The sequence below is a fragment of the Rhinopithecus roxellana genome, chromosome 7, assembly GCF_007565055.1.
Source record: "Rhinopithecus roxellana isolate Shanxi Qingling chromosome 7, ASM756505v1, whole genome shotgun sequence".
NCBI lineage: Eukaryota > Metazoa > Chordata > Mammalia > Primates > Cercopithecidae > Rhinopithecus > Rhinopithecus roxellana.
Genome location: NC_044555.1, coordinates 56,580,854 through 56,833,692, shown reverse-complemented (window position 1 = coordinate 56,833,692; position 252,839 = coordinate 56,580,854). Strand labels below are relative to the sequence as shown.

At 42.6% G+C, this 252,839-nt stretch overlaps 2 protein-coding genes and 1 non-coding gene across 9 annotated transcripts; 1 reads left to right on the top strand and 2 right to left on the bottom strand.

The window, feature by feature from the left end:
* Positions 1–87,752: 87,752 nt before the first annotated feature.
* LOC115898917 lies at positions 87,753–87,856 on the bottom strand. Its single transcript, XR_004058567.1, has one exon. It is a non-coding gene; the product is annotated as a small nucleolar RNA U13 (small nucleolar RNA).
* Positions 87,857–101,390: 13,534 nt separating this feature from the next.
* FHL1 (four and a half LIM domains 1) lies at positions 101,391–168,959 on the top strand. Of its 6 annotated transcripts, XM_030934539.1 has the most exons (8): positions 101,391–101,558; positions 127,301–127,374; positions 163,986–164,167; positions 164,603–164,777; positions 165,379–165,548; positions 166,042–166,228; positions 166,843–167,042; positions 167,480–168,959. In XM_030934539.1, the coding sequence occupies exons 3-8, from the start codon at positions 164,012–164,014 to the stop codon at positions 167,561–167,563; spliced, it is 972 nt and encodes a 323-aa protein (XP_030790399.1). In that variant the 5' UTR covers positions 101,391–101,558; positions 127,301–127,374; positions 163,986–164,011; the 3' UTR covers positions 167,564–168,959. The 6 variants fall into 6 exon arrangements, with proteins under 6 accessions (XP_030790399.1, XP_030790401.1, XP_010387414.1 ...); XM_030934541.1 differs by lacking the exon at positions 166,843–167,042; XM_010389112.1 differs by lacking the exons at positions 101,391–101,558; positions 127,301–127,374 and adding an exon at positions 154,362–154,600.
* Positions 168,960–174,476: 5,517 nt separating this feature from the next.
* On the bottom strand, positions 174,477–209,051 carry MAP7D3 (MAP7 domain containing 3). Of its 2 annotated transcripts, none has more exons than XM_010389111.2 (19): positions 208,782–209,051; positions 203,057–203,155; positions 202,878–202,961; positions 201,458–201,621; positions 198,007–198,124; positions 197,215–197,319; positions 193,594–193,689; positions 188,580–189,328; positions 187,885–188,012; positions 187,431–187,639; positions 185,712–185,847; positions 184,370–184,517; positions 183,672–183,776; positions 182,598–182,651; positions 180,085–180,178; positions 178,471–178,669; positions 177,306–177,384; positions 177,115–177,212; positions 174,477–176,190 (listed from the first exon to the last, which is right to left on the bottom strand). In XM_010389111.2, exons 1-18 carry the CDS (start codon positions 208,849–208,851, stop codon positions 177,147–177,149), a joined length of 2,703 nt encoding a protein of 900 aa, XP_010387413.2. In that variant the 5' UTR covers positions 208,852–209,051; the 3' UTR covers positions 174,477–176,190; positions 177,115–177,146. The 2 variants fall into 2 exon arrangements, with proteins under 2 accessions (XP_010387413.2, XP_030790474.1); XM_030934614.1 differs by having other exon boundaries at positions 187,431–187,636.
* Between the last annotated feature and the right edge of the window lie 43,788 nt (positions 209,052–252,839).

The window sequence follows — 252,839 nt, the reverse complement described above, 5'->3', positions numbered from 1 at the left end:
AAGGCAGTTCCAAGTTTGGCTGAAAGCATGATCACACAAATACAAATAGTCCTCCTTCCAAGTTAAAGACACGTCTCTCTGTGCATGAGAAGTTTTTATAGTCTAGAGTGTGCTGACTGCAAGTTTGTCTAGTCCAGCAATGGCACCAACCACGCTGTCTGTTGTGTTTTGTTGTCATCCACTCCAGCTTCCTTGTTTATGGCCCAGTGAGAGACATTGGTGGGGGATGGTCCACACACAACAGGCTCTTTTCTTGAAGGAACCCATGTTTTCTAATTCACCACACAAAACCCTACATTAGATCTGAGCAGGTACAGTTGTTAACCTGACCCAATGCAGGAGTATAATGAGATGAGAGTCCCCGACAGGACGTATGCCACACAGATGATGTAGTGTGAGGCTTGAAAGTAAATTGGAAATGATAATAGTTCTCATTTTTGAGCCCTTCTTAGGTACTGATCATGTGTATACAAGGCATTTTAAAATCTATATTTTAATTTAATCATGTGTTGAGGGCACATTCTATCATCCTCAGTATACAGATGAGACTGAGGTACAGAGAAGTCACACAGCAAGTTAAGTGGCAGAGCCAGGACTCAAGTCAAGTCTGACTCCAAAGCCCAGATGCTTACTACTCTGCTGGCCCCAAAGGCAGGCTCTGCTGATTCATCCTGAGTGTAACCAGAAGGATGAAGGGAATTGCAGAATTGCTTTCTAGCCTGCTGCCCCCAACCTGCTTGTCATCAGGCCAGGCTAGAGCATGAAGTCTCAGCTCTGTCCCTCCACTTGCTGCTGTGCTCTTGGCTGTCAGGCATGTGTTACCTGGTTGGGAGGGTCCTTGCATTCACAGCAAAGGGCCCTCCAGTGTCTTGTTGGGCCTATGGGCAAGCAGCCTGCCTAGCAGCATTTCTTCATGCTCTAACTCCAAACATTATCACCAAGGGGCCCGGATTTTATAGCGGAGTTTGCAGTCTTGAACAATGGCTTTGCATCCCCACAGTTAAGCATAATAGAAAACGACCAGGCTCTGGAGTGACACAGACCTGGATTCAAACCCAGGCTCTGCTGCTTGCTTATTGTATAAGGTTGACCACTTACTTCACTGAGCCTTTTAGTTTTCTCAGCTGTAAAGTTAATTCATTCAAGAAATATCTGAGTGCTTACTTTGTACCACACACAGTGGAGATAGCAGCAAATAACTAAACAATCCCAGCTCTCATGGAGAGTATTCTACGGGAGATGTAGCAATCTCATGCAGTTCTTAGGAATCATTCATGCAGGAAAGACTGATTGCCTTCTTGCCTTCTGGGCGGGGGTGGGGGGAGTGGGGGGGGTGGGGGGGTGGGGGGGTAGGTGTTGGTTATCTTGTTTTGTTTTGTTTTTGAGACAGAGTTTCACTAATTTCGCTCTTGTCGCCCAGGCTGGAGTGCAATGGTATGTTCTCGGGTCACTGCAACCTCTGCCTCTCGGGTTCAAGCGATTCTCCTGCTTCAGCCTCCCGAGTAGCTAGGATTACAGGCACCCGCCACCATGCCGGGCTAATTTTTGTATTTTTAGTAGAGACGGGGTTTCACTACGTTGGCCAGACTGGTCTCAAACTCCTGACCTCAGGCGATCCACCTGCCTCAGCCTCCCAAAGGGCTGGGATTACAGGCATGAGCCACTACGCCCAGCCAATATTTTTCTTAAGTAAACAAATAAAAGAATCGTGGCTGGGCACGGTGGCTCAGGCCTGTAATTCCAGCATTTGGGGAGGCCAAGGTGGGTGGATCATGAGGTCAAGAGATTGAGACCATCCTGGACAACATGGTGAAACCCGGTCTCTACTAAAAATACAAAAATTAGCTGGGCATGGTGGTGTGCGCCTGTAGTCCCAGCTACTCGGGAGGCAGAGGTTGCACTGAGCTGAGATTGCACCACTGCACTCCAGCCTGGTGACAGAGCAAGACTCCGTCAAAAAAAAAAACAACAAAAAAAATGTAAGTGCTAGCTGGATGTGATGTTGTGCACCTACCTAGTCCCAGACACTCAACCCAGGAGGTTGAGGAAGGAGGATTGCTTGAGCCCAGGAGGTCAAAGTCCCAGTGAGCTGTGATCACACCACTGCATTCCAGGCTGAGCAACAGAGCAAGAACCTGTCTCAAAAAAAAAAAAATTAAAAAAAAAAATGCAGGACACTATGAGAGGGTACTGTAATCTGGTGGTAAGGGGACTGGGGAAGACTGTCCTGATAAAGTGACATTTAGATCTTGAGCAAGTCAAGGGTCAGCCATGTGAAGCGGGGTGAGGACAAGGATCATTCCAGGCGGAGCGAACACTGATATTCCACCCGACCTTTATTCAGTCAAAATGTTATTGAGTGACAAACACACCACGTGCTGTGCTATCCTGTTTACATACAGTGAGGAATACCATAGACACAGGCCACCCTTGCGGCACTTACAGGTTAGTAGGGAAGACAGTAAGTATCCAACAATTACATAAGCATAGCGAGGATCATCTTGGACCAAAATCTGCCCCCGCAGGATCCTCTCCCTCGCCTCTGTCCCACTGGATCTCTTAGGGCGAGTTCACTCCCTCCTTTTGTGTTGCCACCTTCAGACATTTGAAAGGAGCTGGTATGTCTTCCCTGAGTCTTTTTGTCCCCATGCTAAACAACTCCATTCCCTTTCTGTCTTCAGGACGTCTGCCAGAAGTCCATTATTCTTTTGTGAACACACCTAAGTGCATACTGGCTTTGTTACAGTGGTCGCCTCACGTGCTCATCTTAACAGTGCGTGGACTGTCCACAGAAAGTCTGGACCAATAGTGCCCTGCCCTCATAGAGCTTACATTCCAGTTGGGGAAGGCAGACCGTAAGTCAACATACACACAAAATCATTCAAGTTGGGATAAGTGACAAATAGGAAATGAGATAGAGGGTGATGGGTGTGCAGAGGTGGGGTGGGTGTAGGAGGGGAAGTCAGGAGGTCTTGCTTAAGGGGTAACATTAAAACCAAGACCCGAAAGAGCCAGCCAGGCAGAGAACAGTGGAAGAGTGGTGAAAAGATCTGGTTTAGGGTAGATGCTCAGTGCATGTTTGTTGAAAAGGAGTGAAATGCTCTCCTGACCTTTATGGAGCTGGATTTTGAAGTCCAGGGTGCTGGAATAAGAGAAGCAACAGGGTAACAGTCAGGAGGCCTGAGTCCTAGCCCCGCCTGCCGCTAGGCACTTTTAGGAAGCCACTTCAACCTGCCTGAGCCTGTCTCTTCCTTTACAAAATGATGGCAGTTCACTGAGCTATTACCATGTGCCAAGCACTGTGGTAGGTACTGGATACTGGTTTCAGCCCCCAAGTCACCGCCAGGCCTGTTGCGGGTGATCAGATGAAGTGATGTACATTGAAATGTTTTGACTGGGATTAAGAAGACTCTCGAAACCGAGACTGAATATTCGGTAAGGTTTTGCTGATGAGGTGCTATTTGAATAAAATATGGAAAAGTCTTTGCAGACCATGCAGCTACTTTGGGCTGCTTTCCTTTGGAATCTCCAGTTCAGCAATTTGGAGGTGCCCCAAGTAGTTACCACGGTAAAGACTGAAATCTGAGAACTGGCTTAGTTGGGGCTGTCATGGCTGAAGCCTGAACTCCATGAGACCTGACCATTTCTGGCCAATTCTGCCCAGTGAAAGAACCCTTTCCTTTTTTTGTTTTGTTTTGTTTTTTTGAGATGGAGTCTCGCCCGGGCTGGAGTGCAATGGTCTCGGCTCACTGCAACCTCCACCTCCCAGGTTCCAGCAATTCTGCCGCAACCTCCTGAGTAGCTGAGATTACAGGTGCCTGCCACCACACCCAGCTAATTTTTGTATTTTTAGTAGAGACAGAGTTTCACCATGTTGGCCAGGCTGGTCTCGAACTCCTGACCTCAGGTGATCCACCCTGTTCGGCCTCCCAAAGTGCTGGGATCACAGGCATGAGCCACCGCCCCCGGCCAAGAACCCTTTCCTTTACCATGAACCTGTACTGCAGTTGCAGCTTGAGGAGAGGACTCCTGTCCTCCATGTCCGTTGGACACCAGGTTGGCTCACTTTCCACTTGCTGCTGTCTGGTAGGCACTGGGTCCTGCTAAAGAGATACAGCTTAGTTTTGCCAGTCACTTCTGTTTCAGTGATGAAAAAATGTATTGAAAGCTCTCTGAGCACTTCTTGGAAACAGGGTTTAATTTCTCCAGATTCGTTGGAATTTTGAAATGGTTCACTGTGTGTTTAAATACAAATCCTACAAAAATTGCTTGAGAAGTATTCAATTTTTGGTTGCTTTGGGAGTCACGAGTCATCATTGCATGATTTTTTTTTTCTGTTCACTTGAATTTCTTATACAGCTGTGTTCCCATGTGTACTAGGCAAAAAGCATGTGAGCTGTTTTTTCGCCAGAAAAAATCTGGAAGACTTCTGTCAGATAATAGAAGTTGCCTGTTTTTTCGATCTTAGAGTTGGTTTCATGTGAGAAAACAAGATAATGGCAATTGGACCCCCCGATTGTGCTATAAAAATTGTTTTTTTTAACACTTTTTTGAAACTCAACAATCAAAGTTTCATTTGCTGAGGGGAACGAAGAGGTTGATATTTAAACACTACAGTCAATCAGTATTTTGCTTACTAATATCCAGTCAATAGACACTGAGCACCTCACCTGGGCTGAGCCCTGGGCCAGGCACTGGGAACACAGAGGTGACAAAATCACAGTTTCAATTGAAAAACAAATGCAGCCAATTAAGTAAGAGCATTGCCATTGTGTGAAAAGCATTAGAAAGGGGGCGCTGTATGAAATTCAGGTTCCTTACCTGCTGCTGCCTATGGTGGGCAGAGTAATGGTCCACCCAAAATATCCACACCCTAATCCCTGGAAGCTGTGAATATGTTCAGTTACATGACAAAGAGAATTAAGAATGTTGATGGAATTAAGGTTGCTAATTAGATGACCTTGAGGTGGGAGTTTATCCTGGATTATCTGGGGGGGCCCAATCCCCTTAAAGTGGGAGAGCCTTTCCTGGCTATGGTCAGAGAAAGAGACGTGATGACCGAAGCAGGGTCAGCGAGAAGCATCTACGTTACTGGCTTTGTTTTTGTTGTTGTTGTTGTTTTGAGACGGGGTCTCACTCTGTCTCCCAGGCTGGAGTGCAGTGGCACGATCTTGGCTCACTGCAACCTCCACTTCCAGGGTTCAAGGATCCTCCTGCCTCAGCTTCCCTAGTAGCTGGGACTACAGCTGCATGCCACCATGCCCAGCTCATTTTTGTATTTTTAGTAGAGACGGGGTTTCATCATGTTGGCCAGGCTGGACTCAAACTCCTGACCTCAGGTGATCCACCCACCTTGGCCTCCCAAAGTGCTGGGATTACAGGCGTGAGCCACTGCCCCCGGCTCAGATTGCTGGCTTTGAAGATAGAGGAAGGCGGCCTCTAGAAGCTGGAAAAGGAAAAAAAAAAAAAAAAAAAAAAAAAATGGACTCTCCCCTAGAGCCTCCAGAACAAACACAGCCCCACTGTCCCCTTGATTTTAGTCCAGTGGGATCCTCGTCAGACTTCTGACCTATAGAACCATCAGGGGACAAGTGATTGTTGTCTTAAGCCAGCGATCCCCAACCTTTTTGGGACCAGGGACTGATTTCATGGAAAACAATTTTTCCGCGGATGTGTGGTGGGGAGAAGGGGGGATGGTTATGGGATGATTCAAGTGCATTATTTATTGCGCACTTTATTTCTATTATTATTACACTGTGATGGATAATGAAGTAATTATACAACTCACTGTAATGTAGAATCAGTGAGAGCCCTGAGCTTGTTTTCCTGCAACTAGACGGTCCCATCTGGGGGTGATGGGAGACAGTGACGGATCATCAGGTCTTACATTCTCATAATGGGCACGCAACCTAGATCCCTTGCATGCACAGTTCACAATAAGGTTTGTCCTCCTAGAAGAATCTAATGCCACTGCTGATCTGACAGTAGGCAGAGCTCAGGCAGTAATGCAAGCAATGGTACTGGTCTGTGGCTTAGGGGATGGGGACCCCTGTCTTAAGCCACTAAGTTTGCAGTATTTTATTATGGCAGCAATAGGAAACTAACCCACTGTCTTTGAGGGAGAGACTGTTGTCTCTGATGCTATTTTATTCTGAGTTCTGCTCTGTGCCAGGCACTGTGTGTAGTGCTGCAGATACTGAACTGAGCAAGACCCAGACTTCACAGTCTGGAGGGGGAGACTAGCAGGTATACAGATAACCTCGGTGCGGTGCAATAGGAGCCAAGATGGAGAAGAGTCCACGTGACAAATGCCAGGCTGGAGAAGGTCCTGCCATTTCTCTGACATTAACATTAACCTAGCTCTTTTTTTTTTCTTTTTTCTTTTTTTTTTTGAGATGGAGTCTCACTCTGTCGCCCATGCTTGAGTGCAGTGGCACAATCTTGACTCACTGCAACCTCCGCCTCCTGAGTTCAAGCGATTCTCCTGCCTCTGCCTCCGGAGTAGCTGGGATTACAGGAGTGCGCCACTGCGTCTTGCTAATTTTTATATTTTTAGTAGAGATGGGGTTTTGCCATGTTGGCCAGGCTGGTCTCAAACTCCTGTCCTCAAGTGATCCACCCACCTCGACCTCCCAAAGTGCTGGAGTTACAGACATGAGCCACCTTACCCAGCCATGAGCCACCTCACCCAGCCTCTTTTTTTTTTTTTTTTTTTTTTTTGAGAGAGCAGCTGGGTGCAGTGGCCCATGCCTGTAATCCCAGCACTTTGGGAGGTGGAGGTGGGCAGATCACTTGAGGTCAGGAGTTCGAGACCAGCCTGACCAACCTGGTGAAACCCCATCGCTACCAAAAATACAAAAATTAGCCGGGCATGGTAGCAAATGCCTGTAATCCCAGCTACTCAGGAGGCTGAGGCAGGAGAATCGCTTGAACCTGAGAAGTAGAGGTTGCAATGAGCTGAGATAGTGCCACTGCACTCCAGCCTGGGCAACAGAGTGAGACTCTGTCTCCATAAATAAATAAATAAATAAATAAACAAACAAATAAGACAGGGTCTTGTTCTGTAGCCCAGGCTGGAGTGCAGTGCCACAATCAAGGCTCACTGCAGCCTCAACCTCCAGTGCTCAAGTGATCCTCCCACCTCAGCCTCCCAAGTAGCTGTTATTACAGGCATGTGCCACAATGCCTGGCTAATTTTTTAAATTTTTTATCGAGACAGAGTCTCGCTATGTTGTCCAGTCTGGTCTCAAACTCCTGGTCTCAAGCAATCCACCTGCCTCAGCCTCCCCAAGGGTTGGGATTACAGGCGTGAGCCACTGCACCCAGCCTAACCTAGCTTTAACTAGCACTTTCACATTACTCGCCAGTGTAAGGATTTTTCCCAGGCCACCATGCTTAATATGTTACAAGGGAGTGGCAGTGTATGGAAGACATGATCATACAGGGGTTTTAGAAAGATCGCTTACTGCGGCTGTGGTGGGAAGGATGAATTATTTGGAGATGGGTAAGAGTGGACACAGATATGATCGTTAGAGGACTTGGTCAGGTGAGAGAGAATGGTGGCCTAAGTAGAGAAATACAGTAGGGGTCGAAAGGAGGGGACAGATGCAAGAGACATCTGGCTGGTGTCGATTTGGAGACTAACCATAGTGAATGGGCAAGGGGGACAGTTTACAGCGATTACCGGCAACCTAGATTGGGCAAATCAGTGGATGGAGTGGTGGGAACCACAATTTTAGAAGATACCTATTAGGACCAAGAGATTGAGAGATGTAGTGGCCAAAGCACAAATCTAAATTTGTTTCTGGATCACTTAGGTAAGGGAAGGTGGAGCCCAATTAAGAAAAGAGGGAGGAAGAGGAGGGCTAAGGGCCCCAAACAAAAAGGCTGGGAAAGGATACAAGTTTGAAAAACACCAGGGTTTACCATCCATTCTCTCATTATAACCTAAAAACATCTGGAGCTTTTTGCTATGAGTGGTGTCTGGGGAAAAATAATTGCTTTAACCAAAGTACAATGGATGGAGGAAAAAATAAATTATTTTCCCTCCTTACGAAAAACAGAAAGCTACAGAAGTTCTCAGGGAATGATGGGTGGTGTTATTAGGAAACTTTTAAACGTACATCACTCTGGATTTCAGTGTATCCACCTCCAGTCTGGCCACAAGAATGAAAATATATGTTGCGGGCTCTCTAAAACGCAGTTTTTAGCATTTTCCAGAAGGGTCAAGGGCCAAGGAATGAATACTGGATGTGGAAAGGAAGCCACGGCTAGTTGGCCAGTCCCTTTCTGGTTCTGTGGGGGTTTACATGCAAGCTAAGAGACTGCTTCGCTTTTTGCTTTTCCTCAGAAGCTGTTGCAAGAGTTCTCAAGCAAATCCAATCTAGTGTCCAAGCCCGCTGGTATGCTGTTCTCAAACACTGTGTGCTTACTGAAACAGTCCATGCCTGACCTGCTGTCTTTATGGAAGTTTGAACCAAATAGCAACTGTTGGGATGGAGGTCATCCAATAGGCATGGATGCAAACTTTGAAAATATTGGGCTTTGCCTCACTAGAAGGAAATCAGCAAGTGACAGTATAACTGAAAAAAGAAAGCCTGGGGGCCTATGTTAAGATGAAGGAAACATCTGGTTTTTGTTTTCTCAACTTTTATTAATTCATCTGAGGTGTGAGTCACCAGTACACTCAGCCAATGTTTCCAAAATGAAGTCCTCATTGCCTTCGGAGTGGCCGGGAAAAGTCACTTCAGAACCACCTTGAGAGAAAGATGATGGACAAAGAGGTGTCATTTTTTTTTTTTAAAGAAATGTAGTGTTGGTCCTGATACCTAGAGGTCTTTCCTAAAATTGCTTGTGTTAAACCCCAATTACATTCCTTCCTCAGCAGGAATTTATTTCTTCACCCAGAAACTGTAGGACTGATATGGTGACCTAAAAAACATACATTAAACGCAGAACCTCCCCTTCACCTACAAAGGCGGTCCAGGACAAAGCTGGCTGTTCTGTGTAACGATGGAGCCCACAGCTCTGGTCTCATTACGCTGAGCTCTGTTCTTTCTGACCCATTGGTGGGGATGTCAGTAGTGCAATTCCAAACTCTGTTTCATAGGAAACCAATGACTTGATTCTACTAATTCTTCCTTCATTCCTTCTGTCTGATCTAGAAAGTCAGATGTACATCAGGCATGCTACCTACCCCAAGGAGCTCACAGTCTAGTGGTGAAGACAGCCTTGTCATTAGATACATGGTTTTAGAGTTCAGCATTTATTAGATATGTGGTTTTAGAGCTCAGCATTTCTAGTTTGTAAATGTAATAGATCAAAATGGCCATTTTATTTTGTACAGAACTTCATGCCATCTTTTCATTATGCCCTTTAGCAGGATCAATAGCTTATTATTAGATGTTTTTTGGTATTTCTCTGATTTCTCCTCTGATTTTATTTGAATAAGCAGCATCTGTGCATGTAGTTTCTGTACCACACATTTGGAGTCACTTCTAAGGATGAACAGAAGAACTTACAAGGTAAATTAAAAACAAAAGTACTTGGCACACTGCTTCTATCGGTGCTGAGCCAGTTGCCACTTCCTTTCCATAACACTGGTATGTTATAGAACTTTCTCTTGTTGTTAGGCTAAGGAAGAAGCGAAAGGGTAGCTTCAGGTTGGTGACTCACGCCCATAATCCTAGCACTTTGGGAGGCCGAGGCAGGTTGATCACCTGAGGTCAGGAGTTCGAGACCAGCCTGGCCAACATGGCAAAACCAAATCTCTACTAAAAATACAAAAATTAGCCAGGCTTATTAGGGAGGCTGAGGGGGGAGAATCGCTTGAACCTGGGAGGTGGAAGTTGGTTGCAGTGAGCCAAGATTGTTCCATTGCACTCCAGCCTGGGCAACAAGAGCGAAACTGTCTCAAAAAAAAAAAAAAAAAAAAAAAAGGTAGCTTCAGATACCACTCCAATTATACAGCATTCAGCATCTGTACTTATAGGCAATGATCCAATTCTATATCAAATAAAACACAAACCAGGTCTTAGATATTTTAACGACATGACTGAATTCAAATAACAGTGTCTAGCTGGGTAGTTCAGGACAGAAATTTCCAGCTTGTGGCCAATGTAGTTTCTTACTCTAAGATAGTCTTTATATCGTGCCCCTTGTAGTAAATGAAAACCCCAATCTTTATAAAGAAAATGATGTCATCGGCTTGCCCTTTTCTCTAGTCCCCATCAGATTGAATTTAAATATGATACCGGCAAGAATAACGGTAAATGATCAGTTTGTGATGTATCTGGTCCAAGGGGGATTATTTTGACAGTCTGTTCTAACCATACAAACAATGTTTCCAATAAAAAGTTTTATTAGGTGTTGTCACAGATATAAATGTTTCATAAAGATAGCACTCCAGTTGTAAATCATATACTTGAAATCATTCTAAAGTCACCTCATTAGATACCAAAAAAAACTATGTTTTTCACATAAATTCTGGTCTCGAGTGACTTTAAAAAAAGGAGCAAAGAACAAAAAAACAAAACTCAGGTCCCAGCCATTGAAGGCTGAACTTTAAGAGAACTGACAGGAATAAGAAAATTTCCCTTGTCTGTTTCTGTAATCTTTCTAAGATTATACACTTCAAACATTTCATTATCTTCCTGGGTCCATCAGATTCTCCAGAAATGACAGAAGTGGAAAACTTATCTAAACTCATTTTTTCGTAAAACTCTGGCTCATTGGCAAAGCACGGTGGCTCACACCTGTAATCCCAGCACTTTGGGAGATAAAGGCGGGCAGGTCACCTGAGGTCAGGAGTTTGAGACCAGCCTGGCCAACATGAAGAAACCCCGTCTCTACTAAAAATATAAAAGTTAGTCAGGCCTGGTGGCACATGCCTGTAATCCCAGCTACTCAGGAGACTGAGGTAGGAGAATCGCTTGAATCCGGCAGGTGGAGGTTGCAGTGAGCTGACATCACACCAGCGCACTCCAGCCTGGGTGACAGAGTGAGATTCTGTCTCAAAACAAACAGACAGACAAACAAACAAACAAGCAAAACCTCTGGCTTATTGAAGTATGATTTATATGCCATAAAATTTATCCTTTAGCATATAGCTCTGCGAGCTTTGAAAAACACAGACGGCCCAGTGTGGTGGCTCACGCCTGTAGTCCCAGCACTTTGGAAGGCCGAGGCGGGTGGATCCCCTGAGGCCAGGAGTTCGAGACCAGCCTGGCCAAAATGGTGAAATCCTGTCTTTACTGAAAATACAAAAAATTAGCCAGGCGTGGTGGTAAGAGCCTGTAATCCCAGCAATTCAGGAGGCTGAGGCAGGAGAATGGCTTGAACCCAGGAGGCGGAGGCTGGAGTGAGCTGAAGTGAACTGAGATCACAACATTGCACTCCAGCCTGGGCAACAAGAGTGAAACTCCATCTCAAAAAAATAAATAAATAAAAAATAAAAATAAAGAAAAACACAGACATGTAACTGTCACCACAATCGAGTCGGATCGGGTTCATCTCTTCAAAAACTTCCCCTGTGCCCATTTGTAGTTAACCCCTTCCCCCACCCTGGGCTTCTGACAACCACTGACATATTTCCTGTCCTCGTAGTTTTGCTTTTTCCAGAATGTCATATAAACAGAAGCATACAGCACATAGCTTTTTGCAGACCCTCACTTTTGAAATTAATAACATTGTTTTCAGATTATAAAAATAATACATGTTCATTGTGGAAAAAATTAAAATATTTAGGAAATGAGACACGAAAATGCTGCCCAAAGATAACCATTGTTAACATTTTCGTGAGGTTTCTTCTAGTCTTTTTAATCTATATGCATATGCACTCACACATTCAGAAACTTTGGAAAATTGAAATCCTACTGTATATAGGATTAACTCTTTCTTGAGGGTGAAAGGCAAGAGCCTAATCAATGGGTTGAGGGATAGAAAAGAAACAGGCACAGAACAAGATGCAAAGGAGTAACTTTCCAGGCTGCCTTTGGAGGCCCACTGGCCTCTGCATTTGGTTTCCCAGGGCTGCTTGCATTCACTTGTTTTAAGCACAGACCATCTTTTATTTTTTAAAATTGTTTTGTAGGCAAGGGGTCTTGCTATATTGCTCAGGCTGGTTTCAAACTTTTGGACTCAAGTAATCCTCCTGCCTCAGTCTCCCAAACTGCAGGGATTACAGGCGTGAGCCACCACTCCTGGCCATCTTTTCGATTTGGATGCTGGCTTTTTCGTGAACTGAAACGAACACATTCCCAGGTTGAGTTCGATGCTGGTTCCTCTGGGGACTGACAGTGCCCTGTGCTCCTCAGCTGCAGAGAAATCCTCTTACTACATTAGAATTGTTCATTTATTTTATCCATCTCCCCCACTAGACAGTAAGCCGTAGGCTCAGGCACCCTTGTCTCAATCGTCTGATTTCCCCCAGTGTTAGGCATACTACTGAGCAAAGAGTAGATACAGGAACCTACCGAGAATGTGAGGGATGAACAAAGGAGCGAATGAATGAACAAACCAAGATCAAACATTACCTTTACTGGACTGGTGAATGCCACTCATTGTTTTCTCTTCTGCTTTACCCACAGAAGAGGAAAAAATACCTTTTTGAGCATTACTCTGGTGGCTGTCACAGAAGGGGTGAATTCTGCTTTCAAATGTTTTGGCATTTTTTTGACTCACAGCTACACAACCTGGTAAAATAGCCAACTAGCTACTTCTCATGTTGCTGTGGCATGCCTCATGTGCTGCTCTGTGGAGCCGACCAAACCTGTATTGGCTGGGAGATGTAAAGTGCCAAAAACGGACCTGGCAAGGAGAAAGAAGAGGCGATCTGCTTGGAGTTGCCTTTGGTAGGCACACAAACCTGTGAATGGCTCATGTGTGCTTCTCCATGGCCATGCAAGCTCTTGCCCTCCCTGCACTTCACAGGGCTGGGAGAGAATAGAAAGTCTGTGTTTAAGACCAGGGTAAGCTCACACCTGTAATCCTAGCACTTTGGAAGGCCGAGGCGGGTGTCCCACCTGAGGTCCAGAGTTCGAGACCAGCCTGGCCAACAAGGTGAAACCTCCTCTCTACTAAAAATACAAAAAATAATTAGCCAGGTATGGTGACAGGCGCTTGTAATCCTAGCTACTCAGGAGGCTGAGGCAGGAGAATGGCTTGAACCTGGGAGGAGGAGAAGGTTGCAGTGAGCTGAGATCCTGCCATTGCACTCCAGCCTGGACAACAAGAGTGAAACTCAGTCTCCAAAAAAAAAAAAAAAAAAAAAAAAAAAAAAAAAACCAAACAAACAAACAAACAAACAAACAAAAAAACAGGGTAAGTTGAGAAAGAAGAAGGTGAGGAGAGGGAGAAGTACAACAAGAGAATTAAGGCCATTGTCATTTTCCCCTTTGATCTGAATCATTGGCTATTTCCCGCATGTAATAATAATAGCAGTTGTCTCTTGTTGAAGCACCTAATCTGGACCAGGCACAGGGTTAAGCCCTTTATAAGCATTGCCTCGTCGAATCCACAAAACAACTCTCTGAGCTAAGTGCCATTGCTATCCCCTTTCTTACCGATAAGGAAGGAACTGGGGCTCAGAGAGGTTCAGCGAAGGCCCGAGATCACACAGCTACTTAGCACAGTGCCTGGCCTACAGTGAAAACCCTGTCAATGGTAGCTGCCATGGCGATTATTACTATGATTAATCATAAGAAATGGCTGGTGCCACAGTTGGCTCAAAGCAGACTGAAGTCTCAAGGCCCAAAGCAGGCTCTGAGGTGTAGACTCCCGGGGGCCTGCTCAGCAGGCATGAGGACCTTGACTTCCCTTTGTGCTTCTTCAAGACTTGCGATGGTGGCTCCTTGGGTGGTGGGGAAAATGATGCCATACTTGTGTCTGGCTCCTTCTTGGTTCCCACAAATGTCCTTAACATTTTCCATTTTCTGAGTGGCTTTTGTGAAACGGCTCTGATGTGGTTGACAGAACTTATAGTGGGAGCCAAGTCAAGCCTTCCTCCAGAGGAAAGTTGGAAGCCTTTAAGGGTCTTGTCAGTGCTCACGTAGCCCACGGCCTCCTGCCTAGCATCGCCAAAGGCCAAGGCTTCCCGGCAGTCAGCTCCGGATCACAGCACACTCATTGATTCCTGCGCTGTTTCTGGGAGTGGGAAATCAACCCCCATCGGCCTGGCTTGGGCTTGCAGGGCCTTTTCTCCAGGGAGAGCTTCGTTGGAGCCTCTGATCTGCACGTGATGCTCTTCATGGTTCAGGGGCTGCTGTGTCCAACTCAAGATGATTTCCCTTTCCATGTTTTCTGCAGCTTTTTTTTTTTTTTTTTTTTTTTCGGGACCCTAGAAAAACTTTGAAACTTAAAATTATTCGTGTGCCAGGAATTCCCACAGCCTCCTTGTGAGGGGTAGATGAGCACCATATGCTGTTTACACAAAAATAAATGGCTTCCCCCCGTGAAGCACATGGGCCCAAATCACTGGCTAACCCCCCTTTTACCTTAGCAGCTGGAGCAATGGCCCTCTGGATAAGAATGCATACGCAGATAGAAATTTGGCTCTAAAAAGCCCTGAACAGTTTGTTTGTACAAGAGTTTGGTCTCCTAGAGAGGCAGGTGGTGGGCAGGCCAGTGTCCCTCTGTGGGACTAGCTGAAGAAAGCAAGAGAAGACCAACATGCAGTGCTGGACAATTACCTTCTGCCTCCCTGGAGCAGAGTTTCAGGGAGGTCCCCTCATCCTAATCACCACTTACCCAACATCGTGAGCCCTAGGACTGGGTGCAAAGGAGGGGGATCTCTCTTTTTGAACTTAAAATACTTGAAGTTATTGCTTCACTTGGGCAATAGATATCCATTAATTCATTCATGAAGCAATTATTGAGCACCTAGTATGTGCACATCTGAAATTGTACCAAGTGCAACCCCAACCACTTGTCCCCGGTGCTGACCCAACAACACTGGGCCAAAACTAAAACTTTGGAAGTGATGGAGGCTGCAAGTCGACAACCTGGGCAGCTAGAGAGTGAAAGTGTCAGTTGCTGCATTTCAATGGGATTTTATTCACACATCTATTCATTCATTCATTTATTCAGCCAAGATTCATGAGTGTCTACTGTGTGCCACATAGTGTGCTAGGCACTAGGGATATCAGAAGGGAGAATGCCAGCTCTAATCAAAGGGAACTTCAGGTAACAGTAGCTAACATCTACAGAGTGTTTATGTGTGCCAAGCACCACCATGAGTGCTTTTGATAGCTTCTCTCTTTGAATGCTCATTCCAGCAGTGTCAGGGAGGTCCAGACAGATGGGGAAGCTGAGGCTCAGAGATTTTACTGACTTGCTGAAAGTCACATAGCCAGAAAGTAGCAGAAGTAAACTTGCAAAATCCAAGTGAGCCCAAGGGCCTGAGGCTGTGTTCTCTGCTGGTTACTACACATTACTGTACATTACTGCCCGCTGCAGGGATTAGCTAGCTGCAGCCCACAGGTCAAGTCAAGCCCATTGGCCATTTTTGTACTGCCTGAGAGCTAAGACTGGTTTTTGTATTTTTAAGTGGTTGTAACAAATCAAGAGTGTATTTTGTGACACATGAAAATTATATGAAATTCACATTTCAGTGACCATCAATAAAATTTTATTGGAACACAGCCATGCGCATTCATTCATGTCTTGCCTAAGGCTTTTTCACTACAGTGGTAGAGTAGGGCAGCGGTGATGGACCTATGGCCCGCAAAGTGAAAAATGCTTACTATCTAGCCCTTTACAGGGGGAGCTTGCCAATCCCTGGCTTAGTAGGTCACTGACAGAAAAGGAAACACATCTCAGCCCATCTCTGAGCTTAGGTGGTCCCCAGAGCCCTGCCTCCCTATCCCAGCTCTTCCTCAGCAACTCAGAAAGACCACCGGGGAGCCTTGAGTGAGCATTTCAGATGATGGCTGCCTTTGAGTTATTTCCAGCACTTCCTTCAGAGTCTTTGAGGCTGAAATGTTTAGGGTGGTGTTAGGTTTTTCATCAAATGTTTAGATGAAAATGTAGACAGCAGACTTGGGGTTATTTGTGAACAAAGCCCTGAAGGCAAATCTTGTTGGTCTTTGCTGAGAGGTGCCAAATTATCTCAGGCTCCACTGGGAGCTGCTTGTGGGGCCTTATATGGGCATAATCTCCTAAGCCAGGCTTGCCTCCCTCTGCAGCATGGTTGGATCCACTTTTAAGGTTATGTGTGAACATTTCTTGTCTTCCTGTTTGCTCAAGCTGTGGGGAACTTGGCTTTTGCCACACTTTAAGGGAACATAAATGCTGTCCACTCTGAACACGTTTTATTTGTATGTCAAAGATGACAACTGCCTTCCTTTTGGAATTCTTCTCCCTTTACATTTGTCTGTAGGTGGAAGGAAGCATTTTTGTAAGCGCTGTAGTGGGGGAGATGTCGCTTCATTATCCTAGTTGCTTCCTGGGATTAGTGGATTAGTGTGTCTGAAGAGATGTTGATAAAGGAAACATTTGCTGTGTGTCTATAGGCAATGAATGTGTCTGAGGCATTCCATGAGCGTTAGCTTACTCAAACCTCGCAAAATGCCTTCACTCACTCTTTCAACAGGTATTTATTGATGCTTACTAAATGCCAAGTCGTGTGGTAAGCCAAGACAGTAATGGGGAGAGCTACTCGAGACTGGGAAATCAGGAACAGTCTCTCAGAAGACATTTAAGATGAGGCCTGAAGGATAAGAAGGTGCTGGCTGGGAGACTCTTGGTAATTGGATTGGAAATCTTGGTGCAGACATTTGAGTTAAGAGAGTTAATGAAAGAACTGCGCCAGCAACTCAGTTGACCAGAGCCCCACACTGAGGAACCCAAGGTTATTGGGGATTTTGTTCTAGAGACCTCAAAATGGAACCCTAACCTAGGCTTGCCCTGGAAAATATAGCACTGGTTCAAAGGAGATCAGATGAGCAAGTGAGGCTCCCCCCACCATTGGACACCAAATTCTGCAAATGTTTATGGAGCTCTTCTCATAAGCCCAGCACTACCTAGGTTTTGGGAATCCAGAGACAAATCAGATAGCAAGGAGCTCAGGGTCTAGTGGAGGAAATAAGTCATATAATCAAATAAATGACTCGACGATGTACTAAGTACAATGAAATAAATATGTATAAGATCGCAAGGTAGCACAGAAGAGGGGGTGCTGAACACACTTGGGAGGTCCAGGAAACAGCCAAGGGAGGCTGAATTTTGAAGAACCAGAAGGGCCCTTCCAGAACAAGAAGCCTGCATGACTAAAGGCCCAGAGACACAAAGCCACATGCCACTGGGCCTTTGGGGAATGAGAGAACTTCTGTTATTTTTGAGCCTGAAGTACAAGGTAGAGAGTGGTGGACATTGAGATTTCAGCAAAGGCAGTTCGGGGCAAGCTTTGGGAATAAGTGTTTAGGATTTGAGCCACACTAAAGGTATGTAAATACAAGAAAGGAGATCTCTCTGTTAACTTGCCTGGATAATGCCCCTCTTGTTACCTAATCCCATAGGTTTCGACTTCATCTTCTAGGAAGCTATGGTATTTCAAAGACACTGCCTGATCCCTTTCTAGACAAATTTTATGCTTTTGGAAGTGGCTTTTCCCCCCTAAGTACTTTATACTGTTTTCTTACAACTTTCCAAAGCATCTGCCATATGGTATTTCTCCCAAGTGAGAGATTATTGCCCCTTTATTGAGGGGGAGCTGAAATGAAGTCATCTGTCCACTGAAGTGACAGCTGCAAGCAGAGATGTACTCTCCAGGCAGCAGGCCTGCCGTCAGAGCCCAGCCCAGTGCGTCTTCTCCATGAGCCGTTTCCCCTCCCAGCCTCCTGTTGCCGCTTTCCCTTTCTTCTTGTTTCCCGTTATATAAGAGCATTTTTGCAGAGATGAACTCTGGGCTTGTTCTGAATATTTTAGGTGTCAAACATCCTGTTTTTCTCTGAGTAATGTGACCCTGTCAATGACCCACTGCATTTCAGAATGACATCATGGGATTCAACTGAGAATGGTTGAAGAGAAGTGATTATGGGAGCCCAGGGACCTCTGCTTGCCCCTTTACCTTTCAGCAAGTTGTTTGGAGATGTCAAACAAGAAGTCTGCGAATGAGTGTTTGCTTTGCACAAAAGCAGGGGTTGGCAGACGAGGAACTGCAGACCAAATCTGGCCCACAGAGCAAATCCATTCCCGACTGATTTTGCAAATAAAGTTTTATTGGCATTCAGCCATGCTCATTTGTTTGAGTATTGTCTAAGACTGCTTTTGCACCACAATACCAGAGTCAAGTTATGTAACAGACCCCATATGGCGGCAAAGCTGAAAATTTTTACTATCAGGCCCTTACAGAAAAAGTTTGCTGAATCCTGTGCTGAAGTTCTCTCCTCCTACATCCTAGGAAGAGGGCATGTGGATTTAGCGTGCTCTCATTCCACGACTTGAGTACCACTGCCTGTTCCTTTCCCCGCCTCCCCAAACACCTGATACAACAAAAAAGGTAAAGGTTGATTTTTAACAAGCATATTGGGGCTTTTGTGTTTATTAAATGTCATCAGAACTTGCACATTTATTAAATGTGTTGCCTTTCCAAGAAGTTCCCTAAAGAAATTGCACACTTAGGCTGGGCATGGTGGCTCATGCCTATAATCTCAGCACTTTTGGAGTCTGAGGCAGGTGGATCACCTGAGATCAGGAGTTCGAGACCATCCTGGCCAACATGGTGAAACCCCATCTCTACTAAAAATACAAAAATTAGCTGGTCGTAGTGGCAGGCCCCTGTAATCCCAGCTTCTTGGGAGGCTGAGGCAGGAGAATCACTTGAATCCGGGAGGCGGAGGTTGCAGTGAGCTGCCACTGCACTCCAGCCTGGGTGATAGAGCAAGACTCCTGTCTAAAAAAAAAGAAAAAGAAAAAAAATAAGAAAAACGAAATTGCACACTTATTCCAATGTGGCTGCCAGTGTGCTAGACATTGCAGGGGGTACTCTTCAGAGCCAAGTGATATGACACCTGAGAAAATCCACTTCACCTTCTTTTTGGACCCAAAGTAGTGCAGCCTTATTGGAACATCTGCCTAGTTGCCATGGATCAATGTTGGCTTAGTTTTTCAAACAACAACAATTTCAGCACTAAGGACATTCCAAGGAATTGGTTGCATGTTCTGAGGTTAGTTCCTTTAAAAGCGCTCAACATACGATATCTTCAGAGGCAAGGTAGCCTCACCCAAGGACTTCAGAGTCAAAGTTAGACTTTGGAAACACCTTTTGGAATTGTAGTGCATGTTTTCAGCCTTTGGGCCATTTTATGTCTTACAGAATGAAATGCTCAGCGTGTGGCTCTGCTCTCTATTTCGGGACTATATCCATACTTCAAACGACTTTACCATCTGTCTTGTATTTCCCCATCTCTTCCCAGCTGCTGTCAGTGGATTTTGCTGTGGCATGGTGCATTGTACCCATTTGGCTAATAATGGCATGAGCTGAGGGTTGAGGAAGCCCTCTGCTCAGTTCCATTTATCATAGTCAAGTTTGGATGGGAAAGAGTCCCCTGGGAGCTGGAATGTGGTATGCTGTGGATGGGCATGTCAGCATTCACTGGTTCTGCTCATATCACGGACCACAGTGTGCTCTGGACTGCTGGGGTGGAGGCAGGGTGGAGTTTGGTGGGTTTAGAAAACCATGAAATGTCTACTTATTGCTCCACATTTTTGCTTTCTCATTTTCCTTAAGCCCATTCTGCAGTGGGGGTATTGGTGTGGTCACTCCTGAAGTAAAAAGATAACAAGTTGCTTTTTAGGTTTTTTTTGGTCATTTATTGCTTCTTTTCCTCCCCTCCTTTGCATCCAGAGCCACTGTCTCCCACACGAAACGTCTTAAGTTTTATGAGCTCACAGTTGCTTCACTGATTTCTGTGCTGCCAGAGTCTGAGATGCAGGACTCTGGGGGGACTTGCTGAGATGTAAATAACAAGCAAGTGGGACTTTGAAGTGTTTTTATTTTATTTTTTTTTATTTTGAGCTTAATATCTATTCTGGTAGTACTTAATAATCAAGTAATTTGTCTGTGAATCCTCCAAGGGTCGAACCCCACAGGACTTCCATCAATCAGCCAGCATCTGAAGGAACTTGTGCTTTGTTCATAAAATGCCTGGCATCACTGGTCCTTGGGAGATGGCCAAACTGGCATGGCTCACCACCAAAGAGAGGGGTGGGGGAGGGACTCTTTGCTAGAGAGCTTTTTGGCTTACAATTTTAAAAAAGGAAAGCAGGTAACTTCAGAACTGTTTCCTGGAAAGCACAGGACCTCAGTTTTGATGCTGAGAGAGGGAGAAGTTATCTTGGCAAGGGCTCTGTTTCGGTTTACTTCTTAGTATTCACAGGGGTAAGGAGCCCTGTTTAGTAGGTTGGACACGTTCCGGTGGGCAAAGCTTCTGGAGGTGGAATGATGGCTCTTTGTTCTCTCTTGGGGAGGTTGGGGAGTTGTTTGAAGACAGCTCAAGGCGGGGCAGAGATGGAATGCAGGGACTCTTAGCCCACATTCCTCCTCACTGCCTTCCAGAAAAGCCGAGATTATTCAAAAGGACCATTAGACCTCCAGATAGCTCAGCCTTGCCCTGGGTTCTATTATTAGCCAATGGTCTACTGTTCTTCATGAGTGTCCATGTGTCCATGTGATATCTGTGTCCCAGGTCTTACCTGTCACCGATTAAGCAGTCTCCAGTACCCACCCAAAGTTCTAAAAAGCTGCCGTCTGCCAGCCTCTCCCTTCAGCCTGCCATGGGGGGTAATTTATTCTTTCTTCCTATATCAAGAGTCTGCCCCATTTGGAAACGTAGAAAAAGAACCTTCCCTAGTGTCCTCCTTTAATGAGTGCCAGAGGCGATGCATGCTAGGAGAGCGTAGACCACCCCTAGGGAACATCTGATGACTTATTTTAGATCCCAGCTGGGGCAGTACAGGCTCCTCACTTGGTTTACCATTTCCACTTGAGGATTGCTGCTCTCCTCTGAGGGTTACCTTTGGTTGTTTGATTGACTGATCATTCACTATTAGTTCATTCATTCAACTTATCCAACATGTATTCATCCAACACTCATCCTACCACATTGCAAGCATTTGCCTAGATGCTGTGTTACAATGTGGGGCAAAATCAGACAAAGGCCCTGTTCCTATGGTGTGTATATTCCTATTGGGGAAAACAACCAATAAACAAACAAAAAGGAAACACACAAACATGGAAAAGATCCAAGAGTGGCAAATGCAACACAGAGAATGAAAGTAGGGTGATGTGATAGAGTGATTGGGTGGTTAGCTCAGATAGCATGGTCAGGACAACATCCATGAGCAGAGGACCTCAAACAGCAATCTGAAGGATAAGTAGCCAGACTTTCAAAGGTGAGGGTGAGGACTATTCCAGTTATAAGGATGAGCTGATGGAAAGAGCCTGCTATGAGCTAGATCTGACATGTAGAGGGGAACGAAAGAGAAGAGGTAATTCCAGCTACGGGGGAGAGTAAGGTGGGAGGATCGCATGAGGCCAGGAGTTTGAGACCAGCCTGGGCAACATAGAGAGACCCAATCTCCAAAAAAATATTTAAAAATTAGCTGGATATGATGGCTCACGGCTGTAGCCCCAGCTACTAAGGAGGCTGAGGTGGGAGGATCACTTGAGCCCAGTAATTGGAGGCTGCAGTGAGCTATAATCACCCTACTGCACTCCAGCCTGGGCAATGGAGTGAGACCACCTTTCTAAAACTAATAATAATAAAATTAAATTTTTACAAAAAGAGAGAAAATGTCCCTTCCCCCCAGAGCTAATAATTTAGTTGGGAAGACAGACAGATAGGCAGTTACAACGCAGTTAGATCAATGCTGTGACAGGAAAAACAGACAGAAAGCTCTGGAAACTTAGAGTAAAGGTTCTGAAGGCTGAGTGTAAGGATCAGAGAAGGCTTCCTGGAGGAAGAGGCATTTAAGCTGAGTAGAAGTTAGCCAGGTCAACTGGGAGAGGATGTGTGGAGGGAAAAGTGCTCCCCTGTCTAAGCAGAAGGGACCACAAGTGTGAAGGGCCACGACTCACAGTGCAGCACATATCTGAAGAACCAAGAAATGCTCACAGAAGCTCAGGAAAGGGGAGGGGTTATGGGAGATGAGACTGGAGAGCAGACACTGGCATGTTATGGGTTTGGGATTCTGGTTCTGACAATAATGGAGAAACCATTAAACAGTGTTAAGTTGGAGAGAGGCATGATCCAAATTATGTTTTGAAAAGACCATGGCTCGACCGGGCGCGGTGGCTCACGCCAGTAATCCCAGCACTTTGGGAGGCGAAGGCAGGTGGATCACCTGAGGTCAGGAGTTCGAGACCAGCCTGGCCAAAATGGCGAAACCCTGTCTCTACTAAAAATAAAATACAAAAATTAGCCAGGCATGGTGGCACGTGCCTGTAGTCCCGGGTACTCGGGAGACTGAGGCAGGAGAATCACTTGAACCTGGGAGGCAGAGGTTGCAGTGAGCCGAGATTGTGCCACTGCACTCCAGCCTGGGTGAGAGAGCGAGACTCCATCACACACACACACACACACACACACACACACACACACACACACACAGAGAGAGAGAGAGAGAGAGAGAGAGAGAGAGAGAGAGAGAGAAAGATAGAAAAAGAAAAGACCATGGCTCTGATTGCTAAGGGGAGAGTGGGCTATAGGGGAGGAAGACTGGAGGCAAGAAGATCAGTTAGGAGACAAGTTCAGGCACTCAGGTAAGAGAGGATGTTGGTTTGGCCAGGGTGGTGGATGGAGATGAAGATAAGTGGACAGATTCATGAGACATGTAGAAGGTAAGACTGACAGGGCTTGATGAGGGAGTTGTATATGCAGGTGAGTGAAGGTGAAAGAGGAGTCAGTGATGCCCCTGAGGCTTTTGGCTGGAGCAAGAAGATATCGGCTGGTGCTATTTAAAGAGATGGCAGAAGGTGAGCACTGTGGTGCATTCCTGTGGTCCCAGCTACTGGGGAGGCTGAGGCAGGAGGATAGCCTAAGCCCAGGAGTTCGAGGCTGCAGTGAGCTATAATGGTGCTACTGCACTCCAGCCTGGGTGACAGAGCAAGACCCCATCTCAACAACAACAACAACAATAATAAAGAGATGGCAGAGACAGAGTATGATATATGGTGAGGAGATGGAGGCAAGATGAGAGCTGTGCTCGGGACATTTTGAGTTTGAGGAGACGTCCAGCAGGCAGATGGAAATACAGGGGAGTGTTCTGACATAGGAAGAACTGTTAGTCCAGAGATGAGAACTGTGACAGTCAAGGCCACGGGAATGGAGAGGAATGCTAAGAGATACAGGCACATTTAGAGGTCACCACATTTCGAGGTCAAGTGGAGAAGGAAGAGTAGCCAGTGAGATGGAGGAAAACCCAGAAGTTGTTTATTTGAAGCAGATGAGAGGAAAGACTGTTTCAAGGAGGAAGAAGCTGTTCGTGTGTCTAATGCTACTGCTGAGTCTTCAGATGAAGACAGTAGAATGACTGTTGCATTGGCTACAGGGAAGCCATTAGTGTACTTGACAAGATCTATTTCAGAAAAGGTGAGGGGGCAAGGAAGCCTGATATAAACAAGTGGAGAAGGGCATGGGATGTGAACAAGTGGAGCAGCAACGTTTGCAGGTTGGGGTGCAGCCTATGGTTGCCATCCTCCTGCCCTGCTGCAGGTCCTATATATATATATTTTTTAAATCTATATATATATATATATATATTTTTGATCAATGTATTTAGGTACTGTAACAACCACAATAGTAAGTGACCTCTGTAAAGGAATATTTAGGTTACAAAACACTTTTACAGGTTATCTACTCTGCTTACCAGTTTTTACGTACCAGTTTTCAACCAATACTGCCTTTCAAAAACATGGAAAGATAATCTTCACTTAACCAAGATTAGTATTTTTCATTTTCCCCAGAAAGTCCAGCATGGGAGTGACTTGACATTGAAAAGCCTTACCAACAAATTAAAGAATGACATGTAGGCAGCACAATCTTTCAAGGGGCTATTTTCCAAAAATTCATTTAAAAACCAGTTCTTGGCTGGACTCGGTGGCTCACGTCTGTAATCTCAGCACTTTGCCGAAGCAGGTGGATCACCTGAGGTCAGAAGTTCGAGACCAGCCTAACCAATATGGTGAACCCCTGTTTCTACTAAAAATACAAAAATTGTTAGCCGGGAGTGGTGGAGTGCGACTGTAGTCCCAGCTACTAGGGAGGCTGAGACAGGAGAATTGCTTGAACCCGGGAGGTGGAGGTTGTAGTGAGCCAAGATTGCGCCACTGCACTCCATCCTGGGCAATAAGAGCGAAACTCAGTCTCCAAAAAACAAAGAAACAAAACAAAACAAAAATCAAAGATGACTTCAAAGACTGGAGAGACACAAGAATCTTGGATAGGAAGACTCAGCATAGTAAAGATGTCAATTATCCCCCAAATGATCTACAGATTTAACATAATTCTTGTCAACATCCCAATAAATAAAATAAAAACCAGTTATTGCTCCAAAAGTAATTGAAATACACTTCTTTTTCATCAGGAAAATAGTGTCTAGGTTCTTTTTTTTTTTTTTTTTTTAAGAAGGAAGAGGTTTATTCGGCCGGGAACATCCATAGGACTCCTGTCTCAAGAGCCGAGCTCCCCGAGTGAGCAATTCCCGTCTGTTTTAAGGGCTCACAACTCTAAGAGGGTCCATGTGAGGGGATTGTGATTGATTGAGCAAGCAGGGCATATGTGACTGGGGGCTGCATGCACTGGTAATCAGAATGAAACAGAACAGGACAGGGATTTTTACAATGCCTTTCCATATAATGTCTGGAATCTATAGATAACATAACTGGCTAGGTCAGGGGTCGATCTTTAACTACCAGGTTTAGGTCAGGCAGGCCCAGGCCTGGTTTTGGGTCTGGTTCCTAGGTGCTAGGCTACCTGCCTTTAGCTTCACTTGTCTTTCTTTTTCTGAGTAAAAAACAATATGAGAGGGTCTGTCTCCCTTTTCTCATTTCCTGCCTTTGAGACTTTCACTTTTTATTAGTGGGAGTTCTCACTCTTATTTTTGCTACTTATGTCTTCCTGTGCAATAGACTGATAATGATTCATATGGTACACTTGTGCTGATACATAACATGAAGTGACATTGAGAGACTGGGCTATATGCTCAGCTAATTGCAAAAACAAATTTGTTGTTTTTCCTGGAATTTTTGGTACTGGCACATTCAGCTCATCATAGAAGGTTTGAAATACTGGCTCAGGAAAGCATTTATAAACTTTTCCTCAAACCATGATATTGACTTGAAGATCTAGTCCAATTTTTAGGGTTACACATTCCCCTTTCTTCTAGCGAGGTTTAAGGGTGTTGGTTATTACTAGTTCTAAGGGGTTACACTGACCACTGGTATAGAAAGGGTCTCTTTTCCCTTGCTGAAGGTGGACAGGATTTTTCATTTTTTATTTAAGTGCTGAATGACACAAGACCAGTATCCACATTTATTTTTACACAGTCCTAATTCACAATAAATGTACTTATTTTCTGCCATATAGCCTCTTTCCTAATTAAGAGAACCACATCCTATTTTTAACTTATTACTATTAATGACAGCACAGGCATCAAATTTCAAGGTGACTTGTTTGGGCACCTCTTTTTTTTTCTGTTTTGGCTAACACTTTACTTGCATTGTTTATGAGCCTCCACCAGTCTTCAGTTTTTAATCTTATTTTAAAAACTGTGGTCATGGGAGGCTCAGATGGGTCATAACACACATCAGGTTGGTCATTTCCTGGGCTACATACATTGTATAGAATAACATTATACAAACACTTTTTTTGAGTTCTAGTACACTTATAATAACTGTAAAATAATAGGACTGTAGCAACCTTTTGTCCTACCTCAGTGACTTGATGTATACACTGGTAATAGTCCTCAGTCTCAGGAAGGTCCGCTAAAGTCCTTACTGTCCAAGTCCAAATTTTAAGGAAAATGAGTCCCACAATGAGTTTCGTCATGCTTTGGCCATGCGTGGACCAGTCAACTTCTGGGTGTGACTGGAGCAGGGCTTGTCATCTTCTTCAGAGTCACTTTGCAGGGGTTGGCGAAACTGCTTCTATCAACGTGCAGCTCCTAGTCTACTGATGTTTAAGGATGGTCTTAGAGGTTGGGCCGGCTAGAATAAACTGAGTCTAACACCTCTACACAGTTATGTTTAACTGGGCTCTCTGATACCGGGAGCAAGGTGGCGAGGTTTAGGGTGTTGTAAACTTCAATGGTTATGCGGGGTCTTTCACAGAGCAAGCTTTGGTATCTAGTTAGTCTAGCATTCATTAGCTAATAATGTTCTTTGGTATTTATTAAAGTTACCACAGCATGGGGGGCCTTTATATTCAGGTTTTGCCTAAGGGTTAGTTTATCTGCTTCTTGTGCTAACAGGCCCGTTGCTGCCATAGTCCTTAAACATGGGGGCCAGCCTTTGGAAACCCTGCCTAGTTGTTTTGAGAGATAGGCCACTGACCTTTGCCAGAGCCCTACAGTTTGGGTTAAAACTCTAACTGCCATATATATATATATATTTTTCTGACACAAAGGGTGTAAAGGGTTTTGTCAGGTCAGGTGGCCCCAGGGCTGGGGCTGACATGAGTTTTTTTTTAACTCATGAAAAGCTTGTTGCTGTTGGTTGTAATAGGTGTAGTTTGTCTAATCTACATTTTTATTAACTGTCACCTACTAAAATATTGACTGAAATCTTGTAGCTATTTGATTTCAAGTTTTAAATTGATCTGGTATTCTTTGCGGGGCTCCAATTGTATCTAAATAGATGTGAGAGTTGAAAGACGCATAAGGGGCTTCTCTCGCTTTACGACGTCTTATTTTTTTTTCTCCCTCTGGTTGATAAAATGCCAGGGTGAAAGGGATAGCCAAATGGACTAAAGCACAAGTGCCACTCTAGCTATTCGGCAGAATGCCCAGTAATGCACGACAATACCACCACATATCAGCTCGGAGATGAACAAGGGCTGATTGATTGATAAGCTCTTGAAAATTCTAGGTCATTGCATCCTTTCAGGTCTCCAAGGAATGCTAAGGTTCCTCCTTGTCATGAGAGACATGAAGTGAACTTAGTATTGGGAGATGGAGGCTGGATGGCCCTTGGGGTCTGACCCGCAGGGTGCCAGACTTTGGGATATAGCACAGAGAGAGAGCTTGGCACGACTTATTACTCCAGGCTGTAGAATCCTGGAAAAGAGCTACCATGCAGCCTGTGCCTGGTCGACTGGAGGACCACCTTAGTGGAAGGGGGACAGTCTGGGCCTCTGGCCTGTTATGTGCACAAGCATAACAATTGCTTTTGTTTAACGTGCAGATGGAATATTTGATCCATTTTAACCAGGCATTTGCATCTTGGTATCCTGTCTTAATTGCTAAAGTTTGTTTTAAGTCTTTAACTTCTATGATCCTTCTAGTAAAATGAATGTATGATTTTAGGAAATTACAAAAACCGGTTGGGGCAGTCCATCCTTGCTCTTTAGTGGTCCACAGAATGTTGGACCAACTATGGCATAAAAGCTCTACACTGGGGGGCAGGACTCTTCGTTGGCACTGCGGTCTTTATTGAAATCTCCCTGGATTAAATGGTCCTAGTTTACTAATGCCCAGTCTGAGGAGAGTCAGGAGGGACAGAAGTACTTTTCTGAAGTAGAAAGCTGTCTTTGACTTGGCAAGTCCCTACAGGGTATAACAAGGCAAGCATTAAATGCAATAGTTTGAGGCAAAATTGACTTGGTTATTGATTTGTTTTTTTCTAAAGACCACCAGAGAGGACACAAAAGAACCAGCGGGTAGGCAAGGGTAGGAGCAAAACTGCAAATTTATTTTGGTCACCTAAGGTGTGGGGGAGAGTCCCCAGAATAGGTAGCTTCGCTGTTGATTAAAAAATTAATTGTCTTACCCGCTACCAGGAGAGTTACCCGCTGCTCGGCGAGGGTGATGGGGGTCCCCGAGTCTCGGCACCTTCAGTTGTCGTTGTCCAGTTATAGGAGCTGGAAGGAGCTCCCAGGATCCTGGGAAAGGGGGTCACGTGGAGACGTGGCACCTGTTCTCAGGGTGGGGCAATCAGACCTCCAGTGTCCTCCCTGCTGGCAAGCAGGGCAGGGGGGTGCTGGTGGACGAGGGTTAGGACATTCACTGGCCCAATGTCCTGATGCCTTGCACTTATAGCAAGGCTGCGTTGGGGCTCGGGGACCTTGCGGACACCTGTTGGCATAGTGTCCTGCCTTGCCGCACTTATAGCAGGCTTCTTTTGCAGGCTTGGAGTCTGCGGGGTGTGTGCTGTCTGGTTTGGGGTTACGACTGGGCTGTAAAGCCGCTGCTAGGAGCTGTGCTTTCTGTTTAAGGCGAGCCTGCCGTCTCCTCTCTGGAGTTATAGACCTTAAAGGCTAATTTAACCAGGTCTTGTATTGGTGTCTGAGGACCATCCTCTACCTTTTGAAGTTTTTTACGAATGTCAGGAGCTGATTGAGAAATGAAATAAGACTCCAAAATGGTGACCCCTGTGGGGGAGGCCGGATCTAACCGGGTATATTGGGTTAGAACCTCAGTCAGCCTATTTAAGAATGCGGCTGGATTTTCTTCTGGATTTTGAACTAAATTCCTTTATGTATATGGTAGGATTAGCTGAGAAATCACCTAAACGCTTCTCAATTTTGGAAAGATTGGCCAATGAAAAAGGGACATGTACTCTGACTATCCCCTCCGCCCCAGCCACCTCTAGCAAAGGTGCTAACACTGTAGGAGGGTGTGGGGCAGAAATGGGGGCATCAGCAGGGTACTTAGAGCGGGTGTGGGCAGAGACAGGGGACCCTAGGTGGCCGGCTAAGGACGTGGAAGGGGGCACGGGTGCGAGCGGGCTACCAGTCGATGAGGAGCAAGGAGGAGGAGTCTGGGCAGGAAGGGAGGGGTTGGAGAGAGCGGGGAGAGAAGGAGGAGTATGGGGCAGGTCAGGACGAGAGCATAAGGCCCAAAAGCCTTGTATGTAATTAATTTCGGACCACTTGCCTAGCCGCTGGCAGAAATTGCTGAGGTCGATCACGCCACAGTGGAAAGGAAAATTAACCGCTTCCTCCTAAGGTCTTGTTCAAGCTTTAAGGTTTTTAAATGGGCTAGGAGGCACCCTAAGGGGGTGCTCTTTGGAAATTTGGACTGGGGGGTTTCCCATTTGTTTCCTCTTTACTTACACAATGGACACAATGGAAATGGAAGTGGATCTCTGCCTGGCTTCAAAGCGTCCTTTGGAACCACCAGAGACAGACTGGAGGCTCATGGAGCCAAAGTGGAGATTACCTTCAGGCAGACGACTCCGTCCTGAACGGGTCTCCCGAGCCACATGGTGGCTCCCAAGCCACTTGGTGGCTCAAAAGTGGGCCTCGGACCTGCGCAGGATTTTTGGCCGAGGGAGGTAAAGAGGAGACAAGGGCACTTACCCCAGAGAGGCCATGAGAGTGAGGGAAGCGGGTCTCAGGTCCCGGTCCGTCTGCGGCGTGGGAGCAGGAGGAGGTTCCTCAACCCTTAGAGGCCTGAGGAGGGGTCTCCTCCCAGGTCTTCGGCACCAACTGATTTGTTTTTTCTAAGACCACCAGAGTGAGTACAAAAGAACCAGCGAGTAGGCAAGGGTAGGAGCAAAACTGCAAATTTATTTTGGTCACCTAAGGTGTGGGGGAGAGGTCTGTCGGCCTCCGGCAAAGGAGGCCGACAGAGTCCCCCGGTGGGGCTCTCGGGCGGGGTTCCTGATACAGTCCCGACATCCCGACAGGAGTGGGGCTGGGAAGTCCGCCTGTCTAGGTTCTTAAGATGGCCCACAAATGCCCATTTTACCTCCCACAATTCTGCTGAGCTGCAGTTCACACACATTACACTAGCCTACATGTTGGGGCAATTCCCTCTGGAATTGGGGAATTCCACCAATTCCTTCTACTCCTTTAATGAGTATGATTTGCCTAAAAGGCCATGCCAGGAATTTAGAAGTCACCCTAGACCTCGTCCTATCTCACACCTTCCATATCCAACTGGCCACTAAAGCTTATCATTACTACCCTTCTCAAATCTACCTCACCATGCCGTATTTCCATTAGCTTTTCCTTGATTCATGTCCTGATTCCTAGTCTTGCTCATTCAAGTCTATGTGCAACCAGATATGATCATTTCTCTCTCTTCCTAAAAGTTCAGTAGCTTCCTATTGTCTGCAGTAGCATTTCTCAAACTGGTAAAAGAGTACCTTCAAAATTAAACAAAAAATTTCAAAAACATCCCCTACATAAATTGAACTGGATTAAACAATGTTAAGCAGGCCTCTCACTAGCAAGGTTTTGCAATCTTACAATGCACAATACTACATATTTCCCTGTCACAAGGAATCGGGGTGGGGGGAGCCCTAACTGGGTTCCAAGGACAAAGTTAAAACTTATTGCAAGACATGTAAGATCCTACAGACTCTGGCCCTGCCTAGTTGTCAATACCATCTGCCATTCATCAATGATTATCATTCACCCATTACAAACCTTACGTGTCATTCACTTACAACACAATCTATAGTTCTTCAAAGACCCCTACTGTTTCCTGAGACTAATTCTTTATATACAATATTCCTTCTGCCCAGAATGCCGCCCTTCTCTAACATCGTCTGGCTGAAGAGCTCCTACTTGCTCTTCCAGGGCCAGCTCTGACTACTAAACTTTGATTGTCCTTTCCACCTCCTAGCAGCGGACTCCTTCAACCTTTGTCCTGCCTCTGCAGATATCAGAGCACTTGTCCAACACTACTGAATTTCGAGACTAAAAACCTTAAAGGTTGGGAACCAGACAGGCATCCAGCAGTGTAGCTGAATAAAGGAGACAGGGCAAGACTGGGGGAAGAAGGGGTGGAATCCCTCTTCTTTATTTGTGTACAGCAGAGGCAATGTATCATGTCGTATCATCACTGAAATTATCTCCCTGCTGCCTGCCAGCCCAGCTTTGCTTCGGTGGCTTCCTTAGTGTTATTTAAGCAAATGAAATATGCTTGCTTTTAGCTTTACTCGTTTACATATTTTGTGCACTGCTTTAGTAAGAGAATGCATTTTAATAACTTTGATGTATCTAATAGTCATAGATATTTGTAACAATATTTTTGCAGTTGTATAATAAAAACAAGCATTGCATTCTTGACAGGGTCAGATTGACCATCATTTGTTAGCATAATTCTTTATCTTTGATGTCAACAGCACTAAATTAGATACATTTTAAGCAAAAACACTTGAGCATAAAGACTTGGTGGGTTTTTCACACAGCTGGACTTCAGTTTTGGAGGGTCAAAGAGAGTGCAGTTGAAGAGGATGTTTTTAAAGGGGTCATAATAAGGCCCGTTTTAATGCTGCTTGAAGGACGCAAGATTTTGAAATGGGAGGCCCCATAAATGGACTGGAGAATCGAGACAACATTTGGAACTGGTCTCTTTCCTCTGAAAATATAACCTTGGAAGTTGGTATTAGCTCAATTTTGTGGAGGCATCTTGGGGAAGTTGCAATAACCTTGCCCCCTGCCTTCTATGTCTCATCCATTTCTAGTTAAAAAATGTTTACAGGCAGCCCCACTGACCACTTTTAAGAGATTGTAAAGAAAAAGTAATGAGTAATGATTGAACATAGGTATTAGCATGTTTCTTTTCTCAATATCTTTGAAATTCCAACTATCTTGTGCAGGACCTCAGGCATTAGGATTTTTTTTTATTTTACCTTATTATTTTTGGAGGGTGGGGGTGTGCAGAGTCTCACTCCTTCTCTCAGGCTGGAGTGCAGTGGCACAATCTCGGCTCACTGTAGCCTCCGCCTCCAGGATTCAAGCGATTCTCCTGCCTCAGCCTCTTGAGTAGCTGGGATTACAGGCACCTGCCACCACACCAGCTAACTTTTCTCTTTTTAGTAGAGACAGGGTTTCACTATGTTGACCTGGCTGGTCTCAAACACCTGACCTCAAGTTATCCACCCGCCTTGGCCTCCCAAAGTGCTGGGATTACAGGTGTGAGTCACTGCGCCTGGCCTATTTATTTATTATTGTTTTTTAGACAAGGTCTGGTTCTGTCAACCCAGGTTCGAGTGCAGTGACCTGATCTCAGCTCACTACCACCTCTGCCTCCCAGGCCGAGGCAGTCTTCCCACTTCAGCTTCCTGATTAGCTGGGACTACAGGCATGTGCCACCACACCCAGCTAATTTTTGTATTTTTGTTTTTATTTACTTATTTTTATGAGACAGGGTCTTCCTCTGTTGCCTTGGCTGGAGTACAGTGGTATAACCTCGGCTCACTGCAATGTATGCCGTCTGGGCTCAAGTGATCCTCCTGCCTCAGCCTCCCAAATAGCTGGGATCACAGGCATGAGCCACCGTGCCTGGCCAAATTTTTGTATTTTTTTGTAGAGATGGTATTTCACCATGTTGCCCAGACTAGTCTCAAATTCGTGAGTTCAAACAATCCACCTGCCTCAGCCTCCCAAAGTGCTGGTATTATAGGCGTGAACCACTGTGCCCAGCCTTATTTTATTTTTTAAAACTTATTTTAGCAACAGGGTCTTGCTCTGTTGCCCAGGCTGGAGTGTAGTGGTGTGATCATGGCTCACTGCAGCTTCAATCTCCTGACCTCTAGTGATCTTGCCTCAACCTCCTAAGTAGCTGAGATTGCAAGGAGTTTTCTTTTCTTTTCGTTTCTTTTTTTTTTTTTTGAGACGGAGTCTCGCTCTGTCACCCAGGCTGGAGTGCAGTGGCCGGATCTCAGCTCACTGCAAGCTCCGCCTCCCGGGTTTACGCCATTCTCCTGCCTCAGCCTCCCAAGTAGCTGGGACTACAGGCGCCCGCCACCTCGCCCGGCTAGTTTTTTGTATTTTTTAGTAGAGACGGGGTTTCACCGTATTAGCCAGGATGGTCTCGATCTCCTGACCTCGTGATCCGCCCGTCTCGGCCTCCCAAAGTGCTGGGATTACAGGCTTGAGCCACCACGCCCGGCAAGTTTTCTTCTTATTACAGAATTCAAGTTGGCATCACTGTCACATCTACCTGTAGGTTGAGCTCTGCCCTCCAGAGTGAACAGATATGCTTGCTCTCTTCCATATGTCAGCCCTTCCAATATTCAAAATTAAGAAAAACCTCCCATGTTCCTTCCTACACTTTCATCTCAAGATCCCCTGTATATAGCAAGGTAAACTTTCTCATTACCATCTTAATTTTTGGTTTATCTATCCTCTTAAATTTGTCAGAAACTTTTGGGTAATGTTTCATCTGATCTCTAAACCTAAGTCCAGTTATAAAGAAAATAAATGGCCGGGTGCAGTGGCTCACATCTGTAACCCCAGCACTTTGGAAGGTCGAGGCTGCCGGATCACTTGAGGTCAGGAGTTCAAGACCAGCATGGTTGACATGATAAAACCCCGTCTCTACTAAAAATACAAAAATTAACCGGGCGTGGTGGCACATGCCTGTAGTCCCAGCTACTCGGGAGGCTGAGGCAGGAGAATCCCTTGAACTTGGGAGGCAGAGGCTGCAGTGAGCTGAGATCACGCCATTGCACTCCAGTCTGGGTGATGGAGTGAGACCCTATCTCAAAATAAATAAATAAAATGCCATTATATTAAGTGCACAACTATACTGTAAAATAAAATTCAAATGAGGCAACATGACTTCCAAGGGCTGTTCACTGACAGAAAATAAAACATTTTGTTTTACAGTTAATTTATTCATTTATACACTGAAATACCTCATGCTTTTCAAAGGAAATATATGCAAAAAACTTGGGGCAGAATTGAATAAATTGAACCTCAACACTCAGTTGTTTCAGGATATGAAATCTCAAAAATCTTTCTGTAGTGGCTGGTGATTGGCACTTGTGAGAGTTTAGTGTCCTAAAACAAGCTCTCGGACAGATTATCAATGTGTGCATTTTTACATTGAAAATACCACAAAAGGGGCCGGGCGCAGTGGCTCAAGCCTGTAATCCCAGCACTTTGGGAGGCTGAGGCGGGTGGATCACGAGGTCAGGAGATCGAGACCATCCTGACTAACACGGTGAAACCCCGTCTCTACTAAAAAAAAAAAAAAAAAAACTAGCCGGGCGAGGTGGCGGGCGCCTGTAGTCCCAGCTACTCAGGAGGCTGAGGCAGGAGAATGGCGTGAACCCGGGAGGCGGAGCTTGCAGTGAGCTGAGATCCCGCCACGGCGCTCCAGCCTGGGCGACAGAGCGAGACTCTGTCTCAAAAAAAAAAAAAGAAAAGAAAAGAAAAGAAAATACCACAAAAGGGCTGGGCAAGGTGACTCACACCTGAAATTCCAGCACTTTGGGAGGCCGAGGTGGGTGGATCACTTGAGGCCAGGAGTTTGAGACCAGCCTGCCCAACGTGGTGAAATCGCATCTCTACAAAAAATACAAAAATTAGCTGGGTGTGGTGGCGGGTGCCTGTAGTCTCAGCTACTAGAGAGGCTGAGGCACGAGAATCGCTTGAGCCTGGGAGGCAGAGGCTGCAGTGAGCTGAGGTCACGCCACTGCACTCCAGCCTGGGCAACGGAGTGAGACTCCGTCCCAAAATAATAATAATTAAATAAAAGAAAATAACTCATTGACTTTTGCTCAACATTAAAATTGTTATGAATTTAACATTCGAATATTCTAATGAATATTAGAAAGATAGTCAGAAGGCTTTACTTTATTTTCCTAGTTAATAATTCTTTCAACAACCCCATTCTGTCCTACATGAAATAATTAGGATTCAAAGAGATTTGAAAATGATGGGCTGGAACCAACAAGATGAAATATAAGAGATTTTGCGTCTGCTAAAGCAGCCTAAATTACACGAACTTTTAAAATTGTCATGTCACATGGCTGACTCACACAAAACTTGTGGTCAGCTGAAGCCCCCACGTCTTTCTCTGTGGTGCCAAATAGGTCTTTCTCATGCTCTACTTTAAAAGTACTAGACATTATAGATTATGTTATTGGTTTCAACTTATTTTTCTTGCATGTCTGGATTTTTTAAAAATTATTAAAGTATAACTTATGTAAAGTGCATAGGTCTTAAGTGTATAGCTTAGCACACACACACACACACACACACATATTTTTTATAAAACCACCACTCAGATCAAGAAACAGAACATTACCAGCATCAAAAAGACCCGCCTGTGCCTCCTTCCAAGATTAGTTTTGCCTATTTTTGAACTTTGTATAAATGGAATCATGCAGAATATACTCATTTGTGAATGGCTTTTTTGTTGCTTGTCTTTGTGAGATTCATCCATACTGTTGCGGATAGCAATAGTTTGCTCTTTTTCATTGCTAAGTAGTAGTTCATTGAATGAATCTATTTTTTTAAATTTTTTAATTTTTGAGACAGAGTCTCACTATCTCACCTAGGCTGGAATGCAGTGGCACAATCTTGGCTCACTGCAGCCTTCACCTCTGGGGCTCAGGCAATCCTCCCACCTCAGCTTCCCGAGTAGCTGGGACCACAGCTGGGTACCACCAAACCTGACTAATTTATTTATTTTTATTTTTTGTAGAGACAGGGTCTCACTCTGTTGCCCAGGCTGGTCTTAACCTCCTGGGCTCAAGCCATCTTCCTGCCTTGGCCTCCCAAAGTGCTAGCATTATAGGCATGAGCAACCACACCTGGCCAAATGAATCTAATAAAATTTGTTTATCCATTCTCCTTGATGGAAATTGTGGATGTTTCCAATTGCTGGCTAATATAAATAATGCTATAATGAACATGCTTGTACACATCTTTTGGCAATACATGGATTTATATTAGGTATAAACCTGAAATGACACTTGCTGGATCATAGAGTATATGTATGTTTAGCTTTAGTATATATTATCAAACATTTTAAAAGGTGATTGTGGGCCAGGCACAGTGGCTCACACCTGTAATCCCAGCACTCTGGGGGGCTAAAGAGGGTGAATCACTTGAGCTCAGGACTTTGGGACCAGCCTAGGCAACAAAGTGAGACCCCCATCTCTACAAAAAATACAAAAATTAGCCAGGCGTGGTGGCACGTGCCTGTAGTCCCAGCTACTTGGGAGGCTGAGGTGGGAGGATGACTCAAAGCCTGAGAGGCAGACGTTGCAGTGAGCCATGATCGCACCACTGCACTCCAGCCTGGGTGACAGAGCTAGGCATTGTCTCAAAAAAAAAAAAAAAAAAAAAAAAAAAAAGTGATTGTGGTAATTTACACTCTGTGATGCTGTTTTATATGTCCTTGGTTAGGCTATACTCTTCAGTTATTCAATCAAACATCAATCTAGGTGTTGCTGTGGAAGTACTTTGTAGATATGATGAAAGTCCACAGTCAGTTGACTTTAAGCATGAGAGATTATCCTAGATAATCTTGGTGGGCTTGATTCCTTCAGGTGGAAAGCCTTAAAAGAGCAGAGCTGAGGCTTCTCAGAAGAAGACATTTTGCCTATGGATAGCAGATTCAGCTTATGCCTGAGAGTTCCAGACTGCCCTTTTTGTCAGCCTTCCCTACAGATTTCAGTCTTGTCTAGCCAGACTCCACAATTGCATAAGCCAATTTCTTGCAATAAGTCTTAAAATATATCTCCTATTAGTTCTTTTTCCCTGGTTGAATCCTGACTGATACAAATTTTGGCATCAGAAATAGGGTGTTGCTGCAACAAGTACCTAAGTATGTGGAAGTGGCTTTGGAATTGGGTAATGGGTAGAGGCTAGAATAATTTTGAAGAGCATGATAGAAAAATCCTACATTGCCTTGGATAGACTATTGATACAAATATAGATGTTAACGATTCTGTCAGGAAGGGCTCAAAAGAAAGTCAGGAGCATGGTAGAAAAACCTGTATCTTCTTAGAGAATACATATGTCATTATAAAGAAAATATTGACAGGACACTATACCCTCCCCATTTTTCTTTTCTTTCTTTTTTCTGGGGGGTGGGCAGGGTCTCACTCTGTCATCCAGGCTGGAGTGCAGTGGTGTAATCTCAGCTCACTGCAACCTCTGCCTCCTGGGTTCAAGTGATTCTCATGACTCATCCTCCTGAGTAGCTGAGACTACAGGCCTGTGCCACCATGCCTGGCTAATTATTGGATTTTTAGTAGAGATGATGTTTCAACATGTTGTCCAGGTTGGTCTCGAACTCCTGACCTCAGGTCATCCACCCTCCTCAGCCTCCCAAAGTGCTGGGATTACAGGCATGAGCCACTGCACATGGCTTCATTTTTCAAATATAGATAAATAAAAAATTACTTTTTAAAAATGTTCAAGGGATTCACAGGTAAGCAGGAAAAGAGAAACAGAGGAATGAGAGGTAGAGGGAACAAAGAGAAAATAATAAAACAGCAAATAAAGTATAACAGATCAATAGTTATATTAATGTAAATGATCTAAATATGCCTATTCTGTTTCTCTAACAAACCCTGGTAATACACTTCCTGTCATTTTAGCAAGCTTATATTAACCAGATACCAAAACAGACAGATAGTACACACACATACACACACACACAACCCACTACACATCAATATTGTTCGTGATAGACACAAAAATCCTTCACAAAATATTAGCAAATAAAATTCAACAATGTACAAAAATAATTACATACCATGAGCAAGTGAAACTGAATCCCATTTTGCAAAGGTGGTTCAACATTTGAAAATCAACCAATATAATTCACTATATCGACAGGCTAAAGAAAAATCACATGACCATAATGATTATGTCAATTGACCCTGTAAATGTATTTGACAAAATTTAACACCCATTTATGGTTTAAAACCTCTCAGAAAAATGGGAATAGAAAGAAAATTCCTCAATTTGATAGCAAGCAGGTATTAAGTTGGTGCAAAAGTAATTGCTTTTTTATCATTAAAAGTAATGGCAAACCTGGCCAGGCACAGTGGCTCCTGCCTGTAATCCCAGCACTTTGGGAGGCTGAGGCGGGCAGATCACTTGAGGTCAGGAGTTCGAGACAAGCCTGGCCAACATGCTAAGACCCTATCTCTACTAAAAATACAGAAATTAGCCATGTGTGGTAGTGTACGCCTGTAATCCCAGCTACTCAGGAGGCTGAAGCAGAAGAATCGCTTGAACCCAGGAGGCGGCGGAGGTTGCAGTGAGTGGAGATCATGTTACTGCACTCCCCACTCTCAAAAATCAAACAATAAATAAAATAAAATACAAAATAAAAATTAATCACTCTTCTATATATCAGCAATGAACGTGTAGAAAAGGGAATTTCTTTTTTTTTTTTTTGAGACAGGGTCTCGCTCTGTCGCCCAGGCTGGAGTGCAATGGGGAGATCTCGGCTCACTGCAAACTCTGCCTCCCGGATTCACACCATTCTCCTGCCTCAGCCTCCTGAGTAGCTGGGACTACAGGCGCCCACCACCACGCCTGGCTAATTTTTTGTATTTTCGGTAGAGACGGGGTTTCACCGTGTTAGCCAGGATGGTCTCGATCTCCTGACCTCGTGATCCACCCGCCTCAGCCTCCCAAAGTGCTGGGATTACAGGCGTGAGCCACCACGCCTGGCCAAAAACAAAATTTCAAAACACAATACCATTTAAAATTGCTGCCCAAAATAAAATCCTTACGTATAAATATAACAAAACGTGTGTAAGATATGTGTGCAGAAGATTCCAAAATTCTGATGAAAAAAAATCAAAGGTGGCCAGGCATGGTGGCTCACGCCTGTAATCCCAGCACTTTGGGAGACCAAGGTGGGCAGATCACCTGAGATCAGGAGTTTGAGACCAGCCTGACCAACATGGTGAAACCCCATCTCTACCAAAAATGCGAAACTAGCTGGGCGTGGTGGCACTTGCCTGTAATCCCAGCTACTTGGGAGGCTGAGGCAGGAGAATTGCTTGAACCCAGGACGTGGAGGTTGCAGTGAGCCAAGATTGCACCATTGCACTCCAGCCTGGGCAACAAGAGTGAAACTCCGTCTCAAAACAACAACAACAACAGAAAAAAAAAAAGCAAGAAAGGAAATAATCAAAGATGACTTAAAAGACTGGAGAGACACAAGAGTCTTGGATAGGAAGACTCAGCATAGTAAAGATGTTAATTATCCCCCAAAAGATCTACAGATTTAACATAATTCCTATCAATATCCCAATAAGGTTTTTGTGGATATAGACAGATGTATTCTAAAATTGAAATGGAAGGGCAAGAAACTTGAATAGCTTAAAACAATTTTGAGGAAGAAGGATAAGGTGAGAAGAATCATTCTACTCAATATTAAGGCTTCCCAGATAGCTGTGGTAATCAATACAGTGTGGTGTTGGTATAAAGATAGTCACACAGACTGGTGTTTAGTGGGAGTAGGGCAGGTATTATCTAAAAAAGTTTCTCTTCCATTAGGGCCAGCCTTTTCCTAATCCCTTGGGTAGGGAGAGCAGGCTCTTCTTGGAGCTTTTTTTTTTTTTTTTTTTTTTTTTGGTCTGTGCCTGCTGGAGGTTCCAACTTTCAGGCTTCTCTGGCACCCTGTTTGGAAAATATAAGAGGCCAAAGGGAAACCCAGAAAACACAGCACCATGTTGTTCCTGAAGCCCCAAGTTCCCTGCCAAGTTAACCTTCTTCTTTCCACCTGTCATAGTTTGTTCAAGCTGTTAGAACAAAACACCATAGACTGAGTGTCTTATAAACAATAGAAATGTATTCCTCCCAGTTCTGAAGGCTAGGAAGTCCAAGATCTAGGTGCCAGCAGATTTAGAGTCTGATGAGGGCCCATTTTCTGGCTCTTAGACAGTGCCTTCTCACTATGTCCTCACATGGTAGAATGGGGGAACACGTATCTTCAGGCCACTTTAGTAAGGGCACTAATTCTATTAATGAGGACTCCACCCTCATGACCTGTTCACCTCCTAAAGGCCCCACCTTCTAATGTCATCATCTTGGGGGTTTAGGATTTCAACATTTGAATTTGAGTAGGACACAAACCTTCAGACCACAGCATCACCTTTGAAAGTCTTCATATGTTTGTTTGTTCTGCTATGCCCAGACTTTTTTAGTTGTAAGAAGGGCATTTTTTTTTTTTTTTTGAAACAGGAGTCTCGCTCTGTTACCCAGGCCGGAGTGTAGTGACAGTGACACGATCTCCGTTCACTGCAACTTCCACCTCCCGGGTTCTAGTGATTCTTGTGCCTGAGCCTCCCAAGTAGCTGGGATTACAGGTGCACACCTAGCTGTTTTGTTTGTTTGCTTGTTTGTTTGCTTTTTGTATTTTTAGTAGAGATGGAGTTTCGCCATTCACCATATTGGCCAGGCTGGTCTGGAACTTCTGGCCTCAGGTGATCAACCTGCCTCGGCCTCCCAACGTGCTGGGATTCCAAGTGTGAGTCACTATGCCTGGCCTCTTTTGTGGTATTTCCAGTGTAAAAATGCACATATATATAATCTGTCTGAGAGCTTGTTTTAGGACACTAAATGCTCACAAGTGGCCTGTAATCACAGCACTTTGAGAGGCCCAGGTGGTGAATCACCTGAGGTCAGGAGTTGAAGACCAGCCTGGCCAACATGGTGAAACCCCATTTGTACTAAAAATACAAAAAGTTAGCCAGGTGTGGTGGTGCGCACCTGTAGTCTCAGCTACTCGGAACACTGAGGCAGGAGAATTGCTTGAACCTGGGTGGTGGAAGTTGCAGTGAGCCGAGATTGTGCACTGCAGTCCAGCCTGGGCAACAGAGCAAGACTCTGTCTCAAAAAATAAAAATAAAATAAAATTAAAAATGCTCACAAGCGCCAATCACTGGCCACTACAGAAGGTTGTTTTGGATTTCATGTCCTGAAACAATTAAGTGTTGAGGTTCAATTTATTCAATTCTGCACCAAGTCATTTGAATACATTTCCTTTGAAAAGTGTGAGGTATTTCAGTGTATAAATGAGGAAATTCGCGGTAAGATTGAATGTTTATTTTCCGGCCATGAACCGCCCTTCACAACAACAGTCATGTTGCCTCATTTGAATTTTATTTTATAGTATAGTTGTGTTTTTAATATAACAGTATTTTTATTTATTTATTTATTTTGAGATAGGATCTTTTTCTGTCACTCAGGTTGGAGTGCAGTGGTGTGATCTCGGCTCACTCCAACTTCCACCACCCAGGTTCAAGTGATTCTCCTGCCTCAGCCTCCTGAGTAGCTGGGACTACAGGCAGCATGCGCCACCATGCCTGGCTTACTTATTCTTTTGTATTTTTAGTAGAGACGGGGTTTCATCATGTTAGCTAGGCTGGTCTCGAACTCCTGACCTTAAGTGATCCACCCACCTCAGCCTCCCAAAGTGCTAGGAATACAGGCGTGAGCCACGGTGCTTGGCTGGCTCTTTCATCTTGATAGGACCAGGAAGTCAGATTTCTTTCTGGGCCTTTTTGAAAACTGATGCTGTCATGCAAGGTATTTAACCACCTCTTCCAAGTTTTATGCCACTTCCACATTCAGTTTCTTTTACTTTTTCTTTTTCTTTTGAGATAGAGTCTTACTCTGTTGTCCAGGCCGGAGTGCAGTGGCACAATCTGGACTCACTTCAACTTCCGCCTCCCAGGTTCAAGTAATTCTCGTGCCTCAACCTCCTGAGTAGCTGCGATTACAGGCATGCACCACCAACCCCAGTTCTGTTTTTTTTTTTTTTTTTTTTGTATTTTTAATAGAGACGGACTTCGCCATGTTGACCAGGCTAGTCTCGAACTCTTAGCCGCAAGTGATCTGCCCACCTCGGCCTCCCAAAGTGCTGGGATTACAGGCGTGAGCCACCATGCATGACCCGATTTCCAGTCTTTATTCCAGTTACTGATAAGAAATGTTGAGCTTAACAAAGAAGTAGTTCACCCTGCTTACTAACCCTTCTTTCGCTTTTTGTGCTTTATTCCTAGTCTATGTCCTGCCTTTCACAGTTTCCTGGCCAATACTGCCAGTTCTATATACTAGCTCTAATTTGTCTATTCCTTGATTATTCTGCTTCTGTGATTTTTATTCCTGGTCCACCACAGAATAGCATTGCCAGTAACCCCATTTACACTTAAAGTATATAAAAAAAGCTCTTGGTTACATAAAAATAATCTGGTGACGGTGTCTATATACATTAATGTTTGGGAACACCATTTGACTTAGGGGATTTACACACACACACATACATGTAGTCGTGTGCCATGTAAAGATGAGGATGAAACCACCTTTGCAAAAATTATAACAATGAGAAGATTATGACAGTGAAAGAGATCTAATTTAACCAACCCCCATTTTCCTTTAATGTCTAAACTGCCCTTAGTCATCCCTGGGCTTTGACCAAGCTAACTTGGGGAGAAATTTACTATTTATTTATTTAGAGATGGAGTCTCGCCTTGTTGCCCAGGGCTCATTGCAACCTCAGCCTCCTGGGCTCAAGTGATTCTCCTGCCTCAGTTTCCTGAGTAGCTGGGACTACAGGCATGTGCCACCACGCCCAGCTAATTTTTGTACTTTTAGTAGAGACAGGGTTTCACCATGTTGGCCAGGATGGTCTCGATCTCTTGACCTTGTGATCTGCCTGCCTCGGTCTCCCAAAGTGCTGGGATTACGGGCGTGAGCCACTGCGCCCAGTCAAAATTTAGTATATACTTTAAATGGTAATAACTCTTCCCCCAAAACTAAACTGCCTTTGTAAAGCTAGTGAAAGACCACCAGGTTAGGAGGATGAGAGGAGACTGAATTCTGCTAAAGTGTGGATATAAACGATTACCACCCATTTTTCCTGAGATGATAAGATTTACAACCTCCCCAATTACTCCTACAGATAACATCACTATTGTAGAACCCAAGATTGTCCTTTTGAGATGTCTTCTCAGGTTTTTCATTTCTGACAACCGATGGCTCCACCCAGACCCACCAAGTGGTCCTGTGGCCCAACCCAAAAGTGGACTCAGTACACATGAGGACCATTTTCCACACTCCTATGATCGCATCCCCAACTAATAAGCACTACCCATTCCTCAGCCTGCCAAACTATCCTTGAAAAATTCTAACCTCTGAATTTTGTGGGAGGCTGTGATAATAAAATTCTGGTCTTCTGTTCAGTTGGCTCTGTGTGACTTAAGCTCTTTCTCTATTACAAATCCCTGTCTTGATAAATTGGCTCTATCTGGGCAATGAGAAAAATGAACTCATTGGGTGGTTACAGGGATATGCTCTGAGAAATATATCATTAGGCAATGTTGTCATTGTGTGAACATCATAGAGTGTACTTACACAAGTAAGTGTACTACACACCTAGGCTATTTGGTATCGCCTATTCCTCCCAGGCTAAAAACCTGTACAGTGTGTTATTGTACTGAATATTGTAGGCAATTGGAACATATGGTAAACATTTGTGTATTTAAACATATTTAAATATAGAAATGTACAGTAAAAATATGGTACAAAAGATAAAATAAAAGTATTAATACACCTAATAAATATAGAGCATTTACCATAGATGGAACATCCTGGACTGGAAGTTGCTCTGGGTGAGTCAGTGAGTGGGTGGTGAGTGAATGTGAAGGTCTAGGACATTACTGTACACTACCGTAGACTTTATAAACACTGTATACTTGGGCTACACTAAATTTGTAAACAAACAAACAAAAAAGTTCTTTCTTCAATAATAAATTGTGGCTTATGCCAGTAATCCCAGAACTTTTCGAGGCTGAGGTGGGTGGATTGCTTGAACTCAGGAGTTCAAGACTGGTCTGGGCAACATGGCAAAACCCCGCCTATACAAAAAATACAAATATTAGCTACAGGCATGTGCCTGTAGTCCCAGCTACTCGGGAGGCTGAGGTGGAAGAATCACTTGAGCCCAGGAGGTTGAGGCAGCAGTGAGGCATGACTGCACCTCTGCACTCCAGCCTGGGTGACAGAACAAGACCCTGTCTCAAAAATTAATTAATTAATTAGCCTTAGCATACTGTAACGTTTTCATTTTATAAACTTTATTCATAACACTGCTTAAAATACAAACATTGTACAGATGTACAAAAATATTTTTTTCTTTATATCCGCATTCTATAAGCTTTTCCTTATATTTTTTAACCTTTTAAACATTTTTGCTAAACCTAAGACACAAGCACACACATTAGATCAGGCATACACAGTCAGGATCATCAATAACACAGTCTTCCACCACCACATCTTGTTCACCACTGGAAGATCTTCAGGGGCAATAAACATGAAGCTGTCATCTCCTGTGATAACAATGCTTTCTTCTGGAATATGTCCTGCAGGAACTGCCTGAGGTTGTTTTACAATTAACTTTTTTCTATATAGTAGGAGTATACCGCAAAGTAATGCTAAAAAGTATAGCATAGTAAATATATAAACCAGTAACATAGTCATTTACTATCTCGTTTTTGTTCAAACATTTAAGTTAGGCACAGTGGCTCGTGCCTGTAATCCCAGCACTTTGGGACGCTGAAGTGGGAGGACTGCTTGAAGGCAGGAGTTTGAGAACAGCCCAGGCAACATAGCGAGACCTCTTCTCTACAGAAACAAAACAAAACAAACAAACAAAAAAAATTAGCTGGGTGTGGTAGTGCACACCTGCAATCCCAGGTATCCAGGAGACTGAGGTGGGATAATTGCTTGATCCCAGATGTTAGTGGCTGCCACTGCACTCCAGCCTGGGCAACTGAGCAAGACCTCATCTCTTAAAACAAATTATTGAGCATTTTTTATGGGACAAGCACTGTGCAAGGTGCTGGGACGTAAGAGTAATTACAACAAAGTCCCTCAAGGAGCTCATAGTCTAATGGCAAACCACAGAGTTAACGGAGGCACAGAGTGGTAAATGACTTACCCAATGAGGTGGAAATAGCTAGGTATGTGGAAACGTGGGACTGGAGCTGGAGAGAGGGCATGGTAGAACTTACTACAAGTAAAACCCCTTTGATTGAAGAGCTGGGCTGCATACAGAAACATATTACAAAATCTGCTTACAAAAACCTTCAGTTTCCAGTTTTCCCCACAGTTGAATTTATGTCTCACAATGAATTAATCTATCATTTGATAGCATTTCTATACTTGGCCCCAAAGCCTTGGAGCATGCCATCAATCTGCTGAGACACAGTAATTTAGTAGACAGCTTAAAATCAAGAAGTATCCGACTCCAATTTTAGCATTAGGAACCATATTAAAACACTTCAATTAAATGAATGAATGTAAATGTACAGCACATTTATGATACTTCTACATGTAGCAGTTTGGACAAACTCTCCTCTAATCCTCATCCAGAGTATTCTAATAATTGACACCAAAGAAATTAGATAATTTGTCACTTTCCAATATATACACTATTTCGGCTGTACAAGGGCAAAAAGTGTCGCCTGAAAGTAGTGGATAAGTAATCTAAGCTCTATACAGATATATACAAAGACATCACATTTGGATCCAATGTACAACGGTAACTGTAAACATGAACCAGTGTAAGGCAATTTCTTTTGTGATATATGACATAATCCCTGAAGGAAAGGATAGCGTCCTCAAACAACCGTCCATTTCAGGCCTGACTGTCATTTTGATGACATCCTTTGTGATGAAGCTATTTCAGGAGGCAAGATGTCTATTCAGATGACAAAAAGCAGTGCATAATTATACATTGAGTTGTTTTCAAATGTGCAAACCAGAATTATTCAGGAATCTAAGTCGTGAACTACTCAAAAATAGTATGGGGGTAATGCTGCTACTAACCGAAAACAAGAGCACTCCATGTCCATTGCTGTAAGAATCAAATGTGATGTATAATTCTCCACAGAGGATGTTCCCCCAGAACCTCACCAATACCTGAATTCCCAAATGTTATCAGTCGCTCATGTCAAGCAATTTTTCACTTTGCTGAGGATTTTCTTCTTCTTCAGGGCGTTCTGTACATCCGCTCTCAGATGAAGTCCCAGTGTTCTCAGATGAAGTCCCGGCACCCTCAGATGAAGTCCCGGCACCCTCAGACGTGCAGTTAGCTTCGTCATCCTTCAATAGACACAAACAGGCATCACCAGGTCCGTTGGTGTTATTTGCAGGTAATAAGAAACAGTCTTCAGAAACTGGAATTTCCAGTGTGATTTCTACTGGCGCGCTAGCTACAAAAATGGTCTGTTCCTGGAAAGGTTCCAAGTTGTCAATGTCTTCATGCGTAACATATGCTAGTTTTTCCAATTCTTTGTCATTTGTTAACTCACGCAGTTGCTGAGAACAATCTCCAATTAGCTTATCCAAGGCATCTTCTGTTGCTGATAATTTGGAAAGTTCCTCTTCTAACTTTTTTTCTTCGGGTGTTGCTCCAGAATTAAAATCAGGTCCAATCCACTGAATATGGTTCTCAGGCATTTTTTTAATTAGTTTGACTCCTTGTAAGACACTGACAATGTCATATATTCTTCGTCTGTGAACTGCCAGTTTTGCTGCAACCTGGCTTAAGTTAAGAACACCTCCAGGAGCTGATTTGAGAATATCTAAAAATTTTCGCGTTGTAAAAGCCAGTGATGCCTTATTATGAGGTTTCATATTTACAGTTTCTCTTTCAGACTCAGGTTGTACATCATCTTTGGAATTAATCCTTATTGTTGATGGCAACGGGTACTCTGCATTGGTGGCGTCTCGGCGGCGAACCGTCTCCTCCGCCGGGTTAATGGGCAGGTTGCTCAACTTTCCTGCAGGCTGCTGTTGACTCATGCTGCTCGGCCAGACGGCTCGCGGCCCTCACACCCCGCAAGCTCTCTCGCTTTCTCTCGAGCAGTTCGAGCACCGCTCCCAACTCACCAACTTCTGAATACTCAGCACGAAGCGGGTCCAAGGCCTGCTCGGAGGTGCAGTTCGACTAGGCCTTCTGGTAAGCCAGAAAACGCGCCACAGCCTCACGCGCCGCGCCACAGCCTCACGCGCCGCGCCACAGCCTCACGCGCCGCGCCACAGCCTCACGCGCCGCGCCACAGCCTCACGCGCCGCGCCACAGCCTCACGCGCCGCGCCACAGCCTCACGCGCCGCGCCACGCACGGCCCAGCCCTGGAGCTCCAGACGCAGACGGAAGTGGGCAGGGCGCCACGAGCGGTTCTCGGTGGTGTGGCTCAACCGTCTGCCCACATGTGCACTGCTGACAATTGTTACCAATTATGTACTGTACAGAAATGCATTTGTTATACTTTTATACCACAAGCAACGCAGTAGCTTCTTTTTTTTTTTTTTTGAGACGGAGTCTCGCTCTGTCGCCCGGGCTGGAGTGCAGTGGCCGGATCTCAGCTCACTGCAAGCTCCGCCTCCCAGGTTCACGCCATTCTCCTGCCTCAGCCTCCCGAGTTGCTGGGACTACAGGCGCCCGCCACCTCGCCCGGCTAGTTTTTTGTATTTTTTAGTAGAGACGGGGTTTCGCCGTGTTAGCCAGGATGGTCTCGATCTCCTGACCTCGTGATCCGCCCGTCTCGGCCTCCCAAAGTGCTGGGATTACAGGCTTGAGCCACCGCGCCCGGCCCGCAGTAGCTTCTTTTACAGCAGCATTACGACAAACACGTCCGTAATGCATTGTGCTACCACGACACTAGGTGATAGGAATTTTTCTGCACCGTTATAGTCTGTGGGACCACCATCATATGTAAAAGTCCATGGTTAAATGAAAGGTCATTAATGCGATGCATGGCTGTATGTATATAGTTTTATACACTTTATTTATTTATTTATTTATTTATTTATTTATTTATTTATTGACGGAGTCTCGCTCTGTCACCCAGGCTGGAGTGCAGTGGCGCAATCTCAGTTCACTGCAACATCCGCCTCCTGGGTTCAAGCAGGAGGCTTGCCTCCGCCTCCTGAGTAGCTGGGATTACAGGCACCCACCACTATGTCTGATTTTTTTTTTTTTTTTTTTAAGTAGAGACAAGGTTTCACCATCTTAGCCAGGCTGGTCTTGAACTCCTGACCTCGTGATCCACCCGCCTTGGCCTCCCAAAGTGCTGGAATTATAGGTGTGAGCCACCGAGCCTGGCCTAGGTTTTTTTTTTTTCTTTTCTTTTTTTAATGGAGTCTCCCTCTGTCACCCAGGCTGAAGTGCAGTGGCGTGATCTCAGCTCCTTGCAACGTCCTCCTTCCCGGGTTCAAGCAATTCTCCTGCCTCAACCTCCCAAGTGACTGTGATTACAGATGCACACCATCACACCTGGCTAATTTTTGTATTTTTAGTAGAGACGGGGTTTCACCATAGAGTGGTCTGAAACTCCTGGATTCAAGTGATCTGCCCACCTCTGTCTCCCAAAGTGCTGGGATGACAGTCGAGAGCCACTGCGCCTGGCCGGCTTTTTCATCTTAATAGGACCAGGAAGCCAGATTTCTTTCTGGGCCTTTTCGAAAACTGATGCTGTCATGCAAGATATTTAACCACCTCTTCCAAGCTTTCACCTTCAGTTTCTTTCTTTCTGTTTCCTTCTTTCTCTCTTTCCCTTTCTTTCTCTTTCTTTTTCTTCCTTCCTTCCTTCCTTCCTTCCTTCCTTCCTTCCTTCCTTCCTTCCTTCCTTCCTTCCTTCCTTCCTTCCTTCCTTCCTTCCTTCCTTCCTTCCTTCCTTCCTTTCTCTCTCTCTCTCTTTCTTCTTTCTTCATCTCTCTCTTTCTTTCTTCTTTCCTCCTCTCCTCTCCTCCCCTCCCCTCCCCTCCCCTCCCCTCTCTTGCCTCTCTCTCTCCTTTCTTGTTTTGAGACGGAGTCTTGCTCTGTCGCCCAGGCTGGAGTGTAGTGGCATGATCTTGAGTCACTGCAACCTCTGCCTCCCGGGTTCAAGCTATTTTCCTGCCTCAGCCTCCCAAGTAGTTGGGATTACAGGCATGGGCGCACCACCGGGCCTGGCTCATTTTTCTTTTTTTTTTTTCCTAGAGACAGGGTTTTACCATGTTGACCAGGCTGGTCTCAAACTCCTGGCCTCAAGTGATAAACCCACCCTCGCCTCCCAAAGTGCTGGGATTATAGGCGTGAGCCACTGCACCCAACCATAATTTTATACACTTTTAATACTTTTATTTTATGCGTCTGGGCAACAATTTTTTGCATTTAACTACAAAAGTTCAGGCAACAGAAACAAAAATAGATAAATGAGATTGCATGGAGGCTAGTCGCGGTGGATCACTCCTGTAAGCCCAATACTTTATGAAGTAGAGATGGAAGAATAACTTGAGTCCAGGAATTCCAGACCGCCCTGGGCAACACAGTGAAACCCCGTCTCTACAAAAAATACAAAAATTAACTGGGCATGGTGGCACACACCTGTAGTCCCAGCTACTCAGGAAGCTGAAGTAGGAGGATCGCTTGAGCCTGGGAGGTTGAAGCTGCAGTGAGCTGTGATCGCGCCACTGCACTCCAGCCTGGGCAACAAAGTGAAACTCTGTCTTAATAATAATAATAATAATAATGCCAGGGTGGCTCACGCCTGTAATCCCAGAACTTTGGGAGGCTGAGGGAGAAGGATCACTTGAGGCCGGGAGTTCCAGACCAGCCTGGCCAATGTGGTGAAACCCCGTCTCTACTAAAAATACAAAAATTTGCTGGGTGTGTTGGCGTGCGCCTGCAGTCCCAGCTACTCGGGAGGCCGAGGCAGGATTGCTTGAGCGCGGGAGGCAGAGGTTGTAGTGAGCCTAGAGTGTGCCGCCACACTCCAGCCTGGGTGACAGGAGTGGAACCCTGGAGAGAGAGAGAGAGAGAGAGAGAGGGAGGGAGGGAGGGAGGGAGGGAGAGAGAGAAAGAGAGAGAGAGAGAGAGAGCGAGAGCGAGAGAGAGAGAGAGAGAGAGAGAGAGAGAGAGAGAGAGAGAGAGAGAGAGAGAGAGAGAGAGAGATTACGTCAAACCAAAAAGCTTCTGCACAGCAAAGGAAACATTAACAGAGTGAAGAAGCAACCTACGAATTGGGAGAAAATATTAAAGACCTAGAGGAATTTTTTCCTCCCTCCTCACTTTTCTGTTCTCTAAACCCCAGCCAGACCTAAAGCACAGAAGCAGTCCAGACTGCCAAGTAAAACTCACAATGAGATGCATCCTTTTTATTGTCTAAGATTTTTTCAAAAATTCATCACTTATGATTAATTACTATATGCCAGATACTGTGCTAATAACTGCATACATTCTCTCTAATCCTCAGACCATTGCTATAAGGTAGAAGCTAGTATTATATGCATTTTCAGAGAATGAAACTAAGGCACAGAGAGGATAAGTAACTTTCCCAAATCACACAACCAGGATTTGAAACCAGGTCTCTATAACTACAAATCCCAAACTCTTAGTTATAATGTTCTCTAATGACTTCCCTAATGACTTTGCAATATAGGGATTTAATCTTTGAGTTGACATATTAACTGATATAACTGGTTATACTAATTTACATTAAGCCATCGCCTCTCATTGCTACCTTAATATCAATTCTTTTTTTCAGATTAGGCCAAACATGAAACAATGTCCAGAGGGAACTGAGAGAAGGACTGGGGAATTATTATGAGGAACAAGGGAGATTGGGGCCACAGGCATAGTAAAAGCTGAGATTATGGGCCACAGTCCTGGGTGGCAGTCCTATCAGGGCACCATAGGGGCAATTGCAGCCTGTGGATGAGGATGGGAAGAGGACTGGGCAGGGAGTCAGCAGAGCTCAGTTTTAGTCTCAGCTCTGTCATTAACAAGCTGTTTGAGCTTGAATGAATTACTTGCCTTCTCTGAATTTCAATTTTATCATCTGTCATTGAGATGGTTAGAGTATCAGAGGACATACACAGGTGATCTGTGGTCTGTGTGAGGCCAGTAGACATGTTTTGTTTGGATAGCTGAGTATAAAACAATTTTTTATTTTAAACACCTTTAGGCAAGATATGTACTCTCTAGATCAGCACAGGCTCCGTCACTCTCTCTCTGCTTCACCTCAAGGTGGTCTCACTCATTTAATTCACTGCCAGCTCCCACAGTCCTTTTGGGTTTTGACCACTGCCCTGGTCACAGCTTCTTGAAGAGATGTTCAGCCCTAATTACATTCATTACAAATGAAACTACATCTGCCCAAGGGGATCTAGCCTGCTAGAGTGGGAGAGAACTGGATGAAGACTCAGAAAGGCCTGAGTTCTAGGCCTGCATCTGACACACAAAACTGAGTGATCCCAGGTAAATCAGCTAACTTCTCTGATTTCTGATTTTGTTTGCTTCTCTATGCAATATCATGCTCTGCTATGTTCACATAGTTGTTGTGGAAATCAAATACAGGTTGAGTGTCCCTAATCTGAAAATCCCAAATCTGAAATACTCCAAAATCTAAAACTTTTTGAGTGCTAACATGACGCTCAAAGGATATTCTCATTGGAGAGTTTTGGAGGTAAGCTTTTCAAATTAGGGATGCTCAGGTGGTTAAAGTATCTACAAATATCCAGGAATCTAAAAAATCCAAAATCCGAAACACTTCTTGTCCCAAGAATTTTAGATAAGTGCTACTCAACTTGTGGTATAAGTAATGTATTAGTTGGGGTTCTTCAGACAAACAGAACCAATAAGAGATAGATATCTATTTATATCTATATCTATATCTATCTCCACCAATAAGCTTCTTTAACAGACTTTAAGGTAAATTTTCTTATTTCTGGCCGGGCACAGTGACTCATGCCTTAATCCCAGCACTTTGGGAGGCAGAGGCGGGTGGATTGCTTGAGTTCAGAAGTTGAAGACCAGCCTGGGCAACATGGTGAAACTCTGTCGCTATCAAAAAATAAATAAATAAATAAACAAATAACCAGGCATGGTGGCACATCCCTGTGGTCCCTGGGAGGCTGAGGCACGAGAAGAATCACTTGAGCCTGGGAGGTGGAGGTTTCAGCAAGCCGAGATCGTGCCATTGCACTCCAGCCTGGGTGACAGAGTGAGAACCTGCCAAAAAACAAACAAAACACCAAGAAAGAATGTTTGTTTACAGGAGTCCTTGGTATTTCTTGTACTTAAAACTTTTAAACTGACGACTTTATTTTTTTTTCTTTTTCTGAGGTGGGATCTCAGTCTGTTGTCCAGGCTGGAGTTCAGTGCCCCAATTTCAGTTTACTGCAACCTTCTACTCTGGGTTCAAGTGCTTCTCCTGTCTCAGCCTCCCAAGTGTCTGGGATTACAGGCACATGCCACCACGCCCTGGTCATTTTTGTAATTGTTTTTTATTTTTTTTTAGACAGGTTCTCACTCTGTCGCCTAGGCTGGAGTGCAGTGGCACGATCTCTGCTTACTGCAACCTCTGACTCCCAGGCTTAAGCGCTCCTCCCACCTCAGCCTCCCAAGTAGCTAGGACTACAGGTGTGCACTGCCATGCCCGACTACTTTTGTATTATTATTATTATTATTATTATTATTGTTATTTTGTGTGTGTGTGGAAACAGAGTTTTGCCATGTTGCCCAGGTTGGTTTCCAGTTCCAGGGTTCAAGTGATCCACCCACCTCAGCTTCCCAAAGTGCTGGGATTACAGACGTGAACCATCAAGCTGACTGACCTTTTTTTGATTTGTGTGTGTGTGTGTTTTACCATTTAAGTTATGAGAATGTCTCGTTTTATCCTCCTTCTGTAAAAGTCTGGAATTTTTCAATACTGTTTTTAATTACGGGAATACATGATGAAATATAGCAGAAATGGCACAGGCTTTGTAGTCACATCCAGGTTCCAATCTCTCCTGTACCACCTACTGGCTGAGTGTCCTTTGGCAAATCATTTAGCCTCAGTTGTTTCGTGTGTACAGTTGGGTTAGCAACAGCTCCCTTATGGGGTTATTGTAAGCATTAGAGATAATGGGCCCATGGAAGGAATGCAATAAAAGACAGCTCTTGACATTCACTACACTTTATTATATGGTGGGTAGGTGCTGAACAGAAGTGAAACCTCCTGATTTTTTTTTTTTTTCCCCCGGTCTCACTCTGTCGCCCAGGCTGGAGTGCAGTGGTGGAATCTTGGCTCACTGTAGCCGTGAGCTCCCAGGCTCAGATGGTTCTCCCACTTCTACCTCCTGAGTAGCTGGGACCACAGGGGTGTGCCCCCAACCCCAGCTAATTTTTGTATTTTTGGTAGAGATGGGGTTTTGTCATGTTGCCCAGGTGGGTCTCGAACTGCTGGGCTCAAGCGATCCACCTGCCTGGGCCTCCCAAAGTGCTGGGATTGTAAATAAGTATGAGCCACTGTGCTTGGCCCTGTGATCTCCTTTATGTCCTCCTGTAAGGCTCAGCAATGCCTCTCACCGCTTTCCCACTGGCTCACATAGTTCCAGCCTTTCTGGCTTCCATGCTGGTCCTCAAAAATGTCCCACACACTCCATTTTCATGGCCTTCACACTTGCTGTTCCTTGTCTAGAATATTCTCAGATATCTTCATGGCTTACTTCCTCACTTCACTCAGGTTTCTGCCCAAATGTACCATCTTAGACAAGAGGCCTTTCCTCACCACCCTAAATGGCATACCTCCACATCCTTCTCTATGGCCTTGATCTGCTTTATTTTTTATGTAAAGGCATTATCGCCACCTGACATATGTATCTGTGTATTACATGTCTCCCCTTCATTAGAATGTAAGCTTCAAGAGAGCAGGGCTTTTTGTCTGTTTTGTGAACTGCTGTATCCCTGGTGCCTAGAACTGTAGGTGTTCAACATGTATTTCCTGAGTGAACAAATGAATGGATAGTCCAGTGAGTAGAGAAGTAAACATTCCATTGCAAAGCAGTGTGATCAGTGCTAGGAGAGCTTTATACCAGGTATTGTGGGAATCCCTAGTCTGACTTGGGGGTGGAGTGGGGGTAAGAATTATTAATGAAAATTTCTTAGAGCAAGTCACATCTGAGTTGAATCCTGCAGAATGAGTGGGAGTTTTCAGGCCTAGAAAGTGGGGAAAGGGTATTCCAGGGAAATTAAAACAGTGCTGCAAAGTCCTATATGCCAGAAGCTTCAGAAATTTTAGATAATTCAGAGTGACAGAAAGGAAAGAAAGAAAGATGGAGGGAGGGAGAGAAAGAAGGAGGCAGGAAGGAAGGGAAAGGAGGAGAAGGAGGAAAGGCAAGGAGAAGGAGGAAAGGCAAGGAAAAGGAGGAAGGGGAGGGATGGAGTGAGGAAGGAAGAGGAGAGAGAGGAGGAAGGAGGGGAGGAACGAGGGGAGAGAGAAAGGAAGAAAGGAAAGAAGGAAGGAAGGGAGGAAGGAAGGAAGAAAAGGAAGAAGAGAGAGGGAGAGAGAAGGAGGAAGAAGAGGGAAGGAGAGAGGGAGGGAAGAGAAGGGAGGGGGGAAGGGAAGAAAGGAAGAAGAGGGAGGGAGAGAGGGAAGGAAGGAGGAAGAGGAAGGAAGTAGAGAGGGAGGGAAAAAAGAACAGGGAGGGAGGAAGAAAGGAGTAGAGGAAATCTGTGCTCTCAAGGAGCTCATGATTTAGTACTAGGGGATAACCATGTAAACGATTGAAAATCTGTTTGATTACATTGGTGGTAGAGCTATATTCAGGGTAGAGTAGGAACACACAGGGAAGGGGTCCTCCTTCTGTGAAGGGAGGAGGAGCTCTGGAGGGAAAGAGAAGGCTTACCAGAGAGTATTGAAGGCCTGACTCTTCACCAGGCAGATGGAGGGGAGAAGGTCCAATGGAAGGAGAAAGAACAAGACTTGCAAGGACACAGGGCTGTGAGAGCAGAGTGGCCTTTGGAGGTTAATGGGCATAGAGGCCTTTGGGGCCGCAGTAAGGGGTCTGGATTGTATTCCAGCAACAGTGGGAGCCACTGAGGGACTTTAAGTGGAGAGGAGTGAGGGAAATGTTACGGATTCAGGATTAGCTCCTAAATCAATCTTTATTTAATTTTAATTTTTTTGTGTGTTTTTGAGATGAAGTCTCACTCCATCGCCCAGGCTGGAGTGCAGTGGTGTGATCTCGGCTCACTGCAACCTCTGCTTCTCAGGTTCAAGTGATTCTCCTGCCTCAGCCTCCGAAGTAGCTTGGACTACAGGCACAAGCGACCACACCTGGCTAATGTTTCCCCCTTTTTTTCATTTTATTTTTATTTTTAGCAGAGATGGAGTTTCACCATGTTGGCCAGCTTGGTCTAGAACTCCTGCCTTCAAGTGATCCACCTGCCTGGGCCTCCCAAAGTGTTGGGATTACAGGTGTGAACCACCATGCCTGGCCCTAAATCAATCATTTCTATCTTCTCTGTGAAGAATCAATTGAAAATAAGATCAAGCTTGGAGGCAAGGAGATCATATTTGCAGACCACGTTCTGCAAATATTCTGCAAATATCTACATAAGCTATGCTACAGCAGTGGCTACTCGAAGTGCATCACCTGAGATCATATTAAATAAGCAGAATTTCAGGCCTCACTGCACACCTGCCAAGTCTGAATCTACATTATAACAAGATCCCCAGGTGACTGGTGCCCATATTAAAGTTTGAGAGTCATTGGCCAAGACCAAATGGGGATGGAGATAAGGCTGTAGATATGGGAGAGTAATTAAGATGGGGTCAACAGGATTTAGCCTCAGCTGTATTAATCTTTTTAAAATTGCCTTATTTCTCCATTTACTGACTTCCCCGTTTTTTGGTGAACAGAGTTCCAACTGACTGCACACTCTCCTAGGTTGGGTCCCCACCACAGCTGAGAAGCTGACCTTCTCTTTGGATCTGGAGCTGTCTGGAGACAAAAAATTGGTTTCTTTTCAGGAGCCCCAGCAGATGCCTCCTTATGCAGCTCAAAATCAATAAAATGTAAAATAAAACCCTGTAGGGTAATTCTACGTATTTTCTTTTTTGCCAAAGCAGATTGAGACTCCAGTTGTTACAATGATTTATTTAATTTTCCTCAAAGTCAACAGTTGACTTTCATTTAACACACTGGAGAGAAGGGAGGTATTGAATTACCTTGAGAAGTTTTGAAAAGTGAAGCATCAGCTCTTTTTTCTAGCCACAAAGGACAACAGGCATCCTTGCTTTCATTACAGATACATAGCTTAAAATCAGGAATTCAGGGGTTTCTCTAACTGTTGCTTAAGATATGGCGAATGGGCTGGGTTTGGTGGCTCACAGCTGTAATCCCAGCACTTTGAAAGGCCGAGGCAGGTGGATCGCTTGAGCTGAGGAGTTTGAGACTAGCCTGAGCAACATGGCGAAAACCTGTCTCTACCAAAAATACAAAAATTAGCTGGGCAAGGTGGTGTGCACCTGTGGTCCTATGTACTCAGGAGGTGGAGGTGGGAGAATCCTTTGAGCCCGGGTGCCAGGAGGCAGAGGCTGCAGTGAGCTGAGATCATGCCACTGCATTCCAACCTGGGCGACAGGGTGAGATCCCATCTCAAAAATATATATATACACACACATATATGTATATACACATACATATATATATGCATACATATATATACACACATATGTGTGTGTGTGTGTGTGTACATATCTGTGTTCTCTTGATTTTGTAATCTAGTGTACATACATAAGCACACACTTTTTTTCGCTCAAACATTTGAAAGTGAGGCAGGAGAATAGGGTCTGGAGGCAAGGAACCAAAGGCCATTTCACGCTGACTTCCTAGAACTAAATAGAAAGGAAAAGTCTAACTTTCTAACCTAAGTAACAAAAGTACCAGAGACTACTCCCTTTGCAAGCCCCCACCTTTTCTGCACGGCAGATGGGAAATTGAAAGTATCTCTGATTGGTTGCTTTTTGCAACCCATCAGACGTTTATATAGGAGTGTAACTTTCTAACTGTACTTCAGCCTCTGATTGTGAGCCAAGTCTTCATTTGCATAAAAGTGCAACCTTATAATTTCACTTTAATCTCTGATTGCAGGCCACCACTCTATTTAAATGAGGTGAGCACCAAGTAGCCAATGGGAAACTTTTAGGGGGTATTTGCACCCGAGAAGATTCTGTATTCCGGCCCTTGAGCCATGGCTCGGGCCTGCTGCCACACTGTGGAGTGTACTTTTGTTTTCAGTAAATCTCTGCTTTTGTTGCTTCATTCTTTCCTTCTTTCATGCGTTTTGTCCAATTATTTGTTCAAAACGCCAAGAACCTGGACACCCTCCACTGGTAACAAAAGTATGTGTTAAGAACTGTGAGGGTCTGAGGTTTTATCGTGGCTCACACCTGTAATCCCAGCACCATGGGAGGCCGAGGCGGACGGATCACTTGAGGTCAGGAGTTAGAGACCAGCCTGGCCAACATGATCAAACCTGGTCTCTACCAAAAAATACAAAAATTAGCCAGATGTGGTGGCTCCAGCCTGTAGTCCCAGCTACTCAGGCGGCTGAGGCAGGAGAATCGCTTGAAGCTAGGAGGCAGAGGTTGCATGAGCCGAGATCATGCCACTGCACTCCAGCCTGGTGGCAGAGCGAGACTCTGTTTCTGGAGATCGATCGATCTATCTATCTATCTATCTATCTATCTATCTATCTATCTATCTATCTATCTGAGGGAATCTCAGGAGTCAGAGTCCTAGCCAAGCTAACATCACAGGAACAGACTGGTTAGGTTCCCTGCCATCCCCTCTGGATGCTGAATGCTGACATTGGCACCATCAGCACTGGTCATGGATACCATGCCAATAATCAGTGCCAATGAACACTGGATCCTGCAGCTGCTGCCATCAGAACAAATTTGGAGCTATCTCTTGCTTCTTTGCAACACTGGCTCCAGATTCTAAGTCCTGGATAGGGGTCCCAGGGTGGCTAAGCCTAGGTCACATGCCCTTGCCTAGGCTGCCAGAGGTTGGGGAAGGCAAGTATCTGGCCTTTTCAATTTCCTCAGTAGATGAGGGGCCCTGCCTTCCCTCACAACTCACACAATGGGAGTTCCCCAACACACTCTCTCCTCAGGTGATCTCATCCTGTCTCATTGCTTTAAACATTAGGACAGACTGGTGGCTCCCAAACTGCTGTCTCTAGCCAAACATCTCTACTAAGTACCAGACTCCTGTGTCTTCATGCCTTCATGACATCCCCACTTGGATGTCTAATTGACAGCTCAAAGTGATTATAGCTGACAACAAATTCTTGATTACTCCATTTCCACCCCTATAAGCTTACATCTCCCTCAGACTTCCTGCCTCACTGAACTGCACTACCAGTCACTTGAACCCAAATCCTCCATTTCTCCCTTTCCCCAATCCTCCATATTTAGTCCTTAAAGATATCCTATGATTGCTACCTCCAAAATTTATCTCAAATCTCCCCTCTTCTTACCACCTGCAACACTACCACTGTCATCCAAGCCACCATCATCTTTTTGCCTGCAACAGCCACCTATGCTATTCAGGACACCAGTGTAAAACAGATGGCACACTTTAAAGAGATTAACCAAAGAGAGTTTAATGATGCAACTATTAGCCAAAATGTGGATAGGGTTAACAAAACACCAAAAGATGGTGACGCACCAGGAACAAGCAACAGGATCTATGGCTGCAGCAACACAGTCACAGTTGGGACCCAGGTAAGGAAGGAAGGAAATGGGGTATATGGGAGTGTAAGGAGTACCCTGGCCTCTCTTATTCCACCTTCTGGTCTCCTGCCAGTGCCTCTATTGGCTAAAGTCAACCAAAAACCAGCCAGCAACAGAGCCCTGGAAATGCCGTCTGCAAAGATCAGCCTTTAGGGTTAGAGGGGAGCATAGAATGAAATTGGAGAATGGGTAAAAATCTTTAGGGGAATAACCAACACATCTTTTTTTAAAATTATAATTTCAACTTTTATTTTAGATTCAGGGGGTACATGTGCAGGTTTGTTGCATTGGTATATTGTGTGATGCTGAGGTCTGGGGTGTGATTGATCCTGCCATGCAGGTAGTGAGTATAGCACCCAATAGGCAGTTTTTCATCCCTTGCCCTCCCTCCCTCCCTCCCCACTTTTGGAGTCTCCAGTGCCCATTGTTCCCATCTTTATGTCCAATGTTTAGCTCCCGCTTATAAATGAGAACATGTGGTATTTGATTTTCCATTCCTGTGTTAATTCACTTAGGATAATGGCCTCCAGTTGCATCTGTGTTGCTGGAAAAGACATGATTTCATTCTTTTTAATGGCCTAATAGTATTCCATGCTGAACACGCATTCTGACTGGCCACTTTGCTTCCACTGTTTCCCATCCTCCAAATTCCAGATCTATTCTCCACAAAGCACTCAGAGGAATCCTTTATAATGCAATCATGTCAAACACCTGTTGAAACCCCTCCGGTGTCTTCTCATCACACTCAAAATAAAACCTCTTTATAGCCAATATGGCCCTACATGATCTGACCCTACCTCTTTGATACCATCTCCCATCACCCACTGCTTTTCCCTTGCTTACTAAGTTCCAGGCACATGCCAAACTCCCTTCTTTCTTTCTCTCTTTCTCTTTCTTTCTTTCTTTCTTTCTTTCTTTCTTTCTTTCTTTCTTTCTTTCTTTCTTTCTTTCTTTCTTTCTTTCTTTCTTTCTTTCTTTCTTTCTTTCTCTTTCTTTCTCTCTCTCTCCTTCCTTCCTTCCTTCCTTCCTCCCTCCCTCCCTCCTCCCTTCCTTCTTTCCCTTCCCTTCCCTTGCCTTTCCCCCTTCCCTCCCCTCCCCTCCCCTCCCCTTCCCTTCCCTTCCTTTCCCTTCCCTCCCTTTCTTCTTTCGAGATGGAGTCTCACTCTGTCGCCCAGGCTGGAGTGCAGTGGCACGATCTCGGCTCACTGCAAGCTCCACCTCCCAGGTTCACACCATTCTTCTGTCTCAGCCTCCGAGTAGCTGGGACTACAGGCATCTGCCACCACGCCCGGATAATTTTTTGTATTTTTAGTAGAGACGGGGTTTCACCGTGTTAGCCAGGATGGTCTCGATTTCCTGACCTCATGATTCACCTGCCTCAGCCTCCCAAAGTGCTGGGATTACAGGCGAAAGCCACCGTGCCTGGCCGCCAAAATCGTTTCTTAGTCTTTGCATTTGTTTTCCCTCTGTCTGGAATATTCTTCCCTCAGCTCCCTAATTACCCTATCTAAATTAGTCTATCAAATGACTTTATTTTATTTTCTTCATGGGTGGGAAAGGATTTTGAGACCACCACTCAATATCTGAGTTCCATTTAAGATGTTGATCTAATTTTCCAAGTAGTGATGTCAATTAAGGAGTTAGAGATCTTTTAGTTGTTGTTGTTCTAGGCTTTGGAGGTTTATGTTTTTAATTTTAATTGGATTTTAATTTATATATAACAAAAATTCATAAATCTTAAGTGTTCAGTTCAGCGAGTTTAGGTAATTATATACCCCTGTGTAACCAACACCCAAATCAAGCCATCAAACATTTCCGTCACTCCAGAAAAAAATTTCATGTCCCTTTGCAGGCAATCACCCCTTCCCCACACACAGTGATCTGATTTCTATCCTCTAGATCCACGGTCTCCAACGTTTTTGGCACCAGGGATCGGTTTCCTGGAAGACAATTTTTCCACAGAAGGTGGGAGGATGTTTTCAGAGGAATTCAGCTCTCATAAGGAGTGTGCAGCCTAGATCCCTCTCATGTGCAGTTCACGATAGGGTTTGCGCTCTTATGAGAATCTGATGCTGCCACTGATCTGACAGGAGGTGGAGCTCAGACCAGTACCAATCCATGGCCCAGGGGTTGGGGACTCCTGCTATAGATCACTTTTGTCTGTTCTTGAACTTCATATAAATAGATCACACATTGTATACTTCTATGTCTGCTTTCTTTTGTTCGTGCTTTTGAGATTTATCCATGTTGTTGTATGTAACAGTAGTTGGTTCCTCATACTGGTGAGTAATATCCCATTGTATTAATTTATTACAATTTCTCCTTTCTCCTATTGACGTATGCATGCTTTGGTCTTCCATCCCTAGTTTTTGACCACATGAATAAGGCTGCTATGAGGATTCTTGTATGAGTCTTTTCATGGACATATGCTTGTATGTATCTTGGATAAATGCCTAGGATTAAAGTTGGTGGTTAGATCATAAAGGTAGATACATGTTTAACAAGAGTTTGCTAAGCACTTTTCCGAAGTGGTTCACCATTTTTTTTTTTTTAAGACAAGATCTGGCTTTGTCTCCCAGGAGTGTAATGGCATGATCCCGGCTTACTGCAACCTTCGCCTCCCAGGCTCAAGCGATTCTCATTCCTCAACCTCCCAGGTAGCTGGGATTACAGGTGTGCACCACCATGCCTGGCTAATTTTTGTATTTTTAGTAGAGATGTGGTTTCAACATGTTGGCTAGGCTGGTCTTGAACTCCTGGCCTCATGTGATCCACCTGTCTCGGCCTCCCAAAGTGCTGGGATTACAGGCGTGAGCCACCACACCCAGCCTGGTTCACCATCTTACATTACCATCAGCAATGTGTGAGGTTTCTCATTCCTTCACATCCTTGCTAATATTTTGTGCTGCCAGTCTTTTTGGTTTTAGCCATTCTAGAGGGTATGAAATGGCATTTCACTGCAGTTTTAGTTTGTATTTACCTGATAGTGAATAATGCTGGTAAGCTTTCCATGTGTTTGTTGTCCCTTCATAGATCTTCGTTTCTAAAATGTCTATTCAAGTCTTTTGTCTGTTTTTCTATTAAGTTTCTGTATTTTGTTCTTTGTCAGTTATATGTATTGTGAATATTTTTTTTTCCCAGTTTGTGGCTTGACTGTTAATTTTCTTTTTAAAAAAAAAAACTTTTGTTTTAGGTTCATGCGTACACGTACAGGTTTGTTATACAGGTATACTATATAACAAGGGTTTGTTGTACAGATTATTTCATCATCCAGGTACTAAGCCTAGTACCCATTAGTCGTTTTTCCTGATCCTCTCACTCTTCCCAGCCTCCACCCTCAATTAGACCCCAGTGTGTGTTGTTCCCCTCTATGTGTCCATGTGTTCTCATCATTTAGATCCCACCTATACGTGAGAATATGCAGTATTTGATTTTCTGTTCCTGCGTCAGTTTGCTAAGGATAATGGCCTCCAGCTCCTTACATGTTCCTGCAAAGGACATGATCTCATTCTTTTTTATGGCTGCACAATATTCTATGGCATATATGCACCACATTTTCTTTAGCCAACCTACCATTGATGGGCATTTAGGTTGATTCCATGTCTTTGCTATCGTGTATAGTGCTGCAACGAACATTGGTGTGCATATGTTTTTATGGTAGGATGATTTATATTCCTTTGGGTATATACCCAGGAACGGGATTGCTCAATGGAATGGTAGTTCTATTTTTAGCTCTTTGAAGAATTGCTACACTGCTTTCCACAATGGTTGGACTATCCATTTTCTTAATGGTGTCATTTTATGAGGAGAAATGTTTAATTTTAATTGTTTCATTTATCATTTTTTTTTCTTTTAAGGTTAGTGCTTTCTGTGTCTTATGTAAGAAACCATTGCCTATCTCATGTCATGAAGATAACTGCCTGCATATTATTTTAGAAGCTTTAGAGTTTCAGCTTTTGCCTTTAGGCATATGATGCATCCAAAAGTAATGTTTAATTAAGTAGTGAGCTAGGGGGTCAAAGTTCCTTTTCCTTACATAAGAATATCTAGTTGTGGCCAGGTGCGGTGGTTCACGCCTGTAATCCTAGCACTTTGGGAGGCCGAGGCATGTGGGTCCCCTGAGGTCAGGAGTTCGAGACCAGCCCTGGACAACATGGTGAAATCCCATCTCTACTAAAAATACAAAAACAAATTAGCCAGGCATGGTGGCAGGCACCTGTAATCTCAGCTACTTGGGAGGCTGAAGCAGGAGAATAGCTTGAACCTGAGAGGCAGAGGTTGCAGTGAGCTAAGATCATGCGCCATTGCACCCTCCAGCCTGGGCAACAAGAGTGAAAGTCTGTCTCAAAAAACAAAAAAAGAAAAAGAAAAAGAAAAGAGGAAAGTAAAAGAATATCTAGAATATCTAGTTATTCCCAGCTCCATTTGATGAACAGACTATCGTTTCCCCCATTGAATTGTCTTTGCACCTTTGTTGAAAATTACCAGGCAGTACCTGTATGGGGTTATCACTGGACTCTCTATCCTGTTCCATCGATCTATTTGCTATCTTTATGTCGGTACCACACAGTAACTTTAGAGTAAGTGTTGAATACAGGCAGTGTGAATCATCCAAAGTTTTTCTTTTTCAAGTTTGTTTTGTTTAGGTCTTTTGCATTTTCAAATAAATTTAGAATCAGCTTGTCAATTTCTATAAAAGAAATTGACTGGAATTATAAATGGGACTGCATGAAATCCAGAGATCAATTTAAAAGAGTTTGACATGCTAACAGTATTGATTCTTCCAATCCATCAACATGATATATCTCTCCATTTATTTAGGCCTTCTTTAATTTCTTTCAGCAATGTATTCTATTTTTCAGCCTAAAAATCTTGAACTGCTCTCATTATATTTTTTGAGTATTTGAAATTTTTAAAATTTTATAAATAATAATGTGTTTCAAATTTTCTTTTCCCAGTTTTTCATTGCCAATATACAATTCTTTTTGTATGTCAACCTTGTATCTCAATCTTGCTTAATTTGCTTATTAGTTCTAGTATTCCTTTTGTAGATTCCTTAGCTTTTTTTCTATACACAATTATGTTATCTGAAGAAAAGTTTTACTTCTTTTTTTCCAATTCCTATATCTTTTATTTATTTTTCTTGCTTTATTGCACTGGCTAGAACCTCCAGTATGATGCTGAATAAAAGTGATGGGAATGGACATCCTTGCTCTGTTACTAATTTTTAAAAGAATATTCTGGCTGCTGTGTAAAAAAAAAAGATCCGTGAACAAGTAAAGGCTAAAGATATAAATTTGTGATTCATGAATATATAGATGGTATTTAAAACATGAGCCCTGATGAATAACAACATTTAAAGATTGGGAAATAACTTAAAATAAAAATAAACTGATAACAGGACTGGAAAAATGAAAAAAATGCTGCCAGGAGACCAGAAATAATAACAGATAATATTTATTGAATGTTTACTATTTACCACGACCTATTCTAAGGACTTTTCATGTATTATCTTATTTACACTTTGCATATGGAGAGGAAATGGGGAAGTAAAAGACACTGCAGGAGAAGCTTGAGGATGTGGGATATCACAGAAGCAAACAAACAAAAAAGATTGTCTTAAGAATGAGAGAATGACTGACTTTTGGATATCAATGAGAAGCTAAATAAAGATAGAAGAATGCTCCTTGGACTTGCCAACATTGAAGCAAGAGGTTCAATAAAGTGGAGAGTCTGGAAGATGGGTTGGAGTGGGTTGAAGAGTGGATGGGAGGTGAAGAGGGAGAGGCAGTGTGAGTAGATAATTCTTTGGAGAAGTTGGGCTAAGAAGGGAGCAAGAAAAAAGTATCAGATGGAGAGGGCTGTGGGTCAATGAAGGAATGTTCATGCCCCTAGTGTTCCGGTCACACTATCTTTGTCCAGCTCTCCCACACTTGCCTTTGCTCACACTTCTCTTTACATATGCCAAGTTCTATCTCCATCCTTCTCCACCTGGCAAACTCTTTTCCTTTAAGACCCATCTCAAGTGCCCCTTCCTCTGTGAAGACTTCACTAACAATCAGGGTAAAGTGAGCCACTTCCTCCATCATGCCCCTAGGTATCATGTACACACTTCTATTAGAGTACTCAGCACATTGATTTTAATGTAACTGTTTTATTTGCTATGTGTCTCCCCTACTCTACTATGTCTTCCTCAAGGATCATGGGCAGATTTTACCCATTTCTTTTCATTCCCTTGTTAAAAAATCCTCCACTGGAAGTGGGTAATTGGCAATACAGGTGTGTTCTGGTTGCAAAAATCCATCAAGCTCTACATTTACACTCAATACAAAAGTTTTTTTTTTTTAATGTACAAAAAATAAGCAATGTAAAAACTCTTTCCCTATCCCATTTATTGCAGGTTAAAATCCAATTATTTGAGTACCTACTATGTTCCCAGCACTGTGCTAGGTTCTTAGATGATCCAAGCAGGCACCTTTGGCCTTTCTGTCCCTCTCCAGCCCTTGGTCTGTGCTGGATGGAGTCTGAAGAAATCATAAACATGTTCTGCTCCAAGATAATTGGCTCCAGGATGGTCAGATCCTTGCTTGGCTCTGTAGGATACTTCACAAGAAGCTTGAAAATGCTGGATAAACAAAGAGGATGAATTTACAAATATTTTGGGCTTCATGTTATCTTGTTAATATACTTCTGGAAAGCAGCAAAGTCTTTTGCAATAATACCTTAATATTTCACATTCTGCTTGTGAGCTATTTATCTATATATTAATATTCTTGTTGGGCCATATGTCATTAACCAACAACCAGCGAAGTTCTGAGAAACTGATCTTTGAACCAATGTGATGGAATGTTCTGCCTACTTTTTAAAGGCTCAAAATAAATTTTTCTTATGTTTATCCAAAAAGTTAAAAAAGTAAACCTTATTTCTTCATTTTTAGTATTGGAGTGTATTACTTACACTTAATCTGTGTTTAGCAATCTGAAATAGGGCCTTAAGAGTGTTTGAATTCCTGGAACTCTTTCACATTTCTGGACTTCTATTGAGTGAGATGGACACACTGCAACAGTAGCAATCTGTAAACAGGGAAAATCAACACATATTTAGCAACTGAAATAGGAATATGGCTTGTGTTACATTCCAGTTTTGAAGTTTAGCCTTGGCTAAATTGTCTGACTTCAGCTAAATTGCTCAACTTTCCTGAGCCTTAGGATCTCCATCTTATAAAATGGAAATACTGTAGTCTGTAAGATTAGCCATGAGAAGGAATATAGTAATAATTGTAGAGCTTTTTGCTAGGAGAAAGTATGAATCACTTTATCTGAAGGAAAGATAATAATTCTGCCCTCCAATTACAGAACTTTCTGAGGTGTTCTCATGTAGAAGTCCTTAAGAAGACACAGGAACTTGTACATTTAAAATGGGTGTTGATGGTGTGTAAATATACTTTACAAAAGCTGCTTTTTTTTTTTTTTTTTGAGACGGAGTCTCGCTCTGTCGCCCGGGCTGGAGTGCAGTGGCCGGATCTCAGCTCACTGCAAGCTCCGCCTCCCGGGTTTACGCCATTCTCCTGCCTCAGCCTCCCGAGTAGCTGGGACTACAGGCGCCCGCCACCTCACCCGGCTAGTTTTTTGTATTTTTTAGTAGAGACGGGGTTTCACCATGTTAGCCAGGATGGTCTCGATCTTCTGACCTCGTGATCCGCCCGTCTCGGCCTCCCAAAGCGCTGGGATTACAGGCTTGAGCCACCGCGCCCGGCCACAAAAGCTGCTTTTGAAAAAAGGCATAGATCAATTTGAGAGCAATGTCTCCAATCTAATAGAACCCACTAAAGAAACTTCTCTCAGGTTCCTATGCCAGGAAGAGCTGCACTCTTCCTAAGCAAAACTATGGTTTATCTTTTTTTAATTTTATTATTTATTTATTAAATTTATTTATTTTGAGACGGAGTCTTGCTCTGTCGCACAGGCTGGAGTGCAGTGGCACAATCTTAGCTCACTGCAACCTCTGCCTCCTGGGTTCAAGCGATTTTCTTGTCTCAGCCTCCTGAGTAGCTGGGACTACAGGCGTGTGCCACCATGCCTGGCTAATTTTTTGTATTTTTAGTAGGGAGGGGGTTTCACTGTGTTACCCAGGTTGGCCTCGGTCTCCTGACCTTGTGATCCGCCTGCCTCGGCCTCCCAGAGTGCTGGAATTACAGGTGTGAGCCACCGTGCCCAGACTGGTTTATCTTATATACAAGAGAAACTCTATCTCACTTCCTTCTTTTCTTTGTCCACCAAGAAGCCCAGAGGCAGTTTTGCAATTCACTTATGGCACTCCAGCACACTGTTTTAACTTTACTTTTTGTTTCACTTAATTTTCCTTCCTATATTTTCCCTTGGTCATGAATTTTATCTATTGATTATTTTTTATCCTGTTACATTACATAGGTTGATGTAACCCACTTCACATCCTCTCTGGAAGGACGCAGTATGTAACTGACCAAACCACTACCTTTAGTTACTTATTAGTTAACAGAGGAAGGCAGTATGAACATAACAAATGCTACTCCATGTTGGAAACACCATTGCTGCTAACCATTTTAGAGAGAGTGAAGGGGGAATGAACTCAGGCTCCACTTGACTTACTAGGTTACTTGGCTATAACGATCTCCGAGAATAGGTGTGCAGAGAATGACCATATGTAAATATCCAATTAAATATTTTTGAAATTTGTAAGGCCAAAGCTAATTTATTATGCTTTGAGACACTTATTTCTCATGGACACTCTGTACCCATCTGCCCAGCAAGAAAGAGACACTCTGGAACAGAAGGTCAAGCAATAGGTGATGGTAGGCAACATTTCCATTTTCTCAGTGCACTTGGAATAAGAATTCCACTGCTCACCATGGGCTGGAAGACCCCAAAGAAGCTGGCTGTTGTCTGTCTCTCCAACCTCCTCTCCTTCTGTTTTCTCTCTTGTTCCACAGGCCACCACGGCCTCCTTTCTGGAAATGCCTGGCTTTTCCCCATCGTAGAGACCTTAGATTCCTTTGTTCCCTCTGCTTGGAATGTTCTTTGTCCAGCTCTGGATTCAAGCGATCCTTTCTCATCCATGAGGTCTCAGCTGACACAGCACCTCCTGGGAGAGGTCTTCTCTGACCACCCTTTGTTTCTTTCCTCATAAAGCACAATTAGATTGTTTATTTGTCTACTTGTTTTACTCTGCCTCCTTCACTAGACTGAAACCTTCTCAGGGCAAGGCTATCTTACTCATATGAAGAATACTGAATCTCCATAGTGGTGCCTCCACAGGGACTCTTACCATCCCCTCCTGTTTGTTTCCATTATAGCTCTAATCACAATCTGAAAGCTGCTTTCTTTGAGTTCTTGGTTATGGCCTGGCTCTCCCTACTAGACTGTAATGGTACATGAGGGCAAGAACCAGGTCTCCCTGGCTCACTTCTATATCCCCAGTACCCAGCCCAGTCCCTGACACTGGATCAATGATGAAGCCTTAGCTTTTACATTTAGGGCAAGCACCATGGTCACCTCTTCCTGAGTGAAATCGCTTGCTTTTAACTGTTTAATCTAGAATTACGGCACTGGCTGATGGTTCCAAAGGAAGAAGAATGAAGGAGAAATGACCTTTCTATTCCTGTTATGCATCTAAATCATGGAGGATTTCAGCACAATTTTTGAATGGTATTGTAGGAATGCAGAAGTGCATAAGCAAATGTTTAGGCGACTGGAAAACTCTTTGTGTTACTTAGCAGCTGCAATATTGAGAAACATTTTTTATGCCTTGTGTGCACTGTGAAAAGGCAAATGGCCTCTCATTTTTTAGCATTCTCCAAACTCTTAATTTAAAAAAGCCAAAATTGACAAATGGGATCTAATCAAACTAAAGAGCTTCTGCACAGCAAAAGACACTACCATCAGAGTGAACAGGCAACCTACAGAATGGGAGAAATGTTTTGCAATCTACTCATCTGACAAAGGGCTAATATCCAGAACCTACAAAGAACTCAAACAAATTTACAAGAAAAAAACAACCCCATCAAAAAGTGGGCAAAGGATATGAACAGATATTTCTCAAAAGAAGACATTCATACAGGAACAGACACATGAAAAAATGCTCATCATAACTGGCCATCAGAGAAATGCAAATCAAAACCACAATGAGATACCATCTCACACCAGTTAGAATGGCAATCATTAAGAAGTCAGGAAAAAACAGGTGCTGGAGAGGATGTGGAGAAATAGGAACACTTTTACCCTGTTGGTGGGATTGTAAACTAGTTCAACCATTATGGAAAACAGTATGGCGATTCCTCAAGGATCTAGAACTAGAAATACCATATGACCCAGCCATCCCATTACTGGATATATACCCAAAGGATTATAAATCATGCTGCTATAAAGACACATGCACACGTATGTTTATTGCGGCACTATTCACAATAGCAAAGACTTGGAATCAACCCAAATGTCTATCAGTGACAGACCAGACTAAGAAAATGTGGCATGTATACACCATGGAATACTATGCAGCCATAAAGAAAGATGAGTTCGTGTCCTTTGTAGGGACATGGATGCAGCTGGAAACCATCATTCTCAGCAAACAATTGCAAGAATAGAAAACCAAACACCGCATGTTCTCGCTGATAGGTGGGAATTGAACAATGAGATCACTTGGACACAGGAAGGGGAACATCACACACCAGGGTCTATTGTGGGGAGGGGGGAGGGGGGAGGGATGGCATTGGGAGTTATACCTGATGTAAATGACGAGTTGATGGGTGCTGATGAGTTGATGGGTGCAGCACACCAACATGGCACATGTATACATATGTAATAAACCTGCACGTTGTGCACATGTACCCTAGAACTTAAAGTATAATAATAAAAAAGAAGCAAACAAACGAACCAACCCTTTTTCATATTTTAAAAGTAGCAATGAAACCAAACCATATAACACAGGCTACATTGACTAGCTTAGAAATTCCAGTGGTTAGCAGGAAATAACAGGGTTAACTGCTACAAGTTGGAGGTAAGTAGTAGAGTCCACAATTTTGAAGGAGTGTTGTCGGAGGTAGAGCAGCTGCTGAGAGTTGTGGCAGAGTGGATCTGGCTGGGGATATTGAGAAATCAACGTGGACCAGAGGGGAGGGAGATATGGGAACCAAATCGAGTCTCCACCTTGCATCCTATTTCTCCTGATATGATTCATGTCTTCCTCCCCTGCATCTGGCTTCTTGCCTTGGTAGCTTGTCTTCATGCAGTTGACAGATAGGTTTTTATTTTATGGATACGATATCGTGCCATACTAATGTAATAAGACCCTAAGCTTAAATGTCTAGGGAGTGTAACCACTACACATGGATGAATTAATTTTGTCTACTATCAGCCTAGCAATTGCTGAGCTGATGGGGTTTATTGTAAAAATCTTGACTTGCTATGTCCTTTACCAGCAGAACATCTGCTTGAAAGTTCAAACTTCAAAGTTCCAATAGGATTCAGGAAGTGGGCTTGCAGCCTAAATATACATTCCGTTGTTTTTAGCTAGAGGGTAACCAACATCTCTTTCTTATTTTCTTTCTTTCTTTTTTTATTTTGAGACGAGGTCTCACTCTGTCGTTCAGGCTAGAGTGCAGGGGCACCGTCATGGCTCACTGCAAACTCCGCCTCCTGAGCTTAGTAATCAGACTACAGGCATTACACAGGTGCGCGCCACCATGACCTGCTAATTTTTGTATTTTTTTGTTGAGACAGGGTCTCACCATGTTGCCCAGGCTGGTCTCAAACTCATAGGCTCAAACGTTCCTCCCACCTCGTCCTCCCAAAGTGTTGGAATTACAGGTGTGAACCGCTGCACCTGGCCTCTCTTTCTTATTTTCTAATATTTCAATGCAGAACTCCCTTAACACTACTTATAGATAGTTGTACAACTTGACATGTTACTTCTCAGGCACTTAGCCTCTTGAAGTATCTGTTTATCTAATTCCACCTAAGCCTGTGGTGATTTTATACAAAATTCTGCTAAAACACCTTGCATGAAAAATATTCAGATCATGGTTTTTCAATTATGAATCGGATTGGGACCTGTTTGCTAAAGAATTGAATCTTGGAAACACCAAACACTTAGGTCCAAATAAAACAAGCCCTCCCTACTATCCCCTCTAACCACGTACTTGGGAATCTACACATCAGCATTACAGATTTTATTTGTGCTCCTCAGGAAACTATCACCATACTTCCCATGAGATGAAGCGGGTCCCCCTCCCTATTCTGTTTTGTTTGGGGAAAGTGGAGACAAGAGTGGCATGGCTATTACTTTGTTGCCATATAAGGAAGCATTTTTTTTTATTAATAAGCATCACCTTAGGAATCAGAAAAAAATGCAATTTAGCCTTGTAGAAACACATCAAGATTTATTCACTCATTCACTCAACAAATATCTGTCCAACTTCTATAGCTACCAGGCACTGTGCTAGATGCTGGGGATATAGCAGTGAACAAAATAGACAAGGTCTCTACTCTAAGAGATTACATTCTAATGAGACTCTTAACAGAAAAGGGTCTTCGTGGATAGTTCAGAGACCTTTATTATCTCATCAGGACTATAACACTATTCTTCTAGTTATTTTTCTACCCTCTCCAGGTCAACCTTGGCAACACATCCAGAGTTAGATTTTTTAAATAATTGCATAATTTAAAATATGTATTAATAGAATACATTTATATAATACAAAACAAATAATTCAGAATCGAAAGTCATATAATGAAAAATCACAGGCTGGGCATGATGGCTCACACCTGTAATCCCAGCACTTTGGGAGGCCGAGGTGAGTGGATTACCTGAGGTCAGGAGTTAGAGACCAGCCTGGACAACATGGTGAAACCCCGTCTCTACTAAAAATAAAAAATTAGCCAGGCATGGTGGCAGGCGCCTGTTATCCCAGCTGCTTGGGAGGCTGAGGCAGGAGAATCGCTTGAACCTAGGAGGCAGAGGTTGCAGTGAGCTGAGATCGAGCCATGGCACCCCAGCCTGGGTGACAAGAATGAAACTCTGTTTCAAGAAAAAAAAAAAAAAAAAAAAGAAAGAAAGACAAACCACACTCCCCCTACCCACCCTTTACCATACCCTAGTTCTGCTCCACAAAAGCAACCACTTAAATACTTCTAGCTGTTTTTTAATCGTAATTATGACCACATTCCTTTACAGTATGATTTTATTGCCGTTTCTAGATTCATCCATTTCAGACACTACGTATTGACTTCTTGTTATGCCAGAAGGGCATTAGAAAGATGAAGATCTACCAATCTTTCACTATATATTTGTATTGTGTTTTAAAATAAAACAAGTATTTACACTATTACAACTATGTTGACAACACTTATTGTGGAGCCGTCAAGTAATATACTATGCTTATTTTTCTTTTCTTTTCTTTTCTTTTCTTTATTTTTTCTGAGACAAGTCTTGCTCTATTGCCTAGGCTGGAGTGCAGTGTCACAATCTTGGCTCACTGCAACCTCTGCCTTCTGGGTTCAAGCAATTCTCCTGTCTCAGCTTCCCAAGTAGCTGGGGTTACAGGCACACGCCACCACGCCCAGCTAATTTTTTGTGTAATTTTAGTGGAAACGGGGTTTCACCACGTTGGTCAAGCTGGTCTCGAACTCCTGACCTCGTGATCTGCCCGCCTCGGCCTCTTTTCTTGTCATATATGTTTTTTTCCTGGAACCTCTAATTACCTTTAGTCTAGTTTTGTTTATCTATCATCCACTTATCATAAATTCTTTATAGCTTCTCCATATTCTCTCGAGTCCCCCTTTGCTTCTTCAGACACGATCTTCCTGTTTTTTTTTTTTTTTTTTTTTTTTTTTTAAGTTGAAGTCTCACTCTGTCACTCAGGCTGGAGTGCAGTGGCATGATCTTAGCTCACTGCAACCTCTGCCTCCCAGGTTCAAGCAGTTCTCCCGCCTCAGCCCCCCGAGCAGCTGGTATTATGGGTGCATGCCACCAGGCCTGGCTAATTTTGTATTTTTAGTAGAAACGGGGTTTCACCATGTTTGTCAGACTGATCTCAAACTCCTGACCTTGTGATTAGCCCCCCTCGACCTCCCAAAGTGCTGGGATTACAGGTGTGAGCCACATTGCCCGGCCCAGACATGACCTTTCTAGGGCCTAGCATCTTCCTGTGCGAATCTCGACTGCTTGCTCTCTAGGTCTGTTGCACACACACACTTGCCATCCTGATCCTGTCCCATGCCACTCTCCTAGGTTGGGTCCAGTTTCCTGAACCCCAATTGTTCTCTAGACTTGTTTTATTCCCTTGTTTTGCTAGAGCATATCCTCCAGTAGTCTCTAAGTAGGCTGCACAAGAGAGAAAGTTTCTGATCTCTTGCATTTGTGAAAAGGTCTTTAACCTCACACTTGATGAGTACTGTAGTTGGGAATGGAATTCTGTGTTGAAGATGATTTTCTCTCACATTTTTATAGCATTGCTCAGTTATCTTGTAGCATATAGCGTTGCTCTTGAGAAGCCTGATACTGTTCGGATTCTCCTTTGTATGTTGTGTGACTGATTCTCTGGAGGGTTTTAAGATCTTCTCTCAATCCCTGTTGTGTTGGCATTTCAGCCTCTTCTGTGCCTGGTGTCTTCAATTCATGAGCCTCTCAAATTCGTGTGCTCAGATGTCTCGTTTGAGGAGATGTATAATGAGCACCATGTGATTCAGGGAGAGGGTGGGAGTGAAGGTAGGGTAGGGGATGAGGGTGTTGTCTAAAGCACAGCTCTGCTCATGTAACTCCTCTGCTCAGAAGCCTTCCTATTTATCTCTTGCCTAGTGAGATAAGTCCAAACTTTTTAGCATGGCATTCAATGCCCTCTAGGATACGGCCTAACCTACCTGCACTGCTTTAGGGGGTTACTACACTTCAGTTATTACCTCTGGCCCAACGAGGGTACTTGACACTTCCTAAACACAATAGGTGCATCTCACTTCCATTGCTCTTCCTGTGCATTGCCACTCCATCCTGCCCTAATCACCTCACACAGCTAGAATTGCCTTTCTCACTGACCTGTACCTGTCAAAGTCCCGCTACCCTCCAAAGCCCCAAAGGTACTTCCTCCATTAAGAATTGACTTTATTCTCATCATAACTTTTGGTGCCTCCTTGGGTTCAGTCTTGGCTTTCTTCCATGTTTTCCAGTTATTGATACACACAACTGTACTATAAACTCTGAGACAGTAGTGATATAAAATTTTGTTTTGGCTTCAATGGCACCTAGCACAGTGCATGGCATATAGTAGGTACTCTACCAATGCCTGTGAAATAAATGCATCTTATATTTCTGTAAGTATGGAAGAATACCATCACATTTTAACAGCTTTATTGAGATATCATTCAAATACCGGACAATTCACCTATTTAAAAGGTACAGTTAGGCCAGGAGCGGCGGCTCGTGTCTGACACCCTGAACTTTGGGAGACCAAGGCGGGGGAATCACTTGAGCCCAGGAGATCAAGACTATCCTGGGCAACACAGCGAGACCCCATCTCTAAAAAGTCAACAGAATTAGCCAGGCATGGTGGTACACACCTGTGGAGGCCCCAGCTACTCGGGAGGCTGAGGTGGGAGGATTGCTCGAGCTCAGGAGTTTGAAGCTGCACTGAATTATGATCATGCTACTGTACTCCAGCCTGGGTGACAGAGTGAGACTCTTCAATAAATAAATAAATAAATAAACAAACAAACAAACAACATACAGTTCAATGGTTTTTAGTATTCATAGAATTGTTCATCCATCACCAAAATCAATTTTGAACATTTTCATCACCCCAAAAGAAACCCTGTAGCCATTAGTAGGTGTTCCCTATTTCCTACCAACTCTCTAGCCCTAGGCAAACAATAATCTACTTTCTGTATCTACAAATTAGCTTAGCTGGTCATTTCACATAAATGGACCCATAAATATGTAAGTTTTTAATGACTGGCTTCTTTCGCTTAGCATAACGTTTTCAAGGTTCACCCATGTTGTAGCTTGTATCAGTACTTCATTCCTTTTGCATGTGGAGATCCAGGTATCACAGCATTTGTTGAAGAGGTTATTCTTTCTTTCCCCATTGAATGGACTTGGCATCCACGTTGAAATCAGTTGATCATAGACTTATTGGCTCATTTTTTGACTCTCAATACTATTCCATTGTTCTATATGTCTGTCCTTATTCCAATAGCACACTGTTTTGATTACTGTAGCTTTGTGGTAAGTTTTGATATTTGGAAGCGTGAGTCCTCCAACTTTATTTTTCCTTTTCAATATTGTTTTGGCTATTCAGGGCCCCTCGTAATTCTAAATGAATTTGAGGATTGGCTTTGCCATTTCTGCAAAAACTGCTATTGGAATTTTGATAGGAATTGTATTAAATTATGAATCAGTTTGGGGAATATTGGCATCTTAACAATATTAAATCTTTTGCTCCATGAACATGGAACATCTTGCCATTTATTTAGGTCTTCTTTGGTTTCTTTGCAGGATGTTTTGTACTTTTCAGAATAGAAGTTTTGCATCTCTTTTGTTAAATTTATTTCTAAGCAATTTACTCTTTTTGATACTATTGTAAACTGAAGTATTTTCTTAATTTTATTTTCAGATTGTTACTATAACAGTTTGGATAAGATACAAAAAATCACCATGATCAATCAAAGTTTAAAATCAAAGGTGGTTAATACATATTTTTAGGTTGTTGTTTCAGGGCTTCCAGTGTTTTACAATGTCCAGCATAGTAACAAGGCTTTAAAAAATTATCCCATTAGTACGTTTTGGTAATGTGGAAACAATTGACCTCACTAATGGATTTAAGATTATCATAAAAATTCTAAGCCAATACCATCGTATCTAAGAAAAGTTAATGTGAAACTGTTTACTTTGGTTGTTCCAGAAACCTGTCTGCTAATAGTTAAGGTATTTAATATGCTCCTTGGGTGACTGGGTATTTCCATAATTATAGTTCTTTCTCTAAAAACGTGGAAAATTCCTGGGTGTTGGCATTAAACGTCCCGTTTTCTTTAATGAACTGAAAATCAGATCCAATCAGATTAAAATTTTCTCAAGGACCAAGATCTGGACTCTGCAGTTAATGTTCTGGATGAGTTTTGATTTTGCAGTAGACATAAATTCATACCAACTCCTCACCTAGAGAAGTCAGTCCCTCCTCTTCTCTATTTTTCCCTTAAGACAAACACTTAGCATAGTCCTCTCTCTTTGAATTGCTGGTTCTCCTTGCTTTATGCCTAATTAAATAATAAACAACTTTATCAAAATATCTAGTATGTTATTGGCCAGAAATCAAGTATACAGTGAACATTTATTTTACTTGAAACAATATTTTTTATCTTAAAAAAGGTTTTTATGCTAGTCAGGGTTTTAGAATGTTTACTCAGATTTTGTGTCAACTTTTAAAAAGAAATTTCATAGACGGGAGGTATTTGAGAAGTTGGAAAGAACCTTAGAAATCCAGGACAGGGGTCTGTGAGCCAAGTTCAGCCTGTAGACATGTTTTACTTGGCCCCGGTGGTATTTCAAAACTATTTAAATTAGTTGCCAACATTTACAAGTCATAAAAATCTGGATTTCTGCATTTTCTTGAAAAAGTGGGTAAACCTGGCCATCTCAGGGCTACACTGCAGCATGGTACATATTGGGGGCATGTGCACTCCATCCAGTTTCTCGGGGTCCTCCTGTAGGCTCACTTCCATCAGTTGTATGACCTGCTGACCCTGGGGGGCCCTTTGCATCTGTAACTCCTAAGCTAACATAATCCCTTTCTGAGGTTTTGAGACTGAAGTTTGGAAAAATCATTACTGCCCAAAGCTAGTAAACAGCTAATTAGTTGTCAATTACTGTTTCTTTTCTTCTTTTTTTTTTAAATTTTTATTTATTTATTTATTTATTTATTTATTTATTTATTTATTTATTTTGAGACAGGGTCTCACTCTGTTGCCCAGGCTGGAGTGCAGTGGTGCTGTTACAGCTCACTGCAGCCTTGACCTCCCCAGGCTCAGGTAATCCTCCCACTTCAGCCTCCTGAGTAGCTGGGACTACAGGCATGTGCAGTAATTTTTTTTTTTTTTTTTGTAGCAAAAGGGTTTCATTTCTCCCTGTTACCAAGGCTGGTCGCGAACTCCTGGGCTCAAGCCATCCACCTGCTTCAGCCTCTCAGTGCTGGGATTACAAGCATAAGCCACCTTGTCTGCTCTAGTTGTCAATTTCTTAATAATGCCAAGAGCATTATTTATAAAACAGACAAAGTTAGAGGAGGGCTAATTATTCTACATTTTCAAAAAGGACTTTCTTGCTTGAATGGCACCCCCATTGATGTAGTTAGGCTTTTAAAACGTAACAAACTGCTCCAGCCTGGGCGACAGAGCGAGACTCCGTCTCAAAAAAAAAAAAAAAAAAGTAACAAACTGACAGAGGATCCAAAAGAGCCACAGCAAATCAGACCGATTATACCTAGAAACAATAAAATGTGTTCTGAATCCTCATTGTTTTACTCTATCTCCCAGTTTATATCTGATCTCCTCTTCAAAATTTTCTTTCTTGTCTTTCTTTTGTTTCTCTCCTTACAAACTGCTATGATTTATTTATATATCTGGGTCACAAGTAAGTTAGTCCTTAATCATCTGTTCATTCATTAAATATTGATTTGAGTGCTTACTAGTTGCCAGGTGCTGTTCTGGGCACTTGGGATAGCACAGTGAACAAAAAGGACAAAAATCCCTTGCGCCACTTACATGCTAGTGGGAGAAAGAGATGGTAAGTAAACAAAGAAGATCATTTCTGATAGTTACAGGCACTCCGAGGGTGTAAAAACAGGACAATGTGACAGTGAGCTGGGGTTGGGGTCTATTTCCCCATGCAGAAATAGACCCCAACAACAGAGTGAGACCATGTCCCAAAATAAATAAATTAGCCAGGAGTGGTGGCACCCACCTGTGGTCCCAGTTACTCATGAAGCTGAGGTGGGAGTGCAGCAGGAGAATAGGGTCTGGAGGCAGAAACCTAGGGCTGTTTCACGTCAACTTCCTAGATCTAAATTGAAAAGAAAACCCTAAGTTTCCATGCCTAAGTAACAAAAGGACCAGAGGCGACTCCCTTTGCAAACCCTCACCTTTTCTGCATGGGCAGATGAGAAATTTAAAGTACCTCTGATGGTTGCTTTTTGCAACCAATCAGACATTTGTGCAGGAATGTGACCTTTGTAACTTCACTCCTGATTGCAGGCTACCACTTCATTTACATGAGGTGAGCACCAAGTGGCCAATGGGAAACCTCTAGGGGGTATTCAAACCCAAGAAGGTTCTGTATCAGGACCCTTGAGCCACTGCTTGGTTGGCTCCCACACTGTAGAGTGCACTTCCATTTTCAATAAATCCCTGCTTTCATTCTTTTGTTGCTTCATTCTTTCCTTGCTTTGCTGTGCGTTTTGTCCAATTTTTTGTTCAAAATGCAAAGAACCTGGACAACTTGTGGTCAAGACCCTCTACCGGTAACAGGAGGATCACTTGAGTCTGGGTGGAGGTTGCAGTGAGCTGAGATCACGCCACTACACTCCAGCCTGGGAGATAGAGCAAGACCCCGTCTTTAAAAAAAAAAAAAAAATCCATTCGTGGTTGGTTGAATCCACGGATGCAGAATTCACAGATACGGAAGGCTAACTGCGTCTCTTCTGAGTCTTCCATAGCAGACTGCATAGTGCTAGGCATATAGGAATAAGTAAATACACACTTACTAATGCGTTGACTAGTTGATAATTGGGTCAGGGACCCTAAGTATCCTCTGGAAGTAGGCTGGCACTAGGAGGACCTGGAACGCAAAGCTTAGGAATGCCTGATTTGCAATAGACAGTTTCCTTAGGATAAAACAAGGACAATGGAAGCAAGCACCAGGAGTTCTATAGTGTTTCCATCTTACATGATGTCTTGAGAACTCTGTAACACCTCTGTGCAGAAGAGAGCAAGCCTTTGACTCAGTGACTCAAATGCAAAAGAAGTTGTCATTGGATGTCACTAGTGTCAATGGCGTCCATCCTCTTGAGTATACAAGATACAAACAGGTCTCCCCTGAGAGGAGCAGCAGTGAGCAGGTGAGGCCCCAGTACTTGGCTGTGGACGAGCCTATTGCCTGGCCCTCAGAGAACTGTGGGTTCTGAATGGGGTGTGGGTGTGTGTGTGCACGCACGCGCGTGTCTGTGTGTTTGCACACGTGTGTGTGCATGTGCATGTGTGTGTGCACATCTCTGGAATCTGCTCAGACCTTTGAAACAGTTCAGCAGTTAAGGCAGAAACTTCCCAAGAGATGTCAGAGAAACCAGTGTGGATCATTATCTGATGATTACTAAATATCAGCTTGAGTGAAAGCTAAAGGGGTTCTGCCAAGAACTCCTCTAGGCTGCAATCTCTGTTAGAGTTCTGGACCTTCCATTCACTGACGTATACAAAGTGGCAGGGAGAAGGGAATCTTGCTGATCTATGGGGAAAAAAATTGCCCCCAAATAATTATTATGTACCTCAATGGCAAGTTATGATCCAACATCTCTAAAAGATGTATGTACAGTGGGCCAGGCACGGTGGCTCACACCTGCAATTCCCAGCACTTTGGGAGGCCAAGGTGGGTGGATCACCTGAGGTCAGGTCAGGAGTTCAAGGCCAGCCTGAGCAACATGGCAAAACCCTCTCTCTACTAAAAACACAAAAAATTAGCCGGGCAGGGTGGCGAGTGCCTGTAATCCCAGCTACTTGGGAGGCTGAAGCAGGAGAATTGCTTGAACCCAGGAGGCGAAGATTGCAGTGAGCCGAGATCGCGCCATTGCACTCCAGCCTGGGCAACAGAGCAAGATTCTGTCTCAAAAAGAGAGAGAGAGAAAGAGAGAAAGAGAAAAGAAAAAAGAAAAAGGTATGTACAGTGGGATCAGGAACACATACATGAAAATAAGTGTGTCTATTCTAGCATAATGTAGTAAGAGTTCTTGGGTTTAAATACTGGTAACTCCTTTTAAGAACTGAGTGACCACTTTTCTCATGTGTAAAATAGGATAATATAGTATCTCATCCCATAAGGTTACTGTAATGATTACATGAGATCATACATGAAAACCAGTTAAAACACTGCCAGGCGGCCGGGCGCGGTGGCTCAAGCCTGTAATCCCAGCACTTTGGGAGGCCAAGACGGGCGGATCACGAGGTCAGGAGATCGAGACCATCCTGGCTAATACGGTGAAACCCCGTCTCTACTAAAAAAAAAAATACAAAAAACTAGCCGGGCGAGGTGGCGAGCGCCTGTAGTCCCAGCTACTCCGGAGGCTGAGGCAGGAGAATGGCGTGAACCCGGGAGGCGGAGCTTGCAGTGAGCTGAGATCTGGCCACTGCACTCCAGCCTGGGCGGCAGAGCGAGACTCCGTCTCAAAAAAAAAAAAAAAAAAAAAAAAAAAAAAACACTGCCAGGCACATCAACAAACACTAGTTATTGTTATTTATTTCTTTATTCCTGTCTTGTTTTAAAAAGCACAGAATTAAGACTATTTACATTTGCATTGCATTTGTAGCAATTAGCAGTGTGCTATTTGAGCTGAAAATTATTTTTGCAGGGGGACAGAAAAGAGACAGTGTTAGTAATTTCAGTCGCTGTCTTCTACTTCATGCTGTTTTCTTAACAAGCTTTATAGAGAAGCACTTCTTACGCGATTCCCAAATATAGGCCTAATCTCGACCAAGCACGGCTCTCACTCCTAAATCATTCCAGTCTAGAAAACAAGTCACGAATTCATTTTCTTCCATTTTTGTTCAATTTTGCCAAGCCCATTAATCAATGAACAACATAAATCATCTGACTCTTCAGAATTCAACTGCTGTTAATATTCAGCCAACTCTAAGCATAACTTAATCTCAGGCTGAGAGGAGCTGTGCATATTTTTACCATAAGCCTATAGGGGACAAGTCTGAATGTGATAATCTAGACCAAGAAAATAATTGCCATAGAATGATTTAACCCCAAAGAGATCAAAACAATCATAATATCATGATTTAACCCCAAACAGAAAAAACGTCCAAAGTCTAAACTGGCTCTTCCTCAGTGGGTCTCTAGCCTCCTTCAACTCCCATAGTTCTAAAAAAGGGAACATTAGCCTATGATGTGTGTGATCTCATTTTGAAAAAAAAAAAAAAATTTCATACTTGAGCTTCACTTCTGAATTCACAGAAGATATGGTTGAGTATTACATTTAAATATTCTGAATATGTATATGTACTTTTATTTTGAGTTGCTTTTTCTATAATATTGTTTGTGCTTAAATAGTGAACAACCGAAATATTAATGGATGAGAAGGAAAGTTTAATTAACTTACTTTTATCAGACACCATGTCCACTTCTATATTTAGCAACTGAACTAATAGAGAAGGCTGCTGCAGAGTTAGTCAGCACATCAGCCTGTTAAATATCAAAGAGCAGAGGAGGCCTTTTGTCTCAGCATTGAACCAGATACTGAAAATGCATTTAATTTTAGCATTTCCACAGGAGGAAAAAAAGATATAAAACAAGATAATTGGGAAAAATGTCACGCACCGCCTAAGTACACGTTTGTCAAAGGTAAAATGCCAGGAGGGTGGCAGCCTAAGTAAGAGGTCTGCCCAGAAACCAGAATTCATCCTCACAAGTGAATTCTTTAAAATAATTTACCGTTAAAACAGTCAAGGCTCCCATCTCCACTAAAAGAGGTCCCAGGGAGTAGTAGAGTATTGAGTAGGTGGTGGGTTTTTTTTCCAGAAGCAGTTTCATGTGGTCTACTTTAGCATTTAAGGACTCAGAGGGTGTCATCAGTGCAATTGATGAGAAGGATTAGAAGAATGAAAGAAAAGCTTTCTCTTCAGAGTGAGCTTTTATTTTCTTAAGATTGTTTTATGTTGAGAATGTATATCCAGGTATAGGTGGCAGGGAGGAAGAAGTAGGCAAGATGGGCATATATATATATAAATTTTTTGAGATGATGTCTCGCTCTGTTGCCCAGGGTGGAGCGCTGTGGCGTGAGCTCGGCTCACTGCAACCTCTGCCTCCCGGGTTCAAGCCATTCTCGTGCCTCAGTCTCCCGAGTAGCTGGGACTACAGGTGCATGCCACCACACCTGGCTAATTTTTTCTTTTTTTTTTGACGTAGTCTTGCTCTGTCGCCAGGCAGGAGTGCAATGGCGTGATCTCGGCTCACTGCAACCTCCACCTCTGGGCTTCAAGTGATTCCCCTGCCTTAGCCTCCCGAGTAGCTGGGACTACAGGCATGTGCTACTATGCCCGGCTATTTTTTTTTTTTTTTGTATTTTAGTAGAGATGGGGTTTCACCATGTTGACCAGGATGGTCTCCATCTCCTGACCTCGTGATCCGCCAACCTTGGCCTCCTAAAGTGCTGGGATTACAGGTGTGAGCCACTATGCCTGGCTGCCTGGCTAATTTTTTTGCATTTTTAGTAGAGATGGAGTTCCACCATGTTGGCCAGGCTGGTCTCGAACTCCTGACCTCAGGTGATCTGCCTGCCGCAGCCTCCCAAGGTGCTAGGATTACAGGCGGGAGCCACTGCGCCCTGCCTCAATCCTAATGTATTTTAAAGGTTTTGTTGTATTATGAAGGTAAATTGCACATTCTTAATAAACAAAGCATAAAGAGAAAGAAGTTTGAGCTTTGATCAGCTATGATAATTTCTTTAGTTTATTTTGGTTTTCCAAGAAACTGGGCCAGTGCTTGCCACATAGTGAGTCCCAATAAATATTTGTTGAATACATGATAAATAGTTTCACATCGATGGTGAAGTGAGCATATGTCTAATTCTCCCCATATTATTTCAAACACATAGGAATGATCTAGAAGGTCTTGAAGATATTTAAAAGTACATGACCATCAACTGTGAGAGGAAAATTGAAAATTGTCACAGTCCAGAACAGAGACAGAAACTAGAGTGGTGAGCTAGGAGCAGTCTAGGATAGGGCTTCAAGTCCATGGGGAAATGCGGCCAAACTTTCCCAGTATGTGGTAGGAGGCTGGCACCAGGATCTCTGTGTGAAAGCAAGGTTTACAGCTGTGCTTCCCTCCTGGTCTGCCTACCCACTAGGATTGGACCAGAATCTTCCTGCTTGTCTGAAGCAGCAGCTGAGGCAGAAAACTCAAGCTAACATAAGACCTATGCCTGGTTTGTGCCATGTAAGTATGGGCATTGGAACTGCTGCACCTTACAGGAAGAAGCCCTGATCTGAGCTTTTGCTAACTCAAGGAGCCAGGACTGGGAGAACCGAGAAACCACCTCCATGGGGATGGGCATGCAAAAGAAAATAGAAAATTAGCTCCCAAACAAAACGATAACATCTATGGGGAAGTTGGGCACCACAAAAAGTGGCCAGATAGACCCAATATCTGAGGATATGAAAATAACGGAATAACCTAAAAACGACTTTCAAGCAAGCATGTTTAAAATCTCCAAATTTGGCCAGCCACAGAGGCTCATGCCTGTAATCCCAGCACTTTGGGAGGCCGAAGCAGGTGGATCACCTGAGGTCAGGAGTGCGAGACCAGCCTGGACAACATGGTGAAACCCTGTCTCTACTAAAAATACAAACATTAGCTGGGCATGGTGGCACACGCCTGTAATCCCAGCTACTTGGGAGGCTGAGGCAGGAGAATCACTTGAACCCAGGAGGCGGAGGTTGCAGTGAGCCGAGATCACGCCATTGCACTCCAACCTAGGGGAAAGGGCCAAACTCAATCTCAATAAAAATAAAAATTTTAAAAAATCTCCAAATTTTAAATTAAAGTTAGAATTTAATTTAATTTAATTTAAATCTTGTGTTTGCAAGATGTGAAATATTATATATAGTATTCTACCTTTTGTACAAGAAAGTAGCTAATATCTGCAAAATATATTTTTTCAGATATTAAAGAAGTTGATGACCTAAAAGGAATGGGTGGAAATGGGATGTGAAAGAAAGCAATGGCACTTCTCTGAGTATATTTGTGTATATTTTGTCTTTTAATTACATTAATATTTTACATATTCAAAAATAAAACCGAATATGAGAAAAAATGAAAATGCAATATAAACAAATAACATAACTGCATATCACAGTGAAGATGTAACTATGCAGTAGAATAAAAAGAATTAGTCCACTAACTTTTGACACAGCAATCTCATTGTGCACACTCAGTAAGATATATTATATAGATAAAAATAATGGCAAAGCAACCTTGAACATTTGTTAGTGGTTTATTATTGATATCAACACTACTGCTGTAGCAATTCTGAAGCATTTTGTGTATCATTGGACTCAGCAAATGAGTAAATATACTGAAAAATGCATAAATACACTGGGAGTCGGGAATCTCACTGTGGGAAAGGGGAAATACAAGTTATGTTACGGGGGAGGGAGTGGAAGAACCATGTGACGTTGGACTGGACTACAGCTACTAGTATGAACTAATAATTCTATCTATCTATTTATTTATTTATTTTGAGACTGAGTCTCACTGTGTCACACAGGCTGGAGTGCAGTGGCATGATCTCTGCTCACTGCAACCTCTACTTCCTCGGTTCAAGCAATTCTCCTGCCTCAGCCTTCTGAGTAGCTGGAACAACAGGTGCATGCCACACACCTCGCTAAACTTTGTATTTTTAGTAGAGACGGGGTTTTGCCATGTTGGCCAGGTTGGTCTCGAACTCCTGACCTCAAGTTATCCGCCTGGCTCACCCTCTCAAAGTGCTGGGATTACAACCATGAGCCACTGTGCCTGGCCTCATGATTTTTTATTTTTATTTTTTTGAGACAGAATCTCGCTCTTTAGCCCAGGCTGGAGTGCAATGGCGCGATTTCGGCTCACTGCAATCTCCACTTCCTGGTTCAAGCGATTCTCCTGCCTCAGCCTCCTGAGTAGCTGGGATTACAGGCACGTGCCACCACACCCAGCTAACTTTTGTATTCTTTAGTAGAGACGGGGTTTCACCATGTTGGTCATGCTGGTCTTGAACTCCTGACCTGTGATCCACCCGACTTGGCCTCCCAAAGTGCTGGAATTACAGGCGTGAGCCACTGTGCCCGGCCAGCCTCATGATTTGAAAATGTATGTCTGTCTAGTAAAAGGGCCTAGAATCAATGACATCCCGATGGCGGTGAGCACACAGAACCTAGTTCTTGTACAGTAGTCCTCCCTTATCTGTGGTTTCATTTTTTGTGGTGTCAGTTACCCACAATCAACCACAGCCCAAAAATATTAAATGGAAAATTCCAGAAATAAACAAATCATAAACTTTAAATTGTTCTGAGTAGCATGATGAAATCTTGCACAGTCCTGCTTTATCCCTCCCAGGACATGAATCATCCCTTTGTTCAGGATGTTCATGCTGTGGTCACTACCTGCCTGTGCCTGTTATCAGATTGAATGACACAGTGTGTATAGGGTTTGGTACTATCTGTGGTTTCAGGCATCCACTGGAAGTCTTGGAACGTAGCCCCTGAGGATAAGGGAATGTTACGGAAACACCAGGGGTTTGGTCTAGGTCCTGCTGCTCACCGCACAGAGAGCCAATCACTGAGATGATGATTACTGCCAAGGAAGAAGGCTTTAATTGGGTGCTGCAATTGAGGAGATGAGAGCTCAGTCTCAAATCTATCTCCCAGACCAACAAAAACTAGGGGTTTAAACAGCAGGGAAGAAATGTAACAATGAGAAAGAAAACAGAAACTAGGGAGGGGAGAGGAAGCAATCATGATGAATAAGGGGTCCAACATCTCATTGTCTTCATGTGGTGATGTGGTGAGTTTCAGTTCTTTGATACTTTGTTTTGAGACAGGGTCTCATTCTGTTACCCAGGCTGGAGTGCAATGGCAGTATCATAGCTCATTGCAGCCTCCACCTCCCAGGCTCAAGGTATCCTCCCACCTCAGCCCCCATGAGTAGCTGGGACTACAGGCGTGCATCACCACACCTGGCTAATTTATTGTATTTTAAATAGAAACATGGTTTCGCTAGGTTGCCCAGGCTGTCTTAAACTCCTTGACTCAAGTGATCTGCCTACCTGGGCCTACCAAAGTTGATCCTCTTTTTTTTTTTTTTTTTGAGAGGCCTGACAGTACTTTCCTGAGGAAAGAACTCAGGTAAAACAAATACAAATTTCAAGCTTGGCGGGGCTTGGTAGCTCATGCCTGTAACCTCAGCACTTTGGGAGGCCAAGGTAGGTGGATCACCTGAGGTCAGGAGTTCGAGACCAGCCTGGGCAACATGGTGAAATCCCATCTCAACTAAAAATACAAAATTAGCTGGGCATGGTGGCAGGTGTCTGTAGTCCCAGCTACTCAGGATGCTAAGGCAGGAGAATCACTCGAACTCGGGAGGCAAAAGTTGCAGTAAGCCAAGATCACGCCACTGCATTTCAGCCTGGGCCACAAGAGTGAAGCTCTGACTCAAAAAAAAAAAAAAAAAAAAAAAAAAAAAAAAAAAAAAGTTCCAAGCTTTGAGATGAGAAGTGTCTGTCAATTTCTCTGTTTATGAAAAAAAAGTATCTATGGGTTGGTTTCAGGGGGCCTACTATATTCTGAATACCACATGCCTCAGGTGGGGGGATCTCTGGAAACAGAAGCTGTGATGGAGTACAAAGTACAAGATGTTTACTAGAGATCAACCAATGTATACCTATGGAAGGACCGAAGGAAGCAGGACTGAGAAGTGAAAGAAGATGAACTGTGTTGCGGACCTCAACCAACCCAGCGGGGTGTTCTGCTACAAGTATTTTGTCCCAGTAGTGTCCCAAATAGGGCTGAAAAGCCAGACTTTTTACTTCTGTCTCAGTCACTAGATGTAGGTGGCCCCAGGAAGGGCATGCACCTAAGTGAAAGTGTTTTGCAACTGAGGCAGACATTGAAGGAGCAGACAGCTGGAGGCTGCCCGCTGACTACACCCCCGATAGATAGGCAGCAAGTCCTTTCTACTTAAAATTTAATTTAATTTTGTTGTTGTTGTTTAGAGATGGAGTCTCACTAGGTCATCCAGACTGGAGTGCATTAGCACAATCATATTTCACTGCAGGCATGATCTCCAGGACTCAAGGACTCAAGTGATCCTCTCACCTCAGTCTCCCAAGTAGTTGGGACCACAGGCGTATACCACCATGCTCAGCTTCAAGTTCTTTCTTAAAGGATGATGTGGGTGGCACATGTTCATGTCTAAAACACTGTTCCCACTCAAAGGAAGTAGATCTCCTTGGAGAAGTGACTGATTCCATGTCCAGGGCAAAGGAAGAACAAAGTGAGTCTGGAACATCTAGTAATGTGAGGAAGCAAGGAATACTCGAAAATTGATAGGCTCATGTAAAAAAGATATAGGAGGCTGAGTGTGGTGGCTCATGCCTATAATCCCAGCACTTTGGGAGGCCAAGAGAGGTGGATCACTTGAGGCCAGGGGTTCGAGACCAGCCTGGCCCACATGGCGAAATTCTGTCTCTACTAAAAATACAAAAATGAGCCAGGTGTGGTGGTGCCCACCTGTAATCCCAGCTACTCTGGAGGCTGAGGCACAAGAATTACTTGAACCAGGGAGGCAGAGGTTGCAATGAGCCAAGATCGTGCCACTGTTCTCCAGCCTGGGCAACAGAGTGAGACCCTGTCTCAAAAATAAATATATTAAATAAATAAATAAATAAATAAATAAATAAACAAACAAACAGGAGCCAGCTAGAAGGGGCCCCCACTAGCCAAATTTGGGGCAATTTGAGCATCAAAATGAATAAGGACAGGAATGGATTGTAATATATTGAATAAAGAATTCGGCCAGGTGTGGTGGCTCATGCCTGTAATCCCAGCACTTTGGGAGGCTGAGGTGGGCGGATCACAAGGTCAGGAGTTCGAGACCAGCCTGGCTAATATATGGAACTCTGTCTCTACTAAAAATACAAAAATTAGCCAGGCATGGTGGCATGTGCCTGTAGTCCCAGATATTTGGGAGGCTGAAGCTGAAGAATCGCTTGAATACAGGAAGTGGAGGCTGCAGTGAGCTAAGATCGTGCCATTGCCCTCCAGCCTGGGTGACAGAGCGAGACTCTGTCTCAAAAAAAAAAAAAAAAAAAAAAGGAAAAGAAAAGAAAAAAGAAAAAGAAGGAAAAAAAAGAATTCATGAGTCCATATTGATACTGAAGAAAAAAGTTCAAAAAAGGATAGGGAAGAAGAGAAAGATCTTTTTTCTTTTTTTTCAGGCCAGATGGATAAGATGCCAATATCATAACAAGGTTCAAGGGTGGCACATTTCACACATGTGCATGAACACCCAGTCTTCATGCTCATGAACTACAAAAGGATTGAAAGAGCTCTTCTTTATAGGAGAAATCCAACTAATAAATGTAAGATAAATGACAAAAATAGAAAAGCATTATTTTATAACCACCATAGCTAACTGATTCAAGTAAAAATCATCAATGAATGCTGAAACTATCAGGTGAAAACATATTGAGAAATAGAATATTTACACCCTCTCGAAATGTTGTTGAAATGGGAAAAGTTTCCTTATCCTTCTCACAGGGCATGCAATGGAGGTGTGGCTCGCTTCTTCCGTGCCTCACTGCTCGAACTTCTAGGGGAGTATGCAGATGGACAGGTTGTGGGGCTCCGACCCCACGGCAGTGGCTAACAGTGAATGTTTACAGCTCCTGAAGCCCCAGTGGGAGTGTGTTACAGGATGCTCTTTTAGTTTGCCATCTATAGGCGACTTGTGTTAGCCTAATTAGACCCCCTTCCTCATCACAAGGACAGAGGGATCTCTGTATCCTGGGGTTTCTTGCCTTGGTGTACCAGAAGAATCGGATCACATGTGAGCTTGGAGAATGAGTGCAAGGTTTTATTGAGTGGAAGTAGCTCTCAGCAGATGGGGGAGCCAGAAGGGAGAAGGTTTTCCCCTGGAGTCAAGCTGTTCAGTGGCCTGGGTTCTCCTCCAACCACCCTGACCAAACTCCATGTCATTCCACCAGTTGATGGCCTGCCGGCGTGCCAGTGTCTGTCGTGTGCTCTTTCACTGGCGTGCTCCCCTCCACGTCCTCTCAACATCCAGTCACTTTGTGTCGTCTTCTGCCGATGTGTTCCTTTCGAAGTCCAGCCACTTGTGTGCCTGTCTGTTAGGGTCTCGGGATTTTATAGGCACAGGGTGGGGGCGTGGCAGGCCAGGGTGGTCTTGGGAAATGCAATATTTAGGCAGGAAAACAGATATGCCGGTCCTCACCTAGGTCTGTGGACACAGGGACCACAGGGACCACAGGGACCACGCCCTTCCCTTCCCAGCACTTCCCTGCCTCCCTTCCATATAATTACTTCACAGATTGCCTTTTAATTCTAAGGCTAAAAGAAACTCTTATGATGGAGAAGTCTGATAGAAACCACCTCAACTCAGTGATCAAACCTCACATTAACAATAATGGGACAAGCTGGCATTATGTGCCCTCTGATGTGGTGCACTAAGAAGAACACGACACCACTTCTGTTGTATTCCTGCCAAAAATGGGAACGGTCACAAATCCAAATTGAGGGACATTCTGGGTGAAAACAAAACAAAACAAAACAAAACAAACAAACAAACACACACTAACCTGAGCTCTTTAAAATGTCAATATCACAAGAACCACCTCACCCCCAAAAAACAGCTTGGAAATATTCTAGATTTCAAAGAAGGCTAAAGAGACTTGACAACAGTGTGATGCTTGGTTCTTTTTTTTTTTTTTTTTCACTGATGCCTCAAATTCTTATTTCAAGGGAACCTCCTGCCTCAGCCTTCTGAGTAGCTAGGACCACAGGTGTGCACCACCACATTCAGCTAATTTTTACAACTTTTGTAGAGATAAGTTTTTGTCATGTTCACCAGGCTGGTCTCAAACTTTTGGGCTCAAGTGATCCTCCCGCCTTAGCCTCCCAAAGTGCTGGGATTACAGGCATGAGCCACTGTGCCTGGCCAATCCTTGATTACATTCTGGATTTTAAAATGCTATGAAGTATATTATTGGAACAACTGTGAATATTTGATTATGGATGTAAACTTGATATTATATCAATATCAATGTCAAATTTTCCAAGTATGATTATTATACTGTGGTTATGTAGGCATATGCCTTTGTTTTTAAGAGATACATGAAGTATTTAGGGGTGAAGTGTCATATCATCCACAGCTACAACTATCAAATAGCTCATCAATAGATAGATATTGACATACACACAAATAAAGCAAATGTGAAAAATATCAACAATTGATCAATGTAGATAAAGGGTATATAGGTTTTTATTATGTTATTCTTGCAATGTTTCTGAAGGTTTGAAATATTTCAGAATAAAAGTTGACAAAAAACAAAAGCACAAACAAAAACAATTTTCCAGAGATCAAAAAATACAAAATAGAATACATAAAATAATAATAATGATTATGAAACAGGAGCCTGCAATAAGAAATCCATTGGAAAGAAAGAAAAAAGTTGGATAAAGAATAGAAAATACAGTAAAATCAACAAAAGTTGTTTCTTTGAAAATATCAACAAACTTGACAATCCTTCAGTTACGACGACCAAAAACAAATAAATAAATAAAATACAGGACTCAAATTACTAAAATTAGAAATAAAAGAAGAAAGTGTATTATTACTGACCTTACAGAAATTAAAAGAATTATATGTGCCGGGCACAGTGCCTCACACCTTTAATCCCAGCACTTTGGGAGGCCGAGGCAGGAAGATCACCTGAGGCCAGGAGTTTGAGACCAGTCTGGGCAATATAGCGAGACCCTGTCTCTACAAAATATTAAAAAGTTAGCCAAGTGTAGTGGTGAGTGCCTATAGTTCCAGCTATTTGGGAGGTTGAGGCAGGAGGATCACTTGGGCCCAGGAAGTCAAGGCTGCAGAGTGAGCCATGATGGTGCCACTACACTCCAGCCTGGATGACTGAGAGAGACTATCTCAAAACAAAAGAAAGCCAAAAAAAAAACCAAACTGGAACTAAAATCGCAGAGAACAAAAACATTAGAGTTGGGGGTGGGGTGGGAGAAATTGCCTTGTTTGGGAGAAGGATGGAGATAGTGATTACATTCAGAGTGTATGATATAAATAGAATGCACGACTTCTAAAATGACTGGGGTGGCAGGGAGAAGACATGAATAAAGAATAAAGCTGAGCACAGTGGCTTGCACCTGTAATCCCAGAACTTTGGGAGGTAAGTGGGGTGGATCACTTGAGGTCAGTTGTTCGAGACCAGCCTGGCCAACAAGGCAAAAGCCCATCTCTACAAAAATATAATAATTAGCTGGGGATGGTGGTGCACGCCTGTAATCCCAGCTACTTGGGAGGCTGAGGCAGGAGGATCATTTGAGTCTGGGAGGTGGAGGCTGCAGTGAGCTAAAATCGTGCCACTGCACTCCAGCCTGGGCAACTGAGCAAGGCCTCATCTCAAACAACAACAACAACAACAACAACAACAAAAACAAAAAAAACACCAAAAGATAAAGTCAGAAGGTCGAGTCAAACAGACAAACAAAACTGCAGAATGATATAGACTAATGGTACCACTAGTGTACATTAAATATAAAATCATGAAACAAAACCAACTCAGAACAGTGGTTGACTCAGGAGAAAGAAGGCAATAGGACTGCAGACAATGGACAATATTAAATATTTTATCTTCAATATTCAATTCTTTTACTTCCCAAAAGAGAAACAAAGTAAAAATAACAACAGCAACAAAACAAAACAAAACAAAACAAAAAAAATTCCCATGGACCAAGTCTGAAAAAAAAAAAAAAAACAGAGAGACAAAGTAAATATAAACTCTTGATAATTGTGAATTCTGGGTAGTGGGAGCATAAGTTTTATATTTGTACATTGCTTTTTAAGAAATGTCTAGGCCAGGTGTGGTGGCTCACGCCTATAAACCCAGCACTTTGGGAGGCTGAGGGGAGCAGATTGCCTGAGGTCAGGAGTTCGTGACCAGCCTGGTCAACATGGTGAAATGCTGTCTCTACTAAAATATAAAAATTAGTCGGGCGTGGTGTTGGGCACCTGTAATCCCACCTACTAGGGGACTGAGGCAGGAGAATCGCTTGAACCTGGGAGGCAGAGGTTGCAGTGAGCGGAGATCAAGCCACGGCACGCTAGCCTGGGGAACAGAGTGAGACTTCAATTAAAAAAAAAAAAAAGGCCGGGCGCGGTGGCTCAAGCCTGTAATCCCAGCACTTTGGGAGGCCGAGACGGGTGGATCACGAGGTCAGGAGATCGAGACCATCCTGGCTAACACGGTGAAACCCCGTCTCTACTAAAAAATACAAAACACTAGCCGGGCGTGGTGGTGGGCGCCTGTAGTCCCAGCTGCTCGGGAGCCTGAGGCAGGAGAATGGCGTGAACCCGGGAGGCGGAGCTTGCAGTGAGCCAAGATCCGGCCACTGCACTCCAGCCTGGGCGACAGAGCGAGACTCCGTCTAAAAAAAAAAAAAAAAAAATCTGAAAGCCTTAAAAATATATGGGGAAGTGTGCTGATTAGATTTACAGCCCACATTTATTAATTTCATATGTAATCTTGGCCTAATCATATAACCTTTTTTTAAAGATTATAAAAAAGCTGAAGATAGGCCAGACGCGGTGGCTCACGCCTGTAATCCCAGCACTTTGGGAGGCCGAGGCAGGCAGATCACGAGGTCAGGAGATTGAGACAATCCTGGCTAACACGGTGAAACCCTGTCTCTACTAAAAGTACAAAAAATTAGCTGGGTGTGGTGGCAGGTGCCTGTAGTCCCAGCTACTCGGGAGGCTGAGGCAGGAGAATGGTGTGAACCTAGGAGGTGGAGCTTGCAGTGAGCGGAGATCACACCACTGCACTCCAGCCTGGGTGACAGAGCGAGACTCCGTCACTGAAAAAAAAAACAACAAAAAAACCCCCAAAACAAAAAAGCTAAAGATAATTCATCGTACTTGTGTAAAAATGGGAATGTCAAGATGGAAAGGTGGAGAAAGAATCTAGCATTTACTGAACACCTACTATCTGTCTGATGCTGTGCTAGGTTTGTTACATGTGTTATGTAATTTAATTTCATTGTCACAATAATTCTGTGACTTAGATAATGCTAGCCCTGAATTGCAGATGTAGAAACTGAGATGAGGTAAATTAAGTCATACTGGGGTATACATAACACTGGGGATACATGAAGAATTTCCAGGAATCCGTGGGCACAGTCAGTTGTGAAGAAATCAATTTCTAGACCCTCAACTTTTAAAAAATGATCTGCCTGAGAAAGCTGTGTCTGAGGCAGGTGGATTCTCCTTTTCCACCTCCTTTTTCTCAACAGCCCTTCTCCCATTTTACAAAAGAAAGACAACCCCTTTCTCCATCACTAATCTGACTTTGACGTATTGCCCCAAGGGATATAAACCTCCCTGTGCCAAACAAAGGGAGAAGCCAAAATAAGGGTGTTGTTGTGGAAAAATGAGTGACCCTGAACACTGCATAACAAGACCTTTTGCAACACGGTGGTTTCCAATTCTTTGTCTTCAAAAAAATTTCTGAAGGATCTAATGGAATTGTCAACCAATAAATCATTAAAATTAATTTTTGGCAATAGATTCATGATGGGATGGGATTTCGGTTATATAACTCAGAAGAAATACAAACGTTTGTATAGTAACACTGTGAGAAACGTCCTTCTACTTAATTACGTAAACAAAGCTTCTTAGCCTTAATATTTTCAAAACATGTAAACAGTCAAAATAAAACTTATACAGAGCCCTGTCTCATTCTAACCATAAGCAATATTTATCCACAAATGGCATGAACTAATTGAAAAAGACTTCATCCATCTCTAAGAACTACATTTCCAAAAAAGTTTACATTGTGCATTTAAACCATTTTTCAAATCTTGTTACATATTTAAGTTATTTTGATTAATTGTGTACTAAAGATAACTCTACGCAGAAAACTTTTTTATATTCCACCCCCTAGAAAACATTTTTTAAACATGTAGAACTTTATGGTGAAAGAATTTTTAAAATGTAATTTATGTACATATTTGCATTGCAGAGATGTATATAGAGTGATGAAAAACAGACTTACACGTGTAAAATATATTACATTAGTACAAAATTCTGTGAAAGAAGTGAAGGAGATATGACTTAAAGGAGAAAAAAGGAGCAATGTAAAATTTCCAACTGTTAATGAAGTTAATCATGTATAATACTTAGATGGCTAATGGTGGGTATGAAACAACTACTCTATTTAAATCTAATTGAATAGAATAAAAAAGTGATGTAATCATTTTAGAATGTCAATATATACTATACGCCCAAAATAACTTCGTTTTGTAACTATTTAAACATGGGATGAAAAAGTTTAGATACCAGCTTATAACGTGAATGGTAAGGTAAGTAAAATGTCTCACTCACTGCTGTGTACCTAGTGGCACCAAGCACAGGGCCTTTCTCAGACAACCACATAAATTATTTCTAAACTGAATGGTGTGGGGGTACACAGGTTTTCAAAATTATTTTAGGAAGCACATGAGCAAAAATGTTTGAACACACCTGAGTTTATAACTTACCCTGGGCCACACCACCAACCGAGGCCAAGCTTAGACTTGAACCCATGTTTGCAAGATTCCAAGGCTCATGGTGCTTAGACTATACCTGAGGGAGATAAAGGATGTTATGAATGTTGGTCTTAATTATTAACTCCATTCTGTTTAGAAATACTGTATTTGGTTGTCTAATATGAGTAAGGCCCTATGCTTGGTGCCACTAGGTTACTAGGTTGGTGCAAAAGTAATTGCGGTTTTAACACACAGTAGTGAGTAAGCATTTTACTTACTCTCAAGAAGTTGAAAACCTTACATGAGAGATAAGCTGCCTTCATAAAATCTTTAATATAAGATTAAACATGATAAGGGCAAGAGACAATTATGATACGTGCTACAGAAAAAGAGAGAGAAGTGAGGCGTGGTGGTGCATGCCTCTGGTCCCAGCTATTCAGGAGGCTGAGGTGGGAGGATCACTTGAGCCTGGGAGGCTGAGGTTGTAATAAGCCAAGATCGTGCCACCGAACTCCAAATGGGTGACAGAGTGAGACCCCGTCTCAAAAAAAAAAAAAAAAAAAAAAAAAAAAAAAAAAAAAAAAAAAAAGAAAAGAAAAGAAAAAGAAAAAGAGAGAGAGACTGAAGGGTTTGAGCAGGTTCCAACATCAGATAGACAGATATTTGTAAAACAGGTAAAATTTGGACTGTAGTAGAAATGGGTGAAAGAAGGTAGAGAGAATTCATTCACCCATCCATCTATCCACCCAAGAACCATTAATCAAAAACATAGCAACTAAATGTAATAAATGGGTCTTTAAAATTTGTGGCTGGCACAATGAGATGTCTCCTCATGCCAGTTAGAATGGCTATTATCAAAAGGACAAAAATAACAAATTCTGGGAAGGATGCAGAGAAAAGTGAACTATTGTAGATGGTTGGTGGGAATGTAAATTAGTGCAACTATTATGGAAAACAGTATAGAAGTTCCTCAAAAAGCTAAAAATAGAACTAGCCTATAATCCAGAAATCCCACTACTGGGTATATATCCAAAGGAAACGAAATCAATATGTCAAAGAGAAATGTGCACTCCCAAGTTTTATTGTAGCACTATTCACAACAGCCACAATATAGAGTCAACCTGTGTCCATCAACAGATGAATGGATAAGGAAAATGTGATACACACACACACACACACACACACACACACACACACACACACAAATGGAGTACTATTCAGCCATAAAAAAAGAATGAAACCCTGTCATTCACAGCAACATTATGAGCTTGAAGGACATTATGTTAAGTGAAATAAGCCAGGAACAGAAAGACAAACACTCCATATTCTGACTCATATGTGGAAGTTAAAAATGTTAATCTCATGTAAGTACAGAGTAGAATAGTGGTTACTAGAGGCTGGGAAGGGTAAGGGGATAGGTAGTAGTGAGAAGATGGTTAATGCAAACAATGTTACAGCTAGATGGGAGAAATAAGTTCTGGTGTTGTATGGCACTGTAGGGTGACTATCGTTAACAATTATTGTATATTTTCAAAAAGCTAGAAGAGCCCATCTGAATGTTCCCAACACAAAGAAATGATCAGGCTGGGCGCAGTAGTTCACACCTGTAATCCCAGCACTTTGAGAGGCCAAGGCGGGCAGATCACCTGAGGTCGGGAGTTCGAGACCAACCTGGCCAACATGGAGAAACTCCACGTCTGCTGAAAATACAAAATAATTAGCCAGGCCTGGTGGTGTGTGCCTGTAATCCCAGTTACTCGGGAGGCTGAGGCAAGAGAATCGCTTGAATCCAGGAGGCAGAGGTTGCAGTGAGCTGAGATTGCGCCACTGCACTCCAGCCTGGGCACTGTGTCTCAAACACACACACACACAAAGATCAGTGTTTGAAGTGATGGGTATGCTAATTATCCTGATTTGATCATTACACATTGTATACATATATTGAAATATCACACTGTACCCCATAAAGATGCACAATGATTATGTGTCAATTAAAAATAATAGTAAAAAAAGATTATTTCTTGACATGGAAAGATGCTTATCATTAAACAGATTACCAGGTCACCAAAATAGAAACTGTTTATATCAGGGGTCAACAATACTGGTTCTTCACAGAACAAAACCAGTATTTTCGACTTCGTGGGCCATATGATCTCGTCACAACTACTCCGTTGTACTATCGTACTGAGGAAGTAACCACAGATAATATGTAAACAAATGAATGTACTTGTGTTCTAATAACACTTTATTTCTCGACACTGAAATGTGAATTTCATATGAATTTTATATGTCACAAAAAATATCCTGCTTGAAATAAATGAACTGTAAAAACAACGTTTGGGAGACATCTGGAGAATTCAGAATCCTGACTGGGTATTTTTTGGTATTAAGAAATTTTCACTAACTGTTCCTAGGTGTGATGATATTGTTCTTATGTTATAAAAAGGAGAAAAGCATCTTTATCTTTTAGCCACATATACTGAAGTATTTCCGGATGGAATGATATGATGTTTTTTGCATTTGATTTTAAATAATCCGGTGTATGTATGTTGGAGGGAATTGGTAGGATAACTACAATTAAAACAAAATAGATCATGTGTTGATAATTTCTGAAGTTGGGTGTTGGGTCCATGGAAGTTCATTACATTATTTTCTCTATTAGGTATATGTTTATAGTTTACCATAATGAGTTTTCAACATGGCGAAACCCCATCTCTACTAAAAATACAAAAACTTAGCCAGGCGTGGTGGTGGGCTCCTGTAATCTCAGCTACTCGGGAGGCTGAGGCAGGAGAATCACTTAAACCCTGTGGGCAGAGCTTGCAGTGAGCAGGGATCACACCACTTTACTCCAGCCTGGGCAAAAGAGTGAAACTCCATCTTAAAAACAACAACAACAACAACAACAAAACAACAACACTATTATAATTTAATGCTTACCATGTTCCAAGAAACTGGAAGTATAAACAAGGAAAATAAATTGTGTGCTCTCAAGGAGCTTATGATCTTCTGGGGAAAATAGACACATGAAATGGCCAGGTATGTCATGATTACCTGCTGTGCTATCGGCATGAACCAAATGCCACGGGAGAACTGGATTCTGCCTGAGTTGGTCAGGAACGGCTTGAAAGGGACAGTGAGGTTTCACTATTTCAGAAATAGAATTTCTAGGGCTTGATGACCTATGGGATGTGAAAAAGACTGAGTCAAAAGTAATAGCAGCTTTTACTTTGGCCACGTGGGTGGGTGGTGTGCCATTAACAGAGACAGGTAATGGTGTTGGGGGGGTGGGGGGGGAGAAATAGATCAGGGTGGGGGCAGGCCGGGGAGAGTTCAGCCTTAGACCTACAGGAAGTTGTTGAAACTTTTCTAGGCAGAAGGTTACTTAGTTACTGCAGTAACTAAGGTTTCAAGAGGGGAATGCACAGGATGTTTTTGGAGATCCTTCTAGATCCCAGACTAACAGCCTACTTGGGGAGAGGCAGGAGGTAAGGTTGGCTGGAGAAGTAGGTGTGTTCTCTGAGAGTTGTTTTGGGCTCCACCATTGACAGGACACGGGATGATCATGAAATGGAGCCACTGCTTCCCTGTGGGTTCCATTGACAAAGTCAGATGAGCACCACTTTGAGGGAAAAATCACTTACCTGAAAGAAGCAGCCACTTTGGATGACTGTAATAAAAAGTGATGAACACTCTACTTTCATTGTTTTGGAAGCAGAGTATACAGGTTTGGATTGTGGGCTCTGGAACTAGGCTGCTTGGTTTTAAATCCTGGTTCCAAAGTTGCTTAAGTCTCAGTTTCCTCATCATCTATAAAGTATCTCATATAAGAGTAAATAAAATGATGTATGCAAACTGTCCATTACATAATACATTTTCGATAACTTAGAATTATTAGTTCTAATGGTACTTTTTGAAGAGAATGTAAAGGACTTGATTACTTTGTGTGATGATAAATGCTTCATATTTCCTTCCAAGGGTGCTTTAAATTCTATTGAAATTGAAGGCCGTTTTCCTCGCACCCTATTCCTTACTAAACAGAAATCCAAACGATCAGATTTGAGATCACACTACCTGCTTTTAGTCTATTTAATTTCTTTTTACTTCTTAACACTGAAAACATTACCAAAATGTAGCACACAAGTTCACAATTTGGGCAACCCCTTTCTTTTTATTCGTTTTGCTTGTTCTGCAACACAAACTACAGTCCCTGACATGCTTTCATTGGAGCGATGTGTTTCCATGACCCACATAATTTGAGTCTGTCTCAAGGAGATGCAGTGTTAAGAGGCAGACTGGGCTGGCCTTGGGTGCAGACTAAGGTGGGGCAATGTTGGAGGCAGGACGCCTTGTACCTAGTAAGAGCATCACCAATGTCTGCACAAGGGAGGAAGGGAGGAAAGAAGTGGAGGTGGCAGGAAGGAAGGAAGCAAGAAGGTAGGAATGGAGCAGAGATGGGGGGAGCGACAAGGGGGAAAAACAAGAAGGAAGAATGAATAAAGGAAGAGGAAGAAAGGAAGGAGTCTTGAGACGAATGAATCACAACTAACACTGATTGAATGCCAAAGAATAGCCTGAAGTTTCCCTGAAAGAGGGTCCTCTGTCCAGAGCCTTCCATCATGGGTGCCTCTTGGCTGTTTCTTTTGGGCTGGGCACAGGGCTGGTATGGGGTGGGGAGTTGTCTGTGGCCAAGCTAATTGTTCAGTGCCTTTCCATGATGGAGTGGGGGCAGACTGGCTTCCTCTTCTCCTAGGCAGTGTAGCGGGACTTCTCTTGCCATCTAGAAGGACCAAACTTCAGTGCTTCTGAGGGCTTAGAAGGCGAAAAGAGAAAGCCCAGGCCCCTGGTGCCAGGGGCAGAGAAGGGGACTTTATAAGGGCTTACGCTGCTGGTTCTCTGGTAAGGGAGACCACTAGCCAGTTTGTGCGACATGGGGCAAATAGGAATCATGAGGATCTATTTGCTGGATCTATGTATACCACACCACCCCTACACCCGCTCCTGCCATCATCATCTACCTCCATGGTCTTCTGTACAGGGAAGAATGACTTTCAGCAGATCGAAGGCAAATTCTTCCCATGAATCCAGTCCTTATTCCATCTCACCTAGGCAGGGGGCTTTACTCCTTTAGTAAACCCTCCTGTCATGCCTCACCAACCCCTCTACTGATTATCCCTAAACTGTTGACCAACAGGCTCTCATCTCTCAAATCACAAAGAGAGAAGAGAATCTTTTCTTGTCCCTACTCGCTCCTCCAGTTCTGCTCCATTGTTCTTCCCCTTTACATTGGAAAGTCTCAAAACAGTTGTCTACCCTATGCTGTCTCTACTTCAACTCCAATTCCCTCTGCAACCCTGTTCCATCAAATCCTTCCACTTCCCTCCACTAGCACCACCCGAATCTAAACCACCATCAGCTTTGATAGAAACTATTGAGAAAGCCTCCTAATGTCCCTATTTCAATTTTTAATGTGTTCTGAACTATTCTCCACATAGTAGTCAAGGTGGTCTTTTAAAAATGTAAATCAGATCTGGAATACTACTCAGCAATAAAAAAGAGCAAGCTATGGAAACACCCAACAACTTGGATGAATCTCAAGGAACTCAAAACCGAGTGAGAAAAGTCAATCTCAAAATGAATATTGTATGAGTCATTTACAAAACATTCTCGAAATACCAAACTTACAGAAATGGAGGACAGATTAGTGGTTGCCAATGGTGAAAGACTTGGGGAACTGAGGAGATGGTTATTGCTATTTTATAATTATAGTACAACAGGTAAGGTCGTTGCAATGATGAAACCGTTTTATGCATTGACCACGGTAATGGAAAGAGGCCACACATGATAAAATTGTATAGACCTAAACACACACATACCAGACACGCACACACACACACACACACACACACACACTAGAAGTAAAACTGGAGAAATCAAAATAAGATTGGTAGATTGTACTAATGTCAACATTCTAGTTATCTTATAGTGTAGTTTTGCATTGGGGGAAATAGGGCAAGGGGGACACCAGATCTCTCTGTATGATTTCTTACAAATGCATATGAATCTACAATCATCCCAAAAGACAAAAGCTCAGTTAAAAGAAATGTAAGTCAGACCATGTCACGCCTTGGGGTTAAGCCACTCATTCAATGCCCTCCCATTGATTCTGGAATGAAGTGGCCTGCCCATGGACTGCACCTGCCCATGGACAAGCATGCAATCCAGGATCTGGTCCCTGCCAACCTGTCCAGCCTTACTTTCTGGTACTCTCCCCAGCTCTCCTGGCGCCAATCATGATCACCACCTTTTAATTGCAAAGCATCAAGATTTGGTCCCTCCTTCTGGCTTGCTTTCTGGAAAACTTTTTCCTGGCTCTTTCATATCTTTCAGGGTTCAGCTTAAATGTCATCTCCTCCTTTCCTAATCACACTATTTGCACTTCTCCTATACAAGCTTTATCCAAATTTGATTATTTTCTCAATTCTTTATTGTCTGTCTCCCCGACTAGATTACAAGCTCCCAGGGCAGGGTGGGTACTGTCTGCAGACGACGCTGTTATCACCAGCGCCCAGCACTGAGCTTGGCACATGGCGAGGGCTCAGTAAACTGAATGCTGAGTGAATGAGACGCCACGCGCCGCTTTGCCATGGGTGCTTTCTGAGTGACGCTAAAACGCTCTGGATGGTGGCATTAGGATTATGGATGGGGCTTCTTCAGCTCCCTCCGGCTTGTTACTAAAGGGGAGGGGTCGTCGGTGGGCCTTTCTGCGCGGCTCCGAGCCACCGGGTTCCGAAGTCGGGGGCCGAAACGGCGTGCGCCCCGAACCGGGGCCGCTTTTCAGGGAGTGCGCAGGTTAGCGAGACCCCCAGTGAGGCGAGACACCACCCTCACTTGGCTGTCTTTGTTGCTCCCACCTCCCCAGCCCCGGCTGCCCGCAGTGACTCGTGACTCCCACCGGCCTCTAAGGCCCGCTGCGCGAGGGAGGGGGCCCGAGGCGCCCCCGGCCCGCCCTCCTCCCGGCCTTCGGATCCGAGCGGGCCCTCGGGAAAAAGCCTGCCACCGCGTCCCCGCAGCCACCCTCTCCGCGCGCCTGGGCCTCTCCAGTGGCGGGGACTCGTGGGCGCGCGGGGTGCGTGGCGAGCCGCCCCCCTCCCCGCGCCAGTCCGGCCGCCTCCCGCGCGCGCGCCCCGCACACAGCTTCCGTGCAGTGGGCAGAACCCGGCCCGGCGCGCGCTGCGCCCCGCCCCGGGCCAGCCGCGCCCGCCCCCGCGCTCCTGCTCCCTCCCCTCCTTCCCTCCCCGCCTCCCCCGTGCGCACCCCTCCCCTCGCGCCCCTCCCGCGCCCTACATCCACCGCCCGGCGGAGGGGGCTCAGTCCGCAGCCGCCGCCGCTACCGCCGTGCCTCGGCCTCGGTGCAGGCAGTGGCCGCCGCCGCCGAGACAGCTGCGCGGGCGAGCATCCCCACGCAGTAAGCCCGCTTTCTCTCCGCTTGTGCGCGCGTGTGTGCCTCCCGCCCGCCCGCGTCCTGGGTCCCGGGGGAGCGGCTGCCTTCCTGCCCCGCCGCCGCCGCCGCTCTGGGCTGGTCCCTGCGGTCCCGGCTGCTTGGCCTTCCAGGGCTGGGTACCTGCGGCCTCGGCGGCCTCGCTGAGGCCGGGGGCGGGGGGAGTCCCGGGCTGCGGCGTGCGGGACGAGGGACTGCGAGGTCCCCCCTTGTGTGTGCCTCGGCCTCCCCTGGGTTTTCACCTCGATGGGGACTAGGAGGCACTGGGGTGGAGGTGGGGTATTGGGAGTGAAATGGGGGCTCTCCATGTTTTCCTGTGCCGGGGATGGTGGGGAGTTAGAAGGGAGTGAAGGGGGGGGGGCCCTGGTTTTGTCACCAAGGATGGCGGGCAGTGGGGGGTGCGGCGAGGTGGGGACACCTCTTGGTTTTTTCAGGCAAGATAGCTAGCAGGGGCTGTGGGGAGCGAGTGAGGATGAAGCGGTGGGTCGACTCCCTTGGTTTTCCCATCAAGGATGGCGGGGATCGTGGACGGGGGAGGTGGGAGACCTGCTTTGCTTCGCTTAACGAGAAATGGCTGGGGTGGCGATGAGGCGTAGAGGTGAGGGGGCCCGCCTGGGTTTTCCTGACGCGGATGCTTGCGGGGTGGTTGGAGGATGGGGGTGGGGTACAGACTAAGGAGGGAGGGGGAGGGCCGGCTGTGGTTCTTCTGTCCAAGGGGGATGGCGCGGGTTTGGCGAGTGGGGGTGGGGAGGGGGTATTTCAGCTCCAGCGTGGAATCTAGAGAAGCACGAGGAAGGTTCTATCACGGGGGTTGAGCCTTAGAAGGTGGGTTTTCAAAACTGCAGGGCGTGACCTTTCCCGTCTCAAAAAGCGTGAAATCCTTACAAGGTGCCGTCTGTTCTAGGCTCTGGGAGAGAGATTTCTGCTTTCGAAGTTTCTCTTCCTTTCCTCTCTGCTCTTAGTCGTCCAGGACTAGGTAAACGTTAAAAAAATCATCAAGGCTAAGTCACTGTTGTGTCGTTCGTGGTGAGCGCTATATTATTTTCTGCATTTGGGAATGTGCGAGTTTTTCAGGTTTGTTTTGATTGCCCTTTACAATAAACACCCCATGCTGGGGAGACCCCTTGGGAAAATAAAAGGACAAGGCTTATTAATGGTATGCCAGGTTTGGATTTTGAATTCCTGAAGGGCAGGAGATAACATCCTTGTAGCATTTCGCTTGGTTTTCAGAAGAGTAGAAATAGTAGAATAAGCGTATGTATTTGCTGGAAGTCTCCTTGTATTCATTTAAATTATTCCTTCGGGATTATCCGAGCCCCCTTTGATTTGGATTTGGAATAGATCCAGTTTTCTTAATTGGAGCCATCATCTTGTAATTGCTTGTAATTCTTCTCTGGGTTATCAAATCTATGGCAAGCTTATAGAACAGCAGGAATAATTTTTTCCGTCATCTTGATTAAGACAGTTTCAATGTAAATGTTATGGTGTTCCTTGGAAATGTGAACATTTGCAGAATAGCACAAGTTTAAATTATGGGCCCCCCTGGAATTTTGTAAAGCTTTTCCCGCCCCAGCTCATCTCCAAGAACCAGGACCTCCGGATCCTTACACTGAAGAAGCAAGGGCTTCTGGGATGGTAGCTTTGCGTTTACAAACTCATGTTCATATTTGCTTAAGAAGAATACGTATTAAGCAGGCATTTGCCTTTTATGTGGTGAGACTATAGTGTTTTTCCGTTTTTGGTTACATAAGGTTCCAATCAAGTGTTTACCTTCAGTCTTTAAAAATGCTTATTTAACATTTTTAAGGGCCAATATAATCTTTATGCAACAGGAAATTGGTCAGATAGGCCATGATTTGTGCAAACCACCTCACAATAAGTATAGTCTAAGACTATCATATAGATTCTGTAACCATATATGGTTTTTGAAATTCTAGGCTACCATTCCCATATTTAATTTTCAGAAAAGGAAAATATTTTTTTCAACCAACTCTAGATTTTTGAGTGAAACTAAGAAACATTGTGTAAGATTTAAATTGATAAAATTCCTGCTGTATAATACTAGTGCATTGGAGGTAATTTAATATATATTAAATGAATGGACCACTAAAAAAAAGTAATTATTATTTTTTTCCTGGAAGTGTCAAACTGGAAATGTTTAAGAGGAAATAGATTTTTAGTTACAAAGATCGACAAAAATGTATTTATTTACACCATTATATTATAATGTTAATATGGTATTCACTCTGTGCCCAAATAACAATAGAAAAAATAGCATATTTTTATAATAAAATTTAAGCCTAATGTGTTTTTCTCTGAGGAGTAGAATGCAGAAAGTGGTAAAAATCTTTTACAGAGAGAAGCATGTTGATAGGAAGTGGGCTTTAAGTTTCTCTCTGGACAAAAGGTGTAAATGGCATATTTTTTTACCTGGCTTTTTGAGAATCTGTTGCCCTCGAGGACATGAAAGACATTTCAGGAATTAACAGAAGTCGGATCAGATTCTCTTGCTAGATGTTCTTAAAGATTTTGCTGATATGCGTTTGAAAATTTGTAAATCAGATTTTCATGTGAGAAATTAACCCTCACCTCTAAAGTTTGAGCATTAAAAAAGTTTGTTGAAGGCATGGAAGGTAATTTCCTGTGACTGAACCCTGTTTTTCCACTCTCCACCTCCTAGTTCCCTTCTTCCCCATGCCTCTCCCTTTTCCCCCCTCTGGTGCCAGCAACGTTGGCTTTTATAACCTTATGGAAGTTGAACCAAATGTCCCTGCTTGCTTGAACTTGAGGCCTTATCTATTTGGCTGCTTTCCCCAACTTTTGCCTACTGAACTTTTTTTGTTAATTGAACTATCTAGTTGTTTGGATTTGGGGTAAAAGGGAGGAGACTGTAATTATTTTCTCTTAAAAGATCTTTTAGCTGCTGTGGGAGAAGAGCGGAGAAAGGTTCTTTTTTGGTCAATGGTGTACTTAATTAAGCAGAATATATGACTGTTCGTTTATTCAACAAACATTTGCCGAGTTACCTCCTCTGTTGGAGGCTCCATGCTAGGTGTGGAGATATTTGGTTGATAAGAAATGGCTTCCGCCTTTCTGATGCAGTTTTGAAAATGAAAAATAGATAGTGAATCTGTTGTGAATAATTGAGAATTGTCTGGAGTTTTTTGGAGAGACACATAGCAACCTTCTATACAACCATGCAAACGGTGGGGGCGTTTCTTTCCAGTCACTTATTCACTGCATAAACTGTAACTTGCCCTCTCAACTAAGACATGTTTTTTTTTTTTTTTTTTTTTTTTTTTTTTTTAATTTTTTCGTTTTGGGAAATCGTATTTTTTAAGTCATGTTAGGGTCTATGGCCTTTTCTTTTTTAAAAAAATAAAGTAAATAAGACAGCCGATTTCTTGATGTTTACATTCAGCTTTGTATTACTGTATAGAGTAGGGAGAAGTGGATGGCCAGCATCCCTTCCTGTGACTTAATGCATCTCTGACGGCAAATTGGGCCTCCCCAAAATATTTTTCTGGGGTCAACTTTGAATTATGGATAATAATGCATGATGGAGCCCAGAAGAGTGGATAGTCCTAAATAGTAGCTCGAATAAATCTTTGACCTTCTACAGGGCTACTTCCTGAGTGCCTGGAGAAACCCCCTCTGCGTGGATAGTGCCACACTGGTGGTTTTCAGCCAGGGCGCTTTTGCCCCCCCAGGGGTCACGCAACAATTTTTGCCAGATGCACTCTACCGGCATCCAGTTGGTAGAGGCAGGGATGCTGCTTAAATATCCAACAGTGCATAGGGCAGTGCCTGGCAGCAGATATCCAGTCTGAAATGTCAGTAATGCTGAGGTTGATGTAATTTCCTCTACAAAATGTATCAGAACATAATTCCGGGAGAGTAGAGAACAATAACAGCGTCTTGAGGTGACTGAGTAGTTGGCAGAACTCACTTTATTAGTCTCAAAAATGACTAGTTCCAGCCAGGTGCTGTGGTTCACACCTGTAATCCCAGTACTTTGGGAGGCTGAGGCAAGCAGATCACTTGAGTCCAGGAGTTCGAGACCAATCTGGCCAACATGGCAAAACCCTGTCTCTACTAAAAATACAGAAAATTAGCCTGTTGTGGTGGTGTGCGCTGGTAGTCCCAGCTACTTGGGAGGCTGAGGCATGAGAATCGCTTGAGCCCAGGAATTGGAGGTTGCTGTGAGCTGTGATTGCACCACTGTACTCCAGCCTGGGTGACAGAGTAAGACCCTGTCTCAAAAAAATAAAATAAATAAATAAAAGTGACTAGTTCGTGCATACCGACCTGAAGAATTAAAGAAAATAACAGCTACCATTTATGGCACTTACTCTGTGCCAGAGGACTTGTATACATTATATATTCTCTTCATTTTGTAAATGAGGAACCACACTCAGAGAGGTAAGGGAACTTGCCTGGGGCCTCACAGCTAGTCAAGGTTAGAAGTAGAAATCAAGATTAAGATTATTACTCCTTTGAAGTTCATGGTTTTAAGCACAACTATGCATTATCTCCCTTTCGGCATGCATCATTCAAAATCTTAACAAAGTGAAAATTACTATATGTCCTATATACCATTGGGCTTGCCTGAGAGTAATTAAAACCATGAATGCTAAATGTGATCATACTTGGAGTAAGTGACAAGGAGTAGGGGAAAAGAGAACCAACATTAATTGAACACCTACTAAAATTTCAGGAAGCATGCAAATTAAATATACACCCATTGTCTAATTTGATCCTCACAGCAACTCTGCAGTTATGATGCACATTTTACAGATGAGAGTGGGAGATATTTGTTAGTTAACTTGTCTAAGATTGCACAACTAATAAGCAGCAGGGCTGGGATTTGAAATGATGTCCCACAGCCAAGCCACTCTTTGCAGCTTACTCTAAAAGTTGGAAGTAAGTTGAGCCTCTTGGAGAAAGGAAGGTAGGCCTGGGTAAAAAGTAATTTCAGGCAGAGCGTGGTGGCTCACACGTGTAATCCCAGCACTTTGGGAGGCCGAGCTGGGGAGATCACCTGAGGTCAGGAGTTCAAGACCAGCCTGGCCAAAATGGTGAAACCCCATCACGGCTAAAACACAAAAATTAGCCAGGCGTGGTAGCGGGTGCCTGTAATCCCAGCTATTCGGGAGGCTGAGGCAGAAAGAATTGCTGGAACCCAGGAGTCGGAGGTAGCAGTGAGCCGAGAGAGCACCACTGCATTCCAGCCTGGGCTCTGTAGAGCTAGACTCCATCTCAAAAAAAAAAAAAAAAAGGAATTTGAGAGGTAATGTGTAGTAGACGTTGGATTATATTCAGGTAGAGAATGGAGAGGTGAATTGCTGTACCTTCCTCAGCTGATGAGAATTGAATTCTACATGGAATTTGTTCTAGAGATCTACTCAAATTGAAACAGTGATTGTCATTTTGTCCAACTTCATTTTCTATCTTACCTGAATTTTCCAAGCTGTGCTTTGATAACCATGAACCTGGAAGTTGTGGAAGTCTGTGCTTAACCTTTCAGTAGCTCACCTTCCACCTTTCTTAGGGCTGTCCTGTAGAACATAGGAGTGACAACATTTGGTTTTTGTCTTCTTTTTACACAATTTAAACATTTGTGCTTGCTATGGAAGATGTTTTTATAATACACGACATCAAATTCATTCTTGTGTTTTTCATATGGGGTTGTTTTGTTTTGACAACTAAATATTTATTTTAAGTTTTAATGTGTTTTGTTTCAGAGCACAAAAAGAGGAAACATTTAAAAAACAGCCCAGTCACAATCATTTTGTCTGAAAAGCATTTTTTTTGGTTGGGGGGGGGGGGTACAGGAAAAGGACTGCATGTTTCATTTCATTTACTTCAATTGGAAAGGAATTTTAACCATGATTCTCAAGGGCCAGGATGCTGGAAAAAATGTTATTTAGATAAAATGCGTGTTTTGATTTCCACATAGAACTGTGAGTCATAGATTCTGATTATAATAATAATGTTCTGATTCTACTACAGCAGTCAGCCACTTGGGTAATCAACCAGTGTGTATAGACATGCATGGTGATACCATCTGATTTGTCCCATCACCCACTGATTCATTCTAGAGTAGACTTGAGCGATCTGATGGAACTTGCAAGAATGAATGATCCTTTTGAAAATCAAATTTGTCAATAAGAATGGTACCTTTTATTGTAGGAAAATGCAGAAAATGCAGAAAAGCTTCAAGAAGAAAACCAAAATCAGTCATAATTCACCACCCATAAATTAATGACAATATTTTGTATGTCCTTTAAAAATGCAGTACTTTCTAAAAATGGTGGATTCAAGCCCATTGCAAAACCTCCAACTTATATAGTGTGTTATTTTTTTTAAAATGACTAGAAGATTTTCGGAATGACTGCTACATCTCTAGATAGAAGTCACGGTCATAACCCATGAAAAGGGAAAGCTGACAGGCAGTTGGAGAACTATGCTATAGCATCTTCCTGACAGCTATTTAAAGGAGCTTAAGGATAACTCCTTTAAATTTCTCCTCTTCCAACTTGAATGATCGAGTTTCAATGCTAAAAGAGGCTGTCAGTACCCACCTCCCATTATTTTACAGATGAGGAAACTGAGGCTCAAAGGGGTCAAGGATCTAATGTGCTAACATCAGAGTTCCAGCTTGAATTTTTAGGTTGTCTTCATAGGTAGGTAATTTTTTATTTCCTAAAGATTCCCCCTAGTCAAGAACTTTTTCATGGCCTGACCCTCAAAAGAACAAGCTCTTCTGGTGGGAGTATACTATAAAGGATACTAAAAGGCCGAGTATAATACTTCCTAATTTCAGAATATGTTCCAAACAGTTGTGGGCAGTACAGGAATTTTTCATGTTATTTGCTTTATTGTAATTGAATATTTAGTGATGGGGAACCTCTTGAATGGGTCTAGCTCTCAGTTTAATTTCCCCTAGCCTATGGGGCAAGTGCCAAGACATATATGAAGTATGCCTGTAGGTACAAAAATGAAAGATGACATTAAAAGAGTCTTTAGACATAGGTAGCCTGGAAAATCACAATTAGGGCTTTTGCTCCATGAAAGTATTTTTTTTTCCTTTATAAAGGGAGATATCTGTTGAAATTGTGGGATAGAGATTTTAAAGATTGCATCTGCTTCCAAACTAAGGTCAAAAGTTAAATTGTAGTAAATGTGTGCAGTGTGGTATCATTAAACTGCGCACACATACATGAAATTGTTGTTTTAATCCGGCATCCTTTTGTTGTTTTTTTTTTTTAGGTGGAGTCTTGCTGTGTCGCCCAGGCTGGAGTGCAGTGGTGCTCTCTCAGCTCACTGCAACCTCCACCTCTCGGGTTCAAGTGATTCTCTTGCTTCAGCCTCCCTAGTAGCTGGGATTACAGGCACGTGCCACCACACCTGGCTAATGTTTGTATGTTTAGTAGAGATGGGTCTTCACCATTTTGGCCAGGCTGGTCTCAAACTCCTGACCGCAGGTGATCCACCTAGCTCGGCCTCCCAAAGTGCTGGGATTACAGGCGTGAGCCACCACGCCCAGCCTTAATCTGACATTCTTAAAAAAATAAGTTAATTTGCTTTCTTCTCCCTTTTCTCCTGCCCCATTTCGTTTCTTTCTGTAGCTGTGAGGGTCACTCTTCATGTCTATTTCACTCTCAGGGTGACTTTTTTCAGTCCACCTGACTGCACCCACTTTCCTTTTTCCAGGCTCTCTGTGGATCCATATCCTTCTATCACATTCATCTGCCACTGCATCTTGCCCTTGTCCCCATTTGCCATTGTTACAATTACCCCACCCTGGGCTGGGCCAGGGCTGTTTTTCAGCTTAGGCTGGGCAGGGAAGCTGATCTCCAGGGCAGATGTGGAGTGGGAAGAGTTGTTGTCACTCTATACAGAAATGTCATTGACAGAATAGGATTAAACAAAATACCTACAGAGATTACATAGGCTGTGTGTACATATAAACTTGTGAACACAAAATCATCCCTTCTTTACAGCCAGGGTTCCAGCAAATGCTAAGGCTACATGAAATAATGAGTATGGATACCTATTGCTGAGGGCTTACTATTTGAACAAGTGAGAGAATTGTACTCTTGCCTAGGGGTGTATGTTTAAGTAGGTTTTTTTTTGCTCCTGTTCCTTATTATTGCCTGCTAATGGATATGTATATTGTCAGTAAGTGACCAACTCTCCCTAGCTTCCTGTAGTACACTGTATTTCTCTTCCGAAAATGGATTTTCCTCTGTATTTAAACCACTGAGATTTACTTGTGCCTCATTTTTGAACTACTATAGATAAAAAAACACACAATAGGAAATACCTGTGGACTGTTTTTGAAATGCAGTGAAACCTAGAAAAAGAAAATAACAATCAAAATAATAAGTATCTCCTGTCAGCATTTTACTGCTTCTAGAATTGATATTCTATTTGCCCACATAAAATCTCTCTGGATTTTATTCCTCTTGCAAGACATAGTAGCTTTTGCTCCTGTTCCTTATTATTGCCTGCTAATGGATATGTACATTGTCAGTAAGTGACCAGCTCTCCACAGCTTCCTATAGTACACTGTATTTCTCTTCTGAAAATGGATTTTCCTGTGTATTTAAACCACTGAGATTTATTTGTGCCTCATTTTTGAACTACTATAGATATAAAAGGCACAGATAGAAAATACCCGTGGACTGTTTTTGAAATGCATTGAAACCTAGAAAAAGAAAATAACAATCAAAATAATAAGTATCTCTTGTCAGCATTTTACTGTTTCTATTTACCCACATAAAAACTCTCTGGATGTTATTCCTATTGCAAGACATTAAATATTCCATAGACTTTTTTTTTTGAGATGGAGTTTCGCTCTTGTTGCCCAGGCTGGAGTACAATGGTACAATAATGGCTCACTACAACCTCCGCCTCCGGGTTCAAGTGATTCTCCTGCCTCAGCCTCCCGAGTAGCTGGGACTACAGGCACCCACCACCACGCCCAGCTAATTTTTGTATTTTTGGTAGTGATGGGGTTTCACCATGTTGGCCAGGCTGATCTCAAACTCCTGACGTCAGGCAATCCACCCTCCTCCGCTTCCCAAAGTGCTGAGATTACAGGCGTGAGCTGTTCTGTAGACTTTCTAATAACAAGAATTTGTAATATTCACAAGGTTTTAAATTGCCTTTTTAGTACTAAGGAAATGATAGCTGGGAATGCAAAGTCTTTATTGGCAAGATTGTTTTGACAAGGATGGCACAAAACTAAATTTCTATACTTGATTAATTTATAAGTCTTGTCACTCACTTTTAGTTTTAGAGTGTGGATAAGGCTGTTTGATTCTTGTCAGATTTGAAATGTATGATTTATGAGACATTAAGAATTGGTTTTTCAGTGCACTCTGCCAGGTCTAGTTTTATGCATCATTCTTGTTTGGGAAGCTGATTGCAAGTCTGCCTACAGACATAATCAATCACCTGCACCTTCAGGTGGCTAGGTGGACTGAAGTAAAAGATTTCCCCCAAGGTTTCTCAGAGACTAAAGAATACACACACACACACACACACACACACACACACGCAGACATGCAAATTATCCGTCCAAAAATATTTATATCACTAAGCCAGAGCAGTGGATTTAGACATTTGACTTAACAAAATTTGTTTTTCAACACGTTCTAGCAACTACCCTGTAAATGATCGTCATTTCACCTACAACAATGAAAAGATAAAGTCCTCAGCCACGAGGCACGTTAAGTTGTTGGTCAAAGATTCCACACCTTCAGATGCCAGGGTCAACACAAGTTTTCAAACCCTAGACCCAGTCCCTTCTAGGCCACAGAAGGTCTGCCTCTTTTAAGGAAGGAATTTTCTAATGCACTAAGCACAGGTTATCACACTAAAGAAAGAAACCAAGCAGCCAAACTAATCATATGAGGAGGTGAAAGTTTATACTTGCATCTTATAGCAGATGGCCTTTGTTCAAGTCACTTTTAAAATATCAACTTTACCGAGTATGATTTAGGTACAAAAACTGGCATCCAATTAAAGCCTCCAATTTGATGAGTTTAGACAGATGTATATATCCATGAAACCACTGCCCCAGTCAGGATGTGGAATGTTTTTATCACCTCCACAAGTTTACCTTTGCCGCTTTTCCAGTAACATTCTTCCCCCTGCTGCTTTTCCCAGACATCCCTCCCCTGTTATGCTTCTGTGTGAGAGCCACTTTCAAAACTCAGATTTGAAAGTTTGTGGACCTTCCTCTATGAAAAGACTATATTTACGTCCAAAATGCAATTGTGTTCTCTATGTTTAAAATAATATTACAGAGAAATTCTAGGTACTAATTTCCTAGAATCTTTCCCTGATCCTCTGCAAAGAAGCTATTTAGTAAATAGTTTCATTATGTGCTTGAATTGAAGAGAAATTACAGCCAAGAGAAAAACAATTCTGATAGACAGAAAAGCAGTGTATGTTCTTCTCAAGTAGTTACAGTGAGATGTCAAATCCTTCAAGACCCGGAAAAATAAAATTTGAATTTTGCTTCGTACTTATATGTAAAGTACAAATGAAGACTGAGAATAAAGATTTTATATGTATCTATCTGTCTCTCTGTCTACCTATCTAATCATTCATCCATCCATCCATCCCTCCAGCTAGTGTGTGTATATACGTTTCTGTATAAAATTACTGTGTATTAATAACCCTATCCCTTGAGGATTCCAAAATATTTGAAGGCTTCAGAGGGAATTTTTTGTGCATGAAAGGTGTACTATCTTTACAAACTTAGGTGAAAAGCAAGCTTTTCATATGCTGTTATTCTCATTGATATATTTAATTGAACTAATAATTATTGGGCAATTTAAAGGCTACAGCATTGAGATGCAGTTTGCCCCTTTGTTTGTCAACTTCTAGAAAAATCCAAGTGTCAAAAACTATCTCGCTGGCTCTCTGTTCTGTTGCTATTATTTTGGCATGCGTCTAGTCTCCTCTTGCCACTCTCGATTTCTACTGTTTCTGCCCTATCTTCCTTCCCTGATTTTCCTCCTCCGTGTCTTTCCCATACCCCGATGCCACTTCTCTTGCACTGCTCTGCTTTCTCATGAGAAAGCCATTTTTATAAACATCTCCAGACTGAGAGGGCAGCAGACTAATTCCAAAGTGTCAGATAGCGTCTTGGAGGCTGTTTCTCCTGTGATCCAACACTTCTTCACACACCTTTCCAGTTTCGAGCTGTACTGGAGATTGGAGAGTTGTGAAAGGATGGTTTTTGGATAATCAAGTTGAATATACTTGTTGGGCTGTGTTATGGACCGTCTTTGAAACCATGAATCATTAAAAATAAGTGAATAGTTTACATTATAATATTCCTAGGAAACTTCCTTTGATAACTGTAAAGCAATTAAAATTGTCGTGAGATAAGGTGATTTATTGTTTTTCAGAATGGGCCATAAAGATAATAAAGAACCCCTTCAGCATTTGTCAAAACCCATAAAATGCACAACTCAATGAATGAACCCTAATGTAAACCCTACACTAGTTCATTATAATGTGTTAACGTTGGCCTATCAATTGGGACAAATGTACCACATCAATACAAGATGTTAATAATAGGGGAAACTGGGAGATGGATGCTAAGGAGGCATACAGAAACTCAGTACTTCCTGCTTAGTTTTTCTGTAAACCTAAAACTGCTCAAAAAATAGTCTGCTAGGCCGGGCACGGTGGCTCAAGCCTGTAATCCCAGCACTTTGGGAGGCCGAGATGGGCAGATCACGAGGTCAGGAGATCGAGACCATCCTGGCTAACACTGTGAAACCCCGTCTCTACTAAAAAATACAAAAAACTAGCCGGGCGAGGTGGTGGGCACCTGTAGTCCCAGCTACTCGGGAGGCTGAGGCAGGAGAATGGCGTGAACCCGGGAGGCGGAGCTTGCAGTGAGCTGAGATCTGGCCACTGCACTCCAGCCCCGGTGACAGAGTGAGACTCCGTCTCAAAAAAAAAAAAAAAAAAAAAAAAAAAAAAAAAAAAAATAGTCTACTAATTAAAAGGCTCATGCCTGTAATCCCAGCAATCTGGGAGGCCGAGGTGGGTGAATCACTTAAGGCCAGGAGTTTGAGACCAGCCTGGCCAACATGATGAAATCCCGTCTCTACTAAAAATACAAAAATTAGCTGGGTGTGGTGGCATGTGCCTGTATTCCCAGCTATTTGGGTGGTTGAGGTGGGAGAATCACTGAAACCCAGTAGGCAGAGGTTGCAGTGAACCGAGATCGTGCCACTGCACTCCAGCCTGGGAGACAGAGTGAGGCCCTGTTTTAAATAATAAATAAATAAATAAATTCCAGCGTTTGTTTTTCAGAATGAGTGAAATAAGAGATGTGTTTCTCATTGAGTGATGTAACCTGTGGCATGCACCCCTGAAAAGGGGAAGTATGAGGTTCCAGGAGGGCTGCCCAGTACCTCCAATGCTATGTCTAGTTGCACAATAGTCAGTAGATAGGTCAGTGGGAGCACTGGGTTGGGACTTCACATGCCACCCTTGAAACATCATGCCATCTTTGCAGTGGAGTCCCAGATTTTGCAAATCCCCTGCCCTACAACCCAGTGGGCCCTTTTTGACCCTTGCATTTGTGGTATCATTAGCAACAGTGACAGTTGGTGAGCTTATGCCAACTCCAAGCCAATATCCAGGTCAGAGTTCAATTGCTTTGGGCCAAAGGCTGTTATTGCATGGCTTGTAGGAGCGTAGACCCAATGTCCGAACTTCCATGCACTTATTCAATATGACCAGCTCTAGAGTAAACGTGTGTGAAAACATTCAGTTTTTTTTTTTTTTTTTTGAGACGAAGTCTCGCTCTGTCGCCCAGGCTGGAGTGCAGTGGCCAGATCTCAGCTCACTGCAAGCTCCGCCTCCCGGGTTCCCGCCATTCTCCTGCCTCAGCCTCCCGAGTAGCTGGGACTACAGGCACCCACCACCTCGCCCGGCTAGTTTTTTGTATTTTTTAGTAGAGACGGGGTTTCACCATGTTAGCCAGGATGGTCTCTATCTCCTGACCTCGTGATCTGCCTGTCTCGGCCTCCCAAAGTGCTGGGATTACAGGCTTGAGCCACCGTGCCCGGCCCAAACATTCAGTTTTTATAGTCATTAATGTAAATAGTTTCTTTATGTTGGACCTGGGTAGCTATGATGGGCAATTACAAGTACGCATTGCTTTCCTGAGTTGGCTGTGAGAACAGAACATTCTGTGGTAAGTGGTAGTGGGGCTGAGGGGAGGATCAGGTCTGAGAGGGGCATTGCAACTGCAAAGGGAAAGAAAAAGGACTGAGAAGCCATTAGGATTAGAAGGCAAATGGGAGCCATAACCCCAGCACTGCGTATCTTAAAGAAGTGGTTGTCTGTCAGGTCTGTGATAAGACTTGGGGTGAAAAATCTCATAGTTCATGTGATTAGCTGAAAGATACCAATAAAGGGAAGAGTTGGTTATAGAGTTCCTCTGTTTAGTTTTTTTTTTTTTTTTTTTTTTTTTTTTTTTTTTTTTTTTTTTTTTTTTGAAACACTGTCTTGCTCTGTTACACAGGCTGGAGCACAGTGACGATCGTGGCTCACTGCAGCTTTGACCTCCTGGGCACAAGCAATCCCTCTGCCTCAGCCTCCTGCGTAGCTGGGACTACAGGTGTGCATCACCACACCTATCTAATGTTTTAGTTTTGTAGAGGCAGAGTCTCGCTATATTGTCCAGGCTGGTCTTAAACTCCTGGCTTGTTTAGCTTATTAAACTTTATTTTGTGTATTGGAAATAATTCTTTGTGTACAGATCTGTCAGGTATACTAATTGTTATATCTATTGTTAGACAAAGTTTTATTTTTCTTAATTTCATTGGTTGCCTGAATTGACTATATATGTGGTACCACCTGTTAGAAGCAGATTTTGATGAGGAAGGGGAGAAAGAGGATAAAAATAACTTCTCCCTCAAGTCCCATTTCATGATGGAAGCTGGGATTCCAGTTCAGTGGCCAGGCTAACTGGTCACTTGATGCCAGTAGTGAGCCAAATGGTGGCACTGCCACTGGATTTCTTTCAGTCAGCTTCACAATTGATACCAAATCCTGCAGCTGACATGACTTTACTGCAATTCCTGTTGATTGGAAAAATGGCAAAAGTCACCATCTAACCCAATCATAATATGTTTGTTTCCCAGGTATAGATAGGCTGGGTTAGTCATTAGGCCTAGCATAGTCATGCTCCCTAACTACTGTAAGTATCTGGAAGGACTGAGGAGGTGTAGTGGCAGTGGCTTGTGGGACAGGCATGTGACAGCATCCTTTTGCCCCCTTGCTGCTCACCCACCTGCTACTTGCCACCTATTGGCTCCTCTTCATCTTCCCCTCCCTCTGTCTCCTCTTTACCCTTAATCCATCTTCCTTTGAATTTTCTGTTAAGGAACCAGGAGGGTCTCAGCATGAAAATAATTGGCTGAAGTATTCAAAGTACCAGAGCAACATACTTTATAATTCTTGGACTGCTGCACTGGTTTGTTGGGTATTAAATGAGACTTAGGGTATTTTGTAAACGTTTTCTGACATACAATTTGAAAGTTGAATTTTGTTACCTTACACACTTAATTATCATTCCTGCGACTTTAAAACCCCCCTAAATTTTCCTTATGTGTTTATGATTATCCCCATAGCAGTTAATGGCAGCATGCATGCTGATATGAAGGATTTGCTCCAGGGCTAATTGATGGGAGCAGAGCTGCCCAGTTGCTGAAGTGTAAGGAAACAGTTCATGGAGTGACAATGACAATTTAGGAAAAGTATGGGGCTGAGTACTTAGTAAGATGAAATAAAAAATATTTATTGAGTGCTTACTCTAAGGAGAAGGCACTTGGCTAGGTTTGCTAGATGCTGTGGGGAGCCTTAAAACAACAGTGATCTCTTCAAGGCTGGGCGTGGTGGCTCACGCCTGTAATCCCAGCACTTTGGGAGGCTGAGGCGGGCGGATCACTTGAGGTCAGGACTTTGAGACCAGCCTGGACAATATGGTGAAATCCCATCTCTACTAAAAATACAAAAATTAGCTGGGCGTGGTGGCGTCTGCCTGTGGTCCCAGCTACTCAGGAGGCTGAGGCAGGAGGATCACTTGAACCTAGGAGATGGAGGTGGCAGTTAGCTGAGATTGTGCCACTCCACTCCAGCCTGGGCAACAGAGAGAGACCTTTTCTCAAAATACTAGCAATCTCTTCAAGCAAAGAACACCCATTCTAATTGGAGAAACTGTTAAAGACACATGAAGGATGTGGTGGAAAGAGTATTGAACTGCGTAGGGTGTGGGGAGGGAGTCAGGAGTTTTGAATCCTAGCCCAAGTTCTGCCACTAAGCATTGGAACCTTTGGGCAAATCATGTCCCCACTCTGGGTCTCAGTTTATAAAAAGGCAAATGAACGATATCATCTCTAAGATATTCTGTGGATTGATTCATAAATGTGGAAGAGATTCTGGAAAACGGAAGCTTGAGCCCAGGAGTTCCAGACCAGCCTGGGCAACATGGTGAGACTCTTGTCTCTACAAAAAATACAAAAAATTAGCCTGGTAAGGTGATGTGTGTTTGTAGTCCCTGTTACTCAGGAGGCTGAGGGTGGAGGATCACATGAGCCCAGGAGGCTGCAGTGAGCTATCACCTGGGAGCTTGTTAGAAATGCAACTTTCATGGGCCCCACTCCAGATCTAGGGAATCAGAAACGCTGGGGATGGGGCCCAGCCATCTGTGTCCTAACAAGGTCCTCTCTCAGGAGATTTTTGAGGCACAATAAAGTCTGACAATTACAGGCTATAGGAATTTGGGGCAGTGATTCTCAGCCTCTGCCATACAATAGATTCATCTAGGGGAACTTTGTTGGGGGTGGGGCACTGGCTTTGTGCTGCTATAATAGAATATTTGAGACTGGGTACCTTATAAAGAACAGAAATCTATTTCTCACGGTTCTGGAGACTGGAAAGTCCAAGGTCAAGGTGCAAACAGGTTCGATTGGTAAGGGCTGTTCTCTGCTTCCAAGATGACACTTTACTGCTCCAGCCTCCAGAGGGGAGGAACGCCCTGCCCTCATGTGGCGTAAGGCAGAAGGGCAAGAGAGCCAAAGGCTCTCTTCAAGCTTTAATCCCATCCACGAGGGAGGAGCCCTCGCAGTTTAATCACCCCACCTCTTAAAGGCCCCACCTGTCAATACCATCACATTGGCCATGAAGATTCAACACCTGAATCTTGGACACATTAAAAACCGTAGCAGGCACCCAAACATCACTAGTTGCTTTGGCTCCCCAGGTGCAGCCAATTTTGAGAAACACTGGCTTAGGGGAAAGTGGCATGAGCCAAGACTTCTGTCATTCTCTAGCGGCAGTGAACCTCAGATGCAGGGAGTCAGCCAAAGCCAGAGGCTTGAATTTCACTCTAAGAAACTTGGCCTTTAGATTACAATGGAGAAAGGTTTTTGACAATGGGAGTGATACATTCGAGGTTGAACATTTGAGAGATGATTCTGACACTAGATATATGAAGAAGAGGGCATACCCATAGTTAAGAAACTGATGAAATAGTCTGGTGTGAAGTGATAATGGGCCCAATTAGGACCATAGAAATGAAATTATAAGGAAGAAAATGTGTGAAAGCTCTTTTGCAGGAAAAATGGGCAGGGTTTGGCGATGGTCGCTGGGGTAACAGCAGTGTTAGAATGTCTTTGGTTCAGGAGTTCCTCTCAGACTTATGGGAGGGCCAGTGCTCTCTAGATGCATCTGGCAAAATTGTCATGTATGGATCTGTACAATTCTTTGTTTTTTGTTGCTTTGATTTAGGAGTTATAATGCGAAGGTGATCCATAACAAGTTATAGAAAAATACAGAATTATAGTCACCTCAAAAGCTACTCATGGTCATCATGTCAGAGGGAAAAAATGTTGCTTTTCTTTAAAGGAAAGAATGCTTGGAGTTGTGGGAAAGTTGTAAACTTGGCAATGAGTAATTCCAGCCTATCAGTCAATTAAGTGAGTTTTTATTTTATCATTTGTTTTATTTGGGAGCTGCTGTAATAGTCATTGAGAGGACATCAGTCTTCACATTTTTAAAACAAAACAAAAATACCATTGAACATTAGGGCAAAGGACAAGAATTTCAAGGTTTTACTTTGACTTTAGCAAATATTTGCTGCTCCATTTTTCTTGCTAGATTTTGCCATTTGATTTGTGTTTCTGCTTTGTTCCAATTTTTTCTTTGTGCTTGATAACTGTAGTTGCCTCTATTATTATTATTTTTTTGAGACCCAGTCTTGCTCTGTTGCCCAGGGTGGAGTGCAGTGGTGCAATCCCAGCTCACTGCAACCTCTGCCTCCTGGGTTCAAGTGATTCTCATGTCTCGGCCTCCCAAGTAGCTGGAATTAACAGGTGCGCACCACCATGTCTGGCTCATTTTTGTATTTTTACTAGAGATGGGGCTTCACCATGTTGGCCAGGCTGGTTTCGACCTCCCAAAGTGCTGGGATTACAGGCATGCACCACTGCTCCTTGCCTCTTCTATTTTTGATGGCCTTTTTATTCGTAAGTATTCTTAAGGCTTTAATATTCCAGTTAAAAATATATATATTTGTCCCTTTGTGTTTTCCCCCCAATATACTTATTCTTCCTTTATGACCAAAAATTATTTAAATTTGCATCCAGAAATGGCTCACAGAAAGAGCTCCTTGGTATCTATTTAGGGCATGGTGGGGCCTTTTGTTTGCTTCTAGTCATGCGACATCTGGAAGGAAAGACACCTTTTATTTACTAATTTGAAAATCTATGAAAGCAGACTCAGTATTTTAAAGGGTTGCATATATTCTTATGCAGAGTTAAAAATGACTCACTACTCCAACTTTGGTAAATGTGTGCATTTTAGTTTTGGAAGGAAGTGCAAAAATCTGCAGAAAAATCTGGACTAATCACAACTTGAAATTTTTATTATATCTAGTAGATAACTTTTAAAAATATAACCCATCTTTTCCCAAACTGGATAAGGATAATTCCTCTCTTTCCAAATTGTGAGGAATGATTATGTCATATAAAATAAATATAGAAATATGTAGAGTAGGCCGGGCGCGGTGGCTCAAGCCTGTAATCCCAGCACTTTGGGAGGCCGAGACGGGCGGATCACGAGGTCAGGAGATCGAGACCATCCTGGCTAACACGGTGAAACCCCGTCTCTACTAAAAATACAAAAAAAAAAAAAAAAAAAAAACTAGCCGGGCGAGGTGGCGGGCGCCTGTAGTCCCAGCTACTCGGGAGGCTGAGGCAGGAGAATGGCGTAAACCCGGGAGGCGGAGCTTGCAGTGAGCTGAGATCCGGCCACTGCACTCCAGCCCGGGCGACAGAGCAAGACTCCGTCTCAAAAAAAAAAAAAAAAACAAAAAACAACAAAAAAAGAAATATGTAGAGTAAATGATCTTCCAGACAAGAGTGTAGAGTATATCACCAGGTGATACTCTATACTAAATATAAGGACACAAAACTGGACTTTATTGTATTTCTATAACCGGTAATATCCTTCTAGTTTTTGCTTGTTTATTAAATGAATATACTGTTAAAGATTTGATTATGTTGTGGATCTTGATTGTGTTGGAATTATTAAAAATGAGGCATCTTTAATCTGTACTGCTTATTTCCAATAAAGTATTTTGCCGAATGAGAGCCAGTTTACCAGTTCTTTTGTTAAAGAAAATGAGCCAGTGGCTATCTCAGTTGTATTTATTATTGCCTTTTATGGCAAACATTTAAAATGTGCTTTTAATGGTGCACATGCCAATGTTTCTGACCTCTATAGTAGCATAAGTATTTGAATAAAAGTGAGGTAAATGAGAAGTCTGTGCCGCCTAGTACCATCACAAGTGTACCTAATTAAGAAGATGTTTGGAATTCACCGTTCTTTGATTTCTTGGGTAGGAGAGAATATTCTGAAGGATGTGTTTAAGGAGTCGTTACCATGACAATCACATTCAAAGAACTGAGAGGAGACAATGAGTCTGTGGGGGATCATCTCTTTTGATTGATTCGACTCTTCTTTTAGTTCATTCAAACAGCTGTTGTCACTAGATTTTCTTTTCCACGTAATTCATCCAATTGATTGGTGATGTGGGGATCATTGAAGCTTGGTTGTCAATAGTGATAACGGTCCGCAGTATCCATGACCACAATACTTTTGCTAAACCTGAAGGAGAGTGATTGTGTTAAATGTCACTAAAAAGTAACTCTTGGCTTCTTCTGGAATAATATAAGAGGTTTGTCTATTTTCACTTATTAATTCTGTCACGGTGGGATACGATTATCATGATCTCTTTGAAAGCATGACTAACCCTAAAGTGTTTGAGTTTTATTTTGCATTGTTCTGCTGTCTTCTTACCCAGTGTGTTTGGGTGCTGTTTTGTTTTTTTTTCTTTACCTTGCACAATATTGTCAACATAATTTACATGATGTTCTGGTCAGAGACACAGTTACATGCTGCAGATTGAAAAGTACACACAAATATACCCACCACAAGTGTCTTCAGCCTCACGACCCCAGCTAATGTTAAGTGGGACATGCTAGTACAGAAGATAAAGTGAAATGGAGATACAAAGGCAGTTCAGATCTGACTGCCAATATTTCTCCTTCTTTGTGGACTAATTCTGGGTGGTGAAACCATGAACTGTGGAAGGAAGACTGCTCCCGCATGGGCCTGAGTTGGATCCCATGTGAGAGCTTTGCCTCCTCAGCCTTTGGGCCTTTCTTTCTTCTGCCCTCTGGAGGGTGTCAGAGAACATGAAATGCAAGGACTTTCTGGAAAGGATAGCCAGGGTTTGGTCTGGTTACTAGAAGACACTTTCCCTGTCCCTTCCCCACCTCTAGCCCTTCCAAGCTGGAACATGTAGAGGTGAGGAGCAGACAGAGAGATGGCAGGGAAGCCATTGGCAAGGTGGGAATCTTAGGAAGGGAGTGACTCTGGTTCTTGAAAAAGAGAACCAAATTCCATCAAGTAGAATCAGTATGAATTGTACCCATCTCTAGGAAAAATCAATTCCAGAATGGTGAGTAAGATGAAATATGATAAGGCTAGTGTGTGACAGATTCACGTTTGAAGCTTCAGTTGGATTAAATAGAAAGAGAGGTCTATTTGGTGTCAAGCGTTTGTGGTGGCGTGTGAAATCATTGTCCACGTTTGATAGCAGTTTGACTCTTTGCCTGCTATAATAACAGTAATAAGTGTGTATTTAACATTCAATGGGTACCTTGTGTGGGGGAGGCACTGCTAAATGCTTTACATGGAGGTACCTCCTTACCTCTATGAGGTAGGTGGCCATTATGATGCTGGTAGAGGATGGACAGGTAATATGAGGTGGAGCCAGTATTTGAGCTCAGGCAGTCTGACTCTGGTGCCCCTGCTGTGAACAGCTGTGCCATGCTGCATTCCTTCCGCAGCTGCATGAAAGGGTGTGGAATCTTCTAGAAACAGTGAGTTCTGTATGAGTGGAGTATGGTGATGGGAGATGAGATGGAGTAAAGCCTTTTGTGTAAACATACCATGCTAAGTACTGGGAGACAGAAATGAAATGAGGTACTGTTTTTTTTTTTTTTTTTTTTTTGTGATAGAGTCTTGCTCTGTCACTGAGGCTGGAGTGCAGTGGTGCAATATCCGCGTACCACAACTTCTGCCTTTCAGGTTCAAGCAATTCTCCTGCCTCAGCCTCCTGAGTACCTGGGGTTACAGGCGCACACCACAATGCCTGGCTAATTTTTGTATTTTTTCAGTAGAGACGGGGTTTCACCATGTTGGCCAGGATGGTCTTCATCTCCTGACCTCGTGATCCACTCACCTCAGCCTCCCAAAGTGCTGAGATTACAGGTGGGAGCCACCACACCCAGCCAAAATGAGAGAATTTTTGTCCCTGCCACCAAGATACTTAACATCTTACAGGACTAAGAAAACGTAACATGAACCAATCCAGATTCATATGATAGAATACGACAATGTTTTCTGCAAAGAATAGCCAGGGTCCCAGTCTGGTTACTAGAAGACACTTTCCCTGTCCCTTCCCCACCTGTAGCCCTTCCAAACTGGAATGTGCAGAGGTGAGGAACAGACAGAGAGATGGCAGGGAAGCCATTGGCAAGGTGGGAATCTTAGGAAGGAAGTGATTCCGGTTCTTGAAAAAGAGAACGAGATTCCCTCAAGTAGAATCGGTATGAATTGTACCCATCTCTAAGAAAAATCAATTCCAGAAGGATGAGTAAGATGAAATATGATAAGGCTAGTGTGTGACAGATTCGGGTTTGAAGCTTCAGTTGGATTGAATCGAAAGAGAGGTCTATTTGGTATCAAGCGTTTGTGACGGCATGTGAAATCATTGTCCAAGTTTGATAACAGTTTGACTCTTTGCCTGCTATGATAACAGTAATAAGTGTGTATTTAACATTCAATGGGTACCTTGTGTGGGGGAGGCACTGCTGAATGTTTTACATGGAGGTACCTCCTTACCTCTATGAGGTAGGTGGCCATTATGATGCTGGTAGAGGCTGGACAGGTAATATGAGGCAGAGCCAGTATTTGAGCTCAGGCAGTCTGACTCTGGTGCCCCTGCTGTGAACAGCTGTGCCATGCTACATTCCTCCTCCAACTGCACGAACGGGTGTGGAATCTTCTAGAAACAGTGAGTTCTATATGAGTGGAGTATGGTGATGGGAGATGAGATGGAGTAAAGCCCTTCGTGTAAACATACCATGCTAAGTACTGGGAGACAGAAATGAAATGAGGTACTGTTTTTTTTTTTTTTTTTTTTTGAGATAGAGTCTTGCTCTGTCACTGAGGCTGGAGTGCAGTGGTGCAATCTCCGCGTACCACAACTTCTACCTTTCAGGTTCAAGCAATTCTCCTGCCTCAGCCTCCTGAGTACCTGGGGTTACAGGCGCACACCACAATGCCTGGCTAATTTTTGTATTTTTTCAGTAGAGACGGGGTTTCACCATGTTGGCCAGGATGGTCTTCATCTCCTGACCTCGTGATCCACCCATCTCAGCCTCCCAAAGTGCTGGGATTACAGGTGGGAGCCACCACACCCAGCCAAAATGAGATATTTTTTTGTCCCTGCCACCAAGATACTTAATATCTTACAGGACTAAGAAAACCTAACATGAACCAATCCAGATTCATATGATAGAATATGACAATGTTTTCTGCAAAGAATAGCCAGGGTCCCAGTCTGGTTACTAGAAGACACTTTCCCTGTCCCTTCCCCACCTGTAGCCCTTCCAAGCTGGAATGTGCAGAGGTGAGGAACACACAGAGAGATGGCAGGGAAGCCATTGGCAAGGTGGGAATCTTAGGAAGGAAGTGATTCTGGTTCTTGAAAAAGAGAACCAGATTCCCTCAAGTAGAATCAGTATGAATTGTACCCATCGCTAGGAAAATCAATTCCAGAAGGATGAGTGCAATGAAATATGATAAGGTAAGTGTGTGACAGATTCGGGTTGGAAGCTTCAGTTGGATTGAATCGAAAGAGAGGTCTATTTGGTGTCAGGCGTTTGTGGCGGCATGTGAAATCATTGTCCAAGTTTGATAACAGTTTGACTCTTTGCCTGCTATAATAACAGTAATAAGTGTGTATTTAACATTCAATGGGTACCTTGTGTGGGGGAGGCACTGCTAAATGCTTTACATGGCCGTACCTCCTTACCTCTATGGGGTAGGTGGTCATTATGATGCTGGTGGAGGCTGGACAGGTAATATGAGGCAGAGCCAGTATTTGAGCTCAGGCAGTCTGACTCTGGTGCCCCTGTTGTGAACAGCTGTGCCATGCTGCATTCCTTCCGCAGCTGCATAAAAGGGTGTGGAATCTTCTAGAAACAGTGAGTTGTATGAGTGGAGTATGGTGGTGGGAGATGAGATGGAGTAAAGCCTTTTGTGTAAACGTACCATGCTAAGTACTGGGAGATAGAATTGAAAAATGAGAGACTTTTTTTTTTTTTTTTTGAGATGGAGTCTTGCTTTGTTGCTCAGGATGGGGTGCAGTGGCGCAATCTCGGCTCACGGCAACTTCTGCCTCCCAGGTTCAAGGAATTATCCTGCCTCAGCCTCCTGAGTACCTGGGACTACAGGTGCATGCCACCATGCCCGGCTAATTTTTGTATTTTTTCAGTAGATACAGGTTTTCACCATGTTGGCCAGCATTGTCTTGATCTCCTGAACTCGTGATCCACCCACCTCAGCCTCCCAAAGTGCTGGGATTACAGGTGGGAGCCACCACACCCAGCCAAAATGAGAGATTTTTTTTTTTTTTGTCCCTGCCACCAAGATACTTAACTAACATCTTATAGGACTAAGAAAACCTAACATGAACCAATCCAGATTCATATGATAGAATACGACAATGTTTTCTGCAAAGAATAGCCAGGGTCCCAGTCTGGTTACTAGAAGACACTTTCCCTGTCCCTTCCCCACCTGTAGCCCTTCCAAGCTGGAATGTGCAGAGGTGAGGAACACACAGAGAGATGACAGGGAAGTCATTGGCAAGGTGGGAATCTTAGGAAGGAAGTGATTCTGGTTCTTGAAAAAGAGAATCAGATTCCCTCAAGTAGAATCAGTATGAATTGTACCCATCTCTTGGAAAAATCAATTCCAGAAGGGTGAGTACGATGAAATATGATAAGACTAGTGTGTGACAGATTCAGGTTTGAAGCTTCAGTTGGATTGAATTGAAAGAGAGGTATGTTTGGTGTCAAGCGTTTGTGGTGGCATGTGAAATCATTGTCTATGTTTGATAACAGTTGACTCTTTGCCTGCTATGATAACAGTAATAAGTATGTATTTTACATTCAATGGGTACCTTGTGTGGGGGCGGCACTGCTAAATGCTTTACATGGATGTACCTCCTTACCTCTATGAGGTAGGTGGCCATTATGATGCTCATAGAGGCTGGACAGGTAGTATGAGGTGTAGCCAGTATTTGAGCTCAGGCAGTCTGACTCTGGTGCCCCTGCTGTGAATAGCTGTGCCATGCTGCATTCCTTCTGCAGCTGCATGAGAGGATGTGGAATCTTCTAGAAACAGTGAGTTCTATATGAGTGTAGTGTAGTGATGGGAGATGAGATGGAGTAAAGCCTTTTGTGTAAATATACCATGCTAAGTACCGGGAGATAGAAATGAAATAATGATTTTTGTTCCTGCCACCAAGATACTTAACATTTTTCAGGACAAACAAAAGCTAATATGAAACAATCCAGATTCATATGATAGAATATGGAAATATTGTCTCTACTTAAGTACAGGTGGGAGGAGAACTAGAAAGTGTTCCTTTGAATTAAGTCACTTTAAAACATTTGCTTTCAAATGTTAGTGCTTAACCGTGAGCACAAAATTTGCCTTCCTCCAGGCTTTTGGCCTGACAGACAAGAACTCTGTCCCTATAGTCAGCAGATTTATCCATTTTGAGTTGGGAAGCACTGTCTTCAGCCCTGTCTTCCTGACGCCGATCCTGACAATCATCGTCAGGATCTCTAAACAGATGAACCCATTAGCCTAGTGAACCAACTGTCTCAGCTGTTTATTTACCAGCACATTAACGGTTTTTCCGTCTATAACCACTGCCTGTGTGAAGATCAGCCTGGAAGTGGTTGGAGGGTCGGGTGGGAGGGGTGGTTACACACCTGGTTGTAATCCTTGATTTATTTTTGCCCTGTTTCCATCGATACTTCTTGAGAGCTTCCTGTCTTCCAGGCACTGACCTGGGTGTGGGGATAGAGCAGTGAAAAAACAGACGGGGTCCCCCGCCCAGGGCCCTGTCTTTTCCTCAGATTTCATTCGCTCATACACATTTTCATAGTTGATCTAAAAGTGGCATTTGGTGTGAATTCTAGGATTTCACACTTTTGGCATAATACAATGATCACACTCCCTTTCTCCTTTGCCCCAGCCAGTCCTTTCTGAATAAAAGTCGTGGGGTTGGGGGCGGAAGGCAGGGATGTGATTGGGCCTGTGGGGAGGTTGCACGGGCTTGGGGAGGGCAGCATGTCGTAGCGGGCCATATTTGTGTCAGGGATGGGAAAGGCACAGGGCACCCCTGTTTCCTAGTGCTGCAGAACCCTCGCCCTGGGATGAGCCTGCCCGCTAGTCTGCATCCTAATCCCGCTGTTGATTGGAGATAACTTCAGCGGTCACAGGGCACCTCATCTCCATGGCAACCCCTCTAAATATTCCTCTGGTGACTTGTGCTCTACATTCTGGCTGGATCACAGCCCTCCTGTGGCAAAATATTCTAAAGATGTTAAAAGAGAGAGAGAGAGAAAAAAAAAAAGGCTCAACTAATAAATCTATTCTAAACGACTGAGTCATTTGTTTTGATTACCCGGGTGATTGCCAAATGTTAATTTAAAACTGAAATAGGCCATGAGCTCACTCCCCTAACAATGCTGAGTGTTTGAGCTAATACAGCTTGATAATGAGGGAGCCAGATCCACTGCCAGTGCTCATGTTATATGATAAACAGACATTTGGAGAAATATGCAGAACATCTTGGCAGTTTTCCTTTAACTCTAAGGGTTGTAAATACAAAGTAGAATGTGTTACCATGAGCCATTTCAAAGGAAGTTGACTTTATTTTTTTGGAATTCAGAACTTTGTTTCTAAAAGGTAACTTTGCCTCTTGATTCTCATTTTTTCCCCTAACTTAGGCACCTTGGAAGTTGTTTTCAACCATATCCAGCCCTTGCTGAATACATCCTATCTGCCACACATTCAGCGTGAGGTAAGTTTTAGTAATTGCCACAAATTCTTACACTGATCTCCAACCTTCCAAGTTGTGGTATTAAGGGCGGCATTGTACAAAGGGCCTTATTTGTACAGGAGGTTTCAGAAGGTTCATTTTAATTGACTCAACCAATGTCACTGCTTACCCTAAATATTAGCTCTCGGGGGGAATGTCTTTTCAAGGGAAAATCTCATTTGCTTTCAACCTGGGCATATGAAAAGGGAATTTGCCAGGCACAAGAGACCTATTTGAAGGTCTGCTTGAAAATAAAGATCTGCTAATGTCGCTGCACGAACAGTAGGGAGCAGGAAAGCTACATGGAGCAAATACTGGGATGGGACGGAGGAGACTTCTGCTGCCAGCCAGGAGGTTAGGTTGACCTGATCTGCTATTAGGAATCTTTCTCCGTGGGTGGAAGGAGCCAGGGTGCAGGACTGGCACTGCAAAATCTGGTGATAGAAGGCCAAAGAGTGCTTCTGCTGGGTGACATTAATAGGGTCCAGGAGATTTTCTTCTGATTTGCCCTCAAGTTCAGAACAACCTGTGGGAAACCAGGTTGAGTAAGACCTTCCAATCCTTATATTGGATAAGCATTCTCTGTCCTCTTCATTTAGCCACAGTGACTTGTTTATACTCTGTGATGACTCAGGGTTCCCCGATTTTCTCTTTGAGAGAGGGACATTGACCTTTGAAAATAATGAAAGGAAGGCATCTATGAGAAGGCTCATCCAGGCACAATACAGGAATGGTCCCTCCTTTTTTGTGCCCCGGTCTCCGTGCGCTCACAAGAGGGGATGTAACCTTTGCCAGCACTGTATCTGTCAGGATGTGCCATTTCATCCCTCAAAAGGTTGCCGTGTTTTTGCCTTCACCTTCACCCTGCCCACCCCTGCACGCAGCCACATGGTCAGTGTAGATACCTAGATTTCAGTTAGGGTACACGCTCACCAGGTGACAAGAATTGCCTTTGTTATGTCTACTTGCTGCAGAATTCCCCCCAGGTTTTAAAATACCTCTTCAAATACCTAAATGTATTAAACCTTAAATAGTAAAAAGCATAGGACAAATTTTTAGAAATGCTAAACCTGAATTTTATCCATTTCATTAATTATGGTGGTAGTCATAAGTCCTTTCAAGGCCCTGGGGCTTGAAGCAAGCTCAGTGATAAAAGCTTTCATCAGCTTCCCTCTGCTGCTGGAGATGGAATCTTCATTTTTGGGTCTAAATCCTGCCGTAGCTCTCATTCATAGCCTTTACCTATAATGGTTGTTTTCAAGCTTAAAAATAAATGATAGAAACCCATCTTCAAAAAATACAAATCTTCAGATCTAACCCCAATAGAGAAAACCAACAATCTGCTTTGGCTCAAGTAGGAGGCTGTGACTCTCTGTCAGCCTCCTCTGAGGGTGAACCTTATTGAAAGAGCAGAGATTTAAACTCTGTGCCCTTTCCCAGTTCTTATTTTTATTTTCCCACAGAAAAGAGGCTAGATTCTTTAAGGAGATATCAAGAAGGGAGATAGAAAGATATAAAGATTCTTTAAGGAGATACGAAGACATCCTCTCGTCAGCTGGAAATGCCAGCTAGGTGAGACCTGGCTATTCACATGCATTGTTTGCCCTTAGTAATTCCATAGCAATCTGCAAATTCGATCAGCTTTATCGGCAGAAAACTTTGATAGAAACCATGTGTACAAGGGCTGTATTCTTAAAATGGAACATTTAAATCGAAGTTTTTCAAGCACACATTTCAAGTGGTTTTATGATATCAAGCACACCCCAGTGACATCTTTACGTTGACCAAAACTTGGTGTCCTTGGGTTTTCTTTTAGAGCAGCGAGTTTCTCAGGTGTGTCAGTTGAATAGAATCTGTTAAATTCTGTTTTTTTTTTTTAATTTATTTTTTATTTTTTGGAGTCTTGCTCTGTCGCTCAGGCTGTAGTGCAGTGGTGCGATCCGGCTCAGTGCAACCTCCATCTCCCAGGTTCAAGCAATTCTCCTGCCTCAGCCTCCCAAATACCTGGGATTGCAGGCGTCTCTACACCACCACACCTGGCTAATTTTTGTAATTTTAGTAGAGACAGGGTTTCATCATGTTGGCTAGGCTAGTCTCAAACTCCTGGCCTCAAGCGGTCCGCCCGCTTCAGCCTCCCAAAGTGCTGGGATTACAGGCGTGAGCCACTGTGCCCAGCCAGATCTGTTAAATTCTGTTTCCCTGTAACAGAAATATATAGGATTACACAATTGCATCTTGTGTTCTTTCTTCCTTTCTTTTATTCATTAATTCTTTCAGCCCTACTATGGGCGAGGGCAGGAATGTAGTGGTGAGCACAAAAACAACAAAAAATACATTTTGGGTTTGATATTCTTCAAGGGTGGGACATGCCAAGATTATTTTCCCTTTTGCAGACGAGAAAACCGAAAATGGCTTTGCTTTTCTCGATTATATTGCCCAGTATTCAGTAGACAGGTATGGATGCAGGGGTACAGTTCCAAGTCCCCGTCTCTACTCTACTTTTTGAGCCTATGATTTATGCCACTTCCATATAAGCATGTGCAAATAAAGTATTCAGTAATTGCCATGGATGCAGCTGTCCCTGGGACCCGAAGGCCCTAAAATGAAAATAAATGTAAACTATGCGTTTCACACTCTATTTTTAAAATGTTTGTTTGGAATAATTGAACAGTTTAGTAAAATGGGCTTTGCTGTTTCCACGTGAGGATATCTTGTTCATTTATTTATTTATTTATTTATTTTTGAGATGAAGTCTGTCTCTGTCGCCCAGCTGGAGTGCAGTGGCGTGATCTCGGCTCACTGCAATCTGTGCCTCCCAGGTTCAAGCGATTCTCCTGCCTCAGCCTCAGCCTCCCAAGTAGCTGGGATTACAGATGCGTGCCACCATGCCTAGCTAATTTTTGTATTTTTAGTGGAGACGGGATTTCACCATGTTGGCCAAGCCGGTCTCGAACTCCTTACCTCAAGGGATCCGCCTGCCTCATCCTCCCAAAGTGCTGGGATTACAGGCGTGAGCCACCACACCTGGCCTATTTTGTTCTTTTAAATGATGGTGCATCCCCTTTTAGTACAGTATTTATCATAAACTTTATTATTCAGAAACTTAGAATTATTCCATTTGGCTGCCTTTTAGTTTACAGAATTATTTGGAACACAAGCTTGAACACATAATTCTTAACACATACGTGAACTGGGCTAAATTTGAGTATTTGTACCATAGTAGTGACAATATTGTTAATTAAACATGTATTTCACATGTAGGAGATATTTGTATCACTGACATATGGTCATTTTCATTATTGATTTGGCAGTTTTTTAATATTCACAAAACAAAATTTAAAATACAGTAGTCAAAGTGATTGGATTTGTGCCATTTGTATTGATATAGCCTCTCTTCTTGGTGCACTAGCAATAAGAAGGAAAATCAACACAGATGGGTGACACAGACTTAGAGAATTTGGAAATAATCAGTTTAGAGCCAAGGTCTCAAACTGGTGGACTGGATCTGGCACACAGAGGTGTTCTTTTAAAATTTTAATTGCCAGCATTTAAAAATGGAAAGATTTCATATTTTTTGAAGTCCAAATTTTTCAGCTTCTCTTGAAATATCAGAAGATCTGGCAATATTGAGCCCTCACTCCTGTTTGGCTACACTAGGCTGGAGCCAAATGGCTGCTGTTTCTTTTCTTTTCTTTTCTTTTCTTTTGAGATGGAGTCTTGCTCTGTCACCCAGGATGGAGTGCAGTGGCATGATCTCCACTTACTGCAAGCTCCACCTCCCAGGTTCACACCATTCTCCTGCCTCAGCCTCCCAAGTAGCTGGGCCTACAGGCGCCCACCACCACGCCCAGCTAATTTTTTGTATTTTTAGTAGAGACAGGGTTTCACCATGTTAGCCAGGATGGTCTCGATCTCCTGACCTTGTGATCCACCTGCCTCAGCCTCCCAAAGTGCTAGGATTACAGGCATGAGCCACCATGCCTGGCCGGCTGCAGTTTATCTAGCTAAAGCATGAACTCTGAAGTTTGCCACAGTCTCCGGCAGTCTCTGTAGTCTCCTTGACACTAAGGACAAGGGTTGGTTGCCATTATCTGAATGTTTAACCCCTATAGACATGTGAGTTTTCAACCCCAGGTCTAGATAAAACTGAGATTGCAAACTTAAGGTCATCCTTTCTCTCAAAATACCAGCTTGCTAATTTTCAGGGGCATGACATATAGGGTGACAGTCATATTAAGGAGGTGCTTTAAAAGGGTTGAGGGCAAACATTTCAGAGGAAGGATACTTTCTGTATGATGGTACCTGATTAAGAGAAGGAGCATCAACAGGTATGGGTGTTTTATTTTATTCTGGAGGATTCCTATAGTCTACTTTGGTGCTTCTCACACTTTAATGTGCAGATTCTGATGCAGCAGGTCAAGAGTAAGGCCTGAGATTCTGCATTTCCAACAAGCGCCAGGTTGTACCACTGCTGATCTGAGGACCTGCCTCTCCTTGAGTAGCAACGTTCTAAGAAAAATGAGTCAGGCAGTGATGGTGCTAATGTTTAGAACATTCACTTTTCTCTGGCCTGAGAAAGAAAAAGAGATATGGACTAGGGTATTTTGGGTTGAATCTTCCCAGATAAATCTGGATCTACTTTGAGTTGGAGCAGAGGAGGTGAAAAATCAATTATTTTCAATACAGTATAGCACATGGAAAAGATAAATCTAACTCTGATTTTAAAATTTGTTTTAAATTAAGTGCCTCTGGTTAAAAAAAAAAAAAAAAAGCTAGATATGCTCAAGAATCATGAAATGTAGGGATTAGAGCTTTTAATTTTAGAAAATTTAGGAAAATATGGGGCTGTTAGCAAACTTGTAAATTAGACCACAGAAAACAGGATAATTATCAAATCCCTGGATATATGATAACCTTGTAAGCTACAAAATAATTTTAAAAAGTTGGAAAGAAAGAAATCAACAGTTTCAAATATATACAGTCCTATAGTGAAAAAGTATAATTAACATGGAAAAGCACACCAGGAAAAATTTGTGGCACATATGACAAGATATCTAATTTCTATATCATGCACAGAGCTCATACAGATTGTAAGAAAGGTGTGCACAGGCCTAGCACGCGGTCGGTGCTTCGTGACTGTTGACTGAATGAATTATCCAATTGATAGATGGGTAAAAGACACTCAGCGTTATGTCACAATGTAAAGAAATGCGTGGAAAACATTCAGCCTCACTGGTATGCAAAAATAAGCATATTTAAACGTCAACAAGGCACACTTCTACTAAGTTAGCAGAAGTACAAAAAGAAAACCCAATGTTAATATGGTTAACTTGAAATGGATATGCACTTATTCACTGCTGGTAGCAATGTAAGTTGGTACAAAGTCTTTTGGAACATTGTTTGGCAATATATGGCTAAAGGCACGAAGATCGGTACCCTTTAATAATAATACTTTGGCAAATGTGTTCTAAGAAACAAATTATTCTAAGAAAAGAAAAAAAGCTGCATGTTATAGTGGTTCATCACAGTGTTATTTGTGAGGACAAAAAGAATTTAAATGTCTAATGTGAAAAAAATAGTTCATATATTCAACAAATAGTTTTGGTTGAACAGATTATGATACATCTATGCAGTGGAATTTCATAAATCTTAAAAATTATAATTTTCACACATTAGCAATATGAAAGAATTTGTATAATACGGTCTTACTAAGAAATGCAGGATGCAAAATTGTATATATGCTGTGATTGTAACATGCAAAGTGATATGTACCTGTGGACAAGAACTAGAAGGCACAAGGAAAAAATGTAAGTATCACTTTATTTGAAGTTATATTTATGTTGCGATGTTGTTTGTACATTTTTCTATAAGTATATGCTCACTTAGATGTTGAGAATCTGCCACTTTTATGTACTTACCTCCATATCACAAGCTGGATATTCTAATCTATCACAAAGTAGGTGCTTAGTAAGTGACCAGGAAACATAAGGACTCCTGTCCAGAGTCTAAACATGGGGTTCCAATGCTCTAGTTCCTTCTCGCTTGTTGTGTTTCATCATCCAGAGCCCCCATTTCTCTTTCTTCCATATTTGGTGGTTGGTAGAGGCATCTTGGTATACCACATGACACCAAGTATAAATATTTGTTTCAGAGCTTTTAATGAATGTGTAGCAGTTCCAGGCAGGGAATGAATCTTCATGTTTAAAGGTCCAGTGTTCACTTAAGGAACATCTTAATGGAGCTGTAGCTCAAGAGCAATGCCCGTTTCATCTACTGATTTCTTTTAGATAAGCAACAAAAATTCACTTTAAGGTCATGAGCCCCCTTACAGCAGTCCCCCTCACCTTCAGCTGTATTCCCTGTTTCAGATATACTTGTTTCTCTGCTGTAAGTACACTTTTCTCTTCTAATTAGGTCAGTTACTTCATGTCTGTTTTTCTTTTTTGACATGGTTTCTTCTGGCTTTGGCACCACATATTTTCCCCATATGTCATTGCCTCTGGAGCTTCATGTTGCAATAGTTTTTCAAGGGGAACGGAGAGCACATTGCTAAGGGTGGGGGATGGCTTTTGACTCTTTTGCCTGCCCTTTGCTTCAGTGAGTGTTCGTATTTCTTTTGGGCCTAGTTCTGTTTGGTTTTGTAGTCTTCAGAGTCGGTTATGTTTGGACTGAAAGATACTTAAGTAAAAATAATGGTAAGTCAGAGATATGTCTGGCAAAGGTGCAGCACATTTGTTAAGGTTACTGGTTTATTTATCTCCCTTGTCTCTATGGCGACTAAATCTGGGTCTGGGATTTAATGGACTTAGTTCTGACCTCTTGTAACATCTCCTAACTTTTCCCAGCCTCTGATTTAGAAAGAATTCATTTTCACTTGAGGAGAGAAACTGTCTCACTTACAAAAGGGGTCCTAACTGGACTCTAGAAAAGTGGAATCTCTAGTCTTTGATTCTTACAGTCTTCAACCAGAGTACCCACTGTGGTTGTAAAGAAAGCTAAGAAGTCATGCAGAAATACACACACACACACACACACACACACACACACACACACACGTAATGTCTCAAGGAAATACTTTTCTTTTTAGTGAAATAAAGTATTATTTAGTTAACGTGAATGAACTGCCTGTAAAGAGAACCTTTTGTCAGAATACCAAATCAATGGAACCACTGATTGGACATTATGTTTTCATTTTTTAAAAGTATCTCCTTTACCCATTACAGGATTATAAATTTGCACACATATAAATGTTTGAACCATATTTTAGAGTTCAAGTATATTGAATTGTGCCATGGAAGTCCACAATAAAGATTGGGTTTGACCAAGATTCTCATGGAAGAAGTCAGATTTGGACAGTTAAGTTCAAATCTAGTGTTCCATCTACACAACTGATGTGAAATGAGGACGTAGATATCTGATCTCTAAGGTAGGTAGAGTCAAACTCTAAGGTAGGTAGAGTCTTGGACTTCAACTGGTTCAAATGAGCCTTTAACATTTTTTCTCTTCTCCTGTATGGTGCTTTGAGACTTACAAAAACATTCCAGTTTTAAGAATTTACTAATTTATTCATCCGTTTACAGGTCTGTTCAGCTTCTCTAAGAATAAGCTCACATGTGAATTTTCTTTGAAACCCCTAAACAAAGGAGTCAGTAAATGATTAATTATCAAGTATTGCGCAGAGACTGAGGCAAGGGAAGTGACAGAAGTGCTCTTCTGTCCTTACTCCCCAAGTATAAAATATTAGAGTTCAGATCTGTCATCAAGTTTAGTTCAAGCCCAATAGGAACTTGTGATTACTTAGTAAGGTTTTTGAACATCATAAAAGTTCAGTGCATATGGAAGTTGTTTTAAGATTTTGTCCATCATCAACTCTTCTATTAATAGGCAAAGATTTGAGAAGCCAACAACAGATGCTCACTTGTAAGAGAGAACCATGCTTGGGAGATGAATGTTGGATGCTCCTTAATTTCTGAGTTTGAAACCTTGACTCACTTGTCTTATAACCATGGACGTAGAATATTTGTTAGATTAAGGTCATAGGTAAATTGTACAAATTTTATTATGATCAGTACAATAAGCATAGCTGAGGTCAAAGCTTTTATGGAAACCACAATGTTAAGGCCTGATGTCCTTAATAATTCTTGAGAAAGAATGGCACTTTTATCATTATCATTGTCATCATCATTATTATATCAACCTTATATCACATGGTGAAATCCCAGTGTGGTGAACTGTGCTAATAATTGTTATAATTTATATATTTCATTATTGATATTTCAGTTTTGCTTGAACAGCTGTAGGGATCAATTTAAAATATAAAGGAGGAGATATATAAAAATGTATTTAGAATAGTAGTCTCATTGTCCTATCTTATCAGCCAGATAAGCTTTGTGCTTTGCAGAGCATCTCTCACTGAAGGATACCTAATTATTGGATAAGCAATTAGTTTCTTTAACAGTTCTTGGGCTGGGTACAGTGGCCCATGCCTGTAGTCCCAGTTACTCAGGAGGCTGAGGCATGAGAATCTCTTGATCCCGGGAGGAAGAGGGTACAGGGTGCAGAGATTGCACCACTGCACTCCAACTTGGGTGACAGAGTGAGACTCTGTCAAAAAAACAAGAACAAAAACAACAAAAAAATCCAAACCAAAGAACAGTTCTTCACTTAAGTAGAAAAGCAGAAAAACAATGGTTTGTGGTCTTTGTGAGTCTGTGGACATCTCTTAAACCATATGTGATAGGACCATTTCTTTTTCTTTTTCTTTCTTTTTTTTTTCTTTTTCTTTTTTTGTTTTTTGAGACATAGTCTCACTCTGTTGACCAGGCTGGAGTGCAATGACATTATCTTGCCTCACTGCAACCTCTTGCTCCTGGGTTCAAGTGGTTCTTGTGCCTCAGCCTCCCGATTAGCTGGGACTATAGGCGTGTGCCACCAGGCCTGGATAATTTTTTGGTATTTTTAGTAGAGACAGGGTTTCACCATGTTGGCTAGGCTGGTCTCGAACTCCTGACTTCAAGTGATCCACCAGCCTCGGCCTCCCAAAGTGCTGGGATTAGAAGCATGAGCCACTGTGTCCAGCCGATAGGACCATTTCTGTACACAGTCTTTAGGGCTAAAAATTCATAATTTAGATAAGGTACTCTGTATGTTTCTTTCCCAGGACTGGGACAGCTTTTCCTATCGGTGGTGGTGAGAGTTTGTGTATATAATTGTCAGCGTGCACAGGCAAAGGGATTTATAATCCAGAGTGTCTTTTGCTCCCTACAGTGGTTCAAATGGAAACTAATTGGAGAGGGTGAGTTCCACCCTTTGCATTGGGCTCATGGGACAGGTTTGAACTGGAAAACAGTACAATGTGCTCCAGTATTTTTAGCCTATCCCTTATGTTCCCAGCTCTGCCCTTTGAACTGTCAGTTCTCATAGACTTCACATAGGATCTTGACCTGACTTTTGGTCCTCTCATGGGTGTTTTCCATTTTCCTGACTGGGGCAATCTAAGGCACAAAGAGTAAAGGATTTGGTCAGAGTTACTGTCTTAAATTGTACTCTGCTTTCTCCAGGAAACTGGAAGCTTCTGAAGAGCAAGAAGCCTGATGTTTCCTCTTATGTCCTTTGTATCATTTATTATTTAGTGCCAGAGACTTAGTAGGTATTTACTACAGATACAGTTAATTGAATGAAAGGCATTGTGTAAAGTACAAACCATAGCATTACCGTGGTATTACACAGGACTGTCTCAGGATCCCTGTTCCTCTAATATCTGTGTTCCTGAATTGTTGGAGGATATCCTTGAATAGAATAGTCCCTCTTCCCGCATTGTAGCATGACATTATTTTTTCCTGGCATGTTATCAGCAAGTTTTTCAAACAGAAAAGTTGAAATTATACAGTGAACGCTCCTATTCCTACCACCTAGAGTCAGCAATTAAACATTTTATTATATTTATATTTGCTTTATCAAATATCCACCATTAATCCATCTTAATTTTTGGATGTATTTCAGAGTACGCTGAAGGCATCTGTATGCTTTACCCCTAAACACTTCAGCTTTATCATTATGTGGTTTCAATTTTGACTTTCTTAGAGCTGCTTTCAGATTTATTGAGATCCTGATACTTATTTTGGTGGTGGCTAAGAAGAGGTAATAACTCGAATGTGCAATATGCTGAGTTTTCAGACCCTGGGAGTTTCTCTTTGTTTGTAACTACCAGCAAGTATACGGACACATACATATTGCTGTCCCTTCTCCGCTTCATTATATGGTCACATTATTTGTATTGTTGAAACTTGGAAAGCCAGCCTAGGAAATGCAGTTGAGGGGTTTTGGATATGAATGAATTCAAAGAATTGGGGTTGAGAATAGTAGGGCAAAAGGTTAGAGTTAGCTACCATAAAGGGAGGATAGAGTTGGGTATAAGGAGTGGGGAAGAGATTCAGATCAGGAAGTTACGAGCATGATACCACTTTCATATATGAAGTCTAGAGAGGGTTTGGTGGCTGTTTATATGACCTAAAGGTCATGGATTGAATAAACACTAAGAGTGCAAATAGAGTCCTTCCAGTCTAGTGGTGTTCATATTATATTCCATGGAACCCTAGAATTCATAGAAATGTCTCAGAGGTTTTACTAACATTTGAATTATACTTTGGCAAGTATATTGAACTATTTTTAAAAACACTAATAAGAAAACCTAACAAAAACACTTGACTGTGTTTCATAGAAAATTTTAACATCCTGGAGAACACATACTGATTTTTTTATTTTATTTTATTTATTATTTTTTTGAGACGGAGTCTCGCTCTCTCGCCCAGGCTGGAGTGTAATGGTGTGATCTCGTCTCACTGCAACCTCTGCCTTTCAGGTTGAAGCGATTCTCCTGCCTTAGCTTCCTGAGTAGCTGGAATTACAGGTGCTCACCACTATGCCTGACTAATTTTTGTATTTTTAGTAGAGACGGGGTTTTGCCATGTTGGCCAGGCTGGTCGTGAACTCCTGACTTCAGGTGATCCACCCGCCTTGGCCTCCCTAAGTGCTGGGATTACAGGCGTGAGCCACCGCACCTGGCCCTGATTGACTTTAAAATAAGTAAAGGTTATTAATGTCAACCTAAAATAAAGTTTTGACTAACACTTATCTGTCATCCATCAAAGTCGGGGTAGTATTTCTATGTGGGAATAAAGACAAAAGGTCCACAGCAGGACCATTACACTAAAGCCATGGGTGTTAAGGCATTGGCCTGCAAAAGCTGAAGTTACGTTTTGGTTTCCAGTTACCATGAGCACTTATCCATCTGTTATATTTAGATTTTTTTTTTTCTAGTACCTTTAGGAATCTGCAAACAGACGAGTATCTGCTTTAAACTTGAAACTACCATAAAAGGAGAGAGATGGTTAGGATGCAGGCGACTGGCTACAGTGTCATCCTTCAGATGGGCCTGTGTGAATGGATTAGGGAACCTTCAAAAAGGTCTCTCTTCTGGCCCAAACTGCTCAACCTAGTCTGAAAACGTATGTGTGCAATATTGCACTTCATTGTGAGATGTGATGTTCAGGGCTTCTTTAATAATGCCTTAAAAAACCTTAAAATGGGTTTGGCAGATTTCTTTCATTTGGAGGCTATGGTACTCAACTTTGGTGTTTTTCATTCCAGACTGTACCACATTCTGTGCCCATAGTTTGAAAAACATTTTGGAAGCCAGTACCTGCTTGTGCGTAGCTGCAGTCAATTTTTAAAGGTTTTGCTGGTGTATATTTTATTTTCCCCTAACATTTATTAAGATCTTCAAAGTTGAAATGACTTTGCAGTGGCCACCTTTATCCCCATCATCAAGAGGCTGCCATTAACAGCATTTTATTCTACCTGTTTTATCACGTATCTATCCATCCCTCCATCCATCAGTCTGTCTTATTTTTGGATGCATTTCAAAGTGAATGTAGCAGATTTCGCCAGTTAACTTCATAATATTTTATACACTTGAAGTCTAGCTTTTTGAACAGTACACAAATGTGACTAAATTGCTATAGAATGCTGTGAAAGAAGGTATAAAATAAATGCCCCAGTTTTGCTGGGAAACGATTTAGGAGCCTTATTTTAAAAGTAACAGGTATTCTGGAATCCTGGCATGGAGTTGGAAAAAAATATACTAGCTAATTTTTAAATTGGAACTTTTTTGTGACTCAGTCATTACTGACCGCTAAAAAAGAGGGGATACACTTGTAAATTTTATTTTCATCCCAGGCAGGAGCCAAGTAACTTCCTGTTCTTATAGAGAGGCAAGATCATGTTGAAAAGTGTTATAGGCATAGAATGTTGGTTACGCCCACAGAATCGATTGCATTTGGAAGGCAGAGGAACAGTTAACTGAGGACTAAGTTGATCTATGCAGGGTCTGATTCCAAACCCTGGTGTCAAGGTGTTAAGTGCAAATTAATATATATATATTTTTTTAAGAAAACACTCTTGTTACAATTTGGACAGAGAGAATGGTATGGAGATGAAAGGTTCTCCTGTATAGTTTTGCCCCTATTTATGTGGAAAGCACACCCTACATTCTTGCAAAGCTGTGTTGTTCCCTTTATTCTCAGTCCCCAGAATTGTGTGCAAACACTCTCTCTTGGCCCAGGGGTTTGACTGGGTATGTTTCCTTCTGGAAGTCTTCACTAGCACTCTTGAGTTAGCTGGCAGGAGATCCCTTAAAATCATTTCCAAGCAGTTTTTCTCACTTCCCTATAGGGGCAAATCCTGTACTTTCCACTTCAGTTCCAGCTGCTATTGCTTGGGAAGAAACAGATTTCTGCTGTGTTCTCAATCTCCAGACGGTCCATGTAAATTTAATGTATAAGAACAAAGAGGCTGAGCGCGGTGGCTCACGCCTGTAATCCCAGGTGTGATTTGGGATGCCGAGGTGGGTGGATCACCTGAGGTCAGAAGTTCGAGAGCAACCTAGCCAACATGGCAAAACCCTGTCTCTACTAAAAATACAAAAATTAGCTGAGCGTGGTGGTGGGCGCCTGTAATCCCAGCTACTCAGGAAGCTGAGACAGAAGAATCGCTTGAACTCGGGAGGCAGAGATTGCAGTGAGCCAAGATTGCACCACTGCACTCCAGCCTGGGCGACAGAGCGAGACTGTCTCAAAAAAAAAAAAAAAAAAAAAAAAAAAAGAAAAAGAAAAGAAAAGAAAAAAAAGAAAAAGAAAAAAAAGAGGACAGAAAATATTTTGGGCAGGGATTAGTTGGGGGATGTGGGTAGGAAACCTGGGGGATGTGGGTGGGAAACCTGGTGATTAGATATATTTAAACGCGTCATGTCAGTGTAGAACGTAAATTAAAAAGAAATTATGTATGGAGAGTTGTAAGAAATTTGCCAATCCCTTCAGACACACACATAACCCTTTAAAACCCATTAAAACTCCTTGGCACAATGGAATAACATGAACGTTGGTCTTGGAAGAGACTATTAGGTTGCAACGTTTTTGATTTCTCTACCCCTGACTTGGCTCTTTGATCTTGGAAAGTGACTGACTTGTCCTGTGATTGTTTCATAATCACTCATAATAAAACTGATTTACTGTATATAGTGAATAGTTAAGTTTAAAACTATATCTAGTTTCCGTTATAGCTCAAGTTTATGTATTATTAGTGTTTAGATGTTAACATTAAGCTTTCAAATCAGGTAAAATTTAATTTGAAAAAAGTTTCATGTATGAATACTTTATATTCTGTAGTTCATACACGCAGTACCACCCTTAATTAAATGGTATTTCCACAAATCAGTTTGGAAGATTTTCTTCCTGCAAAATGTATGTTTAAAACACATGAAAATTGATGGGACTATGTATTTATGGCTAGTAGGAAAGTGGAAAGTTTTTTAGATTTATGCTTAGGACAGGTGATAGTACTTGAGCTTCTATTCTTAGTTTGACCTTGCCTCCTCCCACCCCCTTAAAGCAAGACACTTAATCTTTTTAATGTCTCAGTTTATTCATCTTTAACACCTTTAGTCTTATTTTATGAAAACGGTACCAGGTTTATATTTGGTAGCATTTGAGGACTTGATATAGAAGGTGGCATGGAAGTTCAAATTATATAGAAAGTATTTGTATGCTGAATGATAATCTTGACAAATTACTGATTACTACATTTAGAAAGTTACAACTCTGGAGGGAATTGATATTTGATATTGTTTTCCTGTGTGTTCTAAGTTACCACCATAACAGTAGGAAAATAAACCCTATCCTGGCTGTGTTACAAAGGGATTAACTCACTTCTTTAAGTTGTTACTAAATCTCCAGCCCTTTAAACAACAGAAATAAAAAGTGTTCCTCATTTTAATTTTTCCCAAATAAAAGTCTTATAACTAACCTTGGCTTAATTTTTTCTTTTCTTTTGTTGAGGGCATTCCAAGTTATTTTCTTTGTGAGGAACGGAGGATAAACCATGTCAGTTACTTAAAACAACTAAAAATACCCTGTACAGATATGCAGAGGAGTATGCTTTTGATTTTTAGATCAAAGCGAAGAAGCAAGATTTTATGGAGCTTGCTTATTATACACTTATTCCCAGCTACTTGTGCCTTTTCAAATAATTAAATATTAACTAAATACAAGAGGATTAAATAGCTAGACTTTAAGTAAAACTAAAATACCCATATTAGTATTTTGTAAATTCTGTATAATTGAAAGTTTAGGCTGATATGAAAGAGAGGGAATTCCTATCATGGGGATTACCTGTCTTTTCACAATGACCTACCACTAGATTTTATAGTATATGATAAATGTGTGTGTGTTTATTGTGAAATTTGAGTGAGTCATATGAAAAATTAAGTATACTTGAAAAATCAAAAGACATTACCTACTTGGGTACAAAATCTGATTTTTATATGTATTTCTTTTATGACCATATTATGTTATATTAAAGTTTGTATAGTACTTGGACATATATTATTTAATTTCATTCCTAAAACAATTCAATAGGGAAAGCGAGATAGATATTAATATTCCCATTTCGTAGATGAGGAAGAAAAATTAACTTGGCTTGTAAGCAATTCAGCAGAATCAGAGATTGCATTTGAGATTTTTGATTCTAAGTCTGGTGTGCTTTCCTTGGGTTACAACACAATAAAGTCAAAAACATTTACTGTTATTTTCATTAATTGAAAGCTTAAAATCAATTTAAAATTTTAATAGTATAAAATTTAACAGTATAAAAATACTGTTAATTTAATTTTATGACGTTAATTTTTAAATTGATTTTTAAATTTGCTGAAAGTGTTTTAAAATCAGTATCCTTTTTCACAGTTCCTGAATTAATCTCTTCTCTGTACATTTCCTGTTCCAGTATGATAATTTATATAGGCTTTAGCATTTACTTATGGTATTAAATGAGTAGACAGTTTGAAGGGAATTAAGATTAATTAGGTCTTGCAATTCTTATAATGCTCCTGGTTTGCCACACTGAATTGCCATGACATAGCTGGGGATCCCTGTTTAAACATCTAACAAAGATAGCTGCCAGTATACTTAATTTTAAAACGGTCTGCATCTATTAAGCTGCTTTATAAACATCAACCCCTTTTCTGAAGTCCAAAGTTAGTTTTTTAAAATGTTCACTGATAATGGAGTGGGGGTGCTGGTGACATTTCTTTTTCTTGTTTATCTGTAAAGACAGGGAGGTGCAATCTAAGTTAGGAAATCAGTGACAAATAGTTGTAGAACATGGGTCACCTGGCTTCAATTAGTTATGTGACCTTTAAGAAAACAAGTGCCCATTTCAGAAAAGACTGACCTTTGAGGCTACAGACATCAAGCTACTCCTCTACTTTAAGAAAGAAACAATGACAGGGTTAATTTAAAACTCTGATGCGGACAGAGTTGAAAAATCCATGACAGATTTATATAACAAACGTGGATGGTGTTTTGTTTTCCCAGCATGCAGTTTTAAGGTCAGACTTATGACTCAGAGCTGTGCACTTCCCTGGTGGTATGCATCAGTGACATGTTGCCAGTCTAATCGTCCAGAAGGGCTTGTGCCCAGCTCAGCTTGCTCCATTATAATCCCCAGCTGAGAAGCCACCTTTCATTTTTTAAAATAGATAAGGAAGCCAACACGAACATTTGAAACTCAAATACTATATGTTCTTTATAACTTTTCAGCCTGAAGACTTGATGAACACTAAGGTGCCTCTTTAATTTTGAGAAGTATAATCTCCATTGCCACTAATCTATTATGGTGTGGCACTGTGTGAGGATATGTTGTGTGCATCGTCAGTATCAGCATTTTGCTGAGTTTACTGTTTTTTAGTTCATTGGCAAGGCATCGTGGGTTTTGGTGCAAAGAGCATGGATTTGGAATCAAAAGCCACTTCCTCTCTGGGTGGCTGATTAGCTGAGGGTAACCTTCTCATAGCTGGCATGGAATTTCCAGATGGCATCCTCTCTGCATGAACAAAAACAATGTGCCATTTCAGTAAACTTTGGTGGGTGCTCCCTGATCCACTCTAGATCTTTTCACCTCTTTCCTTTTACTCTCTCCCTTTCTTGTAAATCAAAACTCCCATTCCTTTAGTGTGGCTGATCTCTTTTGGGGGTTAGAAGAAAGCAATCTGATTAAACTAACTACTGTTTTTAGTTGGTTCATCCTATCTTTAAAAAATATATATATTTCAAGGCTGGGCTCAGTGGCTCACACCTGTACTCCCAGCACTTTGGGAGGCTGAGGCGGGTGAATCACCTGAGATCAGGAGTTCGAGAGCAGCCTGGCCAACATGGTGAAACTCTTGTCTCTACTAAAAATACAAAAATTAACCAGGCATGGTGGCACGCACCTTTAGTCCCAGCTACTCAGGAGGCTGAGGCGGGAGAATCGCTTGACCCCGGGAGTCAGAGGTTGCAGTGAGCTGAGATAGCACCATTGCACTCCAGCCTGGGTGACAGAGCGAGACTCCATCTTAAAATATATATATATATATATATATTTTCTTACATCATTGTTTGTGATATTTGTCAATAAGAGACTGATTAAGTTAATTGTGGTATAGCTTCACAATTGGATACTATGTACGTGTTCAAAAAGTAGAAGCTCTTTACGTACTGACAAGGAAAATTCTCTGAATATAAATAAATGGAACTAGCAATAGAATAAATAGAAAAAGCAAGGTGCAGAAGAGTATGTATAGTATACCACTATTTATGTTTTTTTTTTAAAAAAAGAGGAAAAACAAAAAATATATATTGCTGCCTGCCTTTTATAAGCCCGGTATCTCCAGAAGCATAAAGAAGACACTGGTATCATTGGTTATCAATGGAGAAGGGGAAATAGATGTCTGGGGATAGGTAGGGGGAGGAAGACTTTTCACTATGTATTCTTTCATACCTCTTCAAAAATACATCTTTGGAAATAAATCTATGCAAAAAAAGAACGTTCATAGCAGTATTATTCATAGTGGCTAAAAAGTGGAAATAACCCAAATGTCCATTACCTGACGAATGGTTGAACGATATGTGGTGTATCTATACAATAGACTATTATTCAGCCATAAACAGAACTGAAATACTGATGCATGCCATAGCATGGTTGAACCTTGAAAACATTATACTAAGGGAAAGAAATCTGCCACAAAAAGCTGCATATTGTGTGATTCCATTTTTATGGAAGCATTATACTAAGTGAAAGAAGTCAGCCACAGAAGGTCATATGTTGTATGATTCCATTGCCAGAAGTGGCACATCCATAAAGACAGAAAGTAGGTTAGTGTTTCCCAGGGGGTGGGGTGGGGTATGCAGAGTGATGGTTAAGAGGTCCAGGATTTCTTTGGGGGTGATGAAAATGTAGAATCGGATGGTGGTAATGATTGATATACATTATGAATATACTAAAAACTGCTGAATTGTACACTTTATAAAGGTGAATTTTATGATATATAAATTGTTTATTTTAAATTTTACTTAGAGAAGGGCGTCTTACTATGTTGCCCAGGCTAGTCTTGAACTCCTGGCCTCAAGCAATCCTTCTACCTTGGCCTCCCAAAGCACAGACGTGTAAATTGTATCTCAATAAATAAGATAACGTAGCAAAACAACTTGAAGTCATGAACATGGAAACTTAAAGAATCACTGTGAACATATAAAACAATGAACAACTAAAGTTTTCACCTAAGAAATGTTTTTATTCTAAAATATTTTACATACTATCTCTATAATGACAAAGAACTTCATGTTCTTTAGCTACCTTCACTCACGCTCACCTGGGATTATTTCATTTTATAAGTGAAGATTGTTAACCCAGATGAAACCCTGATTGATAAAATTTTGGGTAAAATAACTGAAGAAAGAATGTGTGATTATCTGGAATTGAGATGTTGTAGCTGCAGGCCTTGCCCAGGCTGTGCCAGTAGGAGAGGAGGTATGGAGCCTCAGAGAATCTTTGGGACCAGTGTACCCTTTCTCTCCTCACAGCTCATCCCAGAGCTGTCCTTGCCTCCTTAGGCTGATATGCCCCTGTTCCCTTCCTTGCATTCTCTTGTGGTGAGCTGAGGCACAGGGTTTAGGGACCCTATTGTGATAGGAGGAGATTAGCTTTGGGACTCTGGGATGAGATCTGTGGACCTGAAAATGTAGCCTCTCTGATCCTAGTCACTGTTCATGCATGGAGAGTGACAGCTAAGAGGTCTGGGGTTTCTTTTTGGGTGGGAATGTGAGGTGCTCGGTCATTGTGGACATACAGCAATGGTCTGTCTACACAATGGTCAGATAATAGTCTTCTTACAGTCATCCCAACTCTAGATGCTTTAGCCAGAGTTCAGATTGGGGTGGGTATGGGGGATTGACCACAACGTATTTTTGGTCAAGAGTTGGGTAGATGGTGCATATTTTGGTTCTGCCACCCTGGGACCTTGGGCATTGCTGTACTTACCCAAACTGTGTCTCAGCACAAACAACCTCATCTCCTGAGCTGCAGAGTCCTTTCTGTAAGTGGCTTGATGAGATAGGGTCTTTCAGATCCATGTCCTTGGCATTTATTCAGAATTAACTCATGTAATACGATGCTAATCTGCATTCTGGCTGGAGCTGCATATAGGTAGCCTCTTTTCGTTGTTGGCCTTTATAGCCAACTTAAGCTCAGAGATGTGAAGCAAGGGTGGCCTGCCTGATGAATTAGTGCTCATAAGGTAAGCCCTTATTTGTTGCGTTGGAAAGTTTATTGACTGTAGCCAGAAAAGGTCTAATTATCCATTGGGCTAACTGGGCCCTTTCCTGGCAGGGAGGATGTAGGGAAGACCCTCCACAGCTCAAGACTGGGCAGGTGACCTAGACCTATTGGGTATTTATTTCATTAGAGGATCAACAGAGGAGAGATTTGTTCTCCCCAGGTCTACATCATCTGTTCATAAACCCTCCTGACCCATGTTGAATCCACAGACTGTCTCCACTGGGCTGTCAAGCTGCTAGAGGCCAATTCCTCTGAGTCCCTAGGACTTTGAGGTTTGCTCTCTGCTGCCCCAGTCATTCTCAGGCCCATGGTCCTTGCAGCTGGGCTCTTGGCCAACATCCTGAGCTCTTACCTCTTTTCCACATATCACCTGTGAGTTAGTAAACTTGATAAATTCTATTTGTAGGAATCTGCTGCTTGGATCAGCCACATTTTTAGCATGTAGTTGAATTAATAATAATATATAGTGCTTACTGTGTGCCAGCCACTGTTCTAAATGTTACAGATATTTACTGCTTTATTTCTCACAATGACCCTCTTACATAGGTACTATTATCATCCCCATTTTATAGATGGGCAAATTTAGTCACAGAGAAGTTAAGTGAAACTTGCCAATGTCATACAACCAGTAAGTGGTGGAGGCAGGATTCGAGTCTAGATATTCTGGCTTCAGTCTATGCTCTTAGCCACTGCACTATGTTCTCTTGAATCATTATAAAATAAAGATACTGATACTATCTCAGGGCAAATTTCCTATTATTTGTCTTGGAACTAACCATGTTAATTGTTCAACCAATCTCATATAAAGTTAAGCCTTAAATTTCTTCCATGGAAGCCTTCAAAAATAGTTATGGTCCAGTCTAAATCATTTTACCTGAATTTCATTGAACGCAATAGGACAGCCACTCCTTGTTTCATTTTCTGTACCTTAGATAATCTGGTCTTATTTATACCAGTCAGGTACATACTTCCCATGTTTGTTCGTGTTGATTATCACACTGATTGGAAATGAGCCAGAAGGGTGGGGATGTGAGGTGAATGGGGTGTGATCTTTCCAAGTACATGTTCTTTGGTGGCTTCTGCTCCTCTAGCTGCAGACTCTCCTTGCGTTCTCCTTTCTGGACTTCGTGTTCCTGTCATTCTGTTTCATGTACTTGCTGCCTGGCATGGTGAACTTGTTATTTGACTTTAGAGGCTTTGAAATCACTCCCTCTTGTTCCTTAAGTGTCAGCTGTTTTAGGTAGAGCCTCTGCTTCCCCATCCAACCTAGTCCATATCTCTCTCAGCTCTGCATCAACTACTGCTTCCAAGTTAGCCAAAGTTTATCCGTGAACTTTGTTTTTCTTTTTAAGTTTAATAGGGTTTAATTGAGCAAAGAATGATTCGCGAATCAGGCGGCCTCTCGAACCAGAGTAGGCTAAGAGACTCCAGCATTAACCATAACTGTGGCTGAGATAACTTGACTGGACCCTTGCATGAGAGAATCTGCAAAATGTGTCATCTGCACACACAACTGTCCCTTAGTCTCAGGGTATGTGACCCAGATTAACCTCTGTTGATGAATATAAAGTCAAGGGATAACAAGCCCCATTTACCGTACATAGCATTCCTAAGGTTTACATTGTCATGTGTAAAGATCCCTTGCTAATATGGTACAAGGAATAGTGCCTTTGGAGTCCAGACACTCAGCTTCTAGACCTGGAGCAGCTGTTAACTCAGGGATGCAGGTCATCTCTCCATCTCTGGGTCTCAGCTTTTCCATCTATAAAATGAGATGATTGGATTAGGTGGTATCTAAGACTATTTCCAACTCTATCATGCGATCTTTATGAAGCTGGAGACACCCTCAGACCTGGCTCACTTTTCTTCAGGTCCGCCAAGCCTCTCCAACTTGTGGAGGAGCCTATAGTCTGTCCTCACCATGCACGGGTTGAAAAACAGGGAAGACAAGCTGCCATTGAGGGTGGTAATCTAATGGCAGACCACACACCAACAAGATCACTCTGGTTCTGCAGCTGAGTTTTCACAAAAGAGTGCCTGTCCTGGCACAACAGAAGAGCTCCTTCCACAGAAAGTTATTATTTGCTCTCTCAGATATGAATCACTGTGGGCCACTGCTCTCCTCTGTCCACCTGTAATTACTTCTGCATTGAATCTGAATCAAGACACTGCTCAGGCAGTCAAATGATGGTCTTCGGGGAAACTTGGCAGATGGAAGCCAAGTGAGCTTTCACTTTATGTACTTTCAGTCCTCTGGAAATCTGGATTTCCCCTGCTATCAAAATAGACAATGCTGTTGCCTAACAAAATATAGACTTCCTGAGTGACATCCAGGTCACGGCTCGGTCTCTTTCCTCCTGCTATGTTCACGCTTCCACTTCTGTGCACCATGTTAGGTTCAGATGTTCTACTGACGAAACCCCAGCGAATCACTCATGAGTCTTTTCAACCTTTACCTTGAATTCTAGGGCTATCTTCTATTTGGGGTTTGAAGACACCAATGCATAATAATGTTTTAATTATAATTTTTTGGTAAATATAGATAGATTGTATGTTACTAGCCTTGATGTTTCACACAGGGAAGCAGAGCTCATGAATTATTATGATAACATCCCTGAACAAGGCAGTCGATCTCAGTTATCAGCTTTAAGAATAAAGGTATGGATGGAAGCTTATTTGATTTGCTCTTCTTTCCTGTTATGGATGTTAACCAGCTGGGTAAATTATAGAATAGGGTCATGGAATGTTTAGCCCTCAAGCATTTATCAGAGGCTTGAAATGTTCATAAAAGGTGGGCTTGGTGAATGCCAGGACTTAGCATGGTTGAAAGGGTGTTTTGAGTCATGGTACATGGCAACATGGAAATAAAACAGATATATCACAAGTAGGTGGTAGAAATAAACTGGAAGAGAATTTTAACATCTAAAATGTGACAAGGATTTATCCTTACCAGCTTCTCAGTTTCCTAAAACATTTATTTTCCTTTGATTTGAGATTCTGTATTTATGTTGTACATTTTTTTCTAAAACATTTTCTGGTTTCTATTTTCTTTACTTCTTTTACTTTTTTGCTGCTTCTGTTTTTTGAAAAATACCATCCGAGGCATACTCTGAAAGTCATTTGTTCGGTGTTTTCCTGGTAGTGATTTCTGGTTATAGGCCCATAAAAGTATCTGTAGGATGTGGTTGGGATAGTTCCTACCTCTTGGTAAAAGTCTGGTAGTAACACAGGAAGGGAAGATACTTTGGGGACAAGAGACATTTAAAACTGTTACTGATCATGACATTACCAAAAATCAAAGGACAGGGGCTGTGGCTCATGCTTCTTAATCTGTCTGTGAATATTATAAGGAAACTTCGAAGCCCTGGTCAACTGTGAAATGAACAGGTCTTCAGTTGAGTTAATTAGCATTTTCCAGGTGCTTTGCTGTTTACAGTGTCCTTTATTTCATGTATCTTATCTCATTTGTTACAGGTCTTCTCCTTTCATACTCACCTTTTCCTTTTCTCTGAGATTCAGAGACCCTTTGGGGAGGCCGAATTTCAGGTTTGTTTTCATTAGGACCTTACATGACCAAATCCCCCCTCTTGGGGTTCCAGGGGTGCTCCTTCATTTTACTCTCTGGTGGGTATGCCATGAATTGTGACATTTAAGCAGTGACTTTGCAAAATTGGACTTGTCAGTAGGAAAAAGTACTCTTCCCACCTTAAAGATTGACGGGAACATGAGATGGCTGAAGCTGTCCTGGGCTTTTTTCTGGCAAGAGTACATAGGACAAGAAATACTCCGGAGAGCTCAACATTGAATCACATCATATCATAGTGCATGACTAGTTGCCTTAATCTTGCAGTTGGACTCACTCAGGAGAAATTGTTGGCAGAGGGATTAAGTAGCCTGACAAAATTATATTGAGAAAAAAACTTGCAGTCTATTAATTTATTAGTAGTAGATATGAGGGAAAGAAGAGTAATGTAAAAAAACAAATGGACATGAAACCACGGATAAATCCACAAAGACTCCATTACAGTTGTTATCAGCCTCTTGCCCCTGGCCATGACTAATGACCAGTAATTGTCTGAATTTGGGAATTTCTTCAGGAAAAGAAAAATCTAGTAAAGGGAGAAAGGTGACCACAAGTCAAGCTGTGAATGAGGAAGTCCTGAAATGTGGGCCAAGTGGGTCACTGAATTTGCCGTGTTTGATTCTTCGGTTGCACCACTTTGAACTTTTGAAGTTTGATCCTCCCAGTGGTGTTTCTGAGGTAGAGAGGCTAGGATTAGATTGCAGTGTGAGAAATCCCACAAACGTGATTCTACTGTAATCTTACTGTTCTCTCTCGCTCCTTGATAACTGGGATCCATTGAAGGGGGTTCATTTTTGACATCTCAGAAGAAGCTCATTGTGAAGTCTAAAATAAAGTGCTACTCTTCCCGACACCAGCTCTGCCTCCCATATTCCCCATTATTTTCCCAGTCACCCAGAGTCACAACCTCAGAGAGATCCTTGGCTCCTTCCCTTTCTTTCAGTCCTTGTAGCCCTGTCACAGTGTCCCTTACATCTAGTTTTTCCTTTCCATGCTCATTGCCTCTGCCTGTCATTCTTTCAGTCTTTCTTTGCATCTCAGTGGATAATGGAAGTACCCTGTGCTGTCTCCCTGCCTCCTCTCTTCTCTGAGATCTGCTCTTCTTATCACTGCTTGCATGACTCCATCTCATTCTCCCCTTGCACCAGTTGCAGAAAGGTCCTCCGTGTGTGACTTTCCCTCTTCTCTAGCTTTGGGTCCCACTACTTCCTTATACTGTGCTTCTGTCACACCCCAAACTCCCCAGCTGCATCCTGCTTCTTGAACACGTCCTGTGTTTTTCTCATACCTCAGGTGACATGGTACCATTTTCTTGGAATCCTCCCTCCCCCTTGTCCACATGCCAAAGTCTTAATCATTCTTCAGGGACCAGGTCAAATGCCATAACATCCATCAAGTCTTTTCTGATCTCCAAACCAGATGTGATCTCTCTCTGTGATAAATCTCAGTAACACTTTATACCTTTCTTGTAATACTTGTAAGGCTCTGCCTTGCATGGTAGTCATTTGTATATTTATCTTGTTACACTTGAAAGTAAGGACTGTATTTGTGACCAGCAAAAAATCTTGCACCACATAGTAGGGCATCTGTCCAATAAGTGCTTGTCATATACAATAAAGCAGTGGCTGGGGTGGCATTATCTACAGGTTAACCCAACAATAGGTCATAATGCATCTGAAGATAGTAGGACCATAAGGATGTGTAGATAAACCCTGAAGTAAATGATTTGCAGAGGATCAAATGGAAGGAAACTTAGGGAGTTTGATACTTAGCACTCCCTGAAAAAGTCGTCCTGATACTGCTAGAGTGTGAGACTAGAAGGCCTGAAATGTAACCATCATACACCAAGGAGAGTTGCTCCCAAACACCAGCCAGCTCCATCAATAGTATGTAAAGGTGCTTTGTAAACAGTACAGTAATTCTTAAAGATATTATTAAACATCATACTGTTAATGTGTAACAAGATTGACTCAGATACCAATGAAACCCATGACTCCAGGTACCTGTGAAATAACCAGCAACGGTTCCGAGCCACTGATGGAAGACAGGACAAAGTTACTAACTATTCTCCCTAAGAAATTGTTTCTCATCATGCAAGGGGTCATTTCTGTCTTGGTTTTGTGAAAGGTCTAATTCTGTGGCTTGAGGACATCTGCAGTAGGGCCAGATGTCAGAGCAGGTAGTAGTCATGCTTCATGAAGTTTTTAGGAAGGCAGAGTTACCTGGTTGATGGAAATGGAAATAACTGGAATAAATGCTATTGTTGGAGGCCCAAGCTCCGAGCCCATCCTGGCTGGTCATGGTTGACTAATTCATGGTGGTCAAAAAGTGATTCTCTTGTCTTTGAATTTTCTCTTGTATTTTAGGCAAAACAGATTTGTTTTTTGATACTTTCATAAAGCAGTCTATCCATATTCTGTTGTCGCTTTTCAAAATGGTCGGAAACCTAAAGAGCTACCATACTTGCTAAAAGAAGACACTTCCTGACGCATAGCTTGAAACAGGAATTGACTTCCTAAAGGAAAGTATTAGGCACACCAAACCTATTGTTCACAGTGCTGCAAGAGAGGTATTTCAACATACATGGGCTCTTCCTAAAAATATACCTTGCAAAAATCAAAAATTCAGGGTTCATTAAGGTTAATCATCTAATAAAGTAAGAGAATTTCCTCTAGGTGAAAAGTTTCAGTTTATTTTAGGGGTGTGGTGTTGTTACAACTGGCTAATCTCTGCACCATAATTTTAATCAGGCTGGATAAGAAAGAGACTAGAAAGGCATGGAGCAAGAGCACAGTGTAGCTTCTCTTCTTTTCCCAGGCTTATTTTTTTTCTCTAACATGTAGTAAATTTGCTCGTAACAACCTGGCTTTTATTGTGTCATTTTCTAGCTAACTGGGAGTTACTGATATCAGCTGTCTCTTAGAATAATTTTTCCTTAAACATTTGAAGATCATAAGAATTGGGGAACTCATTCATTCATTTTCATGGAGCATTTACTGCTCTCCTACTCTGTGCTTTAGGAACATGAAGACCAACAAAGCACTGCTCTGGCCGTCAACCTGGTAGGGGAGATGTGTGAATAGGGTCAAAACCAGTGACATGCACTGTTAAACAAGACAGTGGCTATAAAGGTGTCTGTACCAGCATGAAGGTCAGCTGCCTTCCTTGAAGTTGAGTAGCCAAAACCACTTTCAGGATTGCAGGTGGGACTGTGTTTTGGAGGCTTGATGGACTTTTCAGTTATTTAGTTCATTCTTTCAAGGAATAGTTACTGAGAGCCTCCTGGGAGCTGGGCAGTGTTCTAGCCTCTGGGGCCACTGCAGTGAGCTCCAGTACTAAATCCCTGCCTTCATGGAGCAGAGCAGGAGATCAGACAACAAGGAGAGAAATCAGTGCAATACCAGCAGACTCGAAGTAGGGAAAGGAACAACCATGACTCTGGGCACAAGGGACAGTGAGGAGGCCAGGGAGGTGGGAGTGAGGGAAAAGGGGCTGAGGGTAAGGCCAGAGAAGGAATATGGAAGAAGGTCCTGGAGGGACTTAGGGGCTTTCTTTTCCTAGAATGTGCTCCTAATGACCAGCCTCCAGCCGTCTGATGGCCTGTTGAGCTATTACAACATGTTAGGTTGATGTCTTCATTTTCATTCATATTTTTCCTTTTATTGTCCCTGACGCTGCAAAGCAAGAGGTTGAGTTTGTGAGACAAAATGTCTTCATTGTGTCTGTGGTGGGGATAGGCATAGTCTCCCCATCTTGTTCTGTGCTCTCCGCCGTTAAGGAGGCGGGGAGATTAGGATCGCTCCCCTTTCCGGTACAGTAATCTGCTGATCTCTGGAACATACCAAGGAGGACATTGAGTGACAACATCTATAATCCCCTTAATCTCTATATTCATAGTGTCTAATCTCCTTGAGTTACACTGGTAACATAAGTCTATCTCTTAGAGTTACTTTTATCATTAATAGCACAAAAATGTATTATTTATAGGGCCAAATGCAAGCTCTTGAGGCATATAAAGTGGATTAATAAGGTTGGCTCAGCGTTAAGCTATGCCAGAGCCGAGTCCAAATTTTATTCCGGTACAGGGATGACTTTCTATGTGGCCTCTCTGGCTCTGGAGCTAATTTGGATGCTGAGTAGCCCCGCAGGTATTTATATGTAGCGTTTGGTATTTTTACTGGGTCCTATTCTTCTCCCTTGGATCACCTAAAATGGTTAAGAATTTTCTAGTGGGATTAAGGTTGTGATCTCTGGGGAGGGGTGGGACATCTGCTCTCGGTTATTTTTGTGTTAGCCGCTTCCCCTTAAATGTATGTTCACAAATGAGCCACAGCCTTATCAGCTGGGGTTGAGGGAAGACTGGTCTAGGTGCTGCTCCTGAACTTGGTCTCTGAGCCATGGCTTCCCATAGACACTCAGGTAAAAACTTAATGCTCTTTATCTTATATTGAGCACAGTTTTGTTAGGGCAGTGAATCCGTCATTTGGCTAAAAGATGGTTTTTGATGAAATGATTTTAGTCTTGTCTGAATAGTAAATAAATTATAGCTTGTCTCTGTTTTGCCTTTGCCTTTCATGCTATTTCAAAGACAAAATATTGTTCAAGTACAATGAGCAGTTTGAGTGGCTTATTTTAAAAAGAAGGAAATAAACATGTTACCACTATATTTTTACCTTTTTCAGGACGTCTCATGAAACTATGAGAGATTGTGTGAGGAAAGGTTTTTCTGGTTAGGAATTTTTGGCTTTCTTTTTTATAAGATACAATTCTTCATCTTGACAGTACTTTACATCCAAGGTGTTTGGAGAAGGTATATCGAATGTGGAGCCGGAAGGAGGAACATTTGTAACTAAACAAGTGCATAATGACCTAGCACATCTTCTCCCTTTTGCTGACAATGTTTTAAATCTTCCCAAAGTAACAGCTATGTTCCTTTTGATATGATAAGTATGTTATTAATTGTTTTTAGCAGAAAAAGGGGCACATTTTGGACTCCTTGGGCCATGAGCATTTTCTTCTGGTTTTGTAACCTTACAATTAAGGAAGCCCTTTGGCCATCGACAAGGAATCTATGAACTAGGGGCTGAGGGGACAGAAGTCCAGTTATTTGAAGCCAGGAGGGTGGCTGTGGCCCTGTGGCCCTCTGCCTAAGTAATGGTTCCCTTTCTTGGAGCTGGTAAAGTCAGACAGTTAGGTATAAAGAAGGCACTTCGTCCTATCTCCCAGCTTTCAGATTAAGGGACAAAGTCATTATCTATGTGTTTTTTTTTTTTAAATCATTTTTTAAAAACTCGCTGCCTGTCAATAGTTAAACAATGGAAATACTTTAGGAAATTTCTCTTTTTGGGGTTTTAAAGTAAATATGCGGCAATGGAATTCCCTACCTTAATGAATTAATATGTAATGTCTTCCCTGTTCCCAAGTGTTCAAAAGCTGTTTTTTTGTTTTGTTTTGTTTTGTTTTGTTTTTTTCCCAACCCTCAGGAGCTGTTTCACAAACATGATACCAAATGCTTGAGATTGTGGTTATCAGCCAAGATACACATTCTCTGGGTGTAGGCAAACTAGTCAGCTGTACTAGTTGTCCTGATGAACCTTAAATGCTTGTTACCTGGTAGAATAACTCTTCATTTTGTTTACTAATTGACAGAATAGTGACAGAAAGTTTAAAAGTTTAAGTAGTGACCGAAAGTTTATAGCATACCCAACCTTGGGTTTTAAATTGCACCAGATTCTTATGTCGTTCTTGTGTACGTAAGTCTGGAGGCTATAATAACTAAATAAACATGTTACCACTATATTTTTACCTTTTTCAGGACGTCTCATGAAACTATAAGAGTGGCTAAATGAGACCAATTATTTATACCTTTTAGATGATTTTTGAATTCAGGAAATTGCATTTTGTATTGCATTAGGTTAATAGATTCATGAAAGCAGAGAAGAATCGGTCCATGAGAGAGAGAAGTCCTCATAGAAAATCAGTGTTGCCCTGAAACGGGCTCAGTATGGGCAAAATAGAAGCTGGATAATTGAATCCAAATTCATTTTTAGTGGCTATCCATATACTGAGAGGACATTTCAAGGACAAAAAAAAGTATACTCCTGACATTGAAGACTTTCAGTCTGCAAAATTATGTAGATTCAATTTCTTTAGCCTTTGGCCTTTCAAGTCAAAGACCAGGATCGGGGTGTGGAGGGGGATCAGGTCACTTGACATATTACACAGCCATCGATTCCCTTCACCAGCCACTACTTAGTGGGCTGCACAAGCCCGCCCGTCTTTTCTCGGGGCAGGGATGGAAAATGAGAGGGTAGGATGAGAGGAGAGTAATCCAACTGGATTGGCTTCTTAAAATTCAGAAGATTTGGGTGAGGGTGAAACTGAACATTTTGTACTTTTAATGACCACCAAATGACTGCCTACCACTTCACCACAGCTGGAGAAACTAAAAACACATGCTCTTTTGCAGCTGGGTCAGAAATGCTTTTTTTCCCATATGAAAGAGGGGCTGCGCTGCACATAATCTGTGCAACATTATGAAAAATCTTCATATACAGACAAAATGGTACTAGAATCGAATCTGGACTGCAGGAAGTTCAGTGGCACATAATTTTTCTTTTGATAATCTATATCGAACCCTCCTGACACCTGATATAATCTAAAATGGCATTAGTTATACATCAGTGACCCAAAAAAGATTTGTTTTTTTCTAAATGCAGCATACCAGTGAAGTTGCTAATAACATTGACTCATTCTGTACACGTTCTGTTTTGAAGGGAAAAAAACACTTTCTGATTTTTGTATGAAATTGTATGAAAGACTACTTTTCCGCCGTGACTCATGAGCTTCGTCTCATTGCAGCTCCTTAGGTATTTATTCCCAAATGTCTGACGACACCTCCAGGTGCATTAGCATGTCTGCTACACAAGTGTCCTATTCATCGGCTAAGGCTTCGCTCCATTTGTTGAATGTTCTGAGGAAAGCATTATACCCTTTCTTTAGAAGCCAGTGTTTATATGTGGAGTCACTAATACTGGTATGTTGGATTTAGTGATGAACAGATCTGAAATAACCTGATTTTTTTCCATTTGGGTTGTTGTTCATTGTTTACACTGTACATTACACCCTTCACAGAAAGCACATAGAAAAATGCTACCTACTGATGATATTCACGTTCTCCTTAAACACTCATAGTTTGATCAACTCAGGCATGAGGGAGAAAATGAACACTAGGAAGAAATACATGAGAAAATACATGTAAAAACACGAGCAAGATATATTAAATACAAATCAAATCTTCTTTAATGAGAGGTTTATAGTAAAAAAAGAAAAAATCAAATGTTGTTATATTACTCGTATGTGTACATGATTAAATCGAAAGCCAAAATTTTTAATTAAGATACTGAGGTTTATTTAGGCACCTCTCAGCATGTTGGATGTAGTTCAGGAATTTTCTGAAAAAGGAAGCTTGTTTATTAAGTGAAAAAATGATGTGTCTTTTGAAGCAGGCATAGAAATTCAGGCTACCCTTTTGGAATAAATATCTAAAATTCTATCACCCAGCCACATTTCTAACTGCATTCTAAGCTTGTAAAAACTTTTTAATTTAATTAATTTTAAAAATTAAATTATTTAATGCTTTCTGTCTTAGAAAATGAGGGGACATTTATGTTACCCTAAGGTGTAGGTTAGACTTCAGTACCTTACACGTCATATAAGATGATTTTTAAAATCAGGAAATAGCATGTCATATTGCATTAGGTTCTTAAGTTCATGAAAGCAGAGGAGAATAGGCCCAACAAAGAAGAGAAGTCCTTACAGAAAGGAAATCAGTGTGATCCTGAAATAGGCTTGGTATGGACAAAATGGAGGCTCACATAATTGGATCAGAAGCCACTTTCAGTGACTGTCCACATACCGAAGTTTTAGAAACTTAGTTGTGGTAACTTATTTCCATCTGTCAATTAGCAGGCATATACTGAGTGATTTCTGTATACAAGGCCCTGGATTAGGTACTGGGGCCCCTAGTGTATGAGCAGAACTTTTTGTGATAGAGAAACCTCACTTGTTAGCACTAAGGAATATATCCAAGTCACTCGGCACCAAAGTATGTTAGCAGCAGGGAATCTGTGTGGGTCTGTAGCAACCTCAGGTCTTGCCTCCTCAAGGAAGAACAAGGCAGAGGGAGAAGCCAAGGCAGCTTTTAGAGCAGGAGTGAAAGTATTAAAAAGTTTTAGAGCAGGAGGCCGGGCACGGTGGCTCACGCCTGTAATGCCGGCACTTTGGGAGGCTGAGACGGGTGGATCACTTGAGGTTGGGAGTTGGAGACCAGCCTGGTCAACATCGTGAAACCGTGTCTCTACTAAAAATACAAAAATTAGCCAGGCCTGGTGGTGCATGCCTGTAATCCCAGCTACTTGGGAGGCTGAGGCAGAAGAATTGCTTGAACCTGGGAGGCGGAAGTTGCAGTGAACAGAGATTGATCGCACCATTGCACTCCAGCCTGGGTGACAGAGTGAGACTCCATCTCAAAAGAAAAAAAAAAGTTTTAGAGCAGGAATGAAAGTAAAGTACACTTAGAAGATGACCAAGCAGGCTACTTGAGAGATTCAAGTGCGTGGTTTGACCTTTGACCTGGGCTTTTATATGTTGGCATGATTTGGGTGTTATATTACTTCTCTCCTAATTCTTCCCTTGGGGTGGGCTGTCTGCATGCCCAGTGGCCCTCCAGCACTTGGGAAGCGCCGCATGCGTGTGGTGTTTACTGAAGTTGTGTGCATGCTTACTTTAAGCGATTTTTTCCCTTAGCAGTGGAGCATTCCCAGACGTAGGTCTTACACCCGTTAGACGCCGCCATTTTGCCTCTTAGTGCACATGCTTGAGCCCACTCACCCAACTCCTGAGATCTCATGGGGACGCGGCTGATCATCAGTTTCAGGTGTTTCTGTTTGTTAGGGACCGTGTTTCCTTGGTGCCAGCTGCAACCAATTATTGTTTTAGGGCGAGATAGTTTAACAACCATCTGACCTTCACCTGATGGCTGCCTGACATTCCTGGTTCAGGGGGCGCCCTCTCTTGCCTTGCTCATGTCTAATACCTACTCTAGCATCCCTACTATGTAGAGATTAGGGCTACACCGAAACATTAAAATTAGTCAAAGAGCTGCCCAAGGGCAAACATGCCCTCCACAAAGACAGGTGGTAAGGGAAGAAGCATTGTGATATATGTAGCAAATGTTTCATTCAGTGATGGCTGACACGCCCATTCCCAGATAACAGCAATAGGTCAAGGCAAACGTATCTAGAAGTTTTGGAAGATTAAAAGTCTTCACATTTCATGTACTTAGAAACACCTAAGGGGATAAAAAATTATTCCCTAAGAGATAAATGCCTAAGTACATGTAATTCTGTAAGGTTAAAGAGAGCCCAAAAGAAGAGGTAAAATGCTGGCCGGTCATGGTGGCTCACGCCTGCAATCCCAACAATTTGGGAGGCCAAGGTGGGCAGATCACTTGAGGTTGGGAGTTCAAGACCAGCCTGGCTGACATGGCGAAACCCTGTCTCTACTAAAAATACAAAAATTAGCCAGGCGTGGTGGCATTCACTTATAGTCCTAGCTACTCAGGAGGCTAAGGTAGGAGAATTGCTTGAAACCAGGAGGTGGAGGTTGCAGTGAGCCAAGACTGCACCACTACACTTCAGCCTGGGTAACAGAGTGAGACCCTGTCTCAACAACAACAACAACAACAACAAAGAGGTAAAATGTTATCTTTATTTTTCCCTATTCTCTCATTCCTAACAAAAGAAAAGAAAGTGCATGCTGGGCCGGGCGCGGTGGCTCATGCCTGTAAAATGCACTTTGGGAGGCCAAGGCGGGTGGATCACGAGGTCAGGAGATTGAGACCATCCTGGCCAACATGGTGAAACCCCGTCTCTACTGAAAATACAAAAATTAGCTGGGTGTGGTGGCACGTGCCTGTAGTTCCAGCTACTCAGGAGGCTGAGGCAGGAGAATCACTTGAGCCCAGGAGGCAGAGGTTACAGTGAGCCGAGATTGTGCTACTGCACTCCAGCCTGGTGACAGAGCGAGACTCCGTCAAAAAAAAAAAAAAAAAAAAAAAAAAAAAAAAAAAAAAAAAAAAAAAAAGAAAAGAAAAAGAAAGGGCAAGCTTTTCTCTCTCCTCATGAAGTCAAAGCTTGACAATAGCTCAGACTTTTAGGGAGCCCACACTCAGGATCTTTGCACGTGTGTCTCAGCATTGTCATTTATAAGCTGACTTTTTAGAGTGGTTTTGGTCTTGTGCACATCAGCACATCATTCATATTTTATACAAAATTGTGATGTGATCAGTATCTCCTCCAACTTCATGCTGAGTGCACTGCGTGCATGAGGGTTTGAAATCGTTTTGTAACAAATAATCATAAATTTAGAAGTACATGATGTAAGCTAATTTGGGTTGCCCAGAATTCCACTTAATTTGATTTATTGCAAAACAAGTACGAAAGTTCATGAATTTGACATAGACATTGTTAACATACTTTAAGTATTTCTAGCCTGTTTACCTATTACGCAATAAGTCCAACATTCCTAGAAGTGCCTATTTTATCTTGACTAATTGTTTCCACACACATTAAAAGGACTCAAGTGAATTGTAGAAATCAATTCTAAAAGAATATGCCCTTTGAAATGATTCTCCATCTGGATACAGACTGTAGGTTTAAGTATACAATGGTAGGGAATCTAAGGTGTAAGGTGACCCTAGAGTTTTCAAACTAGAGTGAAAAAATCTTGCCTAAAGCTAGGATTCAAAAATACCAAGAGATGAAACTCTTCTTATGGATCCTGTTAACTGAGGGTTGATTCATTTAATTTTCCTTTTGCTTGGTTTAAGACCATGTACTATAGGAATGATACAGTGGCCAGTGACTTCATTGTCTGACATTTTCAGCACCCTTTGTTACTTCCGTCTTCACTGGTGAGTCGTGGATTATTTTATCATCTGGATGCTTAGAACTCTGAGCAAGTCATGTTCTAGAACTAGGAGACTAAACGATGAAGAACTTTGCACTGGTAATGTGAAAGTTCTGAAAGTGTGTGGTTTTAAAGTGTGAAAAACATGGCAGGTAAGATCTCTCAGGTACTCTGAACCATAATGCAGTCTTTCTTCTCTTCAAAACCTCTACTTCTAAATAGCATTCATTGTGTTTTCTAGTGTTTTTTCTTTTGTGTATGACACTAGTTAACCTATATTTTTTTACCATAAAGCTAGGACTGAAATACTAAGAGGTTTGACTCACCTTAGGTGGAACTTTATCTAGTACTTTAACGTAGAAATATTTGGAATCAATTTCTGCTGATAAAGGTATCAAAAGCAAGCGATACTAAAACGAGTAGGTTCAAAGTTGTATACTAAATAGAGAGACTTTGGCAAGAGAGAATGAGGGATTTTCAAATATGGTCCAGAAGATAGTCTCTGAAAGGCTAAACCAGCAATGGTTACTAGCCATGCAGGAAGCCAGTGCTATCTAATCTTACAAATTCTGTTTTCCTGCCAAATGGCATTTAGGAGCAACTGATAATTTATTTCTTGCCACTTGCTGTTACTGGAGATTTATTTAGTTTTTCAACTCAACTCAGCCCTTAACAAGAAAGCAAGTCTTTGTTGATGGCACAATATTATCAGTATGGCAAAGCTAAGACGAGGCTTCTATGTGATACTGGAAAGACCAGCAAGAATGGATTAAGGAGAGTGATTTTCCATATGCTGTCACTGTGACAGGTACTTTTCTCTATAGACACAGAGGCTAAAAGCAGTTTAAAAGCTGCCTTACCTAAACAGTACATAGTTCAAGGAGATAGACCCTGTGTCCATTGCGTTTCTAGTTTTTGTTTCTAACCCATTATATAAAGGAACATCCCAGTTTGCCTTTTAGAGAAAAGTTCAAGTAAGAACCATTCTCTGGTCTTGCTAAGTCTCTTAATTGTGACACAACTGTCCTAAGCAACTGTCCTTGCACAAGAATGTCACTCATCTGCTTCATCTGCCAACTCCTTGGAGATGAGGGGGGTCTGTGTGTCAGCAGGAGGCAGAAGGCCCTGTGGCTCATCCAGTGGCCTGATTTCCTTTGTTTGGAGGCTTGGTTCTGAGTGAGAGTTCAACAGCCTTTGCCCAGGCGGCTTCTCAAACACAGGGTGTGGTTTCCTTAGCTCACTCTCTGCTGTTTGGTTGCTCATGGCAACAGGATCCAAATAACTTGGACATGTGTTTGTATAAAAAAAAAACCTGGGAATGGAACCTAAAGTGAGAGTTTGGGGCTTTCAGTTAGTGGAAGAGCTGCGGTGAGTACCAGGCAACTGCTCATTTATTTTCTCTCATTCTTTCTCTCTAAATTACACTGGATGTTTGCTAGCACAATAACCATGTTTGTGGATAGTTTTAGAAAATAGTCTCAATTCTCGTGTTTCCTGTGCAAATGAAATAATTGCTATCTATTTACCCGTGTAAATTTCTTTTTCAGGGGGAGAGGAACAAATTAGCATATGTTTAAAGAAGTTGAAAGCTAATAGAAACTCATATTTGGTACCTTTTTGGTGGCAGGATTCTATAGGAAATGCCTTGGCAAAGGAAGCCGCAGAGTGCCTCAGTAATGCTTGGGATTGCAGGCGTGTTGTCTAGGGCCACAGCCGGGGAGGGGACCAGGGAGGGAAAACGGGCTGTTCATACGGAGGGAGTGGAAGGGATTCTTGGAATAATTTTTTCCAGACTCTATTTTAAGATTATAATTTTTAAGACAGCAAATATCCCAAATGGTAATACTGGTTACACTTCTGTGAGCATATTGATTCTCACTCGCTTGACTCAAGTGGGGCTTTGATTTTGGTCACAAAGCCACCCGTGACTATGACAAATAATTCAAGGTTGCCAAACTTGCTTGTGCCAATTGACAATGCTGTTTATGTAAGTCCTCTCTTGCTATATTGCTCTGCCCTCAAAAGTCAGTAAACTGTCTTGGACCAAACTCTTTAGGGTCTATTCAGGGATTTAACACTTTTCTGCTAGATTGCAAGTAAATTTAAACACGTTAAACAAATTAACAAGGATTGCTTAGGTGCCTGGTGTGGTACAGAATGAGCTGTCAGTTTCTATTCTGATGAATAGAATTTTATAGATAGGAGGAACGGGAGGCCTCCAGAGGATACTACCCTCCCTAAAAAGTGACGGAGGAAGAGCTGAAAGCGGGCCGAGAGGCTTCTTGATGACCACATGGTGGTCTTAGAGAAGCTGCTGCCTGCAGGCGGGGCTCCTGCTTTTCTGCACCCCTTTGAGCCTCTGCCCCACACTCTTCCTTTGTACAAAACAACTGCTTCTTGCCTGCCCCATCACACCCCCTCCACTCCATTGGGTCACTGCTCAATAGCACAATAGGACTGCTCAGCCATACCTCCCAGCATCCTGTCCCCTATCCGGTGACTCGGCCAACACAGGCTCTGTTCCACTTGCCCCGCTCCGTGTCTTTTGTGAATCAGCACAGTTGGTATATCTGAGCAGGGGCTTCTACCATCTCCCCAAGGGAATCACTAGCCATCGGCCTTCTGGCCCCATGGGGCACTTTTGTTCCTGGAATCATAGTGAAGTATCTGTTGTCTTGGTGCCTGGTCGTCAGCTGGGCTGAAGGGGAAGCTGGGTCCTGGTCCCCAGACCCATGGACTCCAAGGTAGCATTGCGCCGGTGCCTCTGGGAGCCACTGCTCAGGGTGCTGGGGCATTTCCAGTGGTCATTTGTCCTGCCTGCTTGCCCCCGCAGGTCCCTCCAGCTATAAGGTGGGCACCATGGCGGAGAAGTTTGACTGCCACTACTGCAGGGACCCCTTGCAGGGGAAGAAGTATGTGCAAAAGGATGGCCACCACTGCTGCCTGAAATGCTTTGACAAGTTCTGTGCCAACACCTGTGTGGAATGCCGCAAGCCCATCGGTGCGGACTCCAAGGTAACGGGCATCCCCATGTGCCAGTGGGAAGGGCTGGGCTTCAGAGTGTCCTTTACCCCCAATCATGGCAGCAGCAGCTGGCTGTTAGGATTTCCCAGCATCACTGCAGCCACCTTGAGGCCTCAAGGAAGCCTCCTCCACTCCCCAGGCCACAGTGGCCCAAGCTGTTTAATGTGGGGCTTGACTGGATGAGTGACAAGGCCCTTGCCAGCTCTTCTGATTGCATTCTAAATATTTCAAGAATTGTGAGATTTTTATCCTCACCTCAGCGTCCCTCCTATCACTCATAAGAACAGTCACTGTGGGGCAGTCCCCAGGTGTAAGGGACTGTGTTATCTCAGTGGTCAGTCCCAGGGAAATTAGCCTTATGGGAGGGCTCCTGCCGCCACCCCCAGCACCCCTCATGGTGGCCCACCCTGTCTGCTTGGTTTCCAGGAGGTGCACTATAAGAACCGCTTCTGGCACGACACCTGCTTCCGCTGTGCCAAGTGCCTTCACCCCTTGGCCAATGAGACCTTTGTGGCCAAGGACAACAAGATCCTGTGCAACAAGTGCACCACTCGGGAGGACTCCCCCAAGTGCAAGGGGTGCTTCAAGGCCATTGTGGCAGGTACTGCCTCCTTCCCACCCCGGGTTCCCAGGGAGGAGGCCCTGAGGGCAGACGTGATGTGGGCTTGCTTAACACGGTGGGGCTAACGTTGCTCTGAGCTGCTTTGAGATATTAGCATATATATGTACACATATACATACACGTATATATGCGTACACATATATGCTCGCACACACGCACACACTCGGAGACTAAAGAACACTGGCGAGAACAGCCTGTGGCAAGAGAATGAAGTGAACAGTATGTAGCGCTTTCTCATTTGGGCGTAGTAAGTGATGAAAGCATGCTTCTTCCTCAGGGTGTCATTCTGGGCCATGTAGTCCCTGATTTAATGTCTAAGTGCACGCAGGGTATAGAGGTGGGGGAGTGGGGCATTCAGGCACTGGATCCTAAAACAATAATGCTGGGGTCCCCGCCCATGACAGAAATCCTGGGTTGGCACAAGCATAAGTAGAACACAGGTAGGTTAGTTGGAGGTGTGAGGCCAGTAACTGCAGGGCCTGCATCCCCTCACCTCTGGAGGGCCTGGGGAGGGGAGCTGAGTGGATGCAGCCCCCTGCAGAGCCTGTCAGTGGGGCTATCCAATTGCTTCCCCCTGCAGGAGATCAAAACGTGGAGTACAAGGGGACCGTCTGGCACAAAGACTGCTTCACCTGTAGTAACTGCAAGCAAGTCATCGGGACTGGAAGCTTCTTCCCTAAAGGGGAGGACTTCTACTGCGTGACTTGCCATGAGACCAAGTTTGCCAAGCATTGCGTGAAGTGCAACAAGGTATGCTTTCAAGGGAGTTCTGCATTGACCGTTGTTTCTAGAAGTGTTTGACAGTTTGCAGAGCACTTCCACACACACTATCCCATTCCATCCTCACGACAGCCCTGTGACGTAGGAATTATTATTCCCGTTTTACAGATGAGGAGATCGTGGATTAGGAAGCAGTGCCGAAGCCAAGTCAGGCTGTCGGTATGCATCCTCAGCCCAGTGGTGTGGGTAGCCCGTACGGCATGCTGAGCTGGGCAGCCCTGGCTCTAGAGGCCTGCCTCCACCACTAAGGGGTTGTGTAACCTCACATAGGGGCTCACCTTCTCCGAGCCTTGGTGTCTTCATCTGTAAAGTGGGGATAATAATAGCCCCTGCCTCCCATGGCCGTTGTGGAGATTAAATGAGATATTGTATACCAAAGCGCCCAGCACAGTGCCTGGCACGCAGTAGGCATTCAACAAAATGGTTGTTGAATCTGAATCCGGTGCTACACTCCCTGGTCTAGGCCATCACATCTGGAGGAATCACTTACCAGGATCAGCCCTGGCATGCCGATTGCTTTGTGTGTGTTACCTGCTCTAAGAAGCTGGCTGGGCAGCGTTTCACCGCTGTGGAGGACCAGTATTACTGCGTGGATTGCTACAAGAACTTTGTGGCCAAGAAGTGTGCTGGATGCAAGAACCCCATCACTGGTAGGCTAAAGAGTCCTTGCTAAGTCTGCCAGGCTAGGTTTTGCGCATGGTAACCATCTCTCATTTTCCTGTCGTCGGTTTCATCCACAAAGGCCCCCAGAGTATGCCCTTCTCCCCTGCTATTGTGGTCCCAAAGGCCCCCCAAGAGTTTGGATTCGTCCCCAGGCCAGGTTAGCCTTTGCAATACAGAACACTTCCTGACTGTTGACTAACAATGCCGAGAGTTCACAAGCCTGAGACCTGCTGGCCAACACCGGCAGGCACTGCTACTTTGCAGGGGGATTCTGCAGGGAGGGGTGGGAGGAGGGTAGAAAGAAGCGGGGTGGGGGAGGTGGGGAAGGGAAAGGGGGAAGGGAGGCCGAAGAGTGATAATCTGGGATTGTAATACCCCATAGCTGAAGGCTAGTTCAGAGATGCCTGTTGGCAGGATTTCTTTTTTGTTTTGTTTTTTGGTTTGCTGTTTATTTGTTTTTGCGATCAGCAAAGCTAATCACTTCATTCCTCATCTCGCGGCCGCGATCCACGTGCCCTGGGCCCTTTCCCTTGCCTCCAATTTTCCCATCTTCCCGGGGAGCCTTGAAATGTACATTTGAGAAGACTTTTGCCATCCTCAGGGAAAAGGACTGTGTCAAGAGTGAGCCACCCAGTCTCTAAAGCTAGGAAGCCCCCAGTGTGCCACGGGAAACGCTTGCCTCTCACCCTGTTTCCCAGCGCCAACCTCCGGGGCAGGCATCCGGGTGGAGAGAGGACTTGTCCCTCGTGGGTGGTGGTTCTTTATAGAAAAAATCGAAGCTTAGCAGCTCCTCGAGGCCCGGTAAGTGCACACCCTACGAACAGCCCAAGTTTGCCTCCTGGTGGCCACTTTGATGTCATGGCCCTGACCTAAATCAAAGAAACTGGTTATGCTGGGAGGTCGGTGCGCGTCACAGGGCAATAGCGCGGTGGCATGGGAACGTGTGGGGTCTTTACATCAGGGAAGCCCTTGGCCGGGCTCCGGCATCTTCTCAGGTCTTTGAGAGCCATAGCAGGGTTGCGGCGGCATGGGGGACAATGGCGGCGTGGGGGACTGTGCACGATGGAGTGGAGGAGGGGGTCTGGGAGCCAGGCAGACACTGGCTCTTGCGTGCTTGTCAGTCTGTGAGTGGGGCAGGTCGTCATTTTATCTCTCTGAATCGTGGCTTCCTCACCTGTATTCATTCAGCTGTTTTTCTTGTTTTCTTTCTTTTTTTTTTTTCTTTTTTTTTTCCCCAGGGTTTGGTAAAGGCTCCAGTGTGGTGGCCTATGAAGGACAATCCTGGCACGACTACTGCTTCCACTGCAAAAAATGCTCCGTGAATCTGGCCAACAAGCGCTTTGTTTTCCACCAGGAGCAAGTGTATTGCCCCGACTGTGCCAAAAAGCTGTAAACTGACAGGGGCTCCTGTCCTGTAAAATGGCATTTGAATCTCGTTCTTTGTGTCCTTACTTTCTGCCCTATACCATCAATAGGGGAAGAGTGGTCCTTCCCCTCTTTAAAGTTCTCCTTCCGTCTTTTCTCCCATTTTACAGTATTACTCAAATAAGGGCACACAGTGATCATATTAGCATTTAGTAAAAAGCAACCCTGCAGCAAAGTGAATTTCTGTCTGACTGCAATTTAAAAATGAAAACTTAGGTAGATTGACTCTTCTGCATGTTTCTCATAGAGCAGAAAAGTGCTAATCATTTAGCCACTTAGTGATGTAAGCAAGAAGCATAGGAGATAAAGCCCCCACTGAGGTGCCTCTCGTGCCTCAGCTGGGACCCACCGTGTAGACACACGACATGCAAGAGTTGCAGCGGCTGCTCCAACTCACTGCTCACCCTCTTCTGTGAGCAGGAAAAGAACTTACTGACATGCATGGTTTAACTTCCTCATCAGAACTCTGCCCTTCCTTCTGTTCTTTTGTGCTTTCAAATGACTAACACGAATTTCCAGAAAATTAACATTTGAACTTAGCTGTAATTCTAAACTGACCTTTCCCCGTACTAACGTTTGGTTTCCCCGTGTGGCATGTTTTCTGAGCGTTCCTACTTTAAAGCATGGAACATGCAGGTGATTTGGGAAGTGTAGACAGACAGACCTGAGAAAACGAGCCTGTTTCAGAGGAACATCGTCACAACGAATACTTCTGGAAGCTTAACAAAACTAACCCTGCTGTCCTTTTTATTGTTTTTAATTAACATTTTTAATTGATAGCAAAATAGTTTATGGGTTTGGAAACTTGCATGAAAATATTTTAGCCCCCTCACCTATTCCTGCAGTGTTGAAATTCATCCTACAGAAGTAACCGCAAAACTCTAGAGGGGGAGTTGAGCAGGCGCCAGGGCTGCCATCAACATGGATATGACATTTCACAACAGTGACGAGTTGAATCCCTTGTAAAGTAGTAGTTGTCTGCTCTTTGTCCATGTGTTAATGAGGACTGCAACGTCCCTTCTCTTGTGATTCCTAGGACTTTTCCTCAAGAGGAAATCTGGATTTCCACCTACCGCTTACCTGAAATGCAGGATCACCTACTTACTGTATTCTACATTATTATATGACATAGTATAATGAGACTATCAAAAGTAAACATGTAATGACAGTACATACTAACATTCTTGTAGGAGTGGTTAGAGAAGCTGATGCCTCATTTCTACATTCTGTCATTAGCTATTATCATCTAACGTTTCAGTGTATCCTTACAGAAATAAAGCAGCATATGAATAACCTGCCTCCTGTCTTTTCATTCTGCCTGGTGGACTCGCTATAAGGTGATACTCCTAATCCAGAAACCCAAATGACTTATTTTCCTTCCAGGATATACTCAGTTCAGTGCAGGTGCACGAAACATAGGAATTACAAACAAACCTGTAAAAACCACATTTGATTGACAAATAAATACATAAAAATGGAAACCACTCTGACCTGAAATAGTATTTCCCAGATTTTCACATCCCTGAAAAAGGATGAATTGGTTTGACCAGGGAATTAGGGAGGGAATCCCCGATGAAGCATGGCACTCAGTAGCCATCTTGGTCCCTGTTTGTTGGGTGCTACCTCGCTATGCCTTTCCCCTTGTGCCCTCTGGAACCTGGGGTCCGGGTTGAACGTGACCATCTCAACTGTGGCTGCCTCCACCTGCCAGCTGAATGACACCCTCGCTCCTTGTGGATGTGACTCACTAAGGAGGCTGCCCATTTGGGCCCATGCACTTCAGTTGGGGGCAACGTGCAGGGATGTTGTGGGCAGAGGCAGGGGTTGGCCCGTCATTGAGGCTCCCCAGTTGCCACTGCTTCTAGACTAGCACCACACACTAGTGTCTTTTCTTCACCTCTGAGGCTTGTGTTCTTGGGTCATCCAACCTGTCTACACCCATGTGGCCCTTACGGCACAGCACAAGAGGCCCCATTCGACAGGTGTCTGCTGCACTCTCCTCCCGGTGGAAGGGGCTTCAGACCATAAGGGCCCCTGCAAGCAGAACTGGGTGGGAGGAGGAGGTGTTAGTCTTAACTGGGCCTCATGCTGAGGGTAATGAAAGCAAAGGGCAGAAGCCCTTTGGTGCTAATGTTTGCCTTCTGAGAAGGGAACAACCTGTCAGCAAGAAACTGTGAGCACTTTTAGGAATGTGGCACATCCGCTTGTGTGTGTTTCCTTACAGAAATTCGCCATGAAAACCTTGAAACCAATGAAGTCTGTCTAGTCATGTGGGGCCTCAGGGACATGAGGCTGGGTCAGGGGATGGGAAGTGGCTGCCCTCACTGCTCCCAAAGGATTGGGCTGAGTTCCCAAGGCTACAGCAAGGAAAGGAGCCCCACTGGGACAGGGGAGAGGAGACAGGCCTGGGATGGAGAGGGGACCCCATCTGCCTTCATTAAGGGCTTTGGCCCCGGCTTATGCTCTCGATCCGCTTCGGCTGAGCCCTGGGCCTTCAGCATCCAGACGCATGCTCCCCTGCCTACCCACGTGCTCTTTCCCATTCCGGAACTCTTCCTCACTGTGACAGTTCCTTGCCCTCCAGTCTTCAGTCCACCCTCCTTCTCAGCCCCTTCCCACCCTAACGCCCCTCCCCATCTGCCCTAGATTCTATGGTCTGCATTTCATTCATTTCCCTCCTCACTCCTGTTATCCCTTTGCCCTTCTAGCCTGCTTGGCCTGCAAAACCTGAGTGGATGGCTCGAGCTCTGCTGTGGAAAAGCACCCTGGTCTAAAATTCCCAGTCCCACCACTCTTGCCACTTGGCCCAAAGTCCCAAGACCACCTCCACCACCTTCCTCACCCAGGAGATTGAGGTCTATCCGGAGTCAGCTTCTAGCTATTGCTTGCTTCGTGATGCCTGCCTGTCCTTCACACTTCAGCATCTGGTGAAGCACCTACACACATCAGAACCGACAGGCACCATCACTCCCATTTCCCAGATGAGAAAACAGAGGTTAAGAAGCTTGCGTAAGGTCACACAGCTAATAAGTGACAAGCCACACCCTAGACACACCTCTAGCATATCACTCGACACTAAATTGTCGTAAAAATAAGACACATCACAATAAAACCGTCATGCACAGTGCTCAGTACTTAGAAGGCATTTGTTTGTTGAATACGTGATTTTAAGTGACAACCCTAAGGCTCAGGAGAAATGAGGGTAAATTTCCACTTAACAGTTTGTCAGCAGAGAAATATTTTCTCCCTCATAATGAATGGGATCAGAATATCAAGAACCTCTCTACTTGTGATTAACAGGGTGGGCTCTGGCACCAGGCTGCCAGGGTTCAAATCCTGGCTGCTCTGCCATTTTCTAGTCATGAGACCTTGGGCAAGTGAACCTCTCTGAGCTTGATTCTTCACCTGTGAGACCTAAAATTTCTACTTTGCAGAATCCCATGTTGGGGACATAATACAAGTGCTTACTGAGGGAACTGGCACCCAGTAAACACACTAAATGCCAACAAGTATTTCATCCCCAGCACCAAAGACACTGCTCTGGTGTCTGTGACCTACCCTGCAAGCCTCAAGACACTATGTTCACTCCCAAAGCAGTGTGGGGTGTTGGCTTGAGGGACAAACTTGGGTTTGAACATCAGCTCTGCCTCTTTCCAGCTGTGTGATCTGGAACAAATGCTGCTCTCCACAAATTTCAGTGTCCTCATAGGCATAAATGAGTACCTACACCTCATAGAGTTGTTGTGAGCATTGAAAATGCCTGGCTGGGCACGGTGGCTCACGCCTGTAATCCCAGCACTTTGGGAGGCTGAGGCGGGCAGATCACCTGAGGTCAGGAGTTCGAGACCAGCCTGGCCAACATGGTGAAACCCTGTCTCTACTAAAAATACACAAACCAACCAAGTGTTGTGGTGTGTGCCTGTAGTCCCAGCTGCTTAGGAGGCTGAGGTGGATGAATCGCTTAAACCTGGGAGGCGGAGGTTGCAGTGAGTCGAGATCATGCCACTGCATTCCAGCCTGGGAAACAGAGTGAGACTCTGTCTCAAAAACACAAAACAAACGAACAGAAAAAAAAGAAAATGCCTATCAAGTACCTGGCATATTGCACATGTAAACCTAACTGCAATGATTACAACACATTTGGGGAAATTAGAATCAGATGGGTACCGAGGACCCATCTGGAAACACTGTAACTGCAATGGTGAGGGGACCAAAGGCAAGGAGGCTGTTTTGGGGCCTGTTTCGACCAACCAGGCTAGCCAGGCACTGGAGGGGTGGGGTCACTGAAGATGACAGAATTGCCCCGACATGATAAAATGTCATGCACAGTCCGCCTCCACGCTCTGGCTCCTTGGCCCTAGCTGCTGTTTTATGCCTCCTGATCCCTCTGGCTCTGGCTCCAAGGAGTTAGAGGTGTTGGAGAGCAGTGGAGTCTCAAAACTGAAAAGGCTGCAGAGATTGTAGCACAGCCCCATCATTTGACAGACAAGGAACAGGGATCAGAGTAGAGCAACAACGTGCATAATGTCACATGTGAGCTAGCAGCCCTCTCAGCTGGGTTCAGGTCTTCAGGGCCCTGTCTGGCATTCTTTATGGTATTTCACACTGCATTCTTGTGGTTTTGAGGGATTGGAGCAGTTAAAAAACTTCATTCCACATGCAGTGTCTACAATGACACAGGCATAGAAAATGCGCTGATCTGCAGAATCCGCTGGTAGAGGCCAGGGGTCTGTCCCTCTGCGTAGAGGACACCAGGATGGGAAATGCAAGGCAGCAATGCGCGAGGGGAAGGCTAGGTCAATGTCCATCACCTTGGCCTTGTAAACAGGAACATCCTGGTAGACAGTTTCAATGGATGGATCAACAGGACCTGGCGCCAAACTTGGCAGTGAAGAGTTTCCAGCTCAGATGAGACACAGGGAGGTGATATGTTTGACAGGAATGGGATGTGCCTAGTTTGTGCTGATTCAAAAGTATATAGAATGCTCTAGCATGTTCAGTGGGGAATGGCTACCACCATTCTCATAAGACCAGACCCCAAAGACTGGGGATAAACAAGGACCTTGCCTTATCAAAAACAAAACCTAGAAAAGCAGAGGTCCCCAACCCTCGGGCCACGGACTGGTGCTGGTCTGTGACCTGTTAGGAACTGGGTCAAAGAGCAGGTGAGTGGCAGGAGAGCAAATCTTCATCTGTATTTACAGTGGCTCCCCATCACTTGCATTGCCGCCTGAGCTCGGCCTCCTGTCAGAGCAGTAGTGGCATTAGATTCTCATAGAAGTGAGAACCCTATTGTGAACCACGCATGTGGTGGATCTAGGTTGTGCACTCCTCATGAGATTCTAATGTCTGATGATGTCACTGTCTACCATCATCCCCAGGTGGGACCGTCTAGTTGCAAGAAAACAAGCTCAGGGTTCCCACTGATTCTACGTTATGGTGAGTTGTATAATTACTTCATTATATATTACAATGTGATAATAGAAATAAAGTGCACAATAAATGTAATGCACTTGAATCATCCTAAAACCACCACACCATCCCCACCAAAGGTTCATGGAAAAATTGTCTTCCACAAAACCAGTTCCTGGTGCCAAAAAGGCTGGGGACTGCTGGAGTAAAGCATGATTTAAAATTGGAAACTAAACACTCACAGGCAGATGAGAATATTTGTTTTGCCATTCACAGTAACAGTGATGTCGTTAAGAGATGAGTATATAAAAGAGCACAATTAACCGCCTGAGTGTGCACGCCCAGACGTTTCAAAGCAAGAGGGTTTTCCTCATCCAAGGTAAGCACCAAATGTGAGAATTAAAGGGGCGAGGGAGGAGGGAAAGGGGAGTAACCGCTTAAAGGGCACAGATTTTCTTTTCAGGGTGATGAAAATGCTCCAGAACTAGATAGTGGTATTGGATAAGCTGCACAGCCTTGTGAATATACACTTTAAAATGTACTTTTAAATGTGTTACTTTTAAAATGGTTACTTTTAGGTTATACGATTTTTATTAGGATAAAAAAAGCAAGATCAGCACCATAAAACAGGGCAAGAAAAAAACAAGAAATTAAAAAAAAAAAATTCAAAAGATACTGTAGTAATAAGCCTCAACTTATACAAGAGAACCATCACAGGGAAGAGTAACAAGCACTGAAATAATTGCAGGAAGACAACCAGAGCTTGAAAACTCACATCTAGGCTGGGTGTGGTGGCTCATGCCTGTAATCCCAGCACTTTTGGAGGCTGAGGCAGGAAGATCACTTGAGGCCAGGAGTTCAAGATCAGCCTGGGTGACAGGGCAAGACTCCGTCTCCAAAAAAAAAAAAAAAAAAAGGAAGACGACGGGGAGGGGGAGAGAGTGAGAGAGAGAGTGAGAGAGAGAGTGAGAGAGAGAGTGAGAGAGAGAGTGAGAGAGAAAGTGAGAGAGAGAGTGAGAGAGAAAGCCAGGTATGGTGCCATGACTGTGGTCCCAGCTACTCAGGAGGCTGAGGTGGGAGGACTGCATAAACCTCAGAGTTTGAGGCTGCAATTAGCTATGATTGTGCCACTGCACTCCAGCCTTGGCCACAGAGTGAGACTTTGTCTCTAAAACCAACCAACCAACCAACCAACCAACCAACCAACCAACTCACGTCTTTCTATTCCAGAAGTGGACTCTGCCAAATCACCAACTGGATGAAGAGGGAAATCAGAGGATTTGATTCCTGTTCATTGAATTTGCTGGCTGCTTGTGTTCATAGCTTGGCCAACAATTGGTGTTGCCTTTATACCACCACCAGTACACTTTTTTGAGTATTATAATGAAAAAACCCTTGTTTTATCTGCAAAGTTTATTTTATATAGCACACATTTATATGGAACTGTAACGGTATTTTCAACACATGATATTTGTGCAGAAAAATAACAGAAACTCTTTTGTTAGGATGATTGTCTCTGTGTTATACATGAAAGACCTAGTATATAAAAATAGTTTTTAAACCAAAGGTAACTTTCTCTATTCTATATCAAAAGTACAATACACTGAGTGGCAAAGAACCAGGGAATCTGAAAGAATTACCTCCTTTTACTAATCCAAGACTGGCGGCCAGAAGGAACAGTGGCCTGCTTCGGACTATTTGCAATTCAACACTGAAAACTCGTTATTATTATTAGAATTAATCTGCATTTGAATTTTATGGAATCATAATACTGTGTGTGCATACATACGTGTATGTACATCTGTGTGCATTTCTGTATGCCCATCACGCGGACTCACTGGCAGCCAGTGGCTAGAGAAAGGCAAGCAAAATTTGGTTATATCGCAAGCCTGAGTATATACTCAACGACAGAACTGGAGAGTACAGGCTGAAAAATACTTTAAACATTAAACATTTCGAGGAATTAAACATACCCCATGGGACAACAGCCATGTACTCCTTTATGTACAGAATAAAAATAATATATGTTTCTGTAGATAAACACCAATATGTCCTTCAAAAGGAAACACTGACAAGAGCATGAAAGGTGCTGACTGTTCCAAGATGGGGCTTTACAGGACTCCCAGCATTTGAGGCTATTGGTGCCTGTGTACTCACTGGCACAAATGGGTAGAGTTAAAAATATCCATATATCATGGTAAAATACAATTTATTGGATTTTGCAACCTTTGGTATTTTTATATTAGAAACAATCTGACACAGCTCTTGTGAGTGATCCTGCGGCCTTTGCATAATCTATTATGTTCTCTACAAGATCAACTGTGAGGTTTTAGCTGTCAAAATTGTCACTGGTACACAGAAAAACCATTACTTGGCTGGGCCCAGTGGCTCACACCTGTAATCCCAACACTTTGGGAGGCCAAGACAGGTGGATCACTTGAGGCCAGAGGTTCAAGACCAGCCTGGTGAGCATGGTAAAACCGCATCTCTACTAAAATACAAAAAATTAGCCAGATGTGGTGGCACATGCCTGTAATCCCAGCTACTGGGGAGGCTGAGACAGGAGAATTGCTTGAGACCAGGAGGCGGAGGGTGCAGTGAGCTGAGATTGCGCCACTGCACTGCAGCCTGGGCGACAGGGCAGGACTCCATCTCAAAAAAAAAAAAAAAAAAAAAAAGTAAAAGAGAAAGAAAAAACAAAAGCATTACTTTAAGATTTCAAATATATACTGAAAGAGAATTAGTTCTGCAATCAGATTCTTCCAGAAACTCCACAATTACAGTTTTAGGAAAGCATCCTTGATGCATTCGCTCCAGCAAACACATTGGTAGGACAACACAAGAATGAGAGACAATGGTGATTTTCCAAAGAAACAAAAACAACTCTTTACTTAGAGCTCTTGCTTAGACACAAGAGAACAACATGATTTTTAACATATTCTGAGATATACATCAAGGTGACCTTTTGACAGTTTCTTTCAATTTTTCCGTGTCACTTCCTTTACCAGGTTCAAGTCAGAAGCAGAAAAATTTGAGGACTGATGGGCCCAGGAGTTGAGTTATCCAGAGTGGAAGATGTATTCATCTCCCAGGCTGAGTAAGGTTTATGTATCTGACCAGAGGGAAAAATAAAAGAAAGATTAGTAGGGAAGATGCTAGTCTCACAGCAACTTGTCCCTGGCCTCCCTTCAGGGCACATGCGCAGGACCCTCAGCAGCCCCTCTGGAATTGCTGACACACTGGTCCTATAAATGTCCTTCACTTCCCCAGTCCCCAACCAGGCCCAAGGTGCTTCTCAATTTCAAAGAGAACTTCTCAAGGAAAGAAAAACAAGAGGCTTCTGGTTTTGGAAACACAGGTTGAGGCTTCTTCTGAAGACTTCCCTAATCTTCTGCCCTAAACAACTATCTGTATGCTTGCCAAGCAACCAGCAGACCAGGAGCTCAGAGGAGTCTGGGATGCAAGTTTGAAAAGAACATTTTTTTTTTTGTTTTGAGACAGAGTCTTGTTCTGTCACCCAGGCTAGAGTGCAGTGGCACAATCTCAGCTCACTGCAACCTCTGCCTCCTGGGTTCAAGTGATTCTCCTGCCTCGGCCTCCAAAGTAGTAGGGATTACAGGCATGCATTGCCACACCCGGCTAATTTTTGTATTTTTAGTAGAGACGGAGTTTCACCATGTTGGCCAGTCTGGTCTGAAACTCCTGACCTCAAGTGATCTGCCTGCCTTGGCCTCCCAAAGTGCTGGGATTACAGGTGTAAGCCACTGCACCTGGCCAAAACTTATTTTTTATATCCGGCATGAAATGTGGGACATAAAAATGAGAATCAAGTCATCTAGTCTCTATTCTCTCAAAACCAACTTAATGGAAGACTCTCACATCATTCCTGCAGTTCCACAATTCCACACAATTCCACAATTGTCTTCTTCTCTTCCAAAGCTATATGGTGCAAAGATTGCCCTGGAACAGCTAGGAGGGGAGTGGGGTTTGGGGTCAATTGCCTTTCAAGAAAAAGGTAGATGAGATGAGGCCTTACCCTAATGAGGAGAAACAGGTTTGCTTCTTCTCTTATCGTCTAAAGGTGTCTGGGGACTTTGGCGAGATGTCATGGAATCCTTCAGATTTTGTTTGTGCCTGTCAGGAGAAAAATGTGACAAAGATAGTTCTGTGACTTACAATGTTGGTGATCTTGTCACAGATACACTGCTGCTCATAATTCATACTAACAGAGGATCTGCTGGTGGTGTTGGTTTCATCCGCCTTTCTGGTTTTTGTTGTGTGACTGGTCATTCTTTTGGAAGATGGTCTGGAAAGAGACAGTTTGGTTAGAATTGCAATTATTCCCAAACCAAGGCTCTGGCCTACAAGCAGCTTTGTCCTTTGATTAACTTCTAAGAAATACCTTGGAATTAAAAAACATTTCAGAATCATAGAACAGGATGACTGAAAGGAACCCTAGAGATCACAGGACACACTGATTTTCAAACTGTATTCCAGAAAGCCCTAGGTCCCACGGAAGCACCAGGAGTAGGAGCAGCTAAGCACGCAGGACTCCAGAAACCCTGTCCCTCCCTTAGATTAGTCAAGGATGGGCCAGTGAGGTATAGTAACAGAACTGGTACAGGTCCTCTAGCTCTAGTGCTCCTTCCATATCATCACACCTCTCAGCAGACTCCTGTTCCTGTGGGCCTTGCAGGTGAACGTCTTCTCAGGCAATTGCCCATGTAGCGTTCCTTTCCATGAATCAGTTCCTGCTCTCCTGACCTAACTTCTGACCTTGTTTCCTTACACTGAAAATGAGCATATTATGGCCGGGTGTGGTGGCTTATGCCTGTAATCCCAGCACTCTGGGAGGCCGAGGTGGGCAGATCACTTGAGCCCAAGAGGTTCAAGACCAGCCTGGCCAACATGGTGAAACCTCATCTCTTAAAAAAATAAAATAAAAAAATAATAAAATGAGGATACTACTGTCACACTCAGAGTTGTGTTGATAATTGAAATAGGTAATATAAAATGCCTGGTATATTCCAATCATTCAACAAATGTCTTCTTGCCCAACTTCATGAGATAACATTAACCAATGTGAACGAAAGTAAAGTTTGGGGCCAGATGTATCTGGAATTGAATTTGGGCTCTGCCCTTTAATAGCAGGATATTGGTCAAATAAAGCCCCTACCCTCTCTGCACCTCAGTCTCCTTGTCTTTATAAATGGGGATGATGATCTTTACTTAGCAAGGCTATTGTGGAGATGAGTTTATTTCTGTTAAGTCAAATACGTGACATGGTGTTTGGTAAAAGCTAAGAGCACAAGAGATCATATTATTTAGCATTCTAAGAATGTCAATCATAATCCTGCCAAGTTTATTTAGATAAGCTGACTAAGTGACTCACCTTGAAACTACTTCCTGTACTGAAGTGTCTTTCACGCTTTTTTGTCTGAAGTTTTTCAAATCACCATTAAAATATGTTTTTGGCTCTTTACGGACCTGGCTGGAACCGTCTTCTAGAAATACCAGCTTGTGTGTCATTTTCTTGGCATTGTTGAACGGTATTTTAAATTTGGGAGGTGAGCCTGTGCCATTTAGAATGGCTAGGAAAAAAAATAACACAATTAAATATGGAGTTTCAATAACGAATTCAAGAAAAAGTGAAGGCTGTGATCCTGATGGGATGAGGAGTGGGTATCGCCTGCCTGAAGGCAGGAAGAGTCAAGCAGCAGTACTCCTGGGAGGCAGGCCCAGCAGTCACAGAGTTTCCCGAGCCATGTCTCGGGCCACTGCTCAGCACACACACTCACCCTGCCCTCGAGGCACCAAGAGGCTACCATTAAGGAATCTGTCCTTTTTCCTTTGCTAGGAAAGAATAACAACCAGAGATAAGACTGCTCCAGATTCTCGCCCCTCCCCTGATCACTCACCTAGCCAATTCTGTTTATGCATTTCGTCTTACCTCTAATTTTTTTTTTTTTTTTGTCTTGGGACAGAGTCTCACTCTGTCACCCAGGCTGGAGTGCAGTGGCATGATCTCTACTCACTGCAAGCTCTGCCTCCCAGGTTCACACCATTCTCCTGCCTCAGCTTCCCAAGCAGCTGGGACTACAGGCGCCTGCCACTACGCCTGGCTAATTTTTTGTGTTTTTAGTAGAGACGAGATTTCACCCTGTTAGCCAAGATGGTCTCGATCTCCTGGCCTCGTGATCCGCCCACCTTGGCCTCCCAAAGTGCTGGGATTACAGGCGTGAGCCACTGCCCGGCCTCGTCTTACCTCTAATGTTACCTCCTACCTTCGGCTTTCCTCAATGCCCTAAGGCAGACTGAGGGGCTCTTACTGCTATGTTCTCATTGTATTTTCACCAAACTTCTTTCAACCCAATCATCTTGTGGCAGTATTATGGTTTGCTCATATGTTTGTCTTCCCACTGGCTATGGCTCCTTCAAGCTCAGGCCTTGTCTTTTCACCCCTTCATTCCCAGCACCTAGTAGAGGACCTGACTTTCCTGTTCAATATCCACTGGCGGGAAAAATATGGACAAATAATGTTTTCTCAAATGGCAATTACTATTACTACAAAGTGGTTCCTACTTGTAAGGGAGTCGATACATTTGAGAAAGCATTCAATTTTTCTTAATGAAGTGGAAAGTGGAATTCCACCTGTGGTCAATCATGGATGCCTTGAGGAGTTGAGCTCTGAAATGCTGGCAATCGTCACATTCAACTGAGAAAGAGCTGCTGTCTGCAGTCTATTAGCATGATCTTTAAAATAATAAGCAGCAGCAACTGTTATTTATTGAGAGTTTATGTGTCAGACACTGTTTTTAGCATTACATGGATTTACCTCACTGAAATCTCATATCCACTCTAGGAAAACGACATTGACTTCCCCTTTTTCAGATGGGAAAAACTCAGCACAGAAAGGTTAAGTGACCTGCCCAAAGCCACACAGCTCAAAAGCAGAGGAGCCCCTGGATATGAACCTAAGCAGTCTAGCTCCTAAATTGTGACTAACCTGATGGAAACATTTCATTCAATGAGTCCTTGTCGCTTTCTTCGTTGTCAGCCTCAGCCTCTTCATATATGTCATGGCTGGATGTTTCTGTGACCTATGATTAAAAAAGGAAATCTTGATTATGACTAATATTCAATCATCCTGGTTTAGAATGTCAACGAAGTCTGACTTCAAAGCTGGATCAATGGCTAACTTTTGTCATTTCAACGAAAAGGTAAAAAAATCTAACCTCTTTTAACTGGCCCCAAGAATCTACAGGGGATAGGGACAGGTGCCTGTAGCTGTGTCTTTTGGCTAGGAAGACACTCAAGAATGAAAGATTTCCCTGGGCAGGAGCCAAGGGACTATAGCTTTGTGTTGGCATTTGTTCTCTGCCTACTCAGAACCTTAACTAAGGCGGGATGGGACTAGTCAGTGAATAGCTAAAACGTTTTTGACTGCTGTTTTTTTTTTTTGTGGGGGGACAAAGTCTCACTCTGTTGCCCAGGATGGAGTGCAGTGGCACGATCATAGCTCACTGCAGCCTCAAACTTCGGGACTCAAGTGATCCTCCCATCTCAGCCTCCCAAGCAGCTGGGACTACAGACGCATGCCACCACACCTGGCTAATTTTTAAATTTTTTTTATAGAGACAAGTTCTCACTATGTTGTCCAGGTTGGTCTTGAGCTCCTGGGCTGAAGAGCTCCTCTTGCCTTGGCCTCCTAAAGTGCTGGGATTACAGATGTGAGCCACTGCACCCAGCCTTAGGTTGCTGCTTGAGGGAAAACTCCTAATGAGTTGAATGAACTTTGACATGATGACTCCCAGCACTTTTTGGAAATGACATTTCTACTGTAAATTCTCATGTCACTTAATGTAAATGACCACAACTGGGTAACTGCAAACAGACAGAATATCAGTCTTATAGCATAGAATGTAAAAAGCACAGAATCTGGAGGAAAAAGGCCTTGAATACATGTGCTCCATCAAAAGACATGACATTGGGGTAAGCAAATAATTATGAAACAGACCACAAGAACACTCACCATAAGGGAAAAAAATGATAAATTTAAGCTTGTTAAAATGAAGAACTTACGTCTGGTTCATCAATAGACATTAGGAGAGTGTGAGGCAAACTATGGCATAGAAGAAGATACCTGCAATATATAGATAGATAGATAGATAGATAGATAGATAGATAGATAGATAGATAGATAGATGTATCTCTCCAAAGGACTCCTAACCAGTGTAGGTAAAAATGCCTACAATTCAATCAGAAAAAGGCAGGTGACAAAATAGGAAAATGGGCAAATGACTTGAAAAGGTACTTCACCAAAGTGAATCTCCAACAGGCCAGTAAGCATTTATGAAAAGGTGCCTGACTTCATTAGTCATCAGAAAATACTGGTAAATTCAACAACATTAAAATCAGAATGCAGGGCATGGTGGCTCAAGCCTGAAATCCCAGCACTTTGGGAGGCTGAAGCGGGTGGACTGCTTGAGCCCAGGAGTTTTAGAAATGGCAAAATCCTGTTTCTACAAAAAAATAAAAAATTAGCCAGGTGTGGTGGCGTGCACCTGTAGTCTCAGCTACTTGGAAGGGTGAGATGGGTGGATCACTTGACCTTGGGAGGTGGAGATTGCAGTGAGCCAAGACTGCGCCACTGTGCTCCTGCCTGGGTGACAGAGTAAGACTCTATTTCAAAAAAAAAAAAAAAAGAAAGAAAAGAAAGAAAAAAAGAAAAAAGAAAAAATCAGAAGCTTCTATCCAGAAGAGGACAACATTAAGAAAAGATAAGCTGGCCGGGCATGGTGGCTCACACCTGTAATCCCAGCACTTTGGGAGGCTAAGGCGGGTGGATCACCTGAGGTCAGGAGTTTGAGACCAGTCTGGCCAACATGATGAAACCCTGTCACCCTGTCTCTACTAGTAATACAAAAATAGCTAGGCATGGCGGTGCACCCCTGTAATCCCAGCTACTCAGGAGGTTGAGGCAGGAGAATCACTTGAACCCAGGAGATGGAGGTTGCAGTGAGCTGAGATCACACCACTACACTCTAGCCTGGGTGACAGGGCGGGACTCTGTCTCAAAAAAGAAAAAAAAAAAAGAGAAAAATGATTGGCATCTGAGGTGATGGATTTGCTAATTATCCTGATTTGATCATTACACATTGTATACAAAAAAAAAAAAAAAAAAAGAAAAAGAAAAAAAAGATAAGCTGTAAACTAGGGGAAGATATCTGCAACACATAACCAAAAAAGAAGCAGTATCTATAACATTTAAAGAACTACAAATGAGACAAATCAACCCAAAAGTCTTGGGCAAAAGATCGAAAAAAAAAACATTTCACACAAAAGAAAACATGAGAGCTAACTAAAGATATGAAAACATGGTCAACCTTGTTAATAATCAGGGAAATGCAAATGTAATACTTTATTTCATGACCACCAGATTGGGTAAAGTGAAAAACTCGGCAATAATGTGAAACAAGAGGCATTCTTATACATTGCTAGTAGGAGCATGGAGACTACCTTTGAGGCATTCACATCTGTCTTTCTCGTCCGCTTCATAATTTCTTCTATTCTCTATTTAAAGGGAAAGAAAAATTCAAACATGAAAACAGATTAGAAACCAGTTATCCTAAAGGACTTGATTATCCCCATTTCACAGAGGCGGACAATGGCAGTGATTGCTCCAAAACCACAAATATTACCAACAAAAGGCTTATGGTGGCAGTTGAGTCTCCTATCCCAATCCCAGTTTCAGCTACAAAATGCCCTGAATGACTGCTGTATTTGTTATAACACAAACATCCAAATGACGACGTCTCACTCCTAATTTTGCATATGCAGAAATTCATTACTTAGGCTAAGCATATATTATTGCAAACCAATTACAGCTTTTAACATAATTTTAGTCTTTAGTCTTCAGTTGATTCCTGAAGCCAATGTTAATGAAAATAATACACCTCAATGATGCCACACTGTTATTGTGTTAATGAAGAGAGAAGACAGGAGGTGGAGGAGAAATATACTTCTAGGGAAGGACAGGAATTCTCTCTCCTGTGCACACTTCTTTCCCTGCAGTGAGGAGAGTTGCAGCTCCCTGGTCCCCTCAAGGTGACCAATCTACTACCAGATAGGCCTTGCAGCAACTCAGCCTGGACCAGGGCTGCCAGATGAGCTCACATGTGGCCCTACCTTAAAAACAGCCTGCACCTTGGCCTCTCAAAGAGGCCTGCAGTTTCTGCTTTTTCCCATGTAGTTGCTGCAATTTCCAGCCAGTTTAGAAGAAAGTCTTAACTTCCACCAACCCCTACCATGACTGGAGTCCTTCTGCTCAGAGGAGTTTTGTTACCAGAGGTTTGATATAGTGAGGCATCACTGTAATGGCCACTAAGGGTTCATGAGTGGGAGGCATGATCAGTAAGAGGACAGCCTTCTATGTAGGAGAGGTCAGATCCTTGGATAAGGAAGAGAATCGAGTGGAAAAGCCACCAGGAGCTAGCATATATCAGATTTATGATTCTTAAAAACATGCTGATATCAGGTGCCCAACACTGTTTAAAACACAGAATCAAGTCCCCCCAAACAGACAGCGAGTACCTTTTTCCTTTCTAACCGTTCCTGTAAATTTTGTAACATAATTCTCTCGTGTTCTTTCTTGCGTTTGTCAGCTTCCTCTTGAGCTTTTATGTTGGCATCCCCTTTCTAGGAAATTTGTATAAAAATATCATTTAATCTCAAGATACCTGAGTGACATCAGAGAACTCTAGTTTAAAAATTTCAATGGTAAAATGTTATCTAGCATAACAAAAGAGTGTAACCTTTTGGATGAGGGGTCCTATATTATGATATTTGCAGCCAGAGGTTGGGCGCAGTGGCTCACACCTGTAATCCCAGCACTTTGGGAAGCTGAGGCAGGTGGATCACCTGAGGTTAGGAGTTCAAGACGAGCGTGGCCAACATGGTAAAACCCCATCTCTACCAAAAATACAAAAAAGAGCTGAGCGTGGTGTCAGACGCCTGTAATCCCAGCTACTTGGGAGGCTGAGGCAGGAGAATGGCTTGAACCTGGGAGGCAGAGGTTGCAGTGAGCCAAGACTGCACCATTGCACTCCAGCCTGGCTGAGAAGAGTAAAACTCCGTCTCAAAAAAAAAAAAAAAAAAAAAAAAAAAAAAAAAAATGCAGCCAGAGAATCTGCTCATGTCTTCTTTCTCAGAGACAGAGATTTTTGCTTTGGGTTCCATCTGAACTTTATAATCTGGTTCTCATCCCCTTATAAAGTGTCAAGCCAGCAAACCTGCAGTGGTGCTTCCTGGTCTTCCTGATCCAACCATCCTTTCTTCTTTTTAGTATCCTTTGGTCGCTGCCCATCTTTGAGTTTTAAGAGGTCTTCTGCTTGGCCTCCAACTGCTTCCTTTGCCACGTCTTTTGATTTCTTAATGACCCTGAGAGTATTTAAATAATTGTTAGTGTTCATCTTGACTGCTACCATACTCAGCTTGCAGTAGTATGTGAGTTTTTACAGTGAAACTTCCTATGTATAGTAATACAATTTATATCTACACCAGAGTCACTACATCTTGTGTTGTTACTATATAGCAATTACACAATTCCACCCTTTTTTAAAGAGAAAAACTAGCCCTCGGGAGCAGAAAAATATTTCAACCAAGTAATAGATTACTTTGCTTGCTAAAAAACACACATACGTGAGAGGGAATCATTCCTTAACTGTCTTTGAGACACGACATCCCCTAAAAGGCCTTATTTACACTTGCTCACACCCAATCTCTCGTGGGGATTACAGAGATAATTTAGAGGAGAGTCTGGTGGCTCCCTAGTATTCAGCACTTTCAAATGCTAAATCAGCTCTGTTTATATGAAGCGATGAATAATATTCTTTGAGTTAGAGTTTTTTTGGTAATTCATAATATTCCCTTCTTTTTCCCAGGCCCATGTAAGCATATGGAAAATGTATGATTATTTCAAATAACACTAAATACTTAAAAGCAAAGTCAGTACTGTTGTTATTCCCTGCAGCCAGTGGACAGAGGTTTACATTACAAGGCCCGACATAAAATAGGCCTCAAGATGGAGGAGCAAGAAACCTTTGCTAGAATTTGAATGTACACAACTGTACATGAGATTTGCTGCCCACAAAGGAAATCCTTCTAGCAATGACTCACTGGCCTGATGGGATACAGGTGTCACAAAGATCACAGGAAAAGTAAAACGTAAGTATAATTTTCAGGTTTAAAAATCCTGACATTACAAGTCTTTTAAAATAAAGGGCTGACACTCGTGAACACAAACAGATAGGTTCTTATATACCACTCTGGTGCTGAGAGTTCAAATCCTGAATGTGAGTTTGGTCTCTGTGCATCCTCCTAGCACACCTTAATGGCACATGATGTATGGAGGCTAAAAAGGACTGTGCCATTTATCCACACACCAGGGTCCTTAGCTTAGCCATTTACAAGGGCTTGGAATGTTTCCTATACAGGCAATGAGGCACTTCTGATCCTCACTGAAGAAAGTCAATTGTTCCTTGAGAAATTATAACTTGAGGGTAAAATTTTGACTTTCAAAAATGTGGGCCCTACTCAAGATTTATAGTATAGGAAGGAAGACTTTGTGCTGACCTTCCCTGCATTTCTTCCTGTTGTCTTTCTTCTTCCTCTTTTTCTTTTTGTTCACGAGCAAGGCGGCGTAATTCTGTCAAAATTTTTGTTGCCGCCTCGGCATTCATAATACCTGCAGAACTCTTATTACCAGACTCTAGTTTAAATAAATATGTGCAACAGTTAGTTTAGAGAGCTAATCATCTCTCACTCCAACAAAGAAGTGCAATACAATCCAAAACATTAAAATATATATATATATGTGCATAGTCCAAAATTTATAAATCACAAGCAAACTACAGGTGATTATATAACAGATTTTGTCCAAACTGCACTCCCAACAACAGCAGTAGCATTTTCTTTTTAACACCTACTTGTTCCAAAATAAAATAATGTACTTCTACTTTCCTTTTAGTGGTTTTGAGATAACTGCATCAACTGATCCCATGGGAAAAGAGTAAGAAATACTGAATATAGAGGAAGACAAGCTTACGCTTGGTCCAAACGAAGGGTACAAGTATCTTAAATACTCAAACAAAAATACATCTGGCATACATTTTGAGATTTGTCCATCATTTTTACTATATAATTACTATTTAGCTAAACCTTGATAATAGTGTATACATTTGGTTGATCATAGAGTAGCTAACTGTAGATAACAAAACCAAGACGATCAGTAAAATAAGGTGAGTACACGGAGGCATATTATAATATTTTGGTCTATATAACTAATTTATTTTAAATAAATCACATATGAAAATGAGAAGACATATCAGGAATGAGTAATCTGTAATTAAAAGATTTTTTCTGTTACCAAAAAATTCACTGTGGAATTCCCTAAAAAAGCAAAATTCCCCAGTGTGTTTTTGAAATTAAGTAATGTCCATGGGTATTAAGAAGGCATGTGACAGGCAAAATAGCAATATGGCACTTTCAGGAATACTACACAAATCAAGGGACACCACATTATGGCCTATATATAGAAACGAACCTAAATCTTGGGAAAAACCTGCTCATCCACGAGTGGATATGCTCTCTCCAAGAACCATCACTATCAGAACTAGAAGGGATCTTAGGAATCACCTAGACCAAACCTCTCATCCGACCTGTGCTTTTTTTTGATACAGGGTCTGGCTCTCTCATCCAGACTGGAGTGGAGAGGCACTATCACGGCTCACTGCAGCCTCCACCTCCTGGTCTCAGGCAATCCTCCCACCTCAGCCTCCCTACTAGCGACTACAGATGTGTACCACCTTAAGCTAGGCGGTTATAGTATAATATGGCTTACTCTTATCCTCAATCCCCTAACAGAATATACAGCCTACCCTTTCCACATCAGGCTAATTTTTTTTTTTTTTTTCTGTAGAAACAGGGGTCTCTCTCTTATGTTGCCTGGGCTGGTCTCAAACTCCTGGGCTCAAGCGATCCTCTCACCTCAGCCTCCCAAAGTGCTGGGATTACAGGCGTGAGCTACCATGCCTGGCCAGACTTATGCTTTTAAAAGCAGTTCCAAAAATGGATTTTTCAAAACAAAGGGGTGAGAAGAAAGCTTTGGCAAGGACAAACAAACAGAGAGGATACATTCCAATGTACCAGAGATTGGTTAGATTCTCTTTATCTAAAAGAAAAATAATTCCCTAAAGTTCTCGCAATTGGGGAATAAAATGAAGTGAACCTTTCCCAGAATACAGTAAGATTTTCTGTGTTGCTAAAGATAAACTTGTTAGTGCAAGAACTTACCTTCACAGATCATATGCCTTTGGCTCGAAGCCTCACATCTGTTAGTGGTTTTAGAAACTGTTTCTTTTTTCTTTTTGACAGTACTTGACGTACTTTGCACAGACATGGTGTGTTGAATAGGCATTATTTTATAAGGAAAAGAAGTCTGTGGTGACTGTTTTGAAATAAGTGGTAATGGTGATGGAGGGCGGTTCTTTTGGATTTGCCTGCTGAGAAAAAGTAATACACATTTGTTAATTAATTTTCAGTGTACAATTTCGTAAAATTTAAGATGATATTATGAGGTGACATTATAATCGGGGAATTTTTCTGAAAAGTAAATCCCTTTTTACAGGCTTTTTTCCCTTTACATTTGTGTTACCATGCATACTATATTATTTCACTCATCGAACACTGACACGGAATTTGTTCTAGTAAAATGCCTATCAGGAACAGTTGCAAATAAGCGGCTTACTTAGTGCCGATGGGAGATGGCAGACCACAGACATTTGCAGGAGATGATGACCATTTATAACACTCAGTGTATGACGATAGACGCTTCTTGGCAATAAGGGTTAAGGCCTGTTTTTCCATGTCTGATTTCTGAACAGATAAACACAATATGGTAAATTACTAACAATTCTTTTACTGTAGCTGGCTTTTTTTTCTTTTTAAGAGAAAAACATTCTGAATAAAACACAATTAGAATTCTTTAAACTGCAATTTTCTTTTAGAGCATGAGAATCAGGACACTGATATTTGCTTCTGGACTAACAATTTACATTACACAATTCCAGGAGATCACAGAAATAACAGGTTTAAAAGAAATACTATCCTTCAAAACCAAACTCAATTTCCAAATCCTAATTCAGGGTTTAAAACATTTCTCAAAAAACATTTCTTCAGAGTTTAGAAACAGAGTTCATATAAACTTACATTTTCTCCCTTCTAATAAAAACTCACTAATATTTCAGCTTTGGAGGAAAAGTGGTACAATGAACATCAGAGAATTTTAAATTCCTAGTTTAAGTGAGTTAACCTATTTTATTATATTGCAGAATACTGTAAATAATATGCTGGTTACGTTGTAAAATCTGACCTATTTTGAACTATACAACAAAATATACATATTCTAATAGAAAATTTGTCAATAACAGGCACTTGACAAACCTTTGGAGTGTCTCTCGCTTTTGCCTTGGGAGATGCTTCCATGCTTGCTTCAAGGGATGTCTTGGAGGATGCTTTCACCATCGCCTCAGGAGACGCCTCCATGCTCTCTTTGGGTGACCCTTTCACACTCTCCTTGGGGGCACCTTCTGCACTCCCCTTGGGAGGTGCTTCCAGGCTCCCCTCTAGGGCTGCTTCCATGCTCACTTCTGACAGTGCTTCCAGACTTGCTTCCGGGAGTGCTTCCAGGCTCGCCTCTGGGAGTGATTCCACACTTGCCTCTGGGGCTGCCTCCACACTCACCTCTGGGAGTGCTTCCAGGCTCACCTCCGGGGATGCTTCTATGCTCACCTTGGGAACTGTTTCCAGGTATATCTTTAGGGGTGTGTCTATGCTCAACTCGGGGGATGCGTCCATGCTCATCTCAGAATCATATGTGCTCACCACAGGCGACACATCCACACTCGCCACAGGGGATGAGTCCGTGCTCACCTCAGGGGCCATGTCCACACTTGCCTTGGGGGATGCTTCCATGCTTGTGTTGCAGAGTATTTCCACATTCACCTGGGGGGATGCATCCACACTTGCCTTGGGAGGTGTCTCTACTTTCTCCAAGGGAGCCTCTTCTACTTTTGTTTGAGGAGGTATTTTCATTGTTGACATGGGAAACATAACAGCCCTCAATTCGTCACTAGTACATTTACGCAAGGGTACAGTGACATACCGCATTACATAATTGGTGACACCTGTAACTGAATGAGGACAGAGAATGAAATTCCCTAAGTTAGAAATCTGACAAGAAAAGGATGCACCATGTACACAGTATAAGAACAGGAACAGAGAAAAGAGATTGTTTATTAGGAAAGCACAGGGATTACACACAACACAGGAGAAGTTTAGTGAAATGGATGACAGACACAGGACAGAACCATCACAAAGTCAGTATTTCAGAAGCAACATTAACAACAGTCGTTGTAAAGGCAATAGTCTATTACAGATGAAAATAAGATGCTTCTCCAAAGTTGATGTTTGCAATAAGCTGTTTCTATTTTAATCATACTATATTTCAGAATAATTTTCACAAAAAAGCACAAGGTCTTCAACCCTTTCTAAAAGTAATCTAAACATCTTCACCAGGGCTAGAGATCTTACCATTATAGGTGATTATGTAAGACACTCCATATTTTAATGTTTTAAAATAGAATGTAAGAAAGAGCATTTTCTCGCCCATACTAAAAACTGTAATAAGACATTAATCAGAGTGGGTTGGATCTCCAAGGTCTCTTCCACGTTTAACAATCTAATTTTATGTTTCCTATCAAACAGATGAAAATGATAATATTTGGTGCCAGGTAAGATGGAAGAAAGTGATTAATACCAATGTTTGGAACCAGGCAACCTCATCACCACTGGTGGGAGTATAGATGTGTATATTTTCCCTGGGAAGCATAAGAAGTACATACTGTTTGTTTGAGCAATTCTACTTCTAGGTTTACCCTTAGGAAAAAAAAATTACATAAATACATAAAAATGCATGTATAAAGTTGCTAATTACTGCACTGTTTATAATATTGAAACAACTGAAAATACCATCCAAATGTTCCAAAGGAAATGTGGGCCATATTAAGGCAGTCACTAAGAGTAATAATATGCAATATTTTGGACATAGAAGATGGAAAACAGGTTATTTCATTTTGTGAAAAAGAAAATGCAAAGAAAAATATGAAGTTACCAGTGAGCACTGGGATAATGGGGGATTAGATTAAAAACTTCTTCTACACGAAATATTTATTGCTTATACAATTAATTTTTTTTTTTTTTTTTTTTTTTGAGACGGAGTCTCGCTCTATCACCCAGGCTGGAGTGCAGTGGTGCGATCTTGGCTCACTGCAACCTCCGCCTCCCAGGTTCAAGCGATTCTCCTGCCTCAGCCTCCCAAGTAGCTGGGATTACAGACATGCGCCACCACACCCGGAAAATTTTGTATTTTTAGTAGAGACAGGGTTTCACCATGTTGGCCAGGCTGGTCTTGAACTCTTGACCTCAGGTGATCCACCTGCCTCAGCCTCCCAAAGTGCTGGCATTACAGGCATGAGACACCACGCCTGGCCTAATTAAATATTTTTCAAAAGGTATTTGGAGGTGGCTTTCTTAAGACCTGGTAAATTAAATTAAAAAAAAAAAAAAAAAAAGACCTGGTTAAATTTATCTGCCACCTCATCTTTAAGTATGGGTGGCAAATTTTCACCTAATCTTATCAAATAATTAAAATAGACCAAATTACCAAAGATTGACTACTTATGAATAAAATCTTTAGCTAAATTAAATGTTATCTTTTAGTCCCTCATTTTTAGTGGAGAAAGCATTTTATTTACATATCTACGTATGCCTAAACAGTCACATTACACCAACAGTTTGTGCTGCAGAAAATATAGTATAACTGGATTTTTATTAGCTATAAACTTTTAAGACAAAATATTGAGGTTTTTTGGATGGTGGTAATAGAAATATCTTACCATAGATTCGGTAGGAAAGGGATACTGGCAGGAAAATAACCTGACATACATATAATTGGGCATAAAAAAGTCAGGAATAGAACAAAAGAAATAAGACTGCAGTACAAGAAAGTCTGTGATAGCATTTAGATGCATTTTACTAATCATATGAATACTAACAGAGAAAAAGTAAAGGGAGTGGGATATACACTGGAAAGGAAAAAGTAGAGGGGAAAAAAGAGAAAAAAATCATAGGAACAATGCATTAGCCCTTTCCATTATTGGGGGGGGTCTAGCTATCCAAAGGCAAGTCTAATACTATATGTAAACTATAAATGAGAAAGTCCACGCAACCCTGAAGATGTTTCATGTTAAGAACAATCTTTAGGTCTCTAACTAAAAGCTGAAGGGTGGCTCTATGCTATTCTTCCATATTTTAGGGGAAAAAGGGAAGGTAGAGTAGGAAACTTTCTCCCTTGATATGAGTGAAGGTTTTCTATATTTTTAAAACCCATAGAGCTTTAAAATTTAACAACCACCTCCAAAGTTAGCTATCTCATCCCACAAATTACCTGTCTCCCATATAACTGCCCTATCATGTTAGAAGTCATAAAATAAATATGCAACATCAAATGCTGGGTAAAATCACTAATATGATAACTACTGATTCAAACTATTTTGATACCTAAATGCAACAAATTCAGTAATGAAACCTGCTTTGAAATGCAAATACTTAACACCTCCTGGCTTTCAACCATATACCTGTTACCTGGAACATCTTTTCCAGGACTGGATAATGAAGCAGCACTTCTGCTTCTGGCTAATGATGCTTTTGTTGGGCTGAACAGACAACTGATGAAATTATTCTCTTGAGAACTGATAGATGAGCAACGAGCTATATAATGCAAACAAATCCAAAGGATTCCATTGGAGGTCTCACAAACGCAAAGCAAGAAAGAGCAATGCAAACTGCTCTCAACAGCACCTTTCCCAGCAACACAAAACATACCAGGATTGAACACTGTCATCTGACTGGACTGCACTGTCAAGGAAGAGATTCTCAGAATAAAAGGAGAAAGGCCACAGCATACATACCAAAATAACTCTAAGGAAAGAATCTAGGTAACATTTCAAACAGAGCCATTCCCCACTGTATGAAGTTTATGGAGGAACTCACACTTGAGGAAATCAAGTTGCACACGGCAGAACAACTCATGGCAAAACAACTTTTACAAGGATTCCTACAGATAACAGTACTGAAAATCATAATGGTCAAGTTCACTGCCAAAGGCTCCAAGGAAGTGAGTAAACACTTTTGTTAAAAGTAAATTTTGTTGTAAATATCTTGCTCCAATAAATCTTCATGTTCATAAAGATCCCTGTGTTAATGACATTTGTTCTAATAGGATTTGACCTGAATCAATTAAGTGGAGAGTCTTCTATAAAGGAATGGTTTGGTATGAAACAAAAAGCAACAAATACACGTGAAAGGAAAATGCTAGGGAAAGGTGTTAAAAAGAAACTACTTTATGGCCAGTCACGGTGGCTCACACCTGTAATCCCAGCACTTTGGGAGGCTGAGATGGGTGGATCACCTGAGATCAGGAGTTCAAAACCAGCCTGATCAACATGGCAAAACCCCATTTCTACTAAAAATACAAAAATTAGCCAGGCGTGGTGGCAGGCGCCTATAATCCCAGCTACTCGGGAAGCTGAGGCAGGAGAATCGCTTGAACCCAGGAGGTGGAGGTTGCACTGAGCTGAGATGGTGCCACTGCCCTCCAGCCTGGACAACAGAGCAAGACTCTATTTGAAAGAAAGAAAGAAAAGAAAGAAAAGAAAGAAAAGAAAGAAAGAAAGAAAGAAAGAAAGAAAGAAAGAAAGAAAGAAAGAAAGAAAGAAAGACGGACGGACGGACGGACGGACGGACGGAAGGAAGGAAGGAAGGAAGGAAGGAAGGAAGGAAGGAAGGAAGGAAAGAAGGAAGGAAAGAAGGAAGGAAATAAGGAAGGAAGGAAAGAAGAAGGAAGGAAAGAAGGAAAGAAAGAAAGAAAAGAAACTACTTTATATAAAGAAATGCTTTAGTAATCACTGTGAAATTCTGTGAATAATCAGCAGTGAAAATATGCACAAAGGATGTATGCGGGTAATGATATGAAGCAAGGGCAAAGCTTTCAAGTTCGAAACGTGGCCGGGTATTTAAACTTCCAAATCCAAATTAATGAAATACTGGAAGTGAATCAAACCCTCCAGTACACACCTATCTATACCAATATTCTGTGATTTACTTCCTCAGCTGCATTATCCACCCCTTGTCAGATGATGGCAGGAATTATATAGTTCATTTAAAGACAGATTTTTCTGGCTTTAGACAAATAAGCATGGCACCAAAGCACATTTTTTAGTTTAAGAAGGAATATTTTGGCTTCCAATTTTGGGAATGATTTTTCAAGCAATTCAATGTTGACATAAAATACCTCTTTTAAATCACTATTTAAAATTTGTATTTAGAAGCAACTAACCACGTGGCTTCCTTTCCGCTTGTTCTTTATCAGTAGATGAATGTAGGTTACTATCTCTTCTATTTAAAGATGAGCTTCTCTCCTTGTCTGTTTTCCCTAGAGAGCAAGTACAAAAGAATATTAGTTTTCATAAACTACTAATTATCTCAGGAGTGAGACACTCCTTTTTCAAACATTTTTTATGTTCTCTACCTTGCTTATAAGATTTAATTTCAAATATTATGCAGAGATTCTATATCCCCAAACTTAAAACAAGTTTATTCTTTATCTGAAATGAAAAAAAATTATTTAGAAAATGGTTAAAATTAAGAGGTAAAATGTCTGATACTTTCTGACATCAAAGTTCCCAAATTACAAACATACAACCCTTTAGACATGATGCCTAATACTTAAAAGTAATTTATACTTTAGTTATAACTAGTATTTTTTGTTATATATGCATATATTTTAAAAAGATATATATGTAGACACACATGTACACACACACACACATGTGCACACACCAATATAATAAAATGAAGAAAACATGAAGCTCCAGTATCAACCATTTAAATAAAGATATTTGCTCTTAACATAAACAAAATGAATTATCTGAGTTACACATGTATCAACGTGTAGGCTTGAACAGACTGTCAGTGTTTTACCCTACAGAGCCATTCTTTTGATATCAGGTATAAAGTTATTGATAGCTGTAGCATCATGGCCAAAAAATGGCTTTCAGAGGCTCGGGTCCTGGACCTTACAAGTTAAATAGTTATAACTAGTATTTTTAAAATAAAAATGAATATTAATATTAAAATAAATTTATTAAAAATAAATAATAAAAATAAAAATGAATATTAACAATTGGTATAGATGCCACGATTTAAGCAACCCAAGGAGAAATAATCTGCTTCCGTGTAGACACATGAAAGTGTAAAAATGAAATTCACTTGAGATATTCTAGCTCAGAATACTGAGAAATGTCTGTTTAAAAAATAATTTCTCTTTCGGGGATTTGTAAACTAAAGTACATGTTGACAACACAGCATCATCTAAAAATTCCTTGAATTAATAACATGATTGAGCAGCATGAACCACAGAGGTGGTTCGATCATGTGATTAAAGTCGGTACCTTTCATTAGCATACTGCAAAAAATGACAAAATGGTGTGAGTAGTTATTATGAATCAGCAATGAGTAGAAAAAAAATAGACTACTTGAATCAACCCAGATTTAAAATAGTTATTTAAAATATTACAGGTTACATTATTAACGTCATTTGAGTTTAAAATGTTGATCTCTTTGAATTGACCAGGTTTCATTTCAATTTAAAGGTAAGACATTGCCAATATGGATTTTATTTCTTAGAAATCATTAATTATAGCATTCATTATTTCAGAGTGTGCAACATACTATACCTTTAAGCTAGTTATTTCACAAAGTGTCTTCCACACACACCTTTTTGTAATAAAAGTTAATAAAGAAATCATTTTAAAAGTTTTATTTGGAATTGCTCCGTCACAGTACAATTTAAATTATTATCCTGAAGTCATAATCTGTCCCTTCTCTTGACCTGTCTCACGAATAAGGCTTTTGCTCATTATATTAAGTATGTAATAAATGTCTATGAGATAAATCTTTGCTAATTCCTGAAAGCAATTAGATAGTAAAACAGAGTCAATGCTTGTGGAACAATTAAGATATATTAAAATGAAAGTACATAAACATGGCACTGCAATTAATGTTATCTAATTTTTCTAAAGGATTTAGTTGGTGAATAATAAATTAATTTTACCATATTATAAGCAAGGTGCCAGAGAAAATCTTCCCATATTAATCTATGAATGAACCCAGACTATACATAAAAGTGCTTTGGGAAAGCACATTGAGGGAGGAGGTGGTAAGTGGATGAACTTTTCTCAGACCAATACAAGAGAAAATGTGATATACTCAGACTGACAATAAAATAAAAGACCTCTCAAGCTCATCATTGAAATTTTAAGAGTCCTAAAAGTACAAATAACACAATGTAAGTTTGAACAGAAATCCTTTCCCCCGAGAAATCCTTTTCAACATATTAAAAACTATATTGTTTTAGGCAAAAATGGAAATCTTTTCCATAAGGTTAACTACTGCTACAATTAATTACACTTGAAATGGTATCCAAAATCTTTTGCTGTACTGGAATTTTACAGCAATCAGCATTGCTCAAAAATTGTCGAGACACCTAATAATGCAAAACAAACATTTTAAAATTCAAACTATAATTATGCCTTATTCAATTCACAAGGCACAAAAGCCATCCTTTTTCATCTTTTTTAATGGCTAAGTTTAAGGGAATGATGTGCAATTTGTTCTCTCTTTTTCCTCTCAAGAACACTCCTTTTTTTCCTCTGGAAAGAAAAGGGATCCTTTTTTTGGATTGATGGGTATGGTTGCCTAATCCATTTCAATTATCAGTGAGAGGCACCATGTGCTACAAGCCAGACATGGTTATTGACACACACTTGGGTATAGATTTTTCTTTTAATAAGGAACACTAATTAAAAGGGTAAACACCAGAAACAAAAAGATATTTGAATTATTCATAGTAGATAACTTCACTGTATTTGAAACAACTCTGTATTGCCATTAGGAAGAGTTGTAAAGTGGAGCTTGGCAATACGTCTATCATTAAACATCATTATCACTTTATTTGCTTTTGGGGGAAAACACTGACTTATAAATGAAAGGTACAATTTAAATATCATGATCCATCTATCAAATGACCAAAATATAAACCATAGAAAAGGATGTTAGAGTAGAAATCACTGAATTTCTTGGAGTCTTAACTATAAAACAAGGAAGGCAATTATATTTGTCTGTCAATTTAATTGTGAATAACAAATATTACATACGTAATGCAGATCAACCTGTCCACTGCTATATATATGCTATTATTTTTCTAAAATGAGGTAATATTCACAATACTTAATGGAAATTGAATAACTAGTCTAACCAGTCTGTAGAAAACACAAGTTCATTTATAGGTTGGTAGAATATGAACTGATTTTCAAATAAATAATTATGCCACTTAATGGCAATGTCTTTTGACCAAAATATGTTTCAGTTTCAGCTACTGAGGTCCAATAATCCCATCCGATATGATTAACACAAACATCATGAAACAAGTATATTGATGAAAATACAAGGCCAGGCATGGTGGCTCACGCCTGTAATCCCAGCACTTTGGGAGGCCGAGGTGGGTGGATCACTTGAGGTCAGGAGTCCGAGACCAGCCTGGCCAACATGGTGGAACCCTGTCTCTACCAAAAGTACAAAAGTTAGCTGGGCATGGTGATGCATGTCTGTAATCCCAGCTACTTGGGAGGCTGAGGCACGAGAATCGCTTGAGCCCATGAGGCAGAGGTTGCAGTGAGCCAAGATCATGCCACTGCACTCCAGCCTGGGCAATAGAGCGAGACTCTGTCTCAAAAAAAAAAAAAAAAAGTATGACTCTCTCCCTCTGCTGTAAAATAACATGGGACTCTTTTGAAATAAACCTAAATGTTCCACAATCTAAATAGGTGGTACTGTAAAAACATAAATAACTGATTTCATTAAATAGAAATTCAATAGAATACATGAAATAACTACTTACTTTTGGCAACGGAATTTTGAAGGCCTGCAGATGACAAAGGCATTTGTCTGATTAAAGCAGAAGTTCCCTGTTCAAGTTTTTCAGTAGATGCAGATCGTTTATTGGCTGAGAAAAGACATAATACTTACTGTAATCATATTTCAAGGAGGAAAGCATCATTAACTGAAACAAAATGAGTTTTCATGATGTAGTTCTATGGAGCACAGACTTACATTACTCAAGTTCACAATATTCACTACCAATCAATTTTTTTTTTTTTTTTTTTTTTTTTTAATTGAGACGGGGCTTCACCATGTTGGCCAGGCTCGTCTCAAACTCTTGACCTCAAGTGATCTGCCTGCCTTGGCCTCTCAAAGTATTAGGACTACCGGCTTAAGCCACGGCAATTGGCCAATCCTTCTAAACTATATAAATTTTACTTTTGTTTTCTGAAATTGTGTAGAATTATGTGCATATAAGAAAATTTACACTGAATCAATAGTAGACAAGGTAGACTTATTTTTAAAAATATGCATTCGATAAGCTGTGTAAAGCTTACTCATTATTCATCATTTTTCTGCTGATTATAAGTTTAAAAAAGATTTTAGGTATATTGAGCTAAATAAAATCTACTATAACATTTCACCTGTTTCTTTTGCAATGGCATATCATACAAATTTAAGTTTACTATGTACAGTATTTTTGTTTAGGATACAAACACTAAAACCTTGCTGTAAATGCAAGCTTCTACTCATAGCCAATATTTAAATAAGAACATAAACAAACTTAAAATTTAACAGGTGTATTAATTACCAGTTTTGTTCTCAGAATTCGCCATTGCAGAGCCTCCCCATGACCATCTTTTTTGCTGATAATCGTCAGCAAGTCTCCTCCGTTCCAAAGTACGATAAAGAATAGCTGTAAATTTTTCCTATTTAAAATAAATGCCAACATATTTTTACATATTCATTATATTAGTCAGTATAATTTTGATCTGTAGCTTATAAAATAAACCATAACCAAATTTCTGTCTCAGGTAAAAGTTTAAGATAATTGGCGATATGTCTCAGCTATCTATCAGTACCAGTGCTTCTCCTAAATAACTCATTTTTTTTTATCTTATGGACCCTGCATTGAGAAAATGACCACGCCTTCCTCTTAGTTTGTATCATTAGGAAATTTAGAGCCAAATGTGTAGCCTCTTTCTAGCAACTGTACAAAGACTGATTGGTATACTTTTGTGTATGCTAATCATACCTTATGTTTTATTTGCCTACCTTAATTTTCCCCTCTGCTTGATTCCCCCAACCATTTATTTTATCATCTGGTGTGGTGTGTATTTTTAGGTCACCTTAAATTCTTTGTGGAAGGACGCAGGGGAAAAATCAGCACACATGTAAGTTAAATTTATACCAGAATCATCTATTATACTCACATCTGTAACAGCTTAAATTCTGGTGTTAACTAACAAAAATAAAGTTTCAAAAAAGACAATCAATATATTTGTCTTGACCTCAACTTTAACTTAAACTGATCAAGACAACAGCTATACAAAGTAAATGCCATGCTGTAGCAAAACAACTCCACTTCCAGAAATGAGCTCTTCTCTCAAATATTTCTCATCCTTGTACTGTACCATAGCATGAACTCAGGTAAGCAAATCAGCTTTTAGGACCAGAGGTCTTCTATTTTTCCCTAACAACAACTGTTTCACAGCAAACACTATTCTTACAAAGCCTCTACTGTTTCTACCAAGGGCAAAGATAAACGTACTAGGAAAATGGAGAGGAGCCATATCTTCTGAGAAGAAAAGCAACTGCAATTCTTAAAATAAAGTTGATATAATGGCAACATTTGAAAATTGCATTTTCTAACAGAAAGGCAGTTGTTCTGAATTACTTAGAAACCCTGAAACTATAATAGACTAAAAACAAAGATTAACTTTGTATTATTAAACTATTTCTGATTCTATTCTACTGTTTCCAAATGCATTACCTACTGTGCTCTCTTCCAGATCCCTTCTCACACTATGGCCACCCAGGGCTCACGTGGAAGTTCCTAACCCATTTCATATACATCTCAGTACCACTGAGTATGGGTTTCTTTTCTGCTCTCCAGAATTCCTCTCTTTTGCTATATGTAGCCTGCTTACAGTGTCCCATGTCCCCTGTTCTGTCTGGGACTCCCCTGCACTAGCTATCTGGGGTTTTCTTTTGCCCCTTCTCCTGCCATGTCCGTGGCTCCCTGTCTGTCTGTAGTGTCATTCTGCTGCATTCTCTTCTCTTCTCTGTGTTCTCTCTGGCAGCTTCCTCTTTCTCTAAGATAGTCTTTATTTTTTGGTCTCAGTCCCTGTGACTTGTCTCTCTCCTCCATGGACTCCCACTCACTCTACACACAGATTATATTTCACTTTCTTTGGTTCTTTACTTAGTTCTTGGTTCTTTCTTGGTTTATCTTTACTTAGTTCATTCTCTCTCTCTCTCTCTGGCCTTCATCTCTTCACCACAGATAAGTAAAATAAGAGATGTTTCACAGAGGATGATGGGAAGTGACAGAAATTCTGAATGAGAGTCTACCAAATACTAGAGCATGAAACAGAGCATAAACAACCACAGAAAAAGGTTCAGAAAGAGAGAGACAGAGACACAGTACACCATGATGGGGAAGAGGTGGCATAAGAAGTGTCCTAGAATCAGGAAGCTCTCCAGATAGGGTGCAGGGCTGGAGAGGAAGCACGTACAAGAGCAACTGTATGGATGAGGGAGGAAACTGAGCACCGCAGAGAAAGACAAGAGGAAGCTTCATGGGAGAAATGGAACCAAAGAGAAAAGGAGAGAAAAAGAAACGTAAGTATTAGAGCGACAGAAAATGAGAGAGGGAAATAAAAATACAACACACTGAGAGAAAGGCAGGCAGAGGATATAAAGATGGGGAAAAACAGACAGAAGCTAAGACAAAGACAGAAAAAAGAAAAGCGAGCTGCCTCAGGCAGAAAAAGGCCAGAGTCAGACAGAGACCAAAAGATAGACGAAGGCTTATTTAGGGACACTTAAGAATCCCTGTAATGGGCTGGGCAGGGTGACTCATGCCTGTAATCCCAGCACTTTGGGAGGCCAAGGAGGGTGCATCACGAGGTCAGGAGTTCAAGACCAGCCTGGCCAAGATAGTGAAACCCCATCTCTACTAAAAATGTGAAAATTAGCCAGGCATGGTGGTGGGCGCCTGTAATCCCAGCTACTTGGGAGGCTGAGGCAAGAGAACTGCTTGAACCCGGGGGCCAGAGGTTGCAGTGAGCCAAGATCATGCCACTGCACTCCAGCCTGGGCGACAGAGTGAGACTCTGTCTCAGAGAGAAAAAAAAATCCCTGGAATAAAGAGAAAGAGAGAGTGCCAGGAAGATAGAGAACAGTGTCACAGAGACCACGCTAGATTCAGAAGGAGTCAAGCATACTCCAAGTCAAGTAGTGAAATGACCTACGAGAGAAAAATTAGGTGTCAGAATCATACAGAATGAGACAGGTAGCCAGATGCCCAGTACCACAAAAGACAAACTGAAGAGGGACAGAAGTGAAAAGGAGAGAGCATAACAAAGCCACGGACTCATCCCAACAGAGTGCCAAGGACACCAAAAGAGAATCCAGAAAGGAGAGGGGCAGTGCCACAAAACAAAAGCAAGAATGCTGACTCTGAACCACACACCCAGAGGGGCCCTGTCAGGAAAGGGAATGTGAGGAACACGGGGACAGAGGGTAGAGAGGGAGAGAGTGTGAGTGTGCACCACAGGGAGCCAGGGAAGCTGAAAGGGAGAGTGAGTGCCCTGATTTGGCTGGGGAGTCACACTCTTAAAGGAGTTGTGAGAAATCGGTCAGAAGAGGGCATGTCAGAGAGGGTCAGACAGTGGGGTCTGCCCTTATTCTGTAGGCAATGAGACAATAGTGAATGCTTTTTGGTAGTAAACAGAGCCACTCAGAACAAACCCCAGGCCACAGGTACCTCACGTGCAAGTCCTGAAGGTGGATGGGGTTTTGTTCCTGGATTTGGAATGCTTCCCTTTCCTAGCCTAGTGGATCTAAGCTCCTGGGATCTTATCAGGACACAGGTAAGAACCTATACAATGCTGAGGGGAAGAGGAAGCAAAGAAGAAAGAGCTGGGATTGGTCCCCTTTCTACAGGGCCGGTAAGGCAGAGAAGGCCTCAGAAAACAATATTCCAGACTCAGGCAACACAGATTATTCTCTCATGTACAGGCTGTAAAATTATGTACCTTTTGTGCCTCATCCTTCTGGTGTCTTTTTTCTTCCGCAGCTATTCTCCGTTGTTCTTCTTTCTCTTTTCGCTCCTTCAGCTTTCTCTGTCTTTCCTCCATCTGTTTTTCATATTGGAGCTTGGTCTTTCTTTCTTTTTCAAGTAGTTGTGTTTCTTTATTGGCTGAAATATTCCAAATACATTTTCAAGGTGTAAGAGCCAAGAAAATATGTAGGTTTTCCACATCACACACACAGAAGGAAAAAGTTAACATACCTCATTCCCTTTTTTAACACAACCTGTGCTAGTAACTAAAGATGTATTATAAAAGTGAAGAGAGGTAGCCACTGAAGAACCATTTTCACTGAGTATTCATTTAACTCTGGAGAACTGGACTGTCTATGCTAAATGACTCTCATCCTGTCCAAACTACAATTCCAAATTAAGAAAAAATATTTTCTTTCATGTGATATTTCTGCTGATTTTCTACCATATTAATATGCTGTACATTAAAATACTAATTTTTAAAAACCACATGGACAGGATATATGTTTTGTTCCCTTCTACTAGGAAACTTCTTTCAAAGTCTTCATCTATACAGACCATATTAAACATGCCAGTTTTACATTAATGGACTCAACCATATACCATATTATAGGAGAGCAGAATTTTTTCTATATTCAAATTTTCCCTCACTAAATGCTTTTGAAGTGTGACTCTGTATAAATTAGGATCTAAAAGGATAATCTTTTTACAACTTGGTAACATGCTTTTCATCTTATCTATATTAGGATTATTGGCAATTTATTTTCAGTTTTAGAATCACTTTTACTGGCCAGGTGCGGTGGCTCACGCCTGTAATCCCAGCACTTTGGGAGGCCGAGGCAGGTGGATCACGAGGTCAGGAGATCGAGACCATCCTGGCTAACACGGCGAAACCCCATCTCTAATAAAAATACAAAAAATTAGCCAGGCGTGGTGGCAGCTGCCTGTAGTCCCAGCTACTCGGGAGGCTGAGGCAGGAGAATGGCATGAACCTGGGAGGCAGAGGTTGCAGTGAATCGAGATTGCACCACTGCACTACAGCCTGGGTGACAAAGCGAGACTCTGTCTCAAAAAAAAAAAAAAAAAAAAAAAATCACTTTTACTGAAATCTCATTCTGATTGTTTTTACAAATATTGAAGAAATTTCCAGACTTTAGTTTTCAGAAAATCAAAGCTAAGATAAACTACTCCTTCAAAAATTAAACAATTTAATCAAAGACTTTTCATGGGCCTTCTTTACCTGATTTAGTAAAAGGATTTAATCCAAAATAATACATAATATAAAAATTATACTCTATCATATAAACAAATCAGGAGGAGTAAGTTAAAAACACTTTGCAATATATAACAACATAAAATTCATTTTGATTTTTGAAAAAAGGTCTAAAATATACCGTCTTGCTGTCTCCTTTTCTCCTCTCTGCGCTCTCTTGCTAATTTTTGTTTTATGTCATTTTTAAGCATAGATCCATCGATTACTAAAAAAAAAAAGAATATAGTTAGATATTAATAGGATATCAAATTTTAAAGATATGACACTTTGACATCTATCAAAGCATCAGAGAAATTATACCTGGTTTAAATGTCGATCTTATATTTGAGGAATGGGTTGCAACACGATTAACCACACCTTGCTTCCTCCTTTCCTTAGCAATCTCGTTTGCTGCAGCAACTAAAATACAGGGAGATAAAGGAATTAGATGTTAAGACGAATAGCTAACACAGGAGTCAGCAAACCACGGCCAGTTGTATTTGATGATAAAGGATAGGATCACTTCTATAAATCACGACTGATTTCATCTGGGTCAACAACAAAGATATATTGAACACCTATGATCTTCAACGATACTTTAACAAAGACTTTAAAGTGTTTACTAAGATGGGCCAGGGTATTTGCAGACATCAAGATAATTGAGTTGTTAGTGGCGGTGGCAGCATAAGCTTGTGGATGAGTAGGAGCCAATGATTAATAGATTTCAAAAATGTCTCAAACGAAACATTACACCAAGTGCTAGAAAAACTGAGCTGGCAAGAAATTGGAAAAATTAAGCTTCACCATAAATTGGAAATTCAGAAGATAACAGGTTAGGAATTTATGAATTTGAATTGGGAAGCAAAGTGTTAACAGTGAAATACTCAGTGGAAGATCAGGCCCAACCAATGTTTCTTTTTTTTTTTTTTTTTTTTTGAGACGGAGTCTCGCTCTGCCGCCCAGGCTGGAGTGCAGTGGCCGGATCTCAGCTCACTGCAAGCTCCGCCTCCCGGGTTCACGCCATTCTCCTGCCTCAGCCTCCCTAGTAGCTGGGACTACAGGCGCCCACCAGGTCGCCCGGCTAGTTTTTTGTATTTTTAGTAGCGACGGGGTTTCACCATGTTAGCCAGGATGGTCTCGATCTCCTGACCTCGTGATCCGCCCGTCTCGGCCTCCCAAAGTGCTGGGATTACAGGCTTGAGCCACCGCGCCCGGCCTTGGCCCAACCAATGTTAACGGAGTACATTTATAAATTACCTAAATTAGGGGCTTTCTACCCTGATTGCACACTGGAATTACCTAACTCACTTTTAGAAAATCAGCAATGCCTGCCTGCCCGCTCCCCACCACCAGTCTCTGGGTGTGGGGCCCAGGCATCCACAGTTGTTAAAAGCTCTATTCTGATGCATATTGAAGGTGGAGAAATAAATACGCTTTTAGAAAAAGTAATCTCCAATGAGATGGTATCATTCTAGGTAGATGTCAAGCAAACAAATATAAACTATACAAGGTGCAAACAAACGTGTAAACAGGCAGAAAAGTGATAAACTTCGATAAGGGTGAAGTGTAAGATTAGGAAAGCACAGTATGAGGAAAAGCGAGAAAACTAAAATTCCAGGATGACACACATGAGTTATTATAGGGGAATCCCTGAACTCTTTAATTCCACATATGGCTATATCTAAAATGCCCCACAATACTGAGCATCTTCAGAAAGAGTATGCAAAATAACACTGAAAACTAACTCTTCTTCCCTTGTAGAAAAGCACAGGAGGTAAGCCCCTGTGATGCTGCATACAAGTCTGGTTTCTATGTATTAAGAAAAATATAACGGTTGAAGATGGGCAGTTAAAGTAACGGAGGGAATAGAGGGGCTGTCCTTGGACTTACAAAATGAATGAACTCTGAGGTGTTAATTGCCACTGAGGGAGTTATTTTACAGCATAACCTTGAAAGTGACATCACAATTGCTGCCATAAGGATCACCATTTCTTTTTTTTAGCCCCAGGGGCTGAACAGCCCAGATAATAGATGACCTAGCTTAATTTGAAGATGAGACTCTTCTCAGCTTCCTTAATAATTTAACTACTGGCAATTCCATGGACCACAATTATTTTCTGAATTTGAGCACTAGTATATTAACAAAAATTCTTAGTCTATAGACACTCCTATATACCCACTTACAATATTTTTATGTGAGCGCAGAGAAAACAATAAAGTACTTGTAGTATTGTTTTTACACATTCAGTTCTCCTGTTTGTAAGTCCTAAGGATAGTCTGTATTTGACACTATTTAGCTGATAATTTGTCTCAAAATCTACGTTTTTGGCCCAGAGTGGTGGCTCATGCATGTAATCCCAGCACTTTGGGAGGCCAAGGCAAGTGGATCACTTGAGGTCAGGAGTTTGGAACCAGCCTGGGCAACATGGCAAATCCCCATCTCTATAAAAATACAAAAATTAGCTGGGTGTGGTGGTGCACGCCTGTAGTCTCAGCTACTCAGGAGGCTGAGCCCAAGAGTTTGAGGCTGCAGTGAGCCTTTACTATCCCACTGCACTCCAGCCTGGGTGACAGAGACCCTGTCTCAAAAAAAGTACATTTTTACCAGGCTAATTAAAAATCTTATTAAACAGAAATAACCTTAGAAGTAGCTGTGGTGAGAATAATGAACCAAATCATATAAAGGTTAATGTAGTAGTAGTATCAAATCTGATTTTTAGACCTTTGTATTCAAATTCCTACTGGTAAGAAATACATTAACAGAAAGGACAGGGTTTAAAAATTATTTAAAATGTCCAGAAAATGGGATAACGCCTCTATGTCTGGATATATTAAAGTCAACATTTTATTCAACTTCATTGAATGAAAGAATTTACTTAACATGCATTTAAATGAATGAGGGAATTTACTTAATACTCAGTTAAAAGTAACAGCAAGGTATTTCTGTAGTCCTTATACTAATTCTAAATCCGAAATTAAAGTAATAGTTATATTTTGCCCAGAGATTAAATAAGAAAATGTGTAGTTTATTATTAAAACTGAATTATGAATCTTAATCTGTATTTATGGAACTTTTCTAAAAACTTCCATAACACATATTGTATATCATGTCACCATTTACAAAGCTCATTTGTATTACTTCATGTAAATTTTTTTTTTTTTTTTTTTTTTTTTTTTTTTTGAGACAGAGTCTCACTCTTTCACCCAGGCTGGAGTGCAGTGGTGCATCTGGGCTCACTGCAAGCTCCGTCTCCCGGGTTCACGCTATTCTCCTGCCTCAGCCTCCCGAGTAGCTGCGACTACAGGCGACTGCCACCACACCCGGCTAATTTTTTTAGTAGAGACGGGGTTTCACCATGTTAGCCAGGATGGTCTCGATCTCCTGACCTCGTGATCCGCCCACCTCGCCTCCCAAAGTGCTGGGATTACAGGCGTGAGCCACTGCACCTGGCCTACTGCATGTAATTCTTACAACAATCCTATAAAGTGGACATAATTATTTTCCCCAATTTTTTTTTTTTTTTTAACAGTTGAGGAAACTGAAGCTAAACATAACTTTCCCAATTCACACAGGTAGTAAGTGGTGAAGCCAGAACTTGATTTAACTGTAAATTTCAAAGCAACTTTATTTTGAAATATTAAGAAAAAATAACAGGAAAAGAAATCTGCCATCAGAGAACCATAAAAATCAGGCAGATTCACAGAATTTTGCCTCAAATAGCAAAAGCCAAAGTCATAGGGCTGAGACTTTCAGAAGACCTCCAAGTTCAAACCAAAGATAGCTGTCTTGAAGACAAAATTAGAGACAATTTTCTACGATTTAGAGCTGTCTACAATGGAATGGCTACTTGGAAAAATATTAAACTCCTCATGAGAGTGCCTATTCAAGTGGAAGAAGTGCCCCCAGGGTTTTACAGCTGGGACTCTGGATGCCTGACAAGATAATCTTAAGGTTTCTCCAACTCTAAAATTCTATGATAATCTGGCTGTCAATCTCAGTAACTTTTTCTGCATTGGTAGAAATTATTCTTTGAATAAGTTATTCTAAACTGAGAAACATTGGTGAATTTAGAAAAACAAGAAGGGAAAGGTGATATGTCAGTGGCAAGTTTCTTACGCTCATCTGGTTGAAATATTCAAATAAATTTTTATTTTAAAACAATTCTGCATAAAAATATAAACACGTGTTTTGTTAAAATAAATATTCAGTATGTTACAACCTCAGCACAGTGCTATGCACAGAAAACATCACTTGACAAATATATATTTACACTTTATATGTAACACACACATATATATATATACATGTATCTGTTGAATGCATACACAAATGTATAAAATAAATGTATTTTGACTGTGCTGTGCATTTATATGTTATGTATTCAAGACAGTTTTAACTCTTGCTGACAGGCTCCCAGCAGAAGATGAAAACAATATTTTAGCAAAAACATCTTCTCCTTGACCCCTTCAGGAAAACGCTGAGATCTAAAGGGCACTTCTGGTCAAATTGGTGCTCTGTGAAAAAAGTCTAACGTGCGATATTTCCAATTCCTAACATGAAGTGGGCAGCAAGGATTTAAACCAGGGTTCTAGGTTAAGACTTCTACGTGGCTCTTAAGTTTTTGGTTTGAAATGCTGTGAATTCAAGTATCTGTCCCATATATAATTTTAAAACACTTTCCAACATCTGATACACAATTGTTTTTAGGGGTTTATCCGGTTCACAACTTCTTCACCATATTGGAGTAATGCTGGTTAATATAAATCACTGAAATAAACCAGTGTCTGAGAGCCACGGGTACCAATAAGCAACACAATTTATTAGAGACTCTCTTTCTAAGTGAACCATAAGTTAAGACACGGAAGGAAGATTCTTTTCTCCCTAATGAATGGTGAAAGTGTATGTAGTATATGCTTCTGACACAGTCTTTGGAGAGCTGATTCAAAGTCTTCTCAAGTGACATATAGCTTCCCAGTCGTAAACAATCTAACTTTTTAATTGCAAATGCAAAAGAACCCCTAAGAAATTCAATAAAAAGTAATAAAATCGTTTTATTCGCGCTCATAGCAGAGGAAACTAGTCTAACAGGCTAAAGGCAACCTCCTGCAAGGAAGAAATCCTATCTCAGGTAGTGGAGCAGTCTCCTGGACCAAGCAATGGCGCTGTCAAATTGTGTAAGATTAACGGTTTTCGAGGAGGGAAAAACATTTTGGCGATGGGACCCGTTGAGGAAAAAGCACTCTGAAGTGCTGATTCTCGTTCAGTTCAACCTAGGGACTGCAAGATGTTCCACGGAAGATGACATCTTGTCTAAGTCATGTGCTACAGCAGGCAAATCAGGAGATGCAAAGAGCCAAGTTGCATCCCAACTTTTAAATCAACTTTTAAGCATCCCCACCCTCACCCAGCTTCTTCCCTGAACCTTGACTGGGAGGGTACAGGAGGTAAGCCTTTGGGAGAGGCAAGGACTGCGACAGTAAAAGCGTCTAAACTCGCCCACGACCCGGGCTGGGGAATAACTCAAATTTTCCGTGCCTGGAAAGACTGCCTGGCCACGGAGGCGGCGCCGGCGCGCGGAGTCCCCGGGGGCGCCCGCACATCCCAGGCAGCTGCGCGTTTGTTGGGGCGGTTGCGCGGGCGGCCGCCGCCCCCCAAGGGCAGACGGGGCTCGGGGCGGTCCGCGGGGTCCGGGTTCCAGCCGCCCCCGCCCCACCCGTCGAAGCAGAGCCTGTGAGTTCCCTCGCGCCGCGTCCGCGGGGCTTAGACCGTTGGCAGCGGCAGTTCGACCGCTGGCGGCGGGACTCAGGCGGCTCGCGGCGTTGGCAGACCATTTCAACCCCCCACCCCCGGTCCAAGGCTACTCCCTGTCCCGTCCCAGGGCACTCCAGCAGGGGTGAAGGGAGGACCGGATAGCACGAGGCGACTCCAGGTAAAAGTTTTGTGGCTCCCGCTGCGCCGCTCCGACGGCCCGGGGGCTGCGGGAGCACCACCTCCCACGCGGGTCCGAACCACCCTCAGGAGCCGTCCGCCCGCCCGCCCGCTCACCCATCCGTGCCCGCAGCTCTCTCAAGGATGTGCTGCCGCCAGCGCCAGCGGCGGCGCCGTCCGCCATCATCGGAATCGGGACCTGAGGCGGTGGTGGCTCTCCGCATACATTGCGCAGGCGTCGGCGCGGCCTCCGCTTGGGCCTTGGCCTGGCTGCCGGTAGGCGGGGCGGGGCGGGGCCCGAAGGGCCACCGCGCCCGCCTCGGACCTGCGAACCAGGCAGGATTGCCCCTTGCGTCCCACGTCCTGACCGGCTGGGCAGCGAGTGCCTGGTCTAAAGAAACCCTCTCCGTGCTCTGCCCCTACTGCATTGTGGGGACTAGCCAATCAGCACCCAGCTTGGCCCCCGACATTCCTTTCTTCACCTTTACCTAGCAACGCAGTAACATTTCTTCGTCATTCATTCATTCATTTAAAGAGCCTTTACGGCGTGCCTCCTGGGTGCACTTGTATCATGAGTTTACTAGTCCTTGAAACACTACACAAAGAAAGACCCAAGTTGGGGGAAGAGGCCCAGGGAGAGGTTGGGAGTGGCAGGGTTGCTTTGAGGTGCTAGGGGCCCCATCATGAGTGGACTTCCCTAAACTGTTGCACAATAAATCATGATACATAGGTCTCAAAGTTGGGTGAAATATCTTTAAGATGTTTGTGAGTCTTTAAAGAGAGGCAGAGGACTTATTGGCATCAATCTTTCCGGATTTTGGGAGAGACTCTACCAGGTTGCAGAATGTTTTTCCCATTCACAAGGAAAACCGTAATTGGCCTGAGGCTCCTTTAAGGAGTAGACCTCACTTCATGGGCGCTTGCCTTTATGAGGTGGAGTCACCACTGTTGTGTGTGCATGGTGACACAGTTGTAGGGACCCAGTTTATGGTTGGGGCCATTAAGTGTGATGCAGGAGATCCCAAAATGGGGCAGGACCACTTGTGAGATGAGCACTTTGGCGAGCCCACTGAGTCTCCAAATGACATAGGAGCTATAAAATGGAAGAAGCTAATAATAGCATATATTACATATATTAGCAATGATAGTATATGTTACATATATTAATATATAATATATGTAATATAATATGTAATATAGGGGCAGGCACGGTGGCTCATGCTTGTAATCCTAGCATTTTGGGCGAATGAGGCGGGTGGATCATTTGAGGTCAGGAGTTCGAGACCAGCCTGGCCAACATGGTGAAACCCCATCTCTACTAAAAATACAAAAATTAGCCGGGCATGGTGGCGGGCACCTGTAATTCCAGCTACTCGGGAGTTTGAGGCAGGAGAATCGCTTGAACCCGGGAGATGGAGTTTGCAGTGAGCCGTGATAGCGCCACTACACTCCAGCCTGGGTGACAGAGCGAGACTCTGTCTCAAAAAAAAAAAAAAAAAAAAAAAAAAAAAAAAAAAAGAAAAGAAAAGCAAAAGAAAAAATGAAAAAAAGAAGACATTATGTTATGTTGCACCTACAGATTTAACAAAAATTAAAACGTGGTCAATAAATGTTTGCGATGATGTAGGTTAATACAAGTTGGGGGCTAGGCATGGTGGCTCACACCTGTAATCTCAGCACTTTGGGAGGCCGAGGTGGTTGGATCACCTGAAGTCAGGAGTTCAAGATCAGCCTCGCCAACATGGGGAAACCCCATCTCTACTAAAAATGCAAAAAGTAGCCGGGCGTTGTGGCAGGCCCCTGTAATCCCAGCTAGTCGGGAGGCTGAGGCACGAGAATCACTTGAACCCGGGAGGTGGAGGTTGCAGTGAGCCGAGAGCTGCCACTGCACTCCAGCCTGGGCAACAGAGCGAGACTCTGTCTTGAAGGAAAAAAAAAAAAAAAAAAACCTAGTGGGGAAAATAAACAGTTTGGCATTATAACTTCTGAAGCTCTGCTTCTAAGTAAATACAGAGACTAATGCTTTGCATGATATCCAGGATGGTAGCCATCCATGTTTATTAATAAGACACACATATGATTAGGGTGCCCACAAAACACACAAACATGCACAAACACAAGTTCAACTTTCATGACCTTGTCTGGAACTCCACAAACAGAAAATTTAGCAAAACACATCAGCTTTGTAGTTTCTTGCAAAAATGTTGAACCCAAATCTAATAATGAAGAAACCTTCAGACAGAGGTAGAGACTGTGATATAGTGTACAAAACTGGCCCCAATGCTTCAAAATATTAGTGTCATGAAAGACTAACAACAAAAATCAGGGAAGTGTTCCAGATCACAGGAGGCTAAAGAGACCACATGCAATGAATGATCCTTGATTAGAACCCTAATTTTTAAAAGAAGCTTTAAAAGGCATACATTACTGGCACAATTAGAAAATTTGAATATGAACTGTATGGTACATGATATTGTATCAAGGTGAAATTTCTTGGGTGTGGGAATGATGTTGTAGTCACCTAGGAAAATGCACTTCTTAAGAAATAAATAGTCATGCCTGTAATCCCAGCACTCTGGGAGGCCGAGGCCGGCACATCACTTGAGCTCAGGAGTTCCAGACCAGCCTGGCCCAACATGGCGAAACCCCATCTCTACAAAAAAAATAAAAACACAAGACAAAAACCCAAAAATTACCTGAATGTGGTGGCGCATGCCTGTCATTCCAGCTACTTGGGAGGCTAAGGCAAGAGAATCGCTTGAACCCAGGAGGCGGAGGTTGCAGTGAGCTGAGATCGCCTACTGCACTCCAGCCTGGGAGACAGAATGAGACTTCATTTCACACACACACAAAAAGACATAAATGTTGAAGAATGTAGGGGTAAAGATTTGAGGTTTTTCAAAATAAGAAGTTAGATAGTTTTTTCTTTTTTTTTTGAGATGGAGTCACACTCTGTCACCTAGACAGGAGTGCAGTGGTGCAATCCTGGCTCACTGCAACCTCCGCCTCCTAGATTCAAGCGATTCTCCTGCCTCAGCCTCCCGAGTAGCAGGGATTACAGACCTGCACCCCCACACCCGGCTAATTTTTGTATTTTTAGTAGAGATGGGGTTTTGTCATGTTGCCCAGTCTAGTCTCCAACTCCTGAGGTCAAATGATCCACCCTCCTTGGCATCCCAGAGTGCTGGGATTACAGATGTGAGCCACTGTGCCCAGCCGAGTTTTTTTCAATCTAGAAGTTTGTCTTCAACTTATTTGTAAACATTGTCACTTTGAAAAATAAAATTTGATTGGGAATTACACATGGGGAGGCACCCTACTAGTCTTTTCAGTGTTTAGAGCCTCTAAAGGCCTCAGTCCAGCCAGGGTGTAGGAGGAAGAGGGGAGATAAGACATCCAGAAATAACCATATACAGGTGGCATGAGTAGGATTTAGGTGAGTAACTGAAACGGGTTCCAAGGGCTAAAAGGGATGAGAAATCAGTCCTGTTTAGAGTGATCAGATAAGTCTTTGTGGAAGAATTAGCACTTATTCTGGGCCTGAGATGGGGACTGTGGGAACCACCTCCAAAAGCAAGTAACCACGCCTTAATTCCAGCCCACGGTCACTGAGTGGAGAGATGGGCCCATTTGTGGCCAGATGTTCCCATTTCTCAGAATAAACTGGAAATCTGGATCTTAATGTAAAATCTATTTTTAAATGATGACATTAAAAGAAAAAAAAAAAAAAAGGCTGAGTGCGGTCGCTCACACCTGTAATCCCAGCACTTTGGAAGGCCAATGCGAGCAGATCACCTGAGGTGAGGAGTCCCAGACCAGCCTTGCCAACATGGTGAAACCCTGTCTCTACTAAAAAATACAAACATTAGCTGGGCATGGTGGCACGTGCCTGTAATCCTAGGTACTCTGGAGGCTGAGGCAGGAGAATCACTTGAACCTGGGAGGCGGGGGTTGTGGTAAGCCGAGACTGTGCCATTGCCCTCCAGCCTGGGCAACAAGAGCAAAACTCCGTCTCAGAAAAAAAAAAAAAAGGAAGGAAGGAAGGAAGGGAGGGAGGGAGGGAGGGAGGGAGGGAGGGAAAAAAAGAAAAAACATGGTGTAGGGCAGTGTTCAAATTTCCAAATTGCCTCATTTAAAAAATCGTTGCATAAAAATTCAAACAAGGTCCATACATTGCATTATTTGATATGCCTTTTAATCTATAGATATAACTTCTTTCTCTCTAACATCATTGGTATATTACTGTGAGATTTATCATTCATTTAGTAGGTAAATTATTCAATTAATCTTTTATTAACCACCTACTCTGTGACTAGCAGTGTGGGGACAAATACATACGGAAGGAATCCTGCCCTCTAGGGCCCCCAATCTCATTGACTGTGGACTAATGACTTATATCAGGGTCCCTTTAGATGTTTCTTTGGGGCTGCAGAAGCTCACCAAGGAGCTCCCATGAGACTGTACACTTCTGAGAAAAAATATTGGAACTGAAAGCTGTCAGCTTGGGGAAAGTGGAGTGTATTCTGTAGCCAAAACAGACTCAGAGCTGGGAAAGAACCCAGGTGGCAGCTTTCCTCTCCTCTCCTCCCCGTATTTGGAAAGCATGTGTTCCCCAGCGAGCAGAGAACTGGAATCCTGCTCGCTTTTTCTTCCTTCTAGGCTATTTTTTCCCCTTAAACCTTACACCCTTGGGAAAAACATTCAGAAACCCAGTCATAATAGGTCTAGAAATTGTCACATTTGTTTCTATTAAAAGATGAAGTTTTTTTAAAAATTGAATTTACATATAATAAACATTTAGTGAGCTTACCAATCTAGCAAATTTGCATGCTAACTGCCACCACCACAGCCCTGTACTATGAGTTTTAAGCTTACCAGCCATGCGATGGCTTTTTCTCTCCATCCTGAACGACCTGTTAGATTCCTTGTCACATACACAGTTGAGACAAGGCTCTGGTTTTGTGTTCTTTCTCCTCTCATCGCTTACTCTTGTCCTGCATCTGTTGTAGCTTGACTGTGATGCCTGGAAAGAGTGATGTTTCCTTCTGGACTCATCTCTTGCCAAATCTACTCACATTTTCCTTCCTTTTCCCACATCTGCACTTTCTTCCCTCCTAAGTTACAGACTTGCCTCAGGGCCTGGTCATGTCTCACTTGGTTGATGGCAGCCTTCTCAGCTCTGGAATTCCCGCTGAAGCACTGCCCCCCCCCGCAACTGACACTTCAGTACCCCTCCTTCCTGTGGCACAGAGGAGCAGGGTGACTCCGCTGTCTAATTTCTGCAGGCTGCTCTACCATCTCCTTTTAGGCCTTCCCTGGGGTGGAGGGGTTGATTTTCATTGCCTGAGCTCACCAGGGAGGGGGCAGTCAACTTCTGAGGAGAGGAAAGAGAGGCTCCCACTGCCATTTCCCTCCAAAGTGGGAATGTGGACAAACCTCAGAGAGGAAGGGTGTGGTGGTGGGGGCAATCTGCTTGGAGTAGTAGATAAGCAGAGGAAATTTCCTGGTTGATAGTAAGAGTCATCATTTGCCGATTGCCTACTTAATGGGAGGCCCAGTGCGAAAGGGTCAACGTGGATTATTTCATGTAATCTTCACCACAACTTTATGAGCTCGCTTCTATTCCCATCCTCATTTTACAGATGAGGAAGCAGGCCCAGGGAGGTTAACTAACCTGCCCACGGTTAGCGCAGCTAGGAAGTCGCAGTCGAGATTCAAGCCTACATATATCTGACGCCAGAGCTCATCCTCCTTCCACTGGGCCTCCCAATTTCTTTTTCCTTTATTTTCTGAGATGGAGTCTTGCTCTGTCGCCCAGACTGGAGTGCAGTGGTGCAATCGTGGCTCACTGCAACCTGCACCTCCTGAGTTCAAGCGATTGTCCTGCCTCAGCCTCCTGAGTAGCTGGGACTACAGGTGTGCCACCACAACCAGCTAATTTTGTGTGTGTGTGTGTGTATTTTTCGTAGAGATGGGGTTTCACCATGTTGCCCAGGCTGGTCTCAAACTCCTAACCTCAAATGATCCACCCGCCTTTCTGGGATTACAGGTGTGAGTCACTGCGCCTGGCTCCTCCCAATTTCCAGTTGACAAGCCCTCAGACACTATTAATTCCTCACCCTTGTCTTCCACTTCTTCCTTGATCCAGTCCTCACACTCTGGCTACTGAGCCTTTTGAAAGTTACACTTTCTAATTGGTAAGGTCTCTCACAACTACATCTCCTAACCTGAGTGTTGGTACAGCTGTCTCTTAAGCCTCTAATGAAGTCGACTCAAACTATTGAAGAAGAAAGCATTGAAAATGGGTGTTTAGTTGATGGTTACAATAAAAGCCCACACACTTCACCACTACACAACATATCCATAAAACAAAACTGCACTTGTACCCCTTAAAGTTATACAGATTAAAAAAAATGGGTGTTTAATGTATACCTTGCAACAGAGATAGATATGACTCCTTTTAAACAGGCTTCCTTCTAGAAAGGCTCAGAAGAGTCAATAAATGCTGAGTACATGGGACTGATTTCAAAATACATGTGTAAAGGAAGATGTGCCACATTTACCATGCTGTGTGTCCTGTAAAGAATATTTATTGAATGAATGAAAGAGAGTACTAGAAGCCCCCTGGGTACTGAAGGAGGAAGAAATGAAAATATTTTGGATGGCCACCCCAGTGTTGAAAAGGTCTAGACTTAAAATTATTAAAGGGCAAGAAAATGTCCTCGTTTTTTTTCTTGACTTCAAATAGAGTACAGCAAACATGGGCTGTGTCTCCTCATTCCAAATACAGGCCTGCAATATAAGGGAAGCTTCAGAGGATGCCAAAAAGCAGAAAGTATCAAGGGATGCCCTTTAAAGACACTTTGGAATTTCTAATAGAGGTAAAAATTGGTAAAATCCAGATAGGAACAAATGAGAAGAACATGGGAGTTAACATAGATTTCTGGGCCCCATTCCCAGAGTTTCTGATTCTGTAAGTGTTATTATTTGTATGACATCCATTCCTAAGAAAGTATACTGAATAATATCTTCTGTGATGACAATTACAGCTGAGTATTTAATACCATTACACTTTGACAATGGGAAATATTAGAGATTCTAATACAGATCTAGTATTGTGTACATTGCCCTGGAGTACATTGAAAGCCAAGGTATCACCATGACGTTACCAGCAAGCATGACAAGGCAGGGAAGCGCATCACAATACAGACAGGTGGGATTGGTGGTGTATGTCACCTATAGGGAGATGCAGCAGGGATGCCTGATGGCATTTCATATCACAGTGCCCCGTGACAGAGTCTGATACAATGCACTGCATACATGATTTTCTACCTCTTTTCCCCACAAAGGACAGTACACACACAAAGCCAACTACATTTTAAAATGAGCTAGCTAGATGAATGAGGGAGAAGTAAAAACATCCAGATCACACACAGAAAGTGAGACACAGAAGAAAATCTTCTCCTATAAACTGGGAGAGATGTTTCCCAAGGAAAATTGGTCAGATTCAGAGTAGACCATGTCCCCTCATCCACTGCACTCAGCACCCAGTTTTTCATGATGCAAACTCAGATATCTCTATGGCAGAGGACATGGTTTGTTGCTTTGAGTGTTGATCTAGACATCTGGAAGCTCTGTGAATGGGAGGAATCTCATCCATACTTATGTATTGTACTTCATTAATCATCAAGTCCTATCTGGGGCTACATGGTGTTCTAAAGTCTTAGATTATGAACACTTTGAGACTCAACCTGAAGCCATTTTCAATGGTTAAAAATCTGTTATTGCTCTGGTTCTTCTTGAGAGAATGTCCCTTTGCAAAACTCAGTTGTCAATGGGCTGATACAGTTGTGTAGCTGAAAGCCTTCACTGTAAACCTCATTGTTTTTTTCATGGCCGGCTCACAGCCCTATTTAAAGAATGTGTACTTTGGGAGAAAAAGGGCCTGAGAATATAAAGGGACCTGTGTGCACAGTCTCCAGGGCATGTGGGTCTATCAGCATGCACGCATGGGTAGCTAAGAGCCAAAGCAAGTTTTGCCAATGGATTCCCATCATCCTTGCATGCAGGTCAGGTGAAGGACTCGGCAAAAACAGAGCAAAAGTTCTAAGGCTCAGGTTAACCCAACAGCCAATACTTCAAGGCCCACAAGGAGAGTATTCAGGAAGAGACTTGAGGTAGATGAGGAGAAGAGAAAAAGTGCAGGTTATCCCTGAGGCTAATGGGTAAATAGACCATTTTCCTCTGCTCTCATGAAAGACCCATACACTTGGATTTTGCTTTTCTTTAGTTTCCAGATGTTACTGTTGAGAACATATCAAGGATGTCAGAACTAGGAATAACTGTCAAGGCCACCTGCTTTAGTCCTTTTACTTTCCTCCGAGGCTCAGAGAGAGGTGTTGGCTCAACTTCCTGTGGTTGGAACCGAAGTCTCCTGACACCCTATCTAATGAATGTTCTTTGCTCTACGCACACATGAAAGGCTGCCTAAACAATCTTTTGGGAGGGAAAAAAAAGTTAGAATTGCTGATCCAATGCTGGGAACCATTATGTAATCCAGCTGGAATTTGGCCTATATCCTCCCAATGAAACTGAAAAGGGGATAGGAGGGAATTAAATGGAGATGTTGCAAAGTTTTGAAAGATGTACTGTTTCACAACTTGTTCTTTTTGTAAAGGTTCCTGTGAATTGGCCCTTACCTACTGTTCCAGACTCATTCCTCACTACTTTCTCCCAGGAACTCTTTTCTGCACCAGTGAAACCAGGATGTCTCCTGAGCCTACAAGGGCCTCTGCTTTGATCTTTGCTCTTCCCCCACCTCACCAAGGCATGATTCAAATTCAGGAGAATCTGACCCCAGAGCTCACAAGCTTTCCATCAGTAGGAGGAGTCAGAGGAAGAGAGGGCCACTAAAAATGGTGCCTGGGAGCCTATGCCAAAGGCCAAACATTAAATTTCCATCTGAATCTGGGAGTGAGGATGGGAATGGGGGAAATGGCCAAGCTCTAGTGTACCTGAGTGGCTTCATAGAAGAAAAGGCTATTTCTCGAATGGCAGTTCTTTTACGTGTTGTCCTCAGAGCTTAGGACAAGGCAGGGAAGCGCATCACAATACAGGAAGGTGGGGAACACATCACCAACAGGGAGGTGCAGCAAGGATGCTGATGGCATTTTACCACAATGCTCTTCTTCAATACTATGTAGAAGGTTTGTGTTCGATAAATTTTGTTGTTGATCATGACATTTATTATTATGCCTGGGGATAATTAATTCAACTGAAACATACCCAGGAGGAGCTGTTTGGTTTTTTGGTATTAACCACTTCTTTTCTTTCTCTCTCCTTTTGCTGGGGGCAGGGCAGAGGTATGTGCACCTAATTCTGGGATACTGCAGAAAAGGCTGATGTAAGAAGGGAGGTGTGAGAAATAAAGTACTGACTTCAATTTTGGTTCTGTAGAAATATTTGGGTAGCCTGCTTGGTGGTGTTTTCATGATTAAAAATGACTCAGTGTGTGTGCTTGACAGGAACATGGACCACAGCATGCCTGACATTATGCTTTTTACCATCTCCATATGTCTCATTTATATCTTAATCCACAGCTTCCTGGGAAATAGCAGGGTAAGACAGCACTTGGGGGACCTCTGTTAGTTGGTCTCATGCTGTTTTCTTAGCCTATGGTATTCACCCATCCTCCACTCTGAGCTGGAATTTGGCCCTGGGCCTGTGTAATTGCCATAGGGCTGACTGCAGGGAAAGGAAAATCTGAAATGTGACATGACTTTGTTCAAGTGTGAGTCAGGGATGTGTTCAGTCTGTTTATAGAAGGAGGAAATGGCATTTAAAGAAAATTGGTTCAGGGAGAAATGCTGTCATTATATTAGCATTCATAGTTTAGTAACAGACTGGTGAGGAGAGTAACTGACTGGCTAACTTGCGAAGCCCCTGAAAGTGTCCTTTATCCACTGCAGTGTGGTGAGGGGCTTTGGAACTGAACACATCTGGGCCTGGGTCCCAGTTCTGCCACTTAAGGACTTTGTGACCTTGAGCCTCAGTTTTCTCATCTGTAAAATGAGCATAATGACAATTCCTTATAATTGTCCCATTGTTACTCAGATCAGTTGATATAAAAGATCAGATACAGTGCCCAATGTACAGTACAGACTCAATAAAAAATGATTGTTAGTAGTAATAATAGCTAATAGTTTGGAGGAATTTACTGTGTGCCAGGCACTGAGTCATACACTTTATTTACATCGCAGCCTCACTTATTCCTGACAATAATGCTATGAGGCCGGGTGCAGTGGCTCACGCTTGTAATCCCAGCACTTTGGGAGGCCAAGACTGGCAGATGGCTTGAGCTTAGGAGTTTGAGACCAGCCTGGGCAACGTAGTGAGACTTCATCTCTACAAAAAATAAAAAAATGAGGCAGGAGGATAGCTTGAGCCCAGGAAGTCGAGGCTGCAATGAGCCATGATTGCACCACTGCATCACTCCAGCCTAGGGGACAGAGTGACACCCTGCCTCACACACACACACAAAAAAACAATGCTATGAAATCAGTAGAATTATCCCCTCAAATGCAGTTACTATTAATAATGATAATAATATACATACCGCATAGCTCAGACTGCAATAGATAATTCCATGCTTCCTGATCCTGTCCCGACTCAAAAGTTACCGGAAAGCCTTTTCTTTCTCCTCTCTCTTCACCTTTACCCTACAAGTCCTCATTTGTGAACAGAGGGCTGGGGATGTTTCACCAGGTGATGTAGAGACTAAATACAGGAGGCCAAGAAAACAAAGCATTTTGCAACCCAAATGCGGGCAGAGGGATTTGCAGTTAGAAACGAGATCAAGTTTTTTTAGGCAAAGAATAATAATTGTGTGTAACTATCCAACAAAGATGCTTGTTTGGGGAGAAATGAACACAGGACTCATTCATATACTCGAAGTCTTTTTTTTTTTTTTTTTTTTTTTTGAGACGGAGTCTCGCTCTGTCACCCAGGCTGGAGTGCAGTGGCCGGATCTCAGCTCACTGCAAGCTCCGCCTCCCGGGTTCACGCCATTCTCCTGCCTCAGCCTCCCTAGTAGCTGGGACTACAGGCGCCCGCCAGGTCGCCCGGCTAGTTTTTTGTATTTTTTAGTAGAGACGGGGTTTCACCATGTTAGCCAGGATGGTCTTGATCTCCTGACCTCGTGATCCGCCCGTCTCGGCCTCCCAAAGTGCTGGGATTACAGGCTTGAGCCACCGCGCCCGGCCTAGAAGTCTTTTTAAAGACCAGAATGCTGGAGCTTCACAGAATGTCAGTACCCTTTGTGTTCCTACCCTGCCCCTTCTACTTTCCTCAGCTGTGGCGGGGGAGAAGGCCTGTTTCAGAAGGGGACAAGGCAGGGTCTATTCCCTTGAGGTGCCGGTAAAACGTTGTTCAGTTGCAGACCCACCTCCCCCTCCCCCAAGCTTGTCTCCTGATGGGAGAAGCCAGAAGGCAGGAACAAATATAGTCTCAACAGACTGCAGCCACTACAGTGCTTGAACTCTCCTCTCATTTCTTACAAGTGGAAACAGCCTTACTGGAAGAGCGATCTTGCAAGAAGAGAAAACATGTATCAAGAGTAAGGCAGGCTGGGCTTGGTGGCTCATGCCAGTAATCCCAGCACTTTGGGAGTTCGAGCAGGCAGATTGCTTGAGGCTAGGAGTTTGAGACCAGCCTGGGCAACATGGTGAAACCCCGTCTCTACTAAAAATACAAAAATTAGCCAGATGTGGTGGTGCATGCCTGTAACCCCAGTTACTCAGGAGGCTGAGGCAGGAGAGTCACTTGAACCCGGGAGGCGGAGGCTGCAGTGAGCCAAGATGGTGCCCCTGCACTCCAGCCTGGGTGACAGAGCGAGACTGTGTCTCAAAAAAAAAAAAAAAAAAAAAAAAAAAACTGAACAAAAAGTAAGGCAAAAACTGAAGCAGCGTCTCATGAGAATCCAAGTCAGAAGACCAGAGTCATGGCAGTTTATGGCAAAGAGGGAGGCACGTGGGCCTTGAAGAGCATCAGGTTCAGGAGGGGTTAACCCTGATCACGTGGCTTAACACATTTCTCCTTCCCCACTTCAGAAAGACAGCTTGTGGTTGCGGGAAACAGTGCCTCCTAGATGACAAAGTTATTTGAATGCTAGTTGAAAACAATGCTGGTTCAAGCCAGAATTTCCACATTTTTCACTTAAACTGTCTGTGCATAGTTTCCAATTCTTTCTGGGTATGTTATCCACCCCCCCAACTTCCATCTCTGCCAATTCTCTGGGTATGGTAGAAAGGAAGCACTTTTATTCCAGTCACCAAAATTTATGAAAATATGAATGACATTAATAGAATATTTTGAATTGTGTATTGCTTTAAGATAGGAAAGTCAGTTATGTTTCTCTCTGGTGGCATTTTGCACCATACTTTTCTTTCTTTTTTTTTTTGAGACGGAATTTCGCTCTTGTCGTACAGGCAATGGCCCGATCTCAGCTCACTGCAACCTCCACCTCCTGGGTTCAAGTAATTATCGTGCCTCAGCCTCCTGAATAGCTAATCCCAGGTGCCTGCCACCATTTCCGGCTAATTTTTTGTATTTTTTGTAGAGATGAGATTTCACCATGTTGGTCTAGCTGGTCTGGAACTCCTGACCTCAGGTGATCCACCCACCTCAGCCTCCCAAAGTGCTGGGATTACAGGCATGAGGCATTGCGCCGGGCCTTGCACCATACTTTTCAAAACATGTTAATGGACACTCACTTCATGGTAGGCATTTTGAACTGTGATTCTCAGGAACATCAGAGACATACAAACTAAAATTATGACACATTTGATAGCTCAAAGACACTCAGATTTAACATTTAATTAGCTTCCTCCTCATTTTATGAAGGAAGCAATTTAGAAAGTGACTTGTCCAAAGTCACACATCTTGTAAATGGCAGAGCCACTCATTTTATTTTATTTTGTTTTATGTATCTATTTTTGTTGAGATGGAGTCTCACTCTGTTGCCCAGGCTGGAATGCAGTGGTGAGATCTCGGCTCATTGAAACCTCTGTCTCCCGGATTCAAGTGATTCTCCTGCCTCAGCCTCCTGAGTAGTTGGGATTACAGGTGCCTGCCACCATGCCTAGCTAAATTTTTGTTTTTTTAGTAGAGACAGGGTTTCACTATGTTGGCCAGTCTGGTCTCGAACTCCCGATGTCAAGCGATCCACCCGCCTCGGACTCCGAAAGTGCTGGGATCGCAGGCATGAGCTACCATGCCTGGCCAGAGCCAGAGCTACCCGTTTTAAAGTCCAATTTTTTACAATGCAAATTATAATCCCAGCGGGGTTTTTTTTTTTTTTTTTTTTTTTTTGATGGCGTCTCACTCTGTCACCCTAGCTGGAGTGCAGTAGCATGATCTCGGCCCACTGCAACCTCCCCTCCCAGGTTCAAGTGATTCTTCTGCCTCAGCCTCCCGAGTAGCTGGGACTATAGGCGCGCAGCAGCACACCAGAGTAGTTTTTGTATTTTTAGTAGAGACGGGGTTTCACCATATTGGCCAGGCTGGTCTCGAACTCCAGACGTCAAGCAATCCGCCTGCCTCAGCCTCCCAAAGTGCTGGGATTACAGGCATGAGACACCGCAGCTGGCCCCCAGCAGCTTTGTGTGTGTGTGTGTGTGTCTGTGTGTGTGTGTGTGTGTGTGTGTGTGTGTGTGTGTATAAAAATGAACAAAATGGTGGCCGGGCATGGTGGTTCACGTCTGTAATCCCAGCACTTTGAGAGGTCAAGGTGGGTGGATCACCAGAGCTCAGGAGTTCGAGACCGGACTGGGCAACATGGTGAAACCCAGCCTCTACAAAAAAAAAAAAAAAAAAATACAAAAATTAGCCAGGTGCTGTGGTACATGCCTGGTAGTCCCAGCTACTCGAAGGCTGAGGCAGGACAATCACTTGAGCCTGGGAGGTAGAGGTTGCAGTGAGCCGAGATCGTGCCACTGAACTCCAGCCTGGGTGACAGGGCAAGAACTTGTATCAAAAAAAAAAAAAAAACAAAAACAAAAAAAACAAAACAAAACAAAAAACCAAAATGATTAGTTGCTATGAGAATTAAATGAGATAATGTTTATAAAGCCGCATGCACAGTAGCTTGCTCCCTACACTACACACGTTTTCTTTCCTTTACATATATATTTTTGAGATGGAGTCTCGTTCTTATCTTCCAGGCTGGAGTGTAGTGGCGCAAGCTCAGCTCACTGCAAGCCCTGTCTCATGGGTTCAAGCAATTCTCCTGCCTCAGCCTCCCAAGTAGCTGGGATTACAGGCGCCTGCCACCTCGCCTGGCTAATTTTTGCATTTTTCATAGAGATGACGTTTCACCATATTGGCCAGGCTGGTGTGGAACTCCTGACCTCAGGTGATCTGCTGGCCTCAGCATCCCAAAGTGCTGGGATTACAGGCATGAGCCACTGTGCCTGACCTCTTTCCTTTATATTAATGTCTACATATCTTAGGTTTACATAGTTGTAATGTTTATGTCCATACCACATTGTGATCCGCCTTTTTCACTTAACACAGCCTGCATACTTACCACTTTAATGCCTAAATAGCATTCTACCTGGTCGATAGACTACATTTTTTAGACACTCTACCATTATTGAATATTTGGATTGTTTCCAGTTTTTCACCATTATAAATAGCTGGGCTTGCAATGACCTTACACAGTTTTTCACCCTCCATCCCCTCATTCCTTTGGGGATTCTTTCTTCGGAATGTGGTCTCAGCAATGGGGGCAGAGGTATAAAGAACTTTCAAACCAAATTGCTCTCCAGAGAAGTACCACCAGTTCAGTGCGTCTGCGTGTCTTCAGTGATGGGGAGACAATATTATTTTTTATTTTTAAAAGACAGGGTCTCTGCTGCCCAGGCTGGAGGTGCAGTGGCACAGTCGTAGCTCACTGCAGCCTTGAACTCCTGGCCTCAAGCAATTCTCCTGATTCAGCCCCCTAAAGCGCTGGGATTACAGGCCTGAGCCACTGCACCCCATCGAGACTACACTATTGGGAAAAAAAAGTGGTTTAACTCTTCTCTCCAGGCATAGAAAAGGAACTTGAGAATTCTTGGCTGAAATTTCCTTCCCCACCCCTACTTACCCCACCCTGTCTTCTGCACTGTTGGTGCTTGGTGCTTTCCTGGCCTTTTCTTTCTGTCTTATTTATTTATTTACTTACTTATTTTTTGCGAAGTCTTGCTCTGTTGCCAGGCTGAAGTGCAGTGTGCGATCTCGGGTCACTGCAGCCTCTGCCTCCCGGGTTGAGCAGAGAGGATCATGCCTCAGCCTCCCAGGTAGCTGGGATTACAGGCACACGCCACCACACCTGGCTAATTTTTGTATTTTTAGTAGAAACGGGGCTTCACCATGTTGGCCAGCCTGGTCTTGAACCCCTGACCTCAGGTGATACGCCCACCTCGGCCTCCCAAAGTGTTAGGATTACAGGCATGAGCCACCGTGCTTGGCCTTCCTGGCCTTTTTCTAACTTCCTCTTTCTGTACAGAATCTTGGAGCAGGAATGGCCATGCTGATCCGCAACAGGACAGTTTCTGCATATCAATACTAGGCAAAATCTCACAAAAGCCACACATGGAAGTAGACACATGAAAAGTGCTTCGCCAGATCCAACATTGAAGATTCACAAATTTGAGGACAAAAAGGTGATTTTGGTATCAAAGATCAGCTAATAAGAAAAGACCGTCTTTTTTTTTTCTTTGAGCAAGAAAAGTCTGACTCTGGATCTGTGAATCCATATCCTTGAATTTGAACATTTAGCATACTGGATTTGGGGTGCCTGTCCTGACTTCTGTTACAAATTGTCAATGATTTAATAATAATAAGTAATTTAAAAAATATCAAGACCCTTTGCCTCCAATCACTATCTTATTTAACCCTCAGAACAACCCCTGGAGTGAATTCTATTAGCCCCTTTTTGCAGAGGAGGAAATTGAGGCTTAGAAAGATCATTTAACTTGCTCAGAGTCACACAGTTGGGAAGTACCAGAGCTATGATATGAACTCAAGTCTGTCTGATTTGAAGGCCTTTGTACTTGATCTTGTTCTGCCTCTCATATTCTCCTCCTTTATGAGATGGTGACTTACAACCTGCCACACTAACTCCAGTGTTAAGGATCAAATGAGATTAAAAATACTCCCAAAGTGCCTTGTAAAAAACAAACAAAACATTGCACAAATAACGTAGGCACTTTGTAACTGCAAGGCATTGAGATCACTTGGATTTAATTTAGCTACAGTGATTTTATAGCACTCTACCAGCCACATAACCTGGCTCAGCCCTAGGCTTTCTGGAGATACTCAGTAGCTTCGGTCCTAAGAATAATTTCTGATGGCTGGGCGTGGTGGCTCACACCTGTAATCCCAGCACTTTGGGAGGCCAAGGCGCGCGGATCACTTGAGGTCAGGAATCTGAGAACAGCCTGGCCAAGATGGCAAAATCCCATCTCTACTAAAAATACAAAAATTAGCTTGCCCTGGTGGCGCACACTTGTAGTCTCAGCTACTTGGGAGGCTGAGGCGGAATAATTACTTCAACCTGGGAGATGGAGTTTGCAGTAAGCTGAGATGGCACCACTGTATTCCAGCCTGGGTGCCAGAGTGAGACTCTGTATCAAAAAAAAAAAAAAAAAAAAAAAAAAAAAAGAAAAGATTTCTGAGAAGTGGGTCCCTGATTATGGTTACACTATGATATTTGCAAATGCAATGCTTACTTGTGTGAGACTCACTTGTATTGATGTTTCTGTTCATGATGGCCTTGTGCATATTTTAAGGGAGCCAGAGTACCAGGTGTGGTACTCAGAGACTGTCCTAGAATACTCAGAGAATAATCAGGGAAAGCCGACTATTCTACCTCAGGTCTTTGTTGTAGGTGGGTTATTGAGACAATGTGATAGCAACTGATGGAGGCACTTTCTCTCCCACGTCCTCTGCTAAGAGAGAAACCTGGAGTTAGACACATTGCATCCAGAGACTGTTAACATTGAAAGAGACCTTGAACATCCTCTCATTGGACGTCAGTCCCCCTTTCTCATTTCTTATTTTTGGAATATAGCTTAAATGTGTTTGTTAAAAATGCATGCACTGTCCTGTATGTAGAAAAAAGAAGGCAAACTGTGGGCGGAGGGGTGTTGTATGAGACTCTCTCAAAGAAAGTTTTGGTCCAAAATGCCATCAGGCGTCCCTGTGTATGCTGCCCATTCCTGTGTGTGACACACCTACCTGAGTATGACGTGCCTCCCTGCCCCTGGCAGGCATAGTCTCATTTAATTCTGATAAAATCCTATGAGGTAGCTAGTATCATTGTCCTCATATTACAGACAAAGAACTCGAGGCCTAGAGAGGTTAACGAATCTGCTCCAGGGTCCATAGTTACTCCATGAAACTATTGGGTGTATTCACCTTCCAAAAGAAAAAAACGGGCAAGAGATTGGGGTTGACAGTTGAGACAGATTTCTAGTTCTCATTCTTCTACTAACTACCTGTATGACTTTGGACAAGTCATTCCAGTTCTATTTCATCATCCATTCATCAGTTACTGTGCTGATTGTTTCCTGGTTTTACATTCAATTCCTTTTTCTGAAATCTGTACAGTTATTTGTGATTACGTGTAACTGGAATTAAACTTTAATTGTCCATAAAAATAAAAATAGAAATACAAAATATCGAGGTGCTTCCAAATCGAAGATACAGATGACAGAGATCATCACAGAAATGACAATAAGGACCTTTTTTCCTATTTGGCAAAACTGAGTGTTGCTGCCACCTAGCGAGTAAAAGGAAGATGGCTATCATGCAAGGTCCTTCTGTGGAGGCCCAGAGAAAAAGACCAGAAATCATCCAGTTTACCAAATATTAATAACTTATGAGATTTCGCTAATACGTTAAATTTGAAACGTTTCCTTCGGTATCTGCAAGCCAATATCTCTTCCTCTGAGGAAAATGGGATCAGGAGAAGAGCTACTCTGGTCAGTGTTAACTAGGAGTTATTAAAGAGGAGGTCTTTAAGTAAGAGGTCTTTAAAGTGCTAAGTAGGAAGTTTTTGGTTTCCTCCAAACATCTGCTTACACTGTGTCCTTTCCTACTGATCTTCTTCCTCTCCCAGCTGGAATCCCAGAACCCTAAGTCTGAGCAGGAAGGAACCATCATCAGAGAATTTCTAAGGCAGCCCGGGTCATAGCACAGAAAAAAACGGATTTGACCATTTCACAAAGATAGTTAACATAGGCAAGACTGACAGGAGACTAGTCTCAGAACTCTGAAATGTGATCTGATCAAATCCATCCGGAATGGATGAGATTAGATATTTGCAAAATCACCTTCAGTCTGGAGCAAGATTAGGAGATACCATCAACGATATGAACACATATAAAGGAAGCTAAGTCATTCTGATAGGGAGAGATGGGTGGTCTGGCTGGAAACCTGGAGAAACTGAAGCTGATGGGAGCTTCAGGCACTGGAAGATGCTCTCTACCAGGATGAGGGAAGGAATCTCTCATCAGGACTCATAGAGGTCAGGCTGAGTATAAAGGCCCCCCAGTCAACAGATCTCAATCTTCATCAAATACATTCCCACCCATCAGAGAGTGCCCAGGGCTCCCAGTACACCAGATCTAATCTTACGGTTTCCTCTGCTATCAGGAAAGAATATCAGAAGTGAGGTGAGAAGCAAAGCTTATTGCAGGATAACTTGAATCTGCTAGAATGTATTTTTAAAAATCAAAATATTTCATCATTATTATTATTATTGTTAATAATTTGCAGCAAACTCACAGCTCCTAGTTTGGATGGCCCACATTCTTGCAATGATTCTTTTTTTTTTTTTTTTTGAGACAGATTCTGGCTCTTTCGCCCAGGCTGGAGTGCAGTGGCACAATTATGGCTCACTGCAACCTCCTCCGCCTCCCGGGTTCAAGCGAGAGGCTCATGCCTCAGCTTCCCAAGTAGCTGGGATTACAGGTGCATGACACCATACCCAGCTAATTTTTAAAAATATTTTTAGTAGGGATGGGTTTTCACCATGTTGGCCAGGCTGGTCTCAAACTCCTGGCCTCAAGTGATCTGCCTGCCTCGGCCTCCCAAAGTGCTGGGATTACAGGCTTGAGCCACTGTGCCCGGCCTGGAATGACTCTTTGCACTGTCAACAACCTTAGTAATAACAATAATGATGATAATAATAGCTGATATCACCAAGGGCATTCATTGTGTTAGGGACTTTTCAGTAGTTGTCTCATATATCTGACAATAGCTCAATGAAGTCATAATTATTATGACCCCTATTTTATAGCTGAGTAAGTTGAGGCTCAGAAAGCAGTTTGCCCAAGGTCACATAGCTCTCCCTGATCATCTTGGCTCTTAATCACTGCCCTATACCACTTCCTCCCTGAAGGCTTGGCTTCTGAGATGCACTAATACCAGGAGGCAGGAGGTGAGTGTATCCTCTAACTAGTGGACATGTATACTTCTAACTCTAGGAAGAGATTCCCTCCTTGCCATCCCTAGACTTTGTTGTAAATTAACACATAGGCATTCCAGGATTACAGCCTCTCCTCAGGAAACTGATGGATCGCTTGGTAGGCTAGTTGCCTGTAGGGGGAGAGATTACCTCTGGAAAACATTTTCCCTAATGTACAGAAAATTGTTTGCTGGGTGGGGGTAGAGAGGGAGACAAACTGTAGGAGGATAGGTGACTAATTAAGGGGAAGAATTTTTGATTATCTGTTGTTTCAGATTATTAGAGTAATCGCTTCTATTAACATGGATAATTAAGAATTGACTGTGTAGTTAAGTAATTCAAACCTTCCTTTCTCACACACAAAATTCTCTTCAGTAATAAACAAGCATGCACAGAATTATTCACTGAAATAAATGGACTTCCTTCTAGCATTTGTCAAATGCAATCCCCTCTTCTTCTCATTGAATTACCAATTTAGATGAAGAGGTTCCTTAAACAAGAATCTATGTATGTATGTATTCATCTGTCATCTGTTCTATATCTATGTAATATGAACAGGATATGCACTACAATGATTTTACTCTTGCTCTCACCACCCCCCCCCCCTTTTTTTTTTTTTGATACAGAGTCTCACTCTATTGCCCAGACTGGAGTGTAGTGGCACGATCTCGGCTCACTGCAAACTCCGCCTCCTGGGTTCAAGCAATTCTCCTGCCTCAGCCTCCCAAGCAGCTGGGGTTACAGGCCTGTACCACCACACCCAGCTAATTTTTTTTTTTTTTTTTTTTTTTTTTGTATTTTTAGTAGAGACAGGGTTTCACCATGTTAGCCAGGGTGGTCTCGAACTCTTGGCGTCAAGTAATCCACCCACCGTGGCCTCCCAAAGTGCTGGGATTACAAGCATGAGCCACTGTGCCTAGACCTCTCACGACCCTCTTTTGACATGTTTTTTTTTGGTTCCTTAGGCAGATAATATATGCTAAATCAAGTATAATATTTTATGTTTTTACTCTATGGTTTTTCTTAAGGCAGAGACTAATAAACAGGGCAGTTAGAAAATGTGAACAGGAAATAGTTGAACACAAGCTGAGAATGTTGTTAAAAAAGAGGAAGTGAGTTGGAGACTAAAGGAAGCTTTGTGTTTGGAGGGTCATCAAAGGAGAAAAGGTCTCTTAAAAAAAAAAATAGAGGACTCACCTCATGCCTAGACTCCATGTACTAAGTCTGGAGTATAAGCAGAATTTTCAGCTGTTTCCGGAAACAAGCCTGAGGGGCACATAGACCACATGTTCCCCTCCAGGAGTTGAATGTCTTATTTCTCATGAAATTCTCCCATGTTTTCTAGCCTAGTGCTTGGCATGTTTTAGGTACCCAGCAAATATTTGGTAAGTCAAAATGAACTTTGTAATTGAGTTCCAGGCTTTGAGAATCAAGTTGATAATTAAAAAGCAAATCAAAACAAAACAAAACAACAGCAAAAGAAGTGAGAAATGGTGGAGACTTCATTTTAGAGTGTGAAGGGAAAATTGCAAGGATAGTAAATGTTTTCATTTTATATGAATCATAACTGTAATAATGCAGGACGTGTGGGCAGGTTTTCAGCAACTTGCCACAGCTCCCCTACAATCTAGCTATCTGCCTTTACTGTACAATTCACTCAAAAACAATTATTTAATTTAAAAAAGCTGCCTCTGATCATGTGTGTGTGTGTGCATGCGTGTGTGTGTGTATTTGTATATGTAATTCAGAGAAGCTAGTACTAAAAATAATTTTTAGAATTAGAGCAATTAAAAAATTATTTATTTATTTATTTATTTATTCATTCATTTATTTATTTACTTTGAGACAGGGTGTCACTCTGTCGCCCAGGCTGGAGTGCAGCGGTGCAATAATAGCTCACTGCAGCCTCAAACTCCTAGGTACAAGTGATCCTCCTACCTCAGCCTCTAAAGTAGCTGGAACTAAAAGTGTGTGCCACCACACCCAGGTAGTCTTTTAAGTTATTTTGCAGAGACAGGGTCTCTCTATGTTGTCCAGGCTGGTCTCAAACTCCTGGCCTCAAACAATCCTCCCGTCTCAGCCTCCTGAGTAGCTGGGATTATAGGCATAAGCCACTACACCCAGCTAGAATTAGGACAATTATTCCCACCAGAAGTCTGTGGTCACTACACAGTGTGCTGTGTGAGAAGTTTCAGGAGATCTTCTCTTCTCTCTAGCTCCCCCATGCCTTTCTCCCCAAACACGCAACTGCAACTTAAAATCCTTGTCTCTAGATGGCCCCTGTTGAAATTTTATATTTGGGAAGCAGTGGGTAGAAACCACCCAAAATCTTGGAAGGGAGCATTTATTATGTGCCAAGCATAGTGCTGGCAAATAAGCACATGAAAAGATGCTCAACATCATTAGTCATTCGGGAAATGCAAAAGCCACAGTGAGATACCGCTGCATACCTTTTAGGATGGCTACAACTAAAACAAAGACAAAACTGTTCACATGAAACGCTGGCAAAGATGCAGGGTATTTGGACCTCTCATTTATTTCTGATGAGAAGTGAAGTCTTCAAGGAAAGTAGGATGAAAATGTGTAATAATTTGGTCTCTTGTCTAGAAGGGAGTTTTTCTCATCAAGGGTTAAAAAAAAAGTGATATACTGGGCGCAGTGGCTCACGTCTGTAATCCCAGCAGATTTGGAAGGCTTTGGAAGGCTGAGGCGGGTGGATCACTTGAATTCAGGAGTTCGAGACCAGCCTGGCCAACATGGCGAAACCCTGTCTTTACTAAAAATACAAAAATTAGCGGCGTATGGAAATGGGTGCCTGTAAACTCAGCTACTCAGGAGGCTGAGGCACGAGAATCTCCAAGTGAGAATCGCTTGAACCCAGGAGGTAGAGGTTGCAGTGAGCCGAAATTGTGCCACTGCACTCCAGCCTGGGCAACAGAGTGAGACTTCATCTCAAAGAAAAAAAAAGTGTTATAGAAGCAGGTCCTGACAGGGCCAGTAGCTAAAAACAGTAGTGACCACGTGTTGTGTGGTGACTAAGTCATTCCAGAGTAAAATAAAGAACCCTGGAGAAAGACAAGTTCATGATCTCAGCCTGAAGCCTGGTCTAAAGAGAGAAGTTTATTTGATATTATTTCTATTAAAATTAGATACTTCTAGGAACAATTTCTACTGGTAAGAGAATATCCATTTTCTCCAATTTGAAGAAATTGATTACTTCTTTAGATCTCTCCTAGTAGAGATGAATTTGTAGAATAAGAGGGTGAGAGAGAGAGAGAGACTGAGAGAGAGAGAGAGAGAGACTGAGAGAGAGAGAGAGAGAGAGAGAGAGAGAGAGAGACACCTTGGTGGCCATTTAGTGTAACACATTTCCTTTTGCAGGTGAACCTAGTGAGGGCAGAGGAAAGGAAGGTCTTGCCTAAGGTTACACAGTGTGAAGTGAAGACCAACACCCTGGCCTTCTGGTGCCCAGATGAATTCAATGATTATATCATGCTGCTTTTTAGTTAATAAGTTTATGTACAAATTTGCTGTGCTCCAAATTAGTCACAACCATCTGAATTTCCCAGGATTGGTGACTCCTGGAGAATATTTCCTGATAAGGGGATACATATGGTCATAAGATTTACTGTACCTTTCATAATCAATACTGATTACTCTCCCTCATTAATGACTTCTGCTTTCAGCAAGAGTAGGGCACCTCCCCAGTTCTGTCAGTTCCCTGACAACTATAAATGACAGTCAAGGTACTCTCTTATCTCCACATGACTTGCATCACTCTCTAGCCTTGGGAGCTCTGGGCAGCTTACTACACAGATGTTGCTATGGTTGTGTTTGCCTGACTACCTGCCAATTTGGTTAATATAGGCAAATAAACTTAGGCTCTCTGCCTTTTGCTCTGGGAGGGACTTGTCTGGAGTTAATTGAAACCAAGAGTATTGAATAGTCTGAATAAACATATATTGTATACACGGGGCAATTAAATCAACATGACAGGCAATCTAAAGTGATGGCTACTATATATTAATATAAGCAAGAGTCTGTGTTGTTATCACATGTCTGAAGTGTTATCACATGTTGGAAGGCCATTTTTTTGGACTCTAAAATGACCCATGTTTGTAAAATCAATGGGATTGCCATCTGGTTGATTTCATTCTGGTTAGTTTGGCCAAATACCATTAACCAGAAAACAATCCATCTGACTGGGGTCATTTCTAATTGCTGTGACAGAATTGATTGATTGAGGACTTTTTCAGCCATAGAAATAGAGTTGTTTTGTATGGTTTGGTATTTAGGAATTTGGAAGACTTTTTCTTCTATAAGGGATTCAAAAGTTCAATTTTCAAAAAAAAAAAAAAGAAAAAAGAAAAAAGAAAAAAGAAAACCCACAAATCTGCCTAAAGGCAGAAGGTTTATAATATAACATGTCACCTATAACTTGTATAATAAAACCACTAAACACTCTGAAAATGATCTTCCGCACCTTCTCAAGTCCTGCATCATCTTGGGGGTGACTTTGATATCTGCATCCCTTTCCACCTAGAACATTCTGTGACTCCCAGCACTTACAGGGGCCTATTCAAATGAGGGACCCTGAAATCTACCTGAAATGGAGTAGATGCTCTTTTTTTTTTTGGCCTAACATAGTGCCTGATGGGGCTCACTGCTAAGGTGAATGAAACAGTTAAAGAGAGTAAAAAAGTCCTACCCTTCCCAAATTTCTATAGGCACAATGCCAACTTCTAAATAATCAATGTAAACACAAGTGTCTGAGCATGCTTATGTGACTGGAGGAATGGGAAATGAAGCAAACTGCATGCTTAGATTGGCTGAGACTGTGAAGTCCAGGGTATTAGAATGAGTGTTTAAGGCTAGCCACACTTTCGTGGCTACCATGACCCCTCTGAACCTTGCAGAGGGTAGGCAGGAGGCTGCACATAACTGCAAATAGAAGAGAAAAGGAGGAGGGAATCAGAAAACAGTCAGTAAATAGCATTAGAATGAACTAGAAACAATTGTAATAACTGCCACTCACTAAGTTTCAGCCCACGTGCTCAGTACTTTCCCATACGTTATCTGATTTCCTCCTCGTAATATGTCTGTGAGAGAGATGTTATCTCCATTTTATGCTGTGAAAACCAGGGCTCAAGTTGGTACAGAACTTGGCAATGTTCGCACAGTAGTACAAGGCACTCAAACCCTGCTTTCTCTGTGTTCAGAGTGAGAACTCCCTTTTAACCACTACACTGTTAGCTGGAAGAAGAGTCTAGAAACATACAGAGCCACCTGTGAGGGGTCAGGGCCAAAGTAACTTCCAGGGTGCACTTTGGTCTGTTCCTAGGGAACTGGAGAGAAGATTTATTTACCTATTGGGCAGGAGACCTGTGGGAGCAGGATTAGCTTGGGCTATGACTAGGGTGGGACCAGGCCAATAATGAACAGAAACAGCTAGCACAGAGGAGAGCTCCAGGCTTGCTTCTCCTCAATGGGGCAAAGCTGAACTTTGCAAAGCTGTTGGCTTTCTCATTTGCTGAAGGAGACTCCCCAAGTCAAGCAGTCTATTCCGCAGCGTGGCTGGGTGGTATGTGCTGCTGCTCCTGCTAGAACCTCAGAAGTGTGAGCAGTGTGTCAAGGAGATGAGGGACCAGGCTTCTAAGTTATAGCCCAGCTAAGCCCCCCAGTGCCAATCCGCCCTCAATTCTTGAGCAGTGGAAACAGCAGTGGCAGTTATGAAAACAAGCAGCCTTCCTTGCTCATCTTGGCATTGAGTTACAGAACACATCATTATTATAGACAGAATCAGTAACATCTGTCTTTCCTGGCCCTTATTTAACCTATTCTAGTTATGAAGCCTCTCCATGTTTCCCTCTCTGTAACTACTGTAAACGAAGCAAACGAGAAATGAGAGATAGAGACAGAGAGAAAGAGGGAAGGAGAATTAATTTACCACTGGGTAAAATGAAAATGTACTGAAGTGTAATGGAATTTCATTAACTTCGGAAATGATGATGAATGCTGTCCAAATAATTCTTACTAATGCATAATTCACAGCTGAAAATAGAGCCAAATTCTCCTAAAAAGCACATCCATTTATGCCCCCAAATTAATTTGGTATGTTATTCAGGATGGTTGACAGGATAAAAGATCTACTATGAAATGTAATCATCTATTAAGATAGGGAATCTATGAGTCTTTCTGGTTTAGTAGATGATGGTAGCTGATAACAAGTGGCATCTTGAGAGGCAGACACCCACAGTCCTCATCCTCATAATTTGAATCTCCCCAAAGACATCATTTCAGACATAACCACAGAGAAGTTTGGATGATCTTTGAGATCTCCATAGCAACCATGGCCCAATTCATATATATATCCCACAAGCAAATTAAAATCAGTTTCAAAAGATTCAACTGGGGTCAGGAAAAGGCCCATACTTTTGCTGACTGACAATATCATTACTAATTAATTGATCATTATTATATATTTATGTAGTATATAAATAATATAGACCAGCTATTATATACATTTACATATAATCAGGTTATAATCAGGTTGAGAGATTTTAAAATATCTTTCCCACTTTGTGTAAAATAGTCTATCCTACTCCACAAACTCAAGTGACATTCATCACTTAATGTCTCAAGACTATGAGCTTTTAAATAATCTCTTCATAAAAACTCATATATGCTTTTTGTATACTCTGGAGAGTGGTAATGGGAGAGAGACCTTTTTACCTTTAGATCTGACACAAACCCCATCTGTGGTTGGCAGAGAGAGGAGACTACTATTAAGTCGGAGGCTAGCCATTGGCCCAGCTTCCACCAATGAGAATCTGTAGATTGAGAGGTCAGTCAACACCATACAAGCATCATGGCTCTTCCCACCCATGGGCCCATTCAGCCATTAGAGAGGACTTTGGTCAGACATGTGAATAGTGCAGGCAGGGGTGACTTCTGCAACCTACTGAACTCCTTCCCTAGGGCAGGATACATTGGGTTAAAGTAGAAGTGGTATGAGGAAGCAGAGATTTTCCAGGGCGACCCTTATTGCTTCTAGTGCCCTATGACATGAGGCACTTTGGTGAAATTCAAGCATGCTGATGCTGACTGCTGATATAGAGGCTGTGATTAAGTAGGAGGGCAGCCATTAACCAAGTTTCACCAGTGGGAAACTTTAGTAGCAAGGACATCAATGTCTCACAGTGGAGGCATCATGGCTCCTCCCTCCCAAAGGTCCCTTTAGCCACTCAGAGAGCACTTTCTGCACACATGTGAATAGTAATGTTAAGAATGAGTTCTGCAACCCTCTGATCTCCTTCCCCTGGGTAGAGGGCAGGGTATGGATGTGGAGGTGTCATGTGGGGAGTTTTACTTTCTAGGAACAACCCTGTTCCTCTTAATGGCTCTACCCTATTGATTGGGGTCCTGGGGTGTGAACAAGCACATTGATTGCTAACACAGAAACTGTAATTAAGTAGGAGGGCTGCCATTGGTCATCTTCTACCAATATGAAACCTTAGAGGAACCATCGATGCCTCTATTGAATCCCCTCTCATGAATCCCCTCAACTGGTTAGAGAGAATCTTGCACTGAAATGTGAATAGTAATATATAGGTAATGTATTAATAATAGTATTGGTAATAGAAGCGATGGCCTCTGCAACCCTCTAAAGTCCTTCCCTTAGGGATGGCACTCTGTGTGGAAGTGCAGATATCATAGGGGGAGCATTAACTTCTGGGCCACCCCTAATACTTTTGGAAGGTCCAACCTTATGATTTGGGGTTCTAGGAGTCAAACGCATTGACTAGTCATACAGTGGCTTTGAGTAAATAGGAGTGCAGCCACTGGACAGCTTCCACTAATGGGCAACCTTAGTAGAGAGGACGTCAGGACCTCATGATGGAGGCATCGTGACTCCTTTCTCCCAAGGGGCCCTTCAATTACTCAGAGAACAGGTTCTTTAGATGTGTAAATAGTAATGTCAGGGATGAGTTTTGCAACCCCCTGACCTCCTTCCCCTAGGAACGGGGCAGTGTATGGATGTAGAGAAGTCATGGGAGGGAGAGAACACTAATTTCTAGGGCCACCCATGTTTCTTTTAATGGTTCAACCCTATATTTTGGAATCTGGGGTGTTAATCACTTTGTGCTGTTACAGATGATGTCATTAAGAAGGACTGCAGGCATTGGCCCACCTTCCACCAATGGGAAGCTTTAGCTAGAGACGATATTCTGGCTCACAATGGAGACATCATAGCTTTTCCCTTCCTTGGGCCCCCTCAGCCTCTGACAGAAACTTGTGCTGAAATGTCCTTAGGAGAAGAACTTGAGAGGGCTCCAGAAGTTGTCACTTCTATTACTAGTAGTATTACTAATACATTATTATTTACATTTCAGCAGAAGGTTCTCTCAGAGGCTGAGGGGACCCAAGGAAGGGAGGAGCCATGATGGCTCTATTGTGAGGTACAATGTCCCCTCTAGCTAAAGCTTCCCATCGGTGAAAGGTGGGCCAATGGCTGCCCTTCTTCTTAATGACATCCTCTGTACCAGTAGCCAATGTGCTTCTTTAACACCCCAGAACCCCAAATCATAGTGTCAGGTCATTAAAAACAGTAGGTTGGCACTATGAAGTAGTGCTCCCCGCATGACACCTCTACATTCGTACACTGCACTCTACCAAGGAGGAGGAGATCAGAAGGTTACAGAACTCATCCTTGGCATTATTATTAGAATATCTGCACAAGGTGCTCTCTGAGTGGCTGAAGGGAGCCTGGAGGGAGGAGCCATGATGTCTCCATTATGAGGTATTGATGTCCTCTTTACTAAGATTTCTCATTGGTGAACGCTAGCCAATTGTTGCCGTCCTACTTTTCCAAGGTCACCGTATGAGCAGACAATGTGTTTGACTTCCACCTCCCAGAACTCCAACTCATAGGGTTGGACCATTCAAAGGTATGGGGTGGCCCCAGAAAGTAGTACTCTCCGTATGATATCTGCATCGCAAAATACTGCAAAGTCCTTCCTAGGGGAAGGACTTGAGAGTGTGGCAGAGTTTATCATTTCTATTATTAATACTGTCACTACTACAGCACCAATATATTACTATTCAAATATCATCACAAAGTACTTTATGAGTGGCTGAAGACACCCTTTGGAGGGAGGAGCCATGATGCCTCTATTGTGAGGCACTGATGTTCTCTCTACTAAGGATTCCCATTGGTGGAAGCTGGCCAATGGCAACCCTCCTGCTTCATCACAGCCTCTGTGTCAGCAGCCAATGTGCTTGTGTTACCACCCTAAGACCCCAAATCTTAGGATAGAGCCATTAAGAGGAATAGAGGTGACCCTAGAATGCAATCGTTTCCCTGTGACACCTCCACATTCATACCCTGCACTCTACCCTAGGGGAAGGAGATCAGATGGTTGCAGAATTCATTCCTAACATGACAATTCACACATCTGCACAAGGTGCTGTCTGAGTAGCTGAAGGCACTCTTAGGAGGGAAGACCTATGCTGCCTCCATTGTGAGGCATTGGTATCCTCTCTACTAAGGTTTCCCCATTAGTGAGAGCTGCCCAGTGTCTGCACTTCCACTTAACCAAGGCATCTGTGCCAGCAGCCAGTGTGCTCAATTCCCACCCCAGAACCCCAAGTCATAGGGTCAGGTCGCTAAAAAGTATTGAGATGGCCTTAAAATATGGTGCTCCCCATATAATATCTTAATAAAGGGGACATCAATGCCTCACAATGGAGGCATTTTGGCTCCTCCCTCCAGTGGGTCCCCTTAGCCTTTCATTGACAATATTGTGCTGAAATGTGAATAGTATTGTGTTAGTAATAGAAGTGATCACTTTTGCAACCCTCTCAAGTACTTTTCTTAGGTGAGTATAATGTGTGGAGGTGCAGATGTCATATAAGGCCACTCCTCTAGCTTTACTGGTCTTGCCCTATGACCTAGAGTTCTGTGGTAAAAATCAAGCACATTGGCTAGTCAGAAAAAAACCTTGGTTAAGCAGGAGGATGGCTATTGGCCATCTTCCACTAATGAGAAACCTCAGTAAAGAGGACATCAATGCCTCACAGTGGGGGCATCATGGCTCCTCCCTACAGACGATCCCTTCAGTCACTCAGAGAGCACATTGTGCAGACAACTAATTAGTAATGTCAGTGATGACTTCTGAAACCCTCTGATGTCCTTTTCCTGGGTACAATGCTGTGTGTGTAGGTCAAGGTGTCACGGAGAGAGAATTGCTTTTAGGGCTACCTCGTTAAAAAAAAAAAAAAAAAAGACTTGACCCTATCGTGTGAGGTGCTGGGGGATAAGCCAGCACATTGATTGCTGTTACAGAGGATGTCATTAAGAAGGAAGTCAGCCATTGGGCCACCTTCCACCAATGAGAAACCTTAATTATATGCTCCACAGGGGAGGCATCATGTCTTCTCCCTCCTATAGGTCCCTTCAGTCAGTTAGAGAGCTGAAATGTGAATAGTAATAGAGTAGTAATATAAGTAATGGCTTCTGCAATCATCTCAGGACCTTCCCCCAGGGCATGGTGCAGTGTGTGGAGACAGATGTCATTGAGGGAGTAGTAGCTTCTAGGGCCACATGAGTCTCTTCAGCCAGTTAGAGAGAATATTGTGATAACATGTGAGTAGTAATGTCAGGAAATGTGTGCCTCCCTCTGAACAGCTTCCCTTAGGGCAGAAGTGCCCTTACAGAAGGCTGTTTTCACCATGAGTTCCCTAAAGTCTCTCTTGATCCCATTTTCTCTCTCTCATCCCCAACTGTTCCCACCTAGTCTTGTGATGTTACAGACTCCTCACATCACATTAACCTGGCAACTTTTGTTAAACACTCATCCCTGCCCCTCTTCCCAGACTTAGACATTCATGTGTAGTCACCTTGAGACACATCATTTACCTTATTATCCTGCATATTTTTCTAAGGCATATCTCTGATTAAGTTTTCCATTCTTCAGAACTTTTGAGAAGTGCTGAGTGATTGCAAAGGAGCCCAACCCAGCTCCTTAGCAGGCATTCAGGACCTTGTAAGATTTGTCACTTGTTCCCCTCCAGTCTCATTCACTTACCATCGCTCCTCCCTATCATTTCAGTTCCAGGCACTTTACTCAGGCCTACTGGAGGAACTACAGTTCTTCCTCTACCGGAGGTGTTGATTCCTTCATCTCTACCCAGACAAATGCCACTTACCTTTCAAATTTGGGTCCATTATCATTTTTGAAGCCTTCTTTCACCCCCTAGTTTTTTCTTTTATTTTCAAAAACAACTTTATTCATGACACATATTAAAAGAAATTCCCACCCCCTGGAAATGAGCTAAAAAATAAACAAAATCCACCTCCCACTTCCCTGTTCCCACTTTCTCCCATTCCCTCCAAATAAAAGCAAAAAAAAAAAAAAAAAAAAAAAAAAAAAGCAAAGAAACAAAACAACAACAACAAAAAACTGAAAAAGAAAAAACACCCCTAAGCCCCCCAAAACAAGCTAGTGCATTTCCCCAGGGAGAAGGGGAATTTACACTGGAGCCACTGGGAGTGGAATGGAGATCTTCTGGCTACAGAAACCTGCAAAGAAAGACACTCAAAACAGAAAAAGAAGACAGGGCTCTGCGGCTCACGCCTGTAATCCCAGCACTTTGGGAGGCCAACGTAGGCAAATCACCTGAAGTCAGGAGTTTGAGACCAGCCAGACCAACTTGCTGAAACCCCATCTCTACTAAAAATTACCAAAAATTAGACAGGCATGGTGACACGCACCTGTAGTCCCAGCTACTCAGGAGGCTGAGGCAGAAGAATCACTTGAACCCAGGAGGTGGAGGTTGCAGTGAGCCGAGATGGAGCCCTGCACTCTGGCCTTGGTGACAGAGCGAGACTCTGTCTCAAAAAACAGAACAAAACAAAACAGAAAAGAAACACAAAAGGAAACAAAATAGATCACCAGGCAATCTGCAGAGTCAGGGAGATGGAAAAGAGGGATGCAGTGAGTAGTAGACCTGGCTTGACAGGAGCAGGCAGGATCACCCCCTAATTTAAATGATCCCTTTTGCTAGTAATCTGAATTGAGACCCTGAGGCAAAAAGCTGGATCTTTGTCTTACTGCTGGACTAGGTTACTTGCTAAGTAACTTTATCCTTTGCCTTTCTTTTTTTTTTTAACTTTATTTAAAATATGTTTGGATTAGATGAATCCTTGGAAGCTCTCTCCAATTCTCTTTGGAGGAAAAACAATCAATAGTAAAGAAATCATCTCTTCTTGGAGAGTTCTACCCTTAAGCCTTAGCTTGGTGACTCTACCCTGCTGCTTGTCCTATGTGCGCCATCGACTGCCTCTCCCATCACCTTGTTCTCGTCCTGCTGCTTCTTATGGGCCTTGATTGACATGAGATGTAGCTGCTTGCCTGGTCAGTGGGTGGTAATCTTCTGGAATGAGCCTAACTACAGATGTGGGATTCTGATGTTTTCATCAGACTCTTCTTCAGTGCCTGAGCTGTCCCAGGGAGTGAGTTTGCATTTATTCCGTGGTCCCGCCTGCACTACAATATTGTGTCCTACTCGACCAACTATGACCTGGTCTGAACTATGACATTAAGTGGAGCACAGCTAGGTTTGTATATGAATATATTTCAGTCATTGAATACTTTAAAAAGTAGAAGAAGCATGTTCATGTATAAGCACAAAAACTGATACAATAATTGTTCACCACAAAATTTTTCCAGGATTTTAGATTCACAAACTCACTTACCCTTTTGTTCATAAAAGGTCTGAACAGGAACTAGGGAATACTGCCTCTGTTTCATGGAATCATTAGAGGCCTATTGTTTATTTCGGTCTTTCATTAGGCTCAGTGGCCAACACATATCCCTCTTATTTAAGAGGTGTAACAGCAATAGAAAAACATGTGAAGACTTCAGTTAGTTTAATTTCTGACTAAAGTTGATGTTTCTCCATGCTGTGAAAACTCTTGTGTTTTTTTTTTTAAAAAAAAAACACTCACTACTTTTATTTTTTATTTCTTTTTTAGAGGCAGGGTCTTTCTCTGTCACCCAGCCTGGAGTGCAGTGGTGCATAGCTCACTGCAACCTCAAACTTCTGGGCATGAGTGATCCTCCTGCCTCAGCCTCCAGAGTAGCTAGGACTCTAGGCACATGCCACCATTAATGGCTAATATTTTTAGTTTTCTGTAGAGACAGCATCTCACCATATTGCCCAGGCTGGTCTCAAACTCCTGACCTCAAGTGATCCTTCTACCTTGGCCTGTCAAAGCACTGGGATTACAGGCATGAGACATTGCACCCAGCCAACACCCACCACTTTTTACCTCCTTACCTAACATATAAAGCATTGTTGCTTTCTCTTTCACACATCACTGCCCATTGCTGCAACTCTATAAACGCAGCCTTTTTTCCTCAACCTGAAAAAGGAAAACCCTTTAATTGCTTACCTCCTAAAAACAAAAACAAAAACAAAAAAAACAAAAAGTGATCCATACATTGCATAGACCTTTTAGAGACTCCCTTGGGTAATGCTAATTTTATTTTGTTTGTTAATTGTTCACACATAAAGAGTAAGACCAAAAACTGTCAAATAGGATATGCTGTCACACTCCTAAGTTTACTTTTAAGATTGGGTGTGGTGGCCCACGCCTGTAATCCCAGCAGTTTGGGAAGCTGAGGCGGGTGGATCACTTGAGGTCAGGAGTTCCAGACCAGCCTGGCCAACATGGTGAAACCTCGTCTCTACTAAAAATACAAAAATTAACCGGGCGTGCTGGCCCATGCCTGTAGTTCCAGCTACTTGGGAGGCTGAGGCAGGAGAATTGTTTGAACCTGGGAGGTGGAGGTTGCAGTGAGCTGAGATCGTGCCACTGCACTCTAGCCTAGGTGACAGAGCGAGACTCCGTCTCAAAAGAAAAAAAAAAAAAAACTCTTAAAAGGAAAACTTTTCACAGACATTAAGTCAGTTTAGATGGTTTAATTGATTACATAGACTTACTAACTGGCAAAAAGTAAAAGAATAAATACTTATGCTGATACTAAGTACATGGTTTTAGGTTAGTCTGACTTCAAAATACCTTGAAACCAAGAGGTTTTCTGACCTTGACAGAAACACCTATAACAATTGACAGATTGAAGAAGTCTTGGATGTTTTCAGATGCTGTTAACTTAATTGCTGTAGTAAAAGTGGAGCATCATTCAAAGCACAAGGACCCAGAAGCTTGTGATAAAACCTTAGCTGACTACTAAACTAAATAAGCAGTTTTCACCAAGAAAATTAGCCCTGTAACCACTCAGAAAAGAGACTCTTTAGAGGAATTCAATGAAATTGTTGTTAACTGTCAGAGATTGGCCTCATTTTGAAAACAAAGATTTTGGAAAAATCTTTGAAGGCTCATTGCACAAAAATAATATTGAAGATCTTAAGATGGCCAACTGGCAGCACCAAATCCATTAAAATGGAATTCATTAGCCAGGCGTGGTGGCACGCACCTGTAGTACCAGCTAATCAGGAGGCTGAGGCAGGAGAATCACTCGAACCTGGAGGTGGAGGTTGCAGTGAGCCGAGATCACCTGGTAACAGAGTGAGACTCCGTCTCAAAAAAAAAAAAAAAAAAATTCTTCATGGCATTATCCAAAATAGGAGAGATAAGTTGGCCACAATATTAAACTGATATTGGTAGGGTGATTTTAGGGGTATTGTCAAAGGTGTTTCCGAAACATGTCCTATCTGCTAACAACATGTTCCTGCTTAACTTATAAAGATGGTGCACAGACAGGAACCAAAGCCTTGATGGCCCTTTGAACACCTCCAGATGGACTTCATACAAATGTCTCCTCAAAGGGCTGATACATATGCTGGTTATTGTTTATTTTCAGAATGGATTTAAACTTTTCCTGTCAGAGAACCATGGTCCTGTATTTGTTTGCTAGGGCTGCCAGAATCTAGCATCACAAACTGGAGGGTGGGAGGGGGAAGTTTTAAAACTACCATCCTTGGCCAGGCGTGGTGGTGGACACCTATAATCCCAGCTACTCCAGAGTCTGAGCCAGGAGAATTGCTTGAACTCAGGATGGGAGGTTGCAGTGAGCCCGGATCATGCCACTGCACTCCAACCTGGGTGACAGAGTGAGACTCCATCTCAAAAAATAAAATAAAATAAAATAAAAATAAAACTACCATCCTTTAAGTGGCTCATGTCTCCTTGAGAAGGATGCTCAGAAGTGTTCAAAATGATGCAAACACAGATTATTCGAGATAACTTGTTTAAACAACAGAGGTCAATTGCCTCACAGTTCTGGAGCATGGAAGTCTGAAATCAAGGTGTTGGCAGGGTTAGTTCTTTCTGTTCTAGGCCCCTCTACTCTGGGCTTGTAGATGGCTGTCCTCTGCATTTCTTCACATCAATTTCCCTTTATGTGTGCCTGTCTTTGTGCCCAAATTTCCACTTTTTATAAGAATTAGGGACCACCCTAATGACCTCATTTTAACTAATTACCTCTACAAAGACCAGAACTCCAAATAAGGTCACATTCTCAGGTACTGGGATTAGGCCTCAACATATAAATTTTGAAAGGACGCAGTTCAACCCATAACAGGTCATTGCCACAGCAAAAAATGAAATTTTGATCTCATTTTTCCAACCTGGGGAATTCCATCTTCTCTCTTTAGTGACAGGGAACTCAATTTTTACTGGGACTGTTATTAAGGAGCTCTGTAAAGTTCTGTCTTTTACCCAGAAACAACACTGTTCTTATTGCCTACAGGCCCCATAAAAAGAAGAGAACTAATGCAATTCTAAAACTAAAACTAAAACTAGCAAAGCTCCAGAAACCCTACAACGTCCATGGCCTAAAGCAGGGGTGTCCAATCTTTTGGCTTCCCTGTGCCACATTGGAAGAAGAACTGCCTAGGGCCACATATAAAATACACTAACACCAACGATAGCTGATAAGTTAAAAAAATCACAAAAAAATCTCATACTATTTTAAGAAAGTTTATGAATTTGTGTTAGACCTCTGTATTAGTCCGTTTTCATGCTGCTGATTAAGACATACCCAAGACTGGGCAATTTGCAAAAGAAAGAGGTTTAATGGCCTTACAGTTCCATGTGACTGGGGTGGCCTCACAATCATGGGGAAGGCAAGGAGGAGCAGTCATGTCTTACATGGATGACAGCAGGCAAAGAGAGAGCATGCGTGCAGGGAAATCCCCCTTATAAAACCATCAGATCTCATGAGACTTATTCACTGTCAAGAGAACAGCATGGGACAGACCGGCCCTCATGATTCAATTACCTCCCCCTGGGTCCCTCCCACAACATGTGGGAATTCAAGATGAGATCTGGGTGGGGACACAGTCAAACCACATCAGCTGCATTCAAAGCTGTCCTGGGCCACATGTAACCCACAGATCAGAGGCTGAACAAACTTGGCCTAAAGTATTAGATTAGCTTTAATGTCTACAAGATCATCCCCATCTGGGACAGACACACAAGTTATCTAATGAATTAATAACAAGCCACCCTATGTATTTGGTAATTTCATCCTCAGTCTTAGAGTCTGTTTGATTGTAAGTGGACATGACCATTTAACGTAAGTGACCCATACCATAACTCCAGCTCTATTACCAAGCCTCTGTATGATCTGCAACCTGGAGGTTTAGTCTTCTGGAGAAGACACTAGAGAAAAACTGCTCTTGAACCTTGAAGGCGAGGACCTTATCAGGTACTGTTAACAATTGACACAGCAGTAAAACTCCAAGGTGTTGGTGCTTGAATTCATGTTTCCCAGTTCAAAGGGTATGCATAGTCTCATCCTGATTACTGGACATCCATTCCATCTGGAGACCTTAAACTTTGGATTCTTAGAAATCTTCCAGAAATTGGCTGGGTGTGGCGGCTCATGCTTGGAGGCTGAGGCAGGTGGATCATGAGGTCAGGAGTTCAAGACCAGCCTAGCCAGGATGATGAAACCCCATCTCTACTAAAAATACAAAAATTAGCCAGGCGTTGTGGCAGGCACCTGTAATCCCAGCTACTTGGGAGGCGGAGGCAGGGAATTGCTTGAACCCGGGAGGCAGAGGTTGCAGTGAGCCTAGATCTCACCACTGCGCTCCAGCCTGGGTGACAGAGCAAGACTGTTTCAAAAAAAAAAAAAAAAAAATTGTAACAATAATAAAAAAAAATCCTCCAGAAATTGCTGGCTTCAGAGGGTGAATAGCTCCCACCCAATATTACAGAACAAGATTAATTTTATGATTCTTCATCTCCCTTTTCAGTTCCTTTACTCTTCTACTAACTTTGCTTATTATTCTACTTAGATGTCTTCTAGAACAGTAATGCAATGATCCCTTATTCATCCTATTATTATTACTGTTGTTATTATTTTGAGATGGGATCTTGCTGTGTCACCCAGGCTGAAGTGCAGTGATGCAATCATGGCTCATTGCAACCTTGACCTCCTGGGGCTCAAGCAATCCTCCCGCCTCAGCCTCCTGAATAGATGGGACAACAGGTGTGTGCCATCACACCTAGCTAATTTTTAAAAAATTATTTGTAGAGATGGAGTCTCACTTTGTTGCTCAGGCTGCATCCTATTATTTTTGTCTCCTTATGGTCCCCTACCACTTAATCTTTTCCCATAACCATGGCTCTGAAGTTAACTGATTGCTACTTATGTCACCCCCACTCCTGCCTAATCCTGCTGACAAAAATGTAATAGCTCTTCCTTTAAAAACTTCAGGAGGTAGATTCCCTTTTACAGGTCTCTTCTGGTACTCGTTTCCCTCACAGCATTAATCCCAATTTTTAGTTTTGTAAAAATTGGATCTGACCTCACATCAACAAAATGCTTCTACTGAAGTCATTATAATCCTATCAGCAAGGTGTAGTCAATCAGGAGTGGACACTAACATTGGGAATATCTGGGTGCAATGATCAGTTTGTTCTCTTCAACCTTCTTTGCAGGAGCTGTTTAATTATACTAAAATTATACTAAAGGGACGTGTCTATCTCAGAAGCCACAAACTGGCTCACTTCTATTGCAGTAAAAGTTATACTCCAAATATAATCTGTGCTCCACTCAGGTCTTACTGCTTATATATCTCCTTATATACCTTTTTAATATAAGAAGACCTTATATCTCCTGCCACACACCACTTTATCCTGTGTTTTCAGGGTAATCATTAAAGTTTTAAAACTACCATCCTTTCTGTGACTGTGTCTCCCAGAGAACACCCAGAAGCCTCCAAACTGAGGCAAACACAGGTTATTCAAGAGAATTTCCAAGCGGGATAATGGATTCCTTTTTTTTTTTTTTTTTTTTTTTTTTGAGACTGAGTCTCATTCTATCACCCGGGCTGGAGTGCAGTGGTGCGATCACAACTCACTGCAACCTCTGCCTCCTGGGTTCAAGCAATTCTCCTGCCTCAGCCTCCCAAGCAGCTGGGATTACAGGCGTGAGCCACCACACCTGGCTAATTTTTGTATTTTTAGTAGAGACAGGGTTTCACCATGTTGGCCAGGCTGATCTCGAACTTCTGACCTCAAGTGATCCACCCACTTCGGTCTACCAAAGGACTGGAATTACAGGTGTGAGTCACCGCTCCTGACCTGGATTCCCTCTTTATGCTTGCACTGGAAACTGCAAATCCCATAGTGGGCGTAATACAACTAGAACGGTGGTCTGAAACTTGTCTCTAACACTGGTAAAAGTCATAAATGACACACTCCTGCTCTGAAAGCCCAAGAAACTACTCAGAATTCATTAACTAGAGTTGTCATGGGCAATCACATAGCCCTTACTTTCCTCTTTCAGCCAAGAGGGAGTTTGTGTTGTAGCAAATATTACTCGTTTCACCTATGTAAGTACTACAGGGAAAGCAGAACTGTTTGTGAGTGTGCTAAAAGAAAAAGCCATCTGGTTGTCTCAAATAGACCTGGTTGCATTCTGGGATATATTTTCATTGCCTGGGTTTCATAATCTAGGTCCATAACTTTGAGACCTTTTACTGATATGTTTATTTTATTTTATTTTATTTTATTTTATTTTATTTTATTTTAAGGCGGACTCCCCCTCTGTTGCCCAGACTGGAGTGCAGTGGCACCATCTCGGCTCACTGCAACCTTCACTTCCCGGGTTCAAGGGATTCTCCTACCTCAGTCTCTCTAATAGCTGGGATTACAGGAGCCCACCACCACGCCTGGCTAATTTTTTTTTGTATGTTTAGTGGAGACAGGGTCTTGCCATGTTGGTCAGGCTTATTTCAAACTCCTGACCTCAAGTGATTGACCTTCCTCGGCCTCCCAAAGTGCTGGGATTATAGGTGTGAGCCACCATGCCTGGCCACGATATCCATTTCTGATAGCTGCTTTTCTTAATTACAATTAAGATTGCTGATGCTATCTTCCCAGAGTCCTTTTATATTGAATTTCTACCATACAGTCATTTTCATATCAGAGAATGCAACAACTCATCCTGCAGCAAGCTAGAGGGACTAACCTCAGTCCAAGTACAGACTACATTCTCTAAACCAGCTCCTGATCAGCAATGGGGAAAATCTGGGTATCATGGAGCAACATCCTGCAGCCTGACTTTGTCTGCCTTTGACCAAAAGAAGCAGAAAGAAACAGCCCCTCACATCTGAGAACTAGTGAGATGCTCACAGCTAGACCTCAGCATTGGTACAAGCTGGCCTGGCACTCAAAGCTAGACTCAAGTTATTCTCCTATTGGATATTAAGGATCTTACAAAATATCAGTGCCAGATAAGTTGACTCTAAGATCGTGATAAAGTAATACAAAACAAGGCCATTTCATAATTATGTCTAAGCACAGACAAAACAAGATCACTGTGCAGCCCACAAAATGCCAAACATTTCCTTCTCCTTGATAAGACGAGTGACTGCTGCTTCCTTTCCAATTACCACTTCAGTCTTGCTCAGTTTTCCCTCCCTAGAGATAGGATTTTCGGATATACCCAATGATAAACTTGTCCTCACTTTCTGATAGCACTGAATCTAAAGCAAACCCTTGCTGCTGCTGCTTTTTTTTTCTTTTTTCTGAGGCAGAGTCTCATTCTATTGCCCACGCTGGAGTGCAGTGGCATCATCTCGGCTCACCACAAGCTCCGCCTCCTGGGTTCAAGTGATTCTCCTGCCTCAGCCTCCTGAGTAGCTGGGACTACAGGCGTGCACCACCATGTCTGGCTATTTTTTGTATTTTTAGTAGAGACATGGTTTCACCCTGTTGGCCAGGCTGGTCTCGAACTCCTGACCTTGTGATCCGCTGGCCTCAGCTCCCAAAGTGCTGGAATTACAGGCATGAGCCACTGCACCCAGCCAGAATCCTTGCTTCTTTAAATCCTCCTGAATCACCCAACTAAAGCCCAAATCCTGTAATATGTCTTTTCTAACTCCCTCTTACTGAGGTGCCCCATGGTGTGTGTTTTGCCCTGTTGCAACAAGTAATAAGCCCAACTTGTTCAACTACAGGTGTGTTCCTGGTAGTCTTTGGCTGGAGGGCAATGACACTAGAGAACTTTGATGGGTGCCAAGGGCTGCTAATCAGATTTGTCTCCAAGACAGTGAAGGAAATGTTTCAGAAAGCTAGACCTCTTCAAGAGGACTAACTTAAGGCACCTTACAGTTTTCTAGCTGGCTTGAAGGGTGTGACCTACTTGGATGACCTTAGTCCACTGGCAGATAACAAGAGGAAGAAGTCTATTGTTGGGCTTTGATAAGATTTGGAGGTCACTAAGGGAAGGATAATGTTCTTTTTTGTTTGTTTGTTTTGTTTTGTTGAGACAGACTCTCGCTCTGTCGCCCAGGCAGTGGCGTGATCTTGGCTCACTGCAACCTCTGCCTTCTGGGTTAAAGTGATTCTCCTGCCTTAGCTTCCCGAGCAGCTGGGAATATAGGCGCCCACTACCATGCCCAGCTGTTTTTTTTTTTTTTTTTAATTTTTCGTAGAGACGAAGTCTCACTGTGTTGGCCAGGTTGGTCTCGAACTCCCAACCTCAGGTCATCCGCCTGCCTCAGCCTCCTAAAGTGATGGGATTACAGACGTGAGCCACTGCGCCTAGCCAGGGAAGGTGAATGTTCTTATAGAAGTCTCAAAACTCAACTGAGTTATGTCTTCTAGTCAGACAAGCCTGCCTCTGTCTTCCCTCTGTCCCACGTGCCTTTGAAGTCTGGCCTACCCATGTCTCCAGGGTTATCTGAGCAGGCCTCTGCCCTCCTGGAAGCCCTGCTACTCCTGTTTTGTGTCAAGGACTCCAGCCCTCCAGCCTTGGGGTTTCACTTGTGTTATGGGGCGAGGCTGTAGTGAATCAGAACTTCCTTGGGCCTCATGCCAACAGAACCAATCATCCTTGATATATCAGGATAAAAAGAACCTCGGAAGGTGATTTTTTCTCTCCTAGGATTCCAGAAAGGTGACTGAAGGAGAGGCAGTATGTTTCCATGATGAAGTGTGTAATAATACAGTGACCTGAATAATAATTTATACCTGGGATGGGATGCAAATGGAGAGAATTGTTCGAGGAAGGCTTTACAAAGGAAAAAGAGTATTGTGTTGAGTCATGAAGGATGAGGTGGTCAAGGGGTTGGGGGGCAAGCAAAAGGAGCAGCATTTCAAAGAATTGCTTGAACCTGGGAGGCGGAGGTTGCAGTGAGCCAAGATGGTGCTACTGCACTCCAGCCTGGGTGACAGAGTAAGACTCAATCTCGAAAGAAGAAAGAAAGAAAGGAAGAAAGGAAGGGTGAAAGTCCAAAAGGGACCGGATCACAGAAGAGCTTTTCTTGCAGTGCCACAGGGTTTTAACTTTATAAGTGATATCATCTGTCAAATAATTTTGACGGAAAAGCCACATGGTCAGATTTGCATTGCAGAGAAAGAAATCTACTCTGTTAACACAGATACATCTTCCTGCTTTTTCCTCTGTCCCCTTAGAGTCAATTTTTAGCATAGAAACCTAAGTGATCTTTTTAAAACATGTCTTATCATGTTATTCTTATGCTCAAAACTCTGGCTTTACTCAAATCTTGGTTTCTAGACATGATTTTCTTCTAAAAGGAATCAGAGTCCTTAGATAAATGGTGGATTCTAGGTATGAGGCAAGGAAAAATGCAAGATTCAACATGGAACATCTTGTGCAAGAGTGTAAGAAAGTGCTCAGAAAATAATAGGTATATATATGTCCAAAGGACACAGAACCCAGTTTGAAAGGGCTCCCATTAAACAAATCTGGAACAAATTCAACATCAACATAATGATAGTAGTAGATTGTAACTCACTAATTAAAATAGAAATACATGAGTCCATACTGATAAAAATGAATGAATGAATAAATATGAGAGAAGAAAAAACTCTCCCTTTCAGTAGAAAGCTGACTAATACATGTAGAAAAATGGCGGAATAGAAAACCACCATTTGACAACCATCAGGTAAAAATTAACAATGAATACTAAAACAATTGGTTGAAGTTTTTTTTTTTTTTTTTTTTTTTTGAGACAGAGTCTCGCTGTCACCTAGGCTGAAGTGCAGTGGCGTGATCCTGGCTCACTGCAGCCTTGACAACCCAGGTCAAGCAATCCTCCTACCTTGCCTCCCAAGTAGCTGGGCCACAGGTGTGTGCCACCACACCTGGTTAATTTTTTCTAGAAATGGGGTTTCATGATGTTGCTTAGGCTGGTTTCAAACTCCCGAGCTTAAGTGACCCACCCATCTTAGCCTCCCAAAGTGCTGGGATTGTAGGTGTGAGCCACTGTGCCCAGCAGGTTGAAGTTTTGAGGAGGAACAGGATATTTACATAGGCTTAAAGCATTTCTCCACAAATCACTTATAAATTGCAAATGGGAAAATAACTTTACAGTGGAGACATGTGGTGAACATTACCTTAACCAAGTAATCAAAGTTAATATCCTCAATGATGGGACAAAGTGACATCGTGCACGTGCTGATGTGATGCACTGAGAATGATGCAACATCACTTCTGTGCTGCCAAAAAAGTATAACCTGAGTGACGAGGAAAGCTTAGACAAACCCAAATTGAGGGACATTCTATAAAATAGCCAGCCTGTATGCTTCAAAAATGTCAATGTTATTTAAGTCAGAGAAAGCCTGAGGAACATTTCTAGATTAAAGGAGACTGAAAAACTGTGACAACTAAAAGCAGGATCTACATTAGATCCTGGATCAGAGGGAAACATGCAATAAAGGACATTAGTGAGACAGCTGTCTAAATATGAATGTGGACTGTATATGAAGTAGTAATGGATTAATGTAAATTTCCCTATTTTGTTAGTTGTTACGTAAGAAACTACTCTTGTTCTCAGGAAAATGCCTGCTGAAGTATTTGGAATGAAGGGACAGGATGTCTCCAATTTACACTCAAATGCTTCAAAAATATATGTAAGGAGAAATAAGGCAAATGTGGCAAAATGTTAACAATTTGCGGAATCTGGACGAAGGATAAATGAGAATTCTTTGTACTATTCTTACACCACTTCTGTAAGTTTGGTGCTATTTCAAAATAAGTTTTTTAAAATCCTGCAATGGCTCCCTGTTCTCCAGAGTAAAACCAAAGTTCTTAAAATAGCCTGCAAGCCCCTGTGTTATTTGGCTTTTTATCACCTCTCTCACCTCTTCGCTCTGCTTCTGGCACATTGACCTCAATACTGCCCTTAGAAAGGCTCCAAGCACCCTGCAGAGTTCAGGTTATATCCTCCTGCCCAGAACACTTTTTCTTCAACTATCCCCGTGGCTTATTCCCTCATTTCCTTCAGGTCTTTGTTCAAACGTCACTTTTCAGTGAGGACATCACGGATCACCCTATTTAAATTGCATTCCCGGCTGGATGCAGTGGCTCATGCCTGTAATCCCAGCACCTTGGGAGGATGAGGCAGGTAGATCACCTGAGGTCAGGAGTTCAAGACCAGCCAGGCCAACATGGTGAAACCCCGTTTCTATTAAAAAATACAAAAATTAGCCAGGTATAGTGGTGCATGCCTGTAATCCCAGCTACTCGGGAGGCTGAGGCAGGAAAATCACTTGAACCCGGGAGGCAGAGGTTGCAATGAGCTGAGATTATGCCGCTGCACTCCAGCTTGGGCCACAGAGCGAAAATAAAAATAAAAATGCATTCCCCACCCTCCTTCCAGAAATTCCTATACCCCTTTCCCACTTTGCTTTCCTCTATGGTTTTTTTTCACCTTCTAATATGTTATATGCTTTATCTATTTTTTGTGTTTGTTTATTGTCTGTCTACACCCAGTAGAACATAACTTCTAAAAATCGGTTAATTAGTTTTAATTTTATGAACCAAAACTAAATAGAAGCACAAAACAAACAAAAACCCCGAAACTGTTACAGACTTTACCTTTTATTTTTGGCCTGTCGAATATTTACTCCACTGACATTATCTACAGAAGCACTTGGCCAGTTTGTACACAGTGATTCCTTATGCACACTGAAAGGGTCTCTGCAAAAATGACACTATATACAAATCTGTACACCCATCCTCCAGAGCAATTCTCCAGCTCCCAGAAGAAGTTATCAACTTAAAGCAGGATACTTGAGTTTTCATGTCTTTAGTTGCCTTATCATGATCCCAAATATACATTTCAGGGTTTGTTTTAGTTTTTAAAGACAC

What these genes read in the sequence shown, in the direction of transcription:
- FHL1 (XM_010389112.1), top strand. Translation starts at nt 154,579, where the DNA reads ATGGCTTCCCATAGACACTCAG. An exon ending in GGCTTCCCATAGACACTCAG is followed by an intron (nt 154,601 to 163,985) that starts GTAAAAACTTAA and finishes TTGCCCCCGCAG; the next exon opens with GTCCCTCCAGCTATAAGGTG. An exon ending in CTTCAAGGCCATTGTGGCAG is followed by an intron (nt 164,778 to 165,378) that starts GTACTGCCTCCT and finishes TTCCCCCTGCAG; the next exon opens with GAGATCAAAACGTGGAGTAC.
- MAP7D3 (XM_010389111.2), bottom strand. Translation starts at nt 208,851, where the DNA reads ATGATGGCGGACGGCGCCGCCGCTGGCGCTGGCGGCAGCACATCCTTG. An exon ending in CAGGAAGAAATGCAGGGAAG is followed by an intron (nt 184,518 to 185,711) that starts GTCAGCACAAAG and finishes AAATACTCTCAG; the next exon opens with GGTCATTAAGAAATCAAAAG. An exon ending in AACGGTTAGAAAGGAAAAAG is followed by an intron (nt 182,652 to 183,671) that starts GTACTCGCTGTC and finishes CCCTTTAAATAG; the next exon opens with AGAATAGAAGAAATTATGAA.